The sequence below is a fragment of the Mytilus californianus genome, unplaced genomic scaffold (assembly GCF_021869535.1).
Source record: "Mytilus californianus isolate M0D057914Y unplaced genomic scaffold, xbMytCali1.0.p SCAF_8, whole genome shotgun sequence".
Classification (NCBI taxonomy): domain Eukaryota; kingdom Metazoa; phylum Mollusca; class Bivalvia; order Mytilida; family Mytilidae; genus Mytilus; species Mytilus californianus.
Window position 1 is genome coordinate 7,637,598 of NW_026262734.1, and position 230,390 is coordinate 7,867,987.

Genomic DNA, 230,390 nt, shown 5'->3' on the forward strand with positions numbered 1-230,390 from the left:
ACATGGTCACAACAATATTGCTCATCCAAACTACTGGAATTGAGTATGTTTAAAATAATGGCCGAGATTAAAGATCATTGAAGAGCAGTCGAAAAGATTTCACATTAGCATAATTGATCAGCTAACAAAGGCATATAATGCACGTTATGCAAGAAAGTAAATTAAAAGTGTCATACTTTTAAATCGAAAGTACGAATTGCTCAATCTTAAGGGTTTCTTCTGTGATGCTATGTGAAATGTCGTTTGCAGGTTCGTCCTCTAACTCATCCCATTCAACTTGAAATAACGGATATTACAAAAAACAATTGACTTTAGATTTTTTATTCACGCCTTATACGTATTTTCTCACCCGAAATGAAGTAATTCCTTCAAAACCTAAAAAAGAAAACAGGCAAAAAGTATTTTGATTTGTAAATTCTATTTCTATGTCTTCCCAGGAAAAAGGGAAAGGCGGTAAAAAAAACTTCAGTGCATGTATACTAAAAAAGCTAGATTAAAACTGCTTCGATAAATATTGTTGTTATTCAAGTTGCTTAGTCTTCTATTTTACATCTAGGTTTTGCAAAGATTAAGGTTTGAGCGATTCGGATGACGACTAATACAGAAAAGCGCTTCAAATGCACTTTTGTATATGGTAATAATTCTACAAGGTTATTTTACTTTGAAGACAAAAATCCGAACCTGTCCAAAATTTATTAATAGTTTTATCATTTTTCATCAATGGTGGATTTATTGGCTCCGGTGTTGATCCTAATGAAAGATTGGTTTGTTTTGAATGCAAGTTTCTAATGATAATCGAGTTTCCAAGAAACAAATATGAGTACGTCTAGTAAGAAAGTTTCGCTGATTTGTATGGTCGTAATCTGAAACAGCCGGGCCACCGAAAGTGATCAGCACTTCATGGGATTGACAATTTAAAGACAGGAATACAATTAACTAATAAAAAAACACTAACTCGAACACTTTACTTCAAAAAAGCAGAAATCTCGATAAAAATGGAGCATGGACGAAAAGGTCAGGCATGCGCCAAACTAGCGTCTTATGTGACAATTGATTGTGACAAATTCCGACAACAAACACACTCTACAAAAACAAACACACTCTATAAAAGAAGAATCTGCTAGAGGAGTCAACTAGACAATTCATTTATGTACCCTGAATGTATAAGTTCACCAAAATATATTACAGAAGTTTAGTGCCGTGCTAATTGTGGAGGAGTAAGCCGGACAACCAATAATTCATGCAAGCGAAATTTCCCCCAAAAAAAGACAAATGAGGAAAATTAAACGAAAATCAAGGTCAAGATTTTAACCGAACATACCATAAACCCCGCATGCACAAGACAGAAAAAAAATAACAAAGGTAAAATTTGTTTTAATTTGTGGCAAATACAACGGAATCTAAAATCTTGAAAGTAAACATATTTACATTATACAATAATCAATATATTTACCTTTCAAAACATTCCCTGTCAATTAGAAAAAAAAAACTTTAGGCTAGCTTCCTACCACTGATTTCGATTGGCTGTCAGTTTAGTATTTCGACTGTATGCATGGTGATCTCAAATTAATAATTGGTAGTCAACAGTGCTTCCTCACTTTACTTACATGTTGGTAGGAAATAATTTATTCAATACAAGATAAAACTGTATTTTAAAACTCTTTGCTAAGGAAAATTGGACGGAAAATACTGTAGTACAAATTTTGACACAGGGGTTTGGTATTTCATTAACCGAAAGGAAAGCTGTACTTTATTGTTAATAAAAAAACTGGGAGAAATATCGTTTCACCTGTGGGCCCACCTGACCTAAATTTATACAAAATAGTTACCAAAATATTTTATCATTCTAATGATTATATGTTTTGTCTGCTAAGCTTTCTTTGTCGATTTATTCATATATGTATATTTCTTTAATTACATATTGAACTTGTCTTGAAAATTAAACCAAAATAAAATCAATCTTATTTAAATATAAAATGTAACTTACTTCTCAAATTCTTTAAAACAAAATAAGCCACTCACAACTTGGCTCTGATCTTCTTAAGGATATTCAGTTGGTGCATTTATCTTTTTAAAGTTTTTAGATAAAATCTTTGTTGACGTACTGATTAATGTCGAAGGTTCCTTGTTTAGACTGTTACGTTTGACACAATGAACATTGTTTACATTAGCGAATGTAATAATGCAGTATTTTCTGTTCTGTTGAGCTGTAAGTGATTTAAAATGCTGTCTAACCGTGTGCATATTTCATACATATATAAACTTGATAATTTTGAAATTCAGTGAAAAATACACAAACACACATGATGAACAATAGCAGCAAGACAAATTAGGCAATATGCACACTATTAAGGCCATCAGTTTAAACTTAAACTTTGAATTATACCCATTGATTTTGAAAGCCCGTACCCAAAGGGCAAAAGTCATGAATACTCTTTTGCTAACTGTTTTAATTTCGTTATGAACCATAGGGGAGACTGAAGTATATATGTTTTGGCACCTGTATTTCCTCTCTCCGGAAGTATCACTCATACTATAGAGAGGCATTCGTTTGCCTGTGATGGGTGTATGTAATGCAACTATATCCGCTTAGAAATTAAAAAAAAACAATGGCGCGCGAAATGAGAGTGTCAAGCTTTGCGCATATTGGAAAACCTTGCAACGGCTCTTTGTGGGCTTTGTAGATGGTCTGTTGTAATCAGGATGTATACTCTCATCTAACATTTCCTCGTTACTTTCATTGCCAGTCTTTATTCCCCGCACTTAGAGCATCAACAGACTCATATTTCCAATAAGAATCATTGTTAGTCAGAATATACAGGATATATAGTGATATCATATGGAACAAAAGCAGAATCGACCAAATGGTTATATTATTCTAGTACAGACGCCAGAAATAAAATGTGTACTATTCCAGACGCTAGTTTCATTTACCTGAAAAGATGTATGTTTGTTAGAACAGAAGTAACAGTACATATAACAACTTTATATATTCACTAGTTGGATTGACAGTAATTGTTTATCGTATATAATGAATTTGCGAATTATAATATAATTTATTCTGTTTATTTATCCCAAAGTAGAGAACAACTGGAGTGTATAATCTTGAAGTTAAAATGTTTTATGAATTTATTTCAATCTTTTCATCATCAATATCTTCGTTTGTTGAAACCTCTCATATTTTCAACAACGTATTGTTTTATAAAGGGACGTAACACAATTACTAACCGAGTATCATGTGTATTGAAATTTGACCCGCCGACATGTACTAACCCTATATGAAATAAACACAGTATCTACACAGTAGCTTTTAACCAGTCATGTTCCTAGAAATGTATAGGAGGTAAGATAAAAGGAAATATGTTGTTAACATAGTTACCAAACGTTGAAATATTTAGTGAAATGACACCATCTACTAGTTATATAGCAAGACACGAGGTTAAAGGGTTACGACAACGTCAGTTTATTTAATTTCTTGATGTAGAATTTGGTGAATAAATGTCAAGTATTTTCAGTGAACTTAAAGTGGATGTTGATTTGTTTTAATGCCATCTATAACAAGACTTGTCACATCTTCGACCATCTTCGCTAGCCAAGGGTTACGATCCACTTCCCTCCTCTCCACCCTTGGCGGATTGAGATTAAATTTCGGAGACACAAGGTAATGATTTTCATTGGTTGCAGTCGAAACTCGCTGCATCCAATCAAAAAGCGCCTATAACATGATCACGTGTAAATGTAGAAAGTGTATGTAAACAATTGCCACGTGCTTATTGTGCAACAAATCTTTATATCCCTAATCACGACTATATTTAGTGACAATTTGAAAGATTTTAATCAACTAATAGAAGTTCCTGTGTATGTTTCTTGCACAAATGCATGAATGTCAACGTATATTTTCGTTTCCTGCTTTACCAAGTGTGTAAAATCTAGACGCTACCGTGTGTTCACCTCCAAATTGAAGAGTTCAAGTGCTACTATTGGTCAAGAATAATGTATTCGGAATGGGCGTGACTTTAATCTACCGATAGATGGCGCAAAATTGTTATCAAAAATGTTGGCTTAATCTGCCAAGGGTGGAGAGGAGGGAAGTGGATCGTAACCCTTGGCTAGCGAAGATGAGGATTGACCTATTAAAATAAAAGTTAAAACTGTCGGTCTAGCAATAATGTGCTAACTGGACAATAGAGAAACACTAACTCGGATTGGTAAAGGTTTAGGAAATGGTATTTTTTGTTTCTTCTAATAATTGCAGAATAAAACACCAGCTTACTATAATACTATTCTTAAAGTGTACAAAGCAATATGGCAGGCAATATGAATACAAGAGTAACAGAAGGGGCGTATGACATTTGCGCCGACTTTAAAACATTTTCATTCTTTCATTTGCGCCGATTTTATATTTGCTCCTAATTGCATTTACAGTTTAACACAGGTGATTAAATATTTGTACATGTACTATACCTTGTATGTATATTGGTAAAATCTGGTTATAAACGTTGTTACTTATGTTTAAGTTAAGAAAATCCAGGCCGTTAGTATAATACGTATGTTAAAATGCAAACTCTAGAAATGCCCGCATCAGTGCGTTGGCCAGAGAAAGAAAAGATGGACTTGTAAATAGATTTTTAATTCGTCATTTTAGTATAAACAGAGTAAAAACAGAGTGCTTTTATCTTAGGTTTTTACTTCTTGATTTTAAATTATGTGAACATAGTGCTTTTAAATTGACTTATCCTGCTCAAAATCCTACTACCACCTCCCCGTGGTGAGCAGAGGATAACAGTTATATACATGTTATGATTGACAATTAATAACATTTGTACAACTGGCGAACGGAAGATGTCTATAATGATAAATGAAAAATAACATTCACCTGTAATTTACCTGTAAAAAAAAAATCGGCACAAATGAAATGCAGATCGGCGCAAATGTAAAACGCCGAACAGAAGCTAAGGTAGAAAATATCAGCGATTTATATTTATAAATAATATCTTCTACATTGAAATTCTTTATAGGTAAATAACTTCAGTCTCTCCTGGTAGTGTTTACTTTTCTAACATTTATCTCAATCTATTTTAAGTCAAGCTACTAGATTTTTTGTTCGATATCTAAACCAGAAATTTTAAACTTATTGTTATAGAAGCATTCTTTAAAACAAATCTTAGTGTCAATTCTGATATGACAAATCAATATCGGCCTCGCCAGTTTTATCTTTACTACTTCTCCAAACCTAAATGTAATCTTTGAAGTAAAAATAACCTTCTAAGCTTACAAAAAGATTGGTTTGAAAATCTTGGATGTTTTGTCCGTAATATAATTTTTAGAAAAGATGTCATATTAGCTATTTTTCAGAAATAATGTTGTTTCTCATACTGTTATTTTTGAGTCCCACAGAGGGTTTCAATTATGAGACAGGATACGAGCATCATTATACTTATTCGTCAACATCAGATACACTTGGGATGCACAATGTCACAACTGTACTAAAGGTATGTCTTAACAAATGTTGATTCGGTTTATTGAATGTATTTTTATGTAAGCCAGAAAATATTTTTTAAAAAACTAATATACTGGTGATTTCTTCAAATCAATTTTGCCTTCTTAATTATGTATTGTATCATATTTCTTTTTTTTTTCTATTAACATTTCACTATAATGAGCAAATGTGTATAACGAAAAGTAATTTATGTCTAAAAATGTCTTTTCTTGGGTTTTTTTATGTTACGGTTAAATTATTTTTACAAATACAGAAGTTATTTTTATTTAATATTAAAAAAAAATCTAAAAAGGCTTTGCTTTTGTAAGGGGATATGAATCAGGAAATCTAGTTTTATAACTTTTTATTTCATCATTTAAAACAAAATCTGAAAGCATTATAACTGTATTCTTATTATTTATTTTACTCGGTGGTCACGTCATAGAGTGCTCCCCCGACTGTTGGAGGTCATGGGTTCGATCCCTATAGATCTAGCTTTTAGTCGGAAATTACTGCTTCTTCGCAAAACACGCGGAATTTAAGAGTATGAGCAAAGACTGGTCAGCTCGGAGTTAGAATAATGTCAATGAGAACGAGATTATATATATGCAACAGAATAAGGTTTTATATGCTTATGCAATGTTATATATATTGGTAAAGATTTTTAATGGTCTTCATGTTCATGCATATATATAAAGCTTTTGTATTTTTCAGTTCAGAATACGGAAGATCAACGAAACAGACACTGGTATAAAATTCCACCAGTTGTCAGTAGACAGCTTTGTTCAACATGCACAGAATGGTGAATGTAAGAATTGTTCTTTTTTGTTATTTTTCATAATTTACTTGGTCGTGGTATTATCTATACATTTTTGTGACAGTTGCTCATACAATATGCAAAAGTACAACATAAGCTTTGATTAAATCTTACAGCGGTTACAAAAGATCAGCATTCGAAACTTTAATGACAAAAATGACAAAGGCATTAAGATAAACAAAAAATAAGCCTCTGACTAGGTTTCTGACTTTAATTTCGACAAACCCATGAACAATTTTAAGATGCGGAATCAACATAGGTGTTGATATCTAAAATATCTACTTCTTAAACTGTAACCAGTTGAATAACAAAAAGGTACATAAAAGAAAAACACTTAAAATCAACCGATATGATAGATAACAGACGTACAAGTGCCGGAAATGCATTGATAAAGAATACAATATCAAGTATTTGGCCTGCTGATATCGTTCTATGCTATTACCTGACTTCAATAAATGAAAATTGAAAGAAGAAAAAACAACAGGAGCCCACATTACATGTACGACTTAGGCATTTGGTTGGATACGTTTCTATAAACCTACATCTAAGCAAGGGTAAAAAAAGTCGGAGAATATCGCGTTAAACTTTAGCTTCCTTTCAAGGTCATTTCGATGTTGTATGTTCCCAATTTGTTATATGAGACAATATCTGAAAATGTCTAACTTCCTTGTTCCATTGTTCCTAGGCAATTATTTTTTAATCCAATTATCTTTTTTGGAAAATTTTGAGTTTCAGTATTAACTAGAGTATATAATGCACCAACTAATGACCATTTAACACTCCTCCCTATATTTCTTTCAATAGAATTTTATAATTTAAATGTTCCATCCCCGAAAAATCGTGTTGTCCACTGTCGTTTTTTCTGACAATCAAATCATTCAAAGAATATCCAAAATCAAGTAACTATGTTAACCGGATTTGTAAAATATAAGCAACACGACGGGTGCCACATGTGGAGCAGGATCTGCTTACCCTTCCGGAGCACCTGAGATCACCCCTAGTTTTTGGTGGGGTTCGTGTTGCTTAGTCTTTGGTTTTCTATGTTGTGTCATCTGTACTATTACTTGTCTGTTTGTCTTTTTATTTTTGGCCATGGCGTTGTCAGTTTATTTTCGATCTATGAGTTTGACTGTCCCTCTGGTATCTTTCGTCCCTCTTTTCCAAATGTCACAAATATGATAGTTTATATAAGAAAGTTATCCCCTATTGATCTGGCTTTGTTATAACTGAATAAAATCTATTTTAAAACTTTGTCCCAAGGGATCATTTCCTTACTGTTACCACTGGTTTTGTTTACCTGTGGAAACGTTTGAAAGACCAACATTTATTTTCCTGTAATGCAATGAGAATAACATCATTTCCAGAATGTATGATTACACATATGCATGTATAGTTTGAATGGAGACCAGTTTGAAAAATCCGAGCTCACCCAAGATAAGAATTTAGAGAACACTACGTTTCAAACAATTCAAATGAAAGGCCAAAAAGTACTGTGTACTTCCTTTCTGATACGTTCCGTCATGTTACCTGACCAAAAGTAACAGCATAGCAATAATCATTCCAATGTAACATCGTTTGTAACGTTCATTTTGATTGGATAACGTCACAAATTTTTCTGACATCAATTCACAATTGATGATATGAAATGTTCGCTCAAGCGCAGACGACGTATTACAAATTTTTAATGTATGATTTGACGTTGTTTTCTGTCGGTTTCATTAGAATTGTGATAACAATATTGTATTTTTAGCTCCGACGGCATCATTTGGTGATTTGATGGTCGCAAATACCCGTTTACTGGCTCCGCTTACGCGTCGCCAGTAAACTTAATTTGCGACCATCAAATCACCAATTGATGCCGTCGGAGCTTAAAATACAATACAGTTATCTCCTAAGTAACATGAAGGATGTTAAAGATAATTTACTGATGAAACAAAGGGTTAACCCACTATATTCCATACATTTCATTTAATATAAATTATTATCATCATATTAAATAAATCTCAACATAATATACTATCTGTTGAATGAAAAGACAGGTTTTTGAATTTTGATAACAGCATAGAACATTGTGCCATTCTAGTAGAGTAGATGGTAACAGAAAGGAATTTGTATTTGAATTTTTCATTACCTCGGCAGATTTTTCATCTTGCAAATGAAAGGTTCAAAAGAAAAATGACATTGTTTGCTGTTATCTTCTAATTATGACCAATTTGTAATGATGTATTTTTCTAAAACTATAAAAAGGAAGACATTGTTTTGAAAAATAATTCCTGTCTGTTACCAACTCTGTCCTGTTACTCAAAATTCTTTCATGTTACCTACAAATCGGACTATATTTTAGTATATTTCGTAACCTATTGTATTGTAAATGCTAAAATAAATAATTGGCATTTGATAAAATATTGCAAGTTATACTAGTAAACCAAAAATAGTATCTTCAACTTATTCCTTATTCCCATCAGAAACTTTTTTTAATTGATTCACTTTGGTAACAGGAAAGAACTAGAACTTTAAGTACTATTTTTCACATTGCCTTATAGTTACCACATTTAAAATGTTTTGAATTACAGACAACAGTTCCTGGATCCTCAATGTTTGTTCTTTGTTTTGTGCTATTAAAGTACAGGTTCTAAAGACATTTATTTTTGGCTTTTCCTATTACCAAAAATTAGACATTTTCAGATACTGTCTCATATATGCATTTGTAGAAATCCTTTTTTTTTTTCTTCATACTTCATTCTTCATCAATTGGAATTATGGTTTTGTCAAAAAAATTTATATAGCAATACAGTGTTACTTATTCAATCTTTTTTTACGTGTCTTGTAAAATTTTCCTTTCTTCGTGGAAAAGAAACAATAATTTGCTTCAACAAAAGAGGGCCGAAAGATACCAGAGGGACAGTCAAACTCATAGATCGAAAACAAACTGACAACGCCATGGCCAAAAATAAAAAGACAAACAGACAAATAATAGTACAGATGACACAACATAGAAAACCAAAGACTAAGCAACACGAACCCCACCAAGAACTGGGGGTGATCTCAGGTGCTCCAGAAGGGTAAGCAGATCTAGGACTGCTCCACATGTGGCACCCGTCGTGTTGCTTATGTTATTACAAATCCGGTAAATAGTCTAATTTGGTAAGTCACATTCGTGAAAAGGGAGGGTATTGTAGTTACGACATAAGGAACATATCCGATATCATCTGTGCAACGGTTATTCCATAACGGTCAACCAACTCGTGATGGCGTCCGTAAAATTTACGAAGGGATGATTTCAACTTCACCATTTGGAACTCTTGGTTTAATAGCTTCCTTGTGTGAATAGGAATGAATATATTAAGTATACCGCTATTTATATTGCAGATGCTGACAATCCTTTCAAATGGGATCTTACTAAGAGGTATACTAGTATTCTTACATATATGAACAATAATGTGGTCTCTCGTTTAATTATGTATATGTTTTATGCTTTTTTTTTGTCGTTTATTTTTTTCTTCTTTGTCGCGTTCTTTTCCTTTCAGAAAGGGTGAATTATATTTCAGTTTCGATTTCTAAAAGTATGACTAAATTTTGTTCGACAATTTAATTTCTTCAACCATCAAATTGTTTCCTGGTTTTATACTTTAGAAACAGTCCTACATTTGTTTATTTATTGATAAATGTTTATTCTTATAAAATCGTACAAATTGATTTGCTTATAAAAAAGTCTTAAATTCTTATTTTCTTATAAAATTGTAGAAACTTATTTGCGTATAAAATCTTAGATGTATCTATTGATAAATTTATACTAAGTATATTCGTACGATTTCTTATATTTTCAGTTTTTTATTTGAAATGGAACCGGATGGTTTGGTCCATTTCATTCATTATCACCAGGAAGATAGGGCGGAAATGGTCACTTTGAAGAAAGCTTTGGTTGGAACAATGTCGGCTAAATTCCAAGTTAAAGAGGTATACATATAAAGAATTATAAGCCTAATATAACATCTCAAAAGCTTTTTAATACAATATGCAGTGAATGTTATGTGCGAATCCTGAAATGTCATTTTCACCGTATCCGTGATGAATTTCTGATGTAGAATGATAAATAAACAGACGACAAATTCATGATTTTTTAATAAAATAACAGATAATATATGATGTGTACTGTTTTTCGATATAGGTATGAGATGCGGACGGGTTTTCACCGCATCTACAGCCATCCAGGTGCAAAATTGATACACAAATAGATAGATATTAAGAATAGTTCACGAACAGAGCGTGCAAGAGATTTCAAAGTAGAGTTTAGTTTCATTTGTAGAAAAATGTACCTTTTAACATAATTATTAATGCTGTATAACTTAAAACAGGTTTTGTTATTCAGCTTCTTGATATTGAATCAAATTCCACTATGCTGTTTTCGTTATGCGATCCATATTTACTGTCGAATAATGATACTAGACTTTCATTTTCACTGTAGGGCGATTCATTTCTATTGTACATGAGATGCATTTTCTCAGAAGGAAATTAATTATTTTTCATTATATAAAGTCTTAATTCAGCCGACTCTCTAACAAAATTTATGAAGTCAGAAGGATTGATTATATATGCATATTTAGTGAGTGAAACTCTGAGGTAATATATCAATAAATTCCTTAAAAATGGCATTTATTGCTAATATAGTCAATTCTATTTTCTCTAATAATTTGTCCAGATCCACATCTATATGTAGGATAAAATTTATCCTTTCCTATGACACGCCATCATTTAATACATATATCTTGGAAAGTTAAGCCAATCCACGTCACCGAAAAAGCAACGTTTTTGTTTCGGTCTAAATCTACATCGCATACTAATAAATTAAACGTTATTAGAGCTATTTTCCTAATGCTTGTAGTTTAAAGGTGTTGTTGGCTTGCTTGCTTTGTTTGTATAAATGTTTGCTTAAGCATTATAATTAAGATTGAGCAAACATTTAAACAAACAAACAAAGCAAGCAAACAAGCCAACCAAACCTTTAAATTACAAGCGTTAGGAAAATAGTTCTAATGGATGCATTTTAGATAACAAAGAGCATTCACAAAACGATCTTCATTTCACAATTAAATGAGTGGAAACGTTTTCATCTTGTACAAACAAATGACGCTTTGATGGATTTTGATGACTGGATAATTGATATTTATCGTGCAATTGTGTATACATCTAATACAGTAAAGAAAGTTCGAGCAACAGTCGAGTCACCTTAATTTATGTTTGAATTTCTTATAAGTTGGTGTTACAAATAAGCAAATACGCAGTTGTAAGAATACAAGGAAATATTGACAACAGTCATTTATTGTTACATGTTTAAATGGTTCTATACTACGTGGTATAACCGCCGTACAGTTGATTCCGGACGTTAATCGCTACATCGCGAAGCGATGTTGGTAGATAAAATTGAGAATGGAAATGGGGAATGTGTCAAAGAGACAACAACCCGACCATAGAACAGACAACAGCAGAAGGTCACCAACAGGTCTTCAATGCAGCGAGAAATTCCCGCACCCGGAGGCCCCTAAACAAATATATATACTAGTTCAGTGATAATGAACGCCATACTAAACTCCAAATTGTACAGAAGAAACTAAAATTAAAAATAATACAAGACTAACAAAGGCTAGATGCTCCTGACTTGGGACAGGCGCAAAAATGCAGCGGGGTTAAACATGTTTATGAGATCTCAACCCTCCCCCTATACCTCTAGCCAATGTAGAAAAGTAAACGCATAACAATAGACTGTTCTTATATTTTCACTAAAGACTAATTGACGTAATGTTCAGTTAAAGGGAAACTTCGCAAAAAAATAAAAAATTGATATTATGTCCATTCTGTATAAAAAAGCACAAATTCATAAATATTAAAGTTTTATTCTGCTAGATAAGAGATCACCATCGATTTTAAATTTAGAGTATCAATTCTCTGCGTGCGGCCATTTTGACATCTTCTCGGTTTAGAAACCCCGATATATCTATAAACCACAAAGGACCAAAACCAGCAGTAACCTAACGTAGTCGCATTTATCCGACTAACTAACTTGATACGGAAAATGTAATTATTTTTTTAAATAACTATGGTCTGTCGTTTTAAAACTGTTTTTTCTTTACGAAGTTTTTGAAACAAGAAATTATATGGGAATTAGTTAAAAAGTCAAAGTTCAAAGTCATAAATAAGTGTTCCGTGTAAAATCGTTTTCGAAAATCTAATTTGTTCATAATTCTTTTATGTAATAAACTTATTTAAATAAATTCGGACCTTCTTTTATCTGATCACCAGCATGGCTAAAGGAATTATTCCCTGAGGTATTGTGAGGTGACACGTCCAGGTATTCAAGCGATTTCCTGTCGGGTTTAAAAACTCTTATTACACAATTACATAAAGCATGTTCATGCATCGCTTCACTTCTGAGGGTATTGATTAGTGTACACGGCCGATAACTTGTAACTTTCCATTTTAAAACTATCAGGTGTAATAACTAGACTCAAGCTGGCAGCCACTTTTAGCAGCCAATCAAGATAGCAGCCACTTTTTTCCAGCAGCCAATTTTGATGATATGTCTAAAAACCAAAAAACTGTATAAGACTCAAACGTTCCAAATATCTCAAAATCTTAGTTAAATGTAATTCAACAGCGGAATTTAACAATTTCACGGCTTGTAGTCATTCTCAAAGGATTTCAGTCCGTTCTAAATACCAATAATGATAGCAGTCACTTTTTTTGTTGGCAGTTGTAAGGAATCGTATTATATATAATTCAAACCAATTTGGAATGAATAAACAAGATGCAATGCACGATAGAAAAGTTACATACATGCTTTCCATAAACTCGGCATCCTCAAATATCAAGTATTTTCGCTGAAATCATTTTTAATATTTATTTTTGTACATATGAAATGAAAACATTTTGATATACTTGTAATGGTTATCTATATTTTAATGTGAACAAGTATTTTCACAAAACTCCTGCGTGGACTATTTTGTACGGCATGCATCATTACCAACTCATTGAATTAAAACTGAAACTTTCCTTGTCAAATGTGCCAGTACAAATAATTGACATATAACTAAAACTGTGGTTAAACGGGCCCGGATCCCAGACAAATATTTAAGCGGGGAATAACCTAGGTCAACACCTTTAAAATGAGCTAGGTCTGGTTCGGAACTTTGCCGTAGGGAGTTGCCGAGGAGTACCGAAAGCCCTGTGGTGGCCAGACGAATTTTTTTCTATAACAACAACTTTGAAAATCTACAAATACCGAATGGGCCTAACTCCCAAAAAAACCTTCCAGTGGGGCCTTCCCTAAGTTATTACCTTTCATTTGAGCCATGTCCGGTAGCGAACTTTGCCGTACGAAGCTGGCGAGGCTTACCGAAAGAGTGTAAGGTGGAGACGTATTTTTCCTATAACAACAACTTTGAAAATCTACAAATACCGAATTGGCCTAACTCCCAAAAAAACCTTCTAGTGGGCCCTTTCCTAAGTTATTACCTTTCATTTGAGCCATGTTCGGTAGCGAACTTTGCCGTACGAAGCTGGCGAGGCTTACCGAAAGAGTGTAAGGTGGAGACGTATTTTTTTCTATAACAACAACTTTGAAAGTCTACAAATACCGAATGGGCCTAACTCCCAAAAAAACCTTCCAGTGGGGCCTTCCCTAAGTTATTACCTTTCATTTGAGCCATGTCCGGTAGCAAACTTTGCCGTACTAAGCTGGCGAGGCTTACCGAAAGAATGAAGGGTGGGCACGTTCTTTTTTTTTCTTAACAGCAACTTTGAACCCTAACAATTCCTGAATGGGTTTAACTCCCCAAGAACATGTCAGTTGAGCTTTTCCCAAGTTATTACCTTTCATTTGAGGCATGTCCGGTGGTATGCTGTCTTTTACTCGATCATTTGGTAGCGATGGAGGTTCTGGTCTGTTATATGGCTAACCAATGATTTTTGGCATTGTACACATTTACGTAAGACACTGTTCACACATTGTCGAATTGCTGGTATCCAGTATGATTGTCTGTCCGACTCCTGCATGTAGATTTCTTAGAGGTGCGTCCCTCATAACAAAATCTGTAAGTTTGTAGTTCTTGGGTATTAAATAGGAAACTTAGCGTTTTCTTAAAGAGATGAATTTTGTATTCTGCTTTTTAATCGTATGATTCCACTTTCATCCAGATATAAACGTTATTGTTGCACAAGCGGTAGTGATTTAATTTTCGGAATCAATGAAATATGTTCTAGCTCTTTCACGAACCTGCCTTGTTGTGTATCTTTGATCCATAAGTTCATAGCTAATGAAATTTCCTATTTTGTTAAAATTCTTTTGAGCTTCCTGTCACCTTGTGAACTTCTAAGTCGATCTGGTCGTTTTTCTGACAATTATTTACGTATTTCAAGACGTATCCAGTCACAGTTATAATTTTATGTAGATTAGAATACCTTGACATATCTATGATCTGTGAAATTCGCTGCGTACAGTATTATCGTCAATTTTGTGTCTCTCTGTTCCTGTTGGATTGGATATATTAGTGCTTATCTCCATATGTCCTGTCCACGTAGGCCATTTACGCTCGTCCGTTATCCACTGGTGTCCATAAATCCATAATGTCGAATCTTCAAATTGCGATGCAGTTATTTTACGTGTTTGAAGGTCAGCTGGGTTCATTTCTGTGGGTTCATATTTACATTCGTGAGTTTCAGTTATATCTTTAATTTCACTTACACGATCGGTACGAGTAGTCCTAACGAATCACAAATAGCGGAAGACTGTCGCAAAAGTACACGTTTTGTCAATTGTGTGTCCTTGTTTAATTGTTTAACGGTTTTTATGAGGTAAGCCAATGTAGAATTTTTTGACTATCGCTCCAAAATACTGCTTTTTAATTCCTAAGTTTTCGATTACATCTTATGGGAGTCGTGTTCCGATCACTGCAGCCATTAATTCTAATTCGGTAACGTTATCAATTTCAAAGGCGCAACACGGTTTTATGCAATAGCAAGTGTCGACACTGTCCCTTTACTCAAGTAAACAGAAGCTCCATATGCTTTTTGATTTTCATAAAAAAATGTGTAGACTAGATTCGATAGTTTCCTCGTCATGGTTTGCAAAATAGTATCTCTGTAATTTAGGTTTCGAAGTTATGTATAAGATGTCATTCTCTACATCGTCCATGGGTTTTCAATTTCTTTCGGTAGTGTCTCGTCCCATGCATATCCTTATCCCCAAATTTCTTGAATAAGTATTTTTATTCTAATAGTGATCGGTACGAGTAGTCCTAACGAATCACAAATAGCGGAAGACTGTCGCAAAAGTACATTTTTTGTCAATTGTGTGTCCTTGTTTAATTGTTTCGTTTCGGCAATACTGAGTGTATCTGATACTGTATTCCAGTGCATACTTAATATTTTCGTCTCCTCGTCTGTGTCTAGTACTTTTCAGATGGGGCAAAATCTCTGAGTTTGTCGCTGTTTGACATCCATGACTGTAAGTTAAAGCCTCCCTTTTTATGTAATTTTCTCGATTCATTGAAGTAGAATCATTTTCATAACAGCCTGGACAATTGCAATACTTATGTTGGTAATGCAACTGAATCATTTTCTTTAAACTGGTTTGTCATCGGCTATCGATAACAGTGATTTTACGCTCACTCAGTCTGTCAGAGGCCTTCAAGTTGGGATAGAAATGGAATAAAAGAGTAAAATACAAACAGGTGCACGAGAGGGAAAAAAATTTAAGTATTCCACATTTAAATCAGCACACAAGATTTAGTCCTCTAGTTATTTGTATAATTTGATTTAGGCGTTTACAACCTTTGGCGACCTACAGTTTAAATGTGTATAACACGTACGATATGACAACTGGGCGTTACAGTCGAACGTTCACCTAATCAGACCCAGTCAATTGATAACCCTGAGCGCGCCAAGAAATAGTCATGTCCACGCTGTTATGAAAATGATTCTATTTAACTGCTGCTTATTCGGAGTACATGCTGGTAAGTTCATTATCAACATATAAGTCTTCTTGTAGAGTTGTGTAGTGACAATAAGAGATATATATAAATACAGCCATTCTAGTCAACAATTAAATAACATATAGTTTCGACTTCCGCCCATGCCGACGTCATTGACGTTCCGACGTAGACAAACAAAAGTACATTAACATATGAACGTAATCCACGACATTCTCCGGGCGCGCAAAAGAAAATAAACACAATTTATAAAAAAATCAATTTTCCTGTAACCAATTAATTGCTTTTAGAAATGAAATAATTCTCAACATTGTCCATGTGTAGTTGCGGTTGAAAATGAAATTAACTTTAAACTGTCAATATTAGATTTCACTAAAATTTAATTGTAACTTTCACAAAATACAAACTTGTGAATTCTTTCATTCGCTCGCACTGATGCTTCTCTTTTTGATAAAGTACGACATGTGTTTTCGTGAGATTTAACGTGATCGTTAGAATCGTTTGTTCGTAGAAAGTCAGTTTTTAGATTCACTTCAATTGGATAGAGTTAAACAATGGGTCGCGTTGTGTGTCCTGTGCTAGTTCTCACTGCGGCAGATCTGACGTGCTAGTTTCATTTTGCTTCTTGGTAACATGTCTTCATGAATATGCACGACATCACCAGTGTTGATTGCTCTTTCGTTGTTTCCTGTAGTCCGATGGAATTCTCGTATGACGTGAGATATTCCCTTTTCCAACGGTTCCAAAAAATTGTCCAGTATGTTACTCTGTAGTTGTGCACGTTTCAAGATATCCGATTTTCCACTGCAAATATTTGCTAGATCTTGATTGTCTTTTTGTGGATACGGGGTTGCAGTTATTTTCCTCCCATATAGCAGGTGTGATGGTGTCAAAGGCTCTTCGTCTGCGATGTTTGAAGAAACATATGTCAGTGGTCGGTCATTGATAATCGCTTCAATTTCTGTGATGATAGTTTGAAGTGTCTCCATAGTGACGTATAACCTACCAAGTGTCCTTCTCAAACACGTTTTTGTCAAACCAATAAGACGCTCCCAAAAGCCTCCATACGAAGGTGCGCGTCGTGGTATGAACTTCCATGTAGTTCCATTTTTTGCAAGCCGCTTGTCCTTCAAAGTTGATGAATTTGTGAATTTCTCTATTGTGTTTGCTGCTGCTAGGTATGTAGACGCATTATCCAGATCATTGTACGAGGAAGAGATTTACGGCTAGTCAATCTTCTAAATGACTGTATAAATGATTCTTCTGTTAGGTCAGGTACTACTTCAAGATGACTGTTACGTGTTGCAGCACTCGTAAACAGGCAGATAAATACTGTCCTCTCATTTAAATGTCTGTCATTAACGTACAGGGGTCCTGCAAAGTCCACTCCAGTGTCTGTTAAAGGCGGAGCTTCTGTCAATCTGATATTCGGCAATGGCGGCGGATAAGTTACTATGTATGGTTTTCCGCTGACTTTTAGGCAAGTTATGCATTTGTGTAGAACCTTCTTCACGTACTGGCGAATGCATGGAATCCAGTATGTTTTTTCACATCTGAGTTACTGTAGCTAATACTCCAGAATGCTTCAATCTTTCATGTACACCCAGAACAACCAATCGAGTAAGTGGGTGGTCTCTAATTAATAAATAAGGGAATCTAGCAGTCTCTGTCAATGGTGCGTTGTGAATCCTTCCCCCGCAACGAATAGTTCCAGTTGTATCAAGAAATAGTCTTAACTGTTTCACGATCGACAATCTTTTGCTGTACTATGACTTAAAGTTTGCAATTTCCTCCGAGTATTGTCTCTGCTGACAGTTCATTATTCATAGTTCCATGGCATGTTGTACATGTTTGTAATTTACTAGTTGTAAGCTGGTTGGATTTTCTCTATGATTTTGGAATTTGGATAGTTTTGAATAAAGTGCTGTACCAAGTACTGTCAATAATAATGTCAATTCCAGCTTCATTTCGACTGTTACTTTCTTCTTTTGTTGTTGGGTCGTCGTTGTTTTCGTGTTCTTCGAAGGATGATTATACGGTACTATCTGTGAGTGTTGACATCCATGTCGGCCATTCTTCCTCATCGGTTAGCAATTCATGTCCGTTAAACCAGAGTGCGTTCTGTAAAAAACTGTTCTGCAGTCAATCCTCGAGTCAGTAAATCTGCTGGATTCTCTTTAGTTGGACAATATCTCCATTCATCCTGTGCAGTCAAATTTCTGATCCCATCAATTCTGTTTTGAACAAATCGTTTTAACTGTCTTGACGTATTCAACCAGTGTAGAACAATTTGACTGTCTGACCAAAATACCTCTTTGTTGATAGGTAGAGTAGTTCTGATGTGGCTATCGAGGCGAGCGCCAATAAATGCGGCCATGAGTTCTAATTGTGGAAGAGTCACCTTCTTTAGTGGTGCTACACGATTCTTCGCCATTACTACTGCTGAATGTCTTCCATTACAAATATATGATAATGCTCAATATGCGTCCATACTTGCATTGACGAAAATATGTAATTCATTGTGGTGCATAATAACTAACCAGCTTGTGAAAAAGTGCCTTTCAATTTCTGCAGTTGTTGTTATCTTTAAATCTTTGACAAGTTTTATACATAGATGTTGTAGTTCTGCCGAGTGTATAGATTTGTCCCAGTCTATTTTCTGTCTCCATAAATCTTGCATTAATGTTTTAGCACTCACAGTTATGGGGCTTAAAAGTACTAACGGATCGTAAATCCTTGATGACTGAACTCAAATCTCCCTCTTTGTGATATTTCCGATTTCCTAGTTCAATTTTACTTCCGGAAAAGAAAGTTTGTCTGTAATTGTATCCCAACGTAGTCCAAGTATTTTCGTTTTGGTGTCTTTGTCAAGTACATTTTCAGATTGTGCAAGTTCTCGTAGATGGCTACTATTTGATGTCCAAGAGCGTAGATCAAACCCAGCTTCTGACATTAACGATCTTGTTTCACAGAAATATGTAAGAGCATTCTTCTCATTTTCAAGGCTTGACAAAACATTATCAACATACAAATCATTCTTCATAGTGGATGCAGTTTCCGTTTTGTATTTATCTAAGTGTTTCAGTAATGCTGCATTTAAGATAAATGGAGAAATGTGGCGCCAAATAATACAGATTTAAACCTGTAAGTAGTCAGCTTGCTTGTTTGATCGTTCGGATCGCTCAACCATAGGAAGCGTGTTACATCTCTGTCACTGTTGTCTAGGCCAACATGTAGAAAGGCTTTCTCAATATCTGTGCTTACTCCAATTTTGTCGGAATCTCATCAGAATTTTGTTAGATCATTAAGTACTGGTGGTATTGGCATTAAACAGTCGTTTAAGCTGGCATGGTATGGCGATTGTCTGCAGCTCCAATCGAATACTATTCTAATGGGTGTGGTAGCTGAGTCTTTTTTAACAGCATGGTGAGGAACGTAATGAGTTTTGACTGGATTTGTGTCTTCATTTACCTTTTCTATGAATCCTCTTTTCTCTTGCTCTTGAATAATACCCCCATATCTATGTAGTATCTATGGTTCTCAAAAAAAGTCTTCTGGTTGTGCTCTCTGTTCTCGATTTAGCGATATAAAAATTTGATGGTAAGTCATGGTGGTCCTGTTTCCATGGCAATTTGGCGTGGTACTGTCCATTTTCAAATCTCAGTGAAGTCTGCTGATATGTATGTAGGTACTTTAAATCTTCATATGTTTCACCTGGATTTATCCCAAGTGGTTCTAGCTTCCAGAAGTTTTCAAAACTTTTCTCCTCCATATGATGACTTGAAATAATATTCAAAAGGACGGGAGACATTGATGAAGTCCTGTTATCCTTAACTGGTCCTGACAATGAATTACCAATTTTCGAGCCTACTGCTGTAGGTCCATCATCTCGTATCACCTTATCCTCCACTATCTTCCGTCACAAAAAACGCAAGTATGTGTCCCTTTTGTCTATTTATGGTCATAATGAGGTTGTTCTCTTGACTTTGCTCTGGCGAAAAAGGTAGCGGTCATGTGATTATTTCCGTAATCTGTAGTCCAGTCTGTATTGCATAATTCAATCAAAGAAATGTTGTCGCTGTCATGTTCTCGTGCGATATTTTTGCGAATTTCAGCTGGGAGTTTTCCAAGTACTACCGGAATTAACAGGGCTCCGTACATCTCTTGCGTCAGACCTAATAATTGTAGTTCCCGGACATATGCTTCAAGTTTTTAAACTGTTGCTTGGCTCTGCATTTCTGAGCGGAAATTATCAAAGTGGGTTTGCTGTACATTAATTTCAGTTTTATTGCTGTGTATAACATTGTCGTTGGTAAGAGATGAATTTGTGGGGTAAGATGACATAACACCGTTTACGTTTGGATCTAAAGACGTTGATGCGACATTTTGAGAAAGTGAATCAGTATGTGATATTTTTCTAATTTTCCGAAGCTTGGACTCGAAATTAAACATATACTCATCAGACTCTTGAATTTCTACCGCTACATCCTCCTCCGACGTCAAATCCAGTATCTTTACATTCAAATCTACTATAGTCCTTTGTTTCTGTTTAATTGCATCCGATTTTACATCGTCTTTGTCTAAGTCCGAATTCTTTTCAATTTCATCAAATTTCTTTAATAACTTTGTAACTTGCCCTCTGTGTCCTGCCCGTACTGCTTTTAACTTTGATTCCAATGTTTCCGACAATCACGGCACCAAAAAGTAGTGGCGATAGGAGATATATAGAAATACAGCCGTTCTAGTCAACTATGTCATAACATATACATGTAGTTTCGACTTCCGCCCACGCCGAAGTCATTGTTCCGACGTAGACAAACAAAAGTACATTAACATAGGAACGTAATTCGCGCTATCTTCACGACAAGTTGTAGCTACTTTTCTCGGATTCATCGATATATTTTAGGAATGTCGCGTTTAAAATGAACGGCGAACACGTCGCTCAAAAAAGTACAATTTTAAATCTGTACATTGTCAAGTCACGTGTTGATTCAGTTGAATCGGACAACCAAAAGAATCGTGTAGCGTCTCGGTCTTCATTGTCAAGTTTGTCTCGTAAAAATGCCTTTTCTATGTCTGTTGTGATTCCATATTTTTCTTATCTAAATCTAAGAATGTTTGATAATTTATTCAAAACAGGTGGTGTTGAAGATAGGCAGTCATTAAGGCTGGGTAAACCTAGATTTCCATGGCAAATGCAGTCATATAAAATTCTAACTCGGGTCGTGTTTGATTCCTTCTTAACAGGATCGTGCGGTATGTAGTGGATTCGTTCATTTTCGCGATCGATTTCTGTAGAGGGTACATTTTCTATGAAGTCTTCCATCTCCTGTTCCTTGATTATCTTTTTGTATAAATGTAACATATCCGGGTCTTTAGCTTACCCAGCTGTAACATTCTTGGTCCTCATTCTTGATTTATATTCATTTGTAGGTAACTCTGGGTGATCTGGTTTCCATGGAAGTTTGGAAGTTTTAAAAGTTATGCTTATTTTTGGTACTCAAGCATAAGTTTTGTACATTTTTTATATTTTCAACAGAATCCATCTCTTAACAGTTCGACTCAATCTCCCCAAATTTCTGTAAAGCGCACTCCTTCGGTTTGTCCGCCACTAAATCATTCATCACCGTAGAGGTCCATTATCTAGTATTAATACCTGTGTTTAGCGGTCCTGACAGCATATAGGCTATTTTGGATTTAACCGCTGTTGGTCCGTCACCTCGGATAATTTCATCTTCTACTAAAGACCAGTAGTAATCTGCTCCAACGAGTAGTGAAATGTTGAACTTTTCATCGTGTGTGACGGTGTGGCCAAGTTGTAATCCTCGTAAATAGGACAAGCTGTTGATATGTACACGTTTCTTCATATACCGGTTGGGCAATTTATGGAACAATTATTACTTCCATTGGAATTCTTTCTTTTCTTTCGGTCTCAATCGATATTGTCGCTTTCTCCAGGTTGCGTACCTAATCTTCTTTCCCGACAAATGCTGAAATTTGATTGCTTACTATACCATTCGGTATGATATGGAGTTTTTCTTAAACTTCTTGAGAAATAAATGAGTTTTGTGTGCCTTCCATGAGAAGAATGTTAGTCACTTTCGTCATGGTATCACTCGGGCGCTTCGGCAGTTTTTGGTAGAATTTCGGTAGGTGCTGTAACGGCAGAATGAATAGCGATGCTCTTTGTATCTGTAGTACTTAGAAAATCTCCATTAGCAGGTTTTGTTAGGCTTTATTAGGCTTTATCTTCATTCGAAGTGGAATTTCTATTTTGTAAATTATTACGGCAAATGCTACTATGATGTGTCTAACTCATCAGCAACTATATTGTGACTTACATTCCGAACCCTTATGATTACCGAAACTGTTAAAGCAAACTCTTTTTTTCCTGGACAATTTTTGTGCGGCCGTTTATATCAGTGATATTTACATTCAATTGGGTAATACGTGGTTTGACAAAACAAACACGGCCTTTTAGTCTTAAATGTACATTTGTCGTTACTATCTTTAGACCATGTTGACCTCCATCTTGTATTTGTAGTTTATGTTTCCAACGATCGATGCGGTTGAGATAATGTCGGTTTCAATATGATTGGCATTAGCAGCCTCTTGTATACAAATTTCTCTCTTTATTGCTTTACGTAAACTTGAGATATCCCAATCATCATCACCGTGGTCTCGAGTAATGTTTTGTCTGACTAAATTTGGAAATTTGTTGAGTATTAGTGGTATTAATTGGCTTCGAGACGATTCTTGATATTGACCGATTCCTTCTAGTTCACGTATATAACTTTCCATCGTGTCCTTTAATTCTGGGCGTTGGTGCAGGCAAATTTATTAAGTTTTGCATGTATGCGTATACAATTTTGTGCTGTTGGCCATAATCTCGTCTAGAATTTGTATTGCTTGGTTATAATTTGTACTAGTAATTTGCATTCCCGATATACACTGGCTAGTTTCTCCGTAAAGTTACGATTTCAGATATTTAAATCTTTGTACGTCACTCAATGAAGGATTTTCATGTACGGCAGAATTATATGTATCCCAAAAAGTTGACCATTCTAGGTTATTTCCGCCAAAAGTGGGTAGGTTGATTTTAGGCAATTTGTTCTGAGTTGAAATTTATCGGATTTTAATATTCTTGCACGCTGGGGTTAGTGCATATGAAGTTTGGTGCTTGAGGGTTTGATGCGGATTGATTTTTTGACAGACTTACTTCTTTGAGATGTACTTCTCAATTTTCGTGATACCAATCTGGATCTCTAACTCGTATATGTCAACTTCTTCAATTTCTTCGTCAATGTCTTAATCTTATTCAATAATTTCCGTAGTCTTCTCATTAAGATCGGACAATGTCTTTTGCTTTGTTTTCATTAGCTCCATGATGGATTTCAGGTGAACAACATCTTCTGTCTGGTCTCCTTTTTACAGAAGCTTTATTACTGCTCGTCGATGTGCTGCTCGTACTGTTTTGAGTTGCGAACCATCTCTATTTGTTTTATTTATCTATTAACTTTGTTATACTTGTGAAAGAAAATATCGCCTTGCTAGTTGAGATGCTGTATGATTCTAAGATGCGTAGATACTATAAGTTATATGGTTCGCTACTGACCCCCTACGGATCCATAAAGGGTTAGTAATTTTATTCACCCTCTATGGTCCGTAGGGGGTAAGAAGTGAACCGTATAACGAATTTATCGCACGCGAGACTTTTTCTGCAGCGTTTTGTAGAAAAATAAACAATGAAATACAACAACATCAATAGATGACGTCACCATTAACAGTATACGTGACGTCATGAACCCACTATAAAATTTACTAACCCTCTACGGATCTAAAGGGGGTCATCACGTGACGGTGTTGAACCAATCACAACGTAATAAATTACCCGCGGTGCGATAAGTACCAATAGTGCTACGTTACATTACAATAGTGCGAAAAAGTATGGGAAACCATTACATAACATAATGTTCTAAAGTCTTTTGGCCCATTTTCACGACACCCAGAAGGTTCTCACCCCCGAAAAAGAATTTCATTTGGCCCTGCTCTGATTTATTACCTTTTATTTCCTTTTGAAGATTGCCGAAAAAATGAACGGTGGACACGTGAAAAATAAATTTAACACCAACTTTGAACCACATCAATTTCCCAGAAGGTTCTAACCCCCAAAAAATATATTTCCGTGGGCCTTGCTCTGATTTTTTACCTTTCAGTTGTGCCATGTACGGTGACTAAATTTGCCGTACAGAGCTGGTCATGCTTGCAGAGACAATGCGAGAAAATGTACACTAACTTAGAAACTACTAGGGATTGGAGGGGTTCAAAGTTTATGTTTCTTTTTTTTTCTTTTTTAATAGTTGAAATGTCCACTGTACATTCGTCTCACTATTTTCAGTCTTTGTATACAGTGTCCTACTGGTAAGATTAACATACAGCTAGTAGAATTGAAAGCTTGTCCAAGCCCCTTTTATTCATAATAATGCCTGGGTGGAAAAGTGCACCAGAAATATAACCAATGTTTCATTTTGCAGCACAGCGGTGGTAGTAGGAATCGCTATCCTCCCATTTCCCTACTGCAAAGTTTTTGATCACAGGTGGTTTGATTGAAAACTATTATCCATTTCTTCAACACATATGAAGACCTGGGTTGGAAAATGCACATGATGACTTCACTGGTCGTTCAAAGTATGAGTTAACTATCAATTATGGGTATAGGCACATTTTTCAATTTTTATGTACAGTTCCCTACGGCAAAATCGCCACCAGTCATGACACAAATGAAAGGTAAGAGCTTGGGGAAGGCCCACTGAAATGTGTTTTGGGGAGTTAAGGCCATTTGGGAATTGTTGGGTTTCACAGTTGCTGTTAAGAGAAAAAATACGTGTACATCCTAAATTCTTTCGGTTAGCCTCGCAAGCTCCGTTCGGCAAAGTTTGCAACCGAACATGGCTCAAATAAAAGGTGATAACTTGGGGAAGGCCCTACTAAAATATTTGTTGAAGTTAGGCCTATTTGGGAATTCTTAGGACTCAAAGTTGTTGTTATAGAAAAAAATACGTCTCCACCTTACACTCTTTCGGTAAGCCTCGCCAGCTTCGTACGGCAAAGTTCGCTACCGGACATGGCTCAAATGAAAAGTAATAACTTAGGGAAGGGCCCACTGGAAGGTTTTTTTGGGAGTTAGGCCCATTCGGTATTTGTAGATTTTCAAAGTTGTTGTTATAGAAAAAAATACGTCTCCACCTTACACTCTTTCGGTAAGCCTCGCCAGCTTCGTACGGCAAAGTTTGCTACCGGACATAGCTCAAATGAAAGGTAATAACTTAGGGAAGGCCCCACTGGAAGGTTTTTTTGGGAGTTAGGCCCATTCGGCATTTGTAGATTTTCAAAGTTGTTGTTATAGAAAAAAAATACGTCTCCACCTTACACTCTTTCGGTAAGCCTCGCCAGCTTCGTACGGCAAAGTTCGCTACCGGACATGGCTCAAATGAAAAGTAATAATTTAGGGAAGGGCCCACTGGAAGGTTTTTTTGGGAGTTAGGCCCATTCGGTATTTGTAGATTTTCAAAGTTGTTGTTATAGAAAAAAATACGTCTCCACCTTACACTCTTTCGGTAAGCCTCGCCAGCTTCGTACGGCAAAGTTTGCTACCGGACATAGCTCAAATGAAAGGTAATAACTTAGGAAAGGCCCAAATGGAAGGTTTTTTTGGGAGTTAGGCCCATTCGGCATTTGTAGATTTTCAAAGTTGTTGTTATAGAAAAAAAATACGTCTCCACCTTACACTCTTTCGGTAAGCCTCGCCAGCTTCGTACGGCAAAGTTCGCTACCGGACATGGCTCAAATGAAAAGTAATAACTTAGGGAAGGGCCCACTGGAAGGTTTTTTTGGGAGTTAGGCCCATTCGGTATTTGTAGATTTTCAAAGTTGTTGTTATAGAAAAAAATACGTCTCCACCTTACACTCTTTCGGTAAGCCTCGCCAGCTTCGTACGGCAAAGTTTGCTACCGGACATAGCTCAAATGAAAGGTAATAACTTAGGAAAGGCCCCACTGGAAGGTTTTTTTGGGAGTTAGGCCCATTCGGCATTTGTAGATTTTCAAAGTTGTTGTTATAGAAAAAAAAATACGTCTCCACCTTGCACTCTTTCGGTAAGCCTCGCCAGCTTCGTACGGCAAAGTTCGCTACCGGACATGGCTCAAATGAAAAGTAATAACTTAGGGAAGGGCCCACTGGAAGGTTTTTTTGGGAGTTAGGCCCATTCGGTATTTGTAGATTTTCAAAGTTGTTGTTATAGAAAAAAATACGTCTCCACCTTACACTCTTTCGGTAAGCCTCGCCAGCTTCGTACGGCAAAGTTTGCTACCGGACATAGCTCAAATGAAAGGTAATAACTTAGGAAAGGCCCCACTGGAAGGTTTTTTTGGGAGTTAGGCCCATTCGGCATTTGTAGATTTTCAAAGTTGTTGTTATAGAAAAAAAAATACGTCTCCACCTTACACTCTTTCGGTAAGCCTCGCCAGCTTCGTACGGCAAAGTTCGCTACCGGACATGGCTCAAATGAAAAGTAATAACTTAGGGAAGGGCCCACTGGAAGGTTTTTTTGGGAGTTAGGCCCATTCGGTATTTGTAGATTTTCAAAGTTGTTGTTATAGAAAAAAATACGTCTCCACCTTACACTCTTTCGGTAAGCCTCGCCAGCTTCGTACGGCAAAGTTTGCTACCGGACATAGCTCAAATGAAAGGTAATAACTTAGGAAAGGCCCCACTGGAAGGTTTTTTTGGGAGTTAGGCCCATTCGGCATTTGTAGATTTTCAAAGTTGTTGTTATAGAAAAAAAAATACGTCTCCACCTTACACTCTTTCGGTAAGCCTCGCCAGCTTCGTACGGCAAAGTTCGTTACCGGACATGGCTCAAATGAAAAGTAATAACTTAGGGAAGGGCCCACTGGAAGGTTTTTTTGGGAGTTAGGCCCATTCGGTATTTGTAGATTTTCAAAGTTGTTGTTATAGAAAAAAATACGTCTCCACCTTACACTCTTTCGGTAAGCCTCGCCAGCTTCGTACGGCAAAGTTTGCTACCGGACATAGCTCAAATGAAAGGTAATAACTTAGGAAAGGCCCCACTGGAAGGTTTTTTTGGGAGTTAGGCCCATTCGGCATTTGTAGATTTTCAAAGTTGTTGTTATAGAAAAAAAAATACGTCTCCACCTTACACTCTTTCGGTAAGCCTCGCCAGCTTCGTACGGCAAAGTTCGCTACCGGACATGGCTCAAATGAAAAGTAATAACTTAGGGAAGGGCCCACTGGAAGGTTTTTTTGGGAGTTAGGCCCATTCGGTATTTGTAGATTTTCAAAGTTGTTGTTATAGAAAAAAATACGTCTCCACCTTACACTCTTTCGGTAAGCCTCGCCAGCTTCGTACGGCAAAGTTTGCTACCGGACATAGCTCAAATGAAAGGTAATAACTTAGGAAAGGCCCCACTGGAAGGTTTTTTTGGGAGTTAGGCCCATTCGGCATTTGTAGATTTTCAAAGTTGTTGTTATAGAAAAAAAAATACGTCTCCACCTTACACTCTTTCGGTAAGCCTCGCCAGCTTCGTACGGCAAAGTTCGTTACCGGACATGGCTCAAATGAAAAGTAATAACTTAGGGAAGGGCCCACTGGAAGGTTTTTTTGGGAGTTAGGCCCATTCGGTATTTGTAGATTTTCAAAGTTGTTGTTATAGAAAAAAATACGTCTCCACCTTACACTCTTTCGGTAAGCCTCGCCAGCTTCGTACGGCAAAGTTTGCTACCGGACATAGCTCAAATGAAAGGTAATAACTTAGAAAAGGCCCCACTGGAAGGTTTTTTTGGGAGTTAGGCCCATTCGGCATTTGTAGATTTTCAAAGTTGTTGTTATAGAAAAAAAAATACGTCTCCACCTTACACTCTTTCGGTAAGCCTCGCCAGCTTCGTACGGCAAAGTTCGCTACCGGACATGGCTCAAATGAAAAGTAATAACTTAGGGAAGGGCCCACTGGAAGGTTTTTTTGGGAGTTAGGCCCATTCGGTATTTGTAGATTTTCAAAGTTGTTGTTATAGAAAAAAATACGTCTCCACCTTACACTCTTTCGGTAAGCCTCGCCAGCTTCGTACGGCAAAGTTTGCTACCGGACATAGCTCAAATGAAAGGTAATAACTTAGGAAAGGCCCCACTGGAAGGTTTTTTTGGGAGTTAGGCCCATTCGGCATTTGTAGATTTTCAAAGTTGTTGTTATAGAAAAAAAAATACGTCTCCACCTTACACTCTTTCGGTAAGCCTCGCCAGCTTCGTACGGCAAAGTTCGTTACCGGACATGGCTCAAATGAAAAGTAATAACTTAGGGAAGGGCCCACTGGAAGGTTTTTTTGGGAGTTAGGCCCATTCGGTATTTGTAGATTTTCAAAGTTGTTGTTATAGAAAAAAATACGTCTCCACCTTACACTCTTTCGGTAAGCCTCGCCAGCTTCGTACGGCAAAGTTTGCTACCGGACATAGCTCAAATGAAAGGTAATAACTTAGGAAAGGCCCCACTGGAAGGTTTTTTTGGGAGTTAGGCCCATTCGGCATTTGTAGATTTTCAAAGTTGTTGTTATAGAAAAAAAAATACGTCTCCACCTTACACTCTTTCGGTAAGCCTCGCCAGCTTCGTACGGCAAAGTTCGCTACCGGACATGGCTCAAATGAAAAGTAATAACTTAGGGAAGGGCCCACTGGAAGGTTTTTTTGGGAGTTAGGCCCATTCGGTATTTGTAGATTTTCAAAGTTGTTGTTATAGAAAAAAATACGTCTCCACCTTACACTCTTTCGGTAAGCCTCGCCAGCTTCGTACGGCAAAGTTTGCTACCGGACATAGCTCAAATGAAAGGTAATAACTTAGGAAAGGCCCCACTGGAAGGTTTTTTTGGGAGTTAGGCCCATTCGGCATTTGTAGATTTTCAAAGTTGTTGTTATAGAAAAAAAAATACGTCTCCACCTTACACTCTTTCGGTAAGCCTCGCCAGCTTCGTACGGCAAAGTTCGTTACCGGACATGGCTCAAATGAAAAGTAATAACTTAGGGAAGGGCCCACTGGAAGGTTTTTTTGGGAGTTAGGCCCATTCGGTATTTGTAGATTTTCAAAGTTGTTGTTATAGAAAAAAATACGTCTCCACCTTACACTCTTTCGGTAAGCCTCGCCAGCTTCGTACGGCAAAGTTTGCTACCGGACATAGCTCAAATGAAAGGTAATAACTTAGGAAAGGCCCCACTGGAAGGTTTTTTTGGGAGTTAGGCCCATTCGGCATTTGTAGATTTTCAAAGTTGTTGTTATAGAAAAAAAAATACGTCTCCACCTTACACTCTTTCGGTAAGCCTCGCCAGCTTCGTACGGCAAAGTTCGCTACCGGACATGGCTCAAATGAAAAGTAATAACTTAGGGAAGGGCCCACTGGAAGGTTTTTTTGGGAGTTAGGCCCATTCGGTATTTGTAGATTTTCAAAGTTGTTGTTATAGAAAAAAATACGTCTCCACCTTACACTCTTTCGGTAAGCCTCGCCAGCTTCGTACGGCAAAGTTTGCTACCGGACATAGCTCAAATGAAAGGTAATAACTTAGGAAAGGCCCCACTGGAAGGTTTTTTTGGGAGTTAGGCCCATTCGGCATTTGTAGATTTTCAAAGTTGTTGTTATAGAAAAAAAAATACGTCTCCACCTTACACTCTTTCGGTAAGCCTCGCCAGCTTCGTACGGCAAAGTTCGCTACCGGACATGGCTCAAATGAAAAGTAATAACTTAGGGAAGGGCCCACTGGAAGGTTTTTTTGGGAGTTAGGCCCATTCGGTATTTGTAGATTTTCAAAGTTGTTGTTATAGAAAAAAATACGTCTCCACCTTACACTCTTTCGGTAAGCCTCGCCAGCTTCGTACGGCAAAGTTTGCTACCGGACATAGCTCAAATGAAAGGTAATAACTTAGGAAAGGCCCCACTGGAAGGTTTTTTTGGGAGTTAGGCCCATTCGGCATTTGTAGATTTTCAAAGTTGTTGTTATAGAAAAAAAAATACGTCTCCACCTTACACTCTTTCGGTAAGCCTCGCCAGCTTCGTACGGCAAAGTTCGTTACCGGACATGGCTCAAATGAAAAGTAATAACTTAGGGAAGGGCCCACTGGAAGGTTTTTTTGGGAGTTAGGCCCATTCGGTATTTGTAGATTTTCAAAGTTGTTGTTATAGAAAAAAATACGTCTCCACCTTACACTCTTTCGGTAAGCCTCGCCAGCTTCGTACGGCAAAGTTTGCTACCGGACATAGCTCAAATGAAAGGTAATAACTTAGGAAAGGCCCCACTGGAAGGTTTTTTTGGGAGTTAGGCCCATTCGGCATTTGTAGATTTTCAAAGTTGTTGTTATAGAAAAAAAAATACGTCTCCACCTTACACTCTTTCGGTAAGCCTCGCCAGCTTCGTACGGCAAAGTTCGCTACCGGACATGGCTCAAATGAAAAGTAATAACTTAGGGAAGGGCCCACTGGAAGGTTTTTTTGGGAGTTAGGCCCATTCGGTATTTGTAGATTTTCAAAGTTGTTGTTATAGAAAAAAATACGTCTCCACCTTACACTCTTTCGGTAAGCCTCGCCAGCTTCGTACGGCAAAGTTTGCTACCGGACATAGCTCAAATGAAAGGTAATAACTTAGGAAAGGCCCCACTGGAAGGTTTTTTTGGGAGTTAGGCCCATTCGGCATTTGTAGATTTTCAAAGTTGTTGTTATAGAAAAAAAAATACGTCTCCACCTTACACTCTTTCGGTAAGCCTCGCCAGCTTCGTACGGCAAAGTTCGCTACCGGACATGGCTCAAATGAAAAGTAATAACTTAGGGAAGGGCCCACTGGAAGGTTTTTTTGGGAGTTAGGCCCATTCGGTATTTGTAGATTTTCAAAGTTGTTGTTATAGAAAAAAATACGTCTCCACCTTACACTCTTTCGGTAAGCCTCGCCAGCTTCGTACGGCAAAGTTTGCTACCGGACATAGCTCAAATGAAAGGTAATAACTTAGGAAAGGCCCCACTGGAAGGTTTTTTTGGGAGTTAGGCCCATTCGGCATTTGTAGATTTTCAAAGTTGTTGTTATAGAAAAAAAAATACGTCTCCACCTTACACTCTTTCGGTAAGCCTCGCCAGCTTCGTACGGCAAAGTTCGTTACCGGACATGGCTCAAATGAAAAGTAATAACTTAGGGAAGGGCCCACTGGAAGGTTTTTTTGGGAGTTAGGCCCATTCGGTATTTGTAGATTTTCAAAGTTGTTGTTATAGAAAAAAATACGTCTCCACCTTACACTCTTTCGGTAAGCCTCGCCAGCTTCGTACGGCAAAGTTTGCTACCGGACATAGCTCAAATGAAAGGTAATAACTTAGGAAAGGCCCCACTGGAAGGTTTTTTTGGGAGTTAGGCCCATTCGGCATTTGTAGATTTTCAAAGTTGTTGTTATAGAAAAAAAAATACGTCTCCACCTTACACTATTTCGGTAAGCCTCGCCAGCTTCGTACGGCAAAGTTCGCTACCGGACATGGCTCAAATGAAAAGTAATAACTTAGGGAAGGGCCCACTGGAAGGTTTTTTTGGGAGTTAGGCCCATTCGGTATTTGTAGATTTTCAAAGTTGTTGTTATAGAAAAAAATACGTCTCCACCTTACACTCTTTCGGTAAGCCTCGCCAGCTTCGTACGGCAAAGTTTGCTACCGGACATAGCTCAAATGAAAGGTAATAACTTAGGAAAGGCCCCACTGGAAGGTTTTTTTGGGAGTTAGGCCCATTCGGCATTTGTAGATTTTCAAAGTTGTTGTTATAGAAAAAAAAATACGTCTCCACCTTACACTCTTTCGGTAAGCCTCGCCAGCTTCGTACGGCAAAGTTCGTTACCGGACATGGCTCAAATGAAAAGTAATAACTTAGGGAAGGGCCCACTGGAAGGTTTTTTTGGGAGTTAGGCCCATTCGGTATTTGTAGATTTTCAAAGTTGTTGTTATAGAAAAAAATACGTCTCCACCTTACACTCTTTCGGTAAGCCTCGCCAGCTTCGTACGGCAAAGTTTGCTACCGGACATAGCTCAAATGAAAGGTAATAACTTAGGAAAGGCCCCACTGGAAGGTTTTTTTGGGAGTTAGGCCCATTCGGCATTTGTAGATTTTCAAAGTTGTTGTTATAGAAAAAAAAATACGTCTCCACCTTACACTCTTTCGGTAAGCCTCGCCAGCTTCGTACGGCAAAGTTCGCTACCGGACATGGCTCAAATGAAAAGTAATAACTTAGGGAAGGGCCCACTGGAAGGTTTTTTGGGAGTTAGGCCCATTCGGTATTTGTAGATTTTCAAAGTTGTTGTTATAGAAAAAAATACGTCTCCACCTTACACTCTTTCGGTAAGCCTCGCCAGCTTCGTACGGCAAAGTTTGCTACCGGACATAGCTCAAATGAAAGGTAATAACTTAGGAAAGGCCCCACTGGAAGGTTTTTTTGGGAGTTAGGCCCATTCGGCATTTGTAGATTTTCAAAGTTGTTGTTATAGAAAAAAAAATACGTCTCCACCTTACACTCTTTCGGTAAGCCTCGCCAGCTTCGTACGGCAAAGTTCGTTACCGGACATGGCTCAAATGAAAAGTAATAACTTAGGGAAGGGCCCACTGGAAGGTTTTTTTGGGAGTTAGGCCCATTCGGTATTTGTAGATTTTCAAAGTTGTTGTTATAGAAAAAAATACGTCTCCACCTTACACTCTTTCGGTAAGCCTCGCCAGCTTCGTACGGCAAAGTTTGCTACCGGACATAGCTCAAATGAAAGGTAATAACTTAGGAAAGGCCCCACTGGAAGGTTTTTTTGGGAGTTAGGCCCATTCGGCATTTGTAGATTTTCAAAGTTGTTGTTATAGAAAAAAAAATACGTCTCCACCTTACACTCTTTCGGTAAGCCTCGCCAGCTTCGTACGGCAAAGTTCGTTACCGGACATGGCTCAAATGAAAAGTAATAACTTAGGGAAGGGCCCACTGGAAGGTTTTTTTGGGAGTTAGGCCCATTCGGTATTTGTAGATTTTCAAAGTTGTTGTTATAGAAAAAAATACGTCTCCACCTTACACTCTTTCGGTAAGCCTCGCCAGCTTCGTACGGCAAAGTTTGCTACTGGACAAAGCTCAAATGAAAGGTAATAACTTAGGAAAGGCCCCACTGGAAGGTTTTTTTGGGAGTTAGGCCCATTCGGCATTTGTAGATTTTCAAAGTTGTTGTTATAGAAAAAAAAATACGTCTCCACCTTACACTCTTTCGGTAAGCCTCGCCAGCTTCGTACGGCAAAGTTCGCTACCGGACATGGCTCAAATGAAAAGTAATAACTTAGGGAAGGGCCCACTGGAAGGTTTTTTTGGGAGTTAGGCCCATTCGGTATTTGTAGATTTTCAAAGTTGTTGTTATAGAAAAAAATACGTCTCCACCTTACACTCTTTCGGTAAGCCTCGCCAGCTTCGTACGGCAAAGTTTGCTACCGGACATAGCTCAAATGAAAGGTAATAACTTAGGAAAGGCCCCACTGGAAGGTTTTTTTGGGAGTTAGGCCCATTCGGCATTTGTAGATTTTCAAAGTTGTTGTTATAGAAAAAAAAATACGTCTCCACCTTACACTCTTTCGGTAAGCCTCGCCAGCTTCGTACGGCAAAGTTCGTTACCGGACATGGCTCAAATGAAAAGTAATAACTTAGGGAAGGGCCCACTGGAAGGTTTTTTTGGGAGTTAGGCCCATTCGGTATTTGTAGATTTTCAAAGTTGTTGTTATAGAAAAAAATACGTCTCCACCTTACACTCTTTCGGTAAGCCTCGCCAGCTTCGTACGGCAAAGTTTGCTACCGGACATAGCTCAAATGAAAGGTAATAACTTAGGAAAGGCCCCACTGGAAGGTTTTTTTGGGAGTTAGGCCCATTCGGCATTTGTAGATTTTCAAAGTTGTTGTTATAGAAAAAAAAATACGTCTCCACCTTACACTCTTTCGGTAAGCCTCGCCAGCTTCGTACGGCAAAGTTCGCTACCGGACATGGCTCAAATGAAAAGTAATAACTTAGGGAAGGGCCCACTGGAAGGTTTTTTTGGGAGTTAGGCCCATTCGGTATTTGTAGATTTTCAAAGTTGTTGTTATAGAAAAAAATACGTCTCCACCTTACACTCTTTCGGTAAGCCTCGCCAGCTTCGTACGGCAAAGTTTGCTACCGGACATAGCTCAAATGAAAGGTAATAACTTAGGAAAGGCCCCACTGGAAGGTTTTTTTGGGAGTTAGGCCCATTCGGCATTTGTAGATTTTCAAAGTTGTTGTTATAGAAAAAAAAATACGTCTCCACCTTACACTCTTTCGGTAAGCCTCGCCAGCTTCGTACGGCAAAGTTCGTTACCGGACATGGCTCAAATGAAAAGTAATAACTTAGGGAAGGGCCCACTGGAAGGTTTTTTTGGGAGTTAGGCCCATTCGGTATTTGTAGATTTTCAAAGTTGTTGTTATAGAAAAAAATACGTCTCCACCTTACACTCTTTCGGTAAGCCTCGCCAGCTTCGTACGGCAAAGTTTGCTACCGGACATAGCTCAAATGAAAGGTAATAACTTAGGAAAGGCCCCACTGGAAGGTTTTTTTGGGAGTTAGGCCCATTCGGCATTTGTAGATTTTCAAAGTTGTTGTTATAGAAAAAAAAATACGTCTCCACCTTACACTCTTTCGGTAAGCCTCGCCAGCTTCGTACGGCAAAGTTCGTTACCGGACATGGCTCAAATGAAAAGTAATAACTTAGGGAAGGGCCCACTGGAAGGTTTTTTTGGGAGTTAGGCCCATTCGGTATTTGTAGATTTTCAAAGTTGTTGTTATAGAAAAAAATACGTCTCCACCTTACACTCTTTCGGTAAGCCTCGCCAGCTTCGTACGGCAAAGTTTGCTACCGGACATAGCTCAAATGAAAGGTAATAACTTAGGAAAGGCCCCACTGGAAGGTTTTTTTGGGAGTTAGGCCCATTCGGCATTTGTAGATTTTCAAAGTTGTTGTTATAGAAAAAAAAATACGTCTCCACCTTACACTCTTTCGGTAAGCCTCGCCAGCTTCGTACGGCAAAGTTCGTTACCGGACATGGCTCAAATGAAAAGTAATAACTTAGGGAAGGGCCCACTGGAAGGTTTTTTTGGGAGTTAGGCCCATTCGGTATTTGTAGATTTTCAAAGTTGTTGTTATAGAAAAAAATACGTCTCCACCTTACACTCTTTCGGTAAGCCTCGCCAGCTTCGTACGGCAAAGTTTGCTACCGGACATAGCTCAAATGAAAGGTAATAACTTAGGAAAGGCCCCACTGGAAGGTTTTTTTGGGAGTTAGGCCCATTCGGCATTTGTAGATTTTCAAAGTTGTTGTTATAGAAAAAAAAATACGTCTCCACCTTACACTCTTTCGGTAAGCCTCGCCAGCTTCGTACGGCAAAGTTCGTTACCGGACATGGCTCAAATGAAAAGTAATAACTTAGGGAAGGGCCCACTGGAAGGTTTTTTTGGGAGTTAGGCCCATTCGGTATTTGTAGATTTTCAAAGTTGTTGTTATAGAAAAAAATACGTCTCCACCTTACACTCTTTCGGTAAGCCTCGCCAGCTTCGTACGGCAAAGTTTGCTACCGGACATAGCTCAAATGAAAGGTAATAACTTAGGAAAGGCCCCACTGGAAGGTTTTTTTGGGAGTTAGGCCCATTCGGCATTTGTAGATTTTCAAAGTTGTTGTTATAGAAAAAAAAATACGTCTCCACCTTACACTCTTTCGGTAAGCCTCGCCAGCTTCGTACGGCAAAGTTCGCTACCGGACATGGCTCAAATGAAAAGTAATAACTTAGGGAAGGGCCCACTGGAAGGTTTTTTTGGGAGTTAGGCCCATTCGGTATTTGTAGATTTTCAAAGTTGTTGTTATAGAAAAAAATACGTCTCCACCTTACACTCTTTCGGTAAGCCTCGCCAGCTTCGTACGGCAAAGTTTGCTACCGGACATAGCTCAAATGAAAGGTAATAACTTAGGAAAGGCCCCACTGGAAGGTTTTTTTGGGAGTTAGGCCCATTCGGCATTTGTAGATTTTCAAAGTTGTTGTTATAGAAAAAAAAATACGTCTCCACCTTACACTCTTTCGGTAAGCCTCGCCAGCTTCGTACGGCAAAGTTCGTTACCGGACATGGCTCAAATGAAAAGTAATAACTTAGGGAAGGGCCCACTGGAAGGTTTTTTTGGGAGTTAGGCCCATTCGGTATTTGTAGATTTTCAAAGTTGTTGTTATAGAAAAAAATACGTCTCCACCTTACACTCTTTCGGTAAGCCTCGCCAGCTTCGTACGGCAAAGTTTGCTACCGGACATAGCTCAAATGAAAGGTAATAACTTAGGAAAGGCCCCACTGGAAGGTTTTTTTGGGAGTTAGGCCCATTCGGCATTTGTAGATTTTCAAAGTTGTTGTTATAGAAAAAAAAATACGTCTCCACCTTACACTCTTTCGGTAAGCCTCGCCAGCTTCGTACGGCAAAGTTCGCTACCGGACATGGCTCAAATGAAAAGTAATAACTTAGGGAAGGGCCCACTGGAAGGTTTTTTTGGGAGTTAGGCCCATTCGGTATTTGTAGATTTTCAAAGTTGTTGTTATAGAAAAAAATACGTCTCCACCTTACACTCTTTCGGTAAGCCTCGCCAGCTTCGTACGGCAAAGTTTGCTACCGGACATAGCTCAAATGAAAGGTAATAACTTAGGAAAGGCCCCACTGGAAGGTTTTTTTGGGAGTTAGGCCCATTCGGCATTTGTAGATTTTCAAAGTTGTTGTTATAGAAAAAAAAATACGTCTCCACCTTACACTCTTTCGGTAAGCCTCGCCAGCTTCGTACGGCAAAGTTCGTTACCGGACATGGCTCAAATGAAAAGTAATAACTTAGGGAAGGGCCCACTGGAAGGTTTTTTTGGGAGTTAGGCCCATTCGGTATTTGTAGATTTTCAAAGTTGTTGTTATAGAAAAAAATACGTCTCCACCTTACACTCTTTCGGTAAGCCTCGCAAGCTTCGTACGGCAAAGTTTGCTACCGGACATAGCTCAAATGAAAGGTAATAACTTAGGAAAGGCCCCACTGGAAGGTTTTTTTGGGAGTTAGGCCCATTCGGCATTTGTAGATTTTCAAAGTTGTTGTTATAGAAAAAAAAAAACGTCTCCACCTTACACTCTTTCGGTAAGCCTCGCCAGCTTCGTACGGCAAAGTTCGCTACCGGACATGGCTCAAATGAAAAGTAATAACTTAGGGAAGGGCCCACTGGAAGGTTTTTTTGGGAGTTAGGCCCATTCGGTATTTGTAGATTTTCAAAGTTGTTGTTATAGAAAAAAATACGTCTCCACCTTACACTCTTTCGGTAAGCCTCGCCAGCTTCGTACGGCAAAGTTTGCTACCGGACATAGCTCAAATGAAAGGTAATAACTTAGGAAAGGCCCCACTGGAAGGTTTTTTTGGGAGTTAGGCCCATTCGGCATTTGTAGATTTTCAAAGTTGTTGTTATAGAAAAAAAAATACGTCTCCACCTTACACTCTTTCGGTAAGCCTCGCCAGCTTCGTACGGCAAAGTTCGTTACCGGACATGGCTCAAATGAAAAGTAATAACTTAGGGAAGGGCCCACTGGAAGGTTTTTTTGGGAGTTAGGCCCATTCGGTATTTGTAGATTTTCAAAGTTGTTGTTATAGAAAAAAATACGTCTCCACCTTACACTCTTTCGGTAAGCCTCGCCAGCTTCGTACGGCAAAGTTTGCTACCGGACATAGCTCAAATGAAAGGTAATAACTTAGGAAAGGCCCCACTGGAAGGTTTTTTTGGGAGTTAGGCCCATTCGGCATTTGTAGATTTTCAAAGTTGTTGTTATAGAAAAAAAAAAACGTCTCCACCTTACACTCTTTCGGTAAGCCTCGCCAGCTTCGTACGGCAAAGTTCGCTACCGGACATGGCTCAAATGAAAAGTAATAACTTAGGGAAGGGCCCACTGGAAGGTTTTTTTGGGAGTTAGGCCCATTCGGTATTTGTAGATTTTCAAAGTTGTTGTTATAGAAAAAAATACGTCTCCACCTTACACTCTTTCGGTAAGCCTCGCCAGCTTCGTACGGCAAAGTTTGCTACCGGACATAGCTCAAATGAAAGGTAATAACTTAGGAAAGGCCCCACTGGAAGGTTTTTTTGGGAGTTAGGCCCATTCGGCATTTGTAGATTTTCAAAGTTGTTGTTATAGAAAAAAAAATACGTCTCCACCTTACACTCTTTCGGTAAGCCTCGCCAGCTTCGTACGGCAAAGTTCGTTACCGGACATGGCTCAAATGAAAAGTAATAACTTAGGGAAGGGCCCACTGGAAGGTTTTTTTGGGAGTTAGGCCCATTCGGTATTTGTAGATTTTCAAAGTTGTTGTTATAGAAAAAAATACGTCTCCACCTTACACTCTTTCGGTAAGCCTCGCCAGCTTCGTACGGCAAAGTTTGCTACCGGACATAGCTCAAATGAAAGGTAATAACTTAGGAAAGGCCCCACTGGAAGGTTTTTTTGGGAGTTAGGCCCATTCGGCATTTGTAGATTTTCAAAGTTGTTGTTATAGAAAAAAAAATACGTCTCCACCTTACACTCTTTCGGTAAGCCTCGCCAGCTTCGTACGGCAAAGTTCGTTACCGGACATGGCTCAAATGAAAAGTAATAACTTAGGGAAGGGCCCACTGGAAGGTTTTTTTGGGAGTTAGGCCCATTCGGTATTTGTAGATTTTCAAAGTTGTTGTTATAGAAAAAAATACGTCTCCACCTTACACTCTTTCGGTAAGCCTCGCCAGCTTCGTACGGCAAAGTTTGCTACCGGACATAGCTCAAATGAAAGGTAATAACTTAGGAAAGGCCCCACTGGAAGGTTTTTTTGGGAGTTAGGCCCATTCGGCATTTGTAGATTTTCAAAGTTGTTGTTATAGAAAAAAAAATACGTCTCCACCTTACACTCTTTCGGTAAGCCTCGCCAGCTTCGTACGGCAAAGTTCGCTACCGGACATGGCTCAAATGAAAAGTAATAACTTAGGGAAGGGCCCACTGGAAGGTTTTTTTGGGAGTTAGGCCCATTCGGTATTTGTAGATTTTCAAAGTTGTTGTTATAGAAAAAAATACGTCTCCACCTTACACTCTTTCGGTAAGCCTCGCCAGCTTCGTACGGCAAAGTTTGCTACCGGACATAGCTCAAATGAAAGGTAATAACTTAGGAAAGGCCCCACTGGAAGGTTTTTTTGGGAGTTAGGCCCATTCGGCATTTGTAGATTTTCAAAGTTGTTATTATAGAAAAAAAAATACGTCTCCACCTTACACTCTTTCGGTAAGCCTCGCCAGCTTCGTACGGCAAAGTTCGTTACCGGACATGGCTCAAATGAAAAGTAATAACTTAGGGAAGGGCCCACTGGAAGGTTTTTTTGGGAGTTAGGCCCATTCGGTATTTGTAGATTTTCAAAGTTGTTGTTATAGAAAAAAATACGTCTCCACCTTAAACTCTTTCGGTAAGCCTCAACAGCTTCGTACGGCAAAGTTTGCTACCGGACATAGCTCAAATGAAAGGTAATAACTTAGGAAAGGCCCCACTGGAAGGTTTTTTTGGGAGTTAGGCCCATTCGGCATTTGTAGATTTTCAAAGTTGTTGTTATAGAAAAAAAAATACGTCTCCACCTTACACTCTTTCGGTAAGCCTCGCCAGCTTCGTACGGCAAAGTTCGCTACCGGACATAGCTCAAATGAAAAGTAATAACTTAGGGAAGGGCCCACTGGAAGGTTTTTTTGGGAGTTAGGCCCATTCGGTATTTGTAGATTTTCAAAGTTGTTGTTATAGAAAAAAATACGTCTCCACCTTACACTCTTTCGGTAAGCCTCGCCAGCTTCGTACGGCAAAGTTTGCTACCGGACATAGCTCAAATGAAAGGTAATAACTTAGGAAAGGCCCCACTGGAAGGTTTTTTTGGGAGTTAGGCCCATTCGGCATTTGTAGATTTTCAAAGTTGTTGTTATAGAAAAAAAAATACGTCTCCACCTTACACTCTTTCGGTAAGCCTCGCCAGCTTCGTACGGCAAAGTTCGTTACCGGACATGGCTCAAATGAAAAGTAATAACTTAGGGAAGGGCCCACTGGAAGGTTTTTTTGGGAGTTAGGCCCATTCGGTATTTGTAGATTTTCAAAGTTGTTGTTATAGAAAAAAATACGTCTCCACCTTACACTCTTTCGGTAAGCCTCGCCAGCTTCGTACGGCAAAGTTTGCTACCGGACATAGCTCAAATGAAAGGTAATAACTTAGGAAAGGCCCCACTGGAAGGTTTTTTTGGGAGTTAGGCCCATTCGGCATTTGTAGATTTTCAAAGTTGTTGTTATAGAAAAAAAAAAACGTCTCCACCTTACACTCTTTCGGTAAGCCTCGCCAGCTTCGTACGGCAAAGTTCGCTACCGGACATGGCTCAAATGAAAAGTAATAACTTAGGGAAGGGCCCACTGGAAGGTTTTTTTGGGAGTTAGGCCCATTCGGTATTTGTAGATTTTCAAAGTTGTTGTTATAGAAAAAAATACGTCTCCACCTTACACTCTTTCGGTAAGCCTCGCCAGCTTCGTACGGCAAAGTTTGCTACCGGACATAGCTCAAATGAAAGGTAATAACTTAGGAAAGGCCCCACTGGAAGGTTTTTTTGGGAGTTAGGCCCATTCGGCATTTGTAGATTTTCAAAGTTGTTGTTATAGAAAAAAAAATACGTCTCCACCTTACACTCTTTCGGTAAGCCTCGCCAGCTTCGTACGGCAAAGTTCGTTACCGGACATGGCTCAAATGAAAAGTAATAACTTAGGGAAGGGCCCACTGGAAGGTTTTTTTGGGAGTTAGGCCCATTCGGTATTTGTAGATTTTCAAAGTTGTTGTTATAGAAAAAAATACGTCTCCACCTTACACTCTTTCGGTAAGCCTCGCCAGCTTCGTACGGCAAAGTTTGCTACCGGACATAGCTCAAATGAAAGGTAATAACTTAGGAAAGGCCCCACTGGAAGGTTTTTTTGGGAGTTAGGCCCATTCGGCATTTGTAGATTTTCAAAGTTGTTGTTATAGAAAAAAAAATACGTCTCCACCTTACACTCTTTCGGTAAGCCTCGACAGCTTCGTACGGCAAAGTTCGTTACCGGACATGGCTCAAATGAAAAATAATAACTTAGGGAAGGGCCCACTGGAAGGTTTTTTTGGGAGTTAGGCCCATTCGGTATTTGTAGATTTTCAAAGTTGTTGTTATAGAAAAAAATACGTCTCCACCTTACACTCTTTCGGTAAGCCTCGCCAGCTTCGTACGGCAAAGTTTGCTACCGGACATAGCTCAAATGAAAGGTAATAACTTAGGAAAGGCCCCACTGGAAGGTTTTTTTGGGAGTTAGGCCCATTCGGCATTTGTAGATTTTCAAAGTTGTTGTTATAGAAAAAAAAATACGTCTCCACCTTACACTCTTTCGGTAAGCCTCGCCAGCTTCGTACGGCAAAGTTCGCTACCGGACATGGCTCAAATGAAAAGTAATAACTTAGGGAAGGGCCCACTGGAAGGTTTTTTTGGGAGTTAGGCCCATTCGGTATTTGTAGATTTTCAAAGTTGTTGTTATAGAAAAAAATACGTCTCCACCTTACACTCTTTCGGTAAGCCTCGCCAGCTTCGTACGGCAAAGTTTGCTACCGGACATAGCTCAAATGAAAGGTAATAACTTAGGAAAGGCCCCACTGGAAGGTTTTTTTGGGAGTTAGGCCCATTCGGCATTTGTAGATTTTCAAAGTTGTTGTTATAGAAAAAAAAATACGTCTCCACCTTACACTCTTTCGGTAAGCCTCGCCAGCTTCGTACGGCAAAGTTCGTTACCGGACATGGCTCAAATGAAAAGTAATAACTTAGGGAAGGGCCCACTGGAAGGTTTTTTTGGGAGTTAGGCCCATTCGGTATTTGTAGATTTTCAAAATTGTTGTTATAGAAAAAAATACGTCTCCACCTTACACTCTTTCGGTAAGCCTCGCCAGCTTCGTACGGCAAAGTTTGCTACCGGACATAGCTCAAATGAAAGGTAATAACTTAGGAAAGGCCCCACTGGAAGGTTTTTTTGGGAGTTAGGCCCATTCGGCATTTGTAGATTTTCAAAGTTGTTGTTATAGAAAAAAAAATACGTCTCCACCTTACACTCTTTCGGTAAGCCTCGCCAGCTTCGTACGGCAAAGTTCGTTACCGGACATGGCTCAAATGAAAAGTAATAACTTAGGGAAGGGCCCACTGGAAGGTTTTTTTGGGAGTTAGGCCCATTCGGTATTTGTAGATTTTCAAAGTTGTTGTTATAGAAAAAAATACGTCTCCACCTTACACTCTTTCGGTAAGCCTCGCCAGCTTCGTACGGCAAAGTTTGCTACCGGACATAGCTCAAATGAAAGGTAATAACTTAGGAAAGGCCCCACTGGAAGGTTTTTTTGGGAGTTAGGCCCATTCGGCATTTGTAGATTTTCAAAGTTGTTGTTATAGAAAAAAAAAAACGTCTCCACCTTACACTCTTTCGGTAAGCCTCGCCAGCTTCGTACGGCAAAGTTCGCTACCGGACATGGCTCAAATGAAAAGTAATAACTTAGGGAAGGGCCCACTGGAAGGTTTTTTTGGGAGTTAGGCCCATTCGGTATTTGTAGATTTTCAAAGTTGTTGTTATAGAAAAAAATACGTCTCCACCTTACACTCTTTCGGTAAGCCTCGCCAGCTTCGTACGGCAAAGTTTGCTACCGGACATAGCTCAAATGAAAGGTAATAACTTAGGAAAGGCCCCACTGGAAGGTTTTTTTGGGAGTTAGGCCCATTCGGCATTTGTAGATTTTCAAAGTTGTTGTTATAGAAAAAAAAATACGTCTCCACCTTACACTCTTTCGGTAAGCCTCGCCAGCTTCGTACGGCAAAGTTCGTTACCGGACATGGCTCAAATGAAAAGTAATAACTTAGGGAAGGGCCCACTGGAAGGTTTTTTTGGGAGTTAGGCCCATTCGGTATTTGTAGATTTTCAAAGTTGTTGTTATAGAAAAAAATACGTCTCCACCTTACACTCTTTCGGTAAGCCTCGCCAGCTTCGTACGGCAAAGTTTGCTACCGGACATAGCTCAAATGAAAGGTAATAACTTAGGAAAGGCCCCACTGGAAGGTTTTTTTGGGAGTTAGGCCCATTCGGCATTTGTAGATTTTCAAAGTTGTTGTTATAGAAAAAAAAAAACGTCTCCACCTTACACTCTTTCGGTAAGCCTCGCCAGCTTCGTACGGCAAAGTTCGTTACCGGACATGGCTCAAATGAAAAGTAATAACTTAGGGAAGGGCCCACTGGAAGGTTTTTTTGGGAGTTAGGCCCATTCGGTATTTGTAGATTTTCAAAGTTGTTGTTATAGAAAAAAATACGTCTCCACCTTACACTCTTTCGGTAAGCCTCGCCAGCTTCGTACGGCAAAGTTTGCTACCGGACATAGCTCAAATGAAAGGTAATAACTTAGGAAAGGCCCCACTGGAAGGTTTTTTTGGGAGTTAGGCCCATTCGGCATTTGTAGATTTTCAAAGTTGTTGTTATAGAAAAAAAAAAACGTCTCCACCTTACACTCTTTCGGTAAGCCTCGCCAGCTTCGTACGGCAAAGTTCGCTACCGGACATGGCTCAAATGAAAAGTAATAACTTAGGGAAGGGCCCACTGGAAGGTTTTTTTGGGAGTTAGGCCCATTCGGTATTTGTAGATTTTCAAAGTTGTTGTTATAGAAAAAAATACGTCTCCACCTTACACTCTTTCGGTAAGCCTCGCCAGCTTCGTACGGCAAAGTTTGCTACCGGACATAGCTCAAATGAAAGGTAATAACTTAGGAAAGGCCCCACTGGAAGGTTTTTTTGGGAGTTAGGCCCATTCGGCATTTGTAGATTTTCAAAGTTGTTGTTATAGAAAAAAAAATACGTCTCCACCTTACACTCTTTCGGTAAGCCTCGCCAGCTTCGTACGGCAAAGTTCGTTACCGGACATGGCTCAAATGAAAAGTAATAACTTAGGGAAGGGCCCACTGGAAGGTTTTTTTGGGAGTTAGGCCCATTCGGTATTTGTAGATTTTCAAAGTTGTTGTTATAGAAAAAAATACGTCTCCACCTTACACTCTTTCGGTAAGCCTCGCCAGCTTCGTACGGCAAAGTTTGCTACCGGACATAGCTCAAATGAAAGGTAATAACTTAGGAAAGGCCCCACTGGAAGGTTTTTTTGGGAGTTAGGCCCATTCGGCATTTGTAGATTTTCAAAGTTGTTGTTATAGAAAAAAAAAAACGTCTCCACCTTACACTCTTTCGGTAAGCCTCGCCAGCTTCGTACGGCAAAGTTCGCTACCGGACATGGCTCAAATGAAAAGTAATAACTTAGGGAAGGGCCCACTGGAAGGTTTTTTTGGGAGTTAGGCCCATTCGGTATTTGTAGATTTTCAAAGTTGTTGTTATAGAAAAAAATACGTCTCCACCTTACACTCTTTCGGTAAGCCTCGCCAGCTTCGTACGGCAAAGTTTGCTACCGGACATAGCTCAAATGAAAGGTAATAACTTAGGAAAGGCCCCACTGGAAGGTTTTTTTGGGAGTTAGGCCCATTCGGCATTTGTAGATTTTCAAAGTTGTTGTTATAGAAAAAAAAATACGTCTCCACCTTACACTCTTTCGGTAAGCCTCGCCAGCTTCGTACGGCAAAGTTCGTTACCGGACATGGCTCAAATGAAAAGTAATAACTTAGGGAAGGGCCCACTGGAAGGTTTTTTTGGGAGTTAGGCCCATTCGGTATTTGTAGATTTTCAAAGTTGTTGTTATAGAAAAAAATACGTCTCCACCTTACACTCTTTCGGTAAGCCTCGCCAGCTTCGTACGGCAAAGTTTGCTACCGGACATAGCTCAAATGAAAGGTAATAACTTAGGAAAGGCCCCACTGGAAGGTTTTTTTGGGAGTTAGGCCCATTCGGCATTTGTAGATTTTCAAAGTTGTTGTTATAGAAAAAAAAAAAACGTCTCCACCTTACACTCTTTCGGTAAGCCTCGCCAGCTTCGTACGGCAAAGTTCGCTACCGGACATGGCTCAAATGAAAAGTAATAACTTAGGGAAGGGCCCACTGGAAGGTTTTTTTGGGAGTTAGGCCCATTCGGTATTTGTAGATTTTCAAAGTTGTTGTTATAGAAAAAAATACGTCTCCACCTTACACTCTTTCGGTAAGCCTCGCCAGCTTCGTACGGCAAAGTTTGCTACCGGACATAGCTCAAATGAAAGGTAATAACTTAGGAAAGGCCCCACTGGAAGGTTTTTTTGGGAGTTAGGCCCATTCGGCATTTGTAGATTTTCAAAGTTGTTGTTATAGAAAAAAAAATACGTCTCCACCTTACACTCTTTCGGTAAGCCTCGCCAGCTTCGTACGGCAAAGTTCGTTACCGGACATGGCTCAAATGAAAAGTAATAACTTAGGGAAGGGCCCACTGGAAGGTTTTTTTGGGAGTTAGGCCCATTCGGTATTTGTAGATTTTCAAAGTTGTTGTTATAGAAAAAAATACGTCTCCACCTTACACTCTTTCGGTAAGCCTCGCCAGCTTCGTACGGCAAAGTTTGCTACCGGACATAGCTCAAATGAAAGGTAATAACTTAGGAAAGGCCCCACTGGAAGGTTTTTTTGGGAGTTAGGCCCATTCGGCATTTGTAGATTTTCAAAGTTGTTGTTATAGAAAAAAAAAAACGTCTCCACCTTACACTCTTTCGGTAAGCCTCGCCAGCTTCGTACGGCAAAGTTCGCTACCGGACATGGCTCAAATGAAAAGTAATAACTTAGGGAAGGGCCCACTGGAAGGTTTTTTTGGGAGTTAGGCCCATTCGGTATTTGTAGATTTTCAAAGTTGTTGTTATAGAAAAAAATACGTCTCCACCTTACACTCTTTCGGTAAGCCTCGCCAGCTTCGTACGGCAAAGTTTGCTACCGGACATAGCTCAAATGAAAGGTAATAACTTAGGAAAGGCCCCACTGGAAGGTTTTTTTGGGAGTTAGGCCCATTCGGCATTTGTAGATTTTCAAAGTTGTTGTTATAGAAAAAAAAATACGTCTCCACCTTACACTCTTTCGGTAAGCCTCGCCAGCTTCGTACGGCAAAGTTCGTTACCGGACATGGCTCAAATGAAAAGTAATAACTTAGGGAAGGGCCCACTGGAAGGTTTTTTTGGGAGTTAGGCCCATTCGGTATTTGTAGATTTTCAAAGTTGTTGTTATAGAAAAAAATACGTCTCCACCTTACACTCTTTCGGTAAGCCTCGCCAGCTTCGTACGGCAAAGTTTGCTACCGGACATAGCTCAAATGAAAGGTAATAACTTAGGAAAGGCCCCACTGGAAGGTTTTTTTGGGAGTTAGGCCCATTCGGCATTTGTAGATTTTCAAAGTTGTTGTTATAGAAAAAAAAAAACGTCTCCACCTTACACTCTTTCGGTAAGCCTCGCCAGCTTCGTACGGCAAAGTTCGCTACCGGACATGGCTCAAATGAAAAGTAATAACTTAGGGAAGGGCCCACTGGAAGGTTTTTTTGGGAGTTAGGCCCATTCGGTATTTGTAGATTTTCAAAGTTGTTGTTATAGAAAAAAATACGTCTCCACCTTACACTCTTTCGGTAAGCCTCGCCAGCTTCGTACGGCAAAGTTTGCTACCGGACATAGCTCAAATGAAAGGTAATAACTTAGGAAAGGCCCCACTGGAAGGTTTTTTTGGGAGTTAGGCCCATTCGGCATTTGTAGATTTTCAAAGTTGTTGTTATAGAAAAAAAAATACGTCTCCACCTTACACTCTTTCGGTAAGCCTCGCCAGCTTCGTACGGCAAAGTTCGTTACCGGACATGGCTCAAATGAAAAGTAATAACTTAGGGAAGGGCCCACTGGAAGGTTTTTTTGGGAGTTAGGCCCATTCGGTATTTGTAGATTTTCAAAGTTGTTGTTATAGAAAAAAATACGTCTCCACCTTACACTCTTTCGGTAAGCCTCGCCAGCTTCGTACGGCAAAGTTTGCTACCGGACATAGCTCAAATGAAAGGTAATAACTTAGGAAAGGCCCCACTGGAAGGTTTTTTTGGGAGTTAGGCCCATTCGGCATTTGTAGATTTTCAAAGTTGTTGTTATAGAAAAAAAAAATGTCTCCACCTTACACTCTTTCGGTAAGCCTCGCCAGCTTCGTACGGCAAAGTTCGCTACCGGACATGGCTCAAATGAAAAGTAATAACTTAGGGAAGGGCCCACTGGAAGGTTTTTTTGGGAGTTAGGCCCATTCGGTATTTGTAGATTTTCAAAGTTGTTGTTATAGAAAAAAATACGTCTCCACCTTACACTCTTTCGGTAAGCCTCGCCAGCTTCGTACGGCAAAGTTTGCTACCGGACATAGCTCAAATGAAAGGTAATAACTTAGGAAAGGCCCCACTGGAAGGTTTTTTTGGGAGTTAGGCCCATTCGGCATTTGTAGATTTTCAAAGTTGTTGTTATAGAAAAAAAAATACGTCTCCACCTTACACTCTTTCGGTAAGCCTCGCCAGCTTCGTACGGCAAAGTTCGTTACCGGACATGGCTCAAATGAAAAGTAATAACTTAGGGAAGGGCCCACTGGAAGGTTTTTTTGGGAGTTAGGCCCATTCGGTATTTGTAGATTTTCAAAGTTGTTGTTATAGAAAAAAATACGTCTCCACCTTACACTCTTTCGGTAAGCCTCGCCAGCTTCGTACGGCAAAGTTTGCTACCGGACATAGCTCAAATGAAAGGTAATAACTTAGGAAAGGCCCCACTGGAAGGTTTTTTTGGGAGTTAGGCCCATTCGGCATTTGTAGATTTTCAAAGTTGTTGTTATAGAAAAAAAAAAACGTCTCCACCTTACACTCTTTCGGTAAGCCTCGCCAGCTTCGTACGGCAAAGTTCGCTACCGGACATGGCTCAAATGAAAAGTAATAACTTAGGGAAGGGCCCACTGGAAGGTTTTTTTGGGAGTTAGGCCCATTCGGTATTTGTAGATTTTCAAAGTTGTTGTTATAGAAAAAAATACGTCTCCACCTTACACTCTTTCGGTAAGCCTCGCCAGCTTCGTACGGCAAAGTTTGCTACCGGACATAGCTCAAATGAAAGGTAATAACTTAGGAAAGGCCCCACTGGAAGGTTTTTTTGGGAGTTAGGCCCATTCGGCATTTGTAGATTTTCAAAGTTGTTGTTATAGAAAAAAAAATACGTCTCCACCTTACACTCTTTCGGTAAGCCTCGCCAGCTTCGTACGGCAAAGTTCGTTACCGGACATGGCTCAAATGAAAAGTAATAACTTAGGGAAGGGCCCACTGGAAGGTTTTTTTGGGAGTTAGGCCCATTCGGTATTTGTAGATTTTCAAAGTTGTTGTTATAGAAAAAAATACGTCTCCACCTTACACTCTTTCGGTAAGCCTCGCCAGCTTCGTACGGCAAAGTTTGCTACCGGACATAGCTCAAATGAAAGGTAATAACTTAGGAAAGGCCCCACTGGAAGGTTTTTTTGGGAGTTAGGCCCATTCGGCATTTGTAGATTTTCAAAGTTGTTGTTATAGAAAAAAAAAAACGTCTCCACCTTACACTCTTTCGGTAAGCCTCGCCAGCTTCGTACGGCAAAGTTCGCTACCGGACATGGCTCAAATGAAAAGTAATAACTTAGGGAAGGGCCCACTGGAAGGTTTTTTTGGGAGTTAGGCCCATTCGGTATTTGTAGATTTTCAAAGTTGTTGTTATAGAAAAAAATACGTCTCCACCTTACACTCTTTCGGTAAGCCTCGCCAGCTTCGTACGGCAAAGTTTGCTACCGGACATAGCTCAAATGAAAGGTAATAACTTAGGAAAGGCCCCACTGGAAGGTTTTTTTGGGAGTTAGGCCCATTCGGCATTTGTAGATTTTCAAAGTTGTTGTTATAGAAAAAAAAATACGTCTCCACCTTACACTCTTTCGGTAAGCCTCGCCAGCTTCGTACGGCAAAGTTCGTTACCGGACATGGCTCAAATGAAAAGTAATAACTTAGGGAAGGGCCCACTGGAAGGTTTTTTTGGGAGTTAGGCCCATTCGGTATTTGTAGATTTTCAAAGTTGTTGTTATAGAAAAAAATACGTCTCCACCTTACACTCTTTCGGTAAGCCTCGCCAGCTTCGTACGGCAAAGTTTGCTACCGGACATAGCTCAAATGAAAGGTAATAACTTAGGAAAGGCCCCACTGGAAGGTTTTTTTGGGAGTTAGGCCCATTCGGCATTTGTAGATTTTCAAAGTTGTTGTTATAGAAAAAAAAAAACGTCTCCACCTTACACTCTTTCGGTAAGCCTCGCCAGCTTCGTACGGCAAAGTTCGCTACCGGACATGGCTCAAATGAAAAGTAATAACTTAGGGAAGGGCCCACTGGAAGGTTTTTTTGGGAGTTAGGCCCATTCGGTATTTGTAGATTTTCAAAGTTGTTGTTATAGAAAAAAATACGTCTCCACCTTACACTCTTTCGGTAAGCCTCGCCAGCTTCGTACGGCAAAGTTTGCTACCGGACATAGCTCAAATGAAAGGTAATAACTTAGGAAAGGCCCCACTGGAAGGTTTTTTTGGGAGTTAGGCCCATTCGGCATTTGTAGATTTTCAAAGTTGTTGTTATAGAAAAAAAAATACGTCTCCACCTTACACTCTTTCGGTAAGCCTCGCCAGCTTCGTACGGCAAAGTTCGTTACCGGACATGGCTCAAATGAAAAGTAATAACTTAGGGAAGGGCCCACTGGAAGGTTTTTTTGGGAGTTAGGCCCATTCGGTATTTGTAGATTTTCAAAGTTGTTGTTATAGAAAAAAATACGTCTCCACCTTACACTCTTTCGGTAAGCCTCGCCAGCTTCGTACGGCAAAGTTTGCTACCGGACATAGCTCAAATGAAAGGTAATAACTTAGGAAAGGCCCCACTGGAAGGTTTTTTTGGGAGTTAGGCCCATTCGGCATTTGTAGATTTTCAAAGTTGTTGTTATAGAAAAAAAAAAACGTCTCCACCTTACACTCTTTCGGTAAGCCTCGCCAGCTTCGTACGGCAAAGTTCGCTACCGGACATGGCTCAAATGAAAAGTAATAACTTAGGGAAGGGCCCACTGGAAGGTTTTTTTGGGAGTTAGGCCCATTCGGTATTTGTAGATTTTCAAAGTTGTTGTTATAGAAAAAAATACGTCTCCACCTTACACTCTTTCGGTAAGCCTCGCCAGCTTCGTACGGCAAAGTTTGCTACCGGACATAGCTCAAATGAAAGGTAATAACTTAGGAAAGGCCCCACTGGAAGGTTTTTTTGGGAGTTAGGCCCATTCGGCATTTGTAGATTTTCAAAGTTGTTGTTATAGAAAAAAAAATACGTCTCCACCTTACACTCTTTCGGTAAGCCTCGCCAGCTTCGTACGGCAAAGTTCGTTACCGGACATGGCTCAAATGAAAAGTAATAACTTAGGGAAGGGCCCACTGGAAGGTTTTTTTGGGAGTTAGGCCCATTCGGTATTTGTAGATTTTCAAAGTTGTTGTTATAGAAAAAAATACGTCTCCACCTTACACTCTTTCGGTAAGCCTCGCCAGCTTCGTACGGCAAAGTTTGCTACCGGACATAGCTCAAATGAAAGGTAATAACTTAGGAAAGGCCCCACTGGAAGGTTTTTTTGGGAGTTAGGCCCATTCGGCATTTGTAGATTTTCAAAGTTGTTGTTATAGAAAAAAAAAAACGTCTCCACCTTACACTCTTTCGGTAAGCCTCGCCAGCTTCGTACGGCAAAGTTCGCTACCGGACATGGCTCAAATGAAAAGTAATAACTTAGGGAAGGGCCCACTGGAAGGTTTTTTTGGGAGTTAGGCCCATTCGGTATTTGTAGATTTTCAAAGTTGTTGTTATAGAAAAAAATACGTCTCCACCTTACACTCTTTCGGTAAGCCTCGCCAGCTTCGTACGGCAAAGTTTGCTACCGGACATAGCTCAAATGAAAGGTAATAACTTAGGAAAGGCCCCACTGGAAGGTTTTTTTGGGAGTTAGGCCCATTCGGCATTTGTAGATTTTCAAAGTTGTTGTTATAGAAAAAAAAATACGTCTCCACCTTACACTCTTTCGGTAAGCCTCGCCAGCTTCGTACGGCAAAGTTCGTTACCGGACATGGCTCAAATGAAAAGTAATAACTTAGGGAAGGGCCCACTGGAAGGTTTTTTTGGGAGTTAGGCCCATTCGGTATTTGTAGATTTTCAAAGTTGTTGTTATAGAAAAAAATACGTCTCCACCTTACACTCTTTCGGTAAGCCTCGCCAGCTTCGTACGGCAAAGTTTGCTACCGGACATAGCTCAAATGAAAGGTAATAACTTAGGAAAGGCCCCACTGGAAGGTTTTTTTGGGAGTTAGGCCCATTCGGCATTTGTAGATTTTCAAAGTTGTTGTTATAGAAAAAAAAATACGTCTCCACCTTACACTCTTTCGGTAAGCCTCGCCAGCTTCGTACGGCAAAGTTCGTTACCGGACATGGCTCAAATGAAAAGTAATAACTTAGGGAAGGGCCCACTGGAAGGTTTTTTTGGGAGTTAGGCCCATTCGGTATTTGTAGATTTTCAAAGTTGTTGTTATAGAAAAAAATACGTCTCCACCTTACACTCTTTCGGTAAGCCTCGCCAGCTTCGTACGGCAAAGTTTGCTACCGGACATAGCTCAAATGAAAGGTAATAACTTAGGAAAGGCCCCACTGGAAGGTTTTTTTGGGAGTTAGGCCCATTCGGCATTTGTAGATTTTCAAAGTTGTTGTTATAGAAAAAAAAAAACGTCTCCACCTTACACTCTTTCGGTAAGCCTCGCCAGCTTCGTACGGCAAAGTTCGCTACCGGACATGGCTCAAATGAAAAGTAATAACTTAGGGAAGGGCCCACTGGAAGGTTTTTTTGGGAGTTAGGCCCATTCGGTATTTGTAGATTTTCAAAGTTGTTGTTATAGAAAAAAATACGTCTCCACCTTACACTCTTTCGGTAAGCCTCGCCAGCTTCGTACGGCAAAGTTTGCTACCGGACATAGCTCAAATGAAAGGTAATAACTTAGGAAAGGCCCCACTGGAAGGTTTTTTTGGGAGTTAGGCCCATTCGGCATTTGTAGATTTTCAAAGTTGTTGTTATAGAAAAAAAAATACGTCTCCACCTTACACTCTTTCGGTAAGCCTCGCCAGCTTCGTACGGCAAAGTTCGTTACCGGACATGGCTCAAATGAAAAGTAATAACTTAGGGAAGGGCCCACTGGAAGGTTTTTTTGGGAGTTAGGCCCATTCGGTATTTGTAGATTTTCAAAGTTGTTGTTATAGAAAAAAATACGTCTCCACCTTACACTCTTTCGGTAAGCCTCGCCAGCTTCGTACGGCAAAGTTTGCTACCGGACATAGCTCAAATGAAAGGTAATAACTTAGGAAAGGCCCCACTGGAAGGTTTTTTTGGGAGTTAGGCCCATTCGGCATTTGTAGATTTTCAAAGTTGTTGTTATAGAAAAAAAAAAACGTCTCCACCTTACACTCTTTCGGTAAGCCTCGCCAGCTTCGTACGGCAAAGTTCGCTACCGGACATGGCTCAAATGAAAAGTAATAACTTAGGGAAGGGCCCACTGGAAGGTTTTTTTGGGAGTTAGGCCCATTCGGTATTTGTAGATTTTCAAAGTTGTTGTTATAGAAAAAAATACGTCTCCACCTTACACTCTTTCGGTAAGCCTCGCCAGCTTCGTACGGCAAAGTTTGCTACCGGACATAGCTCAAATGAAAGGTAATAACTTAGGAAAGGCCCCACTGGAAGGTTTTTTTGGGAGTTAGGCCCATTCGGCATTTGTAGATTTTCAAAGTTGTTGTTATAGAAAAAAAAATACGTCTCCACCTTACACTCTTTCGGTAAGCCTCGCCAGCTTCGTACGGCAAAGTTCGTTACCGGACATGGCTCAAATGAAAAGTAATAACTTAGGGAAGGGCCCACTGGAAGGTTTTTTTGGGAGTTAGGCCCATTCGGTATTTGTAGATTTTCAAAGTTGTTGTTATAGAAAAAAATACGTCTCCACCTTACACTCTTTCGGTAAGCCTCGCCAGCTTCGTACGGCAAAGTTTGCTACCGGACATAGCTCAAATGAAAGGTAATAACTTAGGAAAGGCCCCACTGGAAGGTTTTTTTGGGAGTTAGGCCCATTCGGCATTTGTAGATTTTCAAAGTTGTTGTTATAGAAAAAAAAAAACGTCTCCACCTTACACTCTTTCGGTAAGCCTCGCCAGCTTCGTACGGCAAAGTTCGCTACCGGACATGGCTCAAATGAAAAGTAATAACTTAGGGAAGGGCCCACTGGAAGGTTTTTTTGGGAGTTAGGCCCATTCGGTATTTGTAGATTTTCAAAGTTGTTGTTATAGAAAAAAATACGTCTCCACCTTACACTCTTTCGGTAAGCCTCGCCAGCTTCGTACGGCAAAGTTTGCTACCGGACATAGCTCAAATGAAAGGTAATAACTTAGGAAAGGCCCCACTGGAAGGTTTTTTTGGGAGTTAGGCCCATTCGGCATTTGTAGATTTTCAAAGTTGTTGTTATAGAAAAAAAAATACGTCTCCACCTTACACTCTTTCGGTAAGCCTCGCCAGCTTCGTACGGCAAAGTTCGTTACCGGACATGGCTCAAATGAAAAGTAATAACTTAGGGAAGGGCCCACTGGAAGGTTTTTTTGGGAGTTAGGCCCATTCGGTATTTGTAGATTTTCAAAGTTGTTGTTATAGAAAAAAATACGTCTCCACCTTACACTCTTTCGGTAAGCCTCGCCAGCTTCGTACGGCAAAGTTTGCTACCGGACATAGCTCAAATGAAAGGTAATAACTTAGGAAAGGCCCCACTGGAAGGTTTTTTTGGGAGTTAGGCCCATTCGGCATTTGTAGATTTTCAAAGTTGTTGTTATAGAAAAAAAAAAACGTCTCCACCTTACACTCTTTCGGTAAGCCTCGCCAGCTTCGTACGGCAAAGTTCGCTACCGGACATGGCTCAAATGAAAAGTAATAACTTAGGGAAGGGCCCACTGGAAGGTTTTTTTGGGAGTTAGGCCCATTCGGTATTTGTAGATTTTCAAAGTTGTTGTTATAGAAAAAAATACGTCTCCACCTTACACTCTTTCGGTAAGCCTCGCCAGCTTCGTACGGCAAAGTTTGCTACCGGACATAGCTCAAATGAAAGGTAATAACTTAGGAAAGGCCCCACTGGAAGGTTTTTTTGGGAGTTAGGCCCATTCGGCATTTGTAGATTTTCAAAGTTGTTGTTATAGAAAAAAAAATACGTCTCCACCTTACACTCTTTCGGTAAGCCTCGCCAGCTTCGTACGGCAAAGTTCGTTACCGGACATGGCTCAAATGAAAAGTAATAACTTAGGGAAGGGCCCACTGGAAGGTTTTTTTGGGAGTTAGGCCCATTCGGTATTTGTAGATTTTCAAAGTTGTTGTTATAGAAAAAAATACGTCTCCACCTTACACTCTTTCGGTAAGCCTCGCCAGCTTCGTACGGCAAAGTTTGCTACCGGACATAGCTCAAATGAAAGGTAATAACTTAGGAAAGGCCCCACTGGAAGGTTTTTTTGGGAGTTAGGCCCATTCGGCATTTGTAGATTTTCAAAGTTGTTGTTATAGAAAAAAAAATACGTCTCCACCTTACACTCTTTCGGTAAGCCTCGCCAGCTTCGTACGGCAAAGTTCGTTACCGGACATGGCTCAAATGAAAAGTAATAACTTAGGGAAGGGCCCACTGGAAGGTTTTTTTGGGAGTTAGGCCCATTCGGTATTTGTAGATTTTCAAAGTTGTTGTTATAGAAAAAAATACGTCTCCACCTTACACTCTTTCGGTAAGCCTCGCCAGCTTCGTACGGCAAAGTTTGCTACCGGACATAGCTCAAATGAAAGGTAATAACTTAGGAAAGGCCCCACTGGAAGGTTTTTTTGGGAGTTAGGCCCATTCGGCATTTGTAGATTTTCAAAGTTGTTGTTATAGAAAAAAAAAAACGTCTCCACCTTACACTCTTTCGGTAAGCCTCGCCAGCTTCGTACGGCAAAGTTCGCTACCGGACATGGCTCAAATGAAAAGTAATAACTTAGGGAAGGGCCCACTGGAAGGTTTTTTTGGGAGTTAGGCCCATTCGGTATTTGTAGATTTTCAAAGTTGTTGTTATAGAAAAAAATACGTCTCCACCTTACACTCTTTCGGTAAGCCTCGCCAGCTTCGTACGGCAAAGTTTGCTACCGGACATAGCTCAAATGAAAGGTAATAACTTAGGAAAGGCCCCACTGGAAGGTTTTTTTGGGAGTTAGGCCCATTCGGCATTTGTAGATTTTCAAAGTTGTTGTTATAGAAAAAAAAATACGTCTCCACCTTACACTCTTTCGGTAAGCCTCGCCAGCTTCGTACGGCAAAGTTCGTTACCGGACATGGCTCAAATGAAAAGTAATAACTTAGGGAAGGGCCCACTGGAAGGTTTTTTTGGGAGTTAGGCCCATTCGGTATTTGTAGATTTTCAAAGTTGTTGTTATAGAAAAAAATACGTCTCCACCTTACACTCTTTCGGTAAGCCTCGCCAGCTTCGTACGGCAAAGTTTGCTACCGGACATAGCTCAAATGAAAGGTAATAACTTAGGAAAGGCCCCACTGGAAGGTTTTTTTGGGAGTTAGGCCCATTCGGCATTTGTAGATTTTCAAAGTTGTTGTTATAGAAAAAAAAATACGTCTCCACCTTACACTCTTTCGGTAAGCCTCGCCAGCTTCGTACGGCAAAGTTCGTTACCGGACATGGCTCAAATGAAAAGTAATAACTTAGGGAAGGGCCCACTGGAAGGTTTTTTTTGGGAGTTAGGCCCATTCGGTATTTGTAGATTTTCAAAGTTGTTGTTATAGAAAAAAATACGTCTCCACCTTACACTCTTTCGGTAAGCCTCGCCAGCTTCGTACGGCAAAGTTTGCTACCGGACATAGCTCAAATGAAAGGTAATAACTTAGGAAAGGCCCCACTGGAAGGTTTTTTTGGGAGTTAGGCCCATTCGGCATTTGTAGATTTTCAAAGTTGTTGTTATAGAAAAAAAAATACGTCTCCACCTTACACTCTTTCGGTAAGCCTCGCCAGCTTCGTACGGCAAAGTTCGTTACCGGACATGGCTCAAATGAAAAGTAATAACTTAGGGAAGGGCCCACTGGAAGGTTTTTTTGGGAGTTAGGCCCATTCGGTATTTGTAGATTTTCAAAGTTGTTGTTATAGAAAAAAATACGTCTCCACCTTACACTCTTTCGGTAAGCCTCGCCAGCTTCGTACGGCAAAGTTTGCTACCGGACATAGCTCAAATGAAAGGTAATAACTTAGGAAAGGCCCCACTGGAAGGTTTTTTTGGGAGTTAGGCCCATTCGGCATTTGTAGATTTTCAAAGTTGTTGTTATAGAAAAAAAAAAACGTCTCCACCTTACACTCTTTCGGTAAGCCTCGCCAGCTTCGTACGGCAAAGTTCGCTACCGGACATGGCTCAAATGAAAAGTAATAACTTAGGGAAGGGCCCACTGGAAGGTTTTTTTGGGAGTTAGGCCCATTCGGTATTTGTAGATTTTCAAAGTTGTTGTTATAGAAAAAAATACGTCTCCACCTTACACTCTTTCGGTAAGCCTCGCCAGCTTCGTACGGCAAAGTTTGCTACCGGACATAGCTCAAATGAAAGGTAATAACTTAGGAAAGGCCCCACTGGAAGGTTTTTTTGGGAGTTAGGCCCATTCGGCATTTGTAGATTTTCAAAGTTGTTGTTATAGAAAAAAAAATACGTCTCCACCTTACACTCTTTCGGTAAGCCTCGCCAGCTTCGTACGGCAAAGTTCGTTACCGGACATGGCTCAAATGAAAAGTAATAACTTAGGGAAGGGCCCACTGGAAGGTTTTTTTGGGAGTTAGGCCCATTCGGTATTTGTAGATTTTCAAAGTTGTTGTTATAGAAAAAAATACGTCTCCACCTTACACTCTTTCGGTAAGCCTCGCCAGCTTCGTACGGCAAAGTTTGCTACCGGACATAGCTCAAATGAAAGGTAATAACTTAGGAAAGGCCCCACTGGAAGGTTTTTTTGGGAGTTAGGCCCATTCGGCATTTGTAGATTTTCAAAGTTGTTGTTATAGAAAAAAAAAACGTCTCCACCTTACACTCTTTCGGTAAGCCTCGCCAGCTTCGTACGGCAAAGTTCGCTACCGGACATGGCTCAAATGAAAAGTAATAACTTAGGGAAGGGCCCACTGGAAGGTTTTTTTGGGAGTTAGGCCCATTCGGTATTTGTAGATTTTCAAAGTTGTTGTTATAGAAAAAAATACGTCTCCACCTTACACTCTTTCGGTAAGCCTCGCCAGCTTCGTACGGCAAAGTTTGCTACCGGACATAGCTCAAATGAAAGGTAATAACTTAGGAAAGGCCCCACTGGAAGGTTTTTTTGGGAGTTAGGCCCATTCGGCATTTGTAGATTTTCAAAGTTGTTGTTATAGAAAAAAAAATACGTCTCCACCTTACACTCTTTCGGTAAGCCTCGCCAGCTTCGTACGGCAAAGTTCGTTACCGGACATGGCTCAAATGAAAAGTAATAACTTAGGGAAGGGCCCACTGGAAGGTTTTTTTGGGAGTTAGGCCCATTCGGTATTTGTAGATTTTCAAAGTTGTTGTTATAGAAAAAAATACGTCTCCACCTTACACTCTTTCGGTAAGCCTCGCCAGCTTCGTACGGCAAAGTTTGCTACCGGACATAGCTCAAATGAAAGGTAATAACTTAGGAAAGGCCCCACTGGAAGGTTTTTTTGGGAGTTAGGCCCATTCGGCATTTGTAGATTTTCAAAGTTGTTGTTATAGAAAAAAAAAAACGTCTCCACCTTACACTCTTTCGGTAAGCCTCGCCAGCTTCGTACGGCAAAGTTCGCTACCGGACATGGCTCAAATGAAAAGTAATAACTTAGGGAAGGGCCCACTGGAAGGTTTTTTTGGGAGTTAGGCCCATTCGGTATTTGTAGATTTTCAAAGTTGTTGTTATAGAAAAAAATACGTCTCCACCTTACACTCTTTCGGTAAGCCTCGCCAGCTTCGTACGGCAAAGTTTGCTACCGGACATAGCTCAAATGAAAGGTAATAACTTAGGAAAGGCCCCACTGGAAGGTTTTTTTGGGAGTTAGGCCCATTCGGCATTTGTAGATTTTCAAAGTTGTTGTTATAGAAAAAAAAATACGTCTCCACCTTACACTCTTTCGGTAAGCCTCGCCAGCTTCGTACGGCAAAGTTCGTTACCGGACATGGCTCAAATGAAAAGTAATAACTTAGGGAAGGGCCCACTGGAAGGTTTTTTTGGGAGTTAGGCCCATTCGGTATTTGTAGATTTTCAAAGTTGTTGTTATAGAAAAAAATACGTCTCCACCTTACACTCTTTCGGTAAGCCTCGCCAGCTTCGTACGGCAAAGTTTGCTACCGGACATAGCTCAAATGAAAGGTAATAACTTAGGAAAGGCCCCACTGGAAGGTTTTTTTGGGAGTTAGGCCCATTCGGCATTTGTAGATTTTCAAAGTTGTTGTTATAGAAAAAAAAAAACGTCTCCACCTTACACTCTTTCGGTAAGCCTCGCCAGCTTCGTACGGCAAAGTTCGCTACCGGACATGGCTCAAATGAAAAGTAATAACTTAGGGAAGGGCCCACTGGAAGGTTTTTTTGGGAGTTAGGCCCATTCGGTATTTGTAGATTTTCAAAGTTGTTGTTATAGAAAAAAATACGTCTCCACCTTACACTCTTTCGGTAAGCCTCGCCAGCTTCGTACGGCAAAGTTTGCTACCGGACATAGCTCAAATGAAAGGTAATAACTTAGGAAAGGCCCCACTGGAAGGTTTTTTTGGGAGTTAGGCCCATTCGGCATTTGTAGATTTTCAAAGTTGTTGTTATAGAAAAAAAAATACGTCTCCACCTTACACTCTTTCGGTAAGCCTCGCCAGCTTCGTACGGCAAAGTTCGTTACCGGACATGGCTCAAATGAAAAGTAATAACTTAGGGAAGGGCCCACTGGAAGGTTTTTTTGGGAGTTAGGCCCATTCGGTATTTGTAGATTTTCAAAGTTGTTGTTATAGAAAAAAATACGTCTCCACCTTACACTCTTTCGGTAAGCCTCGCCAGCTTCGTACGGCAAAGTTTGCTACCGGACATAGCTCAAATGAAAGGTAATAACTTAGGAAAGGCCCCACTGGAAGGTTTTTTTGGGAGTTAGGCCCATTCGGCATTTGTAGATTTTCAAAGTTGTTGTTATAGAAAAAAAAAACGTCTCCACCTTACACTCTTTCGGTAAGCCTCGCCAGCTTCGTACGGCAAAGTTCGCTACCGGACATGGCTCAAATGAAAAGTAATAACTTAGGGAAGGGCCCACTGGAAGGTTTTTTTGGGAGTTAGGCCCATTCGGTATTTGTAGATTTTCAAAGTTGTTGTTATAGAAAAAAATACGTCTCCACCTTACACTCTTTCGGTAAGCCTCGCCAGCTTCGTACGGCAAAGTTTGCTACCGGACATAGCTCAAATGAAAGGTAATAACTTAGGAAAGGCCCCACTGGAAGGTTTTTTTGGGAGTTAGGCCCATTCGGCATTTGTAGATTTTCAAAGTTGTTGTTATAGAAAAAAAAATACGTCTCCACCTTACACTCTTTCGGTAAGCCTCGCCAGCTTCGTACGGCAAAGTTCGTTACCGGACATGGCTCAAATGAAAAGTAATAACTTAGGAAAGGGCCCACTGGAAGGTTTTTTTGGGAGTTAGGCCCATTCGGTATTTGTAGATTTTCAAAGTTGTTGTTATAGAAAAAAATACGTCTCCACCTTACACTCTTTCGGTAAGCCTCGCCAGCTTCGTACGGCAAAGTTTGCTACCGGACATAGCTCAAATGAAAGGTAATAACTTAGGAAAGGCCCCACTGGAAGGTTTTTTTGGGAGTTAGGCCCATTCGGCATTTGTAGATTTTCAAAGTTGTTGTTATAGAAAAAAAAAAACGTCTCCACCTTACACTCTTTCGGTAAGCCTCGCCAGCTTCGTACGGCAAAGTTCGCTACCGGACATGGCTCAAATGAAAAGTAATAACTTAGGGAAGGGCCCACTGGAAGGTTTTTTTGGGAGTTAGGCCCATTCGGTATTTGTAGATTTTCAAAGTTGTTGTTATAGAAAAAAATACGTCTCCACCTTACACTCTTTCGGTAAGCCTCGCCAGCTTCGTACGGCAAAGTTTGCTACCGGACATAGCTCAAATGAAAGGTAATAACTTAGGAAAGGCCCCACTGGAAGGTTTTTTTGGGAGTTAGGCCCATTCGGCATTTGTAGATTTTCAAAGTTGTTGTTATAGAAAAAAAAATACGTCTCCACCTTACACTCTTTCGGTAAGCCTCGCCAGCTTCGTACGGCAAAGTTCGTTACCGGACATGGCTCAAATGAAAAGTAATAACTTAGGGAAGGGCCCACTGGAAGGTTTTTTTGGGAGTTAGGCCCATTCGGTATTTGTAGATTTTCAAAGTTGTTGTTATAGAAAAAAATACGTCTCCACCTTACACTCTTTCGGTAAGCCTCGCCAGCTTCGTACGGCAAAGTTTGCTACCGGACATAGCTCAAATGAAAGGTAATAACTTAGGAAAGGCCCCACTGGAAGGTTTTTTTGGGAGTTAGGCCCATTCGGCATTTGTAGATTTTCAAAGTTGTTGTTATAGAAAAAAAAAAACGTCTCCACCTTACACTCTTTCGGTAAGCCTCGCCAGCTTCGTACGGCAAAGTTCGCTACCGGACATGGCTCAAATGAAAAGTAATAACTTAGGGAAGGGCCCACTGGAAGGTTTTTTTGGGAGTTAGGCCCATTCGGTATTTGTAGATTTTCAAAGTTGTTGTTATAGAAAAAAATACGTCTCCACCTTACACTCTTTCGGTAAGCCTCGCCAGCTTCGTACGGCAAAGTTTGCTACCGGACATAGCTCAAATGAAAGGTAATAACTTAGGAAAGGCCCCACTGGAAGGTTTTTTTGGGAGTTAGGCCCATTCGGCATTTGTAGATTTTCAAAGTTGTTGTTATAGAAAAAAAAATACGTCTCCACCTTACACTCTTTCGGTAAGCCTCGCCAGCTTCGTACGGCAAAGTTCGTTACCGGACATGGCTCAAATGAAAAGTAATAACTTAGGGAAGGGCCCACTGGAAGGTTTTTTTGGGAGTTAGGCCCATTCGGTATTTGTAGATTTTCAAAGTTGTTGTTATAGAAAAAAATACGTCTCCACCTTACACTCTTTCGGTAAGCCTCGCCAGCTTCGTACGGCAAAGTTTGCTACCGGACATAGCTCAAATGAAAGGTAATAACTTAGGAAAGGCCCCACTGGAAGGTTTTTTTGGGAGTTAGGCCCATTCGGCATTTGTAGATTTTCAAAGTTGTTGTTATAGAAAAAAAAAAACGTCTCCACCTTACACTCTTTCGGTAAGCCTCGCCAGCTTCGTACGGCAAAGTTCGCTACCGGACATGGCTCAAATGAAAAGTAATAACTTAGGGAAGGGCCCACTGGAAGGTTTTTTTGGGAGTTAGGCCCATTCGGTATTTGTAGATTTTCAAAGTTGTTGTTATAGAAAAAAATACGTCTCCACCTTACACTCTTTCGGTAAGCCTCGCCAGCTTCGTACGGCAAAGTTTGCTACCGGACATAGCTCAAATGAAAGGTAATAACTTAGGAAAGGCCCCACTGGAAGGTTTTTTTGGGAGTTAGGCCCATTCGGCATTTGTAGATTTTCAAAGTTGTTGTTATAGAAAAAAAAATACGTCTCCACCTTACACTCTTTCGGTAAGCCTCGCCAGCTTCGTACGGCAAAGTTCGTTACCGGACATGGCTCAAATGAAAAGTAATAACTTAGGGAAGGGCCCACTGGAAGGTTTTTTTGGGAGTTAGGCCCATTCGGTATTTGTAGATTTTCAAAGTTGTTGTTATAGAAAAAAATACGTCTCCACCTTACACTCTTTCGGTAAGCCTCGCCAGCTTCGTACGGCAAAGTTTGCTACCGGACATAGCTCAAATGAAAGGTAATAACTTAGGAAAGGCCCCACTGGAAGGTTTTTTTGGGAGTTAGGCCCATTCGGCATTTGTAGATTTTCAAAGTTGTTGTTATAGAAAAAAAAAAACGTCTCCACCTTACACTCTTTCGGTAAGCCTCGCCAGCTTCGTACGGCAAAGTTCGCTACCGGACATGGCTCAAATGAAAAGTAATAACTTAGGGAAGGGCCCACTGGAAGGTTTTTTTGGGAGTTAGGCCCATTCGGTATTTGTAGATTTTCAAAGTTGTTGTTATAGAAAAAAATACGTCTCCACCTTACACTCTTTCGGTAAGCCTCGCCAGCTTCGTACGGCAAAGTTTGCTACCGGACATAGCTCAAATGAAAGGTAATAACTTAGGAAAGGCCCCACTGGAAGGTTTTTTTGGGAGTTAGGCCCATTCGGCATTTGTAGATTTTCAAAGTTGTTGTTATAGAAAAAAAAATACGTCTCCACCTTACACTCTTTCGGTAAGCCTCGCCAGCTTCGTACGGCAAAGTTCGTTACCGGACATGGCTCAAATGAAAAGTAATAACTTAGGGAAGGGCCCACTGGAAGGTTTTTTTGGGAGTTAGGCCCATTCGGTATTTGTAGATTTTCAAAGTTGTTGTTATAGAAAAAAATACGTCTCCACCTTACACTCTTTCGGTAAGCCTCGCCAGCTTCGTACGGCAAAGTTTGCTACCGGACATAGCTCAAATGAAAGGTAATAACTTAGGAAAGGCCCCACTGGAAGGTTTTTTTGGGAGTTAGGCCCATTCGGCATTTGTAGATTTTCAAAGTTGTTGTTATAGAAAAAAAAAAACGTCTCCACCTTACACTCTTTCGGTAAGCCTCGCCAGCTTCGTACGGCAAAGTTCGCTACCGGACATGGCTCAAATGAAAAGTAATAACTTAGGGAAGGGCCCACTGGAAGGTTTTTTTGGGAGTTAGGCCCATTCGGTATTTGTAGATTTTCAAAGTTGTTGTTATAGAAAAAAATACGTCTCCACCTTACACTCTTTCGGTAAGCCTCGCCAGCTTCGTACGGCAAAGTTTGCTACCGGACATAGCTCAAATGAAAGGTAATAACTTAGGAAAGGCCCCACTGGAAGGTTTTTTTGGGAGTTAGGCCCATTCGGCATTTGTAGATTTTCAAAGTTGTTGTTATAGAAAAAAAAATACGTCTCCACCTTACACTCTTTCGGTAAGCCTCGCCAGCTTCGTACGGCAAAGTTCGTTACCGGACATGGCTCAAATGAAAAGTAATAACTTAGGGAAGGGCCCACTGGAAGGTTTTTTTGGGAGTTAGGCCCATTCGGTATTTGTAGATTTTCAAAGTTGTTGTTATAGAAAAAAATACGTCTCCACCTTACACTCTTTCGGTAAGCCTCGCCAGCTTCGTACGGCAAAGTTTGCTACCGGACATAGCTCAAATGAAAGGTAATAACTTAGGAAAGGCCCCACTGGAAGGTTTTTTTGGGAGTTAGGCCCATTCGGCATTTGTAGATTTTCAAAGTTGTTGTTATAGAAAAAAAAAAACGTCTCCACCTTACACTCTTTCGGTAAGCCTCGCCAGCTTCGTACGGCAAAGTTCGCTACCGGACATGGCTCAAATGAAAAGTAATAACTTAGGGAAGGGCCCACTGGAAGGTTTTTTTGGGAGTTAGGCCCATTCGGTATTTGTAGATTTTCAAAGTTGTTGTTATAGAAAAAAATACGTCTCCACCTTACACTCTTTCGGTAAGCCTCGCCAGCTTCGTACGGCAAAGTTTGCTACCGGACATAGCTCAAATGAAAGGTAATAACTTAGGAAAGGCCCCACTGGAAGGTTTTTTTGGGAGTTAGGCCCATTCGGCATTTGTAGATTTTCAAAGTTGTTGTTATAGAAAAAAAAATACGTCTCCACCTTACACTCTTTCGGTAAGCCTCGCCAGCTTCGTACGGCAAAGTTCGTTACCGGACATGGCTCAAATGAAAAGTAATAACTTAGGGAAGGGCCCACTGGAAGGTTTTTTTGGGAGTTAGGCCCATTCGGTATTTGTAGATTTTCAAAGTTGTTGTTATAGAAAAAAATACGTCTCCACCTTACACTCTTTCGGTAAGCCTCGCCAGCTTCGTACGGCAAAGTTTGCTACCGGACATAGCTCAAATGAAAGGTAATAACTTAGGAAAGGCCCCACTGGAAGGTTTTTTTGGGAGTTAGGCCCATTCGGCATTTGTAGATTTTCAAAGTTGTTGTTATAGAAAAAAAAAAACGTCTCCACCTTACACTCTTTCGGTAAGCCTCGCCAGCTTCGTACGGCAAAGTTCGCTACCGGACATGGCTCAAATGAAAAGTAATAACTTAGGGAAGGGCCCACTGGAAGGTTTTTTTGGGAGTTAGGCCCATTCGGTATTTGTAGATTTTCAAAGTTGTTGTTATAGAAAAAAATACGTCTCCACCTTACACTCTTTCGGTAAGCCTCGCCAGCTTCGTACGGCAAAGTTTGCTACCGGACATAGCTCAAATGAAAGGTAATAACTTAGGAAAGGCCCCACTGGAAGGTTTTTTTGGGAGTTAGGCCCATTCGGCATTTGTAGATTTTCAAAGTTGTTGTTATAGAAAAAAAAATACGTCTCCACCTTACACTCTTTCGGTAAGCCTCGCCAGCTTCGTACGGCAAAGTTCGTTACCGGACATGGCTCAAATGAAAAGTAATAACTTAGGGAAGGGCCCACTGGAAGGTTTTTTTGGGAGTTAGGCCCATTCGGTATTTGTAGATTTTCAAAGTTGTTGTTATAGAAAAAAATACGTCTCCACCTTACACTCTTTCGGTAAGCCTCGCCAGCTTCGTACGGCAAAGTTTGCTACCGGACATAGCTCAAATGAAAGGTAATAACTTAGGAAAGGCCCCACTGGAAGGTTTTTTTGGGAGTTAGGCCCATTCGGCATTTGTAGATTTTCAAAGTTGTTGTTATAGAAAAAAAAAAACGTCTCCACCTTACACTCTTTCGGTAAGCCTCGCCAGCTTCGTACGGCAAAGTTCGCTACCGGACATGGCTCAAATGAAAAGTAATAACTTAGGGAAGGGCCCACTGGAAGGTTTTTTTGGGAGTTAGGCCCATTCGGTATTTGTAGATTTTCAAAGTTGTTGTTATAGAAAAAAATACGTCTCCACCTTACATTCTTTCGGTAAGCCTCGCCAGCTTCGTACGGCAAAGTTTGCTACCGGACATAGCTCAAATGAAAGGTAATAACTTAGGAAAGGCCCCACTGGAAGGTTTTTTTGGGAGTTAGGCCCATTCGGCATTTGTAGATTTTCAAAGTTGTTGTTATAGAAAAAAAAATACGTCTCCACCTTACACTCTTTCGGTAAGCCTCGCCAGCTTCGTACGGCAAAGTTCGTTACCGGACATGGCTCAAATGAAAAGTAATAACTTAGGGAAGGGCCCACTGGAAGGTTTTTTTGGGAGTTAGGCCCATTCGGTATTTGTAGATTTTCAAAGTTGTTGTTATAGAAAAAAATACGTCTCCACCTTACACTCTTTCGGTAAGCCTCGCCAGCTTCGTACGGCAAAGTTTGCTACCGGACATAGCTCAAATGAAAGGTAATAACTTAGGAAAGGCCCCACTGGAAGGTTTTTTTGGGAGTTAGGCCCATTCGGCATTTGTAGATTTTCAAAGTTGTTGTTATAGAAAAAAAAAAACGTCTCCACCTTACACTCTTTCGGTAAGCCTCGCCAGCTTCGTACGGCAAAGTTCGCTACCGGACATGGCTCAAATGAAAAGTAATAACTTAGGGAAGGGCCCACTGGAAGGTTTTTTTGGGAGTTAGGCCCATTCGGTATTTGTAGATTTTCAAAGTTGTTGTTATAGAAAAAAATACGTCTCCACCTTACACTCTTTCGGTAAGCCTCGCCAGCTTCGTACGGCAAAGTTTGCTACCGGACATAGCTCAAATGAAAGGTAATAACTTAGGAAAGGCCCCACTGGAAGGTTTTTTTGGGAGTTAGGCCCATTCGGCATTTGTAGATTTTCAAAGTTGTTGTTATAGAAAAAAAAATACGTCTCCACCTTACACTCTTTCGGTAAGCCTCGCCAGCTTCGTACGGCAAAGTTCGTTACCGGACATGGCTCAAATGAAAAGTAATAACTTAGGGAAGGGCCCACTGGAAGGTTTTTTTGGGAGTTAGGCCCATTCGGTATTTGTAGATTTTCAAAGTTGTTGTTATAGAAAAAAATACGTCTCCACCTTACACTCTTTCGGTAAGCCTCGCCAGCTTCGTACGGCAAAGTTTGCTACCGGACATAGCTCAAATGAAAGGTAATAACTTAGGAAAGGCCCCACTGGAAGGTTTTTTTGGGAGTTAGGCCCATTCGGCATTTGTAGATTTTCAAAGTTGTTGTTATAGAAAAAAAAAAACGTCTCCACCTTACACTCTTTCGGTAAGCCTCGCCAGCTTCGTACGGCAAAGTTCGCTACCGGACATGGCTCAAATGAAAAGTAATAACTTAGGGAAGGGCCCACTGGAAGGTTTTTTTGGGAGTTAGGCCCATTCGGTATTTGTAGATTTTCAAAGTTGTTGTTATAGAAAAAAATACGTCTCCACCTTACACTCTTTCGGTAAGCCTCGCCAGCTTCGTACGGCAAAGTTTGCTACCGGAAATAGCTCAAATGAAAGGTAATAACTTAGGAAAGGCCCCACTGGAAGGTTTTTTTGGGAGTTAGGCCCATTCGGCATTTGTAGATTTTCAAAGTTGTTGTTATAGAAAAAAAAATACGTCTCCACCTTACACTCTTTCGGTAAGCCTCGCCAGCTTCGTACGGCAAAGTTCGTTACCGGACATGGCTCAAATGAAAAGTAATAACTTAGGGAAGGGCCCACTGGAAGGTTTTTTTGGGAGTTAGGCCCATTCGGTATTTGTAGATTTTCAAAGTTGTTGTTATAGAAAAAAATACGTCTCCACCTTACACTCTTTCGGTAAGCCTCGCCAGCTTCGTACGGCAAAGTTTGCTACCGGACATAGCTCAAATGAAAGGTAATAACTTAGGAAAGGCCCCACTGGAAGGTTTTTTTGGGAGTTAGGCCCATTCGGCATTTGTAGATTTTCAAAGTTGTTGTTATAGAAAAAAAAAAACGTCTCCACCTTACACTCTTTCGGTAAGCCTCGCCAGCTTCGTACGGCAAAGTTCGCTACCGGACATGGCTCAAATGAAAAGTAATAACTTAGGGAAGGGCCCACTGGAAGGTTTTTTTGGGAGTTAGGCCCATTCGGTATTTGTAGATTTTCAAAGTTGTTGTTATAGAAAAAAATACGTCTCCACCTTACACTCTTTCGGTAAGCCTCGCCAGCTTCGTACGGCAAAGTTTGCTACCGGACATAGCTCAAATGAAAGGTAATAACTTAGGAAAGGCCCCACTGGAAGGTTTTTTTGGGAGTTAGGCCCATTCGGCATTTGTAGATTTTCAAAGTTGTTGTTATAGAAAAAAAAATACGTCTCCACCTTACACTCTTTCGGTAAGCCTCGCCAGCTTCGTACGGCAAAGTTCGTTACCGGACATGGCTCAAATGAAAAGTAATAACTTAGGGAAGGGCCCACTGGAAGGTTTTTTTGGGAGTTAGGCCCATTCGGTATTTGTAGATTTTCAAAGTTGTTGTTATAGAAAAAAATACGTCTCCACCTTACACTCTTTCGGTAAGCCTCGCCAGCTTCGTACGGCAAAGTTTGCTACCGGACATAGCTCAAATGAAAGGTAATAACTTAGGAAAGGCCCCACTGGAAGGTTTTTTTGGGAGTTAGGCCCATTCGGCATTTGTAGATTTTCAAAGTTGTTGTTATAGAAAAAAAAAAACGTCTCCACCTTACACTCTTTCGGTAAGCCTCGCCAGCTTCGTACGGCAAAGTTCGCTACCGGACATGGCTCAAATGAAAAGTAATAACTTAGGGAAGGGCCCACTGGAAGGTTTTTTTGGGAGTTAGGCCCATTCGGTATTTGTAGATTTTCAAAGTTGTTGTTATAGAAAAAAATACGTCTCCACCTTACACTCTTTCGGTAAGCCTCGCCAGCTTCGTACGGCAAAGTTTGCTACCGGACATAGCTCAAATGAAAGGTAATAACTTAGGAAAGGCCCCACTGGAAGGTTTTTTTGGGAGTTAGGCCCATTCGGCATTTGTAGATTTTCAAAGTTGTTGTTATAGAAAAAAAAATACGTCTCCACCTTACACTCTTTCGGTAAGCCTCGCCAGCTTCGTACGGCAAAGTTCGTTACCGGACATGGCTCAAATGAAAAGTAATAACTTAGGGAAGGGCCCACTGGAAGGTTTTTTTGGGAGTTAGGCCCATTCGGTATTTGTAGATTTTCAAAGTTGTTGTTATAGAAAAAAATACGTCTCCACCTTACACTCTTTCGGTAAGCCTCGCCAGCTTCGTACGGCAAAGTTTGCTACCGGACATAGCTCAAATGAAAGGTAATAACTTAGGAAAGGCCCCACTGGAAGGTTTTTTTGGGAGTTAGGCCCATTCGGCATTTGTAGATTTTCAAAGTTGTTGTTATAGAAAAAAAAAAACGTCTCCACCTTACACTCTTTCGGTAAGCCTCGCCAGCTTCGTACGGCAAAGTTCGCTACCGGACATGGCTCAAATGAAAAGTAATAACTTAGGGAAGGGCCCACTGGAAGGTTTTTTTGGGAGTTAGGCCCATTCGGTATTTGTAGATTTTCAAAGTTGTTGTTATAGAAAAAAATACGTCTCCACCTTACACTCTTTCGGTAAGCCTCGCCAGCTTCGTACGGCAAAGTTTGCTACCGGACATAGCTCAAATGAAAGGTAATAACTTAGGAAAGGCCCCACTGGAAGGTTTTTTTGGGAGTTAGGCCCATTCGGCATTTGTAGATTTTCAAAGTTGTTGTTATAGAAAAAAAAATACGTCTCCACCTTACACTCTTTCGGTAAGCCTCGCCAGCTTCGTACGGCAAAGTTCGTTACCGGACATGGCTCAAATGAAAAGTAATAACTTAGGGAAGGGCCCACTGGAAGGTTTTTTTGGGAGTTAGGCCCATTCGGTATTTGTAGATTTTCAAAGTTGTTGTTATAGAAAAAAATACGTCTCCACCTTACACTCTTTCGGTAAGCCTCGCCAGCTTCGTACGGCAAAGTTTGCTACCGGACATAGCTCAAATGAAAGGTAATAACTTAGGAAAGGCCCCACTGGAAGGTTTTTTTGGGAGTTAGGCCCATTCGGCATTTGTAGATTTTCAAAGTTGTTGTTATAGAAAAAAAAAACGTCTCCACCTTACACTCTTTCGGTAAGCCTCGCCAGCTTCGTACGGCAAAGTTCGCTACCGGACATGGCTCAAATGAAAAGTAATAACTTAGGGAAGGGCCCACTGGAAGGTTTTTTTGGGAGTTAGGCCCATTCGGTATTTGTAGATTTTCAAAGTTGTTGTTATAGAAAAAAATACGTCTCCACCTTACACTCTTTCGGTAAGCCTCGCCAGCTTCGTACGGCAAAGTTTGCTACCGGACATAGCTCAAATGAAAGGTAATAACTTAGGAAAGGCCCCACTGGAAGGTTTTTTTGGGAGTTAGGCCCATTCGGCATTTGTAGATTTTCAAAGTTGTTGTTATAGAAAAAAAAATACGTCTCCACCTTACACTCTTTCGGTAAGCCTCGCCAGCTTCGTACGGCAAAGTTCGTTACCGGACATGGCTCAAATGAAAAGTAATAACTTAGGGAAGGGCCCACTGGAAGGTTTTTTTGGGAGTTAGGCCCATTCGGTATTTGTAGATTTTCAAAGTTGTTGTTATAGAAAAAAATACGTCTCCACCTTACACTCTTTCGGTAAGCCTCGCCAGCTTCGTACGGCAAAGTTTGCTACCGGACATAGCTCAAATGAAAGGTAATAACTTAGGAAAGGCCCCACTGGAAGGTTTTTTTGGGAGTTAGGCCCATTCGGCATTTGTAGATTTTCAAAGTTGTTGTTATAGAAAAAAAAAAACGTCTCCACCTTACACTCTTTCGGTAAGCCTCGCCAGCTTCGTACGGCAAAGTTCGCTACCGGACATGGCTCAAATGAAAAGTAATAACTTAGGGAAGGGCCCACTGGAAGGTTTTTTTGGGAGTTAGGCCCATTCGGTATTTGTAGATTTTCAAAGTTGTTGTTATAGAAAAAAATACGTCTCCACCTTACACTCTTTCGGTAAGCCTCGCCAGCTTCGTACGGCAAAGTTTGCTACCGGACATAGCTCAAATGAAAGGTAATAACTTAGGAAAGGCCCCACTGGAAGGTTTTTTTGGGAGTTAGGCCCATTCGGCATTTGTAGATTTTCAAAGTTGTTGTTATAGAAAAAAAAATACGTCTCCACCTTACACTCTTTCGGTAAGCCTCGCCAGCTTCGTACGGCAAAGTTCGTTACCGGACATGGCTCAAATGAAAAGTAATAACTTAGGGAAGGGCCCACTGGAAGGTTTTTTTGGGAGTTAGGCCCATTCGGTATTTGTAGATTTTCAAAGTTGTTGTTATAGAAAAAAATACGTCTCCACCTTACACTCTTTCGGTAAGCCTCGCCAGCTTCGTACGGCAAAGTTTGCTACCGGACATAGCTCAAATGAAAGGTAATAACTTAGGAAAGGCCCCACTGGAAGGTTTTTTTGGGAGTTAGGCCCATTCGGCATTTGTAGATTTTCAAAGTTGTTGTTATAGAAAAAAAAAAACGTCTCCACCTTACACTCTTTCGGTAAGCCTCGCCAGCTTCGTACGGCAAAGTTCGCTACCGGACATGGCTCAAATGAAAAGTAATAACTTAGGGAAGGGCCCACTGGAAGGTTTTTTTGGGAGTTAGGCCCATTCGGTATTTGTAGATTTTCAAAGTTGTTGTTATAGAAAAAAATACGTCTCCACCTTACACTCTTTCGGTAAGCCTCGCCAGCTTCGTACGGCAAAGTTTGCTACCGGACATAGCTCAAATGAAAGGTAATAACTTAGGAAAGGCCCCACTGGAAGGTTTTTTTGGGAGTTAGGCCCATTCGGCATTTGTAGATTTTCAAAGTTGTTGTTATAGAAAAAAAAATACGTCTCCACCTTACACTCTTTCGGTAAGCCTCGCCAGCTTCGTACGGCAAAGTTCGTTACCGGACATGGCTCAAATGAAAAGTAATAACTTAGGGAAGGGCCCACTGGAAGGTTTTTTTGGGAGTTAGGCCCATTCGGTATTTGTAGATTTTCAAAGTTGTTGTTATAGAAAAAAATACGTCTCCACCTTACACTCTTTCGGTAAGCCTCGCCAGCTTCGTACGGCAAAGTTTGCTACCGGACATAGCTCAAATGAAAGGTAATAACTTAGGAAAGGCCCCACTGGAAGGTTTTTTTGGGAGTTAGGCCCATTCGGCATTTGTAGATTTTCAAAGTTGTTGTTATAGAAAAAAAAAAACGTCTCCACCTTACACTCTTTCGGTAAGCCTCGCCAGCTTCGTACGGCAAAGTTCGCTACCGGACATGGCTCAAATGAAAAGTAATAACTTAGGGAAGGGCCCACTGGAAGGTTTTTTTGGGAGTTAGGCCCATTCGGTATTTGTAGATTTTCAAAGTTGTTGTTATAGAAAAAAATACGTCTCCACCTTACACTCTTTCGGTAAGCCTCGCCAGCTTCGTACGGCAAAGTTTGCTACCGGACATAGCTCAAATGAAAGGTAATAACTTAGGAAAGGCCCCACTGGAAGGTTTTTTTGGGAGTTAGGCCCATTCGGCATTTGTAGATTTTCAAAGTTGTTGTTATAGAAAAAAAAATACGTCTCCACCTTACACTCTTTCGGTAAGCCTCGCCAGCTTCGTACGGCAAAGTTCGTTACCGGACATGGCTCAAATGAAAAGTAATAACTTAGGGAAGGGCCCACTGGAAGGTTTTTTTGGGAGTTAGGCCCATTCGGTATTTGTAGATTTTCAAAGTTGTTGTTATAGAAAAAAATACGTCTCCACCTTACACTCTTTCGGTAAGCCTCGCCAGCTTCGTACGGCAAAGTTTGCTACCGGACATAGCTCAAATGAAAGGTAATAACTTAGGAAAGGCCCCACTGGAAGGTTTTTTTGGGAGTTAGGCCCATTCGGCATTTGTAGATTTTCAAAGTTGTTGTTATAGAAAAAAAAAAACGTCTCCACCTTACACTCTTTCGGTAAGCCTCGCCAGCTTCGTACGGCAAAGTTCGCTACCGGACATGGCTCAAATGAAAAGTAATAACTTAGGGAAGGGCCCACTGGAAGGTTTTTTTGGGAGTTAGGCCCATTCGGTATTTGTAGATTTTCAAAGTTGTTGTTATAGAAAAAAATACGTCTCCACCTTACACTCTTTCGGTAAGCCTCGCCAGCTTCGTACGGCAAAGTTTGCTACCGGACATAGCTCAAATGAAAGGTAATAACTTAGGAAAGGCCCCACTGGAAGGTTTTTTTGGGAGTTAGGCCCATTCGGCATTTGTAGATTTTCAAAGTTGTTGTTATAGAAAAAAAAATACGTCTCCACCTTACACTCTTTCGGTAAGCCTCGCCAGCTTCGTACGGCAAAGTTCGTTACCGGACATGGCTCAAATGAAAAGTAATAACTTAGGGAAGGGCCCACTGGAAGGTTTTTTTGGGAGTTAGGCCCATTCGGTATTTGTAGATTTTCAAAGTTGTTGTTATAGAAAAAAATACGTCTCCACCTTACACTCTTTCGGTAAGCCTCGCCAGCTTCGTACGGCAAAGTTTGCTACCGGACATAGCTCAAATGAAAGGTAATAACTTAGGAAAGGCCCCACTGGAAGGTTTTTTTGGGAGTTAGGCCCATTCGGCATTTGTAGATTTTCAAAGTTGTTGTTATAGAAAAAAAAAAACGTCTCCACCTTACACTCTTTCGGTAAGCCTCGCCAGCTTCGTACGGCAAAGTTCGCTACCGGACATGGCTCAAATGAAAAGTAATAACTTAGGGAAGGGCCCACTGGAAGGTTTTTTTGGGAGTTAGGCCCATTCGGTATTTGTAGATTTTCAAAGTTGTTGTTATAGAAAAAAATACGTCTCCACCTTACACTCTTTCGGTAAGCCTCGCCAGCTTCGTACGGCAAAGTTTGCTACCGGACATAGCTCAAATGAAAGGTAATAACTTAGGAAAGGCCCCACTGGAAGGTTTTTTTGGGAGTTAGGCCCATTCGGCATTTGTAGATTTTCAAAGTTGTTGTTATAGAAAAAAAAATACGTCTCCACCTTACACTCTTTCGGTAAGCCTCGCCAGCTTCGTACGGCAAAGTTCGTTACCGGACATGGCTCAAATGAAAAGTAATAACTTAGGGAAGGGCCCACTGGAAGGTTTTTTTGGGAGTTAGGCCCATTCGGTATTTGTAGATTTTCAAAGTTGTTGTTATAGAAAAAAATACGTCTCCACCTTACACTCTTTCGGTAAGCCTCGCCAGCTTCGTACGGCAAAGTTTGCTACCGGACATAGCTCAAATGAAAGGTAATAACTTAGGAAAGGCCCCACTGGAAGGTTTTTTTGGGAGTTAGGCCCATTCGGCATTTGTAGATTTTCAAAGTTGTTGTTATAGAAAAAAAAAAACGTCTCCACCTTACACTCTTTCGGTAAGCCTCGCCAGCTTCGTACGGCAAAGTTCGCTACCGGACATGGCTCAAATGAAAAGTAATAACTTAGGGAAGGGCCCACTGGAAGGTTTTTTTGGGAGTTAGGCCCATTCGGTATTTGTAGATTTTCAAAGTTGTTGTTATAGAAAAAAATACGTCTCCACCTTACACCCTTTCGGTAAGCCTCGCCAGCTTCGTACGGCAAAGTTTGCTACCGGACATAGCTCAAATGAAAGGTAATAACTTAGGAAAGGCCCCACTGGAAGGTTTTTTTGGGAGTTAGGCCCATTCGGCATTTGTAGATTTTCAAAGTTGTTGTTATAGAAAAAAAAATACGTCTCCACCTTACACTCTTTCGGTAAGCCTCGCCAGCTTCGTACGGCAAAGTTCGTTACCGGACATGGCTCAAATGAAAAGTAATAACTTAGGGAAGGGCCCACTGGAAGGTTTTTTTGGGAGTTAGGCCCATTCGGTATTTGTAGATTTTCAAAGTTGTTGTTATAGAAAAAAATACGTCTCCACCTTACACTCTTTCGGTAAGCCTCGCCAGCTTCGTACGGCAAAGTTTGCTACCGGACATAGCTCAAATGAAAGGTAATAACTTAGGAAAGGCCCCACTGGAAGGTTTTTTTGGGAGTTAGGCCCATTCGGCATTTGTAGATTTTCAAAGTTGTTGTTATAGAAAAAAAAAAACGTCTCCACCTTACACTCTTTCGGTAAGCCTCGCCAGCTTCGTACGGCAAAGTTTGCTACCGGACATGGCTCAAATGAAAAGTAATAACTTAGGGAAGGGCCCTCTGGAAGGTTTTTTTGGGAGTTAGGCCCATTCGGTATTTGTAGATTTTCAAAGTTGTTGTTATAGAAAAAAATACGTCTCCACCTTACACTCTTTCGGTAAGCCTCGCCAGCTTCGTACGGCAAAGTTTGCTACCGGACATAGCTCAAATGAAAGGTAATAACTTAGGAAAGGCCCCACTGGAAGGTTTTTTTGGGAGTTAGGCCCATTCGGCATTTGTAGATTTTCAAAGTTGTTGTTATAGAAAAAAAAATACGTCTCCACCTTACACTCTTTCGGTAAGCCTCGCCAGCTTCGTACGGCAAAGTTCGTTACCGGACATGGCTCAAATGAAAAGTAATAACTTAGGGAAGGGCCCACTGGAAGGTTTTTTTGGGAGTTAGGCCCATTCGGTATTTGTAGATTTTCAAAGTTGTTGTTATAGAAAAAAATACGTCTCCACCTTACACTCTTTCGGTAAGCCTCGCCAGCTTCGTACGGCAAAGTTTGCTACCGGACATAGCTCAAATGAAAGGTAATAACTTAGGAAAGGCCCCACTGGAAGGTTTTTTTGGGAGTTAGGCCCATTCGGCATTTGTAGATTTTCAAAGTTGTTGTTATAGAAAAAAAAAAACGTCTCCACCTTACACTCTTTCGGTAAGCCTCGCCAGCTTCGTACGGCAAAGTTCGCTACCGGACATGGCTCAAATGAAAAGTAATAACTTAGGGAAGGGCCCACTGGAAGGTTTTTTTGGGAGTTAGGCCCATTCGGTATTTGTAGATTTTCAAAGTTGTTGTTATAGAAAAAAATACGTCTCCACCTTACACTCTTTCGGTAAGCCTCGCCAGCTTCGTACGGCAAAGTTTGCTACCGGACATAGCTCAAATGAAAGGTAATAACTTAGGAAAGGCCCCACTGGAAGGTTTTTTTGGGAGTTAGGCCCATTCGGCATTTGTAGATTTTCAAAGTTGTTGTTATAGAAAAAAAAATACGTCTCCACCTTACACTCTTTCGGTAAGCCTCGCCAGCTTCGTACGGCAAAGTTCGTTACCGGACATGGCTCAAATGAAAAGTAATAACTTAGGGAAGGGCCCACTGGAAGGTTTTTTTGGGAGTTAGGCCCATTCGGTATTTGTAGATTTTCAAAGTTGTTGTTATAGAAAAAAATACGTCTCCACCTTACACTCTTTCGGTAAGCCTCGCCAGCTTCGTACGGCAAAGTTTGCTACCGGACATAGCTCAAATGAAAGGTAATAACTTAGGAAAGGCCCCACTGGAAGGTTTTTTTGGGAGTTAGGCCCATTCGGCATTTGTAGATTTTCAAAGTTGTTGTTATAGAAAAAAAAAAACGTCTCCACCTTACACTCTTTCGGTAAGCCTCGCCAGCTTCGTACGGCAAAGTTCGCTACCGGACATGGCTCAAATGAAAAGTAATAACTTAGGGAAGGGCCCACTGGAAGGTTTTTTTGGGAGTTAGGCCCATTCGGTATTTGTAGATTTTCAAAGTTGTTGTTATAGAAAAAAATACGTCTCCACCTTACACTCTTTCGGTAAGCCTCGCCAGCTTCGTACGGCAAAGTTTGCTACCGGACATAGCTCAAATGAAAGGTAATAACTTAGGAAAGGCCCCACTGGAAGGTTTTTTTGGGAGTTAGGCCCATTCGGCATTTGTAGATTTTCAAAGTTGTTGTTATAGAAAAAAAAATACGTCTCCACCTTACACTCTTTCGGTAAGCCTCGCCAGCTTCGTACGGCAAAGTTCGTTACCGGACATGGCTCAAATGAAAAGTAATAACTTAGGGAAGGGCCCACTGGAAGGTTTTTTTGGGAGTTAGGCCCATTCGGTATTTGTAGATTTTCAAAGTTGTTGTTATAGAAAAAAATACGTCTCCACCTTACACTCTTTCGGTAAGCCTCGCCAGCTTCGTACGGCAAAGTTTGCTACCGGACATAGCTCAAATGAAAGGTAATAACTTAGGAAAGGCCTCACTGGAAGGTTTTTTTGGGAGTTAGGCCCATTCGGCATTTGTAGATTTTCAAAGTTGTTGTTATAGAAAAAAAAAAACGTCTCCACCTTACACTCTTTCGGTAAGCCTCGCCAGCTTCGTACGGCAAAGTTCGCTACCGGACATGGCTCAAATGAAAAGTAATAACTTAGGGAAGGGCCCACTGGAAGGTTTTTTTGGGAGTTAGGCCCATTCGGTATTTGTAGATTTTCAAAGTTGTTGTTATAGAAAAAAATACGTCTCCACCTTACACTCTTTCGGTAAGCCTCGCCAGCTTCGTACGGCAAAGTTTGCTACCGGACATAGCTCAAATGAAAGGTAATAACTTAGGAAAGGCCCCACTGGAAGGTTTTTTTGGGAGTTAGGCCCATTCGGCATTTGTAGATTTTCAAAGTTGTTGTTATAGAAAAAAAAATACGTCTCCACCTTACACTCTTTCGGTAAGCCTCGCCAGCTTCGTACGGCAAAGTTCGTTACCGGACATGGCTCAAATGAAAAGTAATAACTTAGGGAAGGGCCCACTGGAAGGTTTTTTTGGGAGTTAGGCCCATTCGGTATTTGTAGATTTTCAAAGTTGTTGTTATAGAAAAAAATACGTCTCCACCTTACACTCTTTCGGTAAGCCTCGCCAGCTTCGTACGGCAAAGTTTGCTACCGGACATAGCTCAAATGAAAGGTAATAACTTAGGAAAGGCCCCACTGGAAGGTTTTTTTGGGAGTTAGGCCCATTCGGCATTTGTAGATTTTCAAAGTTGTTGTTATAGAAAAAAAAATACGTCTCCACCTTACACTCTTTCGGTAAGCCTCGCCAGCTTCGTACGGCAAAGTTCGTTACCGGACATGGCTCAAATGAAAAGTAATAACTTAGGGAAGGGCCCACTGGAAGGTTTTTTTGGGAGTTAGGCCCATTCGGTATTTGTAGATTTTCAAAGTTGTTGTTATAGAAAAAAATACGTCTCCACCTTACACTCTTTCGGTAAGCCTCGCCAGCTTCGTACGGCAAAGTTTGCTACCGGACATAGCTCAAATGAAAGGTAATAACTTAGGAAAGGCCCCACTGGAAGGTTTTTTTGGGAGTTAGGCCCATTCGGCATTTGTAGATTTTCAAAGTTGTTGTTATAGAAAAAAAAAAACGTCTCCACCTTACACTCTTTCGGTAAGCCTCGCCAGCTTCGTACGGCAAAGTTCGCTACCGGACATGGCTCAAATGAAAAGTAATAACTTAGGGAAGGGCCCACTGGAAGGTTTTTTTGGGAGTTAGGCCCATTCGGTATTTGTAGATTTTCAAAGTTGTTGTTATAGAAAAAAATACGTCTCCACCTTACACTCTTTCGGTAAGCCTCGCCAGCTTCGTACGGCAAAGTTTGCTACCGGACATAGCTCAAATGAAAGGTAATAACTTAGGAAAGGCCCCACTGGAAGGTTTTTTTGGGAGTTAGGCCCATTCGGCATTTGTAGATTTTCAAAGTTGTTGTTATAGAAAAAAAAATACGTCTCCACCTTACACTCTTTCGGTAAGCCTCGCCAGCTTCGTACGGCAAAGTTCGTTACCGGACATGGCTCAAATGAAAAGTAATAACTTAGGGAAGGGCCCACTGGAAGGTTTTTTTGGGAGTTAGGCCCATTCGGTATTTGTAGATTTTCAAAGTTGTTGTTATAGAAAAAAATACGTCTCCACCTTACACTCTTTCGGTAAGCCTCGCCAGCTTCGTACGGCAAAGTTTGCTACCGGACATAGCTCAAATGAAAGGTAATAACTTAGGAAAGGCCCCACTGGAAGGTTTTTTTGGGAGTTAGGCCCATTCGGCATTTGTAGATTTTCAAAGTTGTTGTTATAGAAAAAAAAAAACGTCTCCACCTTACACTCTTTCGGTAAGCCTCGCCAGCTTCGTACGGCAAAGTTCGCTACCGGACATGGCTCAAATGAAAAGTAATAACTTAGGGAAGGGCCCACTGGAAGGTTTTTTTGGGAGTTAGGCCCATTCGGTATTTGTAGATTTTCAAAGTTGTTGTTATAGAAAAAAATACGTCTCCACCTTACACTCTTTCGGTAAGCCTCGCCAGCTTCGTACGGCAAAGTTTGCTACCGGACATAGCTCAAATGAAAGGTAATAACTTAGGAAAGGCCCCACTGGAAGGTTTTTTTGGGAGTTAGGCCCATTCGGCATTTGTAGATTTTCAAAGTTGTTGTTATAGAAAAAAAAATACGTCTCCACCTTACACTCTTTCGGTAAGCCTCGCCAGCTTCGTACGGCAAAGTTCGTTACCGGACATGGCTCAAATGAAAAGTAATAACTTAGGGAAGGGCCCACTGGAAGGTTTTTTTGGGAGTTAGGCCCATTCGGTATTTGTAGATTTTCAAAGTTGTTGTTATAGAAAAAAATACGTCTCCACCTTACACTCTTTCGGTAAGCCTCGCCAGCTTCGTACGGCAAAGTTTGCTACCGGACATAGCTCAAATGAAAGGTAATAACTTAGGAAAGGCCCCACTGGAAGGTTTTTTTGGGAGTTAGGCCCATTCGGCATTTGTAGATTTTCAAAGTTGTTGTTATAGAAAAAAAAAAACGTCTCCACCTTACACTCTTTCGGTAAGCCTCGCCAGCTTCGTACGGCAAAGTTCGCTACCGGACATGGCTCAAATGAAAAGTAATAACTTAGGGAAGGGCCCACTGGAAGGTTTTTTTGGGAGTTAGGCCCATTCGGTATTTGTAGATTTTCAAAGTTGTTGTTATAGAAAAAAATACGTCTCCACCTTACACTCTTTCGGTAAGCCTCGCCAGCTTCGTACGGCAAAGTTTGCTACCGGACATAGCTCAAATGAAAGGTAATAACTTAGGAAAGGCCCCACTGGAAGGTTTTTTTGGGAGTTAGGCCCATTCGGCATTTGTAGATTTTCAAAGTTGTTGTTATAGAAAAAAAAATACGTCTCCACCTTACACTCTTTCGGTAAGCCTCGCCAGCTTCGTACGGCAAAGTTCGTTACCGGACATGGCTCAAATGAAAAGTAATAACTTAGGGAAGGGCCCACTGGAAGGTTTTTTTGGGAGTTAGGCCCATTCGGTATTTGTAGATTTTCAAAGTTGTTGTTATAGAAAAAAATACGTCTCCACCTTACACTCTTTCGGTAAGCCTCGCCAGCTTCGTACGGCAAAGTTTGCTACCGGACATAGCTCAAATGAAAGGTAATAACTTAGGAAAGGCCCCACTGGAAGGTTTTTTTGGGAGTTAGGCCCATTCGGCATTTGTAGATTTTCAAAGTTGTTGTTATAGAAAAAAAAAAACGTCTCCACCTTACACTCTTTCGGTAAGCCTCGCCAGCTTCGTACGGCAAAGTTCGCTACCGGACATGGCTCAAATGAAAAGTAATAACTTAGGGAAGGGCCCACTGGAAGGTTTTTTTGGGAGTTAGGCCCATTCGGTATTTGTAGATTTTCAAAGTTGTTGTTATAGAAAAAAATACGTCTCCACCTTACACTCTTTCGGTAAGCCTCGCCAGCTTCGTACGGCAAAGTTTGCTACCGGACATAGCTCAAATGAAAGGTAATAACTTAGGAAAGGCCCCACTGGAAGGTTTTTTTGGGAGTTAGGCCCATTCGGCATTTGTAGATTTTCAAAGTTGTTGTTATAGAAAAAAAAATACGTCTCCACCTTACACTCTTTCGGTAAGCCTCGCCAGCTTCGTACGGCAAAGTTCGTTACCGGACATGGCTCAAATGAAAAGTAATAACTTAGGGAAGGGCCCACTGGAAGGTTTTTTTGGGAGTTAGGCCCATTCGGTATTTGTAGATTTTCAAAGTTGTTGTTATAGAAAAAAATACGTCTCCACCTTACACTCTTTCGGTAAGCCTCGCCAGCTTCGTACGGCAAAGTTTGCTACCGGACATAGCTCAAATGAAAGGTAATAACTTAGGAAAGGCCCCACTGGAAGGTTTTTTTGGGAGTTAGGCCCATTCGGCATTTGTAGATTTTCAAAGTTGTTGTTATAGAAAAAAAAAAACGTCTCCACCTTACACTCTTTCGGTAAGCCTCGCCAGCTTCGTACGGCAAAGTTCGCTACCGGACATGGCTCAAATGAAAAGTAATAACTTAGGGAAGGGCCCACTGGAAGGTTTTTTTGGGAGTTAGGCCCATTCGGTATTTGTAGATTTTCAAAGTTGTTGTTATAGAAAAAAATACGTCTCCACCTTACACTCTTTCGGTAAGCCTCGCCAGCTTCGTACGGCAAAGTTTGCTACCGGACATAGCTCAAATGAAAGGTAATAACTTAGGAAAGGCCCCACTGGAAGGTTTTTTTGGGAGTTAGGCCCATTCGGCATTTGTAGATTTTCAAAGTTGTTGTTATAGAAAAAAAAAAACGTCTCCACCTTACACTCTTTCGGTAAGCCTCGCCAGCTTCGTACGGCAAAGTTCGTTACCGGACATGGCTCAAATGAAAAGTAATAACTTAGGGAAGGGCCCACTGGAAGGTTTTTTTGGGAGTTAGGCCCATTCGGTATTTGTAGATTTTCAAAGTTGTTGTTATAGAAAAAAATACGTCTCCACCTTACACTCTTTCGGTAAGCCTCGCCAGCTTCGTACGGCAAAGTTTGCTACCGGACATAGCTCAAATGAAAGGTAATAACTTAGGAAAGGCCCCACTGGAAGGTTTTTTTGGGAGTTAGGCCCATTCGGCATTTGTAGATTTTCAAAGTTGTTGTTATAGAAAAAAAAAACGTCTCCACCTTACACTCTTTCGGTAAGCCTCGCCAGCTTCGTACGGCAAAGTTCGCTACCGGACATGGCTCAAATGAAAAGTAATAACTTAGGGAAGGGCCCACTGGAAGGTTTTTTTGGGAGTTAGGCCCATTCGGTATTTGTAGATTTTCAAAGTTGTTGTTATAGAAAAAAATACGTCTCCACCTTACACTCTTTCGGTAAGCCTCGCCAGCTTCGTACGGCAAAGTTTGCTACCGGACATAGCTCAAATGAAAGGTAATAACTTAGGAAAGGCCCCACTGGAAGGTTTTTTTGGGAGTTAGGCCCATTCGGCATTTGTAGATTTTCAAAGTTGTTGTTATAGAAAAAAAAATACGTCTCCACCTTACACTCTTTCGGTAAGCCTCGCCAGCTTCGTACGGCAAAGTTCGTTACCGGACATGGCTCAAATGAAAAGTAATAACTTAGGGAAGGGCCCACTGGAAGGTTTTTTTGGGAGTTAGGCCCATTCGGTATTTGTAGATTTTCAAAGTTGTTGTTATAGAAAAAAATACGTCTCCACCTTACACTCTTTCGGTAAGCCTCGCCAGCTTCGTACGGCAAAGTTTGCTACCGGACATAGCTCAAATGAAAGGTAATAACTTAGGAAAGGCCCCACTGGAAGGTTTTTTTGGGAGTTAGGCCCATTCGGCATTTGTAGATTTTCAAAGTTGTTGTTATAGAAAAAAAAATACGTCTCCACCTTACACTCTTTCGGTAAGCCTCGCCAGCTTCGTACGGCAAAGTTCGTTACCGGACATGGCTCAAATGAAAAGTAATAACTTAGGGAAGGGCCCACTGGAAGGTTTTTTTGGGAGTTAGGCCCATTCGGTATTTGTAGATTTTCAAAGTTGTTGTTATAGAAAAAAATACGTCTCCACCTTACACTCTTTCGGTAAGCCTCGCCAGCTTCGTACGGCAAAGTTTGCTACCGGACATAGCTCAAATGAAAGGTAATAACTTAGGAAAGGCCCCACTGGAAGGTTTTTTTGGGAGTTAGGCCCATTCGGCATTTGTAGATTTTCAAAGTTGTTGTTATAGAAAAAAAAAAACGTCTCCACCTTACACTCTTTCGGTAAGCCTCGCCAGCTTCGTACGGCAAAGTTCGCTACCGGACATGGCTCAAATGAAAAGTAATAACTTAGGGAAGGGCCCACTGGAAGGTTTTTTTGGGAGTTAGGCCCATTCGGTATTTGTAGATTTTCAAAGTTGTTGTTATAGAAAAAAATACGTCTCCACCTTACACTCTTTCGGTAAGCCTCGCCAGCTTCGTACGGCAAAGTTTGCTACCGGACATAGCTCAAATGAAAGGTAATAACTTAGGAAAGGCCCCACTGGAAGGTTTTTTTGGGAGTTAGGCCCATTCGGCATTTGTAGATTTTCAAAGTTGTTGTTATAGAAAAAAAAATACGTCTCCACCTTACACTCTTTCGGTAAGCCTCGCCAGCTTCGTACGGCAAAGTTCGTTACCGGACATGGCTCAAATGAAAAGTAATAACTTAGGGAAGGGCCCACTGGAAGGTTTTTTTGGGAGTTAGGCCCATTCGGTATTTGTAGATTTTCAAAGTTGTTGTTATAGAAAAAAATACGTCTCCACCTTACACTCTTTCGGTAAGCCTCGCCAGCTTCGTACGGCAAAGTTTGCTACCGGACATAGCTCAAATGAAAGGTAATAACTTAGGAAAGGCCCCACTGGAAGGTTTTTTTGGGAGTTAGGCCCATTCGGCATTTGTAGATTTTCAAAGTTGTTGTTATAGAAAAAAAAAAACGTCTCCACCTTACACTCTTTCGGTAAGCCTCGCCAGCTTCGTACGGCAAAGTTCGCTACCGGACATGGCTCAAATGAAAAGTAATAACTTAGGGAAGGGCCCACTGGAAGGTTTTTTTGGGAGTTAGGCCCATTCGGTATTTGTAGATTTTCAAAGTTGTTGTTATAGAAAAAAATACGTCTCCACCTTACACTCTTTCGGTAAGCCTCGCCAGCTTCGTACGGCAAAGTTTGCTACCGGACATAGCTCAAATGAAAGGTAATAACTTAGGAAAGGCCCCACTGGAAGGTTTTTTTGGGAGTTAGGCCCATTCGGCATTTGTAGATTTTCAAAGTTGTTGTTATAGAAAAAAAAATACGTCTCCACCTTACACTCTTTCGGTAAGCCTCGCCAGCTTCGTACGGCAAAGTTCGTTACCGGACATGGCTCAAATGAAAAGTAATAACTTAGGGAAGGGCCCACTGGAAGGTTTTTTTGGGAGTTAGGCCCATTCGGTATTTGTAGATTTTCAAAGTTGTTGTTATAGAAAAAAATACGTCTCCACCTTACACTCTTTCGGTAAGCCTCGCCAGCTTCGTACGGCAAAGTTTGCTACCGGACATAGCTCAAATGAAAGGTAATAACTTAGGAAAGGCCCCACTGGAAGGTTTTTTTGGGAGTTAGGCCCATTCGGCATTTGTAGATTTTCAAAGTTGTTGTTATAGAAAAAAAAAAACGTCTCCACCTTACACTCTTTCGGTAAGCCTCGCCAGCTTCGTACGGCAAAGTTCGCTACCGGACATGGCTCAAATGAAAAGTAATAACTTAGGGAAGGGCCCACTGGAAGGTTTTTTTGGGAGTTAGGCCCATTCGGTATTTGTAGATTTTCAAAGTTGTTGTTATAGAAAAAAATACGTCTCCACCTTACACTCTTTCGGTAAGCCTCGCCAGCTTCGTACGGCAAAGTTTGCTACCGGACATAGCTCAAATGAAAGGTAATAACTTAGGAAAGGCCCCACTGGAAGGTTTTTTTGGGAGTTAGGCCCATTCGGCATTTGTAGATTTTCAAAGTTGTTGTTATAGAAAAAAAAAAACGTCTCCACCTTACACTCTTTCGGTAAGCCTCGCCAGCTTCGTACGGCAAAGTTCGTTACCGGACATGGCTCAAATGAAAAGTAATAACTTAGGGAAGGGCCCACTGGAAGGTTTTTTTGGGAGTTAGGCCCATTCGGTATTTGTAGATTTTCAAAGTTGTTGTTATAGAAAAAAATACGTCTCCACCTTACACTCTTTCGGTAAGCCTCGCCAGCTTCGTACGGCAAAGTTTGCTACCGGACATAGCTCAAATGAAAGGTAATAACTTAGGAAAGGCCCCACTGGAAGGTTTTTTTGGGAGTTAGGCCCATTCGGCATTTGTAGATTTTCAAAGTTGTTGTTATAGAAAAAAAAAACGTCTCCACCTTACACTCTTTCGGTAAGCCTCGCCAGCTTCGTACGGCAAAGTTCGCTACCGGACATGGCTCAAATGAAAAGTAATAACTTAGGGAAGGGCCCACTGGAAGGTTTTTTTGGGAGTTAGGCCCATTCGGTATTTGTAGATTTTCAAAGTTGTTGTTATAGAAAAAAATACGTCTCCACCTTACACTCTTTCGGTAAGCCTCGCCAGCTTCGTACGGCAAAGTTTGCTACCGGACATAGCTCAAATGAAAGGTAATAACTTAGGAAAGGCCCCACTGGAAGGTTTTTTTGGGAGTTAGGCCCATTCGGCATTTGTAGATTTTCAAAGTTGTTGTTATAGAAAAAAAAATACGTCTCCACCTTACACTCTTTCGGTAAGCCTCGCCAGCTTCGTACGGCAAAGTTCGTTACCGGACATGGCTCAAATGAAAAGTAATAACTTAGGGAAGGGCCCACTGGAAGGTTTTTTTGGGAGTTAGGCCCATTCGGTATTTGTAGATTTTCAAAGTTGTTGTTATAGAAAAAAATACGTCTGGCCACCACAGGGGTTCAAAGTTGTCCCTATACGTACTTTTCGTATTTACTACACATGCTTTCGGTACTCCTCGGCAACTCCCTACGGCAAATTACCGAACCAGACCTAGTTCATTTTAAAGGTGTTGACCTAGGTTATTCCCCGCTTAAATATTTTTCTGGGATCCGGGTCCATTTACCCACAGTTTTAGTTATATGTCAATTATTTGTACTGGCACATTTGACAAGGAAAGTTTCAGTTTTAATTCAATGAGTTGGAAATGATGCATGCCGTACAAAATAGTCCACGCAGGAGTTTTGTGAAAATACTTGTTCACATTAAAATATAGATAACCATTACAAGTATATCAAAATGTTTTCATTTCATATGTACAAAAATAAATATTAAAAATGATTTCAGCGAAAATACTTGATATTTGAGGATGCCGAGTTTATGGAAAGCATGTATGTAACTTTTCTATCGTGCATTGCATCTGGTTTATTCATTCCAAATTGGTTTGAATTATATATATAACACGATTCCTTACAACTGCCAACAAAAAAGTGACTGCTATCATTATTGGTATTTAGAACGGACTGAAATCCTTTGAGAATGACTACAAGCCGTGAAATTGTCAAATTCCGCTGTTAAATTACATTTAACTAAGATTTTGAGATATTTGGAACGTTTGAGTCTTATACAGTTTTTTGGTTTTTAGACAAATCATCAAAATTGGCTGCTGGAAAGAAGTGGCTGCTTTCTTGATTGGCTGCTAAAAGTGGCTGCCAGCTTGAGTCTAGTGGTGTAATATACATCTTTGTCTTGCGTGTCCGATAGTGATATACTAGTCATTACTAAACTCATACGCTTGTTTATAAATAACATTTCTAGTGTAAAGAATGATATTTATGAAAATCTAAATAATTCCAAAAAAAGATTTGATAAAATAAAAATCTATTTACACATTTTTCCAAGGGTAAATTGGGGAAAATGTAAGTATATACTCGTTGTCAATAATGATGGACATTTTGAAACATGAAAAACTATTGATTTAAAAAATACGCACTTGTCGATCATTGGTTTATACGCCTAGATAGAAAGTTACGGAACTATAGATAGTCGCAATTTAAAATTGTATATTGAATATAAGAAAGAACATCTAGAACCAATTTGATTTAAATACAGGTCGATATCTAGCTTGCTTTGGTTCATCGAAGTTATGGACATAGTAAAATCACAGATTTATATTTCAATTAGATTGTTCTCGAACAGTTGAAGAAATTCGTCATCATCACAATTGTTGGGTATAATGTATATTAATGTGAACATGGTTCTAATAGAACCTTATGCCAATTTTCCTGTTCCGACATGCATGTAATATATATGCCACTGGACGTACACTAATGATCCCCAAAAGTTTATTGAAGAAATAAAGAAACTTCACTCCGGATAGACTGATAGTAGTTGTATTAACGTCTGATCAGCTTGAGGGTTGATAAATTTATTACGTTAGCTTGTGGGGGAATAAACCATTCCCACTATTGCACTTATGCATAAAATATTAAATAAGAGTAATATAAGAGAAAATATAAATACGAAAAGTCGCATATCTGGTAAAAAAAAAGTCTCACCAACTATAGGATTTCACGTACAATTGTCATTATGATCGAAATAACGGACAGTCATTAAAATACATGCATGTACTCTTTGATAAAAAGGGGTGCCGCAGTTGCATATTATTCATCATAAATCTATTTCAAGTTTATACTTTCCTGTTATTCTTATCAGTTAACGCAGAGACATGTAACTATACATCTCTAGTTAACGACAATCAACTATATAAATATCTGAATCTGATGTGACTTGCCGTTCATCTCTAGTGGTTCATCTCTTTCTTTTTTTTTCTTCTTTTTTTTTTATTTGGGCAGGAACAAAAACATTGTTAGATATAATGTTCCCAGGTTTGATGGGGGGGGGGGGGGGGGGGGGGGGGGGGTTGGAGGTCAAGTCTATCGAAAGTTACAAAATAAGAACGTTGTATTTATGAATTTACAATAAGAATTCTGTTCTTGGACGTTGTTTTCTCCTTTCTTTTTTTTTTAGTTCAGTGATTTAAATTGAGAAAAAATCTAGTCAGAATTTAAATCGTTCCGACAATCCCCCACCTAATACTCCTCTAAAATCATGAATGGTTATGCTTCACAATCATCAGAATTTACTTTGCATTGGTACATTCTGTATCGGTAGTGATTAACCTTGACGTTTCCGGGTATAACAGAGCTACTTGTATATTACCTGTATGTGGTTAGGTACATCGTCCCATGAGGTCTTACGTATACAGGTTCACATTTATAATGCTTTCTGACATAACAAGGTTTTATGACATTCACACTTTTGCATGTTCTGTATACCAGTTTCTTATCTTATTTTCAGACCGAATGAGGATGTGAATATTTTCCAGGAAAAATATTGAGTATCAAAGTATCAAATTAATTTCGGGATTTTTTTCTTTCTTGGTATTAAATCACAGAAATTTAAAGATAATACTGCTTATAGATATAAGAAGATGTAGTATGAGTGCAAATGAGACAACTCTCCATCCAAGTCACAATTTGTAAAAGTAAACCATTATAGGTCAAAGTACGGTCTTCAACACGGAGCCTTGGCTCACACCGAACAGCAATTAAGCTATAAAGGGCCCCAACAAATTACTAGTGTAAAACCAGGAGTATTCTTGTCAGTTAAGACAGACATATAATCATATGTATATATATGTCTGCGGTATAGACATGGTTTATGAATGAATGATAAGTCTTACAAAGGTACAAGATATAAAGCACATTGAACATTGATTCCGCCGGTCTGTCTCCATTCAATAAAGGCAAGTTGACGTTAGATTGATTCTGTAAAAAAAATTTAAACATCGTTGGTCAAATAGCTAAAGTATTTGTTGTGAGATGTAGAAAATTTTAATAAGGACATTCCCGATTAGGTAAATGTAGATCGCTTTGGACGGACCAAACTATATTAATGTAACTGATAATTTTCCCTGCACATTTAAATATTCAAGGTTACCGATGATAATTCAAAATAGCACAGTTTTTGGTTTATACGCTCGTTTTTGTGGGCCATTTTTATTTATAAAATTATTTCATTGAAAGTTATTCAGAATTCCGATGTTACAACAAAGTACTCACCCATCTATTTAAAAACTGAGCTAACGCAAAATATAAAAAATATATATAACGGCGGTTCAGGTATTTTGCCACCATATTCCTCCCCAAATGATTATTTTTTTCTGTCTCAAACCCACATTTCTCTTTTATCATTTTTTTTTTTATGTTTTTCAAACCGGAAAATAATTTTTGTTCTTAATTATTCGATCTCATTCCAATAAGACAAAGTTGACCTTAAATTTCCTGTCAACTTTTTAATTATCTTTCTTCAAATGGCTGAAGTATTTATACGTTGTGAGATTTAAAATATTTTGATAAGGACATTAATTCCTGAATATGTAAAACAAGATCGCTTTGGACGGACCAAATTATATAATTGCAATTGGTAATTATCTATTTCAAATATTCAAGGTTACCGATTCTAATTTAAAATAGTACAATTTTTAGTTCATACACTCGTGTTTAGAATTAAATTAATTCAGTATTTCATTGTTACAAAAATATTCAGCAGTCATAATTCATTTTAAACTGAGCCTATGGAAAATATAAAAATATACCACGGCTATCCAGTTATTGTGCCACCATATTACTCCCTCAAAATAATTATATTTCTTTTTTTATTTTCTGTCTCAAACTATCACTCCCGTTTATCATTCATACGAAATGATGTTCACACCTGGAACGGTGAACCGTGACGGCTAAAATTCACTGAGTGAAGATCAAAAGATTAGAATTACAGAATGCAAACCTTTAAATACCTTGAATTTAACCACGCATTCAACAGGTACTAAGTGTCACAGTACAATACACATTGTATTTACACGGTACTAGCGGGAAATGTTTGCTAGACTGAAGTAAAAGGTGAGAATACAAACATGCATTTTTAATACACTATTAGTTAAATATGTTTGTTGAAAATATCCGTCGGAAAAAAAATTCATAAAAAAATTCTATTGTATGATTTACTTTTAATACTATAATGACTATAATCATATCAGAAATCCTTAAAATATAAATCGTACATTTTATTTTTAAAAGTTGCACGGCTGATCACTTTACTTTCTTAATTATTAGTTGGTTAATAACTACGCCAAGAGTCGTCGATGCGCTTTAAATCGCGTTATTAGATGATTAACGAACAAGACTTAAATGAGATTAATTCCACTCCCGGCATGCAAAAAGACTTAAACTACGTCACAGAAGTCAGGAAGTTCGAATAAATAAAATTAATAATTCCCAATTTTCTTCTTTATTAGTTTTCATATCCAGATAAAACTTGGTGAATATGTTTTTTATGGTATTATGAACATAATAAGATGATAAGTAAAAAATCGCGAATTTTCCCTTTAAGTATTCGATATTTATTAAAACAAAGTTTACTGCTCCTGACATCATTGTATATTATTTATATTACATGAACACCATGTGACTATTTTAAATAGACAGGTCTGTGAATTACTTGTAAACATCACGAAAAAAACACTCTGTGTAACTCAAACTTGATTCAGTAAACTACAAATAGAGCATACAAGTAGTTGAATGGCTCTTACACTAAATGCGACCGTGTATTTTGTGAATTGTTGTTGTTAAAAATACATAATGCGAATGAGAAACCCGTTGTTTTAATTATTTTTGAAGACATTTACTTTCAAAATTGACCTCAGAATTTTGGCACTGTACGATTCATTCTCTTTGTAGTTTGTTTACTTTCTTTAGCACCGTTCGTTGTACATTCTTGTACTGTTCGTTGTGAAAAAGCCTATCAATAGGGTAGAAATACGAATGACACGGCGTGACAAATTTTCAAAGCTTTTTTAAGCGAGTTCTAAAACTTTTAAAGGAAAATTCTCCGTAGAAATACGTTATATTCATGAATGTTCTGCTCCAGTAAATTTTCGGATCCATGACAAGCTTTTAGCAAACTCACCAACAATATTTGAATATGCATGATATGAACGTGGTTATACCCGTGTTTATTCAATTAAGCATATACGACTAGCTTGCATTTCAAATTGCAAATACCATCAATATTAAAGTCATTTAAAAACTATTTTCAGTTGTTGCATGTCGAATACATATAAAAAAACAACAATGAAAATTCATCGCACATCCAAAAATTCCACATCAGAAATGATTGCACTTACAGTGATAATTCATCGCATCTATAGTTAAAATGAATCGCATTCAGTAATCAATAATATCAGAAGTCCATTACTAGACGTCTAGTAATGGACTTCTGATAATATGGATTCTGCTGCTTTAATTACACGTTTTGGACTTAAATCCTGTTATTAAACATTAAAAAGTTATATTCTAATGAAATTGTGTTAAAACATACATTCAAATCAATTATTGTGTATTTTCAAAAAGTAAACAAACGCAGTTTTTCCCATCATCCTTTATTCTACAATAGACATACTCGCATACAACAGTGAAAATGAACTAACTGGATTCGCACTTTATATACACTGATATGTATCTGATCTTAGGCCGTTGAGTTTCAATAAGATACATATATAAGTGGAAATTCGTACGTTTTGAGAAAAAAAATTCTTTGAGTCATAAAAAGACAAAAGTTGCTAATAAAAAGAAAAAAGTAATCCCATAAGACAGTAACAATTTACCGAATACTTTGTATAATACTGTTGAATAAAATGTGAACCTTTTCAAAGCCTAAATATGAAATCCACTCGATTCTTAAAATAAAAAATCGAGTTGTGTGTGTTTGTCATCAACGTGTACAGGATAAAACATTGCAATATATATATTTTTACAGAGAAGCGACCACGAGATATGGCAGTATTCATCAACTGATGGAGATCATGGTGGTAATATATTAAAAAAATCCAATCAATAACCTGATATATAAATTACTTTTTACAAAGAATTATAAGTATCATCTATTATATGTATGAAATACAGACATCTTAGAAGCTTAAGTGGTGATAAGTGTGGTATATAAACTCATCATAGATAACAGGACTAAAATTGTACATACGCCAGATGCGCGTTTCGTCTACAAAAGACTCATCAGTGACACTCGAAACAAAAAAGTCAAAAAGGCCAAATAAAGTACGAAGTTGAAGAGAAGTGGAGACTAAAAAATCTGATAATCCTATGCGTTTTTTTCAAATGTAAATTTAAAATAGAAAACATTAGATATTATTAAAAAAAAAAGCTATATGTAAATTCTAACACTGTTCCAGGTTACCTTGATCACAAGTATGAAGGGAAAAAGACTGACACTGGATACACTCTGACACGTCATCATTATAGTTCCCAAACTGTCCTGAGAACACATAAAAAGGTAAGCACTAATTTTGATGCATATACTGCTGATCATGAGTGCTGACAAATATAAGAATATCTTTATGAAACAAATATTTTTGATTTTTCTAAACAATATGCAAGTATATGTCATGAATATGTATCTATCTTTCGAACCAGGACATTAAAGTTCGATAATATTGTTACAGATCTTTGAATTTATTCAGCAAGAGTTAAGAAATGAAATCTGTCAATCTGAACAAACACGAATACTTTCATGTGTATATAATGAACATACACGATCGTCTTATAATGTTTAGAAACATTAGTGTCACGGAATTAATCAAGCTTCTGTCACGAGTCCAACATGCGTTAATATTTAGACATGGTCTGGTTTTTTAATGTTATGTGGAAGTATCAATATATTTTCCTCGCCACAAACTTATCTCAGACATGCACAAAAAGTTAAGTATACAATATTGCTTTATTCATCGATATCATTCTTTCATTTGCACAAAATTATCTTTTATTACAGGTGATGCATATTGACCATTCTGATAATATCATGGAAGTAAAAGCTTTTGATAATATTACTATGAACGGTGATGCTCCAGCCACACAGCGCACTCTCGGGTATGTAACGTACTATTAAAGAATCTTACAAATTCCAGTGCCATTTTGCATCGTAGCACACTTTTCAAAAGCTTTTACAATAGCAACCTGTTATACTGTCATCCCAAGATGGGCAACATAATATTATGGTATAAAGAAAAAGACAAAAAGACGACATTCGAAAAAACAGAAATCCCACCTATACGTACAACTGGTTATATATAGTGAACTCGTGTTCTCCGGTTTGTTAGTAGGTTCTACTCATTTAGTGACATCTATATATAGCTATTTTATTTCACGTTAATGTGATGATGAAGGCATAATAAAATAGCGGTTGCGAAAGTGTCTCGTCTAACGAGATTAATTATTACGATACAAATGAATTCAATTTTCTATAACACTAAGACATAATACATGCCTAATGTGGGAGTGATGCATATGAGTTTTACAGATATATATTCTTCGTCTGAAATTTAGTCCAACATTGTTCGATTAATAAAATTGTTTATAGAAGACTGGTGTATTTTCCTAGAACATCCTTCCGACTTCGGCTATATCTAAACAAAAAATTTGGCAATTAAGTTCTGGATTTCATTTACCAAGTGTTTGTCCACTTTTCTTATTTTCATACACTCATATAGTAATAAATCCCAGACTGTAAAATGTGTACAAGCTATCGTGTAGTTTTATTACACAGATGGGAACCAGGGTCAAATTGAAAAAAATGAGGGGGGGGGGGGGGGGGAGTAGTGTGGACAATGTTAAAAAGATCGCTGCATGAGCACAGTGATTTTTTTTTTGCCAGTAGGTTAAAAGAAACCCTATTGAAACTATGTTTATTCGCACGATTTAACCGAGCGGATACACATGGAACAGTCATCAAAAAGAGTTATATAATACGATGTTTATACAATATGTTAACTCGCTTCGTATATAAAAGCTCCAATTCACTGGATAAAAACTTTTTCAGTGAAACAAATCGTACTTTTTTATATACAAAGACGTGGTAACTTTGTTATAAATACCAAATGTTTTAATTATGGCAGCAGCGTTTGGCTAGGACTATTCTATATTTAGTATAAAAGTCCCAGCGATTGGAAGTTGTAACTCCATCTCAGTGACGAACTATAAACCTTGAGTTGATGATGGTGCATTCAATTCAAAAGCTTTATTTATAGTCGGCATGTCACATAACAAATAAACATAAGCTCTTTGAGCTTTTATACCCGACAAATACATACATTTACACAATAATCATACACAATACTAATATTAAAACATACTGAAAGACATATAACATACATTTCATGCACATTTAGGCTGAACTAATTTAAATATTATATATTATATACATGCATGAGCACTAAGCTAAAAGCAACATAAAAATTAAAGCACAGCAATCACAAATTATAAAAAGCTAAGCAAATTACTTACTTTAAGTGATGGCATATTTTATTTCAAAACGGGTAAGTCTTCATATGTGCTATTGTAATCCTGGTAAATGAAGCGGCGTGCTCTTTCTTGTACTTTTTCAATTTTTGTAGTGCAGAAATGCAGAAATGCCAGGACAATGAGCAGAAATTAAAGTTTGACATAATGAAGGAGTGATATATTGTTAATTTTCCAAGTTTGTTCAAGTATTTGCTAAGTCAAGGCTTTTTTTGAAAACATTTAGTTGTCTGGATGCTTTTTTGCAGATGTTCGATATATGTGTGTTTTAATTTAGTTCAAAGTCAATGGTGATGCCTAATTGTTTGACCTCTTTTTCACATTTTATTTTGTTACTTGCCAAATCAAATGTAATGTTTTTGCCCATTGTTTTTTTGCCAATTGCCAAAGCGTGCATGTACATGGAGCTGGCCTTTGCCAAAAAAAATCGCCAAAGCAGCGGAGGCTGATTATTTTAACATTTTTAATGCCATGCCAATTTTTTTTTTTCAAATATATCTACAGCTGAATCAACCGCATTAATCCACTTAGTATCATAAATCATTTGGGTGAATGGTCCCACCTGTTTGTTGCAGGATATTAGCAGGTTATTAGATATACCAATTTTACAAAGGTATGTAACTCTTTAAACGCGCCTTTTTGAAAAGAAAGTTCCTGCTTAATTTTAAAAGTTTCTGCTTTTCTTACAGTTCACCTTTGCCAGTCGACACAGATATAAGAGTCTATTCTTCAGGAGGTAAAAATCGTAATACTTTATTTTGCTTCGTCTTGAATTGATAGGGCTTGTAAAATAACCGATTAATAAATAAAACATTTGTAAAAAAAAAAAACAACAAACAAATCACATTCTACGAACAGTACAAGAAAAAGACAAAAAAAAGTAAATTAATCTTGACTAATAACCCTAAGCCAAGGTTACATCATCCTTAATATTAATGAAATATTTGCCACTGGACGTTAAGCAACTTCTTCCAACTAACAGTCAATCATTCATCAACCAAAGAGTACAACTACAACATGTACAAGTCAAATTGGCACTAAGTTGATTCAGCAACTATAAAAAATGTCAAATAGGCTTTTTAAAGTTATTATGTTGTACACTTTTCAAATGTATATAATAAATTAAATATCTATAAAAATTTACCTTTAAACATGTACTCGTGTTGTCAATGGTTGTAGATTTGAGTCTGATTTCAAAGTGCCTTACGAATTCCTTGGTATACATGTACATATAACATGTATTCTCTACTAATGAAATATCTAAAATTTGTATTGTAGATTTTCCAGGTATCTCAGCCACAGCTGAAACAAGAGTACAGCTAACACTGAAAAGGTCTTTATACGATAATATTACATATCTTGTAGCGCTCTACTGCTTTCATTGGAAATTACGATCACGTGTTTCAAATGTTATTTTACGTATTCGAAGCCTAATGTTTCTATTTTTAGGTATATTGACGCCATGTTTCTATTTATTTGTATATTGACGGTCAATATAAAAAATCCGTTACTAAATTTAGATCTATGACATCATGATAAAATTGAGAATGGAAATGGGGAATGTGTCAAAGAGACAACAACCCGACCATAGAACAGACAACAGCAGAAGGTCACCAACAGGTCTTCAATGTAGCGAGAAATTCCCGCACATGGAGGCGTCCTTCAGCTGGCCCCTAAACAAATATATATACTAGTTCAGTGATAATGAAGTCACACATAACAACCATAGAGGTAGCGCCGCAGCAGACGATAAGAAATTTGCAAGTTTATCAGATGGAGATATCAAGAATTTTACGTTAAATGCAGCGCTGAGAATACAAGAAAGCTAACACAACAAGCTATTAAGTTGTTCAAAGAATATTGATATTTTCAATAACATATTAAAAAATTTTCAACATACAATTTAACATGTTTAAGAATACACAGAAAGAACAATAAGTGCCATTTTCCTAATACATTATTTACATATGTAATATAAAAATTAAGGAATTTCACTCAGTCAATACGTTATATATGGACCTGCACTCAGACTTTGTCCTCGGTCAATATAATCTGTACAGGTCCATATATAACGTATTGACTTCGTCAAAAGTCCATAAATGTTAAATATTTTATATGCCTTCTATAAATTATGCATATTTTTACATTAAGCATATATACCCATCACCTCTATATAAAGTTGAAATAAAAGTTTAAATCAAAATCTTCTTCAAAAACGTACTATTTGGTATCTACACCTATGCAGTATTTGCAATATATTTGGAAAACTATAATCACTTGATTGGAATATTTGGACAGATTAATTATAAACGGATATTGATTTATAAGTTTAGAAGGAAAGTTCATTCTTGTGAATATAGTGATTATGTCTCAGGCCCATACGAAATAAGTAGAAGGATTCCACCTAGAATCTAGTAGGAATGTAGTAGGAATCTACCTAGAATCAAAGATTCTATATAGAAAGTAGGGGGGGGGGGGAGGGAAAATGAACAAAATTTTGACTGGATTTTTTATTTTTTCAATAGCAAAATCCTACCATCTAGCTGGAGTTTTTAAAGTCTGTATGGATTTTTTTCTGTTTTGAAAATCTTAAGTGGGAATTTGGACAGAAAATATGATTAGATTATTCATTTTCCTACTACAAGATTCCTACCAGAGTTCAATTTATTCCTACTAGAAAATCTTTCTACATGGAATCTTTTTAATTATCTTAAACTGTATTCCTGTTTGCTAATGACACAAATTTTGCTGTGTTAAATGCAACCAAGTTCCAGTTCAGAAATTCAAAAGTAGGAGGGTAAAAGAATGAAAAGTTGTGTTGGAACACAATGCTGCATTTAACAACTACAATATTGAAATATGAGAAAATATGGCTCATGTAGATTGAAGGTAATTTTTATACTTTTAAGATGAAATTTTTGATCTGTTTGTCAATATGTAGTAATCAGTTAATTCAACAATAGTGCATAATTTTACTCATTATTTGTTCATAACTCTTTAATTTCATCTAGTCAACATTTTTGCCCATCTACATATATAACACAATTTCTAGCTTGAATATATCAAAGCTTCCTCATGTACATTTCAAAAGTCAACTTTTTTCAAATGAATATATTCCATGCATTTCCTTTGTTCTTTGTTGCTGAGATTCAAACTTAAATGATTGACCCAGTTGTGTTCTTGTGAATATACACTTACATTTTGTATATTTTTAGAATTCTACTAGAAAATATTTTTTCTATGTGGAATTTTGAAAAATTCCTACCAGGCTTTCTAGTAGGAATTTTATTTTCCCGCCAAATTATTTATATACAATATTCCTACTAAGAAATTCCTGCTAATTTAAATTTTTTGGCTTTTTTCTGTGTGGATTCCTACTACTGTCTGACTGGAATATAACTATTTTCTGTTAGGAATTCAATGCAGTATTCCTACTATATTCCGTGTACATTCTGTGTAGAATATTTCATACAGGTGATTAGAGAATGATTGACTGATCAAAACTAATTCATAATTTTGCAGGAAAATTCATTCTAACGAATTTAGTGATAATGTCATTGATGGTTTAGTAAGAGACAGTATAGTAGTAACTAAGGTAATATCATTTTCTTCAATCTTTCCTTTTTTTCCATTAAAAAAACCACAATTAAACACTGGAGCAAAATATCTTTAAGTAGAAGTCATATTTTTCAAATTCTGAATGCTTGCATTTGTAAATCAAATATCTAAATTGTAAAGACTAATTAAGAACTGACTATAAATTGTGTCATCTATAAGGGGTGATTAATTACCATCTGTATTTACAAAACAAAACTATATAACTTATTTTTGTACATTCTGTTTACTTCATATTACATGTATTACTAACGAACTATTTGATATTGGATGTTTATGAAAATGATGTTCTTATTTGTCTGTTATTTTTTTTTTACTCTAATCATAATTAAACACTTGAATTATAGAAACCTTCAAAACCAACAACATTAAAGGAGACAGGAGAAATAATCAAAGATTTAATCACATGTGTGCAGAGACATCAGAATAAATGTAGGTATACTCTTGATTGGAAAAGTAATATAAGTTGTTTAGTGTCTTAATTCTGATTTTAAAGACCTGAATGACATATAATTATATAGTCAAACCTTGTAGTGTCAAAAACTCAGATAAATCAAGATATTTTGTCAGCCTCTGCAGAATTTCTGTTTGTTCAAGGCAATTCTGATGAGTTAAACTCTGTTGATTTGAAATCTTGGTTTACATTTATGGACATAAGTTAAGCACAATCTGTGGAAGTTCGAAATAAAAGAAAAATCAGGACAAAATGCAGGAGGACAAGAATACTTCTTTAAATTATAAATTTAATTGTGCACCTAAATGGGTTTTCTTAATCAATTCTCTTTCTACCTGTTTTTTTTTTGTATAACACTCAAAGTGGCATGTCAAACTTATTGTTTGGTGAAGCCATTGCTGTTTGACAACACATAAATCATGTAAATTATAGTTGTGTAACACAGTTTACAGACCAAATGACTTGACCCAAACTAGTTGTAACATTAAAGCAAAGATTTCTTGCAAAATTACTTTTGTACATTTACCTCAGGAAATCAAATCTGTTTACATTATAAGACATGGAAAACTGAGGTAAAGGACTAATGAAGGGTCAATGTTAACTAATCTATTTAGTCAGGCACTTCTAATTTGCAATCACTAATTCACCAAATTCAACCTAAAATATTATATTAAGTATATTTTAAGCATTGCCAATTTGATATGTTAGAGAAAATTAAGTAAGATCTAAAAAATATGAAAAGTATTTGGCAAGAAAGTAGATAGGCATTATCTGTTAGATTCATATTTTAAACTGCCTAGAACCTATAGATTTTATATTCCATTTGTAATGTAGGAACATGATTAAATAGCTCCTCAATATTTGATTTAGTCTCTTTATTTTGCAGATGCACCCAAGAGAACAAATTGTGTCAGAAACCTCACATGGGAGGTCGGTAAGCTGGACGAAGAGAGTTTTCTACAACTGTCTCACTCTGCCTTGAATAAAACATGCAGAATCTCAGATATCAAATGTCTGGAGGAGAGATATCTCATGATAGATGTGATATCTCAGATGAGATCCAATGTATCACAACAAATTCTTGTAGACTATGTTTTAGAGAGAAACAACAGTATAGAAGAAGTTAGGAGATGTCTGATTCACTGTATAGCAACAAAACAACCAATACGTGTAAGTAATAGTATGTCCCAATAATATAACATTTAATTGAATGGTGATAGAGGTTAAAATGTCAATGATACAGGGAATCAACATTATATATATATAAGAAGTTGTGGTGTGATTGCCAATGAGACAACTCTTCACAAGAGACCAAATGACACAGAAATTAACAACTATAGGTCACTGTATGGCCATCAACAATGAGAAAAGCCCATACCGCATAGTCAGCTAAAAAGACCCCGAAATGACAAATGTAAAACAGTTCAAACGAGAAAACCAACGGCCTAATTTATGTAAAAAAAAAAAATGAACGAAAAACAAATATGTAACACAGCAACAAACAACAACCACTGAATTACAGGCCCCTGACTTGGGACAGGCACATACATTCAGAATGTGAAGGGGTTAAACATGATAGCCAGATCTCAACCTCCCCTAACCTGGGACAGTGGTTATAGTTAACCAGAGGTGACATCTAGAGTGTGATTGACAGTTTTTAGCAATTGTCAACTAAAAATGCTTGTGCCAAATAAACAATGTGGTATTTTTTCTTTGCAGAACCTTGTACAAGCTGTAGAACATTTATGCCTTGGAAAGAATCACTCATTTCATGGTAATATATTAAATTGTGATCAAGATATATAGCTTTGCCAAGTAAAGAACATTGTTTAATACAAAAATACAATTTTTAAAAGCCATAAAGAATTTATTTGGTAAATATTTCAGTCTTCAAAGTAAGGTACATGTAGCAAACAGACTGTTTAAAAATAAATTAAAAGAAAAGGACTAAGGCATACTGTTTATAGATATAAGAAGATGTGGTATGATTGCCAATGAGACAACTCTCCATCCAAGTCAAAATTTATAAATGTAAACCATTATAAGTCAAAGTATGGTCTGTAAACTTTGAGCCTTGGCTCACACCGAACAGTAAGCTATAAAGGGCCCCAAAAATTACTAGTGTAAAACCATTCAAACGTGAAAACCAACGGTCTAATCTATATAAAAAACGAGAAACACTTATGAACCACATCAACAAACGACAACTACTGAACATCAGATTCCTGACTTAGGACAGGTGCAAACAAATGCAGCGGGTTTAAACGTTTTAATGGTACCAAACCTTCACCCTTATTCTGAAACAATAGTGTAACATCACAACATAGAAAGACACACTATAAAATATCAACTGAAATAGCTTAACTCAATCAAAGGACATATTAACACCATTGAACATACACTGAACAAATTAATTTGACCTATGATACATTGTTTGCCTACATATAGTTGGTTACATTTACTTCATTTAAACTTTGGTGGATAGTTGTCTCATTGGCAATCATATTATATCCTTATTGTCGAGCCTAACTCAACATAGGGATAGTGATCCGGCAGAGGAAATGAACATGTTAATTTCTCTCTTATTATGAGTAATAGGATAACTATATTTGGTATGTGCATACCTTGCAAGGTCTTCATACCCGTCAGTTAGACAGTTTTCACTTGACCTCGACCTCATTTCATGGATCAGTGAACAAGGTTAAGTTTTGGTGGTCAAGTCCATATCTCAGATACTATAAGCAATAGGTCTAGTTTATTTGGTGTATGGAAGGATTGTAAGGTGTACATGTCCAACTGGCAGGTGTCATCTGACCTTGACCTCATTTTCACGGTTCAGTGGTTATAGACTTATAGTTAAGTTTTTGTGTTTTCGTCTGTTTTTCTTATACTGTATGCAATAGGTCTATATTTAGTGTATGGAATGATTGTAAGGTGTACATGTCCAACTGGCAGTTGTCATCTGACCTTGACCTCATTTTCATGGTTCAGTGGTCAAAGTTTAGTTTTTGAGTTTTGGTCTTTTTTTCTAATACTATATGCAATAGGTCAACTATATTTGATGTATGGAAATATTTTATGATGTACATGTCAGTCTCGCAGGTTTTATTTGACCTTGACCTCATTTTCACAGTTTATTGCTCAGTGTTAAGTTTTATTGTTTTGGTATATTATTCTTAAAACTATAAGCATTAGGTCAACTATATTTGTTGTATGGATGGATTGTAAGCTGTACATGTCTGCCTGGCATTGTTAATCTGACCTTGACCTCAATTTCATGGTTCATTGGTCAATGTTTAGTTTTCTTGCTTAAGTCTGTTTCTTAGAAACTATAAGCAATAGGCATGATAGGTCAACTATATTTAGTGTATTAAATGATTGAAAGGTGTACATGTATTTCTCATTTGGTTTATATGACCTTGACCTCATTTTCTTGGATCATGTTAAGTTTATGTGATAGTTGTAGTAAAGCTTTATATTTAGGACTATCAACATAATATCAATGGTTAGTAAAAAAGGCGAGACATTTCAGCATGTGCACTCTTGTTTTTATAAGAGTTTTTTTAAGGAACTTTATTTTCCAAAAGTTTAGAATATATTTAAAATGAAGTTTAGGCAAAATATAGTAGAGTCTGTATATGATGGTCACCCTCGGGCAAAGAGTCAAGGGATTACCGGTCTTATTAGATTTGTCCCCTTTGACACAAAAAAACAAAACCATTTGTGACAAACAAGATGGAAAAGAATATGCTTTTATTGTCTAATTTGAACAGGTAATAAAGATATGACCTTGACACAGAAGAGAGCATGTCTTACCCTAGGAGCTCTGGCTAAGAACCTCAAAGACATTGATAATGATACAGAAGCTCAAAGAATAATAGAAAAGTTTGAGACCTGGCTTGGAATACATAATGAAGGTATTGATAAAATTACAATTCTATTCCCCAATCCAATGATATCCACTTGAGTATATAGATATATCAGTGATATTGGATATGCTTGATCTAGTATGACATCCTTCAGGTAATTTTTTGTAATGAATTGTATTCTATTAGTTTTCTCGTTTTAATTGTATTAAATTTTTCATTTCAGGACCTTTAATAGCCTTTAATAGCAGAATGAGTCCCTCATTGTTGAAGGCTGTACGTTGCCTTAAAATTTTAAGTTCTAGGAAAAAAATACCATGGAAAGTTGTTTTTTTTTGGGCATGTTTTATAAACTTGATTGTTTCATTTATCTAATTTTGCTTTGTATATATTTCAGTGGAGTTTATAGAGATAGTAAAACCAAGAGAAAGACGTTCCATAGGTAGAAAGTACCATGATAGAGACAACCATGTAGCTCTGAAGAGGTCACTGATACATGTTCTGGGGAACGCTGGCCATCCTAGATCTCTCCAGCATATCACATCTTATATGGAGCTGAATAAAGCAAACCCTGAGTTAAGGAGGGCAGCTACCCAGGCATTGAGACAATTTACCTGTAATGAGGTAATATTACTGAGTTAAGGAGGGCTGCTACCCAGGCATTGAGACAATTTACCTGTAATGAGGTAATATTACTGAGTTAAGGAGGGCAGCTACCCAGGCATTGAGACAATTTACCTGTAATGAGGTAATATTACTGAGTTAAGGAGGGCTGCTACCCAGGCATTGAGACAATTTACCTGTAACCAGGTAATACTACTGAGCGTATGGTGAATGAAAAGATTGAGGCATAGATTCAATGTGACAGCTAGCCAAATAGTTCTATGAGACTTTCACATGAATATTATCAAATAGTAATATTTCAATTTTATTCAAATCTGATGAGATCAATTAAAAGTAAAGAAAGTCTGATTGCTTGAATATTCTTCTTTTTGCAGCTTTTGCTAACTGTTTTTTGTTGTTAGAGAAGTAAGGATAAATGGTGGTAGTGTACAGTACTGTACATAGTTATATATTTGGAAATGATTTGTTTTCAAAAACAATATATATATATATATATATATATATATATTGTCTTTATTTGAATTTAATGTTTGGAGGAATTATCTCCCTTGTCTCTAAATATCATATTAAATTAAATGGAAATAATATTTTTATGTTGGTACTTTTTATATGCATTTGAATTTAAGGCTGGGGGTTAACAGACACAACACAAAAAAGTAGAATCAGAAGACATTTAGATGTCAACATTCTAATTTTGACAATAGACAAAAATTATTTTATAAAGATAGATAAATTTAATTGTGACAACAAAAGATTTCCTACTAATATCCTGCTCCCAAATGAAAATGTGAATATGAAATGAACTTAAGCTGTTTGGTGTGAGCCAAGGCTCCGTGTTGAAGGCCGTACCTTGACCTATAATGGTTTACTTTTATAAATTGTTACTTGGATGGAGAGTTGTCTCATTGGCACTCATACCACATCTTCCTATATCTATTAAGATATAAAGTTCAGATTGCTGCACCTTTACTCAGATATTGTAACCAACACAAATCCTATACATGGTTTTTGATGATTATAAAAGTAAAAATATGTGGTATGATTGCCAATTAGACAAATCTCCACCAGAGACTAAATAATGTAGAAGTTAAAAACTATAGGTCATCTTATGACCTCAACAATGAGCAGAAACACATACCTTATAATAGATAATTCTGCTCTTTTATTCATGTCTACATTAATCCTCTAGGGGAAGATAGATGAATTGCATTTTCATGTATATATTTCAGAGTGCTGCACATCTATTAAGATCTACATTGTTTGACTCTGAAGATGTTGTCAGACATAGCGCCTATGAGATTTATATGGAACACCCTGAAAGTAAACAGCTGACCAAAGAGCAAGAAGATGCTGTATTGGCGTAAGTTTCAGAGATTTATTTTTGTGTCATCAATTTCGCTGAAATAGTAAACATTATTGATAAGGGGCCAGCTGAAGCCCGCTTCTGGTTGCTGAATTTTCTCTCTGTGTTAAAGATCCATATGTGGCCTTGGGCTGTTTTCTGTCTATAGATAGGTCTTTGTCTCTTTGGCACATTTCCGTTTCCATTCTCAATTCTATTCTTAAAAAACATCTCATATTTAATGTATACAGGTTTTAGGGTTCGCTCTTACTTATATTTAGTGCTTCCTTTAATGCCAAATTAGAGTTCTGACCCCAATTTCGTGGTCCACTGAACATGGAAAATGATAGTGTGAGTGGGGCATCTGTGTACTATGGACACATTCTTGTTCAATTTCATATAGACTAACAATGGAATTACACAGAACTTTGTCAGAATCCCTCATATTCAAAAATATTGAATTTAATATCCATACAATATATACATGTCTTTACAGACAACACTATACTTACCCAGTTGTTACAAGGGTAAGACGAGGAACTATAGCAGACATTCTGAAGGCATTAAGTTTCCATCTTGGCATGCCAAAGTTTGACTGGAGTAAGACAGTTGGCAGTAAGAAGTTGGGAGCATCCTTTGGATTTAGACAGGAAAATTTTGTAGACTTACATCTAGGTATGACTCTAATTACAAATGGAAGATCAAAGTATATAATATAATGAAAGACTTTCAAAAGCATGGTTTTACTTGAAGTTGCCATTCCGCTTTCAATTGCTAGCCAATTCTATATGACATAAATATTAATATTAGTAATAGACTTAATATAATAGTGAAATAATTTGATAATAATAGTTACTGTTGTAATATTCAACATTGGATTACTTCCTAGCATTGGCCCTTAATCAGTATTTGTATGTCAAGTATTTAATACAAAAATAAGGGGAGTGTCTGTTTGTTGGTTCACACATCATTGTCAATATAAAGGAATTTGATGCGATTTTTATGATTGCCAATGAGACTAAAATCAACCAAAGTTAAACAAAGTGGATGTATTAAAGCTATTATAGGCAACAATACAGCTTTCAAACAATGAGAAAAATCCCATACCGTATAGACTGCTATAAAATTTGCTTTCTTGTGATCTTATACCTTTAATACATGTACCTTATATTCTGAAATAAGAGATTGACACCCAAATCTGTTTCCATACAGGTATGGCATATGAAATATGTTGAACAAAAATTATTTCAAAAATCAAAATCAATTAAATAATATTTGTCCTGTTTTTCAGAGCCATTCAAAGGGAAGTTTGAACTGAAAGTAGATAACCTGGCTTTTGCTGAAGTAAATGTTGGTCTCATTGGGAAGAAGTTTGACATCTTTAGAGTGTCCCTTTGTTACAAGAAAAAAGTGGAATACGATCTTAATGTGCTTAAGGTAATAGATAACCTAGCTTTTACTGAAGTAAATGTTGGTTGTTTGCATGACATCTATTTAGAGCGTCTCTTTATTAAAAGAAAAGAGTTCAATACAATCTTAATATTTGAAGGTAACAGGTATTTAGAATTTATAAAACTTCAGCTTTTATTGGAAGTAAACTGCATTTAAATTACAGTATCAAAGGTTGTGTTCCATTTTGTAAGATTTGAAGTTTACTTCTCCAAAAGTAAGTCCTTCTTAAGATTTCAAGGTTTCTTAATGATGCTCTATGTACAGTCTAACCATATCTTTCCCGTTTCTGCACAGTTTGAGGGACAATTAAAAACACTACTAGTCAAACTTCTGATAACTACTCTAATTTTAATCATTTATTTACCACAAAGTTAGCTGTAAAAGGCCCCGAATTGACAAATGTAAAATGTTAAACCAATCCCAATTTAGCTTAATTAGATATAGGATTAAGCATATTTAAACAATACAGTAAAAGGACTATTGCTGAAGTAGATTACTACCCTGTATTGTTATGAACAAGCTGTAGATTCAAACATTTTTGTTTGTAGAATTGAAAGTGAGAAAAATTTGGTAATTTACCTTATTTTGTAGTATCATTATTTTGGTTATTTCAAAGTCATTAAACTTGTATGGGTTTAAATATTTTATGCTATCATTCCCCATTACCCACAAAAATGTATTTACCAACAATATCAATGCACACAGTTTTACCTTTTCTATTTCCCAAAAAAGTTTTGATTTTTGATATTTTTGTTTCGATAATACTAAAAAAGATAAGGTTTTTTTTCTTCAGGACTTTGGTTTTGATGATATTCAGAATGTAGCCACACTATTTGACAGACTTTACAACATGATTATAGATCCAGTCGTAGAAGCTGCAAAAACCATAAAAGAACTTATTGAGATGGTGACAGAAATGACATTTGTTCAACTTGTCAAGGAAATCATACAAATATTCAAAAACCTCCCAGATATAATTCACAAAATAGTTGAGTCGGTAGTCACTGCATATCAAAAACTGATTGATTATGATGGATATCCTTTAATAGACAGATTCAAGAAAGTGGTTAACAGAGTCACGACCTTTATCAACGATATCAAATCTGATGTGTTAGGATTTTATCATGTAAGTGAACTGTTCCAACATAATGATTAGTTGAGACTTGGATAATTATTTTTATTTATTTAAGAATTAGTTAGGGTCAGAATTATTTGAGCACTGCACATGTTAAAAATCTTTAAAAAAAAACAAGCCACTGTGTTAATTATTATAAAAATAATGTGTCCCACAGTTTTTTTTAAAGATAAGGTTTGTGCAAAATTGTCAGATTTCAGATGGATTACATAGAAAAACTACTTTTGTTTGAATAGAAAGACAACTAGAAATAAAACATTTCTTTATAGAATAAAATTATTGGAGTGAACTCCCCTTACATCAGTATTTAAAAAAAAATTGTCCTGAACATGCATGAAATAATTTCCACTGGATGTTAAACACCCAACAATATTTCTAAAAAACAAAACATAAAAAAAATAATTCTGCATTGGTAAAAAAAATTTCTACAAATGAAATTCCTTAGTTTTTTTAATAGTAAGCTATGAAAGGCCCCTCAAATGACAAAATGAGAAACAAGTCTGCTTTTAAACAAATATTTCATGTTTTCACATGTATCAGTTTTAATGTCAGTGCATATTGTTTGTTTCAGTGTATTGGATTGTAAAATGAATGTTGTATGTTATAGAGTATAGCAGATGCAATGACAGTAACTCTACCATTTGTGGCCCATGAGATGGGAGAAGGATTTATCTTAATTAAAGATATCTGGTTTTAATTGTTTCAGTGTAGTTATGTTAATGAATATTGTATGTTATAGAGTATAGCAGATGCAATGACAGTAACTCTACCATTTGTGGCCCATGAGATGGGAGAAGGATTTATTTTAATCAAAGATAGCTGGAAATTCTGGGAAAATCCTGTGCAATCATTTAATGGCATTGAAATGGCACTTCTCAAGTAAGTACAAACAATTTATTGGACACAAATGTCCATGAAACTATATTTTTTTTCCTCAATCCACTCAGAATGATGGTCATATTTAATTTCAATGAACAAATTTATATTAAAATATGTCCCTCCTGATTTGTTTTTGAGGAACCCAAGAAATAATTTGTGTTGCTTCAAATTCCAAATTAACAATAATCTAAGGTTACCTCAATGTGTTAATTTTCAGATTTAAATTAGCAGTTGCAACCTTCATTGAAGCCAAGAACAGAATAATGGATACCTGTTTTTTTGCTAAAGGTAATATTAAGTTATAGCTTCACAAATAATATAATATACTGTAACAAAAGTTCATCAATATTTTTGATATATTGATATGAGAAGACTATAGATGTACTAAATTCATAATGACTTAATATTTGTTTAGCAGCAATGACTATTAAAACATATGAGTTATGAATACTTTTCTGTAGCTAGGACATTCTTCTCACAGACATATCTAGCTGACATTTTTTTTTAAATTAGAAGTTGCAGAACAGCCATCACTACAAAAAGAAGGAAAATCTAAGCAAAAAAAATTATACATAGAATAAAAGATTGAATAACACAACTTAGGTGAAGTAGTGTATGCATATTTATACATGGTTCCTGCTGAAGGTTTGACATGATTGAGTTTTTATATGATCCTGCTTAACATAGGGTCAGAATTAGGTTCCTTAGAAGGCTAAGCAGTTCCTGTTCTACCAGTGACACCTGCCATGCTTCTTATGCAGGACAAACTCCATACTGGTTCCATCCTGTGGTAGAAATTAAAGGTATCTTGGATGACCTGAAGGATATCTATAACATGACTAAAGAGGAAATTCACAATATATACCATAATCCAACAGCCAGTTCTAGTCTGTCACCAGATATGATTACAGATGGGTTTAACGTTAATGTAAGTGTACATGTATGATTATACCATAATTTACAATTCTAGCAAAGTCTTTGTTTATTGATTAATATATACCTACCTGATAATAACCAGACTTCATATCCATGGTACTAAAGAAAGTTCTTCCTCCAAAACAATCAACAAGCACCTCGATTCTCGGCAAGCTGTAACTATCCTTTCTGTTGATGTTATTAAGCTAACGATAATCGACACACAGTCTCAGTCTGTTGTCTTTCTTCCTCATCACCAAGAGGACGTTGGATGCAAATGGACTGCGTGATGGCCTGATAGTCCCAGCATCAAGTAACTGTTGAAGGTGAACTCTTAACTTCATTGTAGGCTGAAGGTGGTATACTCCTATATCTCTGCATGTTTAAAGGGTTTGTCATCTATCAGATCTATGCGGTGCTGCACAATATCTGAATGGCTCACATTATCATCTTTCTTCAAAAAATAGGTCTGAATATGAAGTAACGAGCTGAAATCTTTGGTCATAAATATTGATTGTTTGATGTTAGTGTATTTAAATTATCTAAGGCTCAGTAATATATAATCCATTCATATACAAATAAAAAATCCTGAAATTTGGTATCAAGCCTAATGTGAACATTCTTTACAATGTTGAATCTTTGTGGAATACTTAAAAATGTTCTTAGATATATATATATATGCTTTGTTTGAAATGGTCTTTACATTTTTCTCAGTAAAAACAAATCAGATCTTTCTTAAATTTGGTATGATATTTATCTCAACATAGTTTATAAGATCTGAGTTATCTTCCTTTCAGGTCTTATTAACTTGGTCCCTTTTTAGCTCACCTTTTTGGGTCAGGTGAGCTTTTCTCATCACATGGCTCCCGCCGCCATCTGTTAACTTTTACAAAAATCTTCTACTGAAACTAGTGTGTCAAATGAAACCAAATTTGGCCTAAATCATTTCCCTGAAACTAAAGCATTAAGAGCAAATCTGACATGGGGTGAAAATGTTCATCAGGTCACAAGATTTATCTGCCCTGAAATTGAATTGTTCAGCTATGGTTTTAAAGAAATACTTTCACTTTACCATATATATTTGATCATTGTTAAATTAGTGTCTGTATCATAGCTGCAAGCAGTAAAGTTCCAATTATGATCACTTAAAATGTTTATATCCCGTTGTGGCTAGCTTTTGTTGTATATTGATCTCTTGCGTACATCTCAGTGTACAGTGTATGGATTGTGCCATGTAATGGGATGGTATGTTTTGAACTAAAATGTTTAACATCAATGCTTTTGATATTTTCATCTCATCTATTCATGGGGAAGCAACTCACTAGTAATATTATTGTATTGTATATTTACAGGGATCCAAGAGGTTCATTCAAGAGACTATCAAAGGAGTTGTAGAAGAAGTCAACTCAACATTATCTGGTGTAATCAACTTAGCTAAACCATTCTGGGAAAAGATCTCTCATCTCATGGACATGTTCAAGAAAATTAAACATGCTTATACATTTCTACGGGATGCGTAAGTCATACTAGTACTACAATTTATATCTTGTTTTGGTAGTATTGCTAAATTCTGTTTGTGTCCTTGAAAGTTGTGTTTTACATAATTTTGACACATTTTCAGAATGACGATGTATGTTAAATCTTATTTTCTGAAGAAATAGACTATAAAAATGAAAAAGTGTGCCCGAAAAGGTTGCGATAAGCCATTTCCAAGATATGGTAATTAGTTGAATCTGTCATGTTACTTCCATCACCATCTGACAAAAATGTATGGATTGCCAGTTCCAACACATGTTCCAACACATGTTGAGCAAACAGGTGAAAAGGTTTGATGTAATAATGCACAAAATATTTGGGAAATTAAAATCGATCCTTTTAGTCATACAGGAATTGAGATTTCCTATTTTCAAGAATATTATTTCTATACTACCCTGCAGAATATGATCCTGAAAACACATTAGACTTTTCAGGGGTGCCTTCTATCTGATGAGTGACGTCATAAGGGCATGCATAATTGATGAGCAAAATATTAAAAACATGATTCGAGAGCAGATACTGGATTTTTAATTAAATTGATATTTTTTCCAAAAACCTCCTTTCTGAAACCATTAAACTTGTTTTTTGCTTATAAACATAATGTCTGGAATAGATAGTGCTTTTTAAGGTTGCTGTTTATTACAAGTTTGCATCACTTTCATCTTAAACAGTATTCCTATGGATTGTTTAATAATTGTGAACTTAGTAACTAATAAGCTATTCTGAATGTACAATTATGAATTTTTGCAAATAATTTACACTTTTAAATGCAGATATCAAAAAGGAAAGTATTACATGCAGAAACTATTTGGGTCAAAGTTTCATCGTAATTTCCCCAAAATTCCTGCATCCTGCGGGGCAAAGTGTGGATGTGGAAAATATCCCAGAGATAACAAAGGAAGAAAAGGTGTAGATCTGGCATTTAAACCAGCTTATCAGGTATGTAAAAGGTATTGAAGATGTACTAAGAAATATCACAGATGTTAAAATTATGTGTAGTGTCAAACTTTGGAACTTCTAAAAGTTGTGATAGATAGTTACACTTATATCTTTCCAGTTGAAATTATTTTGTCCTTTGCAAACTTTATTATATTTTGTGTACAAAAAAAATAATTAAAAGAGTGTGGTTTGTGTATTATAATGAATACAACTAGACAATATTTAAAACAATACATTTTTTTATTACCAAAAGTAACCATTAAACAGCAGTATGTAAAAGATAACGATGACAATCCTTGACATTGGCATTCTGCCTTAACATTGGAGTTGAGCTTATTATGAAAATTTGGTAAAGATATGAATATAATACTTTTTTTGTTTGACAATAATTAAGCTCTTGGATGCTACAAGATATATTCTGGTGAGATTTCTGACACTAGTTACATTTATGCTGGAATATCATTTCAGTAAAGTATGTTGCCATGGTACTGTGGATTCATTTATTTTCGTTGGTATCAATTTTCATGGATTGAGTAAAACTTGCATTTTCGTGGATATTTGATTTCGTGGTTTTGCCAAAGTCTGCATATAACCTTATAGAAAATTTGTAATTCGTTGAACACTTAATTTCGTGGTTCACCTGTACCCACGAAATCCACGAAAATTAGTATCCAACGAATACTGATGAATCCACAGTATTAAGAAATACACTTTGCATTACATAAACGTAATTGCTGTCATCTAAATCAATTAGCAAAATATTTGTTTGAATCCAGATAAGTGTACAGGTAGTCCTTGCAAATAGAATTATGTTATGGAAAAAAGTAAAATAACAAAAATGCTGAACTCTTTGGAAAACTCAAAATGGAAAGTTCCTTGTCAAACGCCAGAAAAATCTCAAGCACATCAAACGAATGAAAAACAACTGCCATATCCTTGCTTGATGCAGGCATTTCCTTACATATTGGGAAATGCACAGACTTGATGGACCAACAAAATTATGGGGTTTGACTCTTAAGATTTCATTTCATAATAGTTTTGATAATGAATACAAATATTATATCAGTCAATTCACATTTATATTTTACAGAACGTAGTAAATCCATTCCATGGTATTGTCCATAGAATAAGTGACTCGGAAGTATTAGTACGTCCATCAAGAGCAGATCTGGCTATGTATGAAGTAGTGGTCAGTGGCTTTGAACTGGACATGGTTATTGATGAAGGTAAAAGAGGGACATTCATAAAGGCTGGCAAAAGGATTGGAGTATCTACAAAATTGTCTGAATGTGACACTAACTTTTTGTTTGTATCAATGAGGAAAAGACCAAACAATACCGAATCTATATCAGCTGATAGTTATTCTTATATTGATCCAGCTCCTTATCTGAAGAAGAGATTCCCACGGCCTCGTCACAAGTCAACGTGTAATGGTTTCTCCTATTATTACATCGGTATGAATGCAGAGGATGGAACAATGACTAAAGATCCTAAAGATAAGAAGGAAAAGATCAAACGTCCAACTAAGGGAAGTAAATCAAAGACACCCTTTGGTAAACGTGGCAGCAGTGGTCAAGGAAGTAAATCTAAGCCACCTGTTGGTCAACGTGGCAAAAATCGTCAGGGAAGGTCTGTTGAAAACCAACAAGAGCATCCAACATGGATGCAAACTTTCAAGGAGAAGTTTCACAATATAACTGGAAAGTTTGATAAATACAAGAATATATTGTCTAAAGTAAAAGTGAAGTAAGTATATAAAACTAAGGTAATTTTTTAGAGTAAAAAACATTAACCAATTATTGTCTAAGAAACCAATTATTGTCTATGAAACTAGCTGTTATTGTCTAAGAAACCAATTATTGTCTATGAAACTAGCTGTTATTGTCTAAGAAACCAATTATTGTCTATGAAACCATTTATTGTCCAGGAATGGACAAATAAGTTAATGATTAGGATTTATTGAATTCATAGTTCAATTAAAATAACGTTATTTATGAAGAAAATTTAATGGCTTTGTCTGGTTTATTGAAATATATATGCTTGTTTTATTTTTCATTTTGTGCTGACATAAGATAGAAAACTTCCAATGGGTTAAATGTCTCCTTGATTTTGACAATTAAAATATTTCTTGATTTGAAAAACACTTTTTAAATCCAAGGAATTCCCGAAAAATAACTGAATATTTTAGTTCTTCTCAATACTTTAAAGAAAACATATTGAAAAATCTTTTTGCATCCTCATTTGTCTGGGAGCAGCTGTCTGGGAGATGTTAGTTCACACACCTATTATTGTTAGGAATGTCTGATTTAGTGTACAGATGTTTTGTAATAAAGTAAGATGAAATAGCTCTAAATTGCTTCAAGTGAAAACATTAGGGGATAACATGTTAATATTTTTCATCAAAATTAGGTCAAGGTGACCTATGTTTCAACTTTACTGATCTCAAATTAACTATGACTTAATTTTCAGGTCATTTCTGCCAAAATTTCATATAGATGACAAGCCCCTGACAGAAATCAAGCACCTGTTAGCTGGCTCTCCATTGATACAACAGTTAGATGACATTGTTAAAGAAGTAGCACACAATCTCAGAACAGAACCATTAATGTATCCTGATGGGATGCCATTACAACAGATCAGACGTAAACTGAAGAAAGCTCATACTACAATAACAGGAGATAGACTTACTATGATTGACAAGTTACTGGAAATGGCTGTTGATGGTTTGTAATTTACGATGAAAATAGTTCAGATTGATTGAAAATAGCACAGGGCTTGTTGTATTTGGGCCTTTTATAGCTTGATGTGCAATATTGATTCATTAAATGACTAATAGTCTCAGGTGGATTGTTGTCTCATTGGCAATCATATATACCACATCTCCTAAAACGATAAACTTATTTAAAAGAGTTGGAAATATTATTTTATGGAAAATGGCCTCTTTAGCGCTCTCACAGGTACAATTTTTTTATAATAGTTATAATATAGTATATGTAATGCCCTTAAAGGTCTGTTTGAAATATTTAGTATACAATAAAAAAAAACCTGTTTTGTCCCCCTTGTATGCTATTTATTTATAAATTGTTTTTAAGAACAACAAACATTTTTTTTTAGATTTTGCCCCTGGATAAATCAAATATGTACAACCTGAGGGACATTGGAACTCTATTTTTTTATTCCAGAATGTGAACCTTTTGAACATGCCATAATAGCAGGTTACGGCCATTACTGTGAAGCCCATGAAGATTGCCATGGTATTATGTGTGGAATGGTCTTCAGGGATGGATTTAAGAGGACTTTGGTCAAGGTGGATGTAAGACTAGACAGCTGTTCTAATCAGCTTCACATCACAATAAAGGATCAAATGAAAAACTTTTCACTAACTTGTAAGTGGAAAACAATTCTTAAATATCATTTTGAAACTAATCTTTTAAGTCCTTTTTGGCTAATCTTCATGAAAGTTTACTTTATCTTATAGTTTTTTATTATCTTCTGAAACAAATTATTTTAGTTTTGGCTAAATTACATAAAATAAAATGGAGAATGGAAATGGGGAATATGTCAAAGAGACAATAATCCAACCAAAGAGCAGACAACAGCCGAAGGCAACCAATGGGTCTTCAACGCAGCAAGAAAATCCCGCACCCAGAGGTGGTCCTCAGATAGCCCCTTAATAAAATTGTGTACTAGTTCAGGGAAAATGGATGTCACACTAAACTCCAAAACATATAAATGAACAAGACTGACAAAGGACAGGGTTCCTAACTAGGGACAGGCACAAAAATGCAGCGGGGTTTAACATGTTTTTTGAGATCTCAACCCTTCTCCTATACCTCTAGCCAATGTAGAATAAAGAAACACATAGCAATACGCACAGTAAAACTCAGTTTAAAAGAAGTCTGAGTCCGATGTCAGAATAGGTAACAAAAGAAACTAAGCAAAATGACAATGATACATAAATGAACAATGGATTACTAGAGGTTGCTGACATGCCAGCTCCAGACCTCAATTAAATTGATTGAAAGATTATGTCTTCATCATATGAAAATCAAGTACAATCCCTCCCAACAAATTAACACTTGATATCCTACTAATTAGAAACTGATTTTTTATCTCAAAGTAAACTCCATTTCTCCAAATATACCAATGAAATGTATTTTTCCTAAACTACTCTGAAAACATTTAAAATGATCATTGTCCTTTTTGACCTTGACATTAGAATTTCTCAGAAATCTCAATTGCAGACTTTATGAAAAATGGAAATGTTTTTACCCTCCTATTGTGTAAATTTTCAAGGAATGCCCATAGTTACAATACTTACCCACACACCAGGATTCCCTCTTTTTCAAAAATTTGAAATCTCCCCATTTAGACTTAGAATTTTTCTCCAATATAAAGCTTATCTTCAACATTAAAATGTTTTATTTACAGCACAGAATCAGATCATCATAGTTGATATATCAAAGACGAAGAACAAGGAATAAGTGTTTGATATCAGTATTGACTCGTCAAACGCCAGAGTAAATGTTACATTATTTTATTTACAGCTCAGAAACATATCATGGTTGTTGATTTACCTAAGACAGATAACACAGAGTTAGTATTTGATATCAGTATTGAGACATCACAGGACAGAGTAAATGTTACATTATCTGGAGCAGTGTGTTCAACAACTCATTACTCATGCTTTGAAGATGTAGAACTCCTGAGAGATTTATCTATTGATACTAATAATACTGTGTGTTACAACAGTAAGTAATAAAGATGTAGAACTCCTGAGAGATTTACCTATTGATACTAATAATACTGTGTGTTACAACAGTAAGAAATAAAGAATTCATTAGATTTTACCGATGCCTACTCACAACAAAGTTTGTTACAATAGTAAGTTATGATTGAGGAAGAGACAAAGAACATTCAATATTCCTGTTAAGCATAAAAAAGAAAGAAATTGGGTTGAATACATATTAGATTGAAAAGAAGTAATATGTAGCTTAAGAACGATTCCACACACCTGTGCATGCATAAAGTTCAGTTGAGGACACCAGTACTGAGTTGTCCATTGAACAGTTGACATCCTCCTTAATTTCTTGTAATATTTGACTACTTTTTATACGACCGCAAAAAAATTTTGCGGTCGTATATTGGTATGACGTTGTCGTCGTCCGAAGACACATTGGTTTTCGCACTCTAGCTTAAGTTTAAGTGAATGGATCTCTATGAAATTTTACCATAAGGTTCAATACCATAAAAGGAAGGTTGGGATTGATTTTGGGAATTATGGAACCAACAGTTAAGGAATTAGGGGCCAAAAATAAGCATTTTTGTAACTTCCAGATATAACTTGTGTGTTAGTGTATGGATCTCTCTGACACTGTACCACAAGGTTCCATATCACAAAGGGAATGCTGGGATTGTTTTTGGGGGTAATTGCTTCCAAATTTTAGGAATTAGGGGCCAAAAAAGGGGAAAAAAACAAGCATTTTTCTAGTTTCATGACAATAACTTGTGTGTTAGTGTATGGATCTCTCTGACACTGTACCACAAGGTTCCATATCACAAAGGGAATGCTGGGATTGTTTTTGGGGGTAATTGCTTCCAAATTTTAGGAATTAGGGGCCAAAAAAGGAGAAAAAAACAAGCATTTTTCTAGTTTCATGACAATAACTTGTGTGTAAGTGTATGGATCTTTATGAAATTGTACTACAAGGTTCCATATCACAAAGGGAAAGCTGGAATTGAGTTTGGGGGTAATTGCCCAAAACGTTTAGGAATAAGGGGCCGAAAATAAGCATTTTTCTAGTTTCCAGACAATAACTTGTGTTCAAGTGAATGAACTCTCTGAAATTGTACTGCAAGGTACCATACCACAAAGGGAAGGCTGGGATTGATTTTGGGGGTAATTGCCTCTAAATTTTAGGAATTAGGGGCCAAAAAGGGGCAAAAAAACAAGCATTTTTCTAGTTTCAGGACAATAACTTGTGTGTAAGTGTATGGATCTTTATAAAATTGTACTACAAGGTTCCATATCACAAAGGGAAAGCTGGGTTTGAGTATGGAGTTAATTGCCCTAAACGTTAAGGAATATGGGGCCAAAAAAGGGCCAAAAAACAAGCATTTTTCTAGTTTCCAGACAATAACTTGTGTTCAAGTGTATGGATCTCTCTGAAATTGTACTGCAAGGTACCATACCACGAAGGGAAGGCTGGGAATGAGTTTGGGGGTGATGAATCATAAGGGGGTTCAAAAAATTAGGGGGGGGGGGGGTTCTTTTTTTTTCTTTAAAATTTTCCATTTTAAATTGGTTATTTCTGATTTATATATAAAAGCAAATAATAATGATATGGTTTGAATAGGTAAATTAAAAATTTTTAAGTTCTTAGACCACATTCATTCTGTGTCAGAAACCTATGCTGTGTCGAATATTTAATTACAATCCAAATTCAGTGCTGTATCAAGCTTGAATGTTGTGTCCATACTTGCCCCAACTGTTCAGGGTTCGACCTCTGCGGTCGTATCAAGTTGCGCCCAGCGGAGCATTTTATTCAGTTTTGATTTAGTAGATAGAGTTAAAAGAAACGTTCAACTGAAGCTTCAATAAAGTTATTAAATTACATCCATACAAGATTTAAGACATTTGAACAGAGACAGATTATAGAATTCAGGCCAAAATATTCCGTAATCACTTTTAAAGGTCAATATAAAAAACTAGAACAGTTCAAAATAATTAGGACTTTGACAGTAGCTGATTCTTTGTTTTTGCTGGTCTGACACATGCATGTGTGATAAAGGTAATCAGGGATTATAATTTATTATCTCCCTTATTCTTATATCATTGACCAAAAATAAATTAGAGTGATGAAAAAGAATAATTATTTAATTCCTCAATAGAGTGCTGGTTTTTTTTTTCTGTGATAATTTGCATAAAAATTGAGAAGATATTTGCACAGAAACTAAATGTGTTCAGTTTTAAGTTAATCATCCAAGTTTATTTACTCGTTTATTTTTTAATTACTTTTTCCTTATACCTCAGAACAAGCACGAGATCCATTTGAAGACAGAGTTTATTCCTTGACCTTACCTGACCTTCTTGAAGAAGTATCTGAGTTTGGTTTGGATATGACAAAGTGTCTAGTTCTTATTAATGAGATTAGAAATGCCACTTTGTATGCTGTGAGTATTTTCCATATTTTAATTTTAATTTAAAATGTTCACCATTGATTACAGATATGTAACTTATTATTTGTACATAATTGGTATTGAGGGTCTATTTAAAAAAAAAAAGACTTTCAACATTTTTAGGTTCAAAGTAATACTAAAATGTATGTAAAAATCGTTCACAATAACTATGGATGAACAATAAGGAGTAAGTTAAGAGAATACTTTATCAAGACCAGCTGTCAATGAGATTGCCATGCCTTTTTTAAACTCGTTTGAATGGATTTTGAAAATTTTATTAAAAGGGTCGAGTGAGTTTTTTTCATAACATTGCATCCTTTGTCTAGATAGAGAGCAACTGAAATCAGTGAAAGTGAAACACTATAATATAAAATTAACATATACGATCTTAGTCAACAATTATATTTTAGTATGTTCAAAATGCAGGTAGATCCAGTAGAGTGGCTTCAACTCTTTAGACACTCTTATTTTTGATGCCCCACCTAGGTACATTATGTTTATGGGTCTGTGTGTCCGTTTGTCCACCCGTCCCTCCGTCTGTCCGTCTTCAGGTTAAAATTTTTGGTCAAGGTAGTTTTTGAAGTCAAATCAACTTGAAACTTTGTACTCATGTTCCCTATGATATGATCTTTCTAATTTTATTGCCAAGTAAGAGTTTTGACCCAAATTTCAGGGTCCCTTGAACATAGAAAATGATAGTGCGGGTTCGGCATCCGTGCAGGGCTTCCAAAAAATCTTTGATGTTTGAGCCAGCCGGACATTTTTTGTCTTATTCTGATTTTAATCTCTTAAGACTTAGTTACAAAAGACAACTATAGTAATCAGTTGGCCATCATATAACCAATGATTTGAAGTGTGCAACATCAGTGTGCTAATATCTGCCTTAGACTCTTTATTTGTGCAAAATAACGTTGTCAAAAACTTTACTTTCGTTTTTGAAAAACACATTTTCCTAATACTGGATGTTGACTTGACAATATGGTAAAACATGGACCAGATACGGATACGTAAAATCCGTGTGCATTTTCAAAGCACGATTGAGTTTCAGTAGCTCTCTCCACGTTATTTCTTCAAGAAAATACTTGAAATGAAGGTTAGATAAATGAATCAATGATAATTTTAGCATTTTGGAAGAGCAAGGATGCATAATTAAATTTCCCACCTGCGCACATGCGCACTAGCTCTAACAATGTGGTTCTGACAACCTTTTTAAATTTTTCATCAAATCATATTTATATACCAGTTGTAAACGTATTTCTTATAATTTTAATCTTTCTCAATAAAGAAATTAGATGTAAACCGCTGAAATGTAAGAAAATATCTTTGAATAGACCAATCAATGTCTGGTACAATCTATAGTTTACCTGTCACCTGAACAGGTAAAGTTCAGCTGTCAGACAACTAATTAACCTTGATTATAATGAGAAGGTATTAAAGTTGGGTTTGTTTTGATAGTACTTATTCACCATGTCACTTTTATGACCGGAAATGTCTGGCTGTTGGCAAAAGGTCGGGTCAAAAAGATCGCAAAAACGTCCCAATTTTTTGGTGAATTATGCTAAGACGACCGTCTCTTGAAAAGTAGATGACCGTTTCACGCTTATCCCAGATGGACAATGTCAAGAATATATGACCGTTTTGGAAGCCATGCATCCGTGTACTATGGACACATTCTTGTTTAAATCAGTATTATCCATAGATACCACTTGAACAAAACAGACTAATTTATTATACACATTTAAACAAAATTCTGTAATGTATTTTAGTTGATGGAATTGAGAGAGAAAGGTGAACATGTTGATGGAGAATTTCCTGAGAAAGAAGATTTTTGTTTTGAAGGAAGTCTTCCATTGGCAGAATTAGATATGCAGATTATTAATCCAGGACCTAATAAGATGTTTGGCTTTACTCCTCCTGGTATCGAGTTCCAATTCTTTGTTGGACCAGTAGCATTAGAGTTAGGTAATTATAAAATAGGATACAGTCATAGCTACTGGTATCGGGTCCTGATTCTTTGTTGGACCAGTAGTATTAGAGTTAAGTAATTATAAAATATGATACAGTCATAGCTACTGGTCAGACAACAGCTTTTGACCCCCAATACTTAGTTTTACTAATAGCACAACAAAGAGAGTTATAGTGGTTTATATAGATCAGTACCCAGCCTGTCTATCATTGTCTATCATACTGATATTATGTTCATAACATAGAATAGCTGTTGTTTTGTTACAATGGGCATATAATTTATTCATAGCACTGAAAAACATAGTCTTTATTGTTTTTGTTGTGGACATTTGCATGAAAACAAATATCAGAAATTCATATATGTTTTTACAGCCAAGGAAATGAAAAAATTAATATGCAGTAATACTGTATACTGAAAATATTCCCTTCGTGATTATTATATTTCTGGAAGAAAAACATTTTGATATAAAACCTTGCAGATAGGGTATTTAGGATCCCAAAATTTGATCTCTGTCAAATTTAATTTCTGCAAAAATAACCCTTTTTATGTTATAACATAAGATTGGGGACCAGTCTGTAAGGAGACCACAACACAGCAACATAAAAACCACAAGAAAATTGAAATACTTAAAAAAACTATTATAAAAGAGAATAAATATGAAGATATTTTCCTATTTGTTGTAATGTACTATTTTTTAGCCTTTGGAGCAACAGCTAGAATGGGAATTGAATTAAAACTAGAGATGTGTATCATGAGTATGAAAGCTAAGGTAAGTCCAAATATTAGAATGAGATTGTAAGTGTTGCAGAAATAATGGCAGCTGAGTTACTCTTTAAATTATGCATAGAAGCATTCATTTCTTGTTAGTGTACATAATGAAATCTTAACATTACTTTATGGTCAGTATTAATGACACATAAAATTGTACAATGGACATTTTTAAAGCAGGTTTTCCAAAATATTTGGGCGGGGTATCACTTGTGATTAGTAACGCGCAGTTTGACTTGTTTTATTAGTTTTTGGTTATTGAATCACGAAATATGTAATGTTTGTAATTTTATCTAATTTCCAGTAATTTGAAATTAAAGTTACAGACAAGTTCCAACAGTAAAAGAACTAAGAATAATTCTGTTATATTATATAGGCTGTAGTAACGCCACATATTGGTACCAGTGTGTGGGGATCAATAAAGGTAGATATTGGTTTTGCATATGGTGGAATTAGACTGGAGGGGCACCTGCTGGAAACTAGTTTCCCAATCACTGCTCAATTTGGATTTGGAAAATTTCCAATAAAAATAGGGTATGTTATTCACAGCTGTAGATTCATTATTATTATTATTATTATTATGGATACCAATTTTCTTTGATTGTGTGGGTGAGGGTTTACAAATTTTCTATAGGCTTGTATTAAAGCTTTATCCGAAGTCAGGAGCCTGTAAGTCAGTGGTTGTTATTTGTTGCTGAATATAACATAAGCTTTTGTCTATAATAGATTTAAGGTTTTCTTTTAATCTAGGAGTTGTACCATGAACTTTAATTCAAGACAATTCTCTATTACAGGTTCCGTCTTGATCTAGAAATCGTACCACTGGAGCTGAAACTTCAAGCATTTGCTAAGTTACGACTTATATTTTTTACTGTGACTGTATTTGATGCTTGTATTTGGAAGTACAAGCTACCGACTTATAAAATAAACATTTTCAACAAACCTTATGAGAAGAGAGATCCAAACCCACCTAGGATATCAGCTGCAGCAACCAATCCTCGTCAGAGAAGGTCAAGTCCTGGTGGTTGTGAGGTCAAACAGCTGGAAAGTCGTGACATAACAGACACAGCCTTTCTTTTAGAAGTGTCTGCTAAGTCTGATGTCAGTGACATTACCTTATCTTATGCTATAGGAACACACAGATCTGGTACAAATGTCCAAGACTGGACAGGAATGACCGGAAACTCTCTGACTGCCCCAGTCAAGCTAGATGAAGAACATTATGGAATACCCCTCTACTGGACGGTCAAAGCTAAAAATAGCCAAGGTGATTCCAGTATAACCGAGTGTATTCTTAAAACATTTGATAACACTGTACCTGATGGTAGAATAGATGAATCCTATCCCTATACAAGTCATACCAAGAAGATTAGTGGTAACGTTGTTGTTTTTGATGATTCTGAATTAGTGGACACTCATTCAGAGGCAGTTGGATTTACTAAAAGTCAAGGAGGATCAGGGTCAGAGGTCATTCCATGGCAACCACTTATTTTGAAATCTACTACTGAGCGTAATGTATCAAAGATGAATTCCCCCCTCAAGTTCTTCACTATTGGTAAAGAGGGGAAATTAACTGCAGAGAAGATTTCAAGAAGTAAAACTGATCATGTTGAGGAGTGTGCACAGAAATGTGTTAATTTTGGGAGAAAATGTGTTGCTTTCGACTATGAACATCACTCAGAAACCTGTGATCTCCATGCCACTGTGGAAGGGCCTAATGCAGAGCTACGGATCAGTGGCACATACAAAAACTATGAACGACTTGGAGTTGGCTATAGCTCTTTTATTCAACATAATCTAGATTTACAACATGGAATGGTATACATCCTTAATGCTGAGATAACAAATAAACTTGGATACAAAGGTTATGTGTCATCAGGTGGAACTATGGTAGACCACACCCCTCCAGAGCCAGGACCTGTTGGACAGGCTACTTTTGATCAGACTACGTTTGATGGATGTAAGGCTGCAATCACACAAAGATGTATTGACCAAACGTCTCTGCCAAATCATAGGTAACTATAGCATAGTAATAGTCACTGCAGTACAAGTTGGAACTTTCAAGGTAAAATGTAGACTACATGTATGTATGATTTTGAGCTTGTCTTATAAGTTTACAAAGTTACTTAAATCCACATCATTTGGACTCTGGTGAATAGTTTTCTCATTCAGACATTGGCAGTCATATATCACATATATCATCCTTATTTAGAATGTTTAATGATTGTGACCTGCTAGGGATAAGTCAATAATATTTAGTATACACTTAAATTAGCATAATTAGCACATCTCATTACCATGGGGATTATATTACCATGTGAAAAATCTGAATCCATTTCAGCATCATATATATTATGTCAGTATGTTGATAAAGTATTTATTTTTCTTAAGTTTCCATGAAAGTGGCAAAAGATACCAAAGAGATATTCAAACTCATAAGTCGAAGAGAAACTGACAATGACAAAAATTAAAAAGGATCAAAAGACAAACAACAGTATACAAAACTCAACATAGAAAACTAGAGAACAAGCAACACAAACCCCACCAAAACTAGGGGTGATCTCGGATGCTCCAAAAGGGTAGGCAGATCCATGTGAACTTATATGATTTTTATAGGACACTTTTTAGAAATAAATTTATAAATCTATACACAATATGTATTTGCGAATCTTATGAAAGTTTAACTTATTTTATTTTGATAGAAAGATAATAGATGGACCTGAAGGTTCCACAGTATTCAATGGACATGAGGGTGGAGTAGAAACTCTCTACACCCTGGCCAATCATTTTATGTCAGGTAATTATTACAGGGTTGACATGAAGGTGGAGTAGAAACTCTCTACACCCTGGCCAATCATTTTATGTCAGGTAATTATTACAGGGTTGACATGAAGGTGGAGTAGAAACTCTATACACCCTGGCCAATCATTTTATGTCAGGTAATTATTACAGGGTTGACATGAAGGTGGAGTAGAAACTCTCTACACCCTGGCCAATCATTTTATGTCAGGTAATTATTTCAGGGTTGACATGAAGGTGGAGTAGTAACTCTCTACACCCTGGCCAATCATTTTATATCAGGTAATTATTACAGGGTTGAAATGAAGGTGGAATATTAACTCTCTACACCCTGGCCAATCATTTTATATCAGGTAATTATTAGAGGGTTGACATGAAGGTGGAGTAGAAACTCTATACACACTGGCCAATCAATTTTAGTCAGGTAATTATTTCAGGGTTGACATGAAGGTGGAGTAGTACTCTCTACACCCTGGCCAATCATTTTATGTCAGGTAATTATTACAGGGTTGACATGAAGGTGGAGTAGTAACTCTTATACACACTGGCCAATCATTTTATATCAGGTAATTATTACAGGGTTGACATGAAGGTCGAGTAGTAATTCTATACACACTGGCCAATCATTTTATATCAGGTAATTATTACAGGGTTGACATGAAGGTGGAGTAGAAACTCTGTACACCCTGGCCAATCATTTTATGTTAGGTAATTATTACAGGGTTGACATGAAGGTGGAGTAGAAACTCTATACACACTGGCCAATCATTTTATGTCAGGTAATTATATGAGGGTTGACATGAAGGTGGAGTAGTAACTCTCTACACCCTGGCCAATCATTTTATGTCAGGTAATTATTACAGGGCTGACAGGAAGGTGGAGTATTATCTCTCTACACCCTGGCCAATCATTTTATGTCAGGTAATTATTACAGGGTTGACATGAAGGTGGAGTAGTAACTCTTATACACCCTGGCCAATCATTTTATATCAGGTAATTATTACAGGGTTGACATGAAGGTGGAGTATTAACTCTGTACACCCTGGTCAATCATTGTATGTTAGGTAATTATTACAGGGTTGACATGAAGGTGGAGTAGTAACTCTTATTCACACTGGCCAATCATTTTATATAAGGTAATTATTACAGGGTTGACATGAAGGTGGAGTAGAAACTCTATACACACTGGCCAATCATTTTATGTCTGGTAATGTCATGAATGTAGGATCACAAAGTTGACATAAAAAGGCTATTAATATCAACATGAAATTAATCAGAATGAAATATCAGTTTTAAACTTATTTGTTAGACAAAAATTGATGAAACTTTATGCAGTAGTAGAACACTTCCTGAGGATGTGATTGAAGGAATATATTCCCATTCCAACATGTTAAAGGGGAAATAATTAAATATTTCTATAATAGACTATTTATGGTAATATTCTCTCTTAAGGCTAGGGTATTCTTTTGTGAGTTCACTCACAGATATAGATTATAAACAACATAAAAAAACATGTGTGATTGTTAAATAAAACTCAAACAGAAAAAAAGGCTTTAAAAAAATCTTTTCTAATCAACCCTCTTTGCCAGTTTAAACTAAATGTTAGTACGGTGATATAAAAGAAAGGAAAGGATATGTGGCCTCCATCCATGACACAAAATCAATACTGGTTTAAGCAGAATTCTTTGCAAACTGAGGATCAGGCCACAACTGTCAATTGAAGAACAAAGCCATGGAGTTAATATCAATTGAATAAATCTGGCAAAGAAATGAAACAATTCTTTGATATATTAAAACGATATTCTTTGATATATTAAAATGATATAGTACATTTCAAAGATGGCCATCCCTATAAAAAAAACGTGTGGAAAATTTATGATAGTAACATTATGAAGCAACAAGAGGAGAAGTATTTCATCCTATCATCTTTTCCTTATTTTTTTCAAAACTCTAAAAAAAAATTTTTAGGGAAAAAAAGCTTTAAAGGCTCCATTTATGCTGTAGTTCAAATTTTTTAAAGAATGGATCAGTACCTTTATTGTTTTTGTGGAGCCTGCGACTTTTGTCGCAGAAAGCTCGACATAGGTAAAGTGACCCGACGGCAGGGTAAACAAACTTCTTAAAAGCTTAATATTCCAGAAGGTAGAAGACCTGGATGCTTCATACTTAGTATATAAATGCCTTTTGATATGAAGTTTCCATCTGTCATATGTCCATTGTCCTTGACCTCATTTTCATTGACTACTTGAAAAAAAAGTTAAGATTTTTATGCCCCACCTATGATAGTAGAAGGGGCATTATGTTTTCTGGTGTCTGCGTCCGTTCGTTCGTCCGTCTGTCACGCATCAGGTTAAAGTTTTTGGTGAAGGTAGTTTTTGATGAAGAAAGAAGTCCAATCAACTTGAAACTTAATTCACATGTTCCCCATGATATGATCTTTCTAATTTTAATGCCAAATTAGAGTTTTGACCCCAATTTCACAGTCCACTGAACATAGAAAATGGTAGTGCGAGTGGGGCATCCGTGTATTATGGACACATTCCTGTTTGTAATGTTAATTTCTCTCTTATTATGAGTAATAGGATAACGTTAATTTCTCTCTTATTATGAGTAATAGGATAACTATATTTAGTATGTGCGTACCTTGCAAGGTCCTCATGCCTTTCAGACAGTTTTCACTTGACCTCGACCTCATTTTATGGATCAGTGAACAAGGTTAAGTTTTCGTAGTCAAGACCATATCTCAGATATTATAAGCAATAGGTCTAATATATTTGTTGTATGTAATGATTGTAAGATGTACATGTCCAACTGGTAGGTGTCATCTGACCTTGACCTCATTTTCATGGTTTAGTGGTAATAGTTTAGTTTTTGTGTTTTTGGTCTGTTTTTCTAATACTGTATGCAGTAGGTCGACTATATTTGGTGGATGGAAATATTTTAAGATGTACATGTCAATCTGGCAGATTTTATTTGACCTTGACCTCATTTTCACGGTTCATTGCTCAATGTTATGTTTTTGTGTTTTGGTCTGTTTTTCTAATACTGTATGCACTAGGTCAACTATATGTGGTGTATGGAAATATTTTACGATGTACCTGTCAGTCTGGCAGGTTTTATTTGACCTTGACCTCATTTTCACTGTTCATTGCTCAATGTTAAGTTTTTGTGTTTTGGTCTGTTTTTCTTAAACTTTAAGCAATAGGTCAACTATATTTGGTGTATGGAATGATTGTAAGGTTTACATGTCTGTCTGGCAGGTATCATCTGACCTTCACCTCATTTTCATGGTTCATTGGTCAATGTTCAGTTTTCCTGGTTAACTTTGATACTATAAGCAATAGGTCAACTATATTTGATGCATGGAATGATTTTAAGGTGTACATGTCTGTCTGGCAGGGTTCATTTGACCTTGACTTTATTTTCATGGTTCATTGGTCAATGTAGAATTTCCATGGTTTGGTCTGTTTCTTTTATACTATAAGCAATAGGTCATCTATAATCTGTGTATGGAATGATTGTATTAAAGGTGTACATGTATTTCCGGCTTGGTTTATCTGATCTTGACCTCATTATCTTGGATCATGAATGTTAATGTTATACTTGTTGTAAAACTTTATATGTAGGACTATCAACATAAAATCAATGGTCAGTATAGTAGGTGAGAAATTTCAGCGTGTGCACTCTTGTTTATATGTTATAGCTAACTGGGATGGCTTTAATGACAACGAGACTGGTATCTTTGGGTATACTTGGTCTGTTGGTACAACAGTCTGTGGAACAGATATTGCCAACTTCTCTGATCCACATGCTCACTTGTCTAGTCCTAAATTCTGGACCAACACAGGATATGCCAGGAATCTACATCTACCTGATGGTCCATACTACGTCACAGTCCAAGCTATCAACAATGTGGTCCATGGTGGTGCCATGGTAACAACAGTATGTCACTCGACACCCATCATGGTTGATACAACTCCGCCCTTCTTTTCCAGAGGTGTGACAGATGACGATATTGTTTTTGACGAGGACTTTAATTTGATGGCTATGTATTTTGATACATTTGATCCAGGATCTAAGATAAAGAACATAGATTTTGGTCTAGGACTAACAAAACATGATGTGGATGTGAGAGGATACTCCACATTTGATTACAAAGAGAACCAAACCTTTATTGTAATTGATGATTTAAACCTTGCCTCAGGTGAACCTGTCTGGATTAGATTACGATCAGTTAACAATGGTAATTATATATTTATTTATAAACATTTTGATAAAAGGTAATTTTATAAGGATCTCAGATGATTATATGACGTTTAACAGTGTCTAATAAATCTGTTTGCAAAAATTTGCAGTGTTATAACCCTATATTCTATCCATTAGCTAGTCATGTATTATATATTCACTATTTCAGTGGACCTGTTTACTACAGCTCATAGTGATAACCCTATCCTGATAGTAAGAACAGATCCAGTAGCCGGTCATGTTTTATGTCTGTTTTTACTATTTCAATGGACCTGTTTACTACAGCTTACAGTGAAAACCCTATCCTGATAGACAGATCCCAGCCAGTAATTGGTCTTGTTTTATGTCTGTTTTACTGTTTCAGTGGATCTATTTACTACAGCTCACTGTGATGACCCTATCTTGATAGACAGAACAGAACCAGTAGCTGGTCTTGTTTTATGTCTGTTTTACTGTTTCAGTGGATCTGTTTACTACAGCTCACTGTGATGACCCTATCTTGATAGACAGAAAAGAACCAGTAGCTGGTCATGTTTTATGTCTGTTTTTACTGTTTCAGTGGACCAATTTACAACAGCTCACAGTAACAACCCTATCCTGATAGACAGAACCTAGCTAGGAGCTGGTCATGTTTTATGTCTGTTTTTACTGTTTCAGTGGACCTGTTTACAGCTCACAGTGATGACCCTATCTTGATAGACAGAACCTATCCAGGAGCTGCTCAAGTTTTATGTCTGTTTTTACTGTTTCAGTGGACCTGTTTACAACAGCTCACAGTGACAACCCTATCCTTATAGACAGAACTGAACCAGTAGCTGGTCATGTTTTAGATGGAGAAGTTATGGACAAAGACCTTAAGTATCAGTCTGATAGCAGTAAAGTTTGTGCTCAGTGGAATGGATTTTATGATCCTGAATCAGGGTTAAGCGAGTAAGGATTTATCAGTAATAATGAGTAAAGTTCAATGTAAACATTGTTAATTCGAAGTCATTTTATTGTCAGTCAATTAATGTTTTGTTATTTGAGCTCCACAGATTAATGCATAATGCCTATAGTAATCATCTTGTCTGTCTGTTAATACCCATCCATGTGCATATGTACAATAAATATACCCCACACAACAAATTTGTGTAGGGTTTAATGTTTATGACCTGTCCTCTCCGTCAGTCTATCTGTCTGTCCGTCAGTCCTGTTCTTCATGATCTTGTCATCACAACTCCACTGAAACCACACAACAGAATTTCATGAAACTTTATAGATAATAAGATTTTACTATGTAGGTGTGAATATAGACAGGAAATTATGATGAAATGATTTTTCTAAGAGTTAAGCTCCTTTGAATTTTAAATGGCCTAAATATGCTACTGAAACAGTTTGTCAGCCCTACTCCACAGAATTTTGTACAACTTTGTAGTTAATCTGCACATAATATTAAGATGTGCATATCCACAAGAAACTTTTATAAGTGGTCTTTTGTAGGAGTTCAAAGACTTGGTGAGGTTTTGTTTGCTCAGTGACAATGTGGGGGTATGGGGTATGTAATTAAGCTCTCTAAGTTTATATCTCCTTTGGGTTGGAGGAATACATGGTGCATCAGAAATATCTGCCTTCTGTGGGCTAAAGATATGATTATAATTGAATAACATTGATTACTTCTTAGGAGAGTTCTAATTTCACTACAAACCAGGAAAGTCTGAAATGGCCTATATTTGTACTCGACTGTACTGATTTTTACTCGACCAGTCTGAATTGGTCTGAAATTTACCTTATAATACTCGACTGTAGTCTGAACCATACTTAACAGTCTGAACTTGTACTCGACCTTTACTCGACCAGTACTTAACCATTTTATTTTCGTCTGAACCATGCTCGACCTAGTCTGAACCATGCTCGACCTAGTCTGAACCATACTCGACCTAGTCTGAACCATACTCGACCAGTCTGAACCATACTCGACTAAGTCTTAACCAACCTAGACCTAATTTTTGTATCTATCTATTGTATTTCATCAATTTAGGAACTGTTTTTAACAGCTATTTCCCCTGGCTAGAAATTTGAACAACAATTTGAAATTTAAAATGTGTTCAATATGGCATTGAAACCAAAATTTCACAATAAACATAATATAAATTCAACACCATATTTATCAACACTTACATATATATATCACCTTTAAAATAAAAATAAAATAAGCTGATCAAATAATCTCAAAACTGAATTGTGACTAATATTTTCAATGTCATTCAAATTTTTTGGAATGTTTCAGATATATTTTATGGTTACTGGACAATTTTCACCATTTACTTAAGCCTTGTATAGATTTATGGTGTCAGTTGAGTTTAGTTAATAATGCAGTGAACATTTTTTTTATTAAAATATATTTATAAAGCAACTTAATAAATTTTAAAAATCACACCTTTGTTTTGAAAAACCAAGAATTTAATATAATCATGATAATAGAACTTCCATAGCAATCCTTGATAACCATTTAAAAAAGGAAATGTGTTCCAAAGTTGCAGAAAAAATTTATTTCAATTAAATTTAAATAACTTTAGTCAAAATTAAAGACATGGCATACAAGAAGCACTTTAATAAGGTTTATTTACCTCAGAACATATGTGTTTTACAGGTAAAAAGAAAGCCCTTTTTTTCTTAAACTCTTGTATTACTTATCTAGTGAATTCAAAAGGCCTTGCGATTTAAGATTCACAGGATGTTTCAATTTTTAATGAATGTTAATTAGAAATTAATACTCTCTGACAGGTGTGATTTTTTTAATGAGTTTGCCCCAAGCAGGAGGTATTACTTTATACTTTACCACTAATCAGAAGAAAATTTTTATCTATTTCTTTATTTTTTTTATCCCTTTTTGATATATATTATTTAAAATATATCCCAAATTATAATAAGAATAGATATACTTCTAATATAAGGTTAAACAATTTCAGTGATTTTTTTGTCTGTTGTTACCTCATTAAAAAGATAATTATATAACTATTGTATGTAACCATGAAACCTATATAGTTTTTCTTTAGGAATTTAGGAAAATTAAGTTTAAAAAAAAAAAAATAACACATGCCAAACAAGAAGCACCTTGATAAGGTTTTATTACCCTCAGTAAAGGTGTGGTTTTTAGTTAAAAGAAAATCTTTTTTTTAACAAAACTCTAAAACTTTAAAATTAATATAATTAAATTATTATATAAGATAATTTAATTTAACTATCTCTATTTGATAAATCTGAGAATCATGTAAGGATGTAAAAATATGTTTTTATATATATCTTTATTTTATAAAAAAGAAATTAATTTTAACAGCTAAATAAAAAAATGTATAGGTTTTTTGGTCAAGTATGGTTCAGACTGGTCGAGAATGGTTAAGACTGAAAAAATTGGTCGAGAATGGATTAAGACTGTGTCAGACTGGTCAAGTAATAGTTCAGACTATTTTAAATGGCAAAGATAATGGTCAAGTACAAATCAGTACGGTCGAGTATGGTTAAGACTGGGGTCGAGTAATGTCGAGTAAAATTCAGACCAATTCAGACTGGTCAAGTAAAAATCAGTACAGTCGAGTACAGATATAGGCCATTTCAGACTTTTACTGGTTTGTAGTGTTTGCATCTTAATATACATGTTTACTCGAGTGGGGCCTTCTGTGACAGCTGAAATTACTATCCTCTAATTTTACTTTAGATTAGGTGACAAAATTGTTATCACGTTATGGATAAACCATTGAAGCATGCACTTCAGTGACAAAGGATCTGTTTTTGAATTGAGACCGTGTTCAGTGCAAACATTTTCATACTTACCCTTTCAGCAACAGTGAAAGGATTTAATACAACTTTCATACTAATATGATTAGTAGCAATTACCAAGGTCATATCTAATTTAAAATGTGGTTTGATATATTACTTATATTTCAGATACAGATGGGGTGTAGGAACAAAAGCTGGAAGAGATGATATTGTACCATTTAAAAGTAAAACATTTTCCCGTGATGTGAAGGATTCCTGCGCAGACGTACAACTACAACACAACAGGACATATTACTCCACTGTTATAGCTAAAAATAGTGCTCTGAATCCTAAAACTGTGAAGGGATATTCTGATGGAGGTAATTCATTGTAGTGTAATAAATGTCTGGGTATATTACATTAATAGATAAGACAGTATGATTGATTGATTATTTCTTGTTTAATGTCCAGTGGCAATTATTAAACGACAATATGAAACCATCTCTAGATGTTTATCTTAATTTTTGTTAACTCCAGTTATTGTGTTCTAGTCTTCTCAACATTTATCTCCTTTAATTATTAAAGTCTACTAAAGAAAATAAATGAATTAAAAAAATCATTAATAGTTTATAATTCTAACCTGAAATTTAAATTGAATTCAAATGAAGGATTTCAAAGGAGGGGAAATTTTCTTTTATTTAAATGTTGTCAAAATCATTAAACAAATACATGAAATCATAATTGCCTTTTCATTCTTTTGCTAAGGGTCCCAGTGAAAAAAGTAAGTTTTCATAAAGTTTTTATTCTAAAAATGACATTAGCTAACAAACATGTCTGTTTATTATAGTACTTATTGACACAACAGCACCTGTAAAAGGATGGATTGTGGATGGAAATATTGGAAAGAAACATGACATGAACTTTTCTTCAGAGACAGCCGAAGTCTCCTCAATGTGGGGAGGATTTAGTGACCCAGAAAGTGGAATTGTCTCCTTCAACCTAGACGTTTATATAAACAATAAACTCTCACAAACATTCCACAATGAACTGAAAACAGAGTTTGTGGATTACTCACTGAGTATGAAACATGGCGATCATATTTATGTCAAACTGACAGCTAAAAATGGAGCTGACATTTCCAGCGTCATCAGATCAGATGGTTTTACTATTGACCAAACTCCACCCATTGTTAAATACCTGTATGACACAGAAGATGGAAAACATTATCAAAGTAATGGCACACGCCTCAATCTGAAATGGCAGTTTGAAGATCCTGAATCTGGGATGAAGGAATATCGATACTATATTGAAGACTTTCACCAAGGTCAAGGAGGGAAGTTTTATCCAATAGGACAAGAATATATTACACTTCCAATAATTAAAAAAAATATTACAGCAAATATAGTTCTCTCTAACTTAAATCTTCTAAGTGGACACAAGTATTCAGTGAAGGTAGTGGCCATTAATCATGCTGATATGCCAACCTCTCAGGAATCTACAGGTGTTATGATAGATACTACACCTCCTGTACTGGATAAGGTAATACAGTTTTAGACTTTAAAAACTTTGTCTACTTATATTTTGTTGAAATTGCCTCGCAATATATCACCTGTTTAATTCATCATCAATTAACCCAGGTGTTTTAATAACAAAGTACAAAATAATTTGGAGACTTACCAAGGATTGACTGTAATAGAAATGATAATTGACAATGGCACTGGCAAAAAAGCTTGTAATTTAGAGTGTTCCGAGAAAATTTGTTAGGAGAGAGTCCCCCCACCAAATGAAAGTGCTTTCAAGAGGTTAAAAAAAGACCCAGATATCTTTTGCAGTTATACAAAACAGCAGACCTGCCAACTATCCCAATTTATTAGGGATTTCCCCCTTGAGAGGTGTTCACCTGAATTTAAAAATTCTTTATTACATAACATAACACCTTAAAACAGGCATTCAAATGAGTTAAAAAGGTATTTAAGCACATACATACTCATTCAAACAATATAGTAGAAGAATAAAAACACTTATGACAAAATAAGATAAGCATTAGGTCCTCTTGTGATTAAAATCCCCCATGGAGATTTTTAAAAGTTGGCCGGTATGAAACAGATATATTATAGTACAAAAATAACGAGAACAAAATAAATCTTGGCATGTATACTTTTCAGAATGAGTAATTTGTCAGTTAAAAATGCATTATACAGGCATATTTACCAACTCTGAGTTTTATCACATATTCTTTTTATTTTTCAGATTCATCTTGGACTTCAGACAGCTCCTCAGGAAATTAGTGATGATAAACGCTTTATTGAACATGATGATCAACATAGTATTACCTTGACCTGGACGTCACATGATTTCCAAAGTAGCATTATTAAAAGTTATGTTGCAATTGGTACTTATTATGGTGACACATCTGTAACAAATGGTTTCCTGGAATTTGGAGCAGAACATAAGGCTATCCTGAATAACCTTAATCTTAAACCAGCTTCTGGAAATGATTCTGTGTATTACTATGTCCAGGTCAAAGTTGAAAATGGTGCTGGAATGTTGTCTGAAATAAAGAACTTATCATTACCAATTAAAGTTCTGAAGGATAATATTCCAGGTAAAGTTTTTGATGGCAGGAATGACCTTGAGGATATTGATTTTACAATTGACAGAACTTCAGTCGGCATGTCCTTTGTTGGTTTCGAAAGTGAACAATGCAGCGTTGTTGGATATGAATGGGCCATTGGCAGCCAGCCATTTTATTATGATGTCCTTCCGTTCACTAGATATGGAATAGTCCTAGTAAATGATACCTATGGCAGAGGTCAGATCCACACAGAGCTCTATGAGGGATCAACTTATTATGTAACAGTTAGGGCACAGACAGGACATCGGTGTAAAGAGAAATATATTCTGTCATGCTCTGATGGTTTCTCATTAGATACTACTCCTCCTGAAATTAGAATGATCAGTTTTGGAAAGGAAAAGATCAACCAAGATACGATTACAACAAGCTTGTATCAAAACAGAACCGATTCACTTGATTTCAGATGGGAGTGTAAGGATACTTTCGGCATTGTTGAGAACTGGTGGTCTATTGGTTCTCTACCGGGGAAGCATGACATTCACCCAGTAAACGTTACTAAGGACAATTACATACCAGCAGGATCAGTCTCATTTAAACATGGACAGACATTCTTCCTGAATACTGGTGCCATAGATAAAGCAGGGAACCAGAGAGTGGTATCGTCTCCATCCATAACTGTTGATACAACCATACCAGAGATCTTAGATTTGAGATGTACACGACATATATCAGTTCTCAAGTCTCTAGTGGACTGTAAATGGGAAATGATCAGGGAATTTGAAAGTACCATAAAGAATTTCACTGTTGGAGTTGGATCTGTAGAAACAAAGACAGACATATCCCTCTTCCACAAACAGGATACAAATAGACGTTACTGGACCAGAGATTTATTAACCAGAATTAAGAACAATAACCTAACAGAAATATACATCATCTTCAAGTTAGAAAATGTACTTGGAATGGCTAAAACATTACCATATAAGATCATAGTGGATAGAAGTATACCCATTGGTGGAAATGTTGACATTGTGACCAGTATTGACTTGGATGAACCAATCATGAAGCAGTATTGTCAGATCCCACTTAGCTTTATTGAATTTACAGTGAATGGATGGCAGGATGATGAATCAGGCATAGAGAGGTAATTTATATACTCTACTGTAGAATAGAGCTTTATCATGTACATATATTAATATAATTAAAGTGAATGTTATAAGTACAGTACAACATGGGTTGATTTTGTCACTTTTGTCCATCCATAGATGGAGTTGTCAAACTTTTAAATGGTCTCCTATTTCTGCTGCATTGAATGGACATTTGAATAAGATGCCTATGGCAGGCAAGTGGAAATGCCACATATATTTATATGTATCACCTAATCTGTATAAACGTGATACTCAACCCTTAACTTGCACCAGTGGTTAATCTAGTTGGTTCATGTGTTTTTTTTACTTCTATTATGCATTTACACAGCTATGTTAAAACAATTAAGTTATATGAACATTTGATGAAAGAACATAAATTATACGTGACGAGTTGCATGCACAATTACTTCACTCAAATTGAGACACATACTACATCTTAAGATGATTGAAGGCACAGTTATACTTACAATGCATTTTGAACCATAACTAGCATTATAATTAAGCAATGTTTTTGTTTGATTTCAGGTATGAAGCTGCCATTGGAGCATATGGAAGGACATCAAATATCCAAGATTTCTCTTCAATTGATGGTATAGACAAAGTTTTGATCCCTTACTTAATCATGGATGATGGCAGTGATGTTACAGTTACAGTGAGAGCATTCAACAAAGCTGGATTGTATGGACAGGTAACCTCTGACCCTGTGATTGTTAGCCTGGTACCTCAGCTAACTGTAATTGATGGAACCAGTCTTGAAGATGAGGATTACCAGACGTCACTGAATGTCATTCAAGGTTATTGGAAGTATTCAGACAGATGTAAAATTAAATCTGCAGAATGGTCTGTCGAGGATATTTCGGGTAATATATTACAGGATTACCTCCCCTTGCCTGCAGCACAATCTCATTTCTTCTCTGATGTCATGAATCTGACAAATGGCTTTACTTACATAAGTATCATCCGAACAGTTGATGCATTAAATAGGACAAGAATTGCTAGGTCTGATGGGATAGCTGTAAAGATAGAACCTCCTATTCCAGGGACTGTCCGGGATGGGGAGAGAGATGATTTAACTTATCAGGAATCTATACATGAATTATCTGTTAACTGGGATCCCTTTGGAGATGCCAAGTCACGTGATCCAACACAGAAAATCAGAAAATATGAAGTATCTATAGGAACTGACAGAAGATACGCTCAAACAAGAAGCAATGTTCTCTACTTTGTTGATGTTGGACTGAACACCTCATATTCGTTCAAAAACATGAACTTAACCGCCAAAACTATAACATATTATATGACAGTAAGAGGCTACAACAATGCTGGCAGCTACCAGGAAGAAAGCTCTAATGGGATTAAAGTAGGCTACCATGATGAGATATTCCCTGGATTGGTAGAGTATAGTACAGTACAATCATACACTGATAAACTATACGTATCCTGGAGTGGGTTCCAAGCTGATATGGGCATTGATCAATTTAGAGTCGGTGTTTCTACATTTAAACCAATACAACTCCCAAATATAACACTTAACTGTAAACAGTATGAAAAATGCATTCCTAATTTTGATGTGGTTCCACTCCATGATGTTGGAATTGATACGTTTGCTGAAATGAAGAATTTGTCTTTAATTCATGGTCATCAGTATTATGTCACAATAATAGCCACAGATTCTACACAAAGATGTATGGGATCTTTTGGTCCATCCCTTGTGATAGATGCCACACCCCCTTCAGCTGGAGAATTATATCTGCCTGGTGGAGTTGGTCCAAATGTTGCATATGTTTTTGATCCAAAGAGACTGGGAATATCTTGGACTGAATTTAAGGACCCAGAAAGTTCTGTACACAAGTATGAAGTCAAACTGTATTCTGGAACCACATGTTATGATGAAGGAAAACTCCTAAAAGATGGCATTAGTAGTAATTATTCTGTTATAAGATCAACTGATGTAACGAGTGACCTTCAAACTGAATTCTACGATTTAAGACTCAACCAAGCGTTTACTTATGTAATAACTGTTACAGCTATCAATGGAGCTGGACTGAAGACGACAGTCAGGTCACCTCCAGTACGGTTAGATATAACACCACCTATTCCTGGGGCTGTCAAAATGGGAACTGACTGGAAATCTGACATAACCTTCCAATCTTCTACAGACAAGATGGAGGGAATGATTGGGATAGCTCATACTGAGAAGGCATCAAAATGTCCGAGACAAGTTCAAGTCTTCCCAGAATTCCAGTCAACAGTTCAGATAGAACCAATAGGATTAGACTTTCATTCAGAATGTGTAGTTCGTAAAGATGACACATTATCCTTATTCATTCGCCACGATGACCAGTTACAGCATATAATAAAGGGTGGTGTAAAATTTACTTCTCATAAGATCCTAGAGGGTAACTATAGTACCATACTGAAAGCTGCATCTGGGAACCAGATGGTTACTAGCTGGTTCCTGACTTCAGATTTTGATAGTGTGTTCTCTGACTTTGTTTTCAGTCTCCCAGATAATGATAGCAATTTGGAAATGGAAGGTATTGGAAACTCTTTAGATGTCCCTATAATGACCAGTACATTTATAAGCAAGATGTTTACAGAAGTGACTACTGACTCCACAGATATTGTAACTGACGATCAGATTTTAGAGAATACAACTGATGATGGATTAAGTGACAAAACAACAGATTCACAAAATGTCACAGGTTTCCACACTACAACATTTGATCCAGTAATCACTAACCAAATAAAAACAACCAAAGGTCATGGGAATATACAACTGAATGGCTCAAATGACCCTGGTACTGAACTTCTCGATCATTATGGTGTGGGCTTCCACATCCCGGGGTACCAGTTTAATGGGAAATGGTATGGCTTCATATGGATAAGAGACAAGTATAAAACAATCACACGACAAATTGAACTTAAATTTGACCCCACTGTAACTTATAACAACTTTATTGTCAATCTAGAAAAGGTCATGACTCCTATTACTACAACTTGGAGTATTCAAGTGTTTCTGAATGGAGAAACCATTGTCCAGTTTAACGGAATACAGTTCAAGGACTTTGGTGTCTCTGGACTTTATACCTGGAATAAAGATAATTATTTTCCTCCGATAGAAAACATAATGGATCCTTTCATTGGAGAAGCTATTATAACAAGTCTGAAAATACCATTGCCTAAAGTTGATAGTATGAAATGTGTATATGGAGCAGCATTTTATGATGGAGAAAGTCAAATAAAGGAATTGTGGGTAGGAATATCTGATTCTACAAACAGCACTGATTCAATTGCCCAAATGACTCTATATAGTACATTTTGTATTCAGTGTCAATCTGGTTGTAACATCGGATGTGAAAAGTCATGTGCAGAAAAACGTACAGAAGATTTCGAGATAATCAATATTGTTGTTAGAAACCTGTCACTTACACCTGCTACAGTGGAGAAGTCAAACTACAGTTCTATAGACGACAATCAATTCAATGCCACCACATATTATTACAATGTCAAGGCAGTTAATTTTGCTGGACAAGAAACTCTGATTCAATCAAAGGGAATTATGGTGGATACAACTCCTCCAGACTTGCAGTACGTGAGATGTGTGGATCCTTCTAACTCTATGGAAGAACCAACTACATACCAGGGTACTAACAGTAGTATGGGAGCTTACTGGGAATGTAGTGAAGATGTGGGAGACATTGTGGATTACATCATACAAATTGGAACAGAGACAGGTATGATATTTAAGTTATCTCCCCCTGAATCATTGTAGATTATATCATACAAATTGGAACAGAGACAGGAATGATATTTAAGTTATCTCCCCCTGAATCATTGTGGATTATATCATACAAATTGGAATAGAGACAGGTATGATATTTAAGTTATCTCCCCCTGAATCATTGTGGATTATATCATACAATTTGGAATAGAGACAGGAATGATATTTTTTAAGTTATCTCCCCCTGAAACATTATGGATTATATCATACAAATTGGAACAGAAACAGGTATGATATTTAAGTTATCTCCCCCTGAAACATTGTAGATTATATCATACAAATTGGAACAGAGACAGGTATGATATTTAAGTTATCTCCCCCTGAATCATTGTGGATTACATCATACAAATTGGAACAGAGACAGGTATGATATTTAAGTTATCTCCCCCTGAATCATTGTGGATTACATCATACAAATTGGAACAGAAACAGGTATGATATTTAAGTTATCTCCTCCTGGAGAATATGAATATGAGTCTGACTGTCTGTCAATCTGTTTGTCATTACCAGTTTTGTATGGAAATAAGAAGATGTGGTATGACTAGCCAATGAGACAACTCTCCACTAGAGAACAAATAAGACATGCACTTAACAACTATAGGTCACCATACAGCCTTCAACAATGAGCAAAACCCATACCACATAGCAAGCTATAAAAGGCCCCAAAATAACAAATGTAAAACATAGATTTGTTGTCTGAATCACATCAAGTGTTGTAGAATTAATTCTTCTCTTCAACTTTTCAATTACGTATCTTTCAAATACCCTCTAAAAAATATTCTTTAACTGTTTTACACAAGAGGTTCTTTTGATATTTGAAATTTGGTTAATTTGTATGAAACTGTTTTGATATGTTGAAAAATAACAATAACAACCCACCTCCCTACAATAAAATATTAAAATAACATTTTGCAGGTAAATCTGACATCAAACCACCCTTTTCTGTTGGATTCAGTAAGAAAATCAAGATAGATGGACTGAGGGGTAAACTCCTGCATGATCATATCTATTTTCTCACGGTGACAGCTGTTAACTCAGCAGGTCTGACATCCCAGGATTCCTGTAATGTTACCGTGGAGATCATGCCACCAGATGTCAGTAATGTCACCCTGTCATACATGTACAGTGATGATGTTGTAGATGATACCGTGTTTACAGCAGACGAACATGATATTGGGTTAGAATGGGAGGGAGGGAAAGATGATGTTGCATTTTATGGTAAGTATTTATAATAACATATATTTGTTTGATAGTGTGTGATAAACATATAACGCATCAAATGAATTACCAATAGATAAATGGATAATGCCAAATATTCAATGGCAAATTTTACAACCAAGACTTTTCATATGTTATCAAATTCGTTAAAGTTGTGAATGATTAGTATAAAAAATGTGATATGATTGCCAATGAGACAATGATCTATTAAAGTCTTAATGATGTGAATGTTAGCAATAAAATACAGCCTTTAACAATGAGCAAAACACATACTGAAAAGTCAGGTAAACAAGGCCCTGACATGACAAAATGTGAAACAATTCAGATTAGAACACCAATGGCCTGAATTGTTTAGGTTCCTTTTAACGTCAAGCTTTATTTTCTAGAATGGGAGATAGGATCTAAGCCAGGTACAGATGATGTCTTCCCCAGAATTAAAGTTGGTATCACAGAATCTAAGAAAGCCTACATAAGAGATGGAAAACTTTGGATTGATGAGACTCCACTCAATGCATCAGTCGGAGAATTTGCTAACACAACCTGGAATAATGAGACAATGAAGACTGCTAAAATGAACACCTTTTTTAACCTGGAGCCTGGTAAATGTGTCTATGTGACATTGTATGCTGTAGGAAGATCTCATCTGTCGTCAACTGTTTACTCTAATCCATTATGTATTAAACGTAAGTATTTAATATCATGAGTAAAGAAAATAAACTTATAAATAAGTCTGATGTAAACAAGTTCATTCTCCCACTGCAAATGCTTTTTGTCGAGTTTCGCGAAACAGAGACATAGTGATCGTATATTCCTTTGGCAGCTGCAGCAGCATCGTCAACATTTAGACTCAGTCTGTGGTTTTCTCATCACTTGGCGTCCGTTGTCGTCGTCCTTAGCTTTTACAAAAATCTTCTCCTCTGAAACCACTGGGCCAAATTTAACCAAACTTGGCCACAATCATCATTAGGGTATTTAGTATTAAAAATGTGTCCGACGACCCCGCCAACCAACCAAGATGGCCGCCATGGCTAAAAATAGAACATAGGGGTAAAATGTAGATTTTGGCTTATATCTCTGAAACCAAAGCATTAAGAGTAAATCTGACATGGGTAAAACTGATTATCAGGTCAAGATCTATCTGCCCTGAAATTTTCAGACTAATCTGACAACCTGTTGTTGGGTTGCTGCCCCTTAATTGGTAATTTTAAGTTATGGTTCTTGATTGATTGAAAAAGCCTTTTTTTTTGTCATTTCCATGCAATAATTGGAGAAGACTTGAACCAATCCTTTTCAAATTTGAATATGTTGTTTTTCATAACTGAATTGAGGTTATGTTTTATTTGTTTTGAGAACTTCGACTTATGCCATTTAGGAGTTATAGTCCTTGATTTTCATCGAAAAATTTTACAGTGTTGTCCTATAATGTTGATATCCAGAGGGAGATGTTCTCACTTATGACCATATAGATTATGGATGTATTTATTAGGCCATTTCATATTTAATTTTAAGTAATTTAATTTTTCTTTGAATATCATCCTCCATAGTAACAAATAATCTATTCAAATGCAAAATTGACAAATCTACCCGAAAAAATGTAAACTTTGACAAAATATCTTCAAAAATGGAATAAAAAGCTTGTGAAACAACATACAGGATAACAGTACTAGTATTTAATGACTTTTGGAATGATAAAAAGTCTTAAATTCGCTGACCCTCAAAAATATTTGTAAATGGGAAATGTTATAACCTGATAGGAGTTGACACTTTGGTTAGGGTTGACTAAGTATGTTGCATTCATTTATCATAAATCAATATTTTTATGAAAGTTTTAAATTAACATTGGAATTTCAATCTATAATTTCAGCTGATTTCTTCTGTTTGTTTTAGGCAGAGGAGATTCTGATCTGGAACTAGGAACTCCAGACAAAAGAAAACGTAAAAGTAGAAAGCTTCATGGAGAAATAAGATTACAAGATACTACAAGCAGAGTATCTGCTGATATTATTATCAAAGGTATGGTGGAAGTATTGAATTTTATCTGACTTTAAGACCACATCATCACACATGCTATATCACAGCTTTGTGAAAGAAACATGAATATATAATAAAATTACAAAGTGTGTGTGTTTTTAAAGCTAAAGGAGGAAGTGTGATAAGACACACCAGGCTGTTTTGACACTTATGGATTTTAGTCTCAGTCGTTGTCTATTGACTTTGAAACTTTTGCATAGTTTACATTTTAAAAAGTTTGTAATAATGTCAGTAAAGGGAAACCACTTGTGATAAGTCTTTGTTATTTGTAATGCAGTTGTATTAGCTGGCATTGGCATATCTTATTTCCACAGAAATTATTAGGCCCTCTTCATTTCTTCAGTCATGGTTCATTGACTTTGAATATTTTGCATACATTATGCATAGAACTATCGTAAGTGTTGCTGTGTCAACAGTTTATACCTTGAAAACAATGCGGTTTTAGGAGTAGAACAAATTTGGAAAACAAATTAAAGAAATTTGATACTAATAGTCGTTGATTTTTGTCTTTCCTGCAAAGGAAGTCTCAGTATGCAAGGATTACTATCTGGCGGGCGCCATGTAAATTATTTGTATAAAGCCTTTAGTAAACCTTTATTTTTAAGACTTTCAACATAACTTCAATGATCAGTAAAGCAGGGGAGACATTTCAGCGTGTGCACTCTTGTTTAGTTAAAAGTGACAAAAAAGTGACCATTACCTTTTTCCCTTAAAACCTTGAAAAGTAAACAAGTTCGGAAATTTATTTAAAAAAATCAACACAAAAGACCTTCAGAGTCTTACTTGTTGGCAAAGGTATCATCACTTCCTCTGTGGTTCCATTGATATGGTATTGTATTGAAGCCACTTTTTCATGTTCTTTTTGATGTTTGAATTTAAAAATATCTTTTTAGGTTTAAATGTGACCATTTTGGCAGGAACATTAAATCAAACGGATGTAACAGCTGACTATGGAACTGCAGCATCAGCTAAATATACTAGATATTTTATAGACCCTCGTACTAGGTGGAAAGATACATCTAGATTTCTTAGAAATAGGTAAGTTGAATGGTCAATTATAGACACTTATTCAATCAGCATTGAATGGCTAGTATCTTATTCTTTTTTTTTTAGGCATGGCGTTGTCAGTTTATTTTCGACATTTGAATGTCCCTTTAGTATCATTCGCCTATCGTTTAATGGGTCAAAATCCATGGATATTAACAAATGTTGTTTGCAGATTCTGATGGAGTAAAACTGATGGATATTTGTCAAGGTTCAAGTGAATGTAAGCAAATCAGGAACACTATGAACAAATAAGTACTAATTTTGATAAAAAATGTCATTAGTGATCAAGTTGTCTGTTATTTCCACACAAGTCTTTCAGTAATTGTCTTTGAATGTAAAAAAAATATTGACTGCATTTTGTTTATTTTCTAATAATTTAATTTTGGATGTTACACGTCTTCTGATTGGCTGAGAGAATTTTGTTTATCAGCTCATAGACACAATTTTGTCATGTGAACATGACGTCATCAACGTTTTTTCATGATTTACTCCTTAAAAATGGAATTTAAAATTAAATTATAAGGAATGATTGTAATATTTTTTCTGTCTATTCGAAATAACATAAAAAATGTGGTGCACACTGTTAAATAACCCACTACGCGTGTTATTCAGTGTGACCACATTTTTGATGTTATTTCTTTATAGACCGAAAAAATATTACAGTCATTCCTTAAATGTGGTGTAATCTACCTTTGACAGTTTTCTAATCTATCAATAACAATAAAATAGTCTAGCTTTTAGGGACCACATCAAAAGTTCAATGTGCAATAAAAAACTTCAATTCACATAGATTTTTCTTGCATGAGGCCACATAAGGTCCCTACATTAGAGTTGTTACAAGGGCTCTTAGTGTGCAGAGAGCATGGCACTTTCTTTACACAAGGCATTGGATTTAACATTCCTCTTATGACTAGACATGGCTGCACATAAAATTATATACATTCCGTTCAACCGAATGGTTGTCCCACTTTGGCAAGAGTTTTACCGCCTGTTGGAAGGATACCAAGAGTCAATCAAATTTTTCCCTGGAGAATCAGTTGGAGTTTAACTGTCCATGTAAATTTTTGTAATGTATACTGTCCCAATATAAATACAATATATAAATAACACATAGCTGAGAGGGTGATAAAGCAGATTGTTACCCCAAGAAAACATTGTCAACTGAGGCGAAGCCAAGGTTGACAATGTCTTTTTGAGGGGTAACAATCTGCTCTATCACCCTCTCAGATATGTGTTATTTAATTTATTATACTGAATGTTCTGTTATTACTGTCGATTAAATTTCAAATTCAAAGTAATAAACTATGACGTCTTGTACAAAACAACCATCCGTATTTAATAAAGCGCACACTTGATCAAGCGTCTCCATGAAGGGTAATAGAGTAAATTAACACCCTCGTATTAGCCAATCAAAATATGGAATTTTAACGTGAAGTATAATAAAAGCTATAGTTCTCTGATGAACTCATTCAATGGAAACTTTAAATTTCTCCTTGTGAAAAAAACAATCATTCATTAATTAATTTGGCTGTACAATAAAATAAACTCCTAGTGATGAAAACGTATGTACCAATACTGATATAATGACACATATTGTCAGAGAACATATGATAATTACAAAATTATGTCAGTAACAGATTACTGATGCACAATTATTAATTTTATTTGGTCAGTAAAGAAAAACAAAGATGTTAGAAGCTGAACTTTAGGCTCGTATAGTAATGCAGTCAACATTTTCCTATACAATCTTGTTACCCACTAAAAACAGACTAATATTACAGAAGAAATGAATTAGTTGATATTGTATAAATATAACATAACACACAGTGTGTTTAGTATTGGTACATGTATTTCAATCACTAGTTTATTTGAAACAAAATTGTCTTCAGCTTTTTCTCATAATTTTTTGTTTTTTTTCTTTTTTATGATGGATCATTTTATATATGATTGATTGATTCACCGATGTTTAACGCCACTATAAGCACTTTTGGCTATTCGTGGTGGTCAGTTTTAATTCATTGAGGAAGCCCGAATGCCTGGAGCGAATCACAAGCTTCAGTAGGAAAATTGACAATCCTAGTCAAACGCACATGCCATGTTCAGGATTCAAACTCACAGCCTCAGTGTTGACATGCTAGTAGTACAGTGGTTGCACTACTCAGACCACTAGGCCACCGAGGACCCTCATTGTATATATGATTTGGAATGATAATTTAATTGACAGATTTTATGTACTTTTTTATGATGATTTATGTGTTGTTTTTTTTGGGAGGGGTTGCATATTGTTTATAAAGTTTCGTATCAAAACAGATTGACATAAAAGATGTTTTTAAATTCCAGACTTAAGAAGTATGCTGGATTGATGTTTTATCTATCACCATCAACTTCAGTGGAAAGCTTGACAGAAATCAGTATCAGTGTAACGTTTGACAGCAGTTTATTTGATACAAATACAGAGATTCCTGTCCTGATGTATTGGGATAATTGTAAGTCATATTTATATACTGAGTAGGAGTATTTTTGTAGTCAGAGATTGTCCAAATTCTTATCTTGGAAAAGTATCCAACATTTAGGTGTTTGCCTTGTTTTGGTAAGTTTCTAAGTTATCTTGAGTAATATGGCTATTATATTTGATTCATATAATAAGAGTAAGGTGTTCCTTCTAGATTTAGTGTGAGGATAACATTTTCACAAGATTTGGTGATCAACATAAATTGTTCATGCTTATTCTTGTAATGGATATTATAAAGATATCTATATTTAAAACATTTTTCACATGACTTGGAAGAAAACATTATTATATCTCTTTTTTAAGGCCTAGTATTTTGTATCTTTGGTAGTTGACCAATTATGGAAACATCCTACTGACACTTGTAATGATGTAGAAGATAAAACAGACTTCGTCAACAAAGTTTTCACTACACAGGTATGTTCTTTTGATCTCTTGGAATTTAACTATCTTTCCTGATGTACCTTGCATTTTATGAGTTAACAAATTTAAATATTGTAGAATTATACTTTGGAAAATGCAGACTTTTTATTATTTATTAATGGAATCAATCGTTTCTGTAAAAAATTGTCAGTGGAATAAAATTGATAGAACTTTATTTGCCCTTTCTAAACATGGTTAATGTTCTTATCAATGTAGGCATGTAAAGAAGTATTCTCAAAGATATCAACTGAGCCTTCAGCTAGACAGAAAAGATCGGTACCCACCAGTGTACCATTACCCAGAATGTGGTCATTAATGGTGATGTCGAGGAGAGCACCAAACACACCACCTCGTATCACTACATCAGAACTATTTGTTAGTGAAGACATGGATGACATCCAGGACAATAATGGACAGAGAGTAATACAGTATGAAGACAGTGAATCAGATGATGTTAAATTCACAATTCTTCAGCAACCATTCCATGGATTTGCCAACATAACACCAGATGGATCGGTTTATTATCTCCCAGATAGTAATTATAATGGAGCTGATATTGTTATAGTTAAAGTAGAAGAAATAGGATTATTGCCACCATTCTATCCACTGTCTGCTACCAGAAATATTTCAATTAGTATAACACCAATAAATGATGCTCCAGTGCTTATGCCGTTTGAATCAGATTTTAAATTTGAAGAAGTAGAAATTCCTGGCAAGGGTTTGAAATCAGTTCAAATTTTATTGGATGGAAATGTTACAAAGAAGTATGAATTGGGTCATGTGACTTTCTTGGACGTTGATTTCGTCGACCCTTCAATTAATGAAATTAACTTCATAATGAGGATAAACAATACTATACTCAGCAACTTTTCATTTGAACCTGTTGAGTATCATGGCATACTTAAAAAGAAATTAAAGCTGAGTATTTCAGTTGACAAAACTTTCTATGGACAAACAGTTTTTACAGCTAGAGGTTATGATCAAACCAGATACACAACCAAAAATATAGAGGTCAATGTTTACATCTTAATTGCACCCTGTGTCCATGGTAACTGCCTGAACAAAACATCGACTGAATGTGATGATATTGAGCGAGCTTCCAGTTTTGAGAAATATTCCTGTAGATGTGACCGTGGATATACTGATGAGTGGTGTCAGACGGATATTAATGAGTGTGACCCTAATCCCTGTTCTGTGTTCTATGATTGTGAGGATTTGATTGGGTACCAGAAATGTAACTTGAATGTTGTGAAGACAATCTTGTTGACTCTTGCAGTTTTGCTGACTCTTGTGATGTGTTTCATGTTAATCAGAAGGTTCTACAAGAAGAAACGACCCAACAAAATAGATCCTGGATCTAATACATGGTATGTTTTGAGTCTTTAGGTAACAGGTATTATGCTTTACCTACAATGTCCCAAAGGACAGGTAGATGATGTGCCATCACATGTAGTAGAATTTTTATTGTCATTTTCATTAAAGAAAATGAATGACTGACTGAGACCATCCTGAAAATAACATTTAAATAGCTAAGCAACCATCTCAAGAGTGGAACATTTTACTGTACTTCTGCCTATGGGTTATGGTATGTCCCTTGGTATTGCCTCCTTTTTAGCTCACCTTTCCAAAGGAAATGTGAGCTTTTGCCATCACTTGGCGTACATGTACGTCATCGTCGTCCGTCTGGTGTAAACTATTTCAAACATCTTCTCCTCTGAAACTACTGAACCAATTCCAACTAAACTTAAGCTGAATAATCCTTAGAATAAAGTTTGTGTTTTATTTTCTGTTTCGTCAAAAAACATGGCCACCATGGCTAAAAATAGAACATAGGGGTAAAATGCAGTTTTTGGCTTATATCTCAAAATCTAAAGCATTTAGAGCAAATCTGATGTGGAGTAAAAATGTTCATTAGGTCAAGATCTATCAACCCTGAAATTTTCAGATGAATCTAACAACCCATTGTTATGTTGCTGCTACTAAATTGGTAATTTTAAGGAAATTTTTCAGTTTTTGGTTATTATCTTGAATATTATTATAGATAAAGATAAACTGTAAACAGCAAAAATGTTCAGCAAATTAAGATCTACAAATAAGTTTTATATGACCAAAATTGTCAATTGACCCCTCAAGGTTGCATTTCTATAAATATCGACATAGGGACTTCTTTACGGCTAAAACTGTACCACTTTTACTATGAAGTTTTGAAAAAAATTATATCCTAGAATGGAAAGTTCATATGCACTACTATTTTTTTCAGAGGTCAAAATATAGGGCTGTGCGTCATATTTTCAACGTTTATATGCCCCGAGCTTCTGAGAGTTTAAACTTACACTAAAAGTCTGTACTACCCCTACCTTGACTTTAGGTTTTCTACAGATTTCAATTTGACCGGTATGCATATGTATATTTACTGGTAACATTCCCAAGTTATGTCTCTACGAGATGAAAAATAGAGATCATATCTGGGAACCAGTACGTAAACAAAATTTATTATCTATGAATATTATATATCTCTCCAAAAGAGGCATGGTTTGAGAAACAGCTGTATTTACAAAGTGCAACCTTAATGAGTTATTGCCCTTTAAGGACAGTTTTACACAATTTGTTTATTATGTTTTCTAACTTTAAAAAATCTTCTCCTCTGAAACTACTGAACCAAATTAAACCAAACTTAGGCTGAATGATTCTTAGGTTATCTAGAATAAATTTGTATTTTATTTTCTGTTTCCTCAGAAAACATGGCCGCCATGGCTAAAAATAGAACAAAGGGTAAAATGCAGTTTTTGACTTATAGCTCAAAAACTAAAGCATTTAGAGCAAATCAGACAGAATTTAAAGTATTCATTAGGTCAAGGTCTACCTGTCCTGAAATTATCAGCCAAATCGTGTAACTGATTTTTAGGTTATTGCCCAATAATTGATGATTTTAAGGAAATTTTGCGGTTTTCAGTTATTATCTTGAATATTATTATAGATAAAGATAAACTGTAAACAGCAAAAATGTTCAGCAAAGTAAGATCTACAAATAAGTTCAATGACCAAACATGTCAATTGCCCCCTTAAGGAGTTATTGCCCTTTAAAGACAATTTTTCACAATTTGTTCATCTAGTTTGCTTTCTTTAAAAAATCTTCTCCTTTGAAACTGCTGATTCAATTTCAGCCAAACTTGGGCAGAATGAGTTTCAGAGTATCTAGTATAAATTTTGTATTTTATTTCCTTGTACGTGAAGAAACATAGCCACTATGGCTTAAATGGAACATATGGGTAAATGCATTTTTTTTTGCTTTTGAAGAAAATATGACAGATACAAAGAACATTTAAATGGCATTTTTAAGCCACTCATTAATATATATTGAAAGCAAAAATAATCATTGTTGAAAGATTTAAGCAAAAAATTACAGGTGAGCGATTCAGGCTCTTGAGAGCGTCTTGTTTTAACATGATTACATGCATTTTTTGATTGATTGTTGTTAGCTTTATGACCTATATAATTTTTTAAAAGACAGGGCCATTCCCCCCTGTTATCATGATTATCAGTCAAACATGTAATAATTTTTATAGAATTTCTCTTAAAAAGTTCCTATTGAAACATTGTATCCAATCCATCAACAAAGATGTCTACTATTTCTAAAAACCGAAAATTTCATACCGAATTTAGAAATAACATTTAATGAATCCTGTAGAGAGCACATTGAACCAAGTCTCGATTAGCTGTTAATTAGATCAATGTATCTATAAAGGTACTTGTGTATCTAATCCTGACAATAAAGATGATAGTAACTTGTAACCACCACTTCCTTACACTTTCACAATAAAACAAAACAACTGAAAACTGTATATAAAAAGGATATCAATTAAGCCCATCATTGAGTAGTTTTATCAGAAAATAGTTTAAATGTTTTATAAGTAATCCTTAGAACAGGTTTATACATTGACACTTGTAAAAATATAAAATTGCAAAAAATTGTTCAAATTGGTCAAAATGTGACCAGACTTTGAGTAAAAGATAAGCATCATCAATATCAAACATTTCCATGTAAATTATTTCTCTGTTAACTCCTTGTTCCTTATAATTGCTTTGCTATTTAGGTTAAGTAAATTTCAGAAATTTCATTATTCCAAAATCAAAACTTTCCATTATATAAAATTTGATGCATCATCATCTGACTAATTTTTACACTATTACCTAAAACAAAATTCATGACTGGTTGCTCCAGACTATTTTATCTTGGCTTCTGCTTCTGATAAAAATAATAGCAAAAAGTACACAAAACATTAAGATAACAAGTAATTATTGATACTCTTATGAAAATAAGTACCAGATAAATTTACTCAATAATTATAAAAGAATAGGGTATTTAAAGGCATTTCAAATAGGGCTGTTCCATTTATGCCCTTTTCAGATCTGATTAATGTTATTTGAAAAAGATATTTCATTTATAAACACACTTCTTTGTTTCTGTTTGGTATTTTGGAACCATGCATTTTGCTTTATAAAGTTTTATTATCTCATTACAATGAACCATCTTAATGTTTTGCTGATGGATTATAAATGTAAAAGAACTGCCTGAGTGGTCTTGTGATAGCCTGCTGGCCTCTTCAAACTATCAAGTCGTATGTTCGAACCCTAGCGGGATCACATCAAAGACTTTAAAATTGGTATTTCCTGCATGCAGCAGTAAGGAGTAAGAGCAAAGACTGGTTGGCTTGGAGTCAGAGACATGTCTTACTGTGGACTGTTACCTTTTGAACTAGCACATTAAAGATCTGGCTCAGCCTGTAGGACTAGTACAAAGAAGGGTTAATATTCATATTACATTAACATGTTCTCATCCTGAATATACACTTGATTTGATTAATCAGCCATCCATCATCATCATCATCATCATCAAAAATGTAACAGGTCAAGATCTCCTTTTAAATTTTTTTGTACCAAATTATTTTAATAACTATGAGATACATTACTTTGCAGTACCTTTATTTCATGATTCTAATTTATTTTCAGGAGTTTTGGGAGTGAGGACCTTGGTCAGAAGAAAGGAAAATTTATTAGACCATCATCATCATGTTCAACTGAAGATCTTATCCCCACATGTACCGTTAAAGATATTAATGTAGGCATTGGTAAAGATCTTATCCCCACATGTACAGTTAAAGAAATTAATGTTGGCAATGGTGAATCATCTGATGAGAAAGCAGACGGTCAGACAAAGAACATCCCTGAGACTGGAGACAGAAATGTGTTGATGTCAGAAAAAACCATGGATAGTTTTACCAAAACACTAAAACCTATCTCTGTCTTGACTGCAACAATTGGCTTGAAGGCGCCACACCACAAGCCTTTTAGAATGAAGTCTGGTGAGAATAAAAGGGACACACAACCAAACTATGGGTTTTCCAGATATCTTTTGGACAGCAGTCATGATAAATCTGGACAATTGGGAAAACTTGTTCCTCCCAAAACTTCTTCAAATAAGCAAACTATGAATGACTAAGCCAAAGAAATTGGTTTCAAGAAGGGAGACAACTATTAGATGGCACCTAATTACAAAAAACTAGTATAATGCGTGTAAAAGATCTTACTCATTATTTTCATATAGAATAAAGTAGATTTAGATGTTTTGAATGGATATTAAAACATTTGCCTGACTTCATTCGCACCATGACTTAATCCAAGTTTTACCGTCACTTGTGATAAAAATTTTATTGCAGCATACACATATGTGTTAATACTACATTATGTAGTTGATGCAGTTGCAAATACACCTTGACTAAATAAGTATACTATGAGGTAGTTAGAAAGGGATTTCCTGAAGAAGAAAAAAATGTAATTGTTGAATACTGAATTCCCAAAAATTAAGTAACACATTCCCTAATCCATATATTTGGTATTTGGGTTATTGCAAAGTCTACGTGTTCATCAGATAGAATTTACCTGACCCTGACTGCATTTCATGGATCAGTGATCAAGGTTAAAGTTACACGATTAGGTCCAATTCTCCGATACTATAAGCAGTAGGTCAACTGTGTGGTGTATGAAATGATTGTAAGGGGTACATTGGTGTAAATCTCGCTTTCCTTCAAAAATGAAGGCCTAATCTTAACGTCCGGAAAAATGTACGTCTGCCCCTTTACAGCAGATATACATGTATACATGAATGGTTAAGATCGTACAAGAATTAAAATCATTTCGCCGCTGCCTGCGAGACATATAATTACTATCCTGCAGCGGCGGTGACTGAAGCTTTGTATATTATTTGTATATAGCTTTATGTTTAAGAAGGTAGAAGACCTGGATGCTGCATACCATGTATGTAGACACCTTATGTGACGAAGTTTCCATCTTTCATATGTCCATTGTCCTTGACCTCATTTTCATGGTTCAGTGACTGCTTGAAAAAAAATTCTAGTTTTTTTTGTCATGTGAATTTTTCACTTATTATGAGTAACAGGAAAACTTTATTTGGTATTTGGGTTATTGCAAAGTCTACGTGTTCATCAGATAGAATTTACCTGACCCTGACTGCATTTCATGGATCAGTGATCAAGGTTAAAGTTACACGATTAGGTCCAATTCTCAGATACTATAAGCAGTAGGTCAACTGTGTGGTGTATGAAATGATTGTTAGGGGTACATGTCAGTCTTGCAGGTTCCATCTGACCTTGGCCTCATTTTCACGGTTCAATGTTAAACTTTTCAGTTTTGGTCTGTTTTTCAAGTGCTATAAGCAGTAGCCAGCTTTATTTGGTGTATGGTATGATTGTAAGGTGTTCAAGTCTGTCTGGAGAGTATCTTCCAACCTTGACCTCATTTTCATGGTTCATTTGTCAATGTTATGTACTTGGGTTTTGGTCTGTTTTTCAAATAATATAAGCAGTAGGTCACCTATATGTGGTGAATAGAATGATTTTAAGGTGTACATGTTTGTCTGACAGGAATAATCTGACCTTGACCTCAATTTCATGGTTTCATTGGTGAATTTAAAGTTTTTGTGTTTTGATCTGCATTTCAAATTCCATAAGCAATAGGTCAGCTATATGTGATATATTGAAAAATTGTAAGGTGTACATGTCTGTCAGACCAGATTTATCTTGACCTTGACCTCAATGCCAGGAATATTTAAAAATGTTAAATTCATGTGATGCTTGTAGTAAAACCTTTATTATTAAGACTTTCAACATAAAATCAATGGTCAGTAAAGCAGGCGAGACATTTCAGCGTGTGCACTCTTGTTTTCATAAAGGAATGCAAACGTAGGATAGCAGTTTACATACACACAACACAAGTCTCCTGAGTAAATTAAGGGTTGTAAAAACCAAAAAACAATAGGTCGAAGAAAAACAGACAACACCATAGCCATGAGCTTCATTAGGTATGCTCAGGACAAAATAACATCATCCTTCAGTCTATCCACGATTCTTGAAAGTGAAATTTGTCTTATCAATATCGTCTGATGAATGTCCATGTATTTATTGCATTTCTATTATTACAAACAAGACTCGGGAAGACATCTTAGATGAAAAATGTTCGACCTTATGAATTTATTTCATTTGTCAAACAGTAACAATCTTAAAGCAATCATTTGAACTTTACAAAGGCGATCTCCTCCACGAAAATGGATTTACCAAAAAAATAGAAAAAATACAAACAGCAGCGAACATAACATGGTCCAGATAGCAGCCTAGCTTGTGAAAGAGTTTGATTACTTTGTGTTCAGTTTCAAATCAAGTGGAAGTATTCATTTGAAATTTATTTCACCTTTAACATATAAAATCCAAAGCAAGTATAGTTGAGAAAATGGCGCCAATTCTGTTCCAATTTTCTATCGGAGAAGGGTGTTGGTGTGGTCTGTGGTACTGTTAAAATATTTTGTGATTCCAGATCTCATTTTTGTCTCGCCTTGACGGAGTCAAAAAGCGAGACATAGGTATGCTGTTTCCGGCGGCGGCGGCGACGGCGTCAACAATGTATTAGTTTGTGATTAGGTCTAGTTCATGGTGAACCACTAGTGGTAGGTCAATGATATTTGGTATGCAGTTGTATCAACATTGGCACATCTCATTACCATGGAGATTATTTGGCCCCGCCCCCTCAGTCAACGTCTATTGACTTTGAAACTTTTCAAAGTTTACATGTATTAGTTTGTGATTAGGTCAATTTATGGGGAACCACTAGTGGTAGGTCAATGATATTTGGCATGCAGTTGTATAAGCATTGGCATATCTCATTTCCATGGAGATTATTTGGCTTCGCCCCCTTAGTCATGGTCTATAGACTTTGAAAATTTTGCTAAGTTAACATGTATTAGTTTGTGATTAGGTCAGTTCAAGGGGAACCATTATTGGTAGGCAGATGTTAATTGGTGTTCAGTTGTATAAGCATTAGCACATCTCATTTCCATGGAGAATATTTGGCCCCGCCCCCTCAGTCATGGTCTATTTACTTTGAAACTTTTGCTTAGTTTACATGTTTTAGTTTGTGATTAGATCAGTTTAAGATGAACTGCTAATGTTAAGTCAATGATATTTGGTATGCAAATTTATTGGCATTTGCAAGTATCGTTTCCATGGATATTATATAGCCCCACCCCTGATCATGGTTCATTGACTTTGAAACTTTTACATAGTTTACAAGTTAATGTTTGTGTTTAGGTTTGTTTAAAGGGAACGACTTATGATAAGTCAATGGTATTTGGTATGCAGTTGTATTAGCATTGGCACATCTCATTCCATGGAGATTGTTTAGCCATGTACCTTCAGTCATGGTTCATCGACTTTGAATATTTGTATAACTTACATGTTAAAGTATTGCTATTTTAATTTCAACATTTGCATTATCAAAATTACAAAAAGGCGAGACATATCTCTGTGATAACAGTTTATTGTATATAAGTAAATATCTTTAACTATCAGGCTTATTTGGTATGACACACAAGACTCGTCATTGGCCCTGGAAGACAAATTAAATATATGAAGTAGAAGAGCATTGCAGGCCCAACCTTCAATCAATTATCCAAATAATTTATAAAAGGTATCGATTTGATAGAAGAAAAACGCTGTTTTGGACATTCAATATTAATGACTGCTTCTCATTATTTTAAATCGATCTTAGATCGAACCATAACACACGATATAAAGCGTTTATTCAATACTAAATCCGTATTATTTGACCAATATTAATCAGAGAACCAATAGTCCGTGGGCCCTAATCATTTTTAATTTTAAATCCACAAAGATGCATCATATCTATAATATAAAATTATATTTCGACAATTATTTTTTAATAATCGTCATATTTATTACATGTAAAATAGAAGTGGAAGATACCAAGGGGACATTCAAAACTCATTAGTCGAAGAGGAACTGACAACGCCACGGCAAAAAGCGAACAATGACTGAAAGACAAAGAAATGCACATAACACCACACAAAAAACTTAAGACTGATCAACACAAATCCTATCAAAAGCCATGGATGGATTCGTGTGATCGGAATGTTCAGCAGACCCCCTCCACATATGGCACCCGTCATCTGCTGCTCATGAAAGTACAAATTCGGGGTTAATCGAGAAAAGAGGACGAGATTGTGGTCACAATTAGAACCTATTTGTGGTCAACGGTAACACAGATTTCCCATAACGGTTAAACAAATCGTGATTGCGTCCGTAAAACTTTTGAAGGTATAAATTCAACTTGACCACTTGGAAATCTTGGTTCAATAGGTTCTTTGTAAGCATCAACTCTCTATGGAGGAAATCATGAAGACAATTTAAGCTCTGGAATATCGTATCAATTGAGAAACTTGTGCTCCATATGCAGACGCTACATAGAAATGGAGAGATAACAATTCATTAAGCTGAAAACATGCCTTTTGTTGTAAAGTTTTGTTCTCAACCGACCCTCATTGCCATTTTCTAAATATAATTTAAGTAATGAGACACACTTAACTGTATCTGTTTTATGTGCTATTTCAAGTTCGATGGGATAAATGTGTGCAACATCGTCTCTAAACTTTGAATTATACAATGAAAGGACGTCATGTATACAGTGAAACGTGAAAAAAAACGGTAGGAAGTTTTTTTTTCATTATTTTTGTTCTTTCTGTCATGGTATACTGTTCAATAATAAGAGAAATGGTTGAGATGCACGTTTGTGTTGGTATGAAACGTAAGAACGGTGATAAAACACGTTATATAAGGATATGCAAAAGACATTTTGTGGTATCGAATTCTAGATTCAGCAGTATACATTCTTTCTTGGTAGTTACCAATTGAGTCTACAACACATTACCAAATATTGATCAGACTCGGCAGTATCCGGAGAAATGACTGCATTTCAAAAGGAAGTTTGCATTCGTCAGATACTAGTTAAAGATGACACTTCGAATAGTTGGTTTATCTATGCAAAAAAATTACTAAACCAGTATATGTTACATCAATTTTTACTCTTATTGATAATATGCCATTTCCAACTGTATTGAAGAACATGGTAAACCACAAAATAAATGACCACTGGAAGAAATTAATTATCTGGATTTCTGCAGGTTAAGAAACCGTGTCGACCAAGAAGGCATGTATCAGAGCTAAAATTGCTACTGGAGTATATGTCTTACAGAAGGATAGGTCCAAATTCTATGGAAACAGAGATAAACCAATTTGTCCGTTGTCTAATGATGGCGGAGAAGATATGGAACAATTTATATTGGAGTGTAAGACATTAGAAAATACCAGGAAACATTTTATAAATTTGGTGGAACAAATGGACAGTTTTTAAAGGCAGTGCTTTAATGCCTTTCTAGTTGCCGGGTTAATCCTTCCTTCCGCGATATCCAACTTATCTACGTGGGGGGTCATTAGACTCCAAGTAGATCCGGAAATGTTGAATTCTCTCCTCTTCTTATTGCGATATAAAATGTTTTTTGTTTCATTTCATTTACATTGGGAAATAGAGAAACGATCATTGTGTTTTGTTAGTTTTAAAAACTGTTGATATATTAGTATTTTGCATTATAAGCAGTCAACCGATTGACAAACTAGAATTATTTGAATTCCGTGTGGTAAGAGCTCGGGTTAATTTCGAGTGTTATCTGCAATCTAGATGTTTATAAATCATTTCAGTCGTTGATATAATAATTAAAGGTCGACTGAACATGAATTATATTATACAATTTAAAGCGCATTTCTGTTTATGCACGTGAACCCGTCTAACGTTATTTTCGCAGTTATATAAAGTAGCAAATTATCGTTCCTGAATAGGTGGCGCCGTGGTAGCGGATCCTGTTCCTCTTCTTCCGGTTTCTGCACTGTGCAACTATTTCAGTTATATTTTTAATTAACGATGCCAAGTACTTGTTGTTGTGTACCTGGATGTCATTTAAGAGGAGGACATGCATTTCCAAATGACTTAAAAAGAAGGAAAAGTTGGATCAACGCCATGGCCCATACGCCGATTGGACGAGAACACGATGATATCGTGGAGTCCAATTCAATCAGCTGTTGTTTGCAAGGCACGTTTTACTGAAAAAGACTGCGTGCAGGAAACTATTCATGGTAAAACTCTATTTTCTTTGTGAAATATATAGTCATATATGTAATCTCCATGCGAATAAACCAAAGTCTGTTTACAACCGCAATTATCGTTTTAGAATAAAAGGGGGTGGGTAATTCAAGACGTCATAATTTTTTGGATTACGATTCAATGTGATCTGTTTGAGATTTTTTGGTGATTGCTACAATTATAATGATTTCTTACAAGCGGTATATCATACTGAGAATTATTTTAGCAGTAATTATGCTAATGTAGTAATGACAGGAATGCATAAGCTATGCCTCATAGACTTTCTTGAAAAATATCAATGACAATGTTAACAGGAACAAAACAATGGAAGCAAGTTAACTCGTACCATTGTAAAATCGTACCACGTAAACTCGTACCAAAAAAGTTAACTTGTACCAACGTGAACTCGTACCACTGGGAAGTCGTACAAATCAGAACTCGTACCACTGCAAACTCATACCATTAAAAATATATTCAAAAATACGAATGTTTTATGATTATTTTTTTTTGGTAAACTTAATAAAAAAAAGTTGAATTACTTGAATTTTATACTAGATTTTATTTTATGATTATTTTTTTTTAAGCTTTATACAAAAAATTAAAATATCTTTGAATTTTATACCAGATTTTAATGAAAACTTAGACAAAAATCAACTTGTTTAATCATATTATTAAATTTTGATTGTTGTTATATAATTAACAGCTTGGAATTAAATGTATAATGTTTATTATTAAATGAAATTCCTGATTATCAAAACATAAGCTGACATGAGTTGTCTCAAAGCTCACTTTACTCATAAAATGGGGCATGTTTGTGAGGTTTCTCATAACCACAATGGAAGACGACAATTGTATATGGTGCCACTCTCTGGTTAGACCCCGACAAGAAGCAATAGAGTGTGATGTATGTTCTAAATGGCAACACAGAAAGTGTGGAAATATAGGTAGCTACAAATTGGTCATTGTAATTTCAAATTATATACATTTTACAGACTTAAGAGGTATCGAGTGAAATTAAAGTATATATTCATCATTAAACACCATTTGAATGCATTTAAATAAGTTGGTACGAGTTTACAATGGTATGAATTTACCGTGGTACGAGTTTGCATTGGTACGAGTTCTTTTTTAGTGGTACCAGTTTACAATGGTACGAGATAACTATAATTCCAAAACAATGACATGCTCTCATCTATATTATAGTTATTTAGGTACAAACAATGTACGTTTGTTGCATAAGTCTCTCATTGTTTGTCCTTTGGATTTACATAACATACATTGAATCAGGCAAACATAGTTTTATCCAGATTGTAATGAATAAATCTAGTTAATATTTCGCCAGGTAGTACAAAGTATACATTGCTAATGGAAGTTCATTTAATTATAAAAAATCTAATGTTTTATAACCTTTTTCAGGGCGAAACCCACCATACAGAGACTTAAGTCTACTGCAATTCCCAGCCTATTTTCCTGGACCAAGCAAGAGACTGAATCGTCCGCAAAAAGAAAAATCAGGTCAGTTTCCTGTGAAAACAAAAGAACTAAACTTGATGACTATTGTAGTAGAAATCTAGAGGAAAGTTTTGATTGTAAAGTTGGTTTTCCTGAAGAAGTCATTCATACTGCAGAAAGGATTTATGACTGTCCACCACCAACTGCCGAGCTAATGTTGAGCTTCACAGATGGAATTACGCAAACACCATCAATGCCTATGTTTTCAGCAGAGAATTTTGAAATGAAGACACGTGACACAGCCATGCATTTTTATACCGGTTTAGAGTTGTATACTAAATTTTTATTTGTTTTGACCACACTTGGTCCAGCAGCACATTGTTTGAGATACATATATTTTCAAATTGATAGGGTGTCAGTTGAAAATCAGTTTTTTTATGACTTTGATGAAATTGAGGCATCATACAACCAACTTTGAACTGTCTAGATTCTAGATTGAATCTAGTGTTAAGAATATTGTGTATACATGGATTGTTTTTATGTATAAACAGTGGTGTGAGGCTAACACTTGGCCATCTAGTGGTTTAGTCAGGTATTTTTCACCATCCAACTTCAAATTAAAGTTTCCTACGACTTGGATTATTATTGACAGCACAGAATATCCCGTGATAAAACCTAAAGCTCCTAGAGCTCAGGCAACCTTTTCATCAAATAAAAACAGAAACACTGAAAATTCTTGAATGTTCGACACCTGGTGGTTTAGTCAACTATGTCTCTATGTCACATAGAGCGAATTATTGGACTTGGCAAAACATACAAAATTCTAATAAATCCTATGAATGGAACTGAAACAAAACTTTCATCTGAAATAACATTTAAATGTAGTTGTTTTATGTTGTGTAATTTTAGAACTTGTATTGTGCCAAAGGATGCATAAATAAAAGTGACGCAATGAATTTTGTTCTGATATATATATATTTACAATTACATGCACATGTAAATTGTAATGCATATAAAAATAAGGAGATGTGGTATGATATTCAGTGAGTTTATCAAACTAAAGTGCATAAGAAATGGGTTTAAGCAGTTACAGATGTTACTGTCACCGTACAATCTCCAACAATGAGAAAAACTCGTACCCTGTAAAAAATTTCAGAGATCTTACAACTAAGTTTTGTTGTCTCACCTTGACTTTGGTGAATTTTTTATATCTGTTGATGTAAATATAAAAAAGAAGATGTGGTATGATTGCCAATGAGACAACTCTCCACACATGCACAAGAAACCAAATGACACAGAAATTAACAGCTATAGGTCACAGTACGGCCTTCAACAATGAGCAAAGCCAATACCGCACAGTCAGCTATAAAAGGCCCAGAAATGACAATGTAAAACAATTCAAACAAGAAAACTAACGGCCTATTTTATGTAAAAAAATGAACAAATATAACAAATATGCAACACATAAACAAACGACAACCACTGAATTACACTTTTATAGGCTCCTGACTTGGGACAGGCACATACATGTACATACAGAATGTGGCGGGCTTAAACATGTTAGCGGGATCCCATCCCTCCCCCTAACCTGGGACAGTGGTGTAACAGTACAATATAAGAAAGAACTATAAAAATCAGTTGAAAGAGGCTAAACTCATCAGATGGATAAATACAAATACAAGTGGACGTGGTCGGGTAGTTGTACATCCAAACAACAAAAAGACACTAAGTACAAATCGGAGAGTACTCGCAGTTACTGACAGCTAAATGTAGTTCAAAGCCACTAACAACTGATAAAAAAATCTTGCATCTAAGACTAAATTATCAATCCGTAAGCTCCCTTTAGAATTTTATAAATTTTAAATTTTACATTTCTGAGTTATGGGGTTTTATTCATTAAAAAAGGGGGGATTTTCCAGTTTTTGGACAACAACTCAAAAATGCTTTAAGCAGTTCACATGAAACTTTGGTGAATTATTTATAGCTATTGATGTGATCTCCCTATTGATTTTCATAAATTTCAAATATGACATTGAGAAGAAATTGAACTTTATTTGTTTATAGTCTGGCAACAGATTTATTAAGTATTGCACAACAGCAAGAAATCTTTAATTGAATATAAATTCAATTCATATAACCGATTTCAAGTTCATTGACTACATTTATTCAGAAACTATAATATGTCAAATATTTAATTACAATCCAAATTCAGACCTGTATCAAGCTTGAATATTGTGTCCATTTTTGCCCCAGCTGTTCAGGGTAGTACCTCTGCGGGTGTATCCAGCTGTGCTCAGCGAATCAGTTTATTTCTTAATTAAGAACTCTTTTTTATACGACTGCAAAAAAATTTTGTGGTCGTATATTGGTATGACGTTGGCGTCGTCGTCGTATGGCGTCGTCATCCGAAGACACATTAGTTTTCATACTCTAACTTTAGTTTAAGTGAATGGATCTCAATGAAATTTTAAAATACGGTTCAATACCACAAAAGAAAGGTTGGGATTGTTTTTGGGGGTTATGGTACCAACAGTTAAGGAATAAGGGGCCAAAAATAAGCATTTTTGTAACTTCCAGACATAACTTGTGTGTAAGTGTATGGATCTCACAAGGTTCCATATCACAAAGGGAATGCGGGGATTGATTTATGGGGGTAATTGCCTCCAAATTTTAGGAATTAGGGGCCAAAAAGGGGCAAAAAACAAGCATTTTTCTAGTTTCATGACAATAACGAGTGTGCAAGTCTATGGATCTCTCTGACATTGTATCACAAGGTTCCATATCACAAAGGGAATGCTGGGATTGAATTTGGGGGTAATTGCCTCCAAATTTTAGGAATTAGGGGCCAAAAAGGGGCAAAAAAACAAGCATTTTTCTAGTTTCATGGCAATAACTTGTGTGTAAGTGTATGGATCTTTATGAAATTGTACTACAAGGTTCCATATCACAAAGGGAAAGCTGGAATTGAGTTTGGGGGTAATTGCCCAAAACGTTTAGGAATAAGGGGCCAAAAATAAGCATTTTTCTAGTTTCCAGACAATAACTTGTGTTCAAGTGTATGGATCTCTCTGAAATTGTACTGCAAGGTACCATACCACAAAGGGAATGCTGGGATTGATTTTGGGGGTAATTGCCTCCAAATTTTAGGAATTAGGGGCCAAAAAGGGGCAAAAAACAAGCATTGTTCTAGTTTCATGACAATAACTTGTGTGTAAGTCTATGGATCTCTCTGACATTGTATCACATGGTTCCATATCACAAAGGGAATGCTGGGATTGATTTTGGGGGTAATTGCCTCCAAATTTTAGGAATTAGGGGCAAAAAACAAGCATTTTTCTAGTTTCATGGCAATAACTTGTGTGTAAGTGTATGGATCTTTATGAAATTGTACTACAAGGTTCCATATCACAAAGGGAAAGCTGGGTTTGAGTTTGGGGGTAATTGCCCTAAACGTTTAGCAATTTGGGACCAAAAAGGGGCCAAAAAACAAGCATTTTTCTAGTTTCCAGACAATAACATGTGTTCAAGTGTATGGATCTCTCTGAAATTGTACTGCAAGGTACCATACCACAAAGGGAAGGCTGGGATTGAGTTTTGGGGTGATGAATCATAAGGGGGTTCAAAAAATTTGGGGGGGGGATTCTTTTTCCTTTTTTTTCTTTAAAATTTTCCATTTTAAATTGGTTATTTCTGATTTATATATAAAAGCAAATAATAATGATATGGTTTGAATAGGTAAATTAAATTTTTTTAAGTATCTTAGACCACTTTCATTCTGTGTCAGAAACCTATGCTGTGTCAAATATTTAATTACAATCCAAATTCAGTGCTGAATCAAGCTTGAATGTTGTGTTCATACTTGCCCCAACTGTTCAGGGTTCGACCCCTGCGGTCGTATCAAGCTGCGCCCCAGCGGAGCATTTTATTTCATTCATAAATTACTTTATGCTTGGAAATATAATTTTGCTTGGAGTTGAAAGAGTTGACATGTTGCAATGTACATTTACTCTACATAGTTCTATGGTACCAAATCAAAAGTTTATATAAAGAAAGAAGTCAAAGGTTTCCCATCATAGTTTAGTTACATACATTTTTTTTTGTACCTGAGGTCGTTGAATATAGATCATTATATAAATAAGGAGATGTGTTATGATTGCCAATGAAAAAACTAAGGATTTTCTTATCCAAGGAATAGATTTCCTAAGCCGTATTTGGCACAACTTTTTGGAATTTTGGGTCCTCAATGCTCTTCAACTTTGTACTTGTTTGGCTTTGTTACTATTTTGATCTGAACGTCACTGATGAGTCTTATGTAGACGAAACACACGTCTGGCGTATTAAATTATAATCCTGGTACCTTTGATAACTAATTTGACTATAAACATAGATAAAAAAGGTACAAACTGGACATAATGCACTAGTTCATAAACAAGTGAGAACAATCGCCTTCATATAGTGCTCAGAATATGACATTCATAAAACTTATTCAATATCATTAGTGAACTCTAAATCTTAAATACTGAAAGCCACCTCTGATAAGTACACTGTACTATGCAAGATAATGATATAACTGGACTTAAAATACACACAACCTGTAATTAACTGCCTTTACAGCGCTTTCGTGCTTTGATTTATTTAATCATATAAAGTGTAGTGGGCTATTTTTACAGTTGATACTAGACATTTCACATCCATCTTTGCCAATGGTACTAAAAGTCACTGGGATAGCTCAGCAGACAGAAGCGATGTCCAGAGGATTGTTTTGCATTACATCGGGAAAGATGTTCCAGGCTTGATATACATGTTGGGTGAGACTGGGTCTGTCCAGGGGCTAGGTGCGCTAGAAGTCTATTTTATCTTTTAGTACTTTTACCTTTTAGTAACACATGTAACAAGTTGATAATTTTTTAAGGTTTAAATGGATTGAGTAGATAAATCCTGTAGCATTTAAAATAAGCTAAAATATCTTAAATAGATTAATCTTAAGGATAAATTTTAAGCTGAAGAAACTGTCTCTAATATTGATTGGATGTTACACATAGGACATTTTATAGTGAAAGGCTATATATTTTATAGTGAGACAGTTATTAGAACAGTTTATTTCAAATCACATGAGAAATAGACTTTTTAACTGTGAAGCTATGTGATTGGACAAGAAAGAGTTAAGCCATTTCAATTGATATTTTATTGTGTGTCTTTTTATGTTGTAATGTTACACCACTGTTTCAGGTTAGGGTGAAGGTTGGCGCCCGTTAAAACGTTTAAACCCGCTGAATTTTTATGCACCTGTCCTAAGTCAGGAGCCTGTTGTTAAGTGGTTGTCGTTGGTGTGGTTCATAAGTGTTTCTCGTTTCTCGTTTTTTCTATAAATTAGACCGTTGGTTTTCCTATTTGAATTGTTTTAAACTAGTCATTTTGGTGCCCTTTATAGCTTGATGTTCGGTATTGAAGTCCGTACTTTGACCTATAATTGTTCACTTTTTACACATTGTGACTTGGATGGATAGTTGTCTCATTGGCACTCATACCACATCTTCTTATTTATATTTTAAAACCAATAGTAGACTTTAAAATACGAATGCTGTACAATGCGTTTTCATATAGGTGGTGGTTAAATGTGTATATAACTGTGTAACTGTATAGACCATATTCTACTGTGTAGTTGCAAAGACATAAACTTAGGCCCGCACATACAGAAGAAGTTTTAAAATACGCATATTTTTAAATCCGTTGCCCTGTTACACAGATATTTTGTGGTGCACCAGATAGTGTTAGAATTTACCTCAAAGAAAGAAAGAAAGTTAGCAGTTACATCTGATTTCTTCCTCTCATTTATAAGTCAATGTATAACTTAATTCCTTGTTGTACTTATTTGATCGTGTGCTAAGTTGACAACGTTGTATGGGGCATATATCAACTGTTGTGTATTACGTAAGAATATTTTGGACTGTCAATCAGATAACAAACTGGTGTTAAATATGCTGTAATACCTATTTATTGTATAGAAAAAAACCAAAATGGACGGAACTATATACCATATCAATTGTAAAGCGAAAAATAATCCATTAACGATTAGCAAATTGTGAAAGACATGAACATGATGAATGAATGCTTTCTGAACAATTTCATTTCTATGGCTCATTAAAGTATTATTGTTTGTCGATACGTGGTTGACAGGCCAGTGATCGATGTGGCAGTCACGACAGCTCTTATTTCATGATATTCCCGTGGTATATCAATGTTGACTCTTGTTCCTGTCGTTGTAGTTGGCATCATGATATCTGTCATTCCTTTTACAGAGCCTATTGCTACCTGGTACGAACTAATATATGTAGGCTTAAAAACATCCTTCCAATCTATGTAGTTGGTGCCATGATCAAACCCTTTCCCTGAAATGAAAAACTCAACATTGCATTTATATTTAAATGAAACTTTCAACAGAGTAGATCCACAAGGAACAGGTTGATACACAAAAAGATATTTAAGATGACAAAGTTTTATGTTTTGACAAAAAAAACAAGTAAAAAACAAAAGCACAACTCATCATAGGATTAATGTGCGTACAACACGTGATTGTGTGGAATAGAACAGGTACAGTTGGTAACAACAACATATTGGAAATGTGAAAAGAGTATATAAACGAAAAGGACATACATAGAATCGTCAAAACTGTCAAAGATTGAATTTGCCTTAAGGAGTTGCAGCCTTAGATTCACATAACTTAAAATTTACTTTATGAATTTGAAATATACAACCTAGTATATAATTTAAATGATGACAATGCCGAAGCAGAGGCTTCTTGGTGGATAGTAACCTCTACAACTAATAATGTACCATCAATCACTATTACCAAATGATCCGTGATGCATGAATTGTTGAATGTATTTTAATATTTGGCTACCATTTTCTGAACTTATGTGTATGCCTCACCTGATAACGACGGTTTAGTATGTTCACATTTAACTATTGCGTGATTGGCGATACTAGAGATATTTCCAACATTTGTTCCTTTGACATCAACACTGTATGCCTCCTGGTTTTCCATGTGAATATTTTTAAATCGAATGTAATTTTTATTAGGAATTTGAATGTCTGAGACCAGAGTTTTGTTTTTATACACTCGGGGGGAATACGACTGGATCCCGGAAGGATCATTAAAATAATCCCAACGAAAAGTTAGCGCCCTCAGGTCTCCGGTGACATTATTTATTCCAGTGTCTGTTATGAATTGTATTTTTGAACCAATGTTTTCTGGTGGAATGTAAGAGACCACTAAAGGTCCGCTATATGCAGATCCAGATAATTGAACTCCATTTATGCAGCGAAGTTTAAGGAATATTCGGCTTCCGTGTTGGACCCTAAAATCTTTTGACTGAGATAAAGATATTGATGATGTAGCTGTCCAACCAATGATGTCGCAGGATGATTCTGAAAATCCTGAAATAAAAAGAAATTGATACAAAATGTCAGAACTGCAATAAAGTTAAATGTCACAAAATGAATCTTTTATCAAGTAGGTGCCCTAAACACTAAAATTTGAAAAATACGTTTGTCTAATACAAAGCAAAAGTGATGAAAATATAATTTTATATATATTATATAAACCTTTCTTGACATGTAGATAAGTTATCAACTTATTTATAAGTATTAAAATGTATCCTTTCGTTTACGATTTATCTTGTTCTACTGCAATGAACAGTAATACCTATTGTAAATTGTTATGTAATTTAATTTAAAAGTGTTGGGTAGTCACGTACCAATACAATATTCACATAACTGTATATCACTTTCGTCGTCAATAACTTGCCATCGTGAATGTACACTGGTGGTTGTGTCATTCTGGACAGCATCTCGGTACGCAAGAGATGATTCCATATTCTGAAATATGGGAGGAGTGTGATCAATTATAAATGGATGCGATTTGAATTCATTTTGTAATCCCGCATGGTTTATAACAACAGCTTTTACATAAATGCGTTCACCATGTGTCAGGTTTGCCTCTACAATGTCATGCATACGATGTGATGATGATATTGCTGACTTCATCGTTTGTAGTTCGAACCCACCGTAGACGCTTCCAATTCCTATGTTGACTTGCTTTATGCCACTGTCTAGATCAATCGCTTGGACACAAATAGAAATTCTGTCTGATGAAATTTGTTGGGTACTAATGGTTTCAATATTCTTTGTTTCTGTAATTATTGAGGAGCATTTTAAGACATTTATCGACATTTCTGTTGATTTTAAACCCCCAAATATATCCAAGGAAAATTGTTTCGGTGCCATTTGAAATGCAAAGAAGTTGTATTCTGTTATCAAAGAACCATCTGAATTACGAGCAAAAGTTAGTACCATGGAAATATCGTCAACTGCCAACAAAGCTGTAAAGTCAGACGTGACTTCTGTTATAGAGACTTTAATCTTGTAAACATTTTTTTTATGACATATTATTTGGTCTAACCACCTTTCTCCGCCAGTGATGTGTTTTTCATATATTTCAACGAAGCCTTTACAGTGAAATGATTGAGGTGGTGTATTGTCTATTGATAATGGCAGTGACGTCACAAAAGGACTTTCATGACCAGCCTTGTCAATAGCCTTTACCATGGCTGCAATCGTGTCTCCTTGGTTCAGATTACCATCGTAAACTATGTGGTCGTGAATATCTATCTTTCGAAAACTAGATGAATCATTTGCCAAAGGAACTCTGCCATTAACAATAAATCCTACGTAATATGAATCAATAAACGAATGTTCGTCATCAAACCCGTGCCAGGAAAACTGAACTGGTTGATTATTAGACTGGTAAATGGCGTCCCTGTGATGTCCAGTATTATAAACTATTCCAGCAATGGGTGCGATATCATCAATCACAAACCCATCGGAGCTAAGTTCAGTATGTAGACCTATATTATTGATGGCTCTCAAAGTCGTGTAATATCTAGTTCCTGGTTCAAAAGAATGACCATTCCAGTCTAATCTTGTCTTGTGACCAACATCATGCATACGTACTATGTCATCAGCTGAAAAATTATAAAAACACTTTAAGTATTAAATTTCAGTTTTGTATTCCCTAACTGCACCGCAGGGGGACATTAAGTGTTACCCTTGTCCGTCTGTACGTCCGTCCGTACGTACGTCCCGAAATTGGTTACGTTATCTAATATGAAAATAAGAAGATGTGGTATGATTGCCAACGAGACAACTCTCCACAAAAGACCAAATGACACAGAAATTAACCACTATAGGTCACCGTACGGCCTTCAACAATGAGTGAAACCCATACCGCATAATCAGCTATAAAAGGCCCCGAAATGACAAATATAAAACAATTTAACTCAATTCAACTCTTAACTTTAGTTTGCCTCAACCAATGTTATGAAAGAGGGACGAAAGATACCAGAGGGACAGTCAAACTCATAGATCGAAAACAAACTGACAACGACATGGCCAAAAATAAAAAGACAAACAGACAAATAATAGTACAGATGACACAACATAGAAAACCAAATACTAAGCAACACAAACCCCACCAAAAACTGGGGGTGATGAAACTTATACACAATGCTTATTTTCACAGAACACAAATCAACTTTGAATTTGGGTGGTGACACTTTTACCGTTCTAGAGTTATACCCCTTTACAAATGGAAAAATTGCTGAATTTTTCGTTTCCGTTCTCTAACTTTAGTATGCCTCAACCAAATATTTGGAACTTATACACAATGCTTATTACAACAAAATTCAGATCAACTTCAAATTTGGGTGGCGTCACTTTTACCGTTCTTGAGTTATGTCCCTTTATAGTGTTATATGCAAGCGGGGGCATCATGTGTGTCCCATGGACACATTCTCCGTTTACTTCAATATTGATAGACAAAAAAGGAAATATTCACAAAGTTAACGACACTTGTTATTACAAAATGATTTGCTTTTATTTGTATATGAATTTAACATACCATACGGCGAAGTTCCGAGCGATACCATAAAATTCTTTATTCCACTTTCTTCATCATAGAAGACTCCATCCCAACACGATAATATAGAATTTGTAGAAAGAACATAATCCACATCATCCTCACAGTTCAATATGGAATCAATAACAAAATATCTCTTGTGAATATCAGGTGATGTGTGATCGACTTGAACTGGTTCCGATTGGAATATGGTATATAATGTAAACGAGTACCATGCTCTAACGTATGCAACATAGTTCGTCTTATGTTCCAGTTGGCTGTCTGGAGACAGACAGTGAACGGCTTCTGACTCCTTTCCGACATCATGCCAAGGGTTTTCATTTACTAAATTGAAAATACCATCTCCTGGCTGCTCGTTCTGTATACCAAATGTGTATTCATAACGCAATATCGTTTCGTTTAAGTTTTTTGTCCATTCAGACCTTAAGCATGACGACGATCCAACTATACCTTTAACGGTACTCGACACAATTAATCTAACATTTACTGCAAATTTACCATTGTTATCAGTTTTGCTAGTACACTTTGATTTTGAATTGGCTTTACATTTCTGTCCAACGACAGCACATGTGCAGTCGTTATTGCAATATTCTGCAACGCAAGAATGTTTCTGTATAACGAGATTTCCCTTGGTAAAATTCCGGTTAAAACTAACTACGTCAGTTGTTATTTTGCTCTGAGAACTTAAAAGTCCAGCATTATTTTCTGCCCAGATAGTGAGAACTAACTTCTCTGGTAATTTGTTGATAGTATCTATGTTTATGGTTGTATGTTGCATACCTCCCGGACCTTGTTGATCTGGTTTGACCTTATATGCACAAATGATGTCAACACCACTGTAATCATAGCCTATTGATATAAAATATGATCTAATGTCAGACTCTATATCACTGAATCCATACCATGTCAAATTAAATCTTATAGAGTTAGTGGTCCCAGGAATTACTTCCCAATTTAATGGCGGCATAAATCCCCCGATCTGAGGAGGAGAATAATCGAGTAAGACTTCATCACTATATGCAGTGCTACAAAGTAAGGCAGCGTTGCAAGCTGTCACCTTCACTACATAAATGTCTCCTAGGCGAAGGTGATGGTCTTTTACCAATTTCACGGTAAATGCATTTTCGTTCGATATTACAGTGTCAGACATTGGAATATGGGAGTCTATTTTGCTATGGATCGCAATAGTAGTTCTTATAATAGGACTCCGGTCATCTGCAAACCTCCATATAATTTTAAAAAATGATGGGTCTGATATTATGTGGCGGACTCCAGACGTATAACCGTTTACACTTTCTATATGCGGTCTGGTTATTGATACCGGTGGACTGTCATCTATAATAAAACTTGGCGAAGATCTTTCTACACATAGTTTCACTTTATTACAGGCTCTAACAGTCACAAACATAGGCACATCATTTTTAAGTTCGAGCTGACTTTTTATAAAAGCAGACGACAAAGATACATTCCAGCGTTCCATAATATTGCACAACAACGGTGTAGTACCTATGCATACTTCAAAATGGTCGATACCGGACTGTGGGTCTTCAAATCCAATCCAGGTGGCATGAAGTGAAGAGCTAAAATGATATCAAACATTTACTTTCTTTTACTTGTTTTAATCGTAAAAACTGAAAAATGTAGTTTTAATTACGAAACAAAAACTTGTATTTCTTTTTTCAGGGACATGACGCAACTGCCTCATATTTATGAATTTTCATATCATTCATAATCATTAGTCTAAACATTACTTTGCGTATGTTGTAAAATGTCGATTATTTTGTTATTATGCTTCGATACATCTCTTTCGTGTATTCTACATGATTTGTGAAAATTGTATATTTTTCTATTTTTCTGTCGGTTAAACAGAAGCATATTCACATTAACTATATATACAACTATTAAGGAAATAAGCTCATCACTGGATGTCTTAAGAATTATCCCAGTCCATTACAGTAATTGTTTTTGATGGACGATCTTTAACAATTTCTAAATAGTTGTTTTGTGACTGTCGTTTGTCTTTGCGTCGTTTTTTCGTTTTTTTTCCATTATTGTTTCGGTATCTCTTCGACTAATGAATTTTGATTATCACTTCTGTATCTTTCGCCTTTTTTTATACAGTGGGGAAATTCAAAACTCGACATATAGTATAAACAATTGTTGATTATTAACGATTTCATGTTAATTAACAACTGTTGTAGATTTTGTCAAATCTATCCTTAACTAGCATGATTATTTTACGACAGTATGTGGTGACCCCTAATTATTTAACGACAGTATGTGGTGGCCTCTGATTATTTGACAACAGTATGTGGTGGCCCCTGATTATTTGACGACAGTATGTGGTGGCCTCTGATTATTTGACAACAGTATGTGGTGGCCCCTGATTATTTGACGACAGTTTGTGGTGGCCTCTGATTATTTGACAACAGTATGTGGTGGCCTCTGATTATTTGACGACAGTATGTGGTGACCTCTGATTATTTGACGACAGTATGAGTTGGCCTCTGATTATTCGACAACAGTATGTGGTGGCCTCTGATTATTTGACGACAGTATGTGGTGGCCTCTGATTATTTGACAACAGTATGTGGTGGCCTCTGATTATTTGACGACAGTATGTGGTGACCTCTGATTATTTGACGACAGTATGTGGTGACCTCTGATTATTTGAGGAAAGTGTGTGGTGACCTCTAGATACATATGACAACAGTATGTGGTGACCTCTAGATACATTTGACAACAGTATGTGGTGACCTCTAGATACATGTGCAGTTGTTGTCTCATGGAATTGTACCTAACAAATCCATATCGTATGCAATCATTCAATATAATGTTAGTCAATATAGCAATACTCACTTATCAGACTGGTATCTTGAGTGAAATCCAGGTTCCCCAACAACTACTAAGCCTGGTATAGGAGCAGAATTATCAATTAATACGCCATTAGATGAACCAGGACTACAAAGTCCTGCTCCATTACAAGCTTGCATTATACAGTAATATCTAACTCCTTGTATAAACTTTGTTGACCATGTCTTCACTGAAAAATAAATTGATTTTAACATTATTAAAACATTTTGTTGTGTGAAACGTTATTTCAGTTTACTTGATATTTAATATCTTCACTTTATTTGTTACAAACAAAGCCACGATTAATGGCATAAACATCCGCGATATTTGTTTCTTGAATGTCTTTATTTTGTAAAAGTGAAGTAAGTAAAATCTGTTCTTACCGTTTTTCAAACCGACGTTTGTCGATGCTTCTATATCGTCATTTCCAGCTGTTAAACCAAGTCCAACATAATAACTAGTAATCTGTGAATGTGGATCATGAAATCCTTTCCACTGACAAGATATACTTGTTGTATTTCTCTGATAATCTATGTCCGTCTACAATGTGTTTTGAATTACACTAGTTTACATATTAAATAGAACATATACACTCTCAAAAAGAAAACAATAAACTCGCGGAAAAGAAAAGATGGTATATCGCAAACATAAGGTGCAAAAATTGGTACACCATATCCGATATATATATATACTTGTCTGAATTGAAAACAACGTTCAAACCTATGATTGCGTTGGATAAAAACCGCAATTTTTATACGTGTGCATGTAAAACAAATTTCTTGGTAGAGGGGTCTAAATACAGCAGAAACAACATTTTCCAAAAGACCAAAAAAGTGAAAAAGTATATTTTAACAAAACGCATTTGACTGACAGGTCGAACAACGAATGTTCTTAAACCCTGCTGACTGCCATTGGCGATTGCCTAATAAATTGATCACCAGATATAACACAATGGATCTTTATATTAATTTAATACCAAACAGAAAACAATAAACTTGCGGAAAAGATGGTATTCCACAAACATGAGGTGCAAAAATTTGTACACCATATCCGGATTTCGACAATTAATGTCTCTTCAGTGATGTTAGGGATCGAAACGGTATTTGGAAAGCCTATTAATTTATCTCAATATAGATATAAGTCTAAATTAAAAACAACGTTCAAACCTTTGATTGCGTTGGATAAAAACCGCATTTTTTATACGTGTGCATGCAAAACAAATTTCTGGGTAGAGGGGTCTAAATACAGCACAAACAACATTTTCCAAAAGACCAAAAAAGTGAAAAAAGTATATTTAAACAAAACGCATTTGACTAACAGGTCGAACAACGGATGTTCTTAAACCCTGCTGACTGCCATTGGCGATTGCCGAATAAACGGATCACAAGATGTAACAAAATGGATCTTTAGTATTATTTAAATAGCAAACAGAAAACAATAAATTTGCGGAAAAGATGGTAAACCGCAAACATGAGGTGCAAAAATTTGTACACCATATCCGGATTTCGACAAATAATGTCTCTTCAGTGATGTTAGGAATCGAAACGGTATTTGGAAGCCCATATAAATTACCTCAATTTAGGATAGACTCTTGAATTTTAAAGAGTCGAAATAGGATGAACGGATCATATAAACCCGAAGGCAAATATAATACAAGCCCAAACGAAAAAATATAAATAAGACTAAATTGAAAGCAACGTTCAAACCTATGATTGCGTTGGATAAAATCCGCAATTTTTATACGTGTGCATGCAAAACAAATTTCTTGGTAGAGGGGTCTAAATACAGAACAAACAACATTTTCCAAAAGACCAAAAAAGTGAAAAAGTATATATAAATAAAACGCATTTGACAAACACATGTAACAGGTCGAACAACGGATGTTCTTAAACCCTGCTTACTGCCATTGGCGATTGCCAAATATATATATATATATATATGTCAACACTTATATTCAATTGATGTTTTTGGTAATTCAGTCGCAAATAGCAATTCTATATATCAAATGTAAGCAACACAACCACTACAAAAGTCTAAAAGTCTGAAAAGACCAGTTTTTGTCTTAATTTGCATGAACTTTTACTCGACATTCTCCAAAAGTATGACTTGTGTCTTAATTTTTCTTGACAAATTCTCATTTATATTAAATTTGTATGAAATTTACTTGACATATTCTCGACATTCTGAATATGGTCTTAAAATTTCTTGACAAATTCTTGACATTTGAATACTGTCTTGAAATTTCTCGACATATTCTCGACATTCTTATTTTTTCTCAGTATGGCTTGACATATTCTGGACATTTTGAATCGTGTCTTAAATTTACTTGACAGTTCTGAGTTTTACCAATCATGACCAATATTCATGATATAACTTTAATCTTTATTTCTCTTTATATGATATACTGTTGTTTCAAGTTGCACTTCTTTACAACAAAAATAAAAGTTGGGCATGTTAAATAATTCAAAATTTGGGTATATAAATATTTTTACAAATGCAAATATGGCTATGAAATCTAAAGTATAAAATAATTCAAATGTGGGTGTGTTGATATAAAACAATTTCAATGTGGGTTTTTAAAAAATTACAAATTTTGATTCCTAAATCTTATAAATTAAATGATTCAAACCAATCATACTGTAGACATATTTCATTCTACATTCATAATATTCAATGTTGATATGGTAAATAATTATTATACCAAAATGTGGTTTATATAAATAGCAAATTATGATGATATACAAATCATTCATTTTAAAGAAGAAAAATTTGTGTAATGTCATCTGTTAGAATATATTAAGTATTACACATGGACAGGATGTTCCCCATAAAATTAAGGTATTCCACACCCCAGAGTACACGCAACTGTCAAATAGAAGTTATTGCTTTACCTGTAATCAGCCATACAACTTATCAGTTGACCGACCATGCCACTACAATTTAAAAAGTTTGTTGATAGATGAAAATGAAAATCATCATTTTGATGAAAAAAAATTGAATTGAAATGGATTTTCTTCATCAAAATTATGAAGTTAATTATTTTAACATAAAAACAAATTGAATAATTCCCAAAGATTAAAAGAAAATTATTATCTACTCCAGGAATAATAACAAAAATGTATTTATAATTGGTCCCATCAATGATTTCTATAGAAATCATCGGTCTTATGAAATGGTTCTCACACAGACTTGCATAATATAGATCTAAACATTTTTTTCTTTTCAGGAAGGAGTTATCACAAATATTTATTTTTGATAAAAAATTATAAAATTCAACACTCACATTTGAATAAAAAATGTTTTTGGGTTGTTCTAAAAAATGAATAAGGTTTTTGAATCAAGATGGGAACAAATTCTTTGACCTAAACGAAAGCCTCCCCCTCTTTTTTAGCCACACAAACCCAAAAGATGAATTGTGGGGTCCAAAAGAGATACAAGACACCTATTTTAGTAAAGCAAATTTGACTGGCAGTTTTGCGAACGGCAAAAATCTAAATGCTGTTTGTCAATACCTTTGACTAATATTCCAAGTGAAAACAATTACTTAAATGTTTAATAAAAATAAATCAAAATTAAACTACATAAGGGATTATTCAGGGTATTCCAACTTAGTTGCACCAAAAGGGTATCTTACTATACCAAATTAATCCTTGATTCTTCAAAGTTTAGTTTAGCTATAATAAAAAGGAGTATACAACAGCAATAGAATGTCATAAACAGTGCCGAATAAGTCTGTTCACATTTCAGGCTAAATTTATACTGTTGAGATAGTGTCAAGACATATTTAAGACTGTCAAGAATGTGTCGAGACATATTCAGACATTATTTAGAATGTCAAGAATATGTCGAGACATATTCAGACATTATTAAGAATGTCAAGACAGATCGAGACAAATTTAAGACAGTCAAGAATTGGTCGAGACTAATCGAGACTCTTATCAGATGATACAGGAAGTGTCGAAAAATTTTAAGACAATGTTCATACTGTCAAGACACTTGTCAAGAAAAATCAAGAACCTTATTAGACAAATTCATACTATGTCAAGAATTTTTAAAAATTATTCAGACAAATTAAGAATGTCGAGTAAAAATTCATGCAAATTCAGACAAAAACTGGTCTTTTCAGACTTTTTGACTTTTGTAGTGAACGCAACCTATATTTTGTAACCTATAATCTGGAATGATAAAAGAGAAAGTCAAACTAAGGAAGCAACTCCGGGATCCCTCAGATAGAATATTGTTTAACTTCCATTGATTGTAGTATTTGACTTCTATAATGTTTGATAAGGAGATTAAATAATGAATATTATTTCAGAAAGGCGTGTTGTTTGCGATGATATCTGTAATCGTTTGTGTATACTCACTACATCTGTTTCAGCTTGCATGCTAGGATGAGAAATATCCATGATGTGGCCGATCACTGGGGCGGTACTATCAACTAAAAACGGTGTCGACGCAGAAAATGAGGAAAGACCAGCTCCATTAGTTGCCTAAGGAGAAATCTAAATTATTAAAAGTGTGCATAAATAAATAAATTTGGACAAATTGATATCGTTGTTAATGGTTGTCTCGTAGTATATAGAATCGAAAAGCTGTTTTATACTTTGACCAAATGGAGTTAATATTTATTTTTCAGAATTGTAATAAATCGTAAATGTCATCGGTATTCTTTTTATGCCAAAAGTCGTAATAAGTATTGTTATGAATGTGGAAACTTTACAAAATTTGTCTTTACGGTATTTGAAAAAAAAATTGAAATAAAAAGATGGTAGTGTTCATTAAATTCTCACAATTAATAAAGAACCAGTTTCGCATCATTCATGTCATTTGACTCGTAACAAACTAGGCAAATTTACCGTACATTGTTTGGTAAAGTTTAATCTGGTAAAGCATGTAAAGTGTATCTCTCTTTCATCAGATACTATTAATATTTTCGAAGTAAAATATGCTCTAAATCTGTAAAAAATAAATTTATTTTAGATAAGAAAATATGCCTCTTTTGAATGAATATTTTTGCAAATAGAATGTCACTTTATACAAAATTTTAAAAAACAGACGAAAGATACCAAACGGATATTCATGACAAAAAACAAAACAAAAAAGACCAAAAACGAAACAAAAAACAGTTACAAAATACAATATAGAAAACTAAAGACTGACCAACACGAACTCCACCAAAAACTGGGGGTTATTTCATGTGCTCCGGAAGGGTACACAGTCCCTGTTCAACATGTGGCACCCGTCGTGTTGCTCATGTAAGTTCAAACAGAGTGGTATAAGTCTAATTTGGTAAGTTGCATTCGAGGAAAACTTCATTCAAAATATATTTTCCCTGAAAAAACCATTTAATAATATATGCGTTCAAAGATGGTGGTCTCAATTTTTATAAAGCCAAAATACTTTTTTTCATATGAATAAAATAATCTTAAATACCGTGTAACGGGCTATTATGTAAAGTGTACATTTTTAGGCGCATTGGAAATAGTTTTTTGTACATGTGTTTTTCTTCAATAGAAGTCAAAACCTCAGTTATTATTATAAGCATTATTACCATTAGTATTATTTTTAAAACTTACTATAGAATGAGTTATATGTAATAATGATTTTACGTACTGTAAATTCAGAAATTATTGCGTGCATTTATTATTGCGATTTTGTCATTTTAGACTAAAATGCGATTTTAATTTTTGCGATATTGAGAAAAAATCCTGTTTAATTCATATAAAAAATTTCAAAATGCGAGTTTAAATTTTTGCGATTATAACCCTGTCGCATTTTTCGCAATAATAAAAACATCGCAATAATTTCTGAATTTACAGTATAGTTTCTAGTCTTTCATCAAGTAATGTACCTTTACGATTGCATAATACTGATGTCCATCAATTAATCGACTGGTTCCATTTATGTCTGCAAACATTTCAGTATTTTGGAATGGCACAATATCAGCAGAGTTGTTTGTAGAACCAATTCCGATTTCAAATTGAACTATACCGCTTTCTTTGTCATCAATCCCAAACCATTGGACCGAAATTCGATGAGTTTTCACGAAATTACTAATTCCTCTTTCAACTTGTGTTGTGCCGGATAAAGGTGGAGTGTTGTCGTAAATAACGCCTTCTGAATGTCTCTCAACAGACCGATTCAAATGATCAAAGGCTAAAAACATTTAAAAAATTCAGTCTAAAATGAATGTCTGTTTGGAACCAGAATATTTTTGTTTTGCTAAAAAGAAGATATCGGATGTATTGATGCTTCTTAATGCAACCAAATATTTTTGTTTATTTTTAATATACTTTTTATAGTATGAAAGGTTCTTCCAAACACCATCCTTTTGTATTGTCTGATGAAAGTTAGTCCAGGGAAATGTATCAGAACCACATAAAGTATACAAATATCACATTACCTATGAAACGAAAATGTCCCAGAACTTATTTAAGCTACAAGGGGTGTCATATACAACTATATGTTAATGTACAAACTTTAGATGATGACATTTAAACGAATATTTCGTAGATTTCCCTGAATGTTAAAACGAAATGGATAACATGGGTTTTAACTCTCAACACAGCAAAATATATAACCGTACATGTAAATAGTTATTGTAAAATGAAATAATGAAACTTATCTCCGTTTATGAATAAAATTCTAACGTTCTAAAAATAAGATTGACATATGCTCTACTGTTTTATCAAGTCTCTTTAATTCTTTTGGCTCTCAGACTGCTTTAAAAACCTTTAGTTACGAGCGAACCTTATGACGGTCTTATCAGAAACACTAACTGTGAACTCATAACTCATATCATATGTGCATTTTAATTAACAAAAACATCGTTATCTTTATGTAAGAAAACCTATCATCATGTATCATATTAGAATATATACAAGTATATGTTTTTGAACAAATTTACTCCATTTTTAAGGCATCTTAACCATTTGAGTAACGACAATATTAATACACTCCGCAAAAATGCTATGTTTATACTTTAAGTTGTTAATTTCATCACGTTATAAAGTATAATGAGCATCTACCAATCGGTGAAAACCTTACTAATGACTGATAGTTATTACGGCGAATTGTAATGTTTGTTTGTTGCCTAATTGACACTTTCAGTGTGCCTTAATCAAATACTCAAATAAAGCTATGGTTCTAACACTTAAGACTTTTATGGTGTAATCCTTACCTCGTACAGTAGCATAATATACTTGTCCTGGTTGCAAGTGCAAGTCTGTTACTACGACGAAGTCTACCAGACCAGTGGTAGTAAAGGGTACAACATCAGTTCCATCGATACTGGTACCTGTTTGTAAGTATAAGGAGGATTATGCCTATTATTATTACGATGGTTCTAGTGTTCGTTTTATTTAAATATTCATATATTTATTTTCTCTTTAATTTATGAAATTTCGTTTCATTCTAATGTACTTTTTTGGGGGGAAAGACGGAATGCTTTTGTAGGTTCAACTGTTATCAAATTACAGCCTTCGATAAGACATTTGTTTATTCAATAATCATACACTACCAAGAATTATATCACACGTTTATTGTACATTTCTACCCTCTTGTAAATCCTTACTGAATGGCAACATGATAAAATTGTAATGTTCTCCTTTTGGTAAATTCAGTACTGATGTGTTTAGTACTGTAACAGTACTGATTTTTGCTGTACTGTAACAGTACTGATGTTTGCTGTACTGTAACAGTACTGATTTCTTCAGTACTGTAACATTACTGATTTCTTTAGTACTGTAACGGTACTGAGTTTTTCAGTTCTGTCACAGTAGTTTATTTTTCAGTAATTTTTCAGTACTGATTTTTTCATTATTATTTCAGTACTGTTTCTAGACTGATTTATTTCAGTAGTAATTCACTACTTACTTTTGATTGCTGTTCCTTCTTGATATTTCATCTTGTTGAAGTCACTCTTTTTGTGAAGTCGTTTTTTTGTTAATTTAATATTCCATAACGATAAATAAAATTATGGAGATGTTGTAATTTTCAATATATATAGATATAAAAAGAGAGCCATTCTGTACAGAATTATAAAAGACTATAACATTAAAAACATTATAGAGAATCTGTCTATTATAAAACATATTTATAAGAACATTATTTACAGTATAAAACATTTCTACGTCTATTTAAAATAAGATAAAAGGCTTTGGCACAGCTACGAATCATATTAATATCTGTAAATAAAAACACTAATTTCTGTTTATCATCAAAAGACATAAAATCACTTTTAAAATGTGTTGCTTCATCAAATAATGTTTTTCTAAAATCGTCATATAAAGGACACGATAAAATAACATAGGCTTCATCTTCTGAAATATCCTTACAACTATCACAAACTCGCTCCTCTAAAAGTATTTTTTCAAACCTCCCCGTTTCGATTCTTAGTGGTGCTACAACACATCGAAATTTGGCAAAAGAACTCCTTTGTGAAAATGACACTGAAATTGTACAATAAGTTTCCGTTTCAAAACTGTTCTTAAATAAATTATATGTTCGAAGTTTGTTGCCACCTTTACCAGATAAAGCTTTCTCTGACTCTAAATTGCATTGCCACTGTTCAACATATTTACTAAACATTTTAAACATAACAGTATTGACCATTGAGGTACTATCAACATATTCTGTAATGTTACACAAATGTTCTGCATTACACTCAGAAAATGTTTTCCTTACATAAAAATTCCAATATTTTATACACTTGTGTTTTTTACTCATAATGTCTGCCCATATGAAATCTTTTCTGTATAACCGATTAGAACTCATATTGTTAAAACGGCACCATAGTCGAATTAAGCATTGCCATTGTTTTTGAAAGATAGGTATTCACCCCATATCTCCTGCAACTGCAGCATTTGGAGTATATTTACCAACTCCAAAAAAAATCTGCAAGCTCTATTATGTATGGCATAAATAAAAGAAAGTTTTTGCAACCCCAAATACCAGCACCATATTCAACAATTGGAGGCACCAAACTCTCTTATAATTTTGAAAAGACATTATGAGTAACACCACCTAAGATTTTGCACTTAGCTATAACAAGACCAAGTGCCCTATTTACAGAAGCTGCAACAGCTTTAGCAGTTACATTAAAATTAAAAATTCACTTAAAACTAAACCTAAATAAGTATAAGTAGTAGAATATTCAATGATATCATTTCTACATTTAAATACAACATCTGACTTATTGACAGAAGGTGTTCTAAAATGCACAATATTACTCTTTTTGGATTTAATAGTCATACAATTATCTCTACATAATATATATAGAGTTTGTAATTCTTTTTCATCGTTTGCTAGTATAAGCACATCATCAGCATAAAGTAAAATACAAACTTTTTCATCATTAATATCCATACCACACTCATATGATTTCAAGAACGAAACTGGTCATTTATATAGAGATTAAATAGCATAGGTGATAATGGACATCCTTGTTTAAGACCACTGTTGACATTAAACCATTCGGATAAATGGCCGTTTAATCGTACTGAACATAACACATTTAAGTAAATAGACTGTATAGCAGCACAACAATCTTCTGCAACACTTATCACAATTAACTTCGACCATAGTATGATTGCCAATAAGACAACTATCCACTAGATAGACAATTAAAATGTGGATATTAAGTACTCTTTTGTTAATTCAGTGTCTTTTATACCCAGGTTTATAAATTGGGTGTGGATTAAAGCCTTTGAGTAAATAATCCTTGATGTTGCAAAATAAAATAGCATCTGTAGGATTTTTGAAATTACGCATCACATTAGAGTTCTAGTGAGACTTAGGTATGACCAATGTCAATTTTTTCTGAAAATTGTCTGAATAAGGTTTGTCTAGGATGGGTTATAGAATGGAGAATGGAAACGGGGAATGTGCCAAAGAGCAGTAAAAACAGCTCAAGGCCACCGATGGGTCAACGCACTGATAAAATCTCACACTTGGAGGCGGGCTTCGTCTGGCCCCTAAACAATAATGTATACTAGTTCAGCGATATGGACGCCACACTAAACTCCAAAATATACAAATGAATCAAAATTTAAAAAAAAAACCACACAAGACTAGCAAAGACTAGAGGTTCATGATTTAGGACAGAGAGTTAAGCATGTTTTGTGAGATCTCAATCCTCCCCCTCCCCCTCTTCCTCTAGCCAATGTTGAATAAACAAACACACAGCAAATTGCACAGTAACACTCAGTTTAAAAGAAGTAAGATTCAGATGTTATAATAGGCAACAGAAGAAAACTAAGCAAAATGACAATGATAAACATAAATTAACAGAGGACTACAAGCATTTACTGACATGCAAGCTCCAGACTGCAATTAAACTGATTGAAAGATTATTTCTTCATCATGTGAAAATCAACCACGATCCCTCCCGTTGGGGGTTAAGTATCATGCCATCATAAATCATAAAAGAAGAGCATAACAAATATCATGCCAACAACTGGTTTCAGAATCAATGTGTTTATTTATGATGCAAAGATCATATGAGTGAATCTATATTATTCCCAAAAAATACCATTAATCATACAGCAACTCTTTATCTTAACCAAAACTGAATATAACAGCATATGCAGTTGTAAAAAAATCAGAAATTCGTCAATATGAAACCCTGAAGTGGTTCTGGTCTGTATACATTTCTGTCAGTTCATATGCAATACATTACTCAATGCCCATCCCCTGCAAAACAAGTATCTGCTCATATCTATATATGATATTTTGTACCAGTTTTCAATGCACAGCTATAGCATTGTTGACATTTAGCAACACATTCGTGTAAAACGTTTGCTAAGAGTCTAGAACTTGAAGTGATCCTGGTGTGAGCTTTTGCTCTGTGTTAAAGGCCTCACTGTGGTTTTGTGTTTAATACTTAGAGCAGCAATAACAACCTGTTCCTTTGTTTTGTTTTGTCATTTCTGTGTTTCTGTGTACATAGGGATTTATTTTATGTCAAATCATTGCTATTTCAGATAATTTGAGTTATCTGTTCATAATATTCATTTGTGTATTGTGAATAGTATCTGCATTGAGAGTTACTTAGATGTAAACAAATCATTATATCTGCAATCTGTCCTATTAACCTTAACTGCAGTGCATATGTAGCTAAAAAAATACATCCAATTTTGTGTTAGAATATATATAAATATCTTGTTAACAGGAAAATGAAGGAGGGTGAATTTTAAACTGCATTACTCAGTATAGCATGTTCACATGAAGACTGATGATTTTCAGGAAACTCTTGATTTTTAGTTCCTCAGAAAACTGTGATGGATTTGCATATTACAGACGGACGTACAGAGGTTAAACAGTATAAAAATCTGAATGCAAATGTCCAACAGACTGATTAATGTCTGAAGAATGTTATTTGGTACATATATTAACCTTTTCGATTTTTGAACATAAATGCCCCAAATAAAGACCTTGTCATACCTTCTCCTTTCGTTACATGAATTTGAATTACTTTTTGAAAGTATTTCAATACTAGTACTAAAAAACCACCTGTTGTTAAACGTCACCATAGTGAATCCACATTATCATGATTATTATTCTTACATTATTCCCGACAATTGTGGTCAGGTGGCTATATTTGTTGACCATTTAAATACATGGTTTGCTTATCAAAATTGATTTTTTCTTACTGAATAAAACAAGATGACGATCTCAAATGTTAAATTTTCCTTTATCTACTACAATAACCTCCATTGCAAGTACAATAAAAAATAATCTTATGAATGAGCAGCATGAAAGAGATTCACAATGTTTTTTTCTCTCTCTAAATTTGATGTTTTTAATCACTGTTTTCTTCAGTCTGCTTCAATGTAATTTTTCACTCCTCTTCCAATGCTTATGATATATATCAACTTGTATCTGAAAAGGAAAAAGTGCATAATAACACTGTTCAGATTTCAATCTTTTCATTTTTCCAAGTCCAAAAATTAGCTCAAGTATAGGCCAACCATAACATAATGTGAACAGTATACATGCATTGCTACTGCTGGTATTACGTAAATACAAGGTTCATATCATACATGGAGAAAAATGAATAAATAACTGAATAATGTATGATTTACTTACTTTAAAACTGATCTAATACGATTTTGAGAAGACTTTTAGCGCCCCAAATCTGGGTTGGCAAATTTCCCTGTTTTTTATATGGGCTGCACTCTGACATCCCACAACCAAAGCAAGTTCTAAAAAGGCTGTCAGACATCAGAGCTTTATCGGACTAACTGGTACTATGTTATTTATTTTGATTTTCATAATCTATCATAGACTTTTATGTCATTTATACCTAAGACTTTGGGTTAAGTGTTTTTCCAGAACTGGATTTATCTATATGTTTTGTTATGATTATTTTATCAATCTTCAATTTATGATAAGTACTGATTATGGTAAAAAAAAAAAAGGAATGTTGAGTTCTACAACAAACCAGTCTCCAAGGATCCTATAGTCGCTCAACTGGTTCACAGTAGCCAGGAATAAAATTGAAATTGACGCATGTACGATAACTTTCTAAATATCAAATAGTGAAAATTTGAACAATGACAAAACATAACAACTCAACAGTACTTGTCATTTCAGGTCTTGTCACAACCCAAAGTTTGTATTTTAAGTTTTAATTCTAGTGGTGGCCATCTTGGTTGGCAGGCAATGTCAAGGATCATAATGATTAAGGAGGTCCACACCAAAATTATTCCAGAAGAGTTTGGTACTTTATTGGCACTAAATTGTCAGTTGCTGCGAGTAGTCTCAAATATCTACTGTATGTCTTATATGTTGTAAGGTATGTATAAATACCCTGCTCCGTCCGGTCTGTGTTTTTGTTAGATGTTTTCCTGCTTTGTACCGATCTGATGAGTTAAGACCTTTACAACTGATATTTATGTACATGTAGTTTTTTATTATGTTGTACTGTAACACCACTGTCCCTTCGCTCACAAACATGTTTAACCCTGCCACATTATTTATGTGCTTGTCCCAAGTCACGAGCCTGTAGTTCAGTTGTTCGCAGTGGTTCATGTCTTTCATATTTGTTTTTCTTAAATTGTTTTGTTATAAATTAGGCCGTTAATTTTTCTCAATTGAATTGTTTCATATTTTTAATGTCGGAGCCTTTTGTAGCCGACTATACGGTATGGGTTTTCCTCATTGCTGAAGGTTATACAGTTGCCTATCATTGCTAACATCCACATCATCTGACATTTGGTGGATAGTTGTCTCATTGGCAATCATACTTTAGAAGATAGTTGTCTCATTGGCAATCATACAACTTCTCATTGTTGTATACAGCAGTTTCAAAATGAAAAAAAAGCAATTTTTTACTGATTTTTTGAATTATTAGTAACAGTGGCAATTCTTTAGAAAAAATGTAATTACTGGAAAGCTAAAATTACCAAATGGCAATATGCCCCAACACAGCTTAGGTGAACATTTTGTTATAGAGGACCATGATCTAATAATTCGGCAAAATTATCATTTCAATCTGTTAAACAGTTCCAGAGAAGGAGATATTTTGTTTAGATTTCCTTTAGGGACCTAAGTTAAACTATGTCCTGCTGTGGCAGCCATCTTTGGATGGCACCAACACACAGATATAACCCTAATCTGATTATTCAGGTACAATACCAATGCAATCTGTCAAACAGTTAACTGAGAAGTTGTGTGTACCGGTATGTACTTCCCTAAGTGTTCTTTGTTAACCATATTGACATCTGTCAATTGTTGAAGAATTGTATGTTGCTCTCTATTCGTTTGAATATTATCGTTTTTGGGTTGTTATCTCATGAACACACTACAACATCTTATGTTATTCAAATGAAATAAAACGGCGGACAAACTGAGAATACTTACATAAAAAATCCTAATTGAGTGTAAAACTATACCTACCTTTCACATTTTTTCCCAAATGTTCTACTGTCACCTTTCATGCCAGTGCTATCTAGATCTCATATATTATCTGTGCATTATAGGTTATAGTTGTTGATCTAAGACTTAATTTTCCTCAAAGACTTATTCTTTGTGTTCTGGTGGGATCAACTTTTGGATACCTATAACAATAGATACTGCATCAAATATCTTGCATGAATTTGTAAAAAGTCGTTCTTCCCAACATGCTTTTTTATGGTATTATTTATGGATCTAAAACTTTATAAATTGTCCATTGAAAAAGTACATCATGAGAGAAAGATTGTATCGAAGTTTTACAAAACTCTGTCAAGTGGTTCAGGAGCAATTGCTGATACATTAGTGGGACAGTAGGACAAAAGGACAGATTCCCTTATCACTATATACAAGTACCACCCCCTTTAGATAGTGGGTTAATCCTGTCACATACATGAACAGGAATTCAAGTGTCTGTCCCAATTCAGGAACCTTTGCATTTATAGTTTATTATAGTCAAATCTTGTTTTTTTTTTAATAAAATCTTTTTCTTATAATTTGATAATTGGCATTGAACTGAAGGCAAATCATTTAATACTAGTATTGACCAGGCCAGCATTTATACTGGTCAAAACTGGGAAATATTGGTCAATTAAAATTTTATAAGACATTTCTATAACAAGAGTGCACACGCTGAAATGTTTTGCCTGCTTTACTGACCATGAACTATTTTCTTTTGAAAGTTTTAATGACAAAGGTGAAATCAAAAGTTTCAATACGTGCAAGTACCACAGAAACTTAACAATTTGTATGACAATGAAATCGGGGTCAGTCAAATTATGCCAGACAGACATGTACACCTTATTCTATAATCATTCCAATAACCATACACCAACTATAAGACATAAGATAACCTTTTGCTTTAAGTATCCATTAAATAGACCAAACCATGAAAAGTAAACACTGACCAATGAAAATGAAGTCAAGGTCAGATGAACAATGCAAGACAGACCGCTTGAGAGGTATTGACAAAAGGGATGTTTATTAACATTGCCATTTGTTCTTGTTACGGTACAAGATTCCATTTTCAAATCGATTCTATATGTAATACTTTTAAGAAAATGAAAATGAAAGAATTTGAACTCTCAAATGGGACGATGAAATCCTATGCAGCCTCATCTGGTAATACGTTATGATGAGATCTACCTATTGTCCAAATAAAGTTATGATATCTTCAAAAACAAAGAAAAGGGGGGGGGGAGGCTTTTTGAAAAAAAAACAATAAAAGAGAGATAACTTCTAAAGGGGATGATGAAATCATACACAGAGCCATCTGGTAATACTTCATGATGAGGTCTATCGATGGTCGAAATTTGGTCTTGATAACTCCAATAGAAAAGGGGGGAGGGTATGTAAAAAAATGTTGGAAGAAAAAAAAGAAAAAAAAAACATTAGAAAAACAATAAGGTCTTTCATAGCGCAGACCTTAATAAGCTATATCTAGAGTCGGCATAGTATACAAACAAGGATATAACATAGCTCTATGGAGCTTTTAACCGACATAAATTCAATCATTGACCAATAAAAAAAAATATATCTACAAAGTGTATGACCATGACCTCCTCACATAAATGTCATATGTAGTTTCCGCTTGTAGTAAGAAAACCAGGACAGGACTTGTTCAAAAGCAAAGAAAACTGTCCCTTATAACAAGATCTGGATGGGGTTTCTCCATTTCTGTATTCTTTAATATTTTATATAATTTTTCACTATTCATTATAAATTTTGCCCGTTATTCTCTTTACTGTATATTTAAGCACCACATTATTCTCTATTCTTTATTTTGTTTACCTATTTTTCTCTATTTTTTTTTTATTAATTTTTTTTACCTTTATTATGCACATTTTGCCCATTATTCTCCATTCTTTAAACCTAATCCACCTCTCTTTAATAATCAGCATGTCAGATATATCAGATGACTAAAATCAAGGTTAAAAATAAGTCGTAGGTACTTCGATTCATTAACGGACCCACGATGTAGATGTGTTCTAGTAGATATAATGAACTGTTATAACAGAGATATGTCTCGCTTTTTTGTGATTTTGATAATGTTGAAATTACAATAGCAATACTCTAACATGTAAGTTATGCAAATATTCAAAGTCGCTGAACCATGACTGAAGGTACATGGCTAAACAATCTCCATGGAAATGATATGTGCCAATGCTTATACAACTGCATACCAAATACCATTGATTTATTATAAGTCGTTCCCTTTAAACAAACCTTAACACAAACATTAACTTGTAAACTGTAAAAGTTTCCAAGTCAATGAACCATGATGCGGAGGTTGGGGCTATATAACGATACTTGCAAATGCCAATAAATTTGCATACCAAATACCGTTGACTGAACATTCGCAGAGCAATTTAAACTTATCTAATCACAAACTAATACGTGTAATCTAAGCAAAAGTTTCAAAGTCAATAGACCATGACTAAGGGGGCGGGGTCAAATATTCTCCATGAAAATGAGATGTGCTAATGCTTATACATCTGATTACCAATTAACATAGTCCTACCCCTAATGGTTCCCCTTGAACTGACCTAATCACAAACTAATACATGTAAACTAAGCAAAATTTTTAAAGTCAATAGATCATGATTAAGGGGGCGTAGCCAAATAATTTCCACGGAAATGAGATATGCCAGATATAAAAGGCCCCGACACAGTCAGAAAGCAAGCGTTTACAAACGACCGTTGCTATTTTCTAAAGACAACAATGGGACTGATATTAAAGCTCGCCATTCTGAAGTTGCATTAATTTCGTGGAAAATGACAGCAATCCGTAGATGATTCGAATTGGTGGCAATTTGAAAAATTGTCTGTTTTCTGTTTCTTGATCTTTTCGTACTTTCCGTTAGAAGTAGAAATTGCTGTCTTTCTATCTCTTAAGTATGTGTCTTATTATAAAAGAAAATAGTGAAAAATATAACCAAATTAGCCGTCTTATAACATATATGTTGAACATTATGCGAAAATGTCTTTTAGTTTATCTGTTAAAACAGAAGGTAAAAATCTAAGATTAAATATAATCTACAGAAGAATAAAAAATAATAAGCTAAAAAAATATATGTAAGTCTAGCGTTGTTACCCCTTATGAAACCCCGTTTGAACTAAATTCCAAAGGAAAGACATTTTTTGACATAGTAATTGTTTTGTCTTACACACCAATGTCATGTGAACCGAATGTACACACATTTATTGTGTTTGTTTGAAAAAGCAATTTTGGTGAATTCAGCTGTGAACTTGACTGGATTAATTATTCTCTTTCAGTTAAATGTTTGACGTTAACTGAAACAAAAAGGTACGGTAATTTTATTCTGTCTGTGCACAACCTTAAATCGAGATAACTGGAAAAAATCATTCATTGTTAATATTCTATTATTTTTGTGATGAAGGCCTCCTGTAAAAGTTAATACAAATATTCCATGTAGACCGTACTGTGACCTATAATGGTTTACTTTTATAAATTTTGACTTGGATGGAGAGTTGTCTCATTGGCACTCATACCACATATTCTTATATCTACATGGAGACATAAAAGTCTTTACCTTAGCACTCAAAATAGAAGACCAAATAATATGTATCAGGATGTTCACAAAATAAAACAGGTAAAAGTATGATGAAAAAAGATCTTCGAAAATTGTTTCGATTATTGATGATCGTAAAACATACATGAACAGCAGCAATCCTTAGATGATTCGAAAAGGACCGTCCATCTCTGACTTGTCGTGGCAATCGTCTGTTTCTGTAACTTTAAGACTGTCTGCAAGTGTCTGGTAGAACAACATGTTCTCTGCTATTGCCTCAAAATCTTGCCGTTGATATTATTATTGTAATTACAAGAGCGCTTAAATGTGGAATATATAATTGCCTATTGTAAAACGTTTATGTGATTGGATTTAAGACATTACGTCATTCATTGTTTACAAACATTATTTTTTTCACACGCACTCAGTTGGAAAGCAACTCCTTAGAAACGTTCGTTGTCGTCAAGCTCTATCAGCAACAATAGCAGGGGGACATAATTAGGTGGCGCCACAAAAGTCGGCGACGACGAAAAGTCCGCGAAATCAATCGGCTAAAAAACCGATGATTAAAATTATTTTTGAAATTGTCATGCTTTTATTATAATTGATTTTTAAAGTTTGTAGGTTTCGTAAATAATATAATTTTAATAAGTCATAGAAACATTGTCGAAAACCATTTTTATTTGCTATCACTTTATCGTGTCAGTTCTAATAATTATTGGCCATATTTTTTGTTCGCCAAAAACATCGAAATTAAATAACTTGACGTTTGCGTATCAAAATACGGAAAATAACGTTAAACATATTAAATTGAACCAGGTAACCTATTCTTAATTTCTACATAATTATGAAGCCATCATTTTTTACTCTAATACAATAATTTCAGTGACCACCGGGCATGTCATTTTGTAGCTTGTTTCGGCAGCGTTACTCGTTCAAACCACTGAAGGTTCGGCTTATTTATGGTGTAGCTGTTTTCAAAGTACTCTAAAATACTGATTTTATTAGAGATCGATATAGATGAATGATTAAAAAATGTTGATTTTTACAATTTCATACGATAACTTCATTGTAAAGTAATAAAAACTCTTCACGATCCCCTACACACATCAACGGTGACATTGTTTTCTTTTTTTAAAAATACGTCATGTAACGTTAACAAAATATGTGTCAGGGTCATATTGTGCATAGTGAAAATTTACACATTGGAAAACTGAAACAAAGATCATGTTTAATACCTTAGAAACTGTTCGTCTAGGAACATTTCATTTATACTGGCAACAACTCTGACAAATGATGGATGGACAAAAAACACAAGAAATGTGACTGAAACAAGTTTGCCTTGCAATGCAAATTCTGGGGAAAAAAATATTTCAAAGAAGAAATGAAGGTCAGTTAGTTATATTTAAATATACTCAAAAGTGAAAACCCTTGCTTAGTGGATTTCTCTTACTAAATAATTTACAGTAATAAGTGCAAAAAACCTTACTTGTCAAGTCAAACATGAAATTGCATTCATAAAGATGTGTCCATACAAATTTGTGAATTTTGTCAAATTTTCAATCATTAAGTATAATGCACAATATTTTCCACACCAACTGTTATGTCAAATGGTCCTTTTATAATTTGTAATGTAAATATTCAATCATTAAGTCAAAATTATACAATACTTTGTTTATAAATACTTATACCAGGTGACACAGCAACTTCAAGAGTAGCAGCCTTAACATTTTTTGATTTTTTCAAAAAAGTTTACTTTCATAATTTATAAAATACTCAGAGAAATTTGGCAAGGGCTACTCTCCTAGCTAATTTTTAATTATGATCTTAAAATAAAAAAATTACGTCACTTATTATACTATTATTAAAATATTATTTTTTACAGATTTTCTATTGTTCAGTGACAATAAGTTATTCTGAAATATTTTTGGTATACTTATCCTTTTTCTGTAGGATAAATATTTTCCAGTACTAGGTAGTACTGTACTGTTCAACTAAGAAATATAGAAGGAGCTAAAGGGCTTTTATTCTATGAAGAAACTGTATTGATTCTGGGTCACACTTTTCAGAATGTAAAATTTAATGATCAAAAGTATTTCAGAAGGATTTTAATTGTACAAAATATGTTTTATTGCACTAAACATTGCTAAAAGTATTTTAAAAAATCTACCAAGAGTGATCCCATATCCAATTATAAAAATTGCTGTGGAAATACCATCTGCCAGAGCAAATTTAATTTTAAATCAATTCAGCTAGTTTTTTAAGAGACATTTCTGATTTTTTACCAATTTATTGTCTTTTAATCTAGTACTCTAGTTTTTCTCTGAAAAGGAGAGAGATATCTCTTGATAATATTATAATTGTATAGTTTGTAAATCGAATTTCATTTATTTTTCTTCTTGATTTCTGTGATTTAAGCTCTTTTTTATTATTTTGTTTGGTTTTCATTTTTGACTTGGGATATCAGAGGAGATAACCACTTGCACAAATCGGCAAGAAAACCACCGCTTCGTGTTGAAAATAACTTGACGTTTTCGTATCCAAAAATCTATAGCCTGGATATTCATACCGAGTATCTAACTTATTGAGATGCTTTATCAAATTTAAATTCAGCCTATCATTTTTAGTTTCCTCGAAAATATTTAGACTTTTCAATCAGGAGACTTGACAATTTTCATACAAACTTCAGGTTTAGCGTTAAATTTAAGAAAAAACGACTATTAGTTTATGTGTAAATTTGGACGAGTGAAAACTATATATACTGAAGACTATTTTGAGCATTTAGTTTTTATCATGACGTGGTATATCAATGAGAAAAAGTTATGTGTATCTCCTCCGTAGTTTTGCTGAATTTTCGCGGTCACGTGACTCTATTGTTGCTGATAGACTTGGGGTCAAACCTTGACCTGCTTTCAAACTGTGAGATTTCAACAGTTCAAAAGAAAAGAAAAGAAATATTTACTGTTGTTTTTAAAATTTCTTCTGGACAAGAAGTATGGTAAGTATTTAAAAGTCGACCAACTGAGAAAATTGTCGCATGGGTACACACAGTGGCGGATCCAGGGGATGGAGGTAGGGGGGGGGGAGGGGTCCGGGGGTTGGAACCCCCCTTTTTTGACGATCAATGTATTTGAATAAGGACAAATATTTGGAACCCCCTTTCTCCTGGTTTGGAACCCCCTTTTCAAAATGGCCGGATCCGCCCGACAAGGATGCTCATTACCCCAAATCCTGTTTTCTTGTCACACAGTTATTTTTTCCCACTTCCAACTTCTTTCTCTTCTTCCCAATCCTACTTGTGCGGATACCTTTATTGTACCTATTTTGACCGATTTTTTTTTACCGTGGCTTCATTTATTTGTGAAACCGAGACCTAACTTTCCATTCTTTGTTTATTATCAAATTATATCCATATTTACTTTAACACAAATGTGTGGTTTGCTCATTGTTGAAGGACGTACGGGGGCCTATTTGTTCCCTTCTATGTCATTTGGTCTCTGGTGGAGAATTGTCTTATGGTAATCATACCACAGTCTTGTTATTTTTATATTGTTATGCATTTTGTATGAAAATGGATGTCTGTGACATATTTTGATTTCTCATTTTTTCATTTACAAGCAATGGAGAGTATTTGTTTCTTTTTTTCCCAGTTGAAGGCATATGTATCAGCAAATGATTGATCAAATATTCATACGTTATTCATAGGAGTATGGAAATAAAAATATTTTTGGTCTTAAACATGTTATAGGAGCAATCATCTGGAACTTGACAATAAAGATCACATAAGGACTGACACCAAACACTAATCATTCCGGGATGATTGATAGTGAATACATGTGTATATATACTTTCAATAATCAATTAAATTGAATTTCCACTTCAATCTATTATACGTATGTACTTTTATATTATATTAATGAGTATATTTAAATGTCCTTTTGTTGTTGTTGTTGTTGGTTTTTTAAGGGGGTTTGAAAGTTTCACGAACCTGACCATAAAGATCACATAAAAGGACTGATGGTTATACACGTGCATGAAATATTTGCCACTGGCAAACACAATACTTCCGGGATGATGGATATAATTATTTTATTTTCATTTTTTTATTTACGAATAAATTTCAACTTGGATCGATTATATATATACATGAAGTATATAAAGTAATAAGTACATTTTAATGACCATTCCCTTTAATAGTTGTGCATTCTTTTTCTATTAACATAACACAGAAATAAGGAAACATAAGAAAGTTTAATAGCCCTCATAAAGTCATTACATTTTCTTTCCTAAGAATAATTAACAACATAGGATACTGGAGCTGAAATGGAACCTTCGATGTGAAAGTTAAAGATCTATACAGATTCGAAGGATGTATTAATATGGCACTCATCATGTTATAAAAGTATAATAAGTATACATAATCATACACCTGATCAGACAATACACTTGAAATTTATGCAATACTCATATTCACATCCATTCACACATATCCTTATTGGAGAAAAAAAATATGGTACACTTGATGAAATACCCTGTCAGGTGTAGGTTTTTGATCAAGAAGAACGTTTTCTAGCATTTTCAGAAAGAGACAAAAAAGTATAGTATCGGATTATGCAGTAATAGTTTAAGGCTTGCTTAATTCCAACCTAAAAAAATCACTAGAAGCACTTCTTCACATTAAAGTTGGGATTAATTGATTTAATAATTTGAAACATTTCTCAAAGTTATGTAACTTGTATTATTTAAGCGACAGACTAATTTATATAATTCTGAACAAGCTTTTCTCAGTATTTGAAAAGTATATTATGGTCAGGAATATATATAAGTCAATCAGGATAGGTCAGGATAGGTCACGCTTATCTTGTGTTATTAAGAAATTATACAATGCATTCAAATTGAAATACAATCCACACCCAACCTATGAAAATAGTATAAAAAATTAACCAAAACGATCTTTTAAATATACATATAAAAATAAGATGTGGTATAAATGCCAATGAGACAACTCTCCACCAGAGACCAAATAACATAGAAGTTAACAACTATAGGTCAACGTACGGCCTTCAACAATGAGCAAACTCATACCGCATAGTCAGCTATAAAAATGTAATACAATAATTATGGAAACAGTGATTGAATGTGAACTAACATCCTTAAAAACGATACTAACAAAGACGGACTGTATCATTTACTTAAGGTCAAGGAACAGTAAATTGGCTATGTTACATATTTTGGTAAAACTTTGCATACATCGTTGGCTCATTGAACAATAACTATAAATCCAAAAAATAATGCATTTTTCTCTGCTGTTATCTTAAATATCACTGATTGAATTTTCTAAAAACGGGTAAACATTTGTATAGAAACCAGACAAAATCGACGAAAAACGTACTTCAATAATTATGTCTTTAAAGCATTACATTTCAAATTTTAAATCCAAAGATTTCTCTTCAAAAATATATGTTGGCTACAAAAACTTCCATTTCGATGATGTGAATTGATAATAGATTCATCTACCTAAACAAAAGTGAAATGATTGGTGAGCACTAAAAAGTAATACTGATTCGATAGGGAATTATATCAAAACCTGAATCACGGGAAGACAGTAGAGTCCCTCCCCGTGCTTCAGGTTTATGCTCTTTTAATATACAAGATAATGGAGTGTATGTCCGAGCGAGAACTTCTCTATGTTCATTGCTTAAGAAGCCTTCGGCTGTTTTCTGCTCTTTGGTCGGGTTGTTGTCTCTTTGACACATTCCCCATTTCCATTCTCAATTTTACCTGTCTATGAAACACACTGTAAAAAACAGTACTGTTTACAGTACTGCAAAAAGCAGTATTGTTACAGTACTGAAAAACTCAGTATTGTTACAGTTCTGAAAAACTCAGTATTGTTACAGTACTGAAAAACTCAGTACTTTTACAGTACTGAAAAAATCCCTGTACTGCTACAGTACTGAAATACTCGGTACCGTTGCAGTACAGCAAAATTCAGTACTGCTACAGTATAGAAAAAAATCAGTACTGTTACAGTATTGTAGAAAACAGTACTGTTACATTACAGTAAAAATCGGTACTGTTACAGTACAAAAAATATCAGTACTGAATTTACCAAAAGTAGAACATTACAATTTTATCATGTAGCCGTTCAGTACTGATTTATAAGGGGGTAGAAATGTACAATAAACGTGTGGTATAATTATTGGTAGTGTACGTAATCGTCCTTACCTATTGCGTATTGGTAAAATGCAACCACATCTGGATATCCCATGTCTACTGCCTTCGAATTTCCCGAAAATCCTGACCACTTAATATTCATCGCTGAGCCTTCAATTACATAGCCATTTCTAGATGGTATAGAAACTTTGCCACCCTTAGGATGGCCATCATCAACAAGGAATCCATCACTACAACCTTGAAACACACCACTCACAGCGCAAATATACAACATACCGTTTTCGTTAAGATACGGATTATTAAAATTAACAAACCCGTCTGTTGTATATTTCGTAAATAGGCAAGAAAAATCTAGAGAACAGTCTGTTGTTGGAATATGGTTATGTTTCGTAAGAAACCATTTTACTGAAACGTCAACATATCCGAGAAGAAAGCCTCCAATCTGTATATTTCGTTCAGCAAAATCTATTTCATTGTCATGAAGAACAGTCATATATTTTCCAATGTGAGCACTGTATTTTAATTCTTTTATCTGCTTCATATAAGGGTTCTGTAGATTTAAATCATAAATTGCCACTTTATCAAAGATATTTGGGTCATCTATCACATCTGATTTGGTGCAAGCATGTTTGATATCCCCTGAGGGACAAAATGCTTTTATACAAAGATATATAGTATGGTGCATGTATACTGGAATCTTTAGACAGCTAGAGTCCTGTAATGTGAAAAAAGTCTTTCAAATTTCGTCAGTGAAGATAAACATTCGCCATATAAAATATTCCTTAATATGCATGGAAAGTTATTAGTGAATTTTAAAGCAAGAACGGGATTGGTGTAGAAAACAATGTGGCATAGTTCGTTTCAACTGATTCCTCGTCCTAAACATGCATGAAGTATTTGCCACTGGACGTTAGGCAACCAATAATCAATCAATGAATTGATTCCTGGATAAATAAATGTATTATTTAGTGGAACAATGAAGGCAAGTCATTTAAGCAATTTTCTTTTAGCATTTATAACTTATTGCAAGTATCAGCTCTATATGTATAAAGTCTGGATTGAAAATACCTGATTTCCTTTTACGCTATTTTACATGCTGTTATTCCTGTTATACCATGATCACGATTAACGTTTAATGTTAATAGCAGTATGACTTATGAGATATGATGGAAAATAAACAATGGAATAAATTAAATTATACGATTCACATAAATTGTTTCTTCTATCATTTTGTTATTAATCTTAGGACGCAATTATTCGTTCAGTATGTTAATTGTTAAAAGAATAGGGAATTTTTACGTGCAAGTATTTTTCGATTCAAATTAACAAATAGCACACAGTCCGTCATATGTATAACCTATTTTCAGTTTTACACGTAAGATTGAAAGTTTATTTTACCGTATGATGATGTGTTTCGTTGACTTCGTTTCCTGTAACCACTTTCCAATCTGTAATCCTTTTATTGCCTTCTTCTGTAAACAATGACCACCTATACCCTAATGGAAAAGTTTCGATATAGTCTATAGTGCAGTGTGATTTCTGCCATCTCACAGTTGTCTTTGTGCAATGTTCAGCAAACTGAATTGAAGCCTGAACTTTCATATCCATTGATTTTACTTGTTGAACTATAATGCGATTCGAAATGGACGGCAATAGGCATTTCAACCCGAAACAAGTCTTTACAAACACAGTATAAGCCCCCTCCTTAAAATTACCAAGAAAATATTTAAATATGTCCGTTCCAACCGATTCATACAGTACTACTTTGTTTTCACAAGTAGTATTGTTTGACATTTGGCATATTCCTATCTCATAATTTGATACATATTGTATGTATTTGTCATCAATTGACCAGTACACAGGTAATACAGTTGTAGAAGTCTGTAATCTCATATCCGGATCACACTGATGGAGATGTAATGTGACGTTGGAAGTGAGATTTGAATTGGTACTCTGTACATTGATGAAAATGCTGGAGATGGAAACTATTGGCATGAATGTTACAATCATTTGATCGGAATTTTGCCTTTGATATTTAATAAGCATATTTGGATTTGTAATTACAAATGAGGCAGAATCTGCTTCTAGAGAATAAGTGACACCATGTTGAAGAGATTGGAAGGGTGTAAGTACGGATTTCTTGGACAAAATATTCCAGCTTCCCAGTTCGTTTTCTTTGCCACAACGAGTACCATGATAAATCGTCATAGAGGAGGTCACAATGGCACTGTTTAATATTACAAACCCATCGGACGATACTCTGTAGATTTCCTGACTTTTATAAGATGCCCGGATGGTCACATAATATTGTTTCTCTGTTTTAAGTATGCCTAAAGATTTGCATGTTATTTCTTCATTGGTTGAGTTAAAGACGTGAAAAGCTATTGCATCATCGGCTTTGTTAACGGTACCGATTCCTACTTCAAATTTTATATTCTCAGTTGTAAAACCGTTCATTATCAAACAGTAAACGTTAGCGTCATATATAACATCAACATCTTGGTAGGGTCGTTTGCTTCCAGGATAAACATCTAAAACAATCCCCGGTCTAGGTGGAATTAGATTTGGTAGTTTGAAAGAAGGTGTATTTATACTGCAATAATGTCCAGCATAATTATATACATGCATCTGAATCTTGAAGTCTAGGCTTTTCTCTGAATCATAGATTTGTAACTTGTTCACAGGGTATTTGATGCACTGGTGATGTAGATCACACTGCCCACCGTGTGATTTTATATTCCACTCCAAAAAAGGTGTGATGTATGTATTATCCATGCCTACAATTATAGTGAAAACTGATAGACATTTTCTAGAAAACAAACATTTCTGACTTTTAGACTTTAGAATGAAATAATATATTGACAAAAGTTCCATGTAATTGATAACACAAACTAACCATTGACTCAGAGTTTTTTCGTTAATTGCTTTTAAAAAAATGATTTAAGGTGTCCGGTGTTTGGATTTAAGAACTATGTAAAAAAAGTCAGAATACAGTTTGAAATACGTTATGTGTGTATCATATCAATTATAGTATCATGTAAACAATTTTGATATGATTTAAATATGAAAAGCACGTAATATGTTAGATAATTTATTGATTTAAAGATGGTCATACTTATAAATTAACTGTTTATAAAACTTTGCATTTCTCTAAATACTAAGGATTGTCTATCCCAGAAATAGATTTCCTTAGCTGTATCTAACAAGAAGTTTCTAAATGTTTGGTCCTAATTGCTCTTCAACTTTGTTATGTATTGGCCCTTTAAACTTTTATTCGAGTGTGGCTGGTGAGTCTTTTGTAGACGTAATGCGCGTCTGGCATATAACATTTTAATCCTTGTAATAATGATAACTTCATTTTTAGACTGCAAGTGGTCGATAATATCTCGGTAGTCTGTACTTGCATGTTTGACTTTGATAACAGAAATATCAATCAACAGATAAGTGTCAATGTCTTGGAAAAATAATTGATAGAAAGCCCTCCTTTTTTTTAAGTCAGGTGAGGTTGAATACTAGTATAAGATTTCAGAAATAGAATCTCTAATTAAAAACTACTATGAGAACAAATCAGAGGCGTCAAAAATAAGGGCGCGTGTAAAATGGGCGGAAGAAGGGGAAAAATCGTCGAGCTACGTTTTCAATCTCGAAAAGCAAAACGGAAAAAATAAATTTTGGAGTCGAATAAAAACAGAAAATGGGCATTATAAAAACAATATAGACGAAATACTAAATGAACAAGTTAAATTTCACTCAGATTTATTTAGCTCAGAGGGATTGGAAAGTGCTCAATATTTAACAAGCCACATCGAAAACAAACTAAATGACGACTACAAACAATTACTAGACCGTGATATTACCGCGGAGGAAATAATGAAAGTTTTAAAAATTATAAAAACAAATAAATCCCCAGGGGAGGACGGGATGATATCTGAATTTTATGTAATATTTTTGAATATCATATAAGAAGAATTTTGTACGTTATTGCAAGAAATATTTAATAAAAAAAACATTTTCGGACTCACAATATAAAGGAGTTTTAACATTACTATTTAAGAGCGGGGAACGAGAAAACATACGAAACTGGCGCCCTCTTACACTACTGAATTGCGATTATAAAATTATAGCAAAAATACTAGCAATAAGGTTAAAAATAGTCCTCCCAAAGCTTATTCATCCCGAACAAAAAGGGTTTGTAAAAGGCAGAATTATAACGGAAGCAAATAGAATGATACAGGATATCATAGAATTTATTAATGGTGAAGATAAAGAGGGTGTACTTGTCTTTTTAGACCAACAAAAGGCATTTGATAGGATGGAAGGGGGATGGCTAGACTTCGTTATGAAGGAATTTAATGTTGGGAACAACTTTCGTTGCTGGGTTCAAATGCTATCAAAACGTCAAAGACGTGTATTAAAACAAATGGCTACGTCTCTAAACATTTTTCAATTTCTAGATCAGCCAGGCAGGGGTGTGCTATAGCCCCTTTTTTTCTATATATATATATTACAGGAAGAGCCCCTGGCCTGTGCAATAAGTGCAGAAAAAGACATTCAAGGCATTATATTGCCTGGGGAAGAAAATGGGGAGCTAATAAAATCTAAATTGAATATGTTTGCAGACGACACCCAATTATTTAACAAAAATGAAATTTCTGTTATAAAATCTTTTGAAATATTAGACAAATATGAAAAGGCCTCGTGTTTTTAACCTTATTACAAAAAGACTAAGGGAATAAATATTGGGGTAAATAAATGCAGACGGCCCACTTTTAAAAAGATAAGCTGGACAACAGATAATATAAAAACACTAGGTATTCACCATGGTTATAACATTGATAACGACAAAATATGGAAATCAATATTAGAAAAAGTACAAAATTGTGTACACGTCTGAAAAAGTAGAACATTGACATACTCTGGAAAGGTCCCTATTGTTAAAAATTAAATTATTTCAGTGTGTGGTTATGAGTTAGAAATAAGAATTATACCTGAAAAATACAAAAAAGTATTTGAATAAGATAGTATGAAATTTTATTTGGGATGGTAAAGAGAATCAAGTAGACCGGAAGGTTTTTTGTTTAGACGGTAAAAGGGGGACATGGGGATGGGAAATTTGGATAGTTGGATAAAAAGTAAACATATCAAATCGTTATATTCGATATTACACAAGCCATTATCTAGTTGGAATGCAATAAGTAAATTTTGGTTAAAAAAGTATGATAAGAAATTTGCAGATAAACTTTTTCTGTGTAGATGTTCAGACCTTTCAGGTCTTGACATCAAAAACCTTCCACATTATTACAAAAGCGCTTTACAATCGTGGTCAAAATTGACTAGAATCACATAAGGTATATCTAACGAAATGGAAGTTAAGAAACAGCCATTATTTGGAAACTCAAATATTTTATTTCAGAGCAAATCTTTATTTTGTTCTTCTTTTTCAAAAAGTCAAATAAAAACTATTGGCGATATATGGGACGATAGTACCAACGAATTTAAATCGTGCAATGAAATATATCAACAACTTATAGATAAACGTAATTGTATTTCGGAATATTCACGAATGAAAAGTTCCATATCACAAACATTCATAGAGATTTTAAAAAATAACGACGTTCAACGCACTTTAAAAAGCCACAAAATTTAAATTTCTGAAAACTTTGAATTTCTAAATCCAGATAATAACATCATTAAAATCAAATATGTGACATTAAAATATCTTCAGGTAAACTTAAACATAACTGAGACCCCTAAGTGTCAAACAAAATTGGAAAATTTGTATAGCAAGTATATAAATTTGGAAAAAAATTTGGCTAAATCTCAGTAATATGGATATTAATACAAAAGTTAAAGAATTTCAATGGAAATGTATACACAGGATTATATACACCGAATTCAGACTGCAAATAATGCATATGTCTAATGAAAAATGTCACTTATGTGATGAAAATAATAATATTGAAACTGTTTAGGATTTATTTTATCAATGTAGCAATGTTAATACAGTTGTCAGAAATTTACAACTTTGTAACTTAATAAATAACGAGGCACTCGTTGAAAAAGATATTCTATTAGGAATCTGTGTAGATTATTCGAATAATACAATTGTTAACGCAATAATATTTTATTTTAAATGGGCTATTTGGAAATAACGTAATAAATGCAAATTCGATAAAATTGAACTGAATATGCAGTCTATACAGGCTTTGTTGAAATTGCATATGAAAAACGAATTAAAACTACTCTTGCTACGCTCGGATATAAAGTATATATGCAGATCAAAAACTCTTTATCGAAAAAATTTAGGAATATGTACTTAGTTCTGCTGCTCTAAACTAAAGGTGTTTTCGATTCCATATATAATAATCTTATTATATCTTAGGCAGAACGTAGTGAACAATATGTTATTTTTACAGAACGAAATATTTGTATTGTAATCGATATTTGAATCTATGTCTGTGTATATTGATATGTTTATTAGTAAATTACATACATCATGCTTCTGAATACATTTATAGTACTCACCACATGTCCTTTATCCTTTTATAATCCATACGTAAGTTACTGAATAATTTCAATTTTTGTTCAATCACATTTATTCAATAATTTCCAATTCTAATTATAACTATAATTTTTCTCAATCAAATACATAGTTTTCAAGTTTAAATCAACACATGTATGATGTTAGTCAGTGAACCGGATATACGATAATGGTTATGTATTACAGTGATGCTTATTAGGTAAAATCAATTGTATTGGTTATTTAAATATAGTTATGTAAAACTATTGTAAGTTTAAACTCATTTGATTTTTTCCCTGGTCAAGTGAGGCTGTCAAAATACAGGGGTCCCTAAGTATGCGACATGGGCTACTTAGGTATTTATATATCAGGAAATAATTGAATAGAAATATGTTATAGATAGAAAGCCCCTTTATTTTTGTGTTGATTGCTCTGTATTGTTGGATACGTTCGGTAATTCTTTTTATTTCAGAACCTAAGATAAAAATTAATAACGATGATATAATTTTATCTGTTTGTATTACATGTATTATGTAATAGAATATTCTCCTCTTCTCCGACTAACCTATATGGAACATTACTTATTTCATTTGGGCTGTTTGTTTGTTATCAAGGAGTTTATGCATTACCCACTTACCCACACGAAACATTACTGATCCTATTTCTTCTGCTTGTTCAGTGTCATAAAAATGTTTCATGTCCCATTTAGCAATCACATAACCATTATCAATAACGGGCTTTGAAATTGCACGACAGACTGGTGGTGTTTCATCGGCTAATATTGGTCCGAACCAAATCTTCTGGTCTAGACCAGCTCTGTTTTGCACTTTGATGAATATGAATATTTGTTTTTCCCCTATGACACCTGGGTGATGCTGGATGTAGCTTGTTAGATGATGCGTTTTGGTATAATCCATTAAATCTGGACTATCAATTAATGACTTGTCTCTCCCAAAACCTACATAAGCATGGGCAATCTGACTATGATCTTCGCGGATGTTCCATGTGATCTGAAAGAGATCCGTTGGAGTATAAATAAAGTTCAGAGTATAATGTCTTAGTGTGCGGCACATGAATGTTGATACGGCATTATATTCGTTATAAGTTTCTAATGTTATCGGCAGAAAAGTAAAAATGTCGTCGTTGCTCTTGTTTGCACATACTTTACTACATTCATCCCCAGATAATTTAACTCTCGACAGATTTTGCTTTATGAGCCATGGAACGCCGTCATAACAACCAATAGATTCTACTGTCTGTGCATGTTTGATGCTAACGTTTACTATTTCCGGAACACTTTCATCGAATATGATTCCGTCCGAACAAGCGATCTTTGAAGGACTCATTGCGTGATTAAAGGCCATAACAGTCACGTGATATTCGCCATGACCATATGGAAATACAAATTTGGTAGATACATGAGAGGTTTCCTGTACCAACGAACCGTTCATATTACCAGTCGTCATGTCTTTCAAATTTTGGATGCAGCCTCTACTGATGGCTACTCTATAAAACTTTATACCACTCTCATGGTCAATAAATGCATGCCAGTGTACAGTGAATTCATTTATACTTGTATAGTCTATATCTGGACTGCCTACTGGACCTTCCAAAACCACGCCTACCTCTGGCGGAGATTCGTCAACTAATATGTCTACATGATCGTACGCGACAAGAAAGGCGTTGTTTGTTGCTGTCACAGTAAAGAAATATCTCCTGTTATGGTTTCCGTTATGTTTGTTCAGTGATTTCAGCTTCTGCAGTTCTGCAACATACGTTGTCGATGTACACTCACCAACAATTGGACAATAACAAGACGTTGTATTATTACATGAACTCTAAAATAACAAAAAAAGTCCCAACTTCTCATAAAAATATATACAACATGTGCAATTTATCATAGGAATATGTAATTTGTTCTTAAACTGTTTACGTCATTGCGTTGTTGTCTTATAGACGGATATATACCAAACATTTAAATTCAATTAAACTTAGAAAGAGCTCAACTCCAAAATATTTATTAATTCATTGTTTCTATTGGTACATTTTATTTATATTTTTATTATTTTAACTATCTGGTTTTTTTTATTGAAAAGAATCATGCAGGCTAACGAAACAAGGTTGTTATCTAAGGAAAACAGAAAAAGTGACAAAAATGTGTGTTACGTTGATCGGATTTTCTATTGGGCAAGGTTTTAATATCATCTAATTAAAGTTAGTATCAACATTATCAATGTCTACTTATGGAAAAGTAAATTCACAAAACTACTGAACTTCGAGGAAAATTCAAAACTGAAATTCCCTCATCAAATGTAAAAATCAAAAGCTCAAACACACCAAACGAATGGATAACAACTGTCATATTCCTGACTTGATACAGGCATTTTCGTATGTAGAAAATGATGGATTAAACCTGGTTGTATAGCTAGCTAAACCTCCCACTTGTATGACAGTTGCATCAAATTCCGTTATATTGGCATCGATGTGTGAATAAAACAAACAGACATAATAGGTAAAAATGTCAAAATATAATCCCATGTAGTATGGGTGGGCAGGGCTTATGAAAGGTTAGGAAAAATTAACAAATGCCGCGTGCCCAATGAAATATATTGATAATATAAAAAATGCTTACAGTACTAGTATGATAATAGTCATTATTACCATTATAGGTTATATTATTTATATTATTATTATTATTATTATTACTATTATTATTATTATGCATATTTCGATATAATAACGGTCGCAAAAGGGTTCATACTTTGTTTATTATATTTAAATCAGATACATACCGATTTGTTAGTTTGTTCCACTGCTATTGATTTCTCTATCAAGACCGTTTTGTTTTCATAAATACCGAACGCCCATTTGATTTCCCTTATTCCACTATGTAAATCGAATGCCTTAAACTCTAAATAAATGGTAGATAAGTCTGAACTATGATGGACATACAATTGTTTCTTTCCATTTCGAATTAACCATATATCAGCTATTTCCGGTACAGATCGGTCGATATGAACTTGAATACTATCATTGAGTGTATGGTTCATTATATCTCTGGCTTGGAGACGGAGTAAGAATGTGTCACCATCGTTCATACCAATGTTCAGACATAATGACTGTGACGTAAAATTTCGCACTTTTCCAGAAACTACATTTCTTTCGTTGCGCAAAAGAGAATAAAAAAAATCAGTTAAACCATAGATATTTTCTGTACCTGTCACGGGTAAAACGCCAGTTATTTGATCATATATACCTTCGATTGCGTTATATGCTTCTGCCTTGATTGGTCGAAGTAGATTGTTCTTTTTGTAATTGATATTGAGAAATCTATTTTTCCATGTATAACAAATAATTTTATGGTGAATTTGCCATATGAAGTTTGTTTGGTTTGATGCTGAAACAACCCTGAAAGGTACAAGATCATTTTTCACAATATCGGATGAATTGTCGTACAGAACAAATCGCCTAGTCTTTCTCACATTATCCGCCCTGTCTTTCACTACCATTAAAATCGAATATAACATTGGATTTTTCTCTGGTAATTGAATTTCAACTTCTGTTATGTTCTTTGAACACTTGTTCGGAGTCGCAATAGCTTTTTTTAAACTCCTCATTAATGTTCCCGGCGTGGCTTCAGTTACTTCGTGTACACTTAATTCATAAGAATCTATCCCGGATGCCAGCGTTGATGTTCCAACAGAAGGATACGGATCAGACCAACCACTGAAAGACACTTTTATATGACGTGATGTTGTTATTGTTTTTGAAAGTTTCAGTGGTTCGGCTATGCAGCTAACACCATCAGGACAAAAAACTGGTGGTTCGTTGTCGTAAATGTAACATAACTGCCGAGAACTTTCAGTTTTTGTATACGGTACTGATGAAGTGTTTTGTGTTTCTAGGTTTTTTGACACAAGATAACCACCGCCTTTGACACGAAAGGTAAGGCACAAACTGAAATAAATACATTTAAATTATACCCCTGCTAGAATGAGATTAGATGATCAACCTTTAACAAGTTAGGTGTAACACGTGATTTATACGAAAAGGTAAAAAAAATAATAATTTTTAATTGACAACCTCAAAATATGATCATAGAAGTTTCAACCGGCTTTGAATGAACAACAACTGTGTACTCTGTTTGGGTTTGCTGGTCTAAGTTCCAATGCTGATGTATCGGAACTATAAACCACTGCCATAGACTTGGGAGGTTTATAAGACAACCAGGTTTAACCAAGCATTTTCTGCGGAAAATTGACGTAGCAAGTCAGAAAAATGGCAGCTGTTTTTCACTTGTCTGTTAATTGGTAGCGTTTGATTTTTTCTGTTTTTAAGGATTTTCCTTTTTAGAAATTGCCTTTGAGTTAGGTATTGTTTTATACGTATATGTATTCACTAATTATAGACGGGAATTTAACAAACTGTTCACATCTACATAGTTAAGTTGCTTAATATATTAATGATCGGATGATTTAAATATTCACTAACTGCATTTGTTGTTCTATATGCATGTTAAGAAATATTGTGAATCGTAAATCAAGTTTAAATTTTATTACAAATGATATAAGAAGTGATTTAAGATTTTTATTTAGTCATTATTCTTTTATTCATCTATATGCATCATTATCTTACTAGAAATAGAGTAATTTAGAATTGAGGTAAATGCTTAACAATAAAGCGGTGTTTCTGAACGAATTTGCATTTATAATATTAAAAACTATACTATACTCTAAAACTGTAATTCGCCCTTCAACCCTTTTAATTTTGTTATTCCAATAACATGTAAATAAAGGCAGCAGAAGTATACCGGTGTTCAAAAGTCATATATCGGTTGAGAGAATAAAAATCTTGGTTACAAACCAAAATCGAGGAAAACGCTACATTTAAAAGAGGACAACAAAGGAACAACAGGAATACCACGGTGCACCAAAACCAACACGCATAGAAACGAACTATTTTATAACAACTGCCATATTCCTGACTTGGTAAAGGACATTTTAAGAAAGAAAATGGTGGGTTGAACATGTTTAAATGGCTAGCAAAACATCCCGCTTTATGTCAATAAAAACTAACGCTAAATTGATAATAAAAGTGAGACAGTCACTGTAATTGAACACTACTTGACAGAAATACAGCACAAACACACGCAAGAACGTTCATAACAGAGAGACGCACAAACAAATAATATAATAGTCGATACAACATGCAAATCGCACTGTTAATCAAATTGAAAATTTATTAGAACAATTTGCCTTTTTTGGCATTAATTCGACTTAATTTGTAGAATTTCATTATTATGAAATAGACAGTGATATTCGAATACGGTTAGCTGTTTGACTTCCTATTTTGGTAATCAAATGTTTTTCTTAGCCATGTTTTAGCTATTGACAAGTTTCTAACCTTTCTCCATTCCTTAAATCATTAATGACTAAAAGTTGGGGTTTTGTCGCATAATTTGGCACTGGATTCAAAGACAAACTGTCCTGTTTTAACGGCGTCAAATTAACTGTTTTTCGTACACCTACAACAACAAAAATACGTATGTTAATTCTTAACGCATATAAAATCAAAATAAAGGTTTTCAAATTGCTGTTTGCGCGAAGAGAGATAAATAAGCAAAATTTAGTGCAAACTTGTGAGAATATTCATGTTGATATGGGGTTATGCATATAAATAAGAAGATGAGGTATGAGTGCCAATCAAATAACTCTCCATCCAAGTTACAATTTATCAGAAGTTGAAAATTATAGGTCAAAGTGCAACCTTCAACACGGAGCCCTGGTTCACTCCGAACAGCAAGCTATTTAAAGGGCCACAAAATGACTAGTGTAAAAAAAAAAATCAAACAGGAAAACCAACGTTCTAATCTATATGAAAACCGACAATCAGTCTGCTTGCGTTTCAGAAATATATCATAACCATGTCAATGAATATATTATTCAACATGAATTCAATTATAATAGTTCAACACATATAATACTCGCGGCCAGCGCTGCGGGCTTATATGAGATGATGATTCTGTTGACATAGAACAGGCTATGCATAAATCTGTATGTAAATATCTGTACCCTTACAACACAGCATAAACATATGAAACTATTTACAGTATATATGCTTTTATTACCTTTCACTGTTACTTTTTCCAGCTGTACATCTACATCGGTTATTCCGAAAAGTTCACGTGGAACGAAACTTGGTCGAAATAATGTACTGTCAATATTTACAACGAACTGGAAATTTAAATCCATTATAAAATGCCGTACTTGAAACCTGCCATACATATCGTTCTGTTCTGAACACTCGGAAGTACCCATATTTGAAATAGCTTGTGTCCCATCATTAGCTCTAGCTCTGGTTTGACAACTCTCTATTGATGGCTGTATAATTGCTGTAAAATATTCATTCGTACATCAGTTATTACTCTGTGTATACAGTGTGCTGGATTAAGTACTTAGTATATTCCTTGCATAGTCTAGTGTTTGTCTACAAATTTTACGTAGTAACAGCGCATTCCAAATACAACAATAATATTTGATAAAAGCTTTTACTGAATAAAAATATATATGACGCACATATTTTCAAAAGTCATAAAGGGACGACAGCCAAAATGCTGTGTGCAAATTTTTTCAGTTCACGTGGAACGATTTCAGCTTCTGTTTGGCAGTTTTTGTCATTTGACAATATCGATTTGTTTATATTTTTATTTCAAATGTAATTATTGCATTCAGAAATAATGTAGTTTTATTGATGATCGAAAATGACTTTTACATAAAATAATTAATGATTTTTTACTCATTTTTGATAGTTTTATCATTTAAGATGATGTCCCATAATAGCGTGAATTTGTATTCGATTTCTTAAAATACAAGGCACACATATTTGTTAGCATGTCGTTTAGTTTGCATATACAAATCATCGACATTTATAGTAGTTTACGAATACTGTTTATACAACCTTGAACATAAAAAGTCTCCTAAAGTCTCCACCCGTTGCTGCATAGTAAGTCGATAAATACCGTTGCTTTGAAATAATATGTTCAAATATATTTATCAAATCCGTGACTTATATGTAAACATTATACACAAAACCATTGTTTTGTGTATTTTATTTGTATTAAAGACAAAATGAAAATTTAACCAGACATCAATTCAAATAAAATACATGTAGCGTTTTAATTTGTTAATTTTGCATTTTTGTGTACTGCTCGGCTTCTGTTTTTTCTTTTTAGTACTGATGAATGAACAAATTCAAATATTGATCATTTCGTATTTAATAAAATTATGTCCCAAACAAAAGCTTAAAGGTATATTAAATGAATTCAATAAATGAGTATTCAATTAATGTACATGTCGTACGAAATAAGTCCAAGGGAATTTGCAGTATCATAACGGAATAAAAATATAACATTAAAAAAAAATCGATTTTCATGATAATGTTCACATAACGACGGGCTTGTAACAAATGACACATTATCATTGCAACCGATCGATAATATAAGACAAATCTGCGTGCCGTGTGCTGAGTGTCGTCCCTCCTCTATTCAAAAGTGAGAAAAATAAAAAAATGAAATTAAATTATGCTCAATTACATGAATATCAATGGACCACATCGGAGAGTTTCGGCTTCAGTAGAAAATGTTCAAATGTCAAAACATTACTGAATACATAAAAACTTCAGCACCTGCATCCATACGTTGAACAATTATGTTCTCCATATTCGAACAACATGCATTATGGTGTTTAAAAACTGACAAGTCTATTGAACCCGAATAACGTAATCAATCATGATTGACAAGAAATATATTATTGTTCAGACACAACTTCCCTAATTAAATTCATACTTACGCTGGCATGTTGTTTTTAGATTATTGTGAGTTTGTGTAAATCCTCTCTGGCAGCGACAATTTGATGTAAGCTTGTTTAAATCATTATCTGAACTACTGCAAGTACCTGGCCAGCACCAGCGATTTTCCCATGAACACATATCTTAAATGTAATTGTAATCGAATGCGATGAGGTGAAATTAACTCAACTTTATTTCATACAGTTGGGTTAATTATTTAATTCTTTTGTGTATATGTTTTCTTAATTACATACTAATATTAGATCAATGGAAGCATCAGCTGTTTTGATTCCGCAGCCAAAACCTCCCACACAATTAAATAATATTGATGAAAATGATTTATATTTATCTAGGTTATTTGTTTGCTGGTACAAAGATTATATACGTTTGAATAATTACCTTTGCATGTCCGACGAACAAGTCTGTAAAGGAGATCTTCATCTTTGCATTTAACGCACCAATAATTTGTCTCTGATGAGCAATCAACTTTCGAACAGTGTAATGGCCTGGGTATGATGTCGCAATTCAGAACTGATCAATGAATTTGGGAAAGAAAAAAGAGAACATAACTTTTGTAGGCATGATCAATTATGAACTGTGGTATATGCCTCGTCAATTCCGACGACACAAAAGACTAAAATTCCATTATTTAATAGCGTTCTGTCTTACACACATTGCATGTATCATAAACAACATACATTACAGGCAGCCAGTGACTGTTAGATATAATAAAGGTGATGCTGAACTTAGTAGGAGTTAATTCTTATGTTAACCTTATAACGTGGATCATATGCATTTATAATAAGTATTAATAGTTTTCTTTATAGCAAACATTGCCTTATGTTAGACCAAGAATATCAGTTTTGATAAAGTACTTTTGTCTTTGTAGTAGTTCAGTCTTTCTGTTGTTTTATTGTTTTCCTCTTAAATTGACGGAGTTTTCTCAGGTTTTGGTTTGTGATCCGGATTTGTTTTCGCTTAATCAATTAGTAACTATTGAACAGCGGTATACTACATGGCCCGGTTGTTCAAAAGTGTCGTTAGGCTAACAATGTCGTTAAAGTGTCGTTTGCCAGTCGTTAAATTTAACATAATCGTTAAGTGTTGTTCAAAATTTTTAACGCTTAACGCAGTCGTTAAATCTGTGGTAAAACTTATCACTTCATATACCTCGATTAAATCCCTAGCGCAGTGTTTAAGATGGCCGACTTAGCCTTAGCCTTGTTTGATGTCCCAGTTCAAAGAAAAGAAAGAACTTTTAGAAGCAAAGAAGAAATTACCCTAGATTACACCGACACAGATCTTAGAGAACGCTACAGATTTGGGAGGGAAGGAATTTTATTCTTATCTAATCTAGTTAGGGACAGATTAACACGTCAGACAAACCGCAATCATGCCCCCAGTGTAGAACAACAGATAATGGTGACATTGAGATTTCTTGCCAGTGAAAGTTTCCTCCAAGTCATAGGTGACACATTAGGTAAGACTATTTACTTTTAAATACCTTAACTGTTTACATTTGTTTATTCATGTTTCATTTCAATTTGAGAACTTTTAGCAGAATCTAAGTGCCAATTCATAATGTACATGCATTAAATGTTGCATTGTTTCTTTCATACTCTACAGTACATATATTGTTGTCGTTATTTTCGCTAGAAATGTTTTTACATCTTAACATGTTAACATTGAACATTTGTAAAATAATTCAAAACCCATTTTAAAAACGTAATGTTTTTAATAAGTAAATGTATCTTAATCCATAATATTGAAGAAGGTTGTAATATGTAAATATTAAAATAAAAAGCAGATTTACAGCTAAGTATCATCACTTCAATTATCATGATATTAATTGAGTTATAATTAACTTGAAATATTTCTTCAATCATAAGAAGGTAACACTCGTTAAATACAATTTGGTATATGCAAAGCCAAATCGCTAATAGCAGATTAATACTATGTAATAAACGAAGAACTTCTTACCATAAGGCGTAGTTGGTGCATCTGCAAAAATAAAAGTTCGGAACCTGACAGTTATACGTGATCGATAAAGTTATAAGTCATTATACCATGTATAAGGCAAACTGTTGAGTTAACAAACATATACAAACAGTCCAGTAGCAAAAAAAAAAAAGAATGGCCAACGTAGATACAAGTATCTTCTCTAATGGAGGGATAAATCCTACTTTGTAAAGAATCACTCTGATTCAAACAAAAACAAATCAGAAACTGACATTATCAAGATGATTGATTTCTTGATTGACAACATATTTGTTACGTTTGAAGGGCGTGTTTTTCAACAACTTATCGGCATTCCCATGGTAACCAATTGTGTCCCTCTACTTTCCGACTTGTTCCTTTATTCTTATGAGGCTGACTTCATACAGGAACTTCTTAGGAAGAAAGAACAGAAGTTAGCAATATCCTTTAACTTTACTTTCCGCTATAAAGATGATGTTATTTCACTAAATAATTCAAAATTGTGAACTTTCAATTTCTATGTAGCAACATTCCAACAACGCCTGCATACGGAGTATATATCTCCCAATTGTTACGATATTCCCGGGATTGTATTTCCTATCATGATTTACTTTATAGAGGGTTGTTGCTCACAAGGAAGCTATTAAACAAAGAGTTCCAAATGATGAAGTTGAAATCTTCCTTCGTAAGTTTTATGGACGCTATCAGGAGTTGGTTGACAGTTATGGAATATTCGTTTCACAGATGATATTGGATATGGTCCTTATGTCGTAACTACAATCCCGTTCCCTTTTCACGAATGTGACCCACCAAATTAGGCTATTTATCGGGTTTGTAATAAAAAGAGCAACACGACGGGTGTCACATGTGGAGCAGAATTTACTTACTCTTCCGGAGCACCTGAAATCACCCCCAGTTTTTGGTTGGGTTCGTGTTGCTTAGTCTTTAGTTTTCTATGTTGTGTCTTGTGTACTATTATTTGTCTGTTTGTCATTTTCTTTTTTAGCCATGGTGTTGTCAGTTTATTTTTGATATATGAGTTTGAATGTCCCTCTGGTATGCCCCTCTTTTAGCAACCATAAGCCAATGGTAAACAAATAATATTATGGCACAAAATCAAACAGTTTTACTCTATGCAGAAAACAAACGAACTCCTCCAGACAGACATCACAATGTATTGTACACATAATTTATTGATTGAACTATTAATTGGACACCTAGACACAATTCTGCTGATCGTGACAGCTTAACAGTTGTTTTAATAGCAATCGGGATACTTATGCTATTTTATTTTATGTTCTCAATCATTCTCCGTCTTTAGTTTGTGACCTATCACCGGATTTGTACTTGCCACACAAATTTCGAAGGTGTCAGTATTTGATTTGGCACCTCATTTAATTCAGGACAATATGAACATATGATAAATTCACATCCCTACTTTTGATAGGATTTGTATTTTAATTGAGGTTTTGGTTTTTAGTTCGTGTTTTCTTCTCTTTTAAATTTCGTTGATGGATTATATAAATATATCAATGAGTATGATTACAGAGTTTAGGACCTTAAAATCAATAAAAAAAGCATAACGAAATGAAATAGTCTGAATACGTTCATCTAAAATAAATTCATTGATAACATCCTTATAGAAATTAATTGAAAATACTATTTATTTTTCAGCACGTTTAAGTGACAAGTTTAGTTCTTCGCCTTCTTTAATAATCCTTTTTTTTTATCAAATTTGTAGATAAAGGGAACTCACCTTTACATGCAACTCTTAGCCGGTTGATATGACTAAAATCGTAGTTAGTATTATGACATCCGTGTTGACAAGTAAACCACCAACCATGCTGACATTTGTATCGTATCATGTATTCATTCTATATTTCAAACAAACATGTTGATTTATAATACGCCATTTCCGTTGTATGGTTTCAGTAATGAAAACACTATTTCACATGAATATTGAAAGTTTTCCCGTTGTGCATCTAGCTGTGTGAACTTATTCATCAAACCGAGATACCATGCGCTGTATTGATCAATTTTTTTAGTTTCCATGTTTAAATTGCTTTTTTTAGCTATGATTGATATTGAAAGAATTTCCCCCACAACAAGAAAAAAAGAGTAAGATGTGAAAAATTACATGTTACTATATAGCACTCATGATTGAGATCATAAAATCATCATAAGTATGCACTAATTGAATTTTGCTGCACTGAAGCCTAAAATTTACCATGTGAATTCTAAACGACCACAACTTCCACTTTTTTTTTCCATAATATGTATGATGTTATGAACAGACTAAACTGTGTATGTAGTATTTTTTAATTCAATGTGATATATACGGTTAAAATTGAATTATTTTGTGATATAACTTCATTCTTATTGCGAATGGTGTAGTTAATGTTAATAAAATAAATGTAAAATATTGTTAAGGCTTTTTGGATCGTTTGGCTAACTTATATATATGGATTCTTATATGGATATGCAATAACATTGAAATATAATCTCATCTTTATATGTTTTTTAGTTTGAAATTGAAAATAAACATTTAACAGACGTATTGCCAAAAAATGTCCTCAATAGTAATTATGATATGACTGATTTGTCAATAATTAATTTCAATATCAAGCAGTTTATAGAAGATGATTTGCTTAAAACATTAATATTGGCAATGAACCGGCCATCTACCATGATGGCATATTTTTCATTGTTGTAGGCCATGTTTTGGCAAAATTTGGGTACGAAATAAGTCTTGAATCATTATCTGTAAAAGTAATAAAGGATTAATGTTTGGGTACATCTGTATAAATGTATTGAACACTTACACCTCGTTCGCGGCTTCCTAATGTTTCGCGGGTTTCTTCTGAGCTACATCCTTCCCTACATTCTTCAGACATACTCCTTTTGTGACGTCTTAATAGACTTACTGCTTCCTTTTTGGAAAGTGTAAACGCCTTGAATGCATTTGCTATGTTTTCCTTTCCATCTTAACCAACATAATAGATGATTAAAGTAAAATTATTGATTGAATATCTTTAACAAAACATCATCAAAGATACCCAAAAAGATAATTTGGTACGTCATACACGCATTTTGTCGTCATAATACTCACAAGTGATGGTCTAACCTAATAATAATATTAACTTTAAATTTGTCGTCGAATTAACAAAAGTTTATCTTTTTATTCAGCTTCTTGCAATTTAGAAATGAATAATAGCAATCTGCCACAATCTTTATGAACCTGAGCTTAATCAGAAGTCAGATAGTCAGCAGTGTTCATTGGTGCTTATTTGTCTTATTAGGTTGTCGTTCATTGTTTCGAAAGGCCGTTGGTTTTCCATTTTGAATTTTATTCGCATTATTTATTTGACTGTCTTTATTAGCTAAACGTACGGTTCCGATTTTGGTCATTGTTAAAGGTCGTATGGTGAGGCTCCACTGCACGTCATTTTGACTTTGACGGAAAGTTTGTCCAATCGGCAATCATAAATCTATCTACCTTTTTGTTTTGCTAATAACATCGTATGATTCAGAAACCCAATGCCATCAAGGTATCATCATTCCTACATCTACAACTACAAGAACACACAAATGTGAACAGACAAATAGTAGTGCATAAAACTGTGTATAGAGAAATGAACATAGAACATACTGAAGCCAACGAAATTTACTACATCAAAAAATGACCTAATGCTCAGTGGAATACCAATGGTTTGTTAATTCTGTATTTTCTTTGTTGATAAACTCACTGAAAGGTAATGTTGTTCTTATCTTCGGATGCTTATTTGTACCATAAAACGACTGTCAATTCTTGGGGGAAAAAAACGTAAAATGCACTATTAAAATGTATGTCTCTGCATTTGGTTGGCTTCATTATGTTCTATATTCATTTCTCTATACACAGTTTTATGCACTGTTATTTGTCTGTTCATATTTTTTGTGTAAATGTTAAGTGGTTTCATTAGTTTTTGTTGGCTAGCTATGTGTAGCGTTTAAACTTTAAGTAATGTGACAAATCTTTAAATAAAATTGTCATTCATTGATACACATATTACATCTTACCTGATTCAATGGAAGAACTGGTTGTTTGTCTTCGCCATGTACCATCTCCGTGTATGCCGTTCAAAACATTTGCTAAAAAGGAAGAAAGAATAACATAAGAAATAAAATAAAGGCAACAGTAGTATACCGCTGTTCGAAACTCATAAATCGATAGAGATAAAAACAAATCCGGGTTACAAGGAAAACAAAATGATAAAATTATGTGGATGTATAACTATGCGATTTTCATCATTGACCTTTTAATTACAAGATGTACATATATTTTAAACAGGTAGGCAGAATATTTTCAATTAAGTTTTGCTTGATATAAAAACTCACCAGGCTTGTTATCAGTTACTTCAAGCATTATTTTGTGTGTTATAGCACTGATATTTCTGTTTTGTTTAAACCTGTGTTTTGTGTGTGCTTTTTTAAGGTGCGGGGTGTATCTATATACCCGTTATTCCAAAGATAAGTGTTCTTTTGTACTGTTTTCTTTGTGTGTTAATTTATATACCTTTTCGTACACAACTGATTCAGATTAAAAAATGCCAAGTGTTGGGATCACTCAAATAATCCCTCTACTGTCCTATACGGCAGTATCAAGGTGAGAACCTCATCATGGTTTTTTTTTTATTACAGTTATTTTTTACATTTGTTGTTACCTTGAATACGCTAATGAGACCATCAAGGGTTCCATAATCTTTAATGTTAATTTTTACCTTGAATTTGGTATAAGCACAAATTGCCTTAATTTTAAAGTACCAATCGTGGACAATTATATCATTACGCCTTTAATTAAAGAAAAAAGGCCTTGTTTGTATATTTCACGATAATTGTTTTATTTTATATTGTACGTTTGTAAAAAAACATTTATTTAATAAACAAATTATATTAGAATTACTAAACATCATTAAAACAAGTTCAAAACTTACCCAAAAGCAAAACGAAAAATGCACCATTCAAGAAATAACTCATAATGATGTCCAAAACCTAAACAGTTTTCAACATGTTTTGATTCTGAATAGGTATATCATTTGAAGCATTGAACAAACAGCAGTTTGGTATATTACCTACAATAAAATGGGAATTCACAATAAACTGGGCATGATCCATATATACTTTACTCATAGGATTTTATATACGAGGGTTCTAGACTACTGATAACATTTGGTAGCCAAGTAAGAGTGTCTGTTCTTACAACAATGTCATCTTTGGAGAGGTCTGAATTATAACTGTTTAAAAAAGAAAATATCCATCATATAGACGAAAGCTGATGAACCTTGCTGTACCATCATGAAGCATATCTTTATACTATTTTCATATTTTATCAGGTCTTTGAATAGAAAAAAGCACAGAAGATATACAATGTTTGATTTTAACTTTCATTATGTGTGTAATATAAACAAACATGGAAATATAATATGATTGCCAATGATACAACTATCCACCACAGCACAAATGAAATAAATGTTAGCGATTATGTCTAGTTAAAGACGTTTCCATCATACAATCAATATTCCTATGGGAAAAGACATTGTTCTATATATGCAGATTTATGTTTCTGATATGCTAACAAGTTCCTTTGATTGATGTCTTTTCGTCGAAAAATAAAAAATTGTATAACAGTAATGGCTCCATTTATGAGTCTTTTGTCGTTGATGATTGAAGAAAATAATCCGTGTATATTTTCTGACTTTAAGATTTACTATTTTGAAGAAGAAAAAACCTCAACAATTATATTCATATATACTGAACAAAATACTCTATAACAAATTGGGGTGTCCAACAGAGTAACTGCAACTTTACTTTTTCAAAATAAAACAAAACCTTTTTTTAAAATGTTTTGAATTTACAACAGCTTGTTCGTTTGTATTAGTTGACCAGGTTTGATATTAAAAGGTCAGCATTACTGCTATTCTAAGGTAGTTTTGAGTTCTAATTTTAGTGCATATCGAAAGGATAGTCGAATATTGGTTTTTCTACATCAATCTATCTGCAACTTTTATGGATATCACAATATAAAAACGGAAATGTTTTGTTCCCTTTCGGTTCCAAAGATATGATTTTTATTAAGCTTTGCTACAATATATGTTATATCCATATTTATATTTTCTTTTGATTATCGTTATTGATGGAATGCATCTTCAATTTGAAACTACTTAACTAAGATGTTATAATAATAGCTTGTGGCATTGTTTTATCGATAGCTAACTGTCCTCACGATACTATTTTATGTCTTATGTGGAAAAACCAAACAAAAACAAACATGTTCGGTCTTCAATCATTATACGGTTGTCAAAACAATGTGTTACATATACATGTAATCAGTATTGATAAAAATTGTGTATGTTTACGACAGTATCCAACATAGCATTTCCATTCCTAATCTTAATTGTTATTTTTCTTGTTTGGAAGGCAATTAATCATTTACATTTACATTTAACATCTATATTTTCTTATCAAAACCGACTTCCTGGTTGTAATTGCAAAAAACTGATGATTTACAAAATATTTAAAGTTGAAATTGACAACTTTGGATTTCAGTTATCTACAAAAATGTTACATTTTTAGGACACCATAATATCTGATTTAGAGATTAATATTTGACAGTTGATTATTCGCCCTGAAGTTTTCTTTCCATTCGACAATCTAGCAGCAAGTCACGTTTTAAGGAAAACTCGTAAACATCGATTCGACAGCAAAATATGTTGTCGACCTTTCGTCTCAAAGTTACAACAAATTATCTATGTGTTGTTTTTAATGTTTTGTTTTGCCTAAGAATTAAAGTATTGTGCAGAATAATTCATATTCCCGTTGACCATCTTTAGGGAAACAAATGTAGTTTTCTATGTGCAAAAAAATAAATAATCATTAATTAGCAAAATACGATCCATGTTTGCGGGCCTTAGACAAAACACGTATATGATTAATAAAAACAATGTATCTCTGCCGAATTTTAACAACCACTGAATCAAAACTACTGTCCACCAGAGTTTCGATGGTAATCACTGGTACATTTTTTATCTGAGGTAAATACCGTTTTTCCTGTAAAGTCTTTAATTTCATCAATCATCAAACCTTTAAGATAGTATTGCAACCTCTAACTGTTTAATACATTACTAAAACAAAATGTAACACGACATTTGAATTTTGGTGTTCATTTCATTTGAAAAATTCTTATTTATAATACTGGTAGTTTGTTAACCTTGAAGCACCATATAATGATAATATTTCAAAATGCAAATGATGAGTACATAGAGTTATTATTTTAGATGGTATTGCCACAAGTTATGTAGAAGAGGTGGATCATTTATATTTATCTGATTGATATTTGTCTTAAGGTAATTGTAGAAGCTCATAAAAGATATTTTGGAAAGACTGTTTAAATTAAGATTAAAGGTTTCATCAAATGATACGCTTGGAAACGAAAAAAACAACCTTGAGGGTTAAATGATATGAAAGTATTATTCCGTAAATGAATTCAAAATAAAAAATATAGAATAAAACATCAAAAGGTACCTAATTGTGGCCCCAAAACACACTACAGTATCTTGAAGATTTAGTGTAAGGAATCATTCCCAAACGAAATGTATGAGAACTGAACTTTTTAAAATGAAACGTTGAATTTTGTTTTGTAGAAATTCATAGTAAATGATATATAGGTATCAAGGTATCAAAAATTAATCCTTAGAAGAAAATTTGAAATTAAAACTTGACATTTGTGTAAAAAGAATAAATATCTAAACTAAATCAGACATCAAAACACCATTCAGCAAAATAAATCGGAAAAGATTAAAAAGTACACACACACACACACACAAACCTTAAAGGGCGAAATCATATTTTAAAAGAATTATTCCCTTGCCGACGTCTGATACAAGATATGTTGAAAGTAAATAACATGTACTAGTTTTTTACAATTATATATTTCCCCCAAAAAGCAGTCAACTGAATTCCATGTACCAATCACGTGCGCTTAATATTTCAAATTCCTAAAAGTGCTATGCATAATTATAAGGGTACAGTTATTTTCTGCGTTAATGAAAATTCGTAAAAATTTTAAAGTTCGGACAATTTCATTTCATTTTCAAAATGCTAATTCGAGGACAACGTGTATAATCTAAATTATTGTGGGCTATGCGTTTTCCTGAAAATTCGGCAACTGTCATAAATTATTGTATGTTCTTTTAATATCAATGGACTTGAAAATAGGCCACAAAATATGTCGAAATCGTCATCAAAGCTTATTAAAGCTTTTATCTATCAAACTGATGTAGAAGATGACTTTCTACATTAAATTCTTACATTTTTAACAGTATATATGATAATTTTCGATAAAAATAAAATGATTTCAAACGAATATTTATCTTTATAGAGCTTAGAAAATATAAAATACTGATATGCCATACACAGAAGTATAATGTGCTTACCTTACTTATTATCCGTTTGTCTATACCCTTCATAGGTAGTTGACATTTTATCATATATCATTTCTCGATATGGGTTTTCATTCAGCCAATGACTAACCTTTTTCTTCAAACAGGCGAATATCGTTGAGGCAAAAATTCCCGGATTAACTATCGGGATCCTTTACATATACATTTTGACTATCATTTATGAAATCGTTATGAGACAATTATATTCTAAGCGTATTTTATTTCATACTGCAACTAGAACCTTCATGCTGTCTATTTTCCAAATTATAGTAACAAAAGAATATATATCGTACAGTGTCATTTTTTATTTCATATCTTTTTTGTTCAAATAAGTTGCAAATTTAGGGATGCAAGCAAAGTTTTACTTTAAAGTTACAAATTTCCACTTTGATATAAAATTACTTATAAATATGTGTATATATTAATGTTATAAAATACCAATCTGTTTGTATTCGCCTCAAATCATGATTTTAAACCTCATGCAAGACATTTTGGACATTTCATTACCACACAGACTTAATAGTGTTTTGGTTACTCTAATTTTATAGTTTTTATTAAGTTTGTGTTACTCAGTCTTTAGATTTCTATGTGGTAAAATGTGTACGTGTTTGCCTTTTTATAATTGTTCTCCTTTTGGCATCCGAGTCGTCAGCTTGTCTTTGACGTGTGAGTTTTCAATGTCCCCATGGTATCTTCCATCTATTGATGTAAACTGATTGCTTGCTGATGCGTTTACTGATCTATGCTTTTTAATAGAAAGCATAAAAAAACAGTCAGGAATAGATTACCTAAGCTATATTTTGCGGTCCTCAATGCTCTTCAACTTCGTACTTTATTTAGCCTTTTTAACTTTGTTTGATTCAAGCGTCACTTATGAGTCTTTAGTAGACGAAACGTGCGTCTGGCGCAAATATAATGTTTCAATCCTGGTATCTATGATGAGTTTATTTTACTAGAAAGTATAAAAAATAACACCTTTTTACTACTCAGGTATAGATTACCTTAGCTATATTTTGCAAAAATTTTAGGAAGTTTTGGTCCTTAATGCTCTTTAACTTTGTACTTTATTTGGCTTTTTTAACTTTTATTATTCGAGCGTCACTGATGCGTTTTTTGTAGACGAAACGCGCGTCTCGTGCAAATACAACATTTCAATCCTTGTAACTATGGTGAGTTTATTTACTAGAAATCTTTTGAACCTTTCCAAATAAAAATTCTTAATTGTCAAGTAAAAGTCATCGTTTCGACATTTGACGGTCGCGATATAATTTTGATTGTTACGAAATATGTCTATATTTTGAAACTTTTGTGAAAAAAAAGATTTGGCAATTCTTACCTTTCATTACTTTGGTTTCATTAATTAAACATATTATTGACTCGGTTTGAGGTCATTTAAGTTACTATACACTTTCATGCACGTTCTGATTTAATCAATAAACATGTTGAAGGTAAACTAATAATAACTTAATCCAATCAAATTGCGTTAGATTCATTAACAAGGGCAGGTCCACATCATAGTAAGTAATAAGGGTAAACTGGGTAGGGAGAAAATGACAGATATATTAAGTTAATTTTTTTTGCAATAATGAATAATAATTTTTCAACCAAAGTTTTGCTATAATTTCAAAAACATGTCGTTCTGTATTGGTATAGTTTTCGGATCTTTTATTTGCGTATTTCAAGCAATTGAATGTTTTGGCTTCAAAAGTCGACATTATAGTTGACCTATACAGAAAAGTCGTCTATTGTTTCACAAATAATCATTTCTTAAAACATTGCAAAAAAATCATTTGATTGGCACAGTGGTATTTTGATCAATTGGGTTCAAATGATCCGTACGCGTGGTATAGCAAACATCGAATTCCTTCACAAAATGATATCACACATTAAAGCATCATTGATAATCCAGAGGTTTGATAAGATTCCTTTTTAGAATTGTACGACCACGAGTGTACTGAATTGAACAACTCAAATAAGATAGAACTTTCGCCTCTCTTCTACAAGTTAATATTTGTAATTGATAGCAAGCAAGGATAAAACTCTAAATGCTTACATTTGTTGATATAAACCAACGAACATATAGTTTTGTATACGCAAAAAAAGCTTACGTTACATGAGGTATGACAGCTAGAAAATTGTCAACTTATAAAGCATGTTTACGGCAAATAGTGTTTGAATAAGATTTGTTAAACAATTTGATAGCAATAATACTTTAATCTTCTCGTCTTTAAATCACAAATACTTGACCTTAAAATGCACTAGATCAAACGAACCATTCTGAATTTTGATTGAACAAATACCAAACGATGAATAAATTATAGATAGGAAAACAATGTACTTATTGTTACAATGTAACGGTATCTTTCTTTTCAAATGCATATGCTTTTCAATGTTGTCTTTTACTAATCTATTTATGACCTTTGAACATCGTTAAGCTACTGTCGCATTAATCAAAAGCGTTTACATTACAAGTTTGTACGTAATTTTGGTATACGTTAAAAAGTAAAAAGAGACCGATATTTTATGATTAGTTAACTGTAATACTGATACCTATACAAGCATTTATGTCAACAGCCGACCATACGATAATTAAAATTATTCTTTTAAAGTCTGTTTGTATTCTATACCTGAATTAACCTTTGCTTCTTTTCTTTTTATTTTTGCTACTTATAAACAAAATTAAAACAAAGATATGAACCCGATTTCCGTGCACACGACACAGGTGTTTGGAATAATATAAAGGATTGATTGGTGTTTAACGCCACTTTCAAAACTATTGTGATAATTCGTAGCGGTCAGTTTATATTGTCGGAGGCAGTCGGAGTGCTCGCAGAGAACCAGCGACCTTCGGTAGGAAAACTGACAATCCCTGTCACTTAAAATTGGAGTCGAGTGCATCTACCCCATGCGGGATTCGAACTCAGAACCTCAGTGTTAACAGTCTTTTGATACAGTAGTTCGACTACTTAGATCACTCGAGTGAGCGATTTAAAACAGAAAAAAACATTGTCTTTTCATTTCTCTTAACATAGATTTTTATACAATTTGATAGCTAGGGATCTATAAATGTAAGAAGCTATATGACGAAAAGAGATCTAAAATAAAGACTTAATTTTATCTGAAGTCAATTTTGCCCTAGGGTGAATTTTGGAAAATATGTTAAAAATTATTACCAAACTATCGACGACTTCGCTGGTGATTGCCTCGGGGACTAACAGTTTACAATCAGTTTTATCGACCCAGTGATAGAAAATGAAATAACACTAAATCAATTTCGTGTGTTCGTAGAAATTCTCATGATTAACCTTTATCAGAAACGAATGAGCAAGAACATTTGAAGGCGACTGATTTATAAACATGTAGAGACGATTGGGGCTTTATGTGGACAGGGGATCAAGAATGAATAGCCGAATTCACCTAAGGTCAGCTTTGACTAATTGAGTTGTAACCTGTGTTTTTCGTCATTACTTCTAAATCCGACAAAAATAGATTATTTTAGCTATTATTGTAGCAACATTCCAGCAGCACCTGCATACAGAGTATATATCTCCCAGTTGATACGATATTCCAGGGCTTGTATTTCCTTTATAGAGGATTGCTGCTCACAAGGAAGCTATTAAACCAAGAGTTCCAAGTGTTGAAGTTGAAATCATCCCGTCGTAAATTTTACGAACGCCATCACGATTTGGTTGACCGTAATGGAATATCCGTTCACAGATGATAGCGGATATGTTCCAAATGTCGTAACTACAATCCCCCTATTACCGAAATGGGACTACCGATTTAGACTTATTACCGGGTTTGTACTATCATAAACAACACGACAGGTGTCACATTAGGAGCAGGATCTGCCCTCCCGGAGCATCTGAGATCACCCCCAGCTATTGGTGGGATGTGTGTTACACAATCTTTCGTTTTCTATGTTGTGCTTTGAGTACTATTGTTTGTCTGTTTGTCTTTTTTTTAGCCATTGCGTTGTCAGTTTATATTGTTGGAGGCAGTCGGAGTGCAAGTTTGAATGTCCCTTTGGTATCTTTCGCCTCTCTTTTCTTAACTAAAAAACAGCGAATTTTAGGCTTTCATATATTCGGCTATGAGCGTTCCTGATGCAGGTAAATCTAGAAAAGCGCCTCGGACGCATGAAATTTATTTCGTGTTGTTTTCATTTTAATTTTTAGAAAATACGTGTTTGCTCAAAATCTTGTCAGTTCCAACATGTCCAAAGCACCGACAACTGAGCTTATGATACTCTTGGGTACTAAAAGTCTTCAGGTACTAATATGCGTCGAACGCACCTTTCAAAATGTACCTTTATCAGACACGTGAAGAGTTTTATGATCAAAGAGGACCGAACAAAAATAACCTAGTTAATTCAAGGTAAACTTTATGTTTATATTTTGTTAACAGTGAACAAAATAGTGAAACATGCTTTTTTAATTTTAGTTTCTTGTGTATAATTTGGAGTTTAGTATGACGTCCATTATCACTGAACTAGTATACATATTTGTTTAGGGGCCAGCTGATGGGAAAGAACTGTGCGCCTCTCATTGCCGACCTCTTCTTATTTTGATATGAGTCAGAGTTCCTCCAAACACTTGTCAAAAATAAGAAGATAAAAGAAGCCAGATCCTTTAATTTCACATTCAGATGCATTGATGATATTCTTTCCATTAACAATCCAAACTTTTCTGATTTGGTTCCATAAATATATCCTCCAGAACTAGAAATTAAAAAAAAAAAAAAAAAAACCAGACACGGCCTCCTTTGCCTCATTTTTAGACTTATACCTCGAATTTGAAATAAGCGGTCATCTCAGTACCAGAATCTATGACAAACGAGACCATTTTAATTTTGAAATTATCAATTTGCCCCACCTTAGTCACAATATACCAACTTCACTTGCATATGGGATATACATTTCCCACCTCATTCGTTATTCAAGAGCTTGCAGCTGCTATTCAGACTTTGTAAAACGTCACCAGTGTCTGAGCAGAAAGTTGATGAACCAGGAGTATTTTCAAAAAAGTTCATCAGAAGATACCAAGACCTTGTTGATAAATATTCCATACCAAGTTCATATATATATAATACACGATGGTCATGAAATAGAGAATAATAGTGTATTGACTTGACATATCAACGATATAAGGATGAGGCTTAGAAACGGTAAAATGCGAGGCTCTGTCGAGCTTTTTCCCCGTTTCGGGCCGAATCCTTATATCGTTGATATGTCAAGTCAATACACTATTATTGTCTTTATACTGCAATCTAGAAAAAAACATTTTCCAATTGTTGTTTATTGTGTTATTGTTATTTATTTGATTTAAATATTGGGGAAAATCCCCCTTTAAAAAGGCCTCATATCTGGTGGAGAAATATACAACACCATGAAATGTACATGCTACCTGTTGAAACCAATCGGTGAACGAATTCGTTTGAGTATGGATTAAAATATCAACAATAAGCATGAAACATAATGATTTAAAGGTTTTAAACAAAAAAATATCAACAAGTGGAATGTGTTTTTCCAACAATTTTAAAAGAAATAAGTTTGAGTCGTTCCATGCTTCGTTGTAAACATTCTAAACAAGGACAGGTTGAAGAGGTCGTCATGAATAATTAAATGTAGTTCCGGCAACTTCTATTTAAATATTCATGAGGAAAAGTGATATCGGGTCAGTGACTGTATATGACATAGAAATATACAGTCAACGCATTTTGACTGCTCTAATAGAACGAGTGCAGTATAAGTAAAGATTCTAGGTACTTACGTTGTTTATCATCTTAATAACGTGTTATAGTATTCTTTTATTTGTCTTGGTAAATTATTACTTTTACTGTTTAGTCTATTTTTGGTAATATCCATTTGACGTGGCCCCGTATTTATTCATCCCGTCATTGTGTTATTGTGCTATTGTAAATTTTTGTATTCTGGTCTTTTGTTTTTGTTAATGTGCTTTGTCTGCATGCCTTTTTGTTTTTCTTTGTTGACATATTTCTTTGTTTATATTGTGATTCAGATTATCACACAATGTTTTTATACATTTTTACCTTTATACATTTATACATTTTCTGTTCATTTTGTTCACACATCATTGTCAATATAATGGAACTTTATGCGACTGTCAAGTCGAGAGGTTTAGCTAGCTATAAAACCAGGTTTAATCCACCATTTTCTATATAAGAAAATGCCTGTACCAAGTCAGTAATATGACAGTTGTTATCCATTCGTTTAATGTGTTTGAGCCTTTGATTTTGCCATTTCCTTAGGGACTTTCCGCTTAGAATTGTCCTCGGATTTGGTATTTTTGTTATTTGTCTTTACCCAAAGGGTGTTAGAACCTTAGGTTTTTACCGTATCACCGAGAAATTGTAAAAGAATGTCAAACATTATTAGTTCCGAATTACCGATGACTGAGCTAATGATAACTTCGAGGACTAACAGTCAACTAGTCGTTTTATCGATCCATTGTTCGTAAATTAAAAAAAATGCTTAAAGAGATTGACACCTTAGTTTCTCGTTATAATTTCCAAATTTATCAGAGGGAAATTTGAGGAAATATGTTAAAGATCAAGTAAATATCGAAGAATCGACTACTAAGCTGATGATATCCCACGGGACTAACTATCCTTTCTCTTCGGAGTGGGCCCCATAAATATATCATCTTAAACTAGAGATGAAAGAAACCACAGATACAGCTTCCTTCGTCTTATTTCTAGACATAATGTATATCTTGTATTTGACTACTACTCTCAGTTAAATTATAAATTGTCCTCTTATCAGCAATAAACCAACTTCACCTCGGTATGGAGTTTACATTTCTCAAACATATGAATTTGTTAAGAAATTAATCAGCTCATTCTGAATTAATTCTGCACGGAGTAAATTGATAGATATACATGTACCTCTAAAATGTATATATTTAGTTTTCTGTTGGGTTTTTTTATGTGGTCACAATTTATATTTCTCTCTTTCTGTAAAATGAAATTTTGATCAGCAAGTAAATAAAATTATTGGTCATAATAATTAATACAATTTAAATTTTGATCCCTATATGCATGTTTTGAATGAGACGTACAGTTTGAAAAAGAAGTAACAGAAAGGTTGCCACAAGGCATCATTAGCATATTTGATTTGCCGCAAGATCACCACACACTATATAAGGCTATTAAAGTTTGCGGGAAGTTCAACACAAAAAGTCACAAGAAGTTCTCCAGAAACTATATAAGGCTATCTAAGTTCGCCAGAGGTTCACCACAAATATAGTCGCCAGAAATTTGCCTCAAACTAAAAAAGGCTATCAAACTTTGCGGAAAGTCTGCCGCAACCTTCATTTGCATGGTAATCAGTCGCTGTGAAGTTGCTGCAAACGATTTACCGCAACTTTACCGCAGTGTTTGTGGCAAATCTGCCGCAAGTTCGCCAGAAGGCTGATGTTTCAGTAAGGGAGGTGCTGAATTGTGTATCTTTTTATTTACTTTACAGTTTTCCTTTATTTGTCTCGGTGCTATTATGTCCCTTTTGGTCGTATGACTCTTGACAGGACTCAGTATTTATGCATCCAGCTTTGCGGCTTTAGACGGTCCTAGTGCAGGTGGGTCAAGAGGTGCTATTCCGATGATATAAGTTTTTACAGTGTCGAGTTCATTTTGTTTAACTTTCTTTTACTTATAATTGACATCTTTGTTAAGAATTATTTGCATGTTGTTTAATTGATTGATTGGTGTTTCACACCACTTTCAGCATTTATTGTGCTATTTCGTGGCAGTTAGTTTAAATGATTGAGGAAGCCAGAGAACCAATGAAATGATAGGAGGTAGGAAAACTGTTACTATCACAGGTTTAGAGGGGGTAGCGTCAGCAAACTAGTTAAACCCCGCCACATTCTGTATGTGCCTGTCCTAAGTCAGGAGCCTGAAATTCAGTGGTTGTCGTTTGTTGCTGTATATCTTATTTGTTTTTCGTTTATTGTTTGGTTCATAAATCAGGCCATTAGTTTTCTCATTTGAATTGTTTTATATTTGTCATTTTGGACCCTTTTATAGCTGTAAATGCGGTATGGGTTTTGCTCATTGTTCAAGGTCCTACAGTGACATATAGTTGTTAATTTCTATGCCATTCGGTCTCTGGTAGAGAACTAACTCATTGGCAATCATACCAGATTTTTTTATTTCTATATTATGTTTGAACATTGACAATGAAATCTTTTTATACTGCACTCGTTCTATTTGAGCAGTCAAAATGTGTTGACTGTATATTTCTATGTCATATACAGTCACTGACCCGATATCACTTTTCCTAATGAATATTTAAATAGAAGTTGCTGAAACTATATTTAATTATTCATACGACCTCTTCAACCTATTCCTGTTTCCAATGTATACAACGAAGCTTGGAACGAATCAAACTTATTTCTTTTACAATTTTTGGAAAAACATATTTCACTTGTTAATATTTTGTTTGAAACCTATAAATCATTATGTTTTATGCTTATTGTTGATATTTTAGTCCATACTCGAACAAATTCGTTCACCATCGATTGCGGGTTTGAACAGGTAGCATGTACATTTCATTGTGTTGTATATTTCTCTGCCTGATATGAGGCCTTTTTAGAGGGGGATTTTCCCCAATATCTAAATCAAATAAATAATATTAGCACATTAAACAACAACTGAAAATGTTTTTCTAGATAGCAGTAAAAGACAATAATAGTGCATTGACTTGACATATCAACGATAGCCTCGCATTTCCCCGTTTCTAAGCCTCATCCTTATATTGTTGATATGTCAAGTCAATGCACTATTATTGTCTATTCGTACAATCAGAGAACAGACTTTAACAATGCCCTTAGCTGTTCCTATGTTCATTGTCAAGATTTGGCTGTACTTAAAGTCCTATTTGGTTTTATCAGCTCTTCAGCATTTGCATTAAGTTTTAGGTTTTAAAATATTTCAATCTAAAGCATCACTGAAGAGACATTGAATAACCAAATGCACATCTGGTTCAGTAGATTCGTAATTTTAATGATATATGCATCATAACGGTCAAAGTTACCAAATCAAAACTTTATCAACAACATCTATAAAAATCTTGTTTCAGTAAATAAATATAACTCAGTAATGCCCTTGGCATGGTTAATGTTCCTGTTTTGAAAACATTCCAAGAGATGATAAACAAATTTAATTAGGTCATGGGGTACAAGAGGCTGTTAGAGTGACAGCAAACTAGATTTTCCTGCAGAGGTTGAACCCTGAACAGTTGAGCAGTATGGACACAATATTTAAGTTTAAAACAGCTCTGAATTTAGATTGTGATTGAATATTTAAAATAGATTATTATTTTATTAATAATGATAATGACATTTGCATGTAAAAATTAAACATGGACACACACAACAAAAATAAAATACCACATAACAACTGTGACATCTACCTTCATAACACACCCGACTTAACAAAAGTAGTTATAAAGAAATTTTTGACAACTAATCACTAAAATCAATTGAACAGAATCCATATACTATATGTTAGCATTACTGGTTCATGGAAATAAGATTTGAGTTATTTCCCTTTGATCAGAAATAATAAAGCAAAAAGAGTTCTCTAAAATTAGATATGATATAACCACTAAAAATAGTTCTCTAAAATTAGATATGACATGTATGATGTTACACATTGTATATCTATTTTCAAATTATAAAGAAATATAATTAAAAGTTCCAAATATTTTTTCTTTCATTTGTCAAAAATTAATATAGATCTGCAACTTATCTATCAATGTCAACAGCTTTATCTACACAAAGTAATATATCCTTTAATAAAAATAGATTATTATCTAATTAAAGGAGTTCCCTTCAAAAAAAAAAATTATATATATAGCATTCAGAAAATTAGTTTATACAAAATAACAAACAAACCTACCACAAAATTCTTCAAACAATTTACCATAGAAAAGAAAAAAAATCCAAAATGTAATTCATCATTAATACAATGTGTTTTAAAAATCTTTTAAAAAATGAGTTATTTCCCTTTGAACAGAAATGCAGTAATTAAGAAGTACTTCTTTGGAAAGGGCTATAACTCAAAAACGAGAAAAGCCAAAA

At 35.6% G+C, this 230,390-nt stretch overlaps 4 protein-coding genes across 4 annotated transcripts; 3 read left to right on the forward strand and 1 right to left on the reverse strand.

Moving 5' to 3' along the window:
* The first annotated feature begins 5,360 nt into the window (after positions 1-5,360).
* LOC127711863 (uncharacterized) lies at positions 5,361-97,881 on the forward strand. The gene is made up of 9 exons (XM_052218027.1): positions 5,361-5,492; positions 6,194-6,287; positions 9,666-9,702; positions 10,124-10,244; positions 91,233-91,284; positions 91,663-91,763; positions 92,259-92,356; positions 97,307-97,379; positions 97,747-97,881. The coding sequence occupies exons 1-9, from the start codon at positions 5,361-5,363 to the stop codon at positions 97,879-97,881; spliced, it is 843 nt and encodes a 280-aa protein (XP_052073987.1).
* Positions 97,882-98,885: 1,004 nt separating this feature from the next.
* On the forward strand, positions 98,886-115,300 carry LOC127711864 (uncharacterized). The gene is made up of 15 exons (XM_052218028.1): positions 98,886-99,027; positions 102,117-102,343; positions 103,573-103,703; positions 104,182-104,360; positions 104,977-105,122; positions 105,931-106,263; positions 107,012-107,151; positions 107,369-107,439; positions 107,913-108,079; positions 109,419-109,582; positions 110,376-110,541; positions 111,632-112,287; positions 113,011-113,264; positions 113,724-113,927; positions 115,089-115,300. The coding sequence occupies exons 1-15, from the start codon at positions 98,886-98,888 to the stop codon at positions 115,298-115,300; spliced, it is 3,192 nt and encodes a 1,063-aa protein (XP_052073988.1).
* Positions 115,301-120,391: 5,091 nt separating this feature from the next.
* On the forward strand, positions 120,392-151,590 carry LOC127711865 (uncharacterized). The gene is made up of 18 exons (XM_052218029.1): positions 120,392-120,455; positions 120,831-120,988; positions 121,249-122,469; positions 123,157-123,251; positions 126,957-127,496; positions 128,251-128,428; positions 131,423-131,613; positions 132,081-132,772; positions 133,484-134,949; positions 135,479-138,690; positions 139,653-139,955; positions 140,342-140,638; positions 141,843-141,968; positions 142,880-143,024; positions 145,374-145,519; positions 145,874-145,959; positions 146,182-147,332; positions 150,976-151,590. The coding sequence occupies exons 1-18, from the start codon at positions 120,405-120,407 to the stop codon at positions 151,463-151,465; spliced, it is 10,548 nt and encodes a 3,515-aa protein (XP_052073989.1). The 5' UTR covers positions 120,392-120,404; the 3' UTR covers positions 151,466-151,590.
* A 14,895-nt stretch (positions 151,591-166,485) lies between these two features.
* LOC127711866 (uncharacterized) lies at positions 166,486-169,394 on the reverse strand. Its single transcript, XM_052218030.1, has 3 exons — positions 168,935-169,394; positions 166,734-167,999; positions 166,486-166,505 (listed from the first exon to the last, which is right to left on the reverse strand). Exons 1-3 carry the CDS (start codon positions 168,960-168,962, stop codon positions 166,486-166,488), a joined length of 1,314 nt encoding a protein of 437 aa, XP_052073990.1. The 5' UTR covers positions 168,963-169,394.
* Between the last annotated feature and the right edge of the window lie 60,996 nt (positions 169,395-230,390).

Excerpts from the sequence above, each read along its gene's own strand:
- LOC127711863 (XM_052218027.1), top strand. The coding sequence starts at position 5,361 with ATGTTGTTTCTCATACTGTTATTTTTGAGTCCCACAGAGGGTTTCAAT. Across the intron at positions 6,288-9,665 it reads ACATGCACAGAATGGTGAAT|ATGCTGACAATCCTTTCAAA; the intron begins GTAAGAATTGTT and ends TTTATATTGCAG. Across the intron at positions 9,703-10,123 it reads AAATGGGATCTTACTAAGAG|TTTTTTATTTGAAATGGAAC; the intron begins GTATACTAGTAT and ends TTATATTTTCAG.
- LOC127711866 (XM_052218030.1), bottom strand. The coding sequence starts at position 168,962 with ATGGTATCGCTCGGAACTTCGCCGTATG. Across the intron at positions 168,000-168,934 it reads GCTCGGAACTTCGCCGTATG|CTGATGACATAGTACGTATG; the intron begins GTATGTTAAATT and ends ATAATTTTTCAG. Across the intron at positions 166,506-166,733 it reads GTTATGTGAATATTGTATTG|TGTTTAGGGCACCTACTTGA; the intron begins GTACGTGACTAC and ends TTCAAATTTTAG.
- LOC127711865 (XM_052218029.1), top strand. The coding sequence starts at position 120,405 with ATGGGAATTGAATTAAAACTAGAGATGTGTATCATGAGTATGAAAGCT. Across the intron at positions 145,960-146,181 it reads ACAAAGTTTTCACTACACAG|GCATGTAAAGAAGTATTCTC; the intron begins GTATGTTCTTTT and ends TTATCAATGTAG. Across the intron at positions 147,333-150,975 it reads GATCCTGGATCTAATACATG|GAGTTTTGGGAGTGAGGACC; the intron begins GTATGTTTTGAG and ends ATTTATTTTCAG.
- LOC127711864 (XM_052218028.1), top strand. The coding sequence starts at position 98,886 with ATGATAGATGTGATATCTCAGATGAGATCCAATGTATCACAACAAATT. Across the intron at positions 106,264-107,011 it reads ATGTGTTAGGATTTTATCAT|AGTATAGCAGATGCAATGAC; the intron begins GTAAGTGAACTG and ends TGTATGTTATAG. Across the intron at positions 113,265-113,723 it reads ACTGGAAATGGCTGTTGATG|AATGTGAACCTTTTGAACAT; the intron begins GTTTGTAATTTA and ends TTTTTATTCCAG.